Here is a 288,358-nt window from a genome sequence, read left to right as displayed (position 1 = left end):
AAAATAAACAGTTTGGAACATGATTAAGAGCTCAGATGAGTGCAGTAATCACAAAAAGGGTCTGGTAGGGCCTGGTATACACTATATATTAAAATAGGTGTGTGTGTGTGTGTGTGTGCGGGGGGGAGGGGGGGGGGGTGCTTGTAGTTTAGCCCACAAAACTCTACACAATATAATGAAATATCAGACTGAGAGAAACTCTCAGTTCCTGTTTTCAACTTAAAACATATATTTTAGTTTTATTGCACCTTATTTGTATTTTCTAAATAATTTCTGTCTATGGTAAATTCTTATATTTGTTTTATTTTCTAGAGAATTTGCTGGCAATTGATAAAAAAATGGAAAACGTTTTTAAATATTAATGACTGGCCACGTATTGCCTCAAATAAATGAAATTGACTTAATATATTTTAGGTTCTTCAGTGCTATATTTTTTTCAGAACAATATTTCTGAGTCAAAAATCGATCTAATATCGTCCCAAAGGAATGTAAAACGAACCCACAAATCGATCCTGCGTAGCTTTTATGGTTTCTTGAGTTCCATATAAAAAATGTCACAGTTGCATTATTTAAATGAGTTGCTTGTGGGAATGGTCCATAAGGAAATGGAAGCATACATCTTTCCACACTGTCAGATTATCTGAAAATGTGAACATAACATGTCCTTGTCTGTGGCATTTTGCTAAAGTATCTTATTCACTCACTTCAACTCATTCATGCCAACATACCACAATGCAACTATTCTTTACATGAATACTAATGATGGATAGAAATGTATGGATAAGTGATTTTACAGGTGTGTGTACTGTAATATGTCAGTGTCTTTTAGATGGCTCATAAAATATTTATTCAAGTCTAAGTTAATACAACAAGCCTTTAACATTCGTCAATATTCTCCAAGATCATTTATATCTGTTTATCAGAATTTTGCTTCTTTGCTCTCAGTCACCCGGCAATTCTTCAGTTGTTGTTTGTGAGTAAAAATACCGTCAGCAGTTTATAGACGAGCTGTTAGTACTCATGGGATATATGCCATTAGCACCTACAGTGTTATTTCTCAAAAACGGTCCCCCATACTATTTTCAGCAAATACAGTGTAGGCAAAGTCAGTCAGTTGCCACCCCTCTCTCTCATCTGTTTACGCTCAGCATTCACGTGAGCTGCAGCGACCACACTGTGTGTGCGTGCCTCCCTGGGCAATCAGAATGTGCGCTTCGGTGTTTTATAACTGAGAGGAAAGCTGTATTAAAGAAAATCAATGAAAAACAAGCACAGCCCTCCCTCCCAGCCTCACCGCGCTCCGGTTCTGCTTGTGTGGCTCCTTTACGCTCCAGGCAGATTTATAACTAATCAAATGCGGCGCAGTTCTTCGTCAGACTCCATTTTTGTTTATTTGACATACAGTAGCTGTAAATAATGCCCGAGACCGCGCTACAGTCCATCATGCATATTGGCCATAAGTACCGTGGCCTCAAGATCCCTTTTATAAACACGGATCTACATCATTTCATGTTCAGGATCTTCTTAAGCTGAGAAAATGAACAATGACGTGTTTATTGATGATTACATTACATTTTTTAAGACGGCGAAAACCATTCCACCATAAAATATACTTCCCTGAAGTTTTTCCCATGTTATTTTCCTCCTCATTGGGAATGTGCAGTAATGCTCAGAGACACACACACGCTCTATTCCAAACAGCCCACTGCCAGCCACTGTCCAGCCCACCAACAGAGGTAGCTCATAGTCATTACGGCCTATTTTCACATTTTAAATAGAAACACCCCTCCCTGGATGATCTATTGCTCTTGATAGCCTCACTGCCGAATATCAGTAAGTAAATAAATGAGCAAACACTATGCAATGCCATGCAATCTACCCGCTAGAAATGAAATGTATACGGTAAGGCTGAGTTTCCGAATGTGTCACAACACAACCCTGCCATTTCCTGTTGCACTCACGAGGCCCCGTTCACAGAGTACGGGGATAAATCTTCCACTCCCACCCCTTGACTGCGCAGAAACAGTGTGATGGATGAGTGCGGAATCGGTGCAGTTTGTGAGCACGGAAAGGACCAATGCGGCTGTGGGAAGAGGCGGTGAGTAGTGGGCACAGCCCCCCCCCCCCTCCTTCACCCCCTCCCACCCACACTCCGTGGGGCGCGGGCGATGACGACTGAGGTCAGGACTCAGGTTGGGGGGAGATTCATTCCACGGGCGGCCCCTGGGTGCTGGCACGGAGGCGAGGTCGAGGTTTGAGTGGGAGGCGGAGCGCTCTCAGGAGGTGGGGGAGGTGCGGTAAGTAATGATGTAGTGTCCGCACCACACCGATCGCCCTGGGGGCTGCTGAATTTCACTGAAGATGGAGAAATAACCGAGTCACATGAGCGCTGAATGATGTGTGTGAATAAGAGCTCGTATAATAGACATGTGACCCAGTTTCCACAGGTTAGGCAGTGTCTGTTCTGAACACCAAATGAGAAATGTACCGGACTGTACTCATGCCTTCTAGAGGTTCTGTGAGTATGCACTATGTTGTTATGAATGCTGTATATTTAACTGAAGACCATAGCAAAAAAAGTGATGTAAAAGTGACCACATAAAGAGAGGTCATTGTCTCTTGAAGCACTTAATAATCATTTACTCCTTTTCAGACAAAATAAATGAATAATCGTTTTTACATTTATGGACTTGCTCTCGAGAACCAATATTGAAAGAACGTTCAACAGTTCAGAGACCAATCAGTTATTATTTGTTAAATGTTTTAACCTTTTCATTTTGCGATAAACCTGCAGATAACTAAGGAAAATAGCTTTTTTTAAGGAAAAGTGTTTCTATTTTGGGCTCCAATGTGCTGTGCATACCATTGTCGCCTCATGGCAAGGTCCGGGGTTCAAATCCTGACAGGAGCCTTTCCCGTGAATCACGGATATTCATGAATCAAGCTTTACTTTCCATTTCCTCCATGGGAAATGTGCCTTACACACAGCACTGAAAACCAGTACACTGTAGACATTGCCATCAGCACCACCAACAACACACTGTCAGCCCATGTCTGTTGAACCTGTCCCTGTTGACCTGCTGAGGAGTTGATTGGCAGGGGAATTAATGACCACTTAAATCCATTTAGCCTGCACCTGGGAACCCAAGACTGTCTGCCTGTGGGGAGAAGCAGGATCCCAGGATAGAGGACGTGGGAAGGATCTAAAATTATTTTCTTCGCTTGCCTGATTTTGGTATCTCCAAATATGATTTGAAGGGGCGGGTGTTGCCTAATGCCCATAACCTTCATGGTTCTTTGTACAGTGTGACTGTCAGATTAGTAAATACATACCCCATAGTGCTGGATGCTCTCAATAACTGCCTGGTAGAACATAAGCATGACATTTTGTTGACAAGAAAATGTTTTACAATCTAGAGTCTAGTCTATAGAGGTCACACATCAGGAGTCTTATGAGTCAAACCTTAAATAAAAATTATTGAGTTCATTAGTCAATCATCTCAGACACAGAGATTTCTTCATGGGGTCAGATTTCTGATCTATTTCACTGTAGCCAGCATTTTGTTTTTTGAATTCATGGCTAGAAATTCTCTCTCAACTGAATCCTTATGCTGTTTCCTTGCCGCTCTCAACTTGAGTTCTCTCTGTGCTGGTTTTAGTAGCCATGGGTCCTTAGTTTGGAATGCCAGCGTCTTGCTATTAATGCAGTCTTTTACCTGTTTTTGTCATGTATGGTTTGTTTTTGGGTCCTGTTTTACTGTCCTTTTTGGTACCAAATTGTCCACATAGAAATATTTTCATGAATTACCTCTGTGGTTTTATCCAGATTGGGTTCATGAGAAACATTCCAGTCTAAACACAGGTCTCACTAATCTTTCACGAGACCAAGCATTCACTGTTTCTTGCATTTTTGAGATTCTATAACATATTGACACAAGACATTTGACAAAAAACGTAGCCTCACACCTGTTGGAATAAACTGAACTCAATTAGCAGGTTGGGGATATCTTGATGCATACAAATCCATGTAAAACTTCACCACAAGACTCACTGTTTTCAAAGCAATGGGTGAATGTCCTCCATCAGTCAATGTTTTCACTTGGCATACAATATAAAGTTGCAATTTAAGCAATATAAGAGTAGTGGGTAACAAGGCTGACATAACAATGTCATACATATGATATGACATAGCTGTCACAAGATGGCAAAACAGATTATGTCAGGTTATGTCAAATGACATGAAACTGTAACATCTGTCATAACATTTACCAATAAAAGTATGACAGTTTTATATAATTTGACATCAACTGACATCATCATGTGTATGACAGTGTTAAACCTGATGGCGAGGGATTCAAGTAAAGTGTTACCGAATGGTCTCTTAAGATCTTTTCAGACTCTCATAATATTTATAGGCAAGTTATATGTAGAAAAGACACTTAGATGTACTGCCGTAAGCAAGTTAATAACCTTTATATGACAGTATTTGTGTCTGCGTAGCCTGCAGTGCAATGCTACATTCTCTTGCTCCCAAATTAGTAGTGTCCTTGGAAAGCCTCCGAACTCACGAGCAATCTGTGGTGTCTCAACACAGCATTCTAGACAGGAATCTTCAGTATGAGAATTACTGCACATTATTGTAATACACAAAAGACTTGAGGCAAGGAGCAAGTGTTTTGTTCTTGCTCCTGTGAGTTTTAACTGCACTTATGGAAAGTCCAGATCCAACTAAAGTACCGTGCAATGTCTGTTACCATCGCAGCCGTCTGTGTTTAAAGAAATGTAAACAACCTCCATGTGATGGCAGACGTTCAGGCAGCTGCTATGCCGTAGTTCAAGCAAGCATCCGGGCTTTAAGACAGTCAAGAGCAAACAATTGCAAATGCAATGGATCAGCGCTAGCTTTCAGGAGAAATTCGGGGAGGATCTTTGAATCCTGTTATAGCTCTGTCCACACTGGAGGGGTGGTGGGGCCATCTGTTTGTTTGCGAGATGTCACCAAACTGTCTCTTGAGGCTCTCAAGTCATCTTTGCAGATCCGTCTATTCCAGTGACCTCTCCAACTCCCCCTAAAAACACAAAGAAACAACTTGCTCTTCGCTATGCTTTGAGACCATGAGACCATACAAAAAGTTTATCTTAGCTTTAACAACACATGCACAGCCCGGGTTCTTAGACACAGGAGGGTTTAGCTTGTTGTTGTAAAAGTTCCAAACATTGCTTTCCTTCGGATGCACCTTTAATTTACGGTCTTGTAACTTGACGTTCTGCGTCCCCACATTGAATTGGTGCTCTGCCCCAAACAAGAGCCCCACGTCCTCATCACCGTCCACAGGCGCTCGCCGCAGAGTAGATGCACAAAGTTGGCATGTTTGTAGGATGACCCAATGTGACCTGGAGGTTCACTGGTCAACCTTCATGTTCCACACTTTACTTCCCTTACTTCACCATACTTCATTTGGAAGTCTACTTTTACTTTTCCAGATACCTCAACTGTTACCTGCAGAGGATGCGCTCCCCTTCTATAGCTGGATTCCTCCCTGGGTTTTTTCTTTCAAACTTCATGCGCTCGCTATTTGGGAAGCCATTATGTTACCCTGAAGCATTTTTGTGACAGTTTTCTGTGAAAAGTGCAATACAAACAAAACTGACTTGACAATCAAATCCATAGCAATGTGATCTTCATGAGACCAAGTGTATAGCCAACAAGGGGCAAGAATCATTCTGAATCTGAATCTTTACCACTGTATTGGGAGGGTATTTGGATGGTTGGGGGATGGTTGGTGGGCATTTGGGGTAGTGGTAACTGTTGACGTCCATTTAGGCCACTACCATTTTCTCCTGTTAGAAGCTCAGCTTTCAATTCAATTCAACACAGACCTTGCTAATAATGTTATTAATTCTCAGCTGATAGATGTATTATGTGATCAGGGACACTATACTCCATTTTGTACTGCTGCTAATAGTAGCCGTTGTCATTTTGACAATAAATACAATCAGTAAATCCTCACCATTCATTATGCATTTCCCATATTTAAAAAACAAACTAATTGATAATAATAATGTGGCAAGTTCTGACAGTTTGTACAAAATTAAGGCACATTAATATATGGCATTCATGTGGCATAATTGATATTTGTACTGAACACATCTTGGCCTGCAAAAATACAAAATACACTTTGTCCATGAGATAAGGGCTGAACTAATTATACTGCATAATTTGCGTTTAATTTGAGTCTGAGAAAAGTATTTCTGTGGCACAATGAACATAGGATCATGTGAATTTTAAGGCTAAAATTAGCATGGGTTATGGTGTTTTTTTAAGTTTGGTCATGATTTTTAAGATATATTATAGCTCTCTCTTATTCCATCTGCATTAACACATTATTGTCAATTTCTGGTGATTTGGCAAAACTTCCAAATAAATAAGTGGAGTACAGCACAGTTCAGTTCACTATAAGAACATACTGTTATTGTCATGTTGCATAAGTCACCAGTTTATTAAATAAAATAAATGAGTAAAAAGAAAAGCATACCTGTTTTTTTCCTGTTTCCTTTTTTAAGGAAAATAAATATGAGCCCAAAAGGTTTAAACTGAATTGTGAATTCTGTGCACTGAAAGTTCAAGTGAATATATCTTAAGAACACATCCAGTACAGGAAATGGGCCCATTGGACTGCTCCAGCATACATGTATATTACTTTATCTGTGAGTGTAGTTCTCCCAGCAGGAGCGTAACAGGAGCTCTTGCCCTGTTCTCATCTTTTTCCTTTTCGAGCATCCCGGGCTCACTTGGGTACTCACGCACATGTAGGACAGAGAGAAACATCTTTAATAATGCATGTATTGTGGCCGTTCCACAGCCACAGCGTGGCTTAGAAACAGCAGTCTTACTGTAGGTATGTCTGGCCTGCTTTCATTGAAACGAGCCACACTATCAGGGCGTCCCAGTTTGGGGAAAAAAGTCTTGCATAAATACATTTTTAAAAATGTTCGAAACAGTAACATATTTTCTCAAAACATTACAGAATTTATTACAACTTATAGCAGCCAATCCCAAGTGCTTCCACTATTACTTCACAGGTGCAAATTAAAGACACTCGGCCAGTTTAACACTAGCCATTTTCTCTGGTTGATGCTGTGTGAACTCCTTGTTGACATCCACATTACTGTACCTTTGCACTCTGAAGATGACATGCACACCGGACGGCGAGAGGCTTCATTTCAACTAGCATTAGCTAGCTACATGGTTCTGGCTTTGAGTGTACAACATACTAATAAACATTGTTTTTTTCCCCCACAGAAGACGAGTCGCTCGCCCCATTCCGATATCGCATTAACGCTAAGGAAGCTGTAAATCAATGAGCTTGCACTGGTAATTACTAGACTGTAACAGCAATAGTTTATTAGATAATGGTGTCACTGCCCACATGTCTACCACTGACCTCTCAGAGTCAGCATCTAATGCTGTGCTAATGCTTAGATAATGCTAACTTGGCTAGGGGCAGTTGTACGATTAGCAGGCCATCAATCAGCGAAGGTTAAATAGCCTGACTAATGCTAACTGTTTTAACCGTGGCACTGGTAGGCAATTGTGTTCGCAACGCACGCTGCATTGCTTCCAGTCATTTCAGGCTCTCTGGCCTCAGCTGATCTCATATAAAAACATACATTTCTATGATTTGTTTACATATATACTGCAACTGGCAACACAACAGCTTTTTCCCATGTACATTTCCCCATATACTGTAAGTCAGGGGTGTCAAACTGAATCCCCAGGGGGCCGCAGTGTCTGCGGGTTTTTGCGGTTTCCTTTCAATCTGCTGCCATTTAAGGCCAATGAAGGCCTTGAGAACAAGGCGTGTCGATACTTTAACCAATCGGTGACTTGAATGAACCCAGAACACCCCAAAAACCAGCAGACACTACGGCCCTCCAGGACTGGAGTTTGACACCTGTGCTGTAAGTTATGGATGAAATGAACAGTTTTCGCCCCTTTTGTCTTCATTGCGAAGTGTCTGAGAGCTACGCTATCCTGATGTGACTCCAAGCACAGGAGTGCAGGTCTGTGTATATGAGCATTGTACTTTCTGCAGATGATTGAACTCTCTTGCTTCTAGAACATATAAGAAAATGCTTGCGCACGCACACACACACACACACACACACACACACTTACACATCTCGTTTCAGCCTCTCCTTCCTGAAAGAAGTCATAAAGGCAAAGCGATCTACAGTCTGAGGGTTCGCCCTTGATTATGAATGATCAATCACGACAGATATTCAGTGCAACACTGCAATTTTGTCATGAAATTAGTATCATGAAATAATGGCCTTATGCTATAATAACATATTTCATTGTCTCCCAGTCGCCACGGGAAAATTGCCTGCAGGGGATTGATTGGCGTGCTTTTTCAATGCGAGGCCTAACAATCTGCCAAGCTCACTGCTCTGTGAAATTGCTGACACAAGGGAGCATTTTACGCCATGAGGAAAAGAGTACATTGCTCTCAACATATTAATGATGAAAGATTGGATGACAGAAATTAGTCATGCCATACATGAGACAGGATTCATATAGTATGTGCGGCGTTATAATGTAGTGTCGCAGAATTATTACCCTAATCATTAACCTAATGATCTCCCCTCAACCCCATGCTTTATTTCACGCCTGCCTTACACTCACACACACACGCACATACACGCACACACACACACACACACGCATGCCCCCACACCTGAACACACACACACACTCATGCACCCACACCTGCACACACACATGCATGCACCCACACTTGCACACACACATACACGCACACGCATGCACCCACACCTGCACACACACACACACACACACACTCATGCATGCAGGCATGCACGCACACACACACACGTGCACACACATGCACACACACACCCATACATACACACAGACATGCAGGCATATAAGCACATGCATACACACACACAGGCACATATACACACACACTAACACACGCGCACACACCCGTGCACACACACACACATGCATGCACACTCACATGTACACACACGCTCACACACTCATGTATGCACACACACACACAGACACACTCACGCACACACATGTGCACACACACACACACACGTGCACACACACACACGTGCGCACCCCAATCCCAAAATGATAGTTGTATTCTGAAGGGACGCTTCACCTTGAAGTGCTCTTTCATTTTTCGAACCCACCGATGGAACTAGCTTTGCAGGAAGGTGAATTTTTTCTCTGGGAAATAACAGATTACATTGGATTTTCTCCAGGTGTAATTTAGGCCTGCCAGAGGGGTACGTTGTGTTAAAATGGCCGAAGACTTTCAGTCAGTCGAAGGCAATAATAAACACATCAGTCACACTGACCTCGGCCGGTGACCTTGGTATTAATCAACACGGCGCGGTGCTGGGGAGATTACCCGCCTGCCCTTCCCGAGGTCAACGAGGATGCCACACCTAAATATGTGATTAAGTACTGATGGATATCACCATTAATGAAGGTATAAATATAACCAAGGCTATTACCATAACAAATTAATTGTGGCAGGGGGCGTGGGAGGCTGAATCTAATCACCCTTTGTCCTATAGCACATGTCTCTCACACTTCGCAGATTATTCCATAACTTTGGGGCAGAGTTGAATGACTTTATGAAAACAAAGCAAAGCGTCTTCGCAGAGGTTAGGCATTTGCACATACAATACTGTATGTACTATGACTATTGTCTTTTTGTTTAGAACAGCGCTTCATGCGTGTTTTGCTAGTTATGGATTTCTACCAAATGACAAAAATGTAAGTCCGTTCCTATGAAAGATCTATGCATTTGTGCATCTGCATCCAATTGAGTCTCACTAGCTGGTCAATGGATCACTGTATTATCATGACGATGTGAAGCCTTGAATCACCTTGAACATATATGGTAACATCACCATTATATGCACTTTCTCCCTCTGTCCTCACGCCCTTTAAATTACTGCTGGGAGGAAATTCTTACTTATGTTCCATTAGCGCTTTGTGAAATCTCCATGAAATCCTGCCTCTGAATCCTGGCATAAGTGCATCATTTTGTATTGAGAATCCTGTGGATTACTTGTGTTATGTGAATCACCTGCAGCACTTAAGTAGTCTATACCTTTGAAATGAGGTATTATGAGGAACTCAGTTCTCCGTTTTGTACACCCGGTTGTATTTGTAAGCTGAGCTCTACTCTAAAGCTTCTAACATTCTGTGGTCTCAGCCTTTGCTTCTTTGCAACCTGCACAGTGCAGAAATTGAGTCCAAGGCAGATGTTTCACTCACTGTGATGGGACTTGGCCACACCACAGACTGAATCCGGCTTTCCCTGGACAATGCTGGGGCCAATCGTGGTGCATACGGCCCCAGTCAGTGTGGGCATTGTCCAGATTCAGCCCCACCCTGTGCAGCCCCATCCACACACTGGCACTGTGCCTTCACAAGATGGCTGCCCGAGCACTCAATACACTCTCAGACAAAATGGTTCCAAAAGGAACCCTGACCTACCATAGAGGAACCCTATCTTGTTCAAGGATTATTTTTCTGGCAAAATGGCTCTTCTTACTATGATGTTGAGGGTTCCATAAAGAAATAAAATGGGTTCCTCTACGGGGACAAGCCAAAGAACAATTTTTTTTGGTGAGTGTACTTTGGAAGTTCAGATTTTTGGTCTATTTATTTATTTATTTATTTATTTTTCTGTTCCCATTTTTCTCGATGTTAGGAATTGCCAGGTGGACTGTGCTGCCCACACAACAAGTGCATGTAGTCCTCTAGCACACTAACCGGTGCACCAGTGAACATTATCACAATCATCACAACACTCAAGACCACACAGTGGAGTGAGTCACTGACCAAAAAAGAGGTGTATCTCTCACTGGTACTGCTGCCTAGAGAGAATCCGGGAGAAAAGAAAAATTATCCACTGGTTCTTAAACTTTTTCATATTAGATCCGAAATTAGAAGCCTTTCTGGGACCCACCAAACACACATACTAACTTAGCCTAGTGGACTACACTTAAAAAACTGCATTTTAAGCTGAATTGGAGCCTTTGCTGAATTGAGCTTATCCAGATCGCCTTGCTAAGAAAGAGAACATCCATCCATTTTGTGAGCTCATAACAATCCCAGACCAGACATGACCCCTGATCATAGCCGTGTAATGAAATAGAGGAGGTTCTACCTGCACCCCAGGCCTAATCTGTGCACACATTCACTACCTGGATTCTCCGAGCCTGACTGAGTGGCACTCTTTCTCATCTTTATTTGAACACATTGAGGAAGGTTCCAGCTGGAATGCTGTGGCTTTGCGGGGATTGTGGTTTTTATAACTCCTGCATCCCTGGCAGGTCCTGAGAACCACACTGCTTCCCTTGGAGCCAGACGAAAACTGACAACCTTCATTTCATCAAAGGAAACGGCAGATTGAATGAGAGCCCAAGCAAAGTCAATACCTAAAGTATTACAGAACCATTTCAAAGTGGGAAATCTGCATTATTGAATTTTATTTTGTGGGCTCTACCACCGTAGAAATTCACTTTATGGTCGTATATTGCTAAATTATTAAACTCCATCACAATGAATGCTTCCATAATTCATTTTTCATTACATTAATATAATCACATAATTGCATGTATCAAGATGAAATATGGATGAGACTTTCCTTGGATGGGCTGGATGGTGAAGTGTTTATACAGTTCCTAATTCCTGTAGCTCCTTAAACTTCTGTCCATTTCCTGGTTTCACTTGTCTGTGACTCATCTGTGACTTGTTTGTGACTTGTCTGTGACTCATTGATCAATGGGAAATCTAGGAAAAGCAATTCCACATTCAGGGATATTTTCAGGACCATACTCTGTCAATGGCCAGTCTTGATAACATTATAAGCACATGCATTTAGCACATGAAAATCACAGCATAAATCTGTCTTGGCCAGCATACAGTAAAGTATCAGATAGGGTCAGAGCAATGGACTATTAACCTGAAGGTGATTGGATTAAAACTCAGGTAGAAAAACTCAGGTGTTGAAACCCCAAAGATTTACAGGTCACATTGAATAAAGATATCTGCTGAATAAATAGTGATGTTTATGAAACATCAGACTGCTATGTGACCAAAAGATCACGCATAGGGCACCATCCATCCATCCATCCATCCATTATCTGAACCCGCTTTTCCTGAACAGGGTCGCAGGGGGGCTGGAGCCTATCCCAGCATACATTGGGCGAAAGGCAGGAATACACCCTGGACAGGTCGCCAGTGCATAGGGCACCATTTCATTTCAAATTGATCTGACAGAGAGAGAAGCAGGAATTGAATCAGTATGCAGACTTTATTCAAATTAAGGTTTAGTCGGACTTGATTGCAAATTAGAGATAGCTATAAACATATTTTTTGTTTTTAGTTAAAAATTATTTAATAGCATTGTCCCCAGCAAAATAAATAACGACTCATGCTCAGTATTCTCTTCACCACAAACTAATCTTTCTTCACCTCAATTAATAAACAAACTAACAAACAACAAACAAAACAAAACCCCCTCGCATCAATAACCTGATCCTCTATAAAACTGCCTTCAGCTGTTCTCTTAAGATTTGAGAGAGAGACTGAGAGAATTGTACGATGTAGGACTGGAGAGAGTGCAGAATTCATTAAGCAGGCGATCTAACAGAATAACAATGGAGAGTTTAATCTGGAGAAACTGGTCTGGGGTAGTGATTCAGTCTCGACAACCACTCTGGCGATTGATTAATCCATTTTGTTTAGATAGATCACACCGAGGGGAGAGGGCAATCGAGGCCTTCTCATGCAGGCTGTCACACCTGCCCTGTAGCCAGCTGTGCTTTTAGGCAGTTTTTCCAACCTCTTTCCTTCTGTGGCACACTTGGTACATTTATAGAATTTTATAACACACCGCTCTCAAATGCTAGCAACGTACAGATGGTGACGTGTCAACAGTTGATCTAGATGTTTTTTTTTTTTTTTTTTTGGAGTTTTAATGAAGCAACATGCATTTTAATTACTTTTATTTAGGCTTTTGCAAATGGGATTTGTTCATTTAACTAAATTCATCTGAACTTTTAAATTCTCTTAAAAGGATTCATCACATCTGATGAATGACCTCGCCTGACATCACACTGGTCGGGAAACACTGCTTTAAGGAGTCGACAATCAAAATGAGAAACACGTCCCACACTACCCCCTATCCCCCTCACAGTCACAAGACTAAAAAACACACCGAACCAAATCCACATCCCCCATATAAAACATTCAATTTCTGCCCCAGTTCGCATAATGGCAAGTCCTGTAGCTTTGTATAATTCTACCCTTCTACACATAACAACCATAATATGATATCATAATAATAGCTTAATATCAAAATATCACCCATTCTGTGGGCCCTGTACTCACAAAGAGAAGCAGGAAGCATTGTTCTCTAACAGGTCAATAAAAGAGATTCTGTCCCCCTGCCAGTAACCAATCATACAGGGACTACAGAGCCATCAATGTACACAGCCAATAGAATACAGTTCAGAGAAAAAAAGCATCAGGGTTTTTTTTTTCTGTTTATTCCCCCTCTGGGTTAGTAATGTAAACATGTCTCATTCTGCAAACTGCCACCTTTCAATTATAATTCTACACTGACTGTTATTATTGCCTGCTAAACACCATTAACAACTACAAATGTTGAATAAATGGGTAAACAAATTTCACACAACCCACATAAAGGTAAAGTGCAAATTACACTGCAGGAAACAGCATGGAATCAACATCTACTTATTTCTGGCAATGCCAAAGCACTGTACTGCTATTTTCCGTTATTTCTACTTTCTGGAATAAATGTGGTTAAAATGTGATTATAAATGTGATTAGAATAGGCCTAGGGGGCATGTTGGTGTTGTGAGCAACACTGTCTCCTCACAGTCAGAAGCTGCCAATTCCAAACCTGACCGAAGGCCCTTCTGTGTCTGTGTGGTTTTCTACAAGTACTCCGGTTTCCTCCCACAGACCAAAGACATGCAGCTGTCTAATTGGAATCTAAATTGCCTGTAGGTATGAGGGCATGAGTGAGTGAATGGCGTGTAGGCCTTGGAAAGGATTGGTGAGCTGCCCAAGGTATACAGTATTACTGCCTTTTGCCCAATGCATGCTGGGATAGCCCCAAGCCGCTACTCAACTCCCACCCACCATGACCAGGAATAAGCAGCTTAATGGCTGCAGGGATTAATGTGTGCCATATCGATGATGTTGCAGTTTTGTATTTCTAAAGTTCACAATTCATTCGTTGTTTTTATGCAATCTTTGCCCCTAGAGCAGCCATAACTGATCTGATGGATACGAGTTTTGGCTGTCTTGAAATACTTCCCCAAACAACTTACGGTAGTAATGTCATAGTGAGCAAAATTTATTTTGGGTGGAGAATAAGCAAGTTATAAATTACATTTATATTATTTACAAAACAACTAATATTTTAGATTGAAAATGGGACTGAATTAATATTTTCTGTAAACATGAATTCATTGGTTTGTTGAAAAATAAGTTTGCTTTCAAGTTGTTATCTCTGAAACCAGCCATGAAATGAATCATTACTGAAATGAATCATGTTCTCTCGTACTTTCAGCTATTGTGATGGTCCATCAGCACCGCAGAGTTTGGAAAAATCCAAAGATCCATCTTCCTTTGGTCAGCGGAAACTGCTAACCATGCTCACTAACCATTCTCCATTGGAATGAATGACTTCTGGTGTCCGTCAATCCGATGATGCATTGAGTTGTGAACACAGCATAGGACAGTGATACTTTTAGTTTGTTAAGTCTCTCTATGTAAGAGATTCTGCTTAGTGACTGTAATATGAGGGAAATGGGTGAGGGGTGTTAGTAGAGGTGGAGGTTTTCCAGGTTTTCACAGGAACAGCCCCAAGGTCAGCTATTAGAGAGAAACAAACAAAAAAAACAAATGAATACATCTTACCTGTGGTCGAGTGTGATTGATTTAAATACTTACATCAATTACATTCAACATCAGTTACATATTTTTATAATTATGATATCCCATTGGCATAGCATCATATAAACAAAATAATACAGAAAAGTATCTCACTGTGAGAATCTATCTTTATCTCAGTGCAGACTAAGCAAGGATACACCTTGCTGCACACCCACTCTGTTGTGTGTAAACCTGATGATAGCGCGAAGCCAGCAAATTACACCAACATCCCGATTACCCTAATCACTTCTGATCCTATTTTCAATTTTGATTCAGATGTTTAATTAAGACGCATTAATGTTTTTATAAGCGTAGGATATCTCTTTAGATTTGCATATATTAAGTAGGAACCTCTACTTAAAATGGTTCTTAAGTTGTTTGTTTCAATGTCAGTGCCTCCATTACCATAAATCACACACTACTGTATGTTATACATATTTAAAACAGATGAGGTTATATGAAATTATTATGCACCCTGCAACCCTCTCTGATTACAACTGCCATCATTGTAACTCACCCTTGGTGAAAGAATGCCTAATTTACTTTGTAATTAATTAAGTTCATTTAGATAACAATGCATGTATCTCATTAGTATCCTGTATATGCATTTCTAGATGAATACCAATGAAGTTTGCCTACCTGGAGTTGGATGTGAGGATTTTTTATTTTGTATTTTATTACTTTGAAATCGTACATCCTTAATCATTATTTCATTATTTGCGGGCCTCATTGCTGTCAATGAAAGACGTGAGTGACCGTATTCTATAAACTCAGAAGGCTAACATGCATAATTGTGTATCTTGTGCATGTGCAAGTTTATACATTTTGCAAATTAGATCAGGGGTCATTCTGGGGTCATTGGATCATACAGTAGGCTGGGTCTGAAATCACATACTTAATATACTATATTTCAATGAAGATCAGCCTGAAATTTAGTATGAGTGTATGCTAGTATGTGGCTTTGGACACAGCCATAGTGTTCTACAACTCTCCTGCTACCTTGCTTTCATGCCTTTCTGAGTATAGTCAGACTTATAGGTAGGCTCAGGACCATTGTAATGTCACATACCTGAATATGCAAAGATCCAAAATATGGTAAAACTTTTCTGGGACTGGACTTTTGGAACATGACATGAAGATGAAAAACATTCTGGCAGGCATTAATTAAACTCAAGCTAATTGCCTTCACAGACATATAAACAGAGCATTGAGGACAATATACAGCAGGTCTGGGCCATGCAATAGCAATGAAGTGTTTCAAGTGCTAACGTTTTTAATGAGGCAACTGTCATAGTGCTGACACTCTCAGCCACTGCCATAGAAAATGAAAAATACCGTTATCCAATATGCAGATGCAGTCTACTTCAGTAAAAATGAGAGAGACTGCAGTTCCGCAGATAGAGACATAGCTATTTGCCATGGCTCTGTATGCCTGTGTTGTTTGGTCTAACTCCATACAACGTGTCGGAAGATGTTTGCACAAACATCGGTGCTGGTTATATCACATTGCAGCCGTGCTACAAAACATTACCTCTACATGTCTATACCTCCGCCTGGGTCAGGAAAGGCCAGAAATAGATGTTTTGAGAGAGGCTGAGTGAGATAAAGAACGAGATATGCTGGAGGAGCTGTCTGCTGGAGACTAACAAACCAAACAACGGCTGTTTTTATTAATGCTTCTGAAAACCATTAGCTTTCAGGGCTCAAGCTCTGAACACACGTAAACGTCAGGAGATGTATGAGTTCAGAAATTCAGCTTCCATTTAATTGGTCAATTTCCCATCTGTACTCTGTGTCTAAGAAAATATTAAAGCACTCATTAAAACATAAATGAATCTTTTTCCGTTACATGAGAAATAATCAACCCAACGCAAGTGGGGACCTTATTTTCTAAAGTGTTCCGCTTCTTCCACAGCTATAAAGGCGGCTCAGCGGTAAGGAGGACAGGTTTGAGCAGGTTCTCAGAGGTAAAGTCTGAGTTTTTTTTTTAAATACTGTAATGTATTCTAAGCAGTTATTACCTTGATATTAACTAAACAATTACACTTATTTCTGCATGGATATAAGTGAATAGATGTAGCTTCGTTGGGTTAATTTCAAAACAAATATGAAAATAATTAGAGCCTACATATGCTCTAGTGACAGATTCATACTCTTATTACTGTAAGAAACATGTATTAAACAAAGCATGTGGGATGCCTTCCGATAGCTCTTAAATAGAAGACCCCAGAATAGGCTCTGGCAAAGAGATTAGCATTGTTTCTTACACAGGAATGAAATGCAATGCTGAGCTCATCCGTTTTGTAGTGCAATATTAAACTGGGATTGATGTTCTACTCAGTGGAGTACCTGTGCTCAATATCAATGTTTTTGAGCAATTATTGCACCACAGTGGGAAAAAAAGAACAGTCAGGGTTGGTCAGTGGACACAATGAATGAATGAATGAATGAATAGAGAAATAAATCTCGACAAAGTCAGTCTTAGCTTTATTTTCAGATGAGGTGAAAAATCACGTCTCCTGTTTTCACGCTTCTTTCTTTAACATATTTTAAAACCTTAGAAATTATTTTTTTTTTGTCCCAATTATGAATGCCCAGTTGTATCTACTATATCAGACTATCAGACACGCTCTGTTAATCCAGGAGAGGACAGGCACGTGCACTGCACTCCCCTGAATGAAAGATTCACCTTCCAGCACCTGCCGCCAGTGTTGCCGATTCCACCGGCTGAGCTGCGGGCTTGCTGGCCGTTATGCCAAAGACGTGCGCTCATCACTGCGACCACAGGTGCCCGGTCGTCGAAACCAGTTCCTCTCGCCGAAATGAAATGGGGCCTATTCAATTAGAGTAATTACACGCGCTACAGCCCATCCAGCCACCAGCGGCGATGGCATCGGCAGAGTTTGGGGCGCAGCGGAAAACCCCTGCGTCTGAGTGAAATCAGGCCTGCAGGAGCCCCAAATTTCTGACTTTCGATTTCAAATGTTATTTCCCGCATGCACATTTGGGTTTTGTCAAAATTAAATTAATACCCCATGTCTCTTATCAGGCACAAATCGACAATCCAGGAGCTTACTGAAATTCTCCCTCTTGGGAAAGAGTCTACTCATGAATGAGGAGTGAGAAGAGAGTGATTTACATTTTAATGTGCCAGAGTAGGCTTTGATTGACTACAGCCTCGGGCTCCAAAATCATACTTTACTCTCTGATTTTGTATGGAGATTAGAAATATGATTAATACAGCATGCATTGTTTCATTATGATAACACTTATGTTGAAATCATGACATAATCATATTTATTTGCAATATGAATAAACTGCTAGGTTCCCTTCAAGAATTTATGTTTACTCATTTGTGTTAATTGCTCCAATTAGAGTAAGGATCAGCTGTGCGTTGTTAGAGTTTTATAAACTTTAACAACGCTGACTATTCCCTTGGCTCTTGCTCACTGAACCGGTATTTATTTACAGCAGAGAAATTGAATCAAAATAAATGTTAACAACTCGATTTGCATTTTATATCGCATTACATAATCAATCTCACTCACCCTGACATTTGTTATGGAGCTGAGTTGTCATAGATTCTGATGAACACAGTTTTGTTGCTTTACAGTGCTGCAACAAAAACGTGAATGTTCTGAACTTAACAATGCTCATTAACAATGTTTAGTTTCAGCTGCACCGAGTCATAATTTAGTTTGCTTCTGTTATGTTACATATGTATGTAGTTCACCATAAATACATATTACAGGGCGGCCTGTAGCGTAGTGGTTAAGGTGAATGACTGGGACCCGTGAGGTCGGTGGTTCGATCCTCGGAGTAGCCACGATAAGATCCGCACAGCCGTCGGGCCCTTGAGCAAGGCCCTTAACCCTGCATTGCTCCAGGGGAGGATTGTCTCCTGCTTAGTCTAATCAACTGTACGTCGCTCTGGATAAGAGCGTCTGCCAAATGCCATTAATGTAATGTAATGTAATATTACTTACCCATTGCTTTTTGATGAACACCAAACCCCAAAAAAAGGAAACAAACCCCTTGAGAGGTAGTGAGCTTTGATGTCTCTACAGTGTTGCCGTGCACTCCTGCAGCCTTGGACAGATAAGGGCCTATTTACACGGGATCGCAGACACCGTTCATTACCGAACCCCTGTCTCTCAGAGCTGTGGATGAGGACAGCATTGACTCCCGGCGAAAACAAGCCTCTTCCTTCCTCTGCAGTATCGCACAACACATTCATCACTTTCATTAACAGCTCTCTCTTTCCCCTACAGTTGTGGAGACTGTTTGGCGCAGAACAAGAACACTTTACGTAAGGAGCAGGCTGCCTTTCGAAACAGCACGTCCTCATCCAACTCTCGTTCGTGAGAATGTGCCTATGAACCTCGGCGTCTCACATAAAACTCAGCAGGTACAAGTTTAATACTTCCCCACCACAACAAATAACAGTCATTACAGATTGATTTGAGGGGCAGATGTCAGGGCCATGTTGAAGACGGGACATCTGTGGAGTATCGGTGTGTCCATACGGACAGGGAGTTGGTAAGGACTCTAGGAGCCCTGAGGATGACGCATTCCTGCGGATACGCGTGGATCCTCCGTGCCGGGGCTTTGGGGCACCGTCTCAGAATAAACTCCACTGGGTGGGGCCCACAGTCTGTCCTGACCCTCCACCAGACCTCCTGCTAATTGGCCACAGGGGAGCCAGAGCTGCCCAATGATAATGGCAGACTGAAGCCTGTTTAGATACAACTTATACATTATTCATGGGTGAACGCGCAGGGCCGCAGGCCGCATCTGCAACCAATCAGAATATTTGTGGCGGCGATTAAATTAGGTAAATAACTTTGCTTGGTGTGTTTATGGAGGCCAATTTTCACATGTGCCACTACTGTCTCAGATTATTAGGGCTCCCATAAGCCAAACGGTTTCTGACAAGACTCTACTCTCCAACACAGCAACAACAGCGTTGGTTTTCAGGCCCTGTGAACATCTCACTACCAGTCCTAAAGAGTGTGAGAAATTATGATAATTTAGAGCTTGCTCACTGTTATCTCTGGCTATCAGGGAGAAAAAGAGAGCTCATTGTGTAAAAAGGCAACCCTTTCCAGGCTGGAGGTGATGACTGTGCCATTTCGAGCCAATGACAGCCATTTTGCAGACAGCGAGGGTGAGGGCGAGTGTCAGTTTATGGTAATGTGAAGGGAGTGAAGGTGACATGAAATTTCTTTCGCTTCTTCTTCTCTTCCAAATATTCTTTCAGCTCCACTGAACCTGGGAACAAAGGTCTTTCTCTCCTAAAAATGTCTGAAAAGGATGTACCTTTGATTTTTTCTCAGAAAAAAATATTCACAGGTTATTTCTGCTATTCCTATAACTGGGTTGAAAAAATTAAATTAAAAAAATGAACACAATATCATTTTCTATACTATACTAAGTATCCAGAAATGAAAGTGCAATTTATTGGATTTGGACTGAAGTTTGTGGGCCATGCTCAAACTCCCATTCACTGGCAGTGATTACTTCGCTGGCCTTTCGTGCTCTTCACCCAATCTATGATTGTTTCTCCCCGCGAGAAGTGTCCAGATGACGGAAGACCCCGCACTTTATGGTGACCACTGTTAATATGCTGCATTACACTTTATGGTGACCACAGTTAATATGCTGCATTACACTTTTCAGGATCCTGGAATCATAATGTGTGTGGGCAGATCATTCTATATTGGACGTGGCGGTACTATTTTACACTTTCAGACCAATACAGGGTAATTTGGCTTGTAAGGGTTGAAGTAAAGCACATTCTGTGCCCTGAAATGGCTGGATTGCATAACGACACAGTGGCTAATATACACTGTAGGGACCAGGAGTCGAGCTGCCTCTATAATTTTCTGTGATTTCTACATCGTATTTAAATATTTATTTTACTTTCCATTGTTATTCCACTATAACCACTATTTCAATGTAATTACAGCATCAGTACATTGCTTCATATAAACTTTCTTAACACTGATAGGCAGGTTAAAGTTATCATTTAAGGCCAAAAGGTATGCATTTCTAAAATAATATCCTACAGCAGTAAATAATGTATGTGCCACATGATGCATGTGTGCTCAGTTAATTGGTGCAAGCACTCTGCATTTTGTTGCTAAAGAGGTTGTTTGTTGAAAGTTTCCTCCATGTCATTTTGTGTGTGTGTGTGTGTGTGTGCATGTGTGTGTGCATGCATGTGTGTGTGAATGTGTGTGTGTGTGTGTGTGTGTGGAAGTGCTTTTACATTACATTACATTACAAGACATTTAACAGACGCTCTTATCCAGAGCGACGTACAACGAAGTGCAGATACACAAGTACAAGTGGGAAGTGTGTCGATTGCGAGGTACTTCACAGGGACTCGCCCAAAATGAGAAACAGTGGCACGCACAGAGCTCAGAGCTACACGCTGTTTAATGGACAGGAGAGACCGATGTTTTTACGTCAAACCGCGTCTTCCTCAAGTCAAAAAACACAATACATGCTGCCTCGCTCTACTGTTCAACTATGTGGGATGATTTATGGAAGACTAACCCAAACCAAAGTCTACAATGCCAGTCTCACTCTTATAGAGCCATAATGAATTTAACTGCATAATTCAATAAACCAGGATATCTTCATTCCTCCCGCCCCACCCCAGTGAACACACATTTCTGCTGCTCTGGATAAAGAGGTACTGCTTGCATGTCTAAATGCTACACTGTGTAAATTCCAACTGCAGGAATTCACCCCGTCTTGCTGTTTATTTGGGGGGCAAACATAGAAAAAAATCCAAAGATTTCTGAACCTCACTACCAACCTAATACCTCGCTGTAAGACTACCAGTATTTCTGAGATCATAGAGAATCTTTTCATATTTTTGGATGGCGCTAGTTGCGTTGGCACCTTTTATGACATGCAGGTGATTGAATGCTTCAGATCTGCAGGCAAAACGGCCTGTTTGCAGCATGTGAAGAAGAGAATGCCTGAACACAGCTCTTAATGCTCTCATTAACTGCTTTCCTAATTACACAATTTCCTAGGAGAAAAAGAAAACAATTGGACGTGTGCTACTGAGCTGCAGAGAGACGGCGGTGTCTGGTCTTTACCTCTGAAAGAAAAGCTTATTTTCACCTTCAATTGCAAATGTAATGTGTTTGATGAGCCCCCTATGTGCTTGAAAATAAACCAAATTAGAGTTACCAGAGAAAGGGTAGTATTTTCAAACATTTGTATCATAGCTTATACATTGCGCCTGTAAGTGTTGTTTTGTTTGAGGATTTTTAATACTTCTTGGGGGTTTATGCAACCTAATATACCTGCCGCATACAGTAAATACACCGTTGTTAAATTGCAGGAATATGTCCCAGTCCACTGTCGCTGGGATAATTCTGAAAAGCAACAGACGGTGGATGTTCAAGAGAATCAAATCAGAAACGATTTCCAGCATACACTTCATTTTGTGGCTTTGCAAGTTGTTTGCCGAGTTGCAGCCTCTAGTGCGAATACAAAATAGTGAAGCACAGGAGATGAAGGTGAAGCCAGATACTGGTGTATTCATTTGGGGGAAATTGTCAATTAAAGTGGTACAGTGAACACCTAGCCTGTAATGCAGGCCAAAGAAAACATAAATACTGTATGGTTCATTCATCTATTTACTGGACCACACCCATGAAAGACTACAATAAATGAAGGGACCATTTGGTCTTTGAAGGCCCACATGCATCAGCATTCTCTTCCTGGTTTTGGTATCTAAAACGGCCACAAAATGTTTCAAAGAGCAGTGACGCAGGTTTTTTCCTCTGTCTCCTGCAGTCAGCTCACTGTGTGAACATGGACAGTGGTGAAAGTGTAGCTTAAGTGAAGTTTACAAAATCATGGTATGCAGAACACCTGTATTCTTCCAAAGACTACCTGCCACCTTGCAGAGTCTTTGCTAATGAACTTTATGATAAATATAGGGAGAATTCATATTTATTGATAAACGGGTATGTGTTTCTGTTCGGATTCATGTCATATGGCCCATCTTTATGCATACAGTACACCATCTGCTGTCTTAAAATTGTGCCTTTCACTTGATAATGCAGCACATCAACTCAGAGTATATTAGAAGCTGTGAAGGTTTAATTAGATGAAGCAGGTTAACTGGATACCATTTACATTTTTTGGATTTTTACAATGAATGATTTTTCATGAATTACTTCATCATTGTGCTCAGTATTAAAAAGAATACCTACTTCTAACCTTCCTTGGTGTTCTTCTGTTAAGGCATGAAAAAAAAGGCATTCTGGATCATGTTGTTCATTCTTCAGGCCAATCTCTCTGGAGTCTTCCTGTTCATTCTGGAAGGAGAGAAAAGTGCTTTGTTTCAATTTAGGAACAACATAAGCAGCTCCACAACATGGAGCATGTCACTTCATATTGACTTGTGTGGCTACTAAGAAGAAAAAAAAAGAGCTTGTTTTTGTGGGGAATGTTATTTTGACGTCTTTGAGGAGCTGGGATTGGAAGGTGTGCCTGCTGGAATGACCACCGGTTGTTTGTTACGGGTGTGATGTTTGTGTCAAGAATGTGACAATGTAATAGAGGGCATTTTTCACCTTCTGCTTTCCTGTGGACCTCTGCAGTATTGAAAATGGTGATGAGAGCGATGGAGAGGAGATGAATTCTACGGGGGTCACAGCCCAGTGTGTGTGTGTGTGGGGGGGGGTCTCCGTAGTGAGTGTTTTCATTTTCATACAGCCCAGCCTGGGCACATGCATCTGCCAGAGACACAGAGTCTACCTGTTACACTGGCACAGACAACCCCTAGTGTGAACCAAAAAATATCAGTGGAAAAATGTTAGTGAATGAAACATGTTATGTAACAAAACATTTTTCTGCATTTAGTCAGAATATATTCCTGAGCCAGACTCTTCTCAGACGCTTTCCCAGAAAACGATCCAGGAGCACTGGTTGTCACCTGCTACCTGTTCTGCTCAGCATCTGGAGGAAGATCTGATTGATCAGGTTTGATTATTCTCATCTAGATTCTCTTGTGTGGAACAGAACCATGAGAAGTGGGAAGGATGAACTTCTGCCAAATGTAGTATCTTTCTGCAATTTTCAACCGCTTTTTCATCGAGTCTTGCTTTAAATGTATCCTCCGTATAATGCATTTGGGTCATTCGTCACAGAGATGGTCCCTGCCCTTAACTTTTCTGTAATGAAGACTGTTTGAACCTTGAGTCCCCTTATAAAAAGCACTTATATTTGAGGTTATGGTCTTGTCAATGGTAAGAACATCCTTTTCTTCTCGTTATTTCAGCACGGCAGTATTCTCTGCTGTGTTTTTTCTTGAAGGCCAAAGCAGATGGGACAGTGGGCAAGAGAGAGAGAAGATGCCCTTTTCTCAACCTGTGAGCTCTAGGCTTTCACCAAAGCAGAGCTGCTGCTCCTGATAACCAGACATGTAGTCTCACACTGACACTGACACTGACACTAAAAACAACACTGAAACTCCATCCTACTCCATTCTGTGTGTGTGTGTGTGTGTGTGTGTGTGTGTGTGTGTGAGTATGTGTGTGTGTGTATACACTTAAAAGTGTTTCTTGTTGTTTTTAGCTTAAAGGGTCAGGACAGTGCACATGCAGAAGGTACCATGCAAGGCAGAGGCATCAAATGACCAATCACAATGCGTAAAACAGCACTTTCCCTCATTGGCTGTTCAGTATGAATCCTGTGGCAGATGACATCAGCAAATGAGTGATGCAGGCACAGCAGGGGCAGGCCTCCGTACCTGTTAGACTGTCTCTGTCAATAAACAACAACAGGAGCGGAAGCCGATCAAGTTCACTCACAAACCCTAAAGCTTAATTAATCTAATGGAAAAGGCCATCCTCTGCTTCTCTCTGCAGTTCTGTTAAAACATTAACCCCCCTGATTAATCACCCCGTGAAAAATATAATGACTAAACGTGCCTTGAAGCATCGCTCCCCCATAAGCTTCTCTGCAGGTAAGAGGTGCCAGGCCGCGAACGAGGGTACGGTCCTGCTGAGAGCTTCATTACGGGAGATGGATTACCCAAATCATATCTTCATATCATACCTCGATTCAGGCAAGGAAAGTACTTGAAACCTGGCTATGTAAGTTAAGAGGAGATGGAGACAGAGAGATATGTGCAACTACCACGTTTGGCTCTTTTTTTTCTCTTTCTATCTCTCCTTAGGCCACTGAGGAAATCAATACATCTGCCTCTGCATGTACGTATATCAGTAAGAGACTCCACTAATTACAGCTAAACTAATTAATTTCTATTTTCCACATCCACAAGTGGAATGCATTCAGTGGAGAGCCTAGGGAAGGCCTAGTCTGTGCAATTTTCAACAAAAAAAGGAATTACAACAAATTAGGAATCTTGAGATTAATTCCTGTCTTTGTCAATTCCATTTGTGCTTTCTTTAATATATTTTGAACTTTTATTTTCTGTCTAGTTTGGAATTGGTAGTGCACAATGTACACTTGCACAACAAGCAGTGGAACTCTCTGATACACCTGCATGTGACTCTCTTACACACGACTGGCCACATAGCACGAGAGGAGAGCTTGAGCCAATCAGAGAAGGCTATCTCTCAGTGACGACAACCATGGTCTGGGTAGAAGGAGCTAATGCAGAATGAGAGGAAAACTGGCTGACCTAAAACCACCCAAAGAGGTGCCTCACGAAGGTGCACTGTAATGATTTCCAGCCACTTCATAAAAATGAAAAACCGGGGTGAGCAGAATCAGTCATATGAGACCAGTGTAATTATGTATGTCGCTATACTGCCCTTTTTATGTGGCCACATTGAGCTCATTTTAAAATGTCACCTGGTCTCGTATACTCTCAAAACAGAGAGTAATTTATTTTTTCAATGTTAACAAAGGCTCAGAGAGCCTTTACTCACAAAGGCACACGGTAGTGCGCGCAGTAAAACAATGATATACAAGGCTTTTACATAGGAGCCATAAAAGGATTGCAATATATCTGTGCTGCTCTCAGTGTAGCCCCATCACAGTCTTCCAGCACAATGATCTAGTCCAGGCAGCCCACCGATGAATACAATGTTAATTAAACACTAATGCATATTTTGGATGCACGCTCCCCTGTGAAGCACATAAAAGAAGCCACCTGAGTTTAGGAAATAAACATTTTGCAAATAAATTTCTTCTCCACAGTTTTATTCTAGGTAATTTACATTTTAAAAACTTTTCTTTTACTTCTTGAAACTTTAAGATTGAGGGGGGAAGGTTTTAGACAAACAGTTTTTCAGTTTGCATAAAAAGCAAAGAATCTCTCTCTCTACCTCACCAACCAGTGAAACTCTCAGCCATTCTCTTGCTCCAGAACAAAATCAGTGTTTTAAAACCTACATGCTTGAATGGTTGGCATTTATATAACACCTTTATCCAAAGCGCTGTACAATTGATGCTTCTCATTCTCCCATTCATACACACACTCACACACCAACGGCGATTGGCTGCCATGTAAGGCTCGTCAGGAGCATTTGGGGGTTAGGTGTCTTGCTCAGGGACACTTCGACACCGCCAAGGTGGGGGATCCAACCGGCAACCCTCCGACTGCCAGACGACTGCTCTTACCCTGAGCCATGTCACCCCCTTAAACTTAAACATTAAAATTGCATACTGCAGTGAATATCGGTTTATGCATTGTTTATTTATTTAAAGCTGCTTATGCATACTACATGGAAGATAATTAATCCAAATACAAAAAATAGGATTAGGATTCACTCTGTAGAAAAGTTTTTGAATCCAAAACAATGACATATTACAGGTCTGACAGCTACTCTCAGCTAGCATCGATAGACACCAACATATGCTGAAGCACATAGTCTCTGCACTGACACAGCAACAGTGCCCTTTTGGCTGTAGAGATCACAATCTACCTAAACCAGCACCCACCCCGTTCCGCAATCTCAATCTCCCCCAACCAGCCACCCCTAGTCCCTTATCACAATCACCACCCCGGCCCTGTCCACAGTCCCGCACAGGGCCACACGAAGGCAGGAGATGCGCTGTTATGCTGCTTTTCAGCACAACATTCCCTCCAAACACTCTCCAAACACTCTGTTTATTACCCTGGCTCTTAGTGTGACCTCTGAGGGTAGCACACTGTTCTGTTGGCTTATTCTCCCCACAGCTCGCTGATGTATGCTGATGTTTTTTTGAGGTTGTCCTGGGGCCCGTTCCACAGAGAAGGATTACTAAGTTAGCCCAATAACTGCAGAAAGTAAAATCCAGAACAACTATTTTACTTCAGTCCATGTTCCAGATTTGGGAGCATTCCAGGTTTTGCTCAGTAAAGTTATCCAGCAAAATCAGTAATCGTGCTTGGTATAGGCCCCTGTTCCTCTGATGCCGTTCTGATGCGTACAGAACAGATTGACTCAAGATAGCAGCACTATAATGCGGGTGTAACAGAGTGCACAGCATCTACTGTATATGTTAACTACATTTTCAAAAATATTAAAAAACTTATTGTGTGCTTTTTCAAATAACAGTTTTGATTCTAAAGTATGTTTTTTTTATATTAATATGTATATTTCATAAAAAAGTGAAATATAAAACATCCTTTTTTTTCACAAGCCTCTATGTGTTGCATAATCTGGTGTGATATTCATTAATTGGGATTCAGAAAGAAATTATAATTGTTTTCACAAGAATGAGATGAGGTGTGAGATTAATTGAATGCATTATCGACTTTTTTTTGTGAAACTGAAAGATAAAAATTATATTTCCAAAGCTGTTTCATTTCATGAGACTTATAACAGAAAGATTTATCAGAAGTTTGACATTTGAAAATAATAGTTCCTTTAGCTTCCTACATCAGTTTCCTTGATGTCAATACATGACACATTCTTATTCTGATAATGCATGTTATATAACATCAGTACACAACAGAGCTACCACTTCAAGCATAACCAGTCATTATAAGTGGAGGTAGAAAACCTCACTGGGTTGCTCTTTTAAGGCTTTGCTTTTCCAGTTATCTAGGCAATTACTACATTAGGAATGCTTTGTATTGGAGCATATCCTCTTGAGTGGAAGTCAATATCAGCTCACTGTCGGCATTAAATAAATTGTCATTTACGTGGTCACATTAAAAACAATTAAATTGTGATTTTAAGTGTTGATTTATTATTCCATTATTCCATGACATCCGGTTAATAGCGGCATCACATTGTAATATCTATGATCATCTGTTTTTGATTTATGGTGACAAGAGTTTGCATATGAGCCTGGAGCTCTTTATTGTCAAACATGTGCTTCGACACAAGAAGTCAGTATAATTTTTATGGCCCATCCTCTCTTCAGCTTAAGCCGCAGGGCTGTGCTGCACCTGTGCATATTTCAGTGAGCCAACCCAGTGTAAAACCCAGCTATGATCAGCATGAAATACCACATACCAGCTGTTTCAAAACATAGCTTGAGTTGGTAAAACCATGTTGAGTATAGAGCTGGTCTGAACTGGTCAACCTGCTACCAGTGGTTTCAAAACCTAGCTCAAGCTGTTTTTCTTCAGCAGGGCACACAATCATCTCAAGAATGTCAAGAAATAATGGGAATGTTTAAAAATAATGGGAGCATTCTGTTAAAACTCCTTTTTAAATTCCCCAATAAAATATGTGTCGATAAAATATTAAGAATGTTTGTTTGACTTGCATAAAATTGATTTGTTGCACTGCATGGCACAGTTCCCTGATAAAGTTAACTTTTCTTACTGAAATGAAAAAAACTAGTGCTAGTTTCGTAAAAGCAATGCACAAGCATGTCCATTCTCGGATCACAAATCACTATCAGAACTGTTGAATTATTTATGTTTGTTTCTCAAAATGTTGTTCCAACTCATAAATCTGTTACCACTTTATCAAACCCATTTTCCTCTGGCAATCAGTATTCACCCCGTATGTGTAGGAAAGAAGAGGAATTTCAGGGCTTGACCATTTATTATATTAACTCTCATTAAAGTGATGTTATTATTTTTTCTCTTTATACAGTATGTGTCAGTAACTGCAGGCATGGCTCAGAATAATATGGCATAGTGATACAAGTCATAACCGACCTAATACTTTGACATTGGTTAGACAACGATCATGGATGTCGATATTAGTTTGATTAGTGGGGCAGAACTTATTTCATCTCACTAATGTGACTTATTATAGGTAGAAAAGTGGCCACGTCATGATGTTGACACATTGTTTAGGGGAATGTATTTCCTTAAGGACGAGGCCATTGTTGTCTTCAATGCTCAATAATGCCACTAGGAAACAACATGCTGATGTGTATCTTTGTTTATAGAGCATTTTCTCTGTAATATCTCTAACCCAGAGGATTCAAATGTATTTTTGTGCTCAGTATTATTGTTAACAATTACATTGCTTTATTGGCAGCATAAAATAGGCTAGGTTCACTTTCTGGAACCTTCCTCTGTGAGTGGAGTGTACTGCCTGCTCTTGCGTATGAGTGAAGTACAGCAGAGCAGAGAATGAAAATGATTGTTAAGGGACTGATTTCTTTTATATCTATATTTTTAAATAGCAGCAGTCTCAAGGACGCATTTCAGCTATACAGCCTTCATCATTCCTTCTTTACATTGTATGATCCCTGGGCTACAGCAACCGTAAGCAATTCAATGCATTTTTTGAGTTGAGCATGTCTTTTTCTGCTATAAGGGACTGAGTTCGACAGAGGTGCTTTGCGAGATGCGTTCCTTGAATAAAAATTTTCCCTCTTCCCCTGTAATGTTAAATACATTTAGGTATGAGACCAACCAGACAACTGTGTCCCTTCCCTTTTGGTCATGCAGACAGCCTGTTTAACCTCCTGAGATCCATGATAATAAAGCTTAAGTATTTAACATTTTTTGGACATAACACAAGTCTTAGATGACAAAAATATGTTGCAGTAAAAAAATAATAATTAAAAAACTATTTTAATTGAATGTCCCTTACGTTAGGAGAAGTACTGTAAGAGCACAGATAAGCCAACATTTAATGTCTGGAGGATAATGACTGAAATTGGCGTGCATCATGCTTTTCGGTGTTCCCAATGTGGAATTTGACTGGTCCCCACCAACTGACCTCCATGAATCCTGTACAGACATATTACATCATCACCATTAGCAGTGATGTCACCAACCTTCGGGGCATGAGCAGAGGAGCACTAAGATGGCTGGAGCCTCCTCAGTGACTCACACACACAGGGCAGCAGCAAGGTCGTGGCCCTCCTGAAGGAATACTTAGCGGGCCGAGACAGAGGAGTATAGTCTTATGGAGGTTTATGGCACTGATTTTCAGTTAACTGGATAGGACACTGTTGTCACTCTGTGAAATAAAATTCAGGATTTTTTATGATTTCATTATGTTCCTGATTAAAAAAAGAATTAGCACCACATACAGTGCAGTGCTGAATAAAGACGAAGCCAGCCTTGGATAAGAATATCTACTTAAGGAACAATGGCTAAGCTAAGGGGCATTGCATTGTATAAAGGTGATTCAGGCTGACAAAGGCGAGGGAAATGGAGATTTTGTCTCAGTAGACCCATGGCCCCATTGAAAGGCTGAGGAACACTCATTGTGTGCTGGTTATCTTTGTTTAATGAGTCCCTTTTAGTATCCAGCTTGTCTCTCCATTTCCACCTTGACCTCCAGCCTCTGTCTCATGCATATTTCCTTCCCTGGGACAGTGCGTTCTGTGTGTACTGACGGGACTATCGCCCTCCCGAAGGTTTGTCCTCTTTAATATTCTCCAGTCTTCTGAGTGATCCCTGGTATTTCAAAGCACATTGAGAGCCATTAGAAGGTCTGCACTGAACGTACAGCATAGTGGCTTATCTGCAAACACACCCGCCGTGGCCTGATGTGTAAGTCGTGGGACTCATTCAATCAACATTCGTCCTCAACTTTGACGAATGAGTGCAGGTTCAAAACTGCGCCCCTCACCCTTAGAGAAAGCCTGTGCGGTCATCTGTCGCAGAAGCGGTGGAGCGAAGCGATATCTGATGACAGAAAGTCCCCGACTGTGTACCTAGAAGTCTTGTTCGTCACTCTCAGGCACGGAGATATAATTAGATTCTCGCGCTTGGCTGTTTCACAGGAACGTGTCTGGTTCTTTGTGTTCCTATGCTTAGAGCGCTCCCGGATTGACAGCTAAAGAGAGGAATCAACACCATCTCCCACTCAGCGGCAGACGAAAGCTTGTTTTCCTGCGCAGACAGAGATCAGGTTGTGATTGTTGTAATGCACTATTTACATTGATTTCTCTCTGTGTAAGGCAATATGAGCATTTTATCTGGCTATTTCACCCAGGGCTTGAAAAGCAACAATAAAAAACCAAAAAACTAAATCGGAGGGGATGCAATGGAATGGAAGCTATATATTTTATCAAAAAAACTATGCCACGCATCTCACTGTTCCACATGACAAAATACATGATTTATGTGAGGCATCCCTCCTGGGAATGTATTATATGTAGGCTGGAAAATAGAGCAAAATAATATCTTGGGGATAATTTACAGTATTTAATGTAAATCATAAAAATGCAGGCAGAACACATTAAATGACACAAAATAATTATGTTTGTACTGCACTGTTAGAAACCACATTTGCACATTCATTTCAATGCTGTCTTTGTTTTTTTTCTCATCAGAAGTGAGGAAATGAAGAAGAAATACGTATGACTCCCCCATGGGACTGCCCACAATGCAATGGAGGTGGACAGACACAGTGACGGAGAAGGCTGCTGTAATTGGCCACTGCAGGGTGTGCCACTGCTGGGCTAATGACTGGGAGATAAACATAGACCCAGCTCTCGCCGGAGAGCCAGGGGGAGCGAGTCGGACAAGCATCAGTGTGAGGAAACAGAACACAATATGTCAGGTCAGTGAGGGATTCACTGTGGAGCCAGTGAAAACACTGCTGGCCCAAAGCGCTGTGTTTCAAGGTTGTGAACAGGAGTGGGCTGAAAGCACACTCTCTGATAAAGGTGTATTCTGATGAGTGTTTTGATAATTACCCTAATGAATAGCAGTCCATTAACAACACCTCCATTGTCCTCTGTAGGGGTCAGCGACTTCACAGAAATTGGCTGGTGAATGTAAGTGAGTTTTTTTTCTGCCAGTGCTTTGAATATCCACCCTGTGCAAACGAGGCTTAGCTACAACACAGCCTCAGCCCAGAAATCCTGAATGGACAGGTCTACACGAGTAATTAGACCAACCCGGATTCATTCTGTTTTACATCACCAACATGCATTAATGCGATCTCCTGCATATAATTTCACTAAAGCTATTGATCAGGGAGATTTTGAAATGCACACTCTGCTCAGCTAAGCCAAAGGTATCATGTCTGATTTGGAAGGAATTAATAGTTAATCACACCATTACTAAACTCCCAATTACTTAATATTCATTAAAACTCAAATCACTATTTGAACCAAACATGCATAAACACGCATTTCATTAGTCTAAAACACAAAGGTAAATCCAAATTCCATAGGATTACAGCAGAATCTCATAGGCGATTATAAATGCGATCAAACTGGTATTTACCACTTATTGGGAATTTGAGACGGAATGAGCTTACACTCCAGGTTAGGAACAGATTTATCATTTTTCTAATAGGATCCTTCCGGAATACCCCCAGCCCCATAGACACGGATGCCACCACATGCGCTGTCGTGGCAGAGAATGATCTGGGTTGCAAGTGAGAGACGGGGGACTCTGCTCTGTCACCAGTCTGTTCTTAATTACGGAAACAGCAGGGAGCGGGGAGCTAACATGGGCGTACGGTGCCTTTGGTGAATACGGTTCAGCGTTCTGCCACCGTGAGTTTCAGGTGACGTCGCGAACACGATCGGTAGAGACCAGGAGGGAGGGACACGGAGACAGACGAGGGTCTGTAATTTAGCCCAGCTGAGCCGTTGGCCTAATCCGCTGAAGTGGGAATTTTTTGCCGTGCATGTTGAACAGGCAGATCCCACTCTCAAGGGCCTTGCCTGTACAAAATGAATATTTTGCACTGAGCTAAGGTGGTGACTAAATCTACTGAGAATGCAATATAGCCATAAGATGTAATCAAACTTTTGTATTTATGGCAAATGTCCTCTTTCTGCTATTACTGTGTAATGAGGATGATGATTAGCTCATGAACATTCTAAAGTCATCTAATCATAATTATCACAACCATCAGCATTTGTGTAATTATGCGCAACAAATAAAAGAAAAATCAATTGATTCAGATTGATCACCTCTCTAAGATTTTTACTTTAACCTTTGCTAGTTCCTCAGAGAACAACACTGATTGCTGTCTCCTATTCAAGACGAGTGACTGTAGCAGCAAAAAGCAAGTTTTGCATGTCACAGATAAGCTCAATTACTCAAATGTCTGTCTGGCGTAACAGTGTGCCACAATTTTTGATATATCCATTTTGTTTGATGATGGCATTACAGTACTAATAAGTGTTTATCCTACTGCAGCGCACAAGCGTGTCCTTTAAGGAAGGGCGGTGACTTTCAGGCAATGCGGCACTGAAATCATGTCTCTGACAGAGTTCCCTGGTACACTATGGCAGAGAGTAAACTTTTCCCTAAGCCAGAAGAGGCTCTTCTTCAAGCACATTTAACGGCCTCTCTCCTTTCCCAGCCTAATTCCCTCTCACTGTCAGATCAGGCCATTTTGGTCGTAATTTTGGGACTTCTTTCAACAACGCCACCCCCCTCAGCCTCCCCAGCATTCGTTTAGAGATCTCTTTGCAACTTTCCGCTCTTGCCGCCTCTCAGCGCAGCTCAGCACTGCCTGCACGCCGCCACTGCCGATCGGCCATTTCGTACCAGGAGGTTTACGTACTGGAGCCACGTTTGGGGCCTGTTTCCTCCAGAGTGCTGCCTCTCAGCGCAGCTCAGCACTGCCTGTGCGACCCCACCGCCGATCAGCCATTAGGGATCAGGAGGTTTACGTACCGGAGCCGTGTTTGAGGCCCGTTTCCTCCAGAGTGCTGCCGCAACAGCTGCTTCCCCCGCACTGATTATTCCATCAATTCAGACCGCCGATAAACATGAGAAGAGCCTCGGATGAACACGCGGAGCACACATCTCTCTCAGCAAACAATATTTTCCCATGATTTCATTCCAGGAAATTGCCTCCTCTGTTATATAGGCCGGCTGTTTGACACAAACAGAATCATAAACAATCCAAATGCAAATGAAAAAGCTTTAGACGTTTATGCCCTAATGAGCCAAACAGACAAAATCCCATATGTTTTGTACTGGCAAATTGAAAGCAACAGTTATACTGATTGGGTATTCATATTCCAGTACATTCTGAATGTAGTACAGTATGAATTCATATTTAGAGGTCCAAGCACCAAAGGTTCGCAAACCCAACTGCTTGCTTTTTTTCATCTTCCAGACCTAAATATTTGCCCACATATTCTTTTGATTGCCTTTTGAAATTCTGAAAGATATGCATATCAGTTAAATAATCTCTGCTTAGTGCTTCCAACAACAGACACAAAAATGAGCATGGATGTTGTAGTATGTGTACTATTTCTGCCACATACTGCAAAGGAATTATTCATTTATTTATTTTTAATATATATTATTTTTTATACATATATATATATTGAGCTTTCATTCAGGTTGACACATAGTAATAAATATCTATGGTATATGAAGAAAATAAACACAATGCCCTCCTCTCTCTCATCATTCTACCCAAGACAAAAAAACATAAATATACATACAATAAAATAAACAGAAAAACACATCAAATGTAAAAGATATACAGTAAGAAATACAGTCTTTCTTACTATGCTAATATAATATAGTGCTAGGGTAGCAATGGCCTCAGAAACATAACATTACTGCTAATAGAGGAAGTGTATTACTAGCGCCCAGTATTAACATACCTGACAGGGTTAGACAGAGATGCAGCCAAATGTGCATAACGATACCTAAATGTGTAAAACACACGACACAAAATAAATATTATTTTCAGAAATGAAGTGGGAAATTACACCAATTTTGCAGCTTTTCATTTGGCAACAGATTAAATCATTTCAGCATTTTTGAGTTGAATACAATCTGAGAAGTCCGATTATTTCAATTATTTCTGTCACGGTGCTTTGCTTTTCTCCGCACACAGATAGAAATGCGGTTTCATGACTTATTCAAACTACAAAAAGGAAAGGCCAAGTGATATATAAACCTGTCTAGACGGCATGGAACAAGATTTATAATTCACTTTCCTCTTATTTTTGGTTTTCTGCTTCTGACATCTTTCTCGGGGACTTTTCCTTCTCCTGTGATAGGAGCAGCAGGGTGTGACAAGTCGAGAAGCAATATTAGCAGAAAATTGAAAATAATTCATCCGTGCTGTTTTGGTATGACCTGGAAGCAGATTTTTATTGGTTTCTCACTGGTACTAAAGCCATGGAGGTTTCCTCTCTTCCCACCTCATTCTGGCCATTACGGGACTCATTCATGTTCATGCTGGACGTCATCTGCAATATTCCATCTTGAAATGGATTTTTGCTCTATTTAAAAACATTGGAAGCACATACACTCTGTAAGCACTTTATTAGGTATTTATTGGACTTATTTTTTAAGTCCAATAGACTTGGTCTTCTGCTCCGTCCACTTAGAGGTTTGACACGTTGTGTGTTTAGAGATGCTCTTCTGCATGCCACTGTAATGCATGGTTATTTCCATTACTGTCACCTCTCTGTTAGCTTTGACCAGACCCTTCTCCTCTGACCTCTCTCATTAACAATGCATTTTTGCCTGCAGAGCTGATACTCACAGGATGTTTTTTTATTTTACTCAGACCACTCTGTCTGACAGCAACAATCATTCCACAGTTAAAATCACTTATATCATATTTTTTCCCCATTCTGATATTTGGTCTGAAAAACAGCTGAACCTCTTGACCACGTCTGCATGCTTTTATGAATTTAGTTGCTGCCACATGATTGGCTGATTACATATTTATATACAGTGTATATACACTCACTCAGCACTTTATTAGAAACACCTGTACATCTGCTTATTCATTTGATTATCTAATCAGCCAATCGTGTAACAGCAGTGCAATGCATAAAATCATGTAGGTACAGGTCAGGAGCTTCAGTTAATGTTCATATCAAACATCAGAATGGGGAAGGACTTTGACCATGGAATGATTGTTGGTGCCAGACGGGCTGGTTTCAGTACTTCTGTAACTCTGCAGGAGGTAGGGCCTATAGACTGCAGGTCTAGATTATGGTATCACAGACTTTGATGTTTGGTCAGCAGCATTCTTAGAAAAAATATAATACCCTGTTCCTCTATCCAAGGCCATAATCTACACATACCATATTTTACAGAGCAAAATGGGGAAGGGTAAATGTCTGCATTTATATAGCGCCTTTATCCAAAACACTCATCAGGAGTAATTGGGGGTTAGGTGTCTTGCTCAGGAACACTTCAACACCCAGGGCAGGATCGAACCGACAACCGTCCGACTGCACGACGGCTCTCCACCTGAGCCTCAGATTCTTGGAAATTGTATGGAAAGTACAGCTGAGACTAAAGGAAAATAATTGTTTTGTGCATAACTGCATTTTCTATGAACTGACGGTGCATGTACGGGACAATATGTGCATGCTGTTTTCAATGTGCAACCTTCCTGAGAGAATAAATCATATTTGACTAAACAAAAAAATAATATATGTATATAAAGAAACAGGATGTATATGTTGCACATGCACTTCAGTTAATAGGAAGGCACTAACACGGTACACACTACTACAGTACAGCACACTACTTTCCAAGAATCTGACAGCCACTGACTTTTTCCAAACCATTACCAGAAAAAACAGATCCATTATACAGAAAAAAAAACAACAAACTTGATTTAGACACTTTTGTAATTTCTTTTGAAATTTTTGTCTGAAATTTCCTCTAATCACAGATGCTGTTTTTCACTCAACCACCTTTTTCACTCAAACACCTTATTCCCTTGCAGAACAAACAGACCTCTTTAAAAAAGGGTAGAGGCAAACTGCTTATTTTCAGCTCAGCGTTATTTTAGTTAGCAAAACAAGCCCATGCACAGCACTCTCAGAAACACTATAAAAGGTACAGGAAGTGCCTAATGCTTACAAATGCTGGGTTGATAGCCAATATACAGTTGGTACATAAAATTCTACCCCTAGCCTGCAATATATAATTCATTTGTACTGTTATTTTTGCAGGACAACTTATTAATTTGTACCCAAAGAGAACATGACTGTACTTTCAGGGTACATTTGGGAAATTTTATCCTTGAAGAAAAGAAATGTACCTCCACTATCACTTTATTTCTGAGAGCGTGGAGCTTATTACAGTACAAGTGGCTTGTGTTTTCCAGGTCCCTACGAGCGGTCTCATGCAGTTGACAGTGATTTATAAAGAACACTCTGCTGTTGAGAGGTTGGACACTTTTCTATGCCTTTTACCCTAAGGACTCAGACTGCTGCCTGTCTCACAAATAAATGATGCATGTGTGTGAACTTCAAGGGTGGGGTGGGGCGGGAATGGTTCAGTGGTTCGGTGGTTCAGTCTGTAAATTCAGGAGCAAACTTTACCCAAGTGGGTGGATGTGTTTCACAGGCAACAGTGGTTTGGTATGGGCTGGTTTGGTATTTTTGGTGTTGGATTACTGCATCTTTGTACGGCAGTGAAATGAACTAGCAGCAGCTCATCCCGTCTGGCTGTCTGTGTCCTGATTCCACTCTGCTCATCCCACGCACACTTCAAAAGGTGCGCAAAAAATAAAGTTCATGTCTGCCGCTTTGTCAAAAAATCCTATGAATCATACCATATGCTAAATTAGGCCCATTGTTGATTAGAAATGTTAAAAAATATAATTAAATGTATGAATGTTGACAGCACTCTGTGGCTGTACCATCCACTCAAAAATGCTTATTGTAAATGACAAGGTGGGTGAGAGCTCTCTGAATTATTATCTGGAAGTCAAAACGGGGCAAATCTAAATTATGTTCAGATCAGTGCATACAATTTGAAAATGCAAAATGTGGATTTCTGACTGTGTATGGGTGTATTTGTTGGTAAGGATTTTAGTGAGATAGTTCTGTATTTGCTGTATTAGTAAGTGTGGTTCGCTCTGAAGGTAACTTGCAAGATAACTTTATGACAACATAGGAAATGTTTAAGGCAAGCTACTTTTGCTTTAAGTCCATCCATCCATCCATCCATTATCTGAACCCACTTATCCTGAACAGGGTCGCAGGGGGGCTGGAGCCTATCCCAGCATACATTGGGCGAAAGGCAGGAATACACCCTGGACAGGTCGCCAGTCCATCGCAGGGCACACACACCATTCACACACCATTCACTCACACATTCATACCTACAGGCAATTTAGACTCTCCAATCAGCCTAACCTGCATGTCTTTGGACTTTGGGAGGAAACCGGAGTACCCCGAGGAAACCCACGCAGACATACATGTAAACTCCACACAGAGAGGCCCCGGCCAACGGGGATTCGAACCCAGGACCTCCTTGCTGAGGCGGTTACCCACTGCGCCATCCGTGCCGCCCTTTTGCTTTAAGTCATCATACATTTTCTATGTAGCTTTCTGGTGTACTGTACATATAGCTGGCTAGCAATGTTAGCTTTGTTGCTAGTAAGCCAATGAAGGTAATATTTATAGTTATTTTTAATTGTATGTAATGTGCAAATTAATCATCCAATTAGAGACTAAAAAGGATTGTTTTAAGATTTGCATGCCCTGTTTGAGCTTTGGGGGCCCAACCATAACTGACTAAAGAAAAAACAAAACAAAACAAAACAAACTGTAATGGTAATTTTCTTAACTGATTCTTAATTGATTCTTAACTGAAAATGTGTGTTAACATAAAGACAATCACATGTTTACAAATAACCTTTTAGTGTTAATCCTTATTACTATTAGACCACTTTCTGAATTAAGTGCTTACTAGGGGTCTTTCTCTGTCTCTCTCCCAGCAGACAGACAGCCTTTGACCTTAATGTCTCTGCTTCTTCTGGAAGGGGGTAGCTAGCACATTCCGGTCTTACAGCAAGGTCAACAAGGGGTATTCAGAAGACAAAATACTGATAACTAGCTTCATATATTTTTGTTTTGGTTAAGCCCCCCCATCTGGAAAAGTGTCGATAAGAGTCTTACTATGTCTGATTCAAATCAGAAAGCCGGTAAGCATTCTCACTTTCTGTCATTTCTGCTCACCTGTGAAACAAAACACAAACACAAACAAAAGAATATTTTTGAGAGAACTGAAATGGGTCGTTCTTACTAATTCCCCATTCTAGTTTTAAGGTGATTTCTTTCTTTTTTTCATTACTTATAAAGGGCCAAAGGAAATGACTTGTTGGGTCAAGATTTGCCACCAGACAATACCTTTTGCATCCTGGTTTTAATTAAAGTTTTAAAATAAGATCTCAGCACTATTTTTGTGATTAAATGGAAAGCAAACCGTTTTTAACATAAAATAAGGCCCAGTCTTTTTTCATTTGTGGAATGATGATGATCCATGGGCCAATTCGATATTTAAACACATCGAGAGGCCATTAAGCTTGCCCTGATCCTCCCACAATACATATTTGGCTACAGGCCTAGTGGAAAGTGGCCTTCTGTCATAACCAGACACTTCTGAGCGTGCCCTGTGTCATTAGTAGTCATGAATTGTACTGAATATATGTTAACTGGGATTAAACTTTTATTATTATTTTTTAATATGACACATTATCCGCAACCCCATGCAGGTAATGTTAAATTGCATATGCCTGAACAATGAAATAGTGTATGTCTTTGCTTATACTGTTTCTACAAAAATGGACAGATGGTGGTAGCCTACATGCATGCTCTTATTCTTAGGTTGGTGGGATATTTACTTATTAATTCATTAGTAATGAGTAATTGCTATGAACTATCAAAATGAGATACAAGAATTCACAAGTTTGAAGCAGTCACACGCTGTATGTTAGTAATGGCATCTCAATGTTTTTGTGTCAGTACCATTCAGCTATATCCATGGTACTTTGTAATTCATGTTTTGCCAGTTGTACACAACTTTCACACAATGGGAGTGTAGCCTTGTGAGTGAGGGTGGTACCAAGAGCACATGGGTTCAAGTCAATTGTGCAGTCACATTCGAAAAGCCAACAATAACATAAAACAAATTATCAACAAGATTATTATAGAGATTTTATATTATGCTTTTGCTTAGCTGATGCTTTTGTGTGAGGCTGCCCGAGATATGGCGCCCTTGTTAAATGACAACATGTAAGGTCAATGGGCCATCAAGATATAAAAAGTAGAAATAGACAAACCTATAAATATCCATGACTTATAGAGTAGAGCACAACATGACCATAAGTTTGTGCTGACTAGTAAGGTGAAAAGAATATCTATATGATTGCAAGAACAGGGTTCATTTTCTTTATCATTCTTATAAATTATTGCGCAATCCATGAGACACTATTTAGCTGTTACAATGGCCGGATGATAGATGTTAATCTGATTGTTTTTAGCACGCAATGCAAAGGGACTGATCTATAGGCCAATAACATATCAGTGGAGAAATGCCATTTCAGCTGTGGAGGAATTTAATTCCACCCGGCTCGTGTTATTAGCAAATCCATTCCCCCCACGCCTTCAATAATTAACTAATATTTCCAAATCTGAGCTGGAGATCCCTGACAGTTGTGTGAAACGGTGTTGGCTTTTAGGGTGCTTTGTGGCATCATTTGTTTCAGATAATGCATTGTGGGATACATTAGGGACCAGTGACTGTCAGTCGGATAATGTCTAAATAATGTGCGGAATTAGCATGCGAGTGCTGCTCCCTACGCTTCAGAAGGCTTCTCTGCAGCCTGGCTTTCTGGCAGAGGTCGGGGCGAAAGCTCGAGGAGGAATTGAGGCGGTGAGGAAATTCAGTGTTTATCATCATTTTTTATCCTACAGGTTCCATTATTAAATAACATTCCAATAGAATTGCCTGTCTCCCGCAGTCTCGATTCATTTATGTTCCTATGCGACATTTTAAAAAGAAAGATCCTCAAATCGTGTTTCCTGTCCTTGCCGTGTTAAGATGAGAAACTCCGGGAAAGAAAAGAGCAATCTACTAATACTCTCACCTTACTATTGCACCCTGAAAATATAATTATAATACATATAAAATATCTGCATTTTATAGATAAGCTTCCAGAACTCCACTGTTCTTACCCTTGGATTACGCATGGAGACTCAACACGTCTTTGATATTGTTAATATTTCAGGCTATGTAAATGCTATAGACAGTTTCATTCAATGCTTGAACGCACGTCTGGTGGAGTTGAAGAGTTTGCAGCAAACAGTTACTGTCGAACGATTTTAGTTCGCCACCAACGCCTCCTTAATACAAATGGATGCGACTTCGGTTTAACAATGGCAGCTAGCTGATGTGTTGCTTACCTGTGATTTATTTATAAAGGTAAGAACAAATATTACATTGATTAAAGTGTGTTGTAACAGCTAAATAATTGTCAACTTTTGTTATCGCTACGTTATCCCCATCAGCAGCCATTGTTTGTTTACATTTTCAAACTCCTAGTTAACGTTAGCTAACGTTCGTGGTAAAAAGTTTGAATACGGTACGTTGGCGAACACTACCTAACAATTGCTGTCTTCAGTGCGCATCTGGTGCCTAAGGTGGCCTCAGTTCCCGAGACTGTTGATTGGAGTATTTTCCATTGCCTGGATCCCAAGGCCCTTGGGAAGAGATTTACAGCGCCTCTTAAATTGTATGATGCCACAATATAAGTAAGGAGGGTAATACATTTGGCAAATGTACAAGTACCAAATGGAAATGAATTTCTTTGACTATGTGGCTTTTACCACTGATGTAGTGCCAAGGGTTTGGCTGTAAAGAGTTAATGTTTATGGATATTTCCAACCCCCTGTTTTTCTGGTTTCTCCACTTGAATATGGAAATGGCATAAAAATAGTGTAAGAAAAGAGAATAAAAAGTATTATATAAATTAAGTATGACTACTGCCTTCTCCAAGCATAAGTCCAGCAAATAAAATGCCCGCAGCTAATTTATTTACACATAAAATGCGTGATAGCTTTTTAAGGGCATATCATGCAAGAAATTGATTTTGATTGAAAGACTTGACTGAGTCCGCTTCTATGGCTTTATGGGATGGTTTGTAATACATTTGACTAAGTTCTGTTAGTGCATGGGCACGATTGCCTTGATGAATGATGTAATTATGAGCCCCAGGAGTGTTTGCGAATACAATGCCAAAGGAAAATGGCTTGCTTTGATCGGGGCTTTGGCAGGAGTATAACCGTTTAACAATATTTCCTTCCTAAATTTGTGTGATGTAATTAACAGCACAAGACATATCCTTTATGAATGATCCCATTAGGAATTGTTTTGGATATTATACAGTATCAGTATTTTGTTTACTCCTAAAAATCATCTCTGAGATATTCAATTATGTAGAGGCTTTTGTTTCTGTGTGTGTGTGTGTGTGTGTGTGTGTTCTGTGTCTGCGTGTATCATTAAATTATGTGCATCTGCATGCATGGGATTTCCAATAACCTTGATATTAATGTGATGTACATTTTAAATAACACTATTTTAGAGTTAATCGGTGTATCTGAGGTATTATAAACAGGTGGAGGTTTAGATGGGGTTTTTTTAATCGAAGAAGAAAAACTATCCAGTACTTTGTACTTACGTATTTAACTGCGGAAGGCAGTTAATTATGCTCTGGGGTAACTTTGATTCAGGGACACACACATTAAATGATAACGGCTGGATGATAGCTAATTAATCCCTATATTTCGCAAGAATATGTACGGCTGATGATCGCTCTAACAAGCCTCGCAAATTACCTCTGAAAAGGATAACCATCAATTTTCCAGCAAGCAACTGAGCAGCGAGGCTCTCTCTCCGGCTGAATTTCTCCATTTCCTCCATGCCCCGACGCATCCAGCGGAGGCAGGCAGGCAGGCAGACATCACAACAGTCTCTAATGGTCATAAACACAGGAAATCGCTCTGCACCTCCTCAAAGGTCAGCCCATAAATCCTCCCCCTCTCTCCTCCGCTAATGGAGCCGCCCTTTCCTGGGCCCAGTCTGCGCACAGTCGCAGGTATTGATACCTGGCCATTAAGCTTGACGGACGGTTATGACCGAGCATTTAAGTCATCTGTCCCCTTCTCTCTTTCTCTCTGTTGCCGTCTTTAACTGCATTCTTACGTTCATTTCCACCCACGTAATTATGGGAATCAATGTCAGGTAATATGATTAATTGACACTTTGCATCTCCAGGTCTTTGTTTGGTCTCCCTTTGGACATGAAACTACCTCATTTGAGGCCCCCCCCCCATGTTCTGCACCTCCACCTTACACACACACACACACACACACACACGTACACAGGCACACGTACACGCACACACACATGATTACCCACCACACACGCACATGCACGGGCACACACACACAGGTACACGTGCACGCACGCACACACACACACACACCCTCATTAGCACAATCACTCTGACATTTGTGTGAGCAAGTTGGCTATGGACCAGTGCTGAACAATTACAGCATTTTGTTTATACCACTAACATCTGAGAGGTGTCATCTCTTAACAGAATCGCCATTAAAAGTTCCAGTAAGTTCCACACTGCTCTAAAAACACATTTCTGCTTTTACCAGCTGAGAATGCTAAATCAACATTTTATTGAAAAAAGGATAATCCTTATTCAAATGCCGTTGCTTTCATTTTTACACTGAATATTTTCAGTCGATTATTTTGTCTTGCCTGTTTCTGTGTTGTTTTTTCAACAAGTTCAATTTCCATTTATAATGAGTCTTCCAAAGCCCCACGTTAATGTCACGGATATCACATCCAATACTGAACAGAGTCTCTAACTCTTCTCTTTCTTGTGTCTTTTTGAAAGATATCCCTCTAGCTATGCCAGCCACATTTAGGCTCTTTAAAGTGTTAAGTGGAAATTGCAAAGTTCTTTTTTTATACGCGTCGCAGACAGGGAATAATTCATATGCACTGTGATGATTAAAACATTTAACTTTGTATTAGTGTGGAGCAGACAGAAGCAAAAACTATTATACTCGCTAAGTGACAGATTCCAAACGGCATTTTAGCATTTTTAGAAGGAAAGTGTCAATGCTTGTGAAATGTTTTACACCCAGGAAAGAAAAATTCCTATTTATTCATTAAAGTGTAAGAGCTTGAATATAAATAAGCTTCCAAACAGCAAACATCGGTGACTCCAGAGAGGAAATATATTGATGGGATTTTTGAATAGGTAACTGCCTGCATATGTTATGCTTGGCATTGCCTTGGCATTATACAGTACATTCCATATGTATAGTATACACATACTATATGAACACAGGGATTGAAATGATAGTGCCTCCAAGAGTACCTGATAAAAATACAAATCCTGATCTTATAACCTCAGATCACCAATTTCAACCCTGAAATGTATACAGTAAATCACTGAACCCACAATTTTAAAATTCATATTCTCATTTTTTTTTAACTACTGAGAGTGCAGAGTCTGACATTATTTCACATGCTGATCATTTTTGGGTGAGCTCATGCCATTATATGCAAAAAGCATGCCAAACCTCACCTATTTTATTTATATCTAAGATAGCAAGTTGGCAGTGCAAAGAAGAAACAGCAAGAAGAGCTACAGTTCAGTATCTAATTTATCCCAGAAAAAGGATAAACAGATCATATTCTTGCTACTCAAGGGGATGACAACTCCAAATCCATAAACCTAACATAACTAACTACATTCTTCCCATATAAACTTCTGCAGCACCTTATATCATCTTATCCTACCACGGCAGCTCTGTAACGGGGTTAAAGTCTTCTGTGGGTTTCTTTTACTAGTGACAAGAAAATACAAAGTTTATTTTTAGTAGTGAAGACATGCTGGTTAGGTTAATTGGAGAGTGTAAATTGTACTAAATTGTACACTTGACCAAGGCAATGGCCTGAGAACTGGAGTTGGTCCCCAGGCACTGTGTTATGGCTGCCCACTGGTCCTAAGTAACTTGGATGGGTTAAATGCAGAGGATGCATTTCATTGCCTTCGAAGGCAATGACAATAAAGTTGAATCTAATCTAAAATAAAAGTTACTTTAGTCCTGATAATAGACAAATGAGCATTGGCATGCATGTACAGCAACTGAATATCGGTAATACCTGTATATACAGTGAATAGCTGAGCAGTCAGCACTGGACTATTCAGAGAAGTTTGAGAGTTTGTTGTACAGATGTGATGCTGTTACACTCTCTAATTTCACTGAGCAAGCACGGAAGCCGTTTCCTGTCTTGCATGCTTAATTGTTGTGCAGGATTTCTTGATTGACCTGGGTGGCAAACCAACCGCAAACCTGCTATATCCATGAAAATAAATTCAAAACTAGTCAGCAAACAAGCTAGCAGTTAAATGGCATTTACTTTTATGTGAAACATCTTAGACTAGCAAGCAGTGTCCTATCTATTCCAGTCCAACCTCAAAATCTGTATGGACAGTATATTGTTAGTACCCCCTGATTGAGTTATTATGCAGAAAACTCACACAACTGAGAAAATACGGTTGCTCCTCAGGTGTGTTCAGTAGAATGAGCGAGCAGGTTGCATTTTTATCTGCAGCAAATGTTCAACCTCTTGATGAATGAGTGGAGGCCATTTTCACATTAAGAGGAGTTTAGCCAGCTGTCTAATCACATTTATATACGTGCGCTAAAGCCAGAATACTGAACGAGACTTTTTGGGCAGGCGGAACACTTAGCAGCATGGCTTCCATGATCTTTGTGCTTACACACTTCGGGACGACTGGGAACGGTGGAAGACCAGTCAGCCGTACACTGGCTCGTTAAAATCATCCAGATCTGTCGGCACAGAAGCTGCCGGTGCATGCACAAAAACCCATGGCAGAAAAAGAATGTGTGGCTTGGAGAAAGAGAAATAGCCACGACAATAGGAAAGCCAGACCGGAAGCCACCCGAGAAGAGCTGCTACTAGAGACCGAAACAGCTCCAGTGCAAAATTCAATAGTTGAAACAGATGTTGAACACGAGGGCAAAGAGCTTGACAGCCACACCAGTTTCAAAGTTACACGACGAGAAGAAGAAAAGCACACAAATGATTTCCGTCAGTCTCAGCTGTTCTTCACCAGCCTTCGATCAACATCCATCAGCCTAAGGAAGACCTCCGTCTGTCTATGGAAAGCCTCTGTCAGTCTAAGGAAAACATCCATCAGCCTAAGGAAGACCTCCGTCTGTCTATGGAAAGCCTCTGTCAGTCTAAGGAAAACCGCCATCAGCCTAAGGAAGACCTCCGTCAGTCTATGGAAAGCCTCTGTCAGTCTAAGGTAAACATCCATCAGCCTAAGGAAGACCTCCGTCAGTCTATGGAAAGCCTCTGTCAGTCTGAGGAAAACTGCCATCAGCCTAAGGAAGACCTCCGTCAGTCTATGGAAAGCCTCTGTCAGTCTAAGGTAAACATCCATCAGCCTGTCTGATTTTTACAGGCATGTTAGTCTGCCGCCTTTCATTCATACAGTAAGCGCTGAATGTAAATAGCCGCAAATAGGCATATGGTGTGTTGTCAACATTAATGCAACAAGTGGCATTACCCTGACATATGAAGTGAACTGACACAAGATCCTTATGTCGGTTTATTTGCATTACAAGGGATATTCATGACAAAATACCAGAGGCTTAGTTTAATCCATCAAATTGTGGGTTTGAGTTATTAATTATGAAAGTATGAAAGATGTAAAAATAATAAACATTTATATAAATGCTACTATGAAGGCTGAGCTTTTTCTCAGTTTTGAAACATTTTGACAAGTGACCTTGCCCACTGAAAATCTGACCAATATTGCTGTGAGAGACTCAGAGATGATTTGGGCTTAATAAAAGCTATTAACCTGCTATCCCGGCACAGCCTGTGCCTCCACTATGTCAGAAAGAGCGCTCGCTCCGGAACGCAGTTTAAAAATGGATAAATTTTATAAATAAAGAGATATCCAAGCCATAGAAATCAGATGATCTCTCAGTGGCCAGACATTTGTTGATGTGTTTTTATTATGCTGTCAAAGGCAGAATGAAAAATCTGGAAATTGTTTCAGCTCAGCAGCCAACAGGCAATCCTTTAAATGATATAAAACTTCAGGCCGAGCAATTCAATCTCCATCTTTAATGCTCTTAATGTTCGCAGACCATCTACTGAGGAATGGCATGATGTCAGGGTCCCCTGTTCAGTGACCAAAGCTTCTCTTGATTCAAACAGCCCTTTATTTTACACTAAAACAAACTGTAGACTGAGAATTCATGGTCAGCAACGACTCACCTCCCCAATAGACAAGAATGTTTATGGATGTTTGACATCTTTGTGAGCGAGAAAACATTTGGGTGCTGTGTTGTGAACTGAAGCCATTTGGGGATCAACTACAGAAAAAAAGACCTTTTTTCTCAGATTTATTTCCTCTAATATCCACTATTTCAAGTAGCGCAAATGTGGGATTGGTTCTGACATAAGTACCTGATAGTATGCCAAGACTGTCCCTAGCTGTTAAAAAAAGCTGATTCTGTGTTCTGAGAAACATTACAGATTGTTCATGAACATGTCATCAAGAATGTGTGTCTTTTCACAGTTTAATTTTTTTGCATCGGTGATAATAACAAAGATAATCCATGCTCTGTTTAAAAATTATTCAGACCAGTCAGTCCAGAACTCTGAGATTCATATCTATAAGATTCTACTGAAACAGTAAATCAGAGGAACATGCTTTTTTGGAAGCAAAACATTTGCACATTATTTTATGTGCACACATTGATGCACATATTTCTCATCCTGGGCTAATCGCATTGGAGTGATATCAGGCGAAGCACTCTTGGTAGGAGAAGGTTCAGATTTAATATGCAGACTGACACTGTCAATGGGAAATTATCCTTCACTGATGTTTTCTCTCAGAAAATTGCCTGAAAAGCTGAGAATAACCCGCTCTAGCACTTCAGAGAAGAATGTCTTGTGCTGTGGCTTTTTACACCCTCAAAAAGTCAGCCTGAGTGTTCATTTTCAGTTACTGAGAATTTCCACAACCCAACCAACTTATACATCTCTGAGAAAAAGAGTTATTTGGCCATATCTCCATAGAGGAACCCTTTTTACTTCTTTATGGAACCCTCCATCATAGGTGTGATTTGTGAAAACCCCCAGACAAAGAACCATTTTGCCCAACAAAGAACCCTTGACCTAGATACGGTTCTCCTATGGAATCACATGATTCTTTTTTTTTTGTTTTTCAGCGTACGTCTCCGACCACATTTCCGTAATGTTGTAAGAAGGTTGATAATCGCCACTGAAACACTATTAAAACTGCTCAGTGTCGCTGAGATGATGCTGTGATTTAGCTGGAAGCTGACTGGATGGTGAGCAGTTGGTGGAATGGGGCAGATGGTTGGTGTTTATCTGCCAGGCCTGCAGTACATCTTAATCTTTATCTGTAAAGATGCTCAAGAGTAAGAACATTAGCAAAACGGAAAGGAAATGCACTTTATTAGGAACACCTGTACACCTACTCATGCGATTCATGCAATTATCTAATCAGCCAATTTTGTGGCAGCAGTGCAGTGCATAAAATCATGAAGATATGGGCCAAGAGCTTCCGTTAATGTTCACGTCAACCATCAGAATTGAGCCATGGAATGATTGTTGGTACCAGACAGGGTGGTTTGAGTATCTCAGAAACTGCTGATCTCATGGGATTTTCACACACAACAATCTCTTTTTGCGGAGAATGGTGTGAAAAACAAAAAACATCCTGTGAGCAGCAGTCCTGCGGGCAGAAACACCTCAGAGGACAATGGCCAGACAGGTCAAAGCTGACAGGAAGGTGTCAGTAAAGCAAATAACCATGCATTACAACAGTGGTATGCAGAAGAGCATCTCTGAACACACAATGTGTGAAACCTCTAAGTGGATAGGCTACAGCAGCAGAAGACTTTATAAGTCTAAAGAATAAGTCTAATGAATACCTAATAAAGTGCTCACTGAGTGTAAACCCAGCCTTGTTAGTTTGTTGTGTACAAGAGAAAAGCATGGAGAAATTGTGTGGATGCATGAACTTCACCAAGGAAGCCAGGGATTAACTGCTCAGCAGTTAGCTATGACTGTATAAACAATTTTATCATTGCAATTAATCATTCTTTTTATCACTGGAATAATATATCATTATTCAAGATAATGTTTGCCTGGAGGCTAAAATAATGGGACTTGGAGTGATTTACATATTTCTGTCATTACATTTATTCTTATCAGTATTTTCAGGGCTTCAAAAAGTACGAGGCCATTATATGTGTACACTTTCTATAAAAAATACTAAATTGAATCTTTATATTTTCACAAGGCAGCACTTTTTTTCCTGCATATTTTCATATTTAAATATTCACCAGTGTGCTCTACATATTGAAAAATACCAATCAGATGGAACCCATTTCCTTAGTCTGTCAAAGTCCATTAGCTTAATGCTATCTGCATTAATGCAAGGCCTTAATATTAGATCAAACAAATTGGAACAGTGTGATTGAATTGAGAAATTATGAATGGCCTGCGGGCTTGTGTATGAGGACTCCAACTATAGAATCCCTATAATACTCACCCTCCAGATATAACATATTTTTACATCGTAATATAATGGACTATGGCCTCTCGACCACACTCACTGAGCTCTTTGTTGGGTAGACCTTGACAACAGCTTGTTAATGCAAATATTTAATCAGCCAATCATGTGGCAGTAACTAAATATATAACAGAATGCAGACTTGGTCAAGAGGTTCAGTTGTTTTTCAGACCAAATGTCAGAATGGGGAAGAAATGTGATCCAAGCGACTTTGACTGTGGAATAATTGTTTGTAATAAATACCATAATGAGTGTATGCATGGCATGTATTGTACACAATTCACTTCCAGGCTGGAAGTGAATTGCAGGCTGCATTGTATTCACGCTTTGTCTAGCGGAATGTGACATAGATTTTTTCTAACTTACTGTAGGTAATGGAACGTGTGTTATGCAATAATATGAAATAAATACTAGAAAAGGTTATACAGGTTAGCATGCACTATACAGCAGATAGAAATCTAAACCTCACTCTTAAATGAATAAGTTTGATTTAATCAAACTTGACTGTGAAGATACCAATGTGAGCTTGAATTATGAAATTGAGGGGTCATATGAGTAATTATTATTATTTTTAATCAGAGGGAGATTTAAAAATAATAAACATTTATAAATCCTACTATGAAGGCTCAGCTGTTCTTTGTTCTTAGATTTGAAACAAGTGACCTTGCCCATTGAAAATGTGGACAATATCTCTGTGAGAGGCTCAGGTAGACATAAGAAAATGTTTCAGTGTCTGGGAGGAAGCAATTAAAGCCACCTTTTATTACCTGCTGCTGTCAAATCTGCATGCTGGATAAAAAGGTTTTTAGGTGGTTGTGTATTAACTGAGACACACTTTGAGCGCCTATTTGTTAACACCATCATTTGTACTATTTAAGATGCCTGATTTATGCAGCAGAATGCAGCAGAAAATGTTTGAGTCATTCCACTATTTACCATCATTAGTTTCTGGCGGCACTCCCAGCACTTGAGAGAGAATGCGACCATCATCCCTTGCCAAAAGCTCATTTGTATTTTTCTGTAGAATACCAGATGGGAGGTGATTTTCAGCCACGAGTCCTTTAGAGTTTTAATTTAACGGCCTCCCCCCTCTCTCCTTCTCTGCTGTTCAAGTCTCAGTTTTTCTCTATCTCCTTCTCTCCAGTTTTGGTCCCACACTTTCTCTCTCTCATTCTCTGCTGTTCAGGTCCCTCTTTTCTCTGTCTCCTTCTCTCCGGTTTTGGTCCCACTCTTTCTCTCTCTCTCCTTCTCTAGTGGTTTTGGCCCCACTCCTTTCTCAGAATGATGGCCCTTGATGTTCTGGCTCATTCGCAGACATTTGATAACTTCACAGGTTAATATTTATTTAGCTTATTTGCCATTACATTTTTGATGATCAGTGTTTGGCAGCAGCTATCACAATAGAAAATATGCATTCAATTGTCTGTTTGAGAACAACATTATTTGGTTCTGCTATACTGCACATTTAAGAACATTACTTTGAGTGTAACAAAGCTCATCTGAATAAATCAATTCTGCTTGCAGTAATGTTGCTGAAATGAACAGTCACTGAAACAACGTGTTCAATAAAGTTTGTTTTACTGGGGTCCAAGGCCGATTTACCTGTCAAATCATTGTGCGATATGCTCCCTACGGAATGGTATGGAAGTCCAAATGTAAGTATGCCTTGAGCCCTGATATCTATCTGGCACATAAAAACATTCAGTGTGCTGACACACCATTCAAGGTATATGTCTTTGATTTTGTAAGTAGTCAAAATGTTATTTTGACTGTGTCGTCTATTCTTGGTCATTTTCCCAGTAAAACCGACTGCCCAGTCCTTCATAGGATAGTCACTGTAAAAACTTTATACTTAACTTTATATTTATAATTATTTATCGTAAATATTTGCTTACTTGTGCTAATTCATAATTTTATAATATAAATATAAATAGAGCATATTGTAGTCAGTACATCATTTTCATAGTCATATGTGCAATGTTTTCTTTTTCTTTTTTTTCCATTAGAAAATGTATTAAAATATGTTTTACTTTTTACTTTTTTTTCATTTGCCATCTCCGATCCCATCTGCATCTGGAATGTCCACCAGTATGCAGATACCCAGCCCTGCTGCCAGTTTGGGAGAGTAGAGACTTGTGCTTCTCCTCCAAAACACGTGGTGTCAGCCAGCTGCTTCTATTCACACTGCAGCCACGAGCCAAGAGAAAGCCTTCATTCTTAAAACAGCATTTCTATATTTCTATGTACACATACAAATACTGTACTGTAAACTAAACTGTGGCTTTCATACAGTAATTTAAATAATCTGTGGACTAAATAGAAAGAACAGCTACTGTAACTGTTTTCAGTGCATTTTGTACTGGAAGCCTGAAATGGCGTTTTGGCTCAGTGACGGACTGCTGTAGCTATGAATGGTAATAAGCTGCCTAATTTTAGCGCAGGATAGTAAAAAGGCCAGCAATGTATTCAAAGCCACTGAACTGTGCCAGCTCAGCTCTCGTTTTAGAAATCCTTGTTTTATATTAAGCTCCCTTTACTCCTCTGTTGTTGCCTTTGGGTTATGGTACTCGGTTCTTTAAGAGGGGCACTTTTGTGTACGTTCAATCTCGTCTTTGTTACGGTACTCAGTCTCAATCCCTGTGCTATATTTACCCGCTGCGTTGCCTTTTCCTCCTGTAGGCCAATAGCCCGGTTGTTTTGGTTTGTGAAAAGGAAGAAGGGGGGGATTAAGCACAAAAACGAGAAGTTACAACCCTGTTAGTAAGACTGATACAGTCGTTGTGCATGTCACTGTGGCCTGCAGCTCTAGAGATGCAGTGAAAAGAATGTGCCATCACCATGAACAGTGCAATCTACGGCAATACCAGACTGCAAGGGGGAGATTTCTTTAAAAACTGTTATATTCATAATGGGCTGCTTGGTGGCTCATTCGGGTAAGGCACCCCATGGTCTCGGACCAAATCCAGGCTGTGTCTGGGCCAGCTGTGGCTGGCAGCTCCATAGAGTGATGCACAACTGGGGAAGGTTATGGAAGGGTTCAGTCGGTTAGGGGTCAATATTTAATCACTTTTAGTGATCTACTGGTAAAGTTTTAGTTTTTGGTATCAAAATTATTTTAAAAAAATTAAATTAATTAAAAATTTAAAATATAAAATTTAAATAAAAAATATATTTACTGTATATTTCTTCATGATGTTTTGTGTTAAGAGAAAGGTTTGCTGAAACAGTGTATAATGCTGGACTTACTGGAAAACCTTTATGATTTAATTTGTTAATAATCTTTTGGGGTGCCAATTATTTTGACACATGTTTTTGAGATTAAATACAAATTTAATTAGAATTAAACTATATTGTTTTAGCGTTTGAGCGTGAAATGTGTGTTTGTATTTTCGTTGTGTGTCTGAAGGAGATCAGTTACAGTGGACCTGGTGGATGTGTGTTGTAGGCTAGGGTTTCACATGAAAGGTGTGCATGATGGGATGTCTTATTCTGCTAATCTGTTGAGTGTGGCACACTCAGATCTCTATCCATTCTATAATGACTGACCTTTAGCTCGCTTTAATGCCATGATGAACACCCCAGCAGGGGCCCTCAGTGTGAGTCCATCTGAACGGACAGAAAGAGAACAAGCTTGTCAGGCTTGTAACCAGACCAATTAAACACCTCTCTGTGGTACACTCTTCGCTGGAGCTAAAATCCGGCCTTGTAATGTTTCATAAAGTGTCACTCCATTGATTTCTATATTTGTTCACAAACATTAATTAGTTGTATGAAATTAAGAGGATGAAAGCCATTATTTTGAGTTCATAGTTCATTGTGAATATTCTCACAGGTCCTTATAATCAGAAGGCAGTCCTTGCTAATGTAGAAACATAATTAATTGTCAGCTTAGTCAGCAAACGTTGATCAAACGTTCATTTAAATAGTCCTCAGAATCCATTATTTGTTGTAGGATTGCTTTTAACCCCTTGTCCTTGACCACTGTAATTGGCTGACCAATTCAGACTGCAGTTGTGTTGGTAAGTGTTTTTCTTTCTGGTGTACTATTGACTTTAAATCTGGAGTGGTTTGCGTAATGTTAGGTTTCACCAGTCTCGTTGAGTCAGATGGGTCCTTGGAAACCTGCTCAATGCCATTTTCTTTTAACTGGCTACAAAGGGTAGCCAAAAAATATACTTTGCTTGCAGGAGATACCATTTACTAGTCAGGCTATCCTTAAATGAAAAGCTTTGCACTAGATTCCACAAAACATACACCATAAAAACAGCATTTTGTTTCACAAAAAAACGTATTTGTGCACCACTTGTGTTTATATTCAAGCATTCTCTCAATGTTTTGCTGACGTACAGTACGGCAATCACAAAACTGAATGTGATAAATCAAGCTCAGTTCAAAGCAGGCCAATCATGTAATAGATGGTTAAAAACAAATGGTTTCCCACAACCCTTAGCGAAGCACAATATAGGTAACCACTTTTTATTTTTCCACCTCTTACAACTTTAACATGTCAGTCATCTTGCCTTTAGCTATGCCCCTGAACCCAACTAACAAATTAACCCACCTTTGTTTTCAGAGGGCAATACATACTTTTGAATGTTTTCAGTTTCCCAAACACACGAGGACAAGGAGATAAGTATGACGGCTCACAATTTAGTACACTTTTATTGCCCAGGATAGAGACTCATAGTGTAGATAAATAGGAAAGTGAAAGGCAATTGAAATTGAAAATAAAATTCATAAATGTCACCACCAAGGTGATATGGGCTGACAGCATCCTTCAACCGTTTTCATAAAGTGTGGATACCAGGTTTGGTTTAATGTAACTGTGACACATCGTACTATAGGAGCTGCCTGTTCTTTCTGTTTCCATTCATTACGGTGATTCAAAAAATTAAAACATGACCATAAAAATTTGACCTGCTCCTTTGTGTTCTAGCAGAGGAGGGATATAATCTTTATTTTCATGAATCACTGTGAGAATGCATGCTCTTTATTACATATGATAAACACAACAGAGTGTGTCTGCCAGTTATGCGTCCTGGGTCACCCCTGTGCCACCGGCACTGCATGTAAAAAGCACTGGTTAAATGTTTTTTTTTAAGCTTCGCTACCTTTCATTAGCCGCATTAAAATGGTGAGGATTGTAACGTTGGAGACATACTCTTTGGATTGAAACGGTAAGTTTACTTACCCCGCTTGCAGCCAAGGACACCACAGTTTTCGGACCACCTCTTTCTGTTTATTGCATTTTCCCCACTTTTACAGAACTTTAATTTGTGTTTGATTGCAGAAGAAAAAAGTCTGGTTTCAGTTAATTGCACATGACCTCCAGCCGACTGCTGGGTGCGTGTTATTGAGTGTATGGGAGCGTGCCTTTATTTCAAGAAGTCTTGAAACTGAGTGCAAGAAATAGGGACTTAACCTAACTCAGCTCTATATGTACAGCATGTTCCCCCATTGAAAAAGATATAATAATTAAGGAATAATGAACAAATGGTTTCAGCAGTGTGGTACACATCAACATAAATTAATTAGCCATGGTCCCTTTCTATGTATTCGTAATTAGCATCATATATTCAAGTTTAGCGTTCTTAATTAACCTTAAAATCAATACCTATTTATCAATATCTGCTGTTACCAAATTAGCTAAAAACTGCTCAGCGATGCCACTATTTCCCTGGGCCATGAAGAATCCATTTTAATTCTGCTTTATTGCTCTTTCTCTGTTACACATTCCTTAACTGTGTACTCTCCCCTCTCCTTAGAAACCACATGCAATTCTGTTAGCATGGCAAAGCATGAACAAGATAAAACCTAGACAAAACCCACACAAGCTAATTATGATTCTCACTTAGTTATCACATAATATATCTGTGCAAGACTGACTACTCTTTTAGCAGTCTGTTCAAAGTATGTTCACTTTTTGGTTTTTGGGACGCAAGAACTTGACTGTGTGCTTGCATGCATACTGTTAACCAAACTACTTACAAAATGGAACCTATGGTTGTGTTTGGCTATGAAACAGTAGAGTTTTTGCTACACTGTTGAAAGGCACCTCAATGCTAATGTGATCTGGTGTCCTGGCCACATGGTTTGATGTCAGCACAACAAACCATATTTTCAATAGGTGTTGATTTTCTCAATGTAGGTGCTGAAATGAAAAATAAATGAAAAAGACCATTAAATGTGGTACTAGTATCATAGCATACTTCAGTATGTACTGTGAGCTATTATGTCAATGTATGTCAATAACTTTACTGAAGGTATTTTGAGAGTGATAAGTTATTTGGCATACGCTGTATCATGCTATTATACCTTATAGAAGATATTAGGTGATTCAGTATGACTGTATTATGACTGTATTATGTATTATCACTCAAAAAAAGCATCATGAAAATGATATAAAAGGAGTAATTACTCTAGGAGTCATTACTCTATGTATAATACGTGTGACCTTAGAATCATAAAGGGGTAACAGAAGCAAAGAGCACTGGAAGTTAAAAGTTTAATCCAGTGACAGGAATGTTAATTATTACTCTATTGGATAAAAGGTGCCAGCGCACAAAACAGAAGTCCAATGGTTTATTTTATGAAAAGAAGAAAAAGGGGGTGCTATTCCACAGAAGTGTTCAGTTGAAAAACGAAGAATTCGGACAGCAACTCAATTTCCATCATTCAGTAAGAATCACCGGTAATGAGTTTCGGATCAAACGCTCCTTAATAAGAGCAGAGATAATTATCGCTCTGTTGTTAAAATGAGAGACAAATGGTTAAAAATGTGAGCGGCAGCTAGGAGGACCGTCTGGGATGTGTTTCTATTCCTGGCCTGCGGCACAGCAGGGAGGCTCCACCCCGTGCAGGTCAGCGATGGCAGCTAAACTGGCTGAACTGTCACTGATTTCACACTGACTGTCAGACAGACCGAAGAGCCGGCTGCCATATTGGCTCTTCTCCTAAATAAATAAATGCATAAATACATAAATAAATAAGTGTTGGCATTACATTACAGTTACTTAGCCGATACTTTTATCCAAAGTAGTGTACATTTGATTAGACTAAGAAGGGTCCAGTCCCACCTGTAGCAATGTGGGGCTAACAGCTGCAAGTTGTAATCCAGATTTTCTGTAGACTTGTTGAAACTGTATACTTACTGTATGGTCCTCCCTGCTCTCATGTTGTTCATATTTACAAAAGCATTGGCTGCTCTACAGAATAAAATTTAAAAAGTCTGTCATAACAAGTGTTTTAGTCTTGTCATGTACCTTAGCTTCAAGCTAGCCAGTGATGTATGGTCAGTGACAAAATAACATTTACAGATGAAAATTGTTGATTTTAAGATGTGACTGATGTGGCTTGTAAGTGTTGTGCAAATACTGACTGTGAATGAGCCTTTATGCATTGAGGCCAGTTAACATTTTCCCAAACTGTATACAAACTTCAATTTTCATCCCTATACTCCTTGTTCCCATCTGGCCCATAAAACCAAATTTACAATCATCACCCCAGAGCTGTATAAGGTAACTTCATGAGAAATTTAGGCCACCAGCTGAAATAAAGGCTAAATAAATGAGTGAATTTGCCAGTGAAGACAAACATCTTTTCAGACATAGGATCAATGAAGAGCTACACGTACACACCCACGTGAAGCCATTAAAAAAAATTACAATCATAATTTGCTTCTTGATTAAATAAAATGTGTAGAAGAAAAAAAGAAGAACCTTACTGTCTGCTAAATCTGTTTAAAATGCTAATGCTTTTCTGAGCCTATGAGAATATATGTGGATCGGTTCTTTCACAAAATGTATGGCTGGAGAATTTCTGGCTGGTGTTGTGCTTATAAACACGCCCAGCCACGCTGATATTTGTGATATAACATTGGTTTTAATTCATATCACTTTAATAAGGCATGGGGCAGCCTGCATTGTCTTATCATAAAAACGTAGAAAAATAACATAATACAGTTCCTATCTCCTCTAACTTCAGTTGTTTCTGAATTCTGGAGAGGGGCCTTACTTCTCAATTTAATCATGCCTTTCCCAGGACGCTCTCTGTTATCGCAGGTACCCAATTGGTTAATGAAAAACCTGGTACAAATGGACAGCTTGGGCCTGTAATGATGTTCTAATCAGCAGTTAATCTCAGCGTACACAGATTCCTCTTTCTTACAGTCTCCACGGAGAACAGCTTATAAATCAGCCTCACCTCTTCATTCTCCCTGCCGCTCTAACGGCACCCTTTTACGACACGTGATGGCCAGCAATCTTTGGCTCTCTGATCCGTCCTCAAACGTATCGCGAAGCCAGATGCAGTCCCTTTGATTCCAGGCACATAAAAAACCCTTAAACCGTTATTTTCTTGTTTGCACCTGGTTTTCCAGCAGGGTAGAGGGTGGAGAAAGTAGGTTTGATGCTTCCCTGTGGCCCGTGTTGTTAAAAGCCGGTCCAAAGGCAACGGGTTTCTAAATTGACTGTTTGCGGCAAGGCCCACACACCAAGCTGTTTCATCACCAAACAGAAATGGGTCTCTCTCCCACTCTGCACTAATCAGTTTCCCAAATCGTGTCCGGCGCCGTCCCAACACATCTCGTTTTTCAGGATGCCTGCTCTGGTCAAGGCTCAAATGGCCCATTCTGGCCCTCCTCCACTGCAAAAATGAAGCATACTTCAGTAAAAAGAAACGGGGTATGCTAGATAATTACTTTTTCCAGAGTCATCAGTCTTCTTCAGTGCATAACGTATGATAGAGAATTAATGCATTTTTATTAGTTTTCTTTCAATAACATACCGTAGGGTACAACTCCATAGCTGTGAAAAGTACTATTGTTGTAATATATCGTATAAGAGGCCAAACTCTCATGTATATTTTAATTTAATTCAATGATGCTTTAGTAAAAAAAAAAAACATTTTTTTCCTTTTCCTGTCTTCATGCTGTTGCTTTTGGCAGGTAGCGCATGACGTCCAGGAGCTCCAGAGATGAGAGAGCAAACAATGTTTATTTATTCATTTCAAAAGTAACATCCTATTTTTATTCCTGAAGCTCAATAATGTTTGTACTCTAGTACACTCTGTAATACGTGGCTTGCTGCGTTCAAAGGAAAAGCACATATTCACACATAACAGGTAATGGAGTCTGGGCACTGTCAATACAAAAATCACTGAGCCATGGAGAGAATAATAATTCATTTAATAAAGAGGTGTGGTGGTGTGCTCCCCCAGCCAAAATATGATTCTCATGGAGGAATACTGTGGAAAATATGCAGCATGTGCATTACATTTTCTCTGTGCAGTACATCGGTGTGGATTGACTAATGAAATGTAGACTTAAGACAGTATGTTGTCAGTCATGTGTGATATTGCCACTGGCAGAACTATGGATACTGATGATGAGAAAAATCTATTCTACTTTCCTTGTGAGATTTTTATGCCTTCCCACTCAAATTGGAATGCCCACGTTGTATGTGTGCATGTGTGTGCATGTAAGTATGTGTGTCTGTGTGTGTGTATGTGTATGTATGTGCATATTGTTTGACAGATCCTACTGGTATACTTTCAGAATGCAACTGAAATGTATTTTGGGCCCTTATAATGTATTTTGCAAATGTAATAAATAAACAATTGAACTGTGTGCGCGTGTGTGTCTGTGTGTGTGTGTGTGTGTGTGTGTGCATGTGTGTGTCAGTGCTCAGCTTGGCAACCTGCACTCATTTCAGAATAGCACAGACCACCATGCGCAGTGAGGCATGTGATGTCATGCTCTTCATCAGTTCACACAGACATGAGTCATTATCTCACCTGCTTATTCCTGGATTCTTTCGCAAGGGTGCGAACATGAACACCCTCAATACTTAAACATTGAAAGTATTCAACCATAAAAAAAAGCTGTTTATTGTTTTTAACTTGGAGAAAAATAAGTAAGGCTCAATGAACGGAAGGTAAGCTCTTTGTAATTAAATACATTTGTTTATGGAATGAATAACCTTCTATTTGAAATGCTGATGCTTTTCTGAGTAGTTGGATAATAAATAATAGATGCATTTACACAAAATCCATGGTCAAATGGCAAAATAACTGTAGCAGGTTATGGTTATGGTTAGGGTTAGGCATAGGATGTAACATTAACATTATTATTTCAGTATAGAGGCACAAAAATGTTTCGAAAGCACATATTGGAGTGTCTCAGTTTTGGTTAACGTATTGTTAACGTCGACCGCTAGGGGAGGCGGATGTTCAGATTTCAGAACACAGAGGCTGATCTCACTGGTCAGAACATCTGGTCACCTGTCGTCAAATTAGTGTGAGACCAGGCTCGATAGAGCACAGATCCCTTATAATTGTGGTATGCTTAACCCATCTGCTTACAGGTCGATCAATATCTCACACCACCGCCTGGTGATGCCCACCGTGTGTACAGTCCCATTTCCACCGTATCTCTGTCACTCCTCCCGCGTCCTCCGCCCATCGTCTGCTCCATCTTTTGGGAAATAAACAGCAGCTACACAAGGGGACGCATGGGGACAGATGCAGTCTGAGGCTCTGGCTGTGGAAAAGGAACAGAAGATTGAGAGTGAGCACTCAATGCATAGTTTCTTGGAACCTGTCAGAGGCAGACATCTTACTCACAGGAATATGTGGCCCAATATTGTGACCAAAGCAGGTGCAATTGCTCCATGCCTTCTTTACATAGTCTGGGGAGCACTCAATGATCTGACTCTTCTTGTCTCGATGACAAATACGCGCATTAATACTTTTGTTTATTCGCCATTCAGATTAATGTGCAAATGTTAACCGAATGACAGTCCGAGCCCGAGAAAGGGTCTGACAGATCTCCAATCCCTATGAGAGTTGTTAGTAATCGCCTCACTCCCCTTCATCAGTGCGTGTCCCTGACCTGTATATGTTTCACAGGTCATTACAGAACATGAAAGCCCCACACTACAGGAGGAAGCTGCAGAAGCTGCAGACTTTCATAAACCTGACTGTGTTTTGCGATGATTGTTTGCCGCGATAGAGGCTGGGTGTTTTTGTGTTCAGGAAGCAGGCTGTCTCTCCGTTCCCCTCGGACGGCAGGCAGGCAGGGAACAGCAGGAGCCGGATCCCTCGCTGTAAGAAGGCCCATCGCCCACTGCTGCTTGTCATCTCGGCTGCCAGAGGACTGCACTCGGGAATGTCTGCACGCGAGAGAAATGCGTTGTGATTCTATACGTTTTCCCTGGTGATTTTAACTGTTGAAAAAATAAACCATCATTCATTCAGACCTGGGGCCTGTATCATGAAGGAGTGAGCTTGATAACTGGCACTGAGTAAAATCTGAAACATGGATTGTGTTACTCAGTGATCTTGCTTCATGCAATACCCCCTGGACCCTGTATCATGAAGCAGGATTACTGAGGTAGCTGGATAGCTGCACTGAGTAAAACCTGGAACCCTCTCAAATCTGGAACATGGACTGTTAAAAGTAAAAAGAGCTGTTCTGGGTTTGGCAGTTATCCAACTAACTCAGTAATCCTGCTTCCTGACACAGGCCCCTGATGACTCATTAGGACCCGATGACAGCAGAGAGAGAGAAAGAGAGAGAGAGCGAGAGGCAAAGAGAGAGAGAGAGAGTGAGAGAGAGAGAAGACAGAGAGAGGTCCTAGGCTGCTCTGACAGTGCTGGATAGCATGCAGCTCAATTAAAAGATCACCACAGGAGAAGACTAATCACTTCACCGGGCCTGCCTTTGCTGCAGGGAGGGGCCTGTGTCGCCGCGGTGACTGTCGCCGTGGGTGGCAGGACCTCCACCAGAGCAGGCAGGTGGAAGGCTACGGTTGGGGCCCAGGAAACTGGGTCTGGTTCCACATACCTGTGGGTCCACAGGCTAACAGAGCCAGGGCTCTACGTGAGACTGCAAAACAGAGGAACACACACTCTGTGATCTACCCTTCATTCCTTCAAGGCTCCCCTCTCTGAAAGTATAATTACTAATAAATAATATATTCTTCTGAACACATGGCTTGGTTAGTCTCATCCATGAAAAGCATCAGCAGGCAGGGTTGGAGTGATTGAAATTTCAGAATAGAATTTTTCACTTCTTTTTTAATGCCTTCCATGAAGAGAGCTAATCTTCTGATTGTCAGATGTCGCCTCTGACATTTCAATAATGCCCCTGCTCGCTTTTTATTTTACGTTTGTGTCAAGTTCAAGCCATTCTATTTCAAACTTAACAGTTCTTTATCTCTTAATTAATGCTTAAGTACCCTTGGAGGCAACCCCACGACCGCAGGACTTTTGAAGCGCAGACAGCTACGCTACACCCACTGAACTCCCACCCAGCTCTCAAAGCCTCCACAGATACCGTTTTCAATATCGAGAGCTGCATTATCAAAGTGCGTCGGGCTCAAACCACGCGTATCAAAGGGACGCTTCACTCATTTTATGTTTATACCGATGAGTCCACCAAAGCTCTGCAGAACCGTGTTCTCATAATAAATTTAGACATTTTATTTACACCCACGGATTCTTTCCCCAATATCCTAGCATTTTCAGCTTCGCAAATGTGCCTCTTCGAGTTTCCTGCGTTTGAACTGATCCCCTGCGACGATTATGTATTTCCACACACTGTACGTTATTTTGTATGTTTCACTCAATAGAACCTAATGGGAGGTTTCAGTGGCGTAATAACATATGACTTATTTAAATACAGTTGGGCTGCCGGAGTTAAGCGCGGGGCAGTTAAAAACGACGACGGGCTTATAGCTGCGTTTTACAGTGTTAGGGCCCATTGACATTTGGATGTGGGTTTACGTTCCAAGTGGGACACTATTAAATCTTTGAACAGGACTTTTTTACCTCGACGGCTCGGGTTAGAACTGGGCTGCAGAGCAATCTGTGCAGTGTAAGATTCACATTGGACACCCACCAAGCTGGTACATATTCCACGCTATTGCGGTGCACTCAGTCTTGTAGAAAACTGATCATTGTTAGCAATGGTGAAATGTACTGGAAAATGCAATGCAATTTGTATAAGTGCCAAGCTGCACAGTTTTGATACACAATCGCACAACAGTTTGATCCCATTCTGCCTACGGTCTTGAAATGCAAATGGCGGATGGGCCATATGCTCTATGCGCATCATTTCCTTCAAGCTCTCGTACTGTACAAGCCTTATTTTGAGAGGGACAGGACACACGGGTCTCTTCTCAGTTTACACCCAAAGCCTCACCCCGTTGGCCAAATCCTCCTCCAGCTTCCCGCGGCTGCAGAACAGCAGGGTCGGGATCGGAGTGGCTAATTGCACGGACCTTGGTTCATTAATCAATGTGGTCGAGAGGCTGTCTCGTATATTATTGTCAGCGAAATATATTACCCCAAAAGATGCTGGCTGGCCCACAGAAAAATAAGCAATTATAATAGCTAGATGTATTGCATCTAAAATCTGGGCCTTAACCTTGGATTTTAGATTCAACATTAATAATCAATAATAGAAAATGGAAATGCATAAATATTTAAGACCCGGCTACAGTTGCATTTAGTAAACAAGGAAATAATGTTGCGTACTTATGTATTCAGATTCCTGAATTCAAGGTGCTATTGGCAATTAAATAGAATTCCCGGTATCTTGACATTCCTGGTGTAGCTGACGCATAAGCAACCAGTGCAGTATCGACACATGACCTGCTGCAGTGTGGGTATGATAATGAGGGGGAGAAGGCTCTTTGGAGGACCAGGAAAATCCCCAGGGAGCGTCGGGAAGCCTGCCGTGGACCTCTGAAACTGCTGGAGATCGTGCCGAGACTGTGTACAGTGTTAAATATTTACATAGCCCCAGATCCATTTTTACAGCAGGGTTTTTCTGCTTATTCATTTCAGGTGTGAAGCAAGGCTTGGGTACATCTGCGCCCACAGCATTTATACCAGAGCTCTGCTGTCATAAGACAGCCCCTCCCCCTGTGACTGGGGGGAGCTGATGAATCACCAGGCCTTTGGGGAGGCAGGATGGGGGTGGTGGGCCTTGTTAACTGAGCTGAGAATGCGAATGTGCGTTTAAAGGCTAAAGCACCAGTCCCTTTAATCTGAGTCACCCATACCGGTGGAGACGGAATCCACACTTTGGGAGAGTCCGTGGGGACTCGTCTGTGGACGCTAATGGCCGATGACAGGGCCCTGATAGCTCCTGCTGCAGCCTGTTGGACTCAGCAGGGCTGATAAGTGTGTGGACTGCACCCCGCGGGAGGGAGGGTGGGGTGGGGGGGGGGGGGGGGGGGTTCAGTGTTTCATGTGTCCGGCTCACAGCCCATAATAAGGACAGGACACTGCAGGGCTGAGGGCTCGGAGGCCAGACATCGTGCTTGTTCACTTCACCTACAGGGGTGAGGCTCGGAGCCCGTCATCTACTGCAACGTCATGTTCTGAAATGCAGGGCTGAACACACTGTGTCTCTGCGGGAAAGACACACACACACACACACACACACACACACACACACACACACTGGGGTGTAGTGTAGAATTCTGTGAGTCTATTGCTCTGGGCTCCCATTTTTTAATAAAAACATTGTACTACTAAAACTGGCACTACTGTACAGTCTGAGGAATAAAAATACTTTTTTAGCTTGTCTCCATAGCAGAACCCTTTTTTGTTCTTTATGAACCCTCTATGGTAGTTCTGAAAGGTGTGGAAGCTCCCACATTGAACCATTTTGCCTCACAAAGGACCCATGCGCTAGATAGCATTCCTCTATGACACAGGCACTCTTCTGAGAGTGTAGCACAACTGTCAATTCCAAATAGAGAACAGAGGAGAAATGTTGTCCAGACAGAATATAATGTAACGCAATGTACAGTACACTTTTATACTCTCTTATGCCAGAACTTTCCGTCGAGTATAACAGTAATTATACACCTAGTTCATAAATCATTTTGGGGAAAAAAAACTTTTTCCAAAGAGGAGTCTGGCCATTTTTTAATAACAAACTGTAGAAAATCATTTTAGAAGCAGAAGCTACCGCACTAAATCACTCAATTAAAGCCGACTGTTGGATCAGCACTTTAGAGTCTAGTGGCCATTAAAGCTGTAGAGTAGCAGTCACTGTAACGTTAAACTCCACATGTTTAATGCCTGTTTATTTAGAGTGGCCAGAGCAATGAGGAGGTAATCATTCAAGTGCCTTTCACGGATTTCACTTAATTAAAAATGGAGGAGTGTTTTCTAATAAAATGTTCAGGTAAAAAAAAGTGTGAAGTCAAATGTGAACTCATTTTGTGATCCGTTTGATCAGTATTTATGTCATCACATTTTCTAGTGGCTGAGGTACATGACTGGGACCCAGAAGGTTGGTGGTTCAAATCCTGGTCCTTACCCCTATATCCCTCCAGGGGGAATTGTCCTTGCTTAGTCTAATCAACTGTAAGTTGCTTTATGTAAATGTTTCAGGTAAATAAGAAATGATAACTAAGACAATGCTCAGAAAATGTGATGGATTAAAGGTTATAGGACATTTGTGATGTCACTTCTTTTACAAAGGATACATTTGATTAGAAATAGTTTGAGTCTTGTATTTGTTCATTCATTCAATATATTGAGAGCATATTTTTTTTTTTTTTCCTGTCCCCTTGTATGTTTTTATGATAACCATTGGAGGATGTTACCAATATGAGTATAACAAACCCATGGAACCATGCACAAGACAGAACCACAGAAGAAGGAACAATTCGGATAATAGTATCATCATTCATCTCACAAGAAAATGGGAATCTGACACATCTTTAAATGATAAAAATAAGAAGAATGGACTTCATTTATTTACTGCATTCCATTAACTCAGTGAAGAGAGGAAACCTACCTCAGTGGCTGCCAATGTACAGTACAGCACCCATCTGCGAGATACGCACAGTAGCCATTTTGTACTAGAGCACTTACCACACTTTGGCTGATGCGCAGAGGGAGTGAATTAAAAAATCATTTAAAAACCCTTTAACATCTGCAAAACAAGCTGAGCAATATGGCCTGACTATCTGACTATCCGACTATCCAACTGGCTGTATCGCAAGTATGTGCTGGGAATTAAGGAGAGAGCTGACATAAAGATCATGGCAAGGAACAATAGCTCACACGCTTTCCCTTGTAAGATAATTACAGTTAGTGTAGAGTCAGCAAAATTTGATGAGATATTTCCAATCACTTTGACAATTACCACCACCACCACCTCCCCCCACCATCACCACCAACCAGCCGTCATTAAATCCAAACGATTTTCTGCTAATACGCTGGAGTTCCCTGAAGACAGGAACACATTTCTCCAATCCAGCACTGCAACTGCCAAGCTCCAGATTGGGAATTACATTTAATTGGTATTTGTTCAAAAATCAGTACGTGTTTAATCACCTCCGACTCAAAAAAGTTTTCAGTTCCCAGCAGTCAGCCGTGCTTTCTTTTACATTGGTAATTTAAAACAACACATTTTGCACTGTGTTCTTTCTGAAACAAACCCCCTTATATCCTTCCCATTATCGTAGATAGAATATAATATTACACAAAGTCCAAGCTTCAGAGACCCAAATGAAATTTGACAGAAGCAACTAAAAGTCATATGACTTTATTTTATTTTCAACAACCCCCTATTCGCCTGCAGGGAACTTTTGGATTCTTCGTCACAGTGAAATAAATTTTTCAGATATTTACAGTATGTCAGCGGATGGGATACAGAGTTATCATTGGATCCTGATGCAGACAGGCATGCACTATTGTCAGATATGAAAGGTTTAATGGCACACAGAATCTAAATGAACATTCCTGTAAACAGATAACCTTTGTGGCAGTCCCTGAGAACTAATCATGCTCCGCTTGGCTTATCTGCACGTTCTTCAGAAGAACCCAGCATTTCACAAAGAGCTCATCCTGAAAGAGGCTTGGGAGGGTATTGTACATATATAATACATTGAGGGCAATCCAGTTAACCCTTTTAGGTGTAAGATCACAAATACATGATTAGAATGTTCTTAACTGAACCTTCTAATGCTGATGTAATGACCACTACTGAGGTATGTTCGAGATAACAAAGGTTAGCTAAAAAGTTGACAATTATTTGGCTGTTATAATACACTTAGCAACAAATAGCAACAACTCAGCTGGCTGGCATTGTTAAATTTAAGTCGCATCCATTTGTATTGATAATGAGTTGGTGGCGAACTAAATGGAAATTTAGTGATTTAGTTCATTTAAAATCGTTCAACAGTAACGCGAACGTTTGCGATCTTGAACGCACCCCTGGTAACCTAAAGGAACAGAGTTTGAGAACACTGCATTAGAACATTCGAAAGAACCTGCTCTTCAAAAGGTTAATGGTATACAAAGAAAGGCAGGGAAGGGCTCTCAAGGTCAGGACAGAAGAATGTCATATGCTGGCCATAGCCGTGTCTGAGCTGACAGACAGACAGGCCGAAACGAGAAGAGAGTCGGGTTCAAACGGAAACATCAAAGTCTGGATGACGAGCCAGGGGACGATGGAGCTCTGCACTCCTTTCCCACCCGCTGGTCCGACGTACGAACGGGAATTTTAATCATTCCGTAAAACAGGCAAGTCAACCAGCCGACTTCTGATGAAGTCCTTGGTTTGGCGGTCGGCGCCATTGGCGAAACGCTCCGCATTCCTCAGCAGTACTTCAAACATAAATGCTGAATTTATTTCTACAAAAGGCCATGAATCAACCAGGAACGTTTTTCAAATCAAAAAACCATAAAACCCCAAGGTAGAAATGACATTCTTTTTCAGTTTAGTTGAAGGTCGCAAAGGAATGATAAAGCGAAATGCAGCTCTTCCTGTGTTTGCTCTGAAACTAAACTAAAATCAGCAAGTTATTAGGTGTCATACTGCTGCTCTGTTGGCTTTCCTTGGGGGCAATAGAGTTGTGTCTTCAAGGCTTCCTAACAACTACCTCAAGTGATTTTACTGACTGGATATTGGACTGAGTTAGTATCATACAAGCAATATAGACAATCAACATTCTGATTTTGTTTTTCACTTTAGTGATGAAAGTTGAGAATGGAGTTTACACCAATTAGAGGCACTTCAGGATTCAGGAAATAAATTGATCAATAAATGAATCAATGAGTAGCATTTACAATCAGGTTGTGACAAGGACATCACAATGTAAATTCTTACAGAGGGAATCAAACCAGAAAACAGCTTTGTAAAAGCTCATTGTGGTCATGAACCCCTGAGGAAGCATGCGGGATGCAGAAAGAATGAGTGTATACTGAATCCTGTTGTCTGAAAATTGCCCAAAAACTTGTATTTCTCCACCAGTAACTGTTTCTGCAGTCCCTGTGTAAATAAAATGCACTCTGCTCTGAAGCAAATGATGTTTCTTTTGAAGCTGCAGTACTCTAGTTGGGCTCACACAGATATGAATAGAAGGACAACTCTGTGCACACCTCAATAGGACCCAAGATGGGGTCATCCGAGCTGGCTGTACCCCTCGATTCAATTCAACTTAATTTGTATAGCGCTTTTTACAGACGACTGTCACAAAGACGCTTTACAGAGTAGCAGAAGCCCACAGATACCAAACACATGAAGTAAAAACTCCCCAGTGTGGAGAGAAACCCCTCCCTGTCCTGGGTGATGTCACCCTCACCCCCCTGCTGAGCCATCGTTCCTAACAAAACAACCCCCCGAGCAGCCCGACCTCCCAACCATCCCGACCCCCCAAGCATCCCGACACCCCAAGCATCCCGACACCCCAAGCATCCTGACCCCCAAGCATCCCGACACCCCAAGCATCCCAACCCTCCGAAGCATCCCGACACCCCAAGCATCCTGACCCCAAAGCATCCCAACCCTCCCAAGCATCCCGACACCCCAAGCATCTCAACACCCCAAGCATCTCAACACCCCAAGCATCCCAACCCTCCCAAGCTTCCCGACACCCCAATAATCCTGACCCCCCAAGCATCCCGACACCCCAAGCAACCCAACACCCCAAGCATCTCAACACCCCAAGCATCCCGACACCCCAAGCATCCCAACACCCCAAGCATCCCAACACCCCAAGCATCTCAACACCCCAAGCATCCCGACACCCCAATAATCCTGACCCCCCAAGCATCCCGACACCCCAAGCATCTCAACCCCCCAATAATCCAGACCCCCCAAGCTTCCAGACCACCCCAGAGTAAGTGCCATCAAATAAAAAATAAAAATAAAGCTTTATCAGATACTGATCCAGGGGTCATTTTTTGTCTAATATACTGTAGAGTTAGTTTCATCTGAGGAGATGTTTTTTACATCAGAAAATGATTTGTCATTTTTAATTGGAACTCAGATAGAGGTAGAAATTCCAGGGGTCAGAAAGTAAAAGTCCTGCCATTTGTTTCTTCAACCCATGAACTCGTGGATTCACTAATTAGTTCTGCCTCCCGGCTGAAGAATTGTGCTAATTAGCAAATCCAGGTGATTGGAACAAAATACTGGGGAGCACTTTTACTTTCTGAACCTGGAATTTACACCTCATTATTGTCACAGTCATGCAGTAATTCCTGCAAATTGATTTGCTGAGAGCTTTTGAGGCTTGATTGTCATGCAGCAAAATATTGTTTACCAAGAAAATGGTAAATGGAAAGTGCTCAGATATAAGATGCTTTTTCAATCTAATTGGTCAAATCAGGATAAACTGGCAAATAGATGTTAATTAAAAAGAATCCCAATCTACTGAGATGCCGCGGAGAAGGCTTAAATGAAGATAATCTCAAACAGTGTATGGTGTAAGCAAATTCACACTCATCTTCATTCACATATGGAGCTCACATCCTTATACAAACACCTTGAGACGGGATGGGGATTGTAGATGATATTAATTACACCAAGGGGTGATACCCATAAACAGCACTTCATTTAATGGAGACCCAGTTGCCATATTTTATGAGGAAATGTATGAGATGAGATGTATGAGAAGCCAGTGAGACTTAACGCTTGATGAGAGAGACTCTTCAACGATGATGTGAGTGATTGAGTCTCTAAGGAATGGGGCATCATGTATCGTCACGATGATGACTTCAGTCATCATACATAGTTATGATGTTTATTATGCTTATTAATTCGTCCTCATCTAATGAACTGGTAACCTTTGTCACAAGCCAAGGCATACATTGGTATGAACTAATGTAGTTGTTCACCAACTTCTGAAAAGTTAATCTCTTCAGCTCTGTTAATGTATTTGTACATCATTAATTAATGTTAGCAACTATATTTGTCATTGCAATTCATATTGGAATGAAAAAGTCAGTTAATGTATTTGTTATTGATAAGCTAATTATGTTCATCCTATAGTTAGCTAATACATAATTATTCATGTGACAAATACGTTAGTTGTTAACAAATACTTATATATAACTATTGTTCCATGCTTAATGAATGTATTTGTTGATCATTCATTAATGATGGACATTAATAAAAATAAAATAAATTAATAAAACACCTACATTAGTTAATGCCGATTCATTATCCTTATTGTAAAGTGTGACCAGCCAAGGCAACACCTAAAATATAAACTAAAAATAAAAGAATGGTCACTTAAATCTTTATTCTATCTATTTCCCAAACTTTCAGGTATACATGGGGACCAGTAATAAACTATATCAGCACTGACTGCATATAGAAGTATAGTTTTACATATAAGATAGGCATTGAGTGAAAGACCAGATTTGTATACCAGTCCACACATAAAGCAGGAGAAATATGAATGGTATGGTTAATCAATACACCGCCACCTTCCCTCTGTGGGTGCATTCAAGTTGTTGTGTAAAGGATAAAAATAAACTTCAAATATTAACGGCCCAAGGAGGCAATATAAAAGCAATCTGAATTTAAGAGCAGCCGCTCTAATGAAACATGTATCGCAGTTAGTTTGCTTACACTCACTGAAAACAAAATCAAGAAGAAATGACATCGAGCAAAAACAAAAGGCAAAGGCTATATCTGCCTTTTGTGCTTTTTTATTGAATTCAGAGACAATGTGAGCTTTTCAGGTTAAGGTACAGGTAGGTATTAGTGGTTAATGAAGCATTAATATCAGAATTATTTAGCACTACAGATCAATTGTTGATGGGTAGTTGACATTATTACATTTCATGGTAAAGTAATGCAAGTGCTAAATTACAATGTAATGAAATATAATGAGAAGAAAGTGGCATAAGGTGGCAATACGTGCTTTGTTAAGCATTGATAATGCGCCTTCGTCTAAAGTCACATCGAAATGTTTAGACTTTTTCACGTCATGCAGGGGACAAAAGGGCTTCATTGCTGATGGATTTTATTCTCCGAGTTACTGAGCGAGGAAATCCTTCAAGCTCTTGTCGTCCTCCCTGATATACTACACTTTTCTTTTTGGCAGTATAGACTGATAGCAGAATTGTATGCTTTTAGCTTCCCCATCTCAGATTTACAATCTCAGGCCACTTTAGAGGCTACACGTGGGCATGTAGGCTTTTACGAAGTGTCTCCCTAACTCCCACACCAATGTAAATGTCTTCATCAATATGGAATGGCCTTTCTTCACAGACAGTGACTCGCTGCCATATCATTTGTGGCAAAGGGAATGAATTGATCATTCACATCTTTAGAAATGGGCCTGTCCTGGGAATTCACCGTATTGACCGGAACACATTTCTCTGCACTTAGATACACATACTCCTGTTTATGTTCTATTCACAGTAGTCAACACATATATGCTTGCTTGCACGCATGCATACGCACACGCACACGCACACGCACACACAAAATACTGAGCAATCTCAGTGTGACATTGTAAGGAGTAGATGATTTATGGGTTTTATTGTCATGTTCTCTGGGCTCTTTTCCGGTATGATCCACGCCTCACAGGGACCCAGCTTCACTCTCTCAGAGGAAGACTGATAACAGCAGACAGTTTCTGAATTTCAGGCGGGTGAGCTAATTGTAGATCACTTACATGGGAATCAGAGGCAGCTTGACAGGCCCTGTCAGGAGAAGGCAGGTGTTGAAGCATACGGTTCGTCCTTTACAACGAGCCGGACAGACCAGCTGACAGGAAGGACAGCCACAAACAACACTCTCCTCCTCATTATAGACTCCACTTTGCCAGGCCCCGAGGATGTGTGCGGTTTATACCTGCATCAGTCCGAGACGGAACAAAAATCGAAATAAACTACAGTCACAGGGACAGTTTCCATATTTAGAATCACGCCGCCCTCTCTAACACCACGTGTATTGGTGTGTAACACTCAAAGTTATCGTAATGAAAGCATTGTAAATATCTGAGGTTCATCCCTACAAGGAAGGTGTCAATTTAGACAAAATAGCAGCATGATTCTGCTCTCATTCTACTGTCATAATGCCAGTTTTCACAAGCAATTGTGTTCATACAGCCATATTGCTGAGACACACTATGGAACTGTATGCGTAGTACTATATGTGTTGTGTTTCAAATAAAAATATTCGGTAAGGCTTAATTTTACAGCCATTTAATTACTTAGTATTTACTGGGTAAGTACCAGGTACTTATTAGGTAACTATTTTGATTTCAGAGGTAAGTACTGTGAAACATAGCACTTACATATGGTCCTAACTTGGTTTCATGATACCAATGAGATTATCTAATTACCTCAAAGTAGTTACCTAATAATTACACTAGGAGCTGTGTATTTACCTAGTAAAAACTATATATATATATAATTAATGGGCTGTAAAATAAAGTGTTACCAAATAAAGTTGTTACACCAGCGGTTTGTAATAATCGTGCACAGTTTATTCTCTCCAATCAGCTGTCCTCAAAGTGAGGTGTTCCGAGCGCACCTGTCTACCTGTAATGTGGAGACAAGCTGTTGGCACCCGGCGTTATCTCCTCTGCAGTCCCCCTCTTTGAAACCATCGCTGTACTTGTTTTGATTGCATGGGTTTGGTGAGGAGAGAAAACATATTGATGACTCTGGATATTGCCAACAGTCTTGGCTGCAGCCTTTAGCAGTATTTCAGTAATGTCAGTCAGACACTGTGCTTATTAAACTTCATTTGCCTGGATATTAATCTGAGCCAGCTATTTTTATATTTGCCATTCTGCAGAGTATAAATGGAACTGAGTGATATAATTTGTGTATCTCCTTCCATTAGCAGGTTTACTTCAACCCTCCAAAAAGCAGTGATCTCTTTTTCAGTGAAATCTTTGTTAAAAAGCTCTCCAATTAATATTGAGTGGGAAACCAAATTTAGAGCATAACAAATCTCAATATTTGGGGCCATTCTGGGCTCAACATTTACCAAACATTGATGCTGAAATGCAAATTATTATTTGCTATTATAATGCTATTATTTTTTTTGCCTCTATAATGAAATATAATTAAAAATGTACCTACCTAAGCAGTAATCACAGGGTATTATTTACTGAGAACAACAAATACAATTGCAAAGTAATTGTACAGTTTAAGTAGAAACAACTGATTGATAAACACACAGTTCTAGTGTAAAATTAAGGAGGCTACTGCGGATATAAAATGCTGATTACTTTTACCAAATACATGTGTTGGTAGCAGCTTTGAGAATCAAATTCATGATAGAGTTATGCTACCTTATCGTTTTCCAACTGCTGTATTTATCTATTTCTCTGAAACAACCTTTCAATTTAATACAAATATTTGTCTCTTCTCACTTATAATTTATTGCGCTATTTAAGAAGTTCACTACCCTTGAAACTGCAACTTGATTTTTCGAAGAGGATCCAAGGTTGTTGAGAGTTCACATGGAGACATGGAAAACTGACAACACACATTTTCTACTTCCAATTAAGAGAGTGCGTACTTGTTGAATGAAGGGAACAGATGTGAGAGACATCTGGTGACTGACTGCAGAGGTCACCTTGGTCACCACAGACTGGGCACAAACATGGCATTGTGTCGCAGGGATGCTGGCTAATTAAAAATGATGATTTTATTATTATTATTATTATACAATTCTCTATTAAAATAATTGCTTCAGTAGCTACTACAACTTTGTTTAAGATTAAACTTTTCAGCATTTAAAAAGCCAGTGAAACAGCATATTTTGGAACAGATATTAATTTGCGATGACAAAGCTCCTGAGGTGTGTAGTGATCTGATTTAACTTTGGAAATTAACTGCTTGAATTGATGAGTTCAGTCTGGCCCTGAACCATACACTGCTGGAACAAAACCTGCTGAAGTTTGACTCCTAGAACCAGTGCTGTTTACTTCAGTACTCTCTACAGTCTCAGGAAGTCCATTTCAGTCAGGACCTAATACAGGTGTGAGGGGCTGTGCTTTCAACTCTCTCTCTGAAACCTGAGAGATTCTGGGCAGAAGAAAGAGCCTGAGCAGAGGATGGACACACATGCACACACACGCGCATACACGCTCACACACATATACACACACACACACACACACACACACTCACACAGGCACACATACTCACAACAAAAAAAACCAGACAAACACAGAAAAAGGCACAGAACACAGACAAAGCCAACGGACATGTTTACAAACAGTGAGATCACACTGCTCTTTCTTATAGGGGTTTCACAATGTCAACACAAGACTCCTGTCTTTATCAGCTCCACTTAGAGCCCTATCTACGGTATAGCCAGCATGTGAACTCATCCAGACTGCAGTTCAGTTGATATAACTCTGACCCACAGGATTATAACAGCATCCTTTGCCTGCTATTCCAGGGTCGATGTAAATTGCCGGTTTTGCTTGGCCAACCATGAAATTCAACAGTCTCTCGTACCCAGTAAAAACACCACCTGGGGAACAAAACCTTGCCAAGATTTCCCACCCAGCTGTTTAGCAGCACCAACACTGCCCATACCTTTGTGTACATTCATTTAACATGTGAAAAATACCCAAGCCCTGAGGTGAGAGAGCACTCTGTTTGAGGGTTAACATGGCGCCTGGCCACCACACCGACAGTGGCCATGATCCTGTGAAGCACCCACCACTAGAGGTCACGCATTTGGGAAGGGGACCACAGTGAAAGAATATCCAGAAGGGCTGAACATTTCTGTCCCTTCATCTTGTGCCCATGAGGCTACAGGGCTGAACACCGTGTGTGTATTTCACACACAAGAGATGCTCTTGTTTTTCGCCTGGTAAAAGCACCCACTCAATTGCAGCTGTGGTACAGACGCAGTGCCCTTTGTAGACTGAGGTGGGTTTGGAAATACAACCCTGCTGCCCTGGCCCCTGCATTAACTGTTTCAGTAACCCAGGACCATGCCTGTCTAAACCTCCACCATTCCCACTATTATAACTGAGTGCACCCCTACTTCCTCAGCCCCTTCACATTCTGTCTCCAGCCTTGAAAAAGTAGCCCACCAAACTGTGTGATGGCTCGCACTGATGTGTAAAAGGGGTCAATAAACCCTGGTCCTTCACAAGGGGTAAATCATCATTCTACCTCTCACATCTAAACACCCCCTCACCAGCCATGCGTTAATGGCATTTGGCAGACGCTCTTGTCCAGAGTGACGTACAGTTGATTAGATTAAGCATTGTCCTCCCCTGGAGCAATGCAGGGTTAAGGGCCTTGCTCAAAGGCCCAATATGGATCTCATTGTGGTTACACCGGGGATTGAGCCACCGACCTTGCAGGTTCCAGTCATGTACCGTAACCACTACGCTACAGGCCATCCATTTAGCAATAGACTGAAGGCAGAGAATCTATTTTACATTTACAGTTTTGATGAAGTTGGCTGTTCAGTCCCGGCTCCAGATTGTTTGCAATGTACAGTGGTGCAAGCAAAAGAAACCCCGGGAACAGTGATAGAGGAAACTACAGCAGCCTCTGTGCAGCTGGGCTCCTAAATCAAATAAAATACATGTTTATTTATACAGCACATTTCACACGGGAAGCAACTCAAGGTGTTTCACATGCGCGTGCCCACCCTGCTAATCCCCCCTCCCCACACACTGAGAGATATAAAACGCTTGGCAGAGAGACTGTTTATTCCCAGCACTCGCCCTCTACAGGACAGTTTGGGCAGGTGACACCTTTGAAGCCGCCCCTTAGCCTCATCATCAATCCCACCTCCCCTAGAGTTCCTCATCACATCTCCCTCTGTCCAGGTGAAGCCCCCCAGGACCTTGAAGCCCTGCCTGTTCCACCTTGCATCTCCGGGAAGGGTTGTACAAGCTCCCCCCCTCCAACAACCGACCGGTCATATAACCATGGTATTACATCTCCAGCATATGAGCCCCTCAGTGAGTCTGTACACGTCTCCACTGGTTTATATGACCAGCGCCATGCCGTACGCATATGGTGTTAGCTCCTCTGCCACAAGGTCTCCAGGAGCCAGGGGCTAGAAGCCCAGACTGTCCCAGCAGCCCCATAGCAGATGTTCTATAGAGGAGGCAGAGTCCCTCCAGTGAGGGAGCAGACAGCACATAATTTATTTTTAGCATGCTCTATACAGCACCATGGCTTCGCCCAGGAGCTGAAAATATCACCGAGCCCAAAAGCCTCCATTGTCTTATATAACAACTGGTGATCCATCCTGTCGAATGACTTCCCCTGGTCCAGGGAAAACAAGCCCAGATTTGTATACTATAGCAAAGAACGTATCTTATTTATAAATGCTTATTGAAAATAGATCCTTCCACGAAGCAGAAGGTTTGCTCCAGTTGTATGAGTGTACTCAGTAGCCTTTTCAATCTGTTGGGTTTTCTTTAGTTACTGCTATCCTGCAGCTAAACAGGAATCCCCTGTTAAAGGTACTTCAAAGTGGATATTATTTTTGTTCTCTCCTTGATCTTTTTTTATTGTATTTATTTATATATTATTTTCTTAATTATAGTATCAGACACATGCTTGCACAATATGTTTCTACATATGTCATGCCAATGTAGGTGATTTGAATTTGAGAAAGCGGAAGAGGAGAGAAAGAGAGAGAGAGAGAGGAAGAGATAGATCACGAGAGAGAGATAGAGAGAGAGATGACTGAATGAATTCTTACTCTAATTGAAACTTCCTTTCTGAATCCGAATAACAATCATGCTAAAAATGGACTCTCCCCCCCACCCTGTGCGGTTTTACAGTGAACAACCGAGCTTAGCGCCCAGTCTAAATCCAGCACACCACGTGCGCACAGGGCTTCTGAGCTCAGCATGAAACACACAAAGCCTTGATTTTGTACCTTCTTCTCCGTTTTCAATTTGGACCTAAAAGCCTACGACGTGTAGCTCTACTGTCATATCAATCAACCATCACTTCCACAGTAAGCCCCATATATATCTGTTCCTTTTAGGTGGAGCTCACTCTCAGCGCAGATTTATAAATCATTTAGAGAGAGCCATAAAAAGGAACAACAGACAGATCACAAAATGGAAGGTAAAAACGTCACAGCTCGTGGCCGTACACTTGCATCTTTGTTCGAATTCGTGATAAAGAAGGAAAAAGCTTCAATATAGTTTATTTAGCTTGACTGCGGAATCCTGACAATAAATGATTCAATAATACATGGGAGAAAAGGAGGTCATCGCAACATGACCATACACACAAAATGCAATTTCTTGGAAAACCTTACATCAAGCGTCCTTATCGCAAACGCAAAGTTCAATTCAAGTGAACAAGAAGGGAAGGTTTTCAGGGCGAGAGTGCTTTCATCTCATGAGCTAGTCAGGGCCTCATGCTGGGAAGGCTCTGAACTGCTAACACACTCCTGTGCACTAGAGTTTCTGTAGATAATCAGCGGGAGCTGAGGGTGCAACATAGCGAAGAGGGTACCATTGAGATGGGTATCTTTATGCTTCATTTTTCATTTCACATCGTTCCTCCAGAGCAGGACATTCATTACCTTCCAAGAGTGGTGTGTATGTGTGTGTGTGTGTGTGTGTGTGTGTGTGTACACAAACACTGCCAAAGGCTGATATCTGTCAGCATTACCCTCTCCACTAATGTTATGGTTATACTTGTAATGAATGAACCCGTTTAAAAGCTTAAATATATTAACATATGCCGTGAACAGACAGATGTGTAATATGTGACTTCATTCCAATTGTGCTTAATGACTTTTTATGGTCTACAAAATCACATTGGTTTCGACTGGTTGATAGTAATTCGAATAAAGGCATCATAAACACAAACACAGAGTTGTCTGTCTTTGGCTATGAAGGGCTCATTTGGTATACACACGAGACTCATTAAAGAAAAGCAAGGTATCAGAATGGCAGTTGGGCTGATTTAAAATGAACCTCAGCCGTGCGTGTCAGTCGATGAGGCCTCAGTCCTGGAGGCACTGACTAAAGGGAGCTCTGGCTGAAACCAAAGAGGAAGAGAAACACTATATGCTCTCGCCCCAGCAACACTGCTCAGTAAAATCCCAGTGCAAAATCGGCTGATGTAGAACACTGAATCCCTTTTGGGCTCACCTAAACACTTTGAGTAAAATTAACAAGGCATTTTACAGTGCAATGCCACACAATTTCATTCAAAGTACTGTAACAGCAAACTTTCTTTTCCTGAACTGATATTGCCACAGGTTAAAAAAAAACCCTACTTTGATATGCAAAATGTAATCTTTTTTCTTTTTAACGAGCCATCGAGTATGTGGCCTGAATTCAGCATTAAAAAGTCAAATCAAATAGTTTTTTTTTTTCTCTCACAAATGTAGTTTGATAAGTGCAATGATTGCAAAGTTTTTCCTTTGGAAAAAGCAACACTGGCAGTTATTTTCTAGTAGACTATTTTCTTGTAGATGTTTATTATATCCAAGTCTGTACATTTCTGATTCTGTCATTGTTTATTTAGATCAGAGTATGCTTGTCCCAGGGAATATGTCAAAGTGAATCTCAAGAAAAATCAACAGCGGCATGTACGGGATATGGTAATCACAGGAGAACTGCAGAATAATCGTAGACAGCTTTGTTCTGGAGAATTTCAGCACTTTCTACTAAATCCATCTCAAGCCATGTCCCACTAAATGCAATTCAGGTCCTCTGACTATAAACTATGAACAAGGATGAGTTTACTTTCCCACTTTATTTCTGTGTAAAGTGGTCCTTTGGTGGCCATGAGAGCTATTTATAAAAGAAGAAGAACAACAACAACCATATGCTATAGAGTAGGTGTGGGCACACCTGGGCCATATTCCACAAAGCAGGATTACTCAGTTAGCCAGAAAACTGAGTAAAAAGTAAAACTGAGTAAAAACAGGAACAGCTCTTTTTACTTCAGTCCATGTTCCAGATTTGGGAGGGGTCCAGGTTTAACTCAGTAATCCTGCTTTGTGGAACAGGTCCCAGAGATGACTGTTAGGGAAAAATGCCCTTTTTAACATTTCACAGGAGAGCATCATCTGATGAAACAGATTCCAGTTAAACAACGATAGCTATACTTGAATTAACTTTCGTATTTAATTGCAAAGAAATGACAGAAAGTGAGAAAGCTTATTTGACATAGTAAGACTCTTATACACACTTTTCCACAAGGGCGGAGACAAAGACAAGAAAGCCACGATGCTGACAACCTAGGATTATTATGATTTAGTCTCCAGATAAACTCCAACCTTGCTCTTGCTGTAAGACTGGAATGTACTAGCTACCCCCTTCCAGGAGAAGCAGAGACATTAAGGTCAAAGACTGGCTGTCAGCTGAGAGAGAGACAGAGAAAGACCCCTAGTGAGCACTTAATCCAGAAAATGGTCTAATAGTAATAAGGATTAAAACTAAAAGCTTTATTTCAATCATGTGATTGTCTTTATGTTAACACACATTGTCAATTGGGAATCAATTAAGAGTCAATTAAGAAAATGACCTTTATGTGTCTGTCTTTATATGACATTACAGCATTGTTTGTGTTTGGTGTACCCAGGTGTTCACATCCTTTGCAAGATACAAAATTAACCCTTGCCATGCTGGCCTGGAGTTTTTGACCTTATCCAAACCTTTTATTAGTGTACTGAAGTGTAATATTTTTGTATCTTATGTGCCTAAGTCGCCTCACAGCAAGGAGGTCCTGGGTTTGAATCCCCGTCGGCCGGGGCCTCTCTGTGCGGAGTTTGCATGTTCTCCCCGTGTCTGCGTGGGTTTCCTCCGGGTACTCCGGTTTCCTCCCACAGTCCAAAGACATGCAGGTTAGGCTGATTGGAGAGTCTAAATTGCCCGTAGGTGTGAGTGTGTGAGTGAATGGTGCGTGTGCCCTGCGATGGACTGGCGACCTGTCCAGGGTGTATTCCTGCCTTTCGCCCAATGTATGCTGGGATAGGCTCCAGCCCCCCTGCGACCCTGATCAGGATAAGCGGGTTCAGATAATGGATGGATGGATGGATGTGCCTAAGTCGCCTCACAGCAAGGAGGTCCTGGGTTTGAATCCCCGTCGGCCGGGGCCTCTCTGTGCGGAGTTTGCATGTTCTCCCCGTGTCTGCGTGGGTTTCCTCCGGGTACTCCGGTTTCCTCCCACAGTCCAAAGACATGCAGGTTAGGCTGATTGGAGAGTCTAAATTGCCCATAGGTATGCGTGTGTGAGTGAATGGTGCGTGTGCCCTGCGATGGACTGGCGACCTGTCCAGGGTGTATTCCTGCCTTTCGCCCAATGTATGCTGGGATAGGCTCCAGCCCCCCTGCGACCCTGTTCAGGATAAGCGGGTTAAGATAATGGATGGATGGATGGATGGATGTGCCTAAGTCTAATAAGTCTGTCGCAGGGAACTCATCAGGCAAATAAAACATGATTGTACATTACAATTGACAGAAAATGTTATATTTATACGGTGTGTTATACTATACTTTGCACTCAATGGTGGATCAATGGTGTTTGTATCTGGGGATTGTGGAGGCCATGGAAGGTATGTGTGTATCTATTTGTGCGCGTGTGTGTGTGTGTGCTATTAAATAAGCCACGGTTTATTCACAAACATTATATTCATTCAGCAGGCACTTATCCTGAGTGAATAACAATGGAAGAGATGTGCAAGTGTTATCGAGCGGGATGACAACATTTCCAGAGCAGTGAGTGTATATGCAACATCACTGAAGCACAAAATTTAAGTGCTTAAAAGTTCCCAGTGCCAAAAAATAAAATGTTCTTCACCACTTGTCTTACACTCAGTGTGCTGTGCAGTGAACTTCATGTAATGAGACGACGCAAGAGCTTTAAATCTAACTATCTGTGAGGGCCGTCATCCATTTTGTGTGGTTATTTTTCTTACTCTGCTATAAAATGTACAGTGTTCATTTATAACATGATTTGTTAACCAAATGAGAAGTTGTTTGTTTCCAGTGCTGAGGTTACAGGAGTCACAACAGCAGGATCGTGTTTACACTTTATGATATTGATGTGGCATGAAGTCTTAACAGGACGAGAGAAATGCAATCCCTTTGAGAAGGAAGGCATCAGCGAAGCGCGTGGCAGATTTGTAATAAAAACATATGTGTAACTATATCATATATATTAAAACCTAGAGTATTCATTGAACAGCTCAAAATAGATTTTCAGTTTTTAAAAGGCGATCCCATTTGCATTCCAATCATCCTGGCTTCCAAACTCACTTTGAAACTGTGAGGAATGACTAAGTGAAACGTAATTACTGCAATTCAGCAGCGACTGTCAGGTCTCTGACAAAGTGTTTGGGCACGCATAATTCGGTCTCACCTTTAAACAACAGGAATAAGTGGGATCAATACGTGTTGACTGTGATATGGAGCCTCTGTTAACAGGGTGGTTTTCATTCAGATGTAAAAGAGCTCCCAGTGCATATCTGGCAGTTCTCTGCTGAAACAGCACTACCTGTAAAAAAAATTCACATGATACGACCATCATATAACATGGCATTAGGAATTGCCAGTTGAATGAATAAATATGCCAATGAGTGTACTTGCTTGTTTTATTTCATTTTTTTTATTTTCCTCAATGTTGCTTAGAAATCTGTTTTAACAGATTATTTGAGCCGGCGCATTAAATAATACATTCTTTCAACGAATCTGAGAAGACTGTTCCTTTATTTCAGATAGCAGTGGAGGAAACACCCGCAGTGGAGCATATACAGTGTGTACTCTGCATGTGAGACCTGCTGTCTGTACCAGTGAATGAGTACAGATGCTGATGGAGTTTGTATTTGAGGAATAAATCTGGCCCTGGAGCACAGACTTACTGTCATGAATGGGGACAGTAAAAGCGCGTGTGGATTAGAGACTTGGACAGCGTACGAGGAGGCAGACAAGGTCAGTGCAGGAACAAAGGCATTTGCCAGCATGAGATGACAATAGGAGAGAGAGAGAGAGAGAGATAGAGAGAGAGAAAGAGAGAGAGTCAATATCACCAGGCTTCGATGGGAAAGAGGTAATCCTGTATCCCATCGGCATAGCAGCAATATTGTTTTTTTTGTTTTTTTCATACGATTCCATCAATAATACCAAAGAGGACTTTGATGAGATTAGAGTATTAAGGTGAGAACTCAATGGATTTTCATCGTCTCATCATTGGCTGGCTTGCTATACTGAGCTCCCCATCATATTACTGCGAACAGTTACACGTGGGAACTGACACCGTGGATAGAGCAGCCATTTTGTCCGAAAACAGAAGGTTTTCAGTACAGAAACAGGGCCTTCTCCATCTCCCCCACAAGGAGTCTCACTGAGACTTTGGATAATAGTGAGAACTGACAGGAAGCAATTAAATTCTACCCCAAAGTGAAGTTGTCTGCCAGTCCTAGGCATGTCACTGATGATCAGGAGGTGGGTGATTAGACTGTTTTCTACCCTTGAGTTAAAAGGGAAACTTTACAGCTAAGCTCTACACTATAGTCGCATGGCTGGGATGTTTTCACTCGCTCCTACCGTTTTGCTTTCCATGCGCCTGGATAGTCAACAAAGTACCATCAGAGTTCCTCATTTTCAGTTTTTAACTGCAGGAGACTGAACTCAACCCCTTACTGTGTTGGAAATGGCCACTCTACAGGGGGTGCTTTTGCTGTTCTACGAAACCATAATCAGAGGTACAGGGGACAATCAACAAACGTGTGAGGCCTATAGCCATAGCAGAATTATCACATCCCTCCAAAGACACAACAGCAGGTTAATTAGGTTGATTTAATTGGCTTTATTTTTCGATCCTTTCCCCCACAGCTTCTTCATGTTTTTTTCTCTTGATACACAGAGCCAATAAATACAATAAGCATTCCTCTACTCAAAGTCTACTGGCTGTACTTTCAATGTCACAAGAAAAACTCTTTATTATTAGACTGACACAAAGATGCTTTATAGAGTAACGTAAGGCAAAAAGGAAACTGCCAACACTATGCCCCAAAATAGCAAATACATGAGGTAAAAAACTCCCCAGTGGGGAGAACTCTCAGGAGGAACCTGGCTATAGTGGAGGAGCCCATCCTCCACCGGCCGTCAAGGTGTAAAGATAAAAGACAGATAAAACAGAAATCTAGTAAGAAATATATTACAGTAATTTGAATGGGTTGAACCAGTTAAAGTTAAAACAGAAGTAAATTAAAGTAAAGTCACAAGCTCGAAAGGTAATTTGTTAAGATGAGGAGCACCAGTGGGAAACAGTATAGCCCTGATGTGTGGAGGAGGGGACACATTAGCGTGTTACACGCTCCGTAATGAAAAGCAGTCATGGAGGGAAGCAGAGCAGCTTCTGCATCACAGCAACTTGATCTCGTGTGACAGAGTTCCCCTGACTTTTACACACGACACCTGGGAGAGAGAGAAGAAAAGGAACTCATAACGAGAGTGACGTTTAATGCATAATGTAGTGTAAATTCCCTCCATTTCACGAGAAAATGGTGAATATTAATTATCCCTAGTGGTAAAGAAATACTTATGAAATGCTGTGCTTGGATGTCATATAGATTTGCAGCCATTTTTGTCCTTTACTAGGTATAAAGTGGATATTTCTAAACATCAATTTACTTGATCACTGCTTATACACCGTTATGCTCACTGATCCAAGTTTCTCTTCTGCTTTAGGAGTACTGTTGAGTAAAGTAACACATACAAATTTAACCTGCCCCTGTGATATAGTAATAATTACAATTAGAAATTTGTTGTGTCTACAGCATTTCATATTTAAAATTATTATTTGACGTATGTGTGGTTTCTATAGTACTCTTTTTTCAGCGGTGGTTTGTACACAACTGCCTTACTGTGTCTGTCTCAGTCAGTATATTACCATTGTGTCTGTCTCAGTCAGTATATTCCCTTTATGTCTGTCTCAGTCAGTATATTACCGTTGTGTCTGTCTCAGTCAGTATATTACCTTTGTGTCTGTCTCAGTCAGTACATCAGAGTGGTGTCAGTCTTAGTCAGTATATCACTCTGAGATTGTCAGGGAGATTTTAGTCTCTCTTTGATGTGAATCCTGCTTTCTCAGGGGATGTTTTTTGGAGTCTCAGTAATGATATATGGCATAAACCATAGCTGTACATATATTTAGTGTGTGCGTGTGTGTGTGTGTGTGTTTATGGTTTTAATTTTTCATACACCTGACCTCGCTCTTTTTACCATATTAGCAATAGAAAGACCTTGCCTCCAAGAAAAGATACCAATATAAAGAAAAACAAAGATCAAAGATTTACCACATGATTGGAACTGGGATAAAAGGCCCCAACTTCATCTTTCAAATTGTAAGATTTTAAATCAGCAAATTAATTCATCACTTCTGGTTGACGTCAATCTTTGCTGATTGAACTTGATTTGACAAAATTGAATTGAAAAAAATGATCACTCCTCAGTCAATCTGGATGGGCTACGTGCAACATCAAACAATTATGGGGGTTTTGATATTATTTCAGTTACAATTGCACACATGGGTACTTTCAGTTTCATCATGCCATTCCAACTGTTCACCCCTCAAAAACTCTAACAGCATTGAAGTGAGGGTGGCACATTTCCAGGTTTTGCTAATGGAAAATATGGAAAATGAGAAAATTTCCTTTAATGTTCACTTTGCTTCAGTGAAAATACAAAATACAATCTTTGTTTTTGATAGGACAGAGCTTGAAAAGGCCTGGTTTATTAATAAATCTGCCATTTGTATCTCTGGAGGTCTGCTATGTTACTGAAGTAATTTCAGTTATTCCAATTACATTAGAATCCATAGTCTGTAAGTAACTCATTCATTCATGAATACTCTCACATGAGATGGAGACAGATGGTGTTGCTGCATCCATGGTGCAATGCATAGATTCATCAACATCTTCAAAACAACCATTACATATAGTCATATCTACCATGAAATGTAAACCAATGTGCTCAAAGATTTATGACTTGGTTCATTTTTTAGATTAACATTTTAATTAAAATAATGAGCTGTATTAAATGGTATGTCAATGCTATGCTAAATGAGATTTGAATATTTAACCATCCCTAAACCCATTTAGCCATGTGGATTTTAGCCCGCATCATTTAAAAACTCTGAGACCCAGCCAATTACAGAAATGACATATTTTCCTCCTCTGGTCGCATATTTACTTTCAAATGTATAATATCATGTTTGATTTAATAATTCTTCATGCCGGCCAAAAAAATGAAGAAAAAAAACGGCAAAGATAACAGACAACACACACAAAAAAAACACAGAACCTGAAGCTACTGATATCTTACGCAATGTACAGCAATACAAATCTGCCATTTTGTACACCACTCAACATAAATCCTTGTCTTTATCCAGCCCTTAGTGCTCTCGCGCTGACTACTGCAACTCAGTGCTGTGCTATCAGGCCCTGCGCATCTACAGCGGATAGCCATCTCTCCACAGACTGCCTGCATCTAATTAACAATGTTGGTGCTGGTCTACCAGGCTCACTTAGAGGCTGCTCCCCATGGCCTGCAGGCAATTACCCAAGCTAACATCCTGGGCTGGCCTGTCTGGGCTGTGGCTATGAGCCTGATCATCTCCTCTCAATGGGAATTAATATCTCGGTCACACTTCAGCTAGTTCTGTCCCCCAGTAGTGTAGCAGAAGATATCCAGACTGCTCAACCGCTTGTAATTTCGAGGAAAAGGTTTAAAACTAGGCTTGCCTGCGGGTCAAAATAGAACGCTTTTTCGTATGAGTTGAATTAATCCATATATTTTTCAGATGTGGCCATTTCTTCAATGTTACTTAAGTCTTTACAATCCCAAAAATTCTCATATACAGTATATACTATGCTAGCTTACTGTACGCAACCAGTAGCTTACTGTAAGCATGACTATACTCGCTATAGCAGGGTGACTTCTAACCATACTGTATATTATAGAAGACTTACTGTATAATCCAATGTATAATCACCAGCATGACTATAAATAGTAGTTCCCCTTATTTTGCATATGTTTTTGCACATACTGTATGTCTACAATAGAGTTGTTGGTGACTTGATCGATTTTCTCCAGGCTTGTTAGACATATGTATTTACTTTATACAGCACAAATGAGCACACACACGCGGGCATACACAAACGCACACACTCACCCACTCGCCCACTCACACAAATTTGTGCAAAAATGACAATGAGCTACTGCACTGTAGTCTCTAGTGTGCTGAACACCCTCTCTGTAACAAATCATTTTTTGTTCTAAAAAGGCTCTTATGGACACAAAGGAACACTTTACCCTGTAAAAAGTAAAGAGGCAGAAGTAAACTTTTTTTTGTTGATTAGTTTTTAGTCAGAGGACCTGAATTTCACTGTCTAAGAGGGGCAAGGGCTAGGATGAATTTAACAGAAAGCTCTTAAACAATGTTGTAATGTAGCAGAAAGATTGTACTGTTGTTTTCAAAGCCTCTTGTGATTACACCACGTACATGATGTTCTGGTGTGTTTAGGTAAAAGCAAAGGACGTTTATTTTTATTTGTGGTTATTGTCCTTGGAGTCACAAAGTCACAAAGCTGTAACAACAAAAAAGAAGAATGTGCACGCACTTTCACTGATCAGAATTACAATATTATATCTTAACTATTAAGCTTAATATTACAATATTCTACTTTCATACAAATTTATACCCTTAAAATATGGAAATATGCGTGACTTTGCTTACTTATGACATAATTCTGGTCATATTATGTGATGTTACATTACTGCATGAGTGCCATTACAAGAGATTCTAGATAGTCAAAGAGATGGTCCACTTGATTTCTGTATCCATAGAGAGCTGTTCTGCCCATTTAGTCCTTGCTAGTTTCAACTGAAGTGTAATATTCAAGCAGCCGTTAAACTTTAACACTTTTTTAAATATAATTAATCTAAATGAGCGTGACCATTTCCGACCTTGCATGTTTTGTCCAAGGACAATCAATTATTAAGTTTCAAGCACATTTAAGCAAAGTACATACTTTACTCCAACACAATTGTGTCATGATCCATAATAGTTCAAAATATATATGAAGACATCACAAACCCAGATCATTCAGAATATATAATTATGCCTTTTCTTAGTTGAAGTTAGAGAGTGAGCAACTCAATGGCACCCAGGATGCATTGCAACCAGTACACAAAATCTCTGTAGGACTGTTCCAATATACAGTATATTATTTTGCACTGCTAAATTCTATCATATTACATACTAAAGGAATTATTTGGTGTATTATACATATCATATCACAGAAGCGTGCTTTATAAGGTAGTTCCATTTTGGCTGGAAACCTTTTCACATTATTCTCAGCAGATAGAAACACAGAATGTTAAACATCAGAAATTAATTAAAGCTCCGCAAATATACCATGTGAACACTCTCACACCCTTGAGATGTAGATAAAATTAAAATGACATGTTTTTAAAAATGGATAATTACATAACTCTCCACGGGGTTTCAGGCCCTTCTTAAATAAGACACCATTTAAATTAAACAAAGGATTTTATATTTAAACCTGCGTGATTAGACTCAGGAGTGTCAGAGCTCCTTACAATATCTCGCCTACAGTACGAAGGCGCGAGCCAGCCTGCTTTCTCCTCCAATAAGCTAGCTATCGTGCCATTATTGTGACCTTCATGGACGGCACATGAGAGATTTACATATACATCCTGTCACAAACAGTACTTTTCCAGTTAATATACTACATAACTACAACCTGCCCAACCTATTTGATTTGACATAATGGATATCTTACTACTTTGTGGTACCATTACGCCTTGTCAGTCAGCAGAGAATGGGCTCCCTCCTCCATAGCTAGGTTCCTCCTGAGACTTCTTCCCATCAGGGAGTTTTTTTTCTCACCACTGTTTGAGGATTTCTCCCCACAAGGGAGTTTTTACCTCACATGCTTGCTATTTTGGGGGTTCAGGTCTGGTGTTTGCTCTTCTGCTACTCTGTAAATGTCTGTCTGAGACAGTCTTCTGTAAAAAAACACGATTGAATTTAGTGTGAATCGAGTGTCACCTTTTTTCTTAATAAAGGCTTAAAAATGACATAGAATGCCTACTATTCTTGAACCCTTTTGACTACAGGCGTAATACTGGTGTCTTTTGAAAGTTAACCCTTTGGGGTTTTTTGGGGTCTGAAAGTACCACTTTACAGCTATTACACCAAGTACTCACTTGAACATTTATCCCAGATCATTTCCCAGTTGAAAGGGAGTAATTCTGCTACTATTACGGCTACTGACAACAGACTACGGATTACTGACTACTTGCTACTACTACTATTATTACTATTACTACTAATAATAATAATCATAATAATAGTAATATAGTAATAGCAATAGTAATAGTGTTAATGATGCAGGTTTCATAGATGAATTATAAAATATAGTGTTCACCTGTGCTCTGTTTGTTTCTTCCCTCTGGCTAATGACTGGTGGGACTCAGATCCCCCGGGCGGATGTGCCTTTCAGGGTCTGCTGTCCTTTCTCATTTCTCCACAGACATATTCCTCAAAGAAAAGAGCCCAAAGGCTAAAGCACTCTTTTCTCCCCCTTTTATCTGCACTCTCCAGCCATCAAGCCATCAGGACCCAGTCATCCCACTCTGTGGTGTTATCAGCCCACTGTTTGATCCTCGGGCCTGTTTCCGTACGGGCTCCCGGGGGATTGGTATTCAGCGGGATGCTGAAACGTGGAGGGATCGGGGGCTGTGAGACGGAGGGAGCCCAGCTTTGTTTCAGGGCTTTTCAATAACACATCAGCACACGAGCACGAGAGCCCCAGCAGCCACAGGGAGATCTGATGTGTAGGGTATATAAGGACACGGGTTTTATTACCTGACAAGGTGTGCTGTGGAGGAGAGTGTATGGATGCTACTGAAAATGCTCGCTAACTCTGCTGCGACGCCAGATGCTTGCTCTGAGCCACGCTCCAATCAGCCCAAACTCCTGCATGACGCTCCCCAACAAATCGTCTGAAAGAAGGCAAAAGCCCTCCGCCTAAGGGCGCGTTACTTCTGTCATTACGGGATGTTTACCCGCATAGTAATTCATATTTGACTTACCCTTGAGTGACTTTCGTGCTGCTTGAGCTTTTCATTCCGGTTTGTTTGACTTGCTTCATTAATTTACCATCTCGTTTTTATGTGTTCATCTCTGTAGGCCAAAGAGCATTGTTCTCAACCCCCTCTTTTTTGTAACGCTAATCTTTCTTTCAGAGGGAAATTTGAATATAGAACTGTACCTTTGCAATCTTCTCATAATGTAGTGTAGATCGTGTCGCCGTTTTACAAAAGACCCACCTGCGTGTATGTCAGGGCGGGATCAATCTCGCACCACACTGAGTGGCATGTTCACATGTTATGATATGTGACTATATTAAGATAGTAATTTTTCTTCTGCTATGTTTCCCATTGAGGAAGTTCGTGCATTTTAAACTGTTAGATGAATTATGGCTTAAGACATGTAATGAAGTGCAATGTTACGCATGTTATTTAGTCTTGGAAAAACTGAGTGTAATGGATCCTCAAAATCTTACTCACATAATAATAATAACGTGGGCTAACCTGAGGTAGTATATGCAATTACACCTTATCAAAACATAATTGAAATTAATTGAGCACGTCATACTGTAACATTTACATCTCTTTGTCAGACTACGCCTTGTGTTATAAAAGCAGGAATCCACGAGTGAAAGAGTTTGCTCTGCTTCTGATATAATTTCAGCTTAATATCTTATTATTACTGTGGCCCCAATTCTCAAACATTTCTCTGCGTCTAAAAAAAGCAATGCCGGTTTTTTTCATTTTCTTCACAAATGCAAACTTTGCCATTTAATTTCTGAAATCACTGAAAATGCCAAAGTGCTTTTTTGAAGAATTAGAATTTTGCACATACGGTATATTTATTTGTGAGTTATGGAAAAATATAAATGGAATCCTGGTCTATGGCTCCAGAATTATTAAGGCGGTGTAGCGTGACAAATGAAATACGAGTGACCTTCATATTGCCTAGTTTCTGTCAAACAGCAGCGGTCTGTTAATAAAAAATAGTGTCCTCTTTTTCATTCTCCAACTTCAGTAAAAAGTCTTTCAAATTCCATCACAGTATTTTCCAACATTCATTATTCAGTGTGAAAAAAGCTATTCAGAAAGAATAAGCCAGTATATAAAATTGATGAGATCAGAGGGCAGAGGAGACGCCCTGGGATTAGCTATAGAAATACAGTCTGTGAGTTTGGTAATCTCAAAACACTACAGTCCTGATACAGCTATGCTCATTGGGAATGGTGAAGTTTACTGTGTTTCCCTACAGGATTTACCAATCATCTTTAGAGACCATAAAACAAAATAGAGCTATTTATAGCCACAGAGGAGAGGAGTCAATGTCCAAGAGAGCGATAAAAAGTAAAGAACAGGCCATGGAAAAAAGGCAAATAAAATAACTGCAAAAATTCACACTATACTGTATGTGTGTCCTTCACTTTCCAAGGCGAGTACCTCCTTGTGTTTGCCAGGTGAGTGTGTGCGTGTGTGTAGTCATGGGTGTGTATGTGTGTGTGTGCGCGTGCATATGTGTATGTATGTGTTTGTGTGTATGTGTATGTATGCGTTTGTGTGTATGTGTATGTATGCGTTTGTGTGTATGTGTATGTATGTGTGTGTGTGTGTGCGCGTGCGTGCAAGCATGTGTGTGCATGTGTATATGCGCGTGGTTGCATGAGTATGTGTATATGTATGTGTATTTGCATGTGCGTGTGGTCATGGGAGTGTGTGTGCGTGTGTGCGTGTGTACATATGGCATGCGTGTGTATGTGTGTAAGTGTATATGTGTGTGTGTGTGTGTGTGTGCGAGTGTTTGTGTGCGAGTGTGTGTGTGTGTGTGTGTGTGTGTGTGTGTGTGTGTGTGTGTGTGTGCGCAAGTGTTTGTGTGTGTGTGTGTGTGTGTGTGTGTGTCTGTGCGAGTGTTTGTGTGCTCTGGGTCATGTTAATCAGAAGTGCTCGTGCTCTCACATAGACCAAGCCATTCATTTTTTAACCACAACCTCAGTATAAATGCTTCTGTTCATGCCTTGCTGCAGGTACCAGGCATAAGACCAAAGCCAGGCCCTGGGAATGGACCTACTTCATAAAAATAGGCTAAGGACTGTCTCGGGGGGTAACACGTACAGGTGACTCATAGAATTCATAATCCAACTCCAGCATATGCAGCAATGCTCATACCTGCGGGTGTTTTCATTCTGCTGCCAATGGGACTCAGTCTTTTTCCCAGAGATTTTCCTGCCAGGCATTCACCTTTATAATTAGTCTCCCTGTCCCAACTGAGAAGTTCCTCAAAAGAGGCCCTGGGGCCACAGTGAACCAGCCTTGCTGTTCTCAGACTCAAACATTTCACATTTCTAAGCTGTTTAAGAAAGAAAGGACATCTGCTCAAATTGATAGGCTATTACCATTCAGTTCCACAGGCACTTTCCCATCGCAGTCAGCATCAGTGCATGCAACCGATTTCAGATCTGATCGATCCATCTTTTATTTTCAGTCCCAGGGCGTGCAAGCGATTTCAAATCCGATTGATCCCTGTTATTTTCAGTCACAGTGCGTGCAAACGATTTCAGATATGATCGATCCATTTTTTTGTTTTCTCTGTTGCAGATGGCTCACAGACAGGCGAGCTTCGGTCATCCGGTTGGCAACGAGGTTTAATAATAAAGAAATACAAATAAAAACAGCAGAGAGAGGGCCACGGAGCGAATGCCATCTGGCCTCAAAGTCCTGAGGCCACATGGTGTGGCAGCAAATGTCACAGCCCAGTCAGGGATATGCATGGTGCATTGTGGGAAGAGGTTATGAGAGCCAGACTCCAGGGATAAAAGATGTGTCCTGTTTCAGGATCACTCTGGGTCAGTGGTCTCTGTCCCTCTGTGTGGTTCCGGCTTTTCAGCGCGATTCACAGGAAGGTTAAATCAGGTATTTGTTCAGTGTTAGCTGTCCTGTTTTTTTGTATCAAAAGTATACACACTTTTGATCACTACATAAACTATGGCCTTGATTAAACCAGGTTTTGCCATTATCTGTGACTTCCAAATGATACATTTGTTACTTTTTTCATGCCTAGTATCATTTCTTTGGTTAATTTGAACTCGGCAAATTGAGAAAGATCCAATATAGCATTTCACTGCAAGCACAAATGTTAATTGATTCTGCACGTGGTGCCAATGCAAAAATGTGAAACAAAACCCATGTTCTTTTACTGCTCATATTTAGCATTATGTACTGTAGGCCAAATATGAGCTTTCCTTTTTTTAAAAGAAAAAGTACACTCAGTGAGCGCTTTATTAGGTATTAGTCTTCTGCTGCTGTTGCCTATCCACATGCTCTTCTGCATACCACTGTCGTAATGCGTGGTTATTTGCGTTAGAACACGTCTCTGTTCACAGAACTGCTCACTGGATGTTTTTTAGTTTGTTTACCATTCTCTGTAAACTCTTGAGACTGTTGCATGTGAAAATCACAGGAGATCAGTAGTTTCTGAGATACTCAAACCAGCCTGACGTGCACCAATAATCATTCCACGGTAAATCTTAGATCATGTGAGGCTTAAAAATCAAGAAAAAGGTTCCTAAAATGCAATTTTTCATTATCCCTTTCAATTCCCACAGTCATACTTTGCAGCTCACCTTGCATGGAGCGTTATTGAGCATTATTTCAATTAATTAAAAGTTAGCTCCGTGCTGCTGATAAATTTTTGATTAAAACTGATTCAGATTTAGGTTAATAAATGTAGTGTGTGTAGAAGATGGATCATTTAACACCAGCCTTTTAAAATGTCTCTCAGTAATAAAAAGATATCTATTCAATTTCTAACAATTATGGGATTATTTAGTGTGACCTTTTATCTTTCTTTTTTTTATTATGTATTATGCCTTTGTCCCAGACTGACATGCGGGGAAATAATGACGTGCTGAATTGCTTCACGATAACAGGGATGTAACATTTACTCAGACTGCTGCTCGATCAACTGTAGACACTTCATTAAAAAAGTCACCCTTCACCTGAACGTGGAGCGTGATAAACCTGCCATTTTCGGAAAGGAAGAGAAATACAAAAAGTGCCTTTACATGATGAAAAAGGTCTCTCTCTTACCCTCTCTGTCTCACCCACAACTCCAGCGCTGTGAAACCTCCAGGACGTGACAATGCAGAAGGTGTCCTGAGAGATCAGTGCAGTGAGAGAAGATCAGGAGTGTGTCAGTCATAACTGCACCCCAAGGCACAGGCAACCTCCCCGAGCCCTGAAAGGCCTTGCTGGGTGTTAAATGATCCTTCTGGAGAAGAACTGGTCCAGGTAATTGTCAGTGTTCCACTAGCTGGTTTGCTGAATATTTTTCACTATGTGGACCTGGACTTCTGCTGAACCCGGGAATACATAAAAGCAGAAAGCTCGACAGGAGAGCAGCAAAAGATGTACAAAACTTCAGCTCACTCACTGTGAAATTCACTAAAGCAGGGGTGTCCAATCTTATCCATAAAAGGTCTATGTGACTGCAGGTTTTTGTTTTAGTGAAATAATTAACATACAGGTTAATCTCATTAACAGAACCCTCCAACCATGGTTGAATATGTGAGAGGAAGTATCAATTTACCTGAGAAATTCTGAGAGAGATTGATGACTAAAAACTAAACTAATTTACTATAGCTGTGATACTTTTCAAGACCATACTTGTAAATGTGCCTGAAGGGTATCAGAATAAAAGATATGGGCAGCCTTTAATGGCTAAGGTATACAACTCGGAAGGTTGTATACGGAAGGTTGGTGGTTCAAACCCCAGTGTAGCCACTATAAGATCCGCACAGCTGGGGCCCTTAACTCCACATTGCTCCAGGGGGGGTTGTCCCCTGCTTCGTCTAATCAACTGTATGTCGCTTTGGATAAAAGTGTCAGCTAAATAACCAATTATCATTATTGATACTATTTCTTCTTATTTGTGAATTGAGTCAGGAAGATCTCCACACTTTTTCCTGCAACAAAATATTGCAGTTGTCATGATAACCCTGAGGTGGCTTGGCTGCCTGGACTCTTTTCCGGATTGTTCCAGGGCAAGTGGCAACTCTGATAGCTCTTCTCACCCTCGCCAGCTGAGCTCCGGGTGAATCTCTCGGCTGGCAAGCTCAGAAAATAGGGTAACAGCAACAGAAAGGTCATAGAGGTCTCCCCGAGAAATGCATAAATGAACAAATACTGGGCTATTTTCCACCAGAGCCAAAATGCGCAATAGTCAGGATATCCTACAGCGTGCTTTGGGAAAGGCACTGCAGAGCTCTGGCAGGTCTGGGCTATATTCTATTACATAGAGCATGTCTCTCAGGTACACATCGAGCATGTCTCTCAGGTACACATCGAGCATGTCTCTCACGTACACACAGAGCATGTCTCTCACGTACACACAGAGCATGTCTCTCAGGTACACATAGAGCATGTCTCTCAGGTACACATAGAGCATGTCTCTCACGTACACACAGAGCATGTCTCTCACGTACACACAGAGCATGTCTCTCAGGTACACACAGAGCATGTCTCTCAGGTACACACAGAGCATGTCTCTCACGTACACATAGAGCATGTCTCTCAGGTACACATAGAGCATGTCTCTCAGGTACACATAGAGCATGTCTCTCACGTACACACAGAGCATGTCTCTCACGTACACACAGAGCATGTCTCTCACGTACACACAGAGCATGTCTCTCACGTACACACAGAGCATGTCTCTCACGTACACACAGAGCATGTCTCTCACGTACACATAGAGCATGTCTCTCACATACACATAGAGCATGTCTCTCACGTACACATAGAGGGTTTGTTACAGATTCTCACCCAGAAGTGACCTACATGTGAGAACTGAACTGAAATAGTGTTTTTTTGTTTTCTTTAACCTCCTATTAGCGCCATAATGTTTGTCCAGCATTATAGCAATGTATGCATCCTGAGCAACCTATAATACATATGAATATGAAATCATATGCTGTAGAACTATTTTTTAATAACTAAAGAACACAACCGAATACAGCGTCTCCCCTAGGTTTTTATTCCAGCCGAGGCGCAGGTATGTGCGAATACACAGCTCATTCTTTTACTCTTTCACTGACGCAGTTTTTTCAGCTGTCTGTAAAGTCGAGAACTGTGTGATGATACACCCTTTGCTGTGTCGAATCTCATATTACTCATTCTGTGTGCACTGCTGGATAACTTCACGGTATGCAGCCAACAAAATACAAATTATTGTACTAAACGCGAGGAATACACAAATGACAGGCAATTAAGGCAATCAGGCAAGTGTTGAAAAATTAATTATTTAGCATTATCTCCCATAATTCAGCTTTATCACCCACCAAACTATAGCATTTATCTGACCCACTGAGCCAAGCACAGCAATACAGCATTTTCAATATGTTTTAATAAATGCAAAATGTAATAGAAAATGGTTAATCAGTGTTGCTAGGAAAGTTAGAAAAGCGACAAAAAAAAATGGAAAGAAAAAGTTATAAAGCAAGAAAACTGAACTAATTAGGGACAGTGGCTTCCAAGGGGAAAATATGGTGTCCATGAGGCATGCGATGATGTATTCTCCAATTCCCAAACCCAGTCCCCAAGTATGCTGATTTTTTGTTCCATAATATTTTGCTGAAAAATTATAATGTGGTTCTGGTTTGACACATCGCCATTTCTTTGTCTAGCAACTTTTCATTTTCTACCGGTAAAGTTTCAATGGTCAAGTGTCCGCTCCTTCAACATCACAACAACTCATTTAGGGCTGCTGAATTTATTCTGTATGTCCAGAAATTAATCAGTTATTCATTTAAACAATCACTTTCCAAAATAAGATTTTGCAGAAGCACATGAAAATCCAAATGAACGCATCAGTTACTTCAGGACTGACCTAACTTAAATTAATTTACATTATTCTGTGATTTTTACAATCTTCTGAAGTTGTGTTTCTGAAATCGTGTGACTTTTTTAGGGTAGATTTTCCATGTTAGACTTTAAATGAACCAAAATAAAAAATATTAAGAGCTCTTTATACTTCCTGATTTGCCATTGAGGTAGGAATGAATTAACATACATTGGGGTACTCCCGGATCAGTTTTGGGGACCCCTGGTTACATCCAACTAAGGGACAGATGAAGCAGGGGACCCCCAACTAGTGGGACCCCTCTCGGGGCAACAAAAATTGTGCATAACGCCCAGGCCACCCCAAGAGAGGACTTTCCATCCAAAAAGTCACATCTCATTCCTGACCTTTCTCCACGAGCTACATTTCCATTCAGATCTGTGCTGTTCTCCGGGGGAACCAAGGAACTTTAATCACTTACATAGCTTGTCTTGTATTTTATATCATACCGCACATCTGTAACCCTCTGCCATTTAAGGCCTAATGGATCTGACCTTTGTGGCATTTGATTACACGTGTGGTTATACATTTATGTGACTGGAATTGTACCACTTCCCGACACAAATGTGGAGAGACTACCTTGATCCCACTGTGCCTACAACAGAAACGTTCCCTATAAGGCAATTTATATGCAAATGTCAAATTGCAGCCAAAATTAGGTTCTCACAAGAATGCTGAAACTAAATGAATGGGCTTTTGCTCAAATAGGAATTACAGAAAAGTGATATAATTCCTGATTTAAGATACCAAGCACCACATTCACAGCTGAGCGATATAAACTGCCTTACCCTTTTTTTGGGCTCGGTGAGTCAGTGAGACTGCAGTTCTTCTGACCTGAGCTGTACAGTCGACCTATCTGCTTATTGAGCTCTTCCATTTGTTTTCACCTCCATTTCCCCTTTCTGTGTTAATTGGTTGCTGGTACAAAGTGAGATGTCTCGCTAATTAGCTTCAATGAAAGCGGCACATCTTGTACCATGTCAGCGCACAGCATAAAATTGTCAGGGATTATTATTTTTTTTGTACAACCAGGCAGCCTTGCTATAAATCAGGTTAGCAATTATAGATCCAAAGGTATAGTTTTTCTTTTGAAATCTCTGCAGGTAATGGCAGCACTTGTTTGGGTTTGATCAGTCAGGCTGAAAATCCTGCACTGTACACAATTCAAGTCTATTTTTTTTCCAAAATAACACACACACACACACACACGCGCACACAAGTAGACACACACACACACACACACACATCATTACATATCATAACAATACATAAAAACAGTGGAATACACACACCAGTGTTGGAATTTCTTGCACAGTAATGATGGCTATATTAGCCCCACGTTGCTCCAGGGGGATTGTCTCCTGCTTAGTCTAATCAACTGTAAGTCAATGTGGATAAAAGTGTCAGCTAAGTAACATGAATTGTAATTCACCAAATAATATGAGAGTCTTTTTTTCCAAACCAATCCTAGCCATTGTCTGTGATCAGAAAAATCACTTCACATGACAGGTAAAAATGAATTTGTTTTTCACAAATGTCATGCTGATTGACACAATTATTCTCATAGTTTAATTAGAATGTGCATACTATGCATAATTAGAAGTTGCTTGTAATTGCAATTAAACTAACCAACATTGCCACAATACATATTAATTTAATCTAATACAAAAACAGTCACAATAAATAATATTTGTTATAAGAGAAATTAACCACTATCTTTTGATGCAAGCTATAGAACTATGATTTTGTAGCTACCATGATTGCTGCTCCTTGTATATAAACTGAATTTACTGGAGCTACTATACTGGGCATACTAACCATTTTCCATGCCTAAGCAAGCTATCAGACAAAGTCTATTCTCCATTTGTATGACCAGTTGTATAGAAGGAAATGTGAGGAGATGTTCTTGAGTCTCAATGTGCTTTTAAAAAAATCATTACATTACTTTTGGCATATGCTCTTATCCAGAGTGACATACAGTTGATTAGACTAAGCAGGAGACAATCCTCCCCTGGAGCAATGCAGGGTTAAGGGCCTTACTCACGGGCCCAACGGCTGTGCGGATCTTATTGTAGCTAGACCGGGGATCGAACCACTGACCTTGCGAGCCAGTCGTGTACCTTAACCACTACACTACAGGCCGAAAAAATCGAACACCTTTCTTTACAGCATATGTCCATAGGTGTGCCAACCTATTTTACCTTCTATTACTGTAGAATAACAATTGGAACCATCTGTAGGCACCATTCATTCAAAAGATCTGTGGGCACCATGAGATGATGACAGATGCAATTGAATAACAACAAACGGTACTTTTTTTATGCGCACTTACTGAATTCAATGGACTATTCATCATAGGTTGTCAATAAAGCTATTGTAGCAGAACAACAGTAGCTGTAACAGGGATATGGAAAATATATAGTTGAAAAAGTCATGCCATCTTGTCTGACAGGTGTCTCCCAGCTGTTTTCTTGAGTTCTTTCCACATGAATAATAAATTAGACATAATTTTCCCCCTCCATGCTTTCTGTCTCTTAAAAGCAGCGATGCTATTACCATATGTCACCATGCGCGGACAGAGAGCGGGAGATAATTTATTCTGAATCAGGTGTGGAAGTGATCTTGTTTATGTAGCTCATTTCAGTCCACTTATGACACGAGAAGAGAACAGCTTTATTAATCAACCGCAGTCATCTGCGCGGAGACGGGCTTGCAAGGATGCGCTCGGTGTGCTGCTGTAAAAATAGCTTGTACTATTACAGATGCTAATATTAACATAGATACCAGTATTGTCACCCTGTTTGGAGTTTTTTTTCAATCTGCTTAAAGAACCTACATTTTGGTCAAGTGTGCGGAATCAATGGGCCTCCTACAAGAACCAGGATGAACAGATTTGTTCTTAAATTGTTTACATTTAAGAGAACTTGGCACATTTTTCTATCATTTAGAATTTCTCCTTAGGTAGGAACAAAATTAGTGGGCCTGAGCTGTCGTACGAGTCATGTAAAAGCCAGCGCAGCTTACCTGGTATACAGAACTCCGCCTTTCAAAAAAGGTGCTGCAGATCAAGTATGAATCAAGATTTAACAACTGCATTGTTTATTTCTTGCCTCAAATGTTTTCAGAAACATATTTCAGTGGACTGTTTAGGAGAAAAAATACAAAGGTTATCAAAGGTCCGCCATATTATTATGTTTTGTCAAATATGAAGGAACCAAAGTCTACCCAATCAGGTATCAGTCATCCCTTGTTACATTACATTACATTATAAAGCATTTAGCAGACGCTTTTATCTACAGCGATGTACAACAAAGTGCATATCGAACACAGGAACAAGTGTTGTTCTTGTAATCACATTGGCCATCTCTCCGATGGAACCCACCTACAGATGACTATTAGCATTATTATCATTATTATCAAGCATGTTGTATTTTGATTTCTTAATCATACATATGAACATCGAGAATAAAAACATTTGACCTTTTCATTTTTCAACATTTGCTTTTGGAACATTCACTTACTAACCCACTATATCCATTTTCTTTATAAACGGTTTGATTTCATTTTTTAGTTCTATTTTTATTGTTTGTTTTTAAATGAGAAAGCAGGGCAGAGTTTATTAGTAGTGTCCAGTCAACCAAACAGGATTAAGCAGCGATGTGTTCATATCTGCATAACAGAAAAACACTTGTTCGGTGGCTGGTACTAATAACCTGTACTGTTTTTGTCAGTGATCTATTCTATTTTCTTCCTTTGTATTCAGTATGCAGCGTTTTTTCATTTCAATAAGAAGCCTCCTTTGAGATAGCCTCCTTTCATGATATCAAACACCGTTTTTTTCCAGTGTAAGTGAATATATTAAAGCACATTCTTTAGTAGTACTGAGACATACCCCACTACCCAATTTTGATGGCATTTAGATTTGATACTATGGAAGGCAATTTGTTTCTGTTTAATTCTTGCCTTTCTGCACCCAAGCTGGATATTGATAAGGTGGGCGCAATTGGAATTCAGGTTTTTTATGGGTTCCTGTTGTGGACCTGTTAATGTCGATGCACTGGTATGAAAGGCAAAGAAAGTGGCCGATTTGAATATTGAGATGTGTTTATAGAAGCCATTCAGCCATGTGGGCCACCGCGGGGGGAGACTGAAGGTTTCAAACAGCCTGACCTTGGCCAGCCCACTGCTGGATGTGGCCCAAGAGTGACTGGCTCTAGATTATGACCTGACTGTCACCAGACTGTTTGATAACACCGGGGGACCCACCTTGTCTGAGATCGAAGGTCACGTCTAGTCAGTCCACTGATCTGTTTGTTCATTTGAAGTCATGAAAAAACACAAGGCTAGATCGATGACGAAGTGTTCACTAGGGTGTGATGGGTGAGAGTGTGGGGCAGGTCCGGGTGTTGCAATGTCAGTTACAGAGTGACATAGCTGATGTAAGCCATATATTGGCAAACCACAATGTAGAGGGAGGTGAAGAGAGAAATGAGTTATTCTGTGACCGGCTCCATCACTGGGCACTAGTGCACCATGTCATCTCTGAAGAATATGCACAGGAAATCCATTTCCTGACAGGAGAGGACTGAAATGAAAGTCTGGCAGGAAGTCTAATCAAAATTTTAAGCCGATTTATTTATTTTTCCTCAGTTTCCATGGTCTGTGTTTATTTTAGCAATATATTCTGAATAACATTGAAAGAATAAATAGATTTACTGTTGACCGCAAATTTAAAAAGCAATCAACATCCTCTAGCCTCAAAAAACATGTTTAATTAGGTATTTGTTATGATACTACACATTAGACTGTAGTTATATTCCATCAGGGGAGTGTGGTCTCTTAAGTGAGTGTGGGCAAAAGTCAACTGTAAAACTGCACATCTGGATTGAACTGTTGTCATTCATACTAAATAACCTCCAGTCTCCAAACTAACTGACAATTTCTGGTTGTGCGTGTTTGTGTGTGTACATGTGTGCATGTTGAAGAACTAGGAGGAGCCATGGGGGAAATAGCTCTCACAGTAAGCAGAGAAAAACACCACACAGAGACCGAAATGCAGTTCTGAGGCAATTTTAGTCAGAGAAAAGAAGCACGCATCCTGAGTTCTGCCCAGGATGCAAATTATCTCAAAGAGGAAATAATGAGGGCATTCATATAGTCGGTAAAACTGATAATATCTAAATTATCTTACTCTTGTTGGTCAAATTGGTAGATGATCCAATAACTGGTTGCATGTCAGGTTGCTAGGTGATTACCGCATGCTTATTATGGTGTACCGCTTTTAGATCTCTGTAACATCTTAGCTCAAATTAAATGTCTTTGCTTTCTGTGCTGGTCAGCTAAATCCATTAAATCCAGCACTCAATTCCTTCCTATTCATGGCCTGGAGGGGTGGAAGATAAGGCAGAAAACTTGGGTTTGCTAATGAGTAGTGAAAAAGAATATGTGTGTGATTGGAGAAGAAAGGACATTTTGTGTGTGTGTGTGTGTGTGTGTGTGTGTGTCTGTGTGAGAACAACTACGTAGCACATAAGGACAGTAGACATCCGGCACCATCAAGCTCTGGTTGCATCATGTCTTCACCCCCAATAACCCAAGGCAGAACAGACAGGTGTCTCCACAAACAGGTTCATTCAAAGCATCCAGGAAGTGTGGAAATAGACCCCCAGGCAGGTGGTGGGAGGCCAGACAAAGCCCTCTGCATAAATTGGACTCGCCGCAATATTACCGCCAACCTCGAATGGAAATGAAGCGTAGCAGATGTTCCCAAATGTGCCGTTTCACAAAACACCCTCAGCCCACTGTGGATGGTTCTGCAACTCACACTAGAGAGGCTGAAGGCCATCCCAAATTATCCCTCCACAGGTGGAGAACAGACTTAGCCACGGTGGTGACATTTTTCAATATGCAAGCAGTCACTTTGAATTAGGGCACGAAATAATTGCTCTGGTGAAAAAGAATGAAAAATAAACCCCCGTGGAATAAAGTTTTGTTCTGTATGGCACTGCAGTCTTTGAAATATCATCTGAGATTTAAGTATTCACTTCCAGGAAGCACACATTACAATAGACTCTCTGAAACTTGACTAAGCCCTAAACAGATTAGATGTAACAGAGAACAAAGTTAGGAGTCTAGTACACACAGAACGCAGTGTCAGCTGTCAATAGTCAATAGAGATCTACCATTGTTACCAATTTGTTTTGAAAATGCTATTATTTAGGGTGACTTGAACCGCATTATAGTACATCTGTTAGCCGTTTATTCACTTAAAGTAAATGTCAGTACAGTTTCAACTGATATACCTTGTATACCATTGGAACAGGTTGCCACAACTCATGTACAGACCCAGTGGGAATATCCTTCTGAAGTGCTAAGGCACTCACGTTAATGGTTGTTGGTAGGACATTTTTTCTGCAGCAAATCTTGCAAGCTTGTGACGGGGCCTGTCATTAATTGGTTTCATGTAACATCTAGCCACTCTGTGTTCCCATACCTTGTGTGTAATCTGAAGACCTGTCATTGGAGTGTCAATGGTGCTCTGTTGCTTCTTGCACTTCTGAGAAACGCGAAACAAGTTTCTCAGAATTCTCCAACAAACCAACTAATCTTGTTCTTAAAAAATATGTAGCAGGCAGGAGATATCCAGTAGCTCGCCCCATCTGCAATTAGAAAAACTGCTGCATCCAACAGAAATAATTTTAAATGTATCTATGATTTGTCAACATAATATTAATTTAGATATAGGAATGTGGTTTCTGTTTATTAGAAAATTAGCATTGCCATAGTAACCGAGAGACAGCAGGTTGGGTGCACGTAAAAGGCTTCGGTCCAATAATCTTAAAGCCCTTCAACCGACCCTGGCCTGCCTGGCAACCAGCCACATGGCAACTGCTCATATCATACGGTATGATGCATCCACAATGCACATTTAACACCAACTGTATCTCTACGGCCTGGAGAAATTAGCGGGACGCTACTTTGGGGGTGACATTGGCTCAGTTGTCTGACAGTCAAACGGTTGCTGGATAGATCCTGACCTGGGTGTGTCAAAGTGTCCCTGAGCAAGACACATAACCCCCTTTATCTTGCATGTATTTCAGTCCTCAACCACCAAAGGTCTATAAAGTCTCCATTTTATTTTATTTATATTTTATACATGCCAAATATGCATTCCGTTAACTGTGCTGTTCATCTCACTGAATCATGAACATACCACTAAATCAGTCACACGCGAGGAATGGCAGCTCAGTGTTTATGTTCATTGATACTTATTACGAACATAAAAACATGTGCACCCCTTCATGGCCACAGTCTACCCATACTCTAATGGCTACTTCCAGCAGGATAACATACCATGTCGCAAAGTCATGTAAAGCTAGTTCCAGGAACATGACAAAAGAGTGTGCTCCAATAGTCTCCACAGTGACCAGATCTCAATCCAGTAGAGCACCTTCGGGATGTGGTATAACAGGAAACTTGCAGCATGAATGTGCAGCCGACAAATCTGTAGCACCTGCCTGATGCTATCATATCGACATGGACCAGAATATCTAAGGAATGTTTCCAGCACCTTGGCAAATCAATGCCATGAAGAATTCAGACAGTTCTGAGGGCAAAGGGAGGTCCTACCCAGTACGAGAAAGGTATAAATAAAGTGGTCACTGAGTGTAGTGTAGCATTTCATCCAAAGATAGAGTATGTCAAAAATATGTATATATTATTCATGCATTTCCCTCTTCTTCTTTTTTTCCCCAAACAAAAACATTTCACTCTCTCTGTTTTTTTTTTCTTGCTGGTGAACTGTGCTCTTTAGACAGATCCGAGTCCCTGTTATTTGTGTTAAAGTAAGGCACATTGATCAATTAGAGGAGATTAGGCTTCCATCTTAATTTTGTCCTAGATTTCAGCATAAATGATGCAGCTCACAGGCCTTTTATTCTTCTCCAGCTCTGAGTGATAAACTATGGAGAGAAATGTACCTTCCTTTTCAGTTCCCAGATGCCAGCCTGTCAAATTATACAAAATACAGTGTGCTATCCTTTCAAAAGGTGCTCTCTGCAATTACTGTATGCAAGGCCAGCAGAATTATGAATAGATGTCTTTTTTTACTTTCAAAGGAAGGATATTATCCCATTAAAAAAACAGTTCATGCTGATATGACAGTCAATCAAATGTTTTATTTAATTTGAAGCAATAATTACCTGTTCACTGAGCTACAATTATGACATTATTCATTCAGAAGTGCATGCAGGCACACAAACAAATGTGTAAACACGTGCACACACACACACACACAACTTCACATACACAGTAAGAAAGAGATTAACAGGGAAGAGAGAGATAGACGTGGATAAAAGCAGCTAGGAGAGGGAGAAAGAGACAGACACAGCTAAAAGTTGGAGATAGCGAGACAAATCTTGCAAAATGCACTTTGGGGAGATTAAAGGATGTGCTGATACAGACAACCTGAGGCAGGAGGGAGGAGATATTCAGCGGAGATGTCCACATGTATTCTGGGTAATTCATCTTGTAAGAATTCTTCTCAGATGAGGAGTGGCAGAAACTCGCCACTGTTGTTCCCTTTCTGCTCCAAATTTGTCACTATGGCCACAAGCAACTCTCAAACATCAGAGCGCATAAACCGCCTCTGTGGCTGTCAGATATATGTGCCGAAAGGCGGATTCTCGATGTCATCAGCATATACTCAGTCTCAGCCTAGGTGGGGTAGTGACAAATGTGTGGTGTCTGTTTTTTAGATTCTGCATGGCAGCGACAGATCTATTGAGGAACACCCATCTCTGCAGTGAGGATGACGATTTCCTCAGTTCTGACTTTAGATGTTCCCTACTTTTTTGATGTTCCTTCTGGGCTGCAGGTGATGTATAATCGCATGGCCTGGTCACGTGACCTGGTCAAGGAGGCAGGGAGAAGGCTGTGGTCGGGTCTCGGCTCCTGCCGGTTTAGTGCGAGTTGGCGGTGACGGGCTGCGACTCTGAGTGATGACCGTGAAATGGAAAATCCGTCCTTCCGCACACTTTCCTGGCAGTCCATCTGTCAATCACAGTACACTCTGATAAGGGTCCCCAGAAGTGAGTCAGGCTGGGTGTCAATAAGGTGCCTGCCAGTGCCCCCTCACTGAGCACAACTCAGATCCCAACCGTTCACTTTCAAACACAAACTGACAAGAAATAAGCAGCGGACTTCTGTACAGTGCTTGCATGTCCCAGTTGGGTCAACTCACTCAAACAGTTTGGTCTTGAATGAGAGCTCAGCTCTGAAGGCAGGGGCACCATTTTAGTTTGGTTGACAGCCCTTATTAGCCCCAGCCCAGCTGCTCAATCGCCGGACCCCAACCGGTCAGCCACACATGGGTAAAATACATGACAGGTTTGAGTTACCTCCATCACCTGTCATACTATATCAGTTACCCTCACCCCTGAGGGACAGATTAAACTCTTCCGTGACCCATGGCTATATTGTTAACCTCGTACTTCAAATGTCTGGTCTAAACCGTGAGAGATTGATCCCTAGTAGGTGCCTGCAGAAGGTATTCCTAGGACAGAGAGCTTGAGAAACTTGTGTAGATGAGTTAGAGAGTGTGAGGGCTGACTGTGCAGTTAAGAGACGCTTACAGAAAAGCATGAATGCTGAGAACTTCCCCCCTCTGCTTATCTGACCCCTACACAGACAAAGGCCTGGGGCCTTGTTCCAAGAATGAGCTAGAAGGTGGATTGAGTGTCTGAAGAGACATATGGACAACACCAACACAATGGCTGAAGAATGGGAGAAAAAAAAAAAAAAAAAAAAAGAGTAGAAATAAATGAAGGAATAACATTACATTAATGTCATTTGGCAGATGCTCTTATCCAGAATGACGTACCGTTGATTAGACAAAGCAGAAGACAATCCCCCCTGGAGCAAGGCAGGGTTAAGGGCCGGGCTCAAGGGCCCAAAAGCTGTGCGGATCTTATTGTGGTTACACCGGGAACCGAGCCTCCAATCATGCGGGTCCCAGTCACGTACTGTAACCACTGCGTTACAGGCCGCCCCATAACACTCAAGTTTTAATCCAACAAATAGAGTTGACGTCAATGTCTTATTCATTGAAGGTGGATGGAGTAGTCCAGCGAAGGAAACCAAACCTTCAACATTTCTAAGTATAAATCGCTGTACCTTGAGTGGCCCACTATAATGCCAATGGGAATCTGGTAACCCACGTTGTTGTCAACTTTTTATTTCCATGGTGATTTGTAAAGGGGTATGAAACATCCCTCCATGAAAGATTATAGAAATTAAATATAAATACTCACTATGAAATATGAAGCATTCTGCAAATGGCAGACTAGTTTTGAGAGAGAGAGAGAGAGAGAGAGAGAGAGAGAGAGAGAGAGGTTAAGGTTAAGGTCCTATATGCTGATCGCTATCATATACCCTGAAGCGGTGGGGGTCTTCACTTGCCTTAGTCACCCAATGGAATTTACTGTAGGTATGCACACGGAATTTGGACTTCATGTAAGGTCAACAGCACTGGAAGTAAATGAGGTTACCTTCCAGACGTACTGTATATTGCAGAAAGCTATCTTAGTGGCTAGAGACAAGACAAGAAAGTTTTGCAGAACTGCTGAATCAACTCTACATCAACTTCTTCAAAGGGTGTGAGGGCATGGGCATATTTTCAGACCACATTGGGACAGAGGGCAGGCAGGGCATACCTGTACAGTACTGAGAGTATGGTGCTTTCAGCGTTTCCCCACAGTAATAACTACAATGTAAGTGTCTAGCAGCCTACAAAAAATAGCTTTCTTTAACTTCCTCTGACCTCACGTGAACACACAGAAGAATGCAGATACAACTTTGTACAGCCACACAAGAAACCTCAAACTTGGGTTGTTCCTATTAATCATCTTATCCTACATGGCATTACTTTTAAATATGGCTTGTTTATTTTCTCTGAAACATAATGTTGGCTGGAATTTCCTGTAACTTGGCATCACTTTGATGTCATTCATTTGGATTTAAAGATTTATTTTTCAGATCTATAGAGCATATGCTTTGTTTATGCGAGTAACTTGGCTTTTTACAGTGAAAGCATCTTTGTTGAGATTTGCAGTGTACATTTCTGAGGGTGAAAGGCAGATACCGGTAGGACATAGACAAGAGGGTTGCAATGCTCCCAAGCTGTGATGGGATCTGCCTGCCAAAGAAAGCAAAAACAATGACACTACGCTGCCAAAAGGAGAGCCAGCAACCTGCCCTCAGCTCTGCTCACTCTGGAAAAATAAAAAAGACCAACTGCCAACTGGCGTCTTACAAAACAACAAACTACTAAGGAAAAACAAACATAAACAACATTTCTGCCTTGGAGTGAGGCCCTCTTGCAATTTTAATGTATTTTGGTTTTAGCTGATACAATATTATGGGGTTTGGGGAAACTGGCAAAAAAAAGTTGTTTTTTTAAATGGAAATCTGGATTGTACTTATTGCTATTCCTTTTATATATGTCTGTTGTGGATACTGGCTCCAGTAGGGCGGATCAGAGTTGTGTGTAAAGGTAGAGCTCCTATATAGGGACGGTTTCAAATGGTGACATATAGACACATTTGGCAAGTAAGCAATTTTAGTCAAAGTCACTGTAGACACACAAGAGCTTGATGTGAAGTTAAAATCAGTAAAAAAAAACCTCTTTATCGTGCAACTCAAGGCCCTTTCCTTCCAAAGGCTAGCAGATGCCTTGTGCTGAAGCATTTCAGGACAACTGCAGCTCATCACAGGAAGCAGAGCTGCCACAGCTGCGGAATATTCCAGGCTTAGCAGGATTGGCCTTGATTAAATGAATGGCTTGATTTTCCTTTCAGACAAGTCAGGGAATAAATTCGGCAAATTTAAACAACTGATGTTCAACTATAGGATAATTATTATTAGTACTAATTCCACCTCATAATAACCAATGAGGAAATTCATTCTAAAAGTAATTTGCAGTGATGAAATTGTTGTAAAAAGTCAAATATTGCATACCCAATTTACAGTATAGTAACAACTGTATTTCTCTACATAAAATTAACATATGTCAATCCTATTTGTACAAGTAAAGCAAATATAGTGGTCTGTGAAATTACATATTTCTAACTATGACCAACACCCTACAGACATCCATTGACTAGAAAATTTGGAAGTGTAGTTGTAACCTGTATCCGAGACTTTATTTATCCTTTTATCATGAGACCATATGATGATAAATCGGACTTAGTCACTAGGTTACAAACACAAGCAAAGTTATAGAAAACCGACTGTATTCCAACAGTATAAACCATTCATTCCAAAGTTACAATCTTATTTCTAAGCTCCAATGCGCAGATGGTGCAAGCCTACTACTGTGGCGGTAGCATCTGCTGCGTGGTGCTAAATAAAAGGATGAATACTGACTCCAAGCTTCCAGCGTTTGCATTCTCCAAGACTGGAAAGCAAAGCAGGTAAAAGGAGAGACTGAATTTGAAATTATCTGCCTGTGTGCTTAGAGAGTAGAATTAAGGCGGAGAAAGAAAAAGACTGGATGAGAATGGTGTGGTGATAAAATAGTGAAATACAGGGAATAGAAACATAATTCAGGCCTTAATGCAACTACCATTCAGAATATGCGTGGCAATAAATCATAAGTGTTTTTTCTGTGTGTGTGCACCTGCACTTGTATGCGCATGTGTCTTTGTACTTGTACGTGTGTGTGTGTGTGTGTGTGTGTGTGTGTGTGTGTGTGTGCCAGGAGGGACACATACAGTTGAGAATATTTGGAGGCGCATATTTTCTACCTTTTCTTTCTATTCTGTTCATTCTCTTTGCTGGCTGGTGAGGAGGTGCAATGCTCTCATTTTCAAGTTACGTAAGTGGGAGGAGGCCATTTTGTGAGCAGTCAGGTGATTAGGAGGCCATTTTGTAAGCAGTCAGGTGATTAGGAGGCAATTTTGTAAGCAGTCAGGTGACTGGGCAGAGGGTACAAATAGGTCCAATTTTGAGGGCCCAGGCCCCATTTTTGGGAGAGATTTAGTTTGAGAGTTCTAGTTGCAGCGAAGCCTGAAAGGCTGCCTGGTTGCTTGTGCTGCAACCACACCAAACACCAAATGTTGAACTTCTGAAGACTACTCCATAGAGACAGGCTGGAGTGGATCACTCATGGGCAGGGCACAGGCTTGGACCACTCTCAGTAAGCCAGCTTCTGTCTTTGGTTGTCTTTCCCCTTACCTGTATACTACACATTAGCCACTGATTTACTTACTTTCTGTCCTTTGGTTAGTCAGCAGTGTAATGGCTCCTCTCATAACAGTGTGCATCCATTCATGAGGGAGTCTGCATATGTGTGTTTTCAGTACGTAAACAGACCTCATTTCCATGGAAAACATCTGCCAAAAGCAGATGTAGCCACCAGAAAGAAAAACATTTGTAATACAATTTGAGAACAAACAGTTTATGTACCTGCAGTTATTTGTGCATAATTCTCAATGTCAAAACAGCAGATTAAACAGCCTGACCTTGGTGGCAATTTTGTTGGCTCATCATTAGTTTTGTGAGACTGAAAAAGAACCACGACGAACATGCTTTTTTTCTTTGTTTGTCAAAATACAATATCCCAAGAATGGCTGAGCACTTTATAAATTAATAAAATATGAGTAGTTTTTTGTTTGTTTATTTATTATTATTACCCTTTTTATTATTTATTAATTTTTATTTATTTCATTATTCGTTAGTACAGTCTGCATGGCGCCTTACAAACTTTGGAACATGGAATTTCTTCTTTAACGACTTTAATACTTACACATTCCCCTTATTTAATATACTAAACCACCCCTCCCCACTCCACCAACCACCCCTCCCCACTTGCACAAACACCCTTGCCCCTCCCTACACAAAAACATCTGCTAAGAATCATAAAGGTCAAAAAGTCAAAAGGCCAATCAACCTTTTTCACAGATAGTATATGTTATGATCTTCTCACCCAAATTAGTAATGTCATAGGCCTATGCTCTGAAGCCCAGAGAACATACAGAATGGCTTTCTCAGACGCCCTAGCAGCAAACCACACCAACATGAGGCAGTCCTCCCACAGTTTGCAACAGGATTTTCAACACACCACCATTTCTGTTTAAATAACCATTTTCCTACGTTTTCCGGGTCTCAACAGATTGCTGATTTTAAGGTGAAAACCGAAACCAGCAGACCATGTAGCTCTCCAGCACCAGGGCTGGAGACCATTGGCTTAAGAGCAGGGACTCCCCAGCAGCCCTCATGACCAAAAATAGCAAAGAAATAAAGAAAAGTGGTGCTGTAATCCTGGAGCATATGTGTTTTCCTCAGGTTGTCCCTCCCCCACCCCCCCTCCTGCCACCTGCCATAATGCGGCCTGGTTTAGGGCCTGAGCTCTTTATTAAAGCTCCACAGGTCGTCAATAACTCATTACCGCCAGCACCAAAGCAGGAAGGAACCCGCGCCTTTGCATGGAGATAAATCCCCACGTATGCCACAGGGATGTGACCTCATTTTGGGAAAGTTATGCACTGCACATCACTGTGGATCATTAACCCTTTGAAGAGTAGAGCTTATTTATTTACAATGTTTTTTTGTTCATTCTAATTCTAATTTACTCTTCTCGATCTCCAATCCTTTCAAATGCCAGTTACAACAGCATCAGAATGCTTTGATGTTGATTTAACATAATCACGTATTTGATCTCGTGCCTTAAAGCCGGGATCATGGTTCTGGCCCTCAAATCCAAATGCAGCCCTTGTTTTATTTTATTTTCTCCTGGGTACTCAGTGCTACTGATTGGTCAGACTGTATTCACACCTGACTCCCAGGTAATTAAGGGAGGGTGGAAAGCCAGCAGTTCTCAGCTGGGATAGTGGGTATTGTGGGGATTCAGATATACTGTACAGATGTAGGTGTTTCCATGTACAATGTGCTCTCACAATGCTTCTCCAGTGTGGGCTAGAGAACTTTCCGCTCTAAAGAGTTTGAGGATGAATACGACCTTGGCCATGTAATCTGCCGTTGAAAAACTGAATTTCTGTCAGATTTATTTTTGGCCTAGAAGATAAATGCCACGTCCTTCATCCAGGCAAATATGATCCCTGTGCTAGCTTTAATGTGAACAAAGACAGCGAGATTCATTAGAAGGTGGTCAAATTAAAGGCTGAATAGGGGGTGTGTCAATAGTACACCGAAATGTCTTTCATCATCCATGAGCTCATCTACGTTTGGCTCTTTATCCATGTACATCCACCTTCGGCAAACTGGATTAGCTCTGCATGAGACAGGCCAGCCTTTGCTTCTTCTAACTGCGTAGACCCCTAACTCATGCAGGCATGTGTAGCTTGTGTACGCAGACTTCCCATCCAGCTTTTGGCCACACAATTGACTAATTGGATAATGGTGTGTGATTGGATCTCAAATCGCTCTCTCCCCAGGAGACAATACAGCCTATTATGTACCACCCTATGGACCTGCCGGATAATAGCCAATACAGGCACCATACCAGACCACAGGGTCCCTTCACACACTGTACAGGGTCATTAAAGTTCCCATGTCCTGGGCTATTTCCCAAGAAACTGATTCTGGCCATACACAACACAAAATTGAACATCCCCCCCAATTACCTTCCCCCCATCTTTGATTCCCCAGGTCTTCATAGCAAATGAGTTCTCAGGTTCTCGGGGTCTTCTACTTGATGCAATTAAACATGTAAAAAAAGGTCCTTTTTGCTATTCAAATCCCATCTGTGATTGAGCGAGGCTTGTGATTGATTCTGGGTGGGGGGAGGCGAGGGGTGCAGTTTGTCCAATATTACACGTCTGTGATTTCCTACGGGATGTGAGAGATTGCCTATTTCTGGGTCGTCTCTGCTGGAGACGGCCCTCGCCAGCTGTACCCTCTCAGACTCCACATCCTGCTGCTTGCAGACCCACTTCCTGTCCTTTGCAGCCCGGGCGGATAAGCGGTGCGGGGTGGCCGAGGCAGAGGGGAAATAAAGAGAAAATAAACCCAAAAAGGATTTCACCTGGAGATTTTAATCGGGGATTTGAACAGGAGCAGACTGTGTCTGGGTGGAAAGGGCTATAATAAGCTCTTGTGCTCCAGTGACTCTTGGAGTTCTCACAGATTGTCATCACTACAGTACTTGCACTGTCTGTGTTTATATTGCTCTGTCACTTTTTATAGGTGTATATATTCAAAAATCCCCCTTATCTTTCTACATGGAGACATAACATTGTTCACGTATTCATGATAGTCTTTTGCACAGTAGTACTGTAAATGAATGTATGCTATGCCAGTAAATAGGGTTGAAAGGTAATGGTTTTGACTTTGGAGAGCAGAATAGAAATTGCCCCTGCTTGGTGAATTGAATGAACCCCACTGAGTTGGGGCTTGATGAAACTGCTCACAAAATGGATGACATACAGAGAGATGAATACAGTTCAGCCCACAGTTCAGGCTCTAAATCACTCACAAAATGGAGTCTACGTGACCATCAGCCACCTGCTGGAACCTGTGGAGTGCCTGTGGAGTGGCCAGATTATGCTCGCCTCTGTGGTCTAACCAAATAAACATGTCAAAGATTGAGATAAGTGCCAGGGTGCCACCAAGCCAAATATCCCACGATTTATTGAATTTATTGAGTGACTCAACCAATAACCCACCTCCCAAAGGCTCAGCTTGAAGCTCAGAGTGACTGGTATGTTACTCTGAGTATACATATGCACCTTATTCGCATGTTCACATGTATGTATACACCATGTACATGTACAAATGCACACACAAGTTAAAGTACAAAGACTTACAAACATTTCCATATGCCGCAATATATGTAAATACTTATCCACATAAATGTTTTTGCACACAGCACGCCTGCATATTCACACACTCACACACTTATGTGCATATGCAGTTCACAAGCAGACACACTGCTCCTTCTCATCGATAGATTTACTATCAAGATATCAGGAGGAGATATTTTTGGCACTGAGGAATGATGAACACAGATGGGGCTTCAAACCAATACAATGCAGCTGTCCTGGATGCTGGCTGCTAGCTGCTAGCTGTTCTGAGCCACTCTATCTGCATCTGAAAAAAGGCACTGTTCACCGCGAGCTAACACACGCTGTTACCTGAACGTTTCTGCGATGTTCTTCCAACGTTTATGCAGCAGTACGGCACCGCAGCAATACTGTGTGTCAGTTTATGTGCCTCTCTGGTACTGCTGCAGAGCAGATGGCCAGCTTCTGACATGCAGTTCCATCCCAATGTACAGGACTGAGTAAGGAGTCGGACAGGCTCTGTACCGTACGCCTTTCTATGTGAGGAGAAAACTATTTCAATACAGAATCTGAATCACCTTTTTTTTTTTCATTCACGAGCAGAAGGAAAGTGGTTTGGCACAGTGTACAAGTGCTCCCTGGACAGTGCATTAATTTATCTGTTACAGATTGTGAGGCTTTTCCTGAGCTGAGCAGGTTGGCTGTATTGATATTGGCTGACTTTTTTTTTGGATGGGCTGTTTCCTGAACTTGTGCCATAAGAGTGAGTTCCATTCTGCACCTTCTTATCTGCTTCATTTTTTGTGCAAAATAAGCAATTTACCCAAGACCCTACATTTTACAGTGTACAAGAACCCTGACAATGGGTTTTTAATGTGTATGTTGGTGGTATTACTTTTTTGTGGAAATAACAAGGTGCATTGAATCTAAATGATCGCTGGGGTTACATTTGCAGAATGGTTGCTGTAAATGATTTACATCTTTTTCATAGAGTAATTCTGCTGGGTCATTTCTGCTATACCCACAAAATGATACAGGTCTGAAATATAATCCTGGTTTACTGAGTCATAGGGCATGATTAAATGTACATTTTATAGCTATTCACCTGGGATTTCTGGGGAGTTTTTCCCTGTAATTAAACGGGCCACACTGACTCCTCTTCACAAAAGATGAAATACTCAGATCTACAGTGTATATCCCATAATACATTTACTGCCAGCGGTTTTCAAAGGCTATTCTGCAACAAAATGATTGGATTTTTTGTGCAAGTTCTACTGAGCTCAATTTCTACATTGACATAGTTCACCATATTAAGCAGCTCGATATGTTCATAAAATGGCCTTCTTTTAAAACTTTGATTTCAAACTCATCTCGGCTGATGGAAATTAATAGTCTGGCACAAGGTCTCACTCCGACTGTTGCTTCTGTGCACTCTTCATTAATGACCTGCCAAAACCACTGAAAATAAAAGACGTTTATGTACATCATCTATGTTTATGATGCAGTCTGAAATATCCTCCAATTACTGCAGCTATATTCTTATTATGATGTTTTGCTGGTCATTAGTAAGACTAATTAAATAAGTATATACAGTACCTCTATTAATATGATGCCTAAACCAAAGAGATTTTCCCATTTTAAAAATGCGTACTGTTTGAAATGCATAACATTCGATGTGTTCAAAGAATGGGAAGCTTGGATTGAAACATCTAATGGGCCGTGGGTCTGGGGCCAACAGGGTATTGTGTTTCCATCGCATTGGGATTAACACATATTACTGACCACAGTGTGACTAATTAGTTCAAGGGCAAACATAAAAGGTTGGAGTGAGAGTGAAGGATTCTGTTCATATCCTCCGAATCGCCTTTTTAAGAATGTATGTGACTGAAACATTATTTGAAAGGAATAGGGTACTTATTGTGTGAAAGAAATTATTTACTGAGCATAACCTCAACTGAATCGTTTATCGCTTGGCAAGATCCTTATTGAAAATATCTAAGATCACCTGGGTCAAGTATTTTATTTTATTTTATTTTATTTTTTGGATAGGATTTCAATAATCGGTTAGGATTCGATCTCAAAATTGGGTATTTAAAATCTAGAAGATGCTAAAAATCGCGATAAAGATTTTGTAATCCAATCCCACCCAGAATCTAGATCAAATCTTGCTTTTGGGTATTTCAGAATTGTAAGGCGGAGATTAGGATAGGTTTGATACTGACAATCAGGCTGATCTTGATCCCACTGAAAGGGTGGATTCAGGATGGATTCAAGGTTGATGTAGGGACACATGGCACATCTTTAATAAGTTGTTTCATCCAGTGATTGCAAATTATTCAACACAAGCCATCCCAAAAAAATATCCACTCTTAATGGACAATAAAATATTTTCCAATTGCCGAATGGGTAGGTGCAAAAACAAGAATGTCATTGTTCTTCCTCAGAAAATGCTCTGCCAGAATCCAGATGGACCAGTTGGACAGTCAAAGAGAATCATTATTTTAACTAGGCTCTCAAAACAGTTGTGTTTGGAAGTTTTGGAATATTTTATTAGTATTAAAAGTTAAGTGTTTTTAATTATTTTTTATTATTCAGTAAAACTGAGAAATTAGACTGACTTTGGCCTATGTATTGTGTACTAAAACAGATGAATAGGACTAATATGCAAACTGAATGACACATTTTCCAACATATTTGTTTGTGTTCACGATGTTGCATTATTTGACCAACAGATCCAAAGACTACAAATCTAGATTCTGTAATCCTGTGGATCAGAATGATCCTATCTGAAAATTCTTTGAAAAACCGGGACAAAACAAGATAGATTTGATCTGGGATGGCAAAAAAAGGTATCTATAATTCTTTAAAGGTAAATCTGGATAATTCTACTCTAGATGAAAAGTTTTGAAATACCTGGGTATTTAAAAGGTACAGCTGAGAATGAACAGACACGTCCTCACACTGAAACAGACTGTGGGGAAACGAAAGTCTCCATTTAGGTCCACGGAACAGCAGTCAGGCCTCATCTGTTCTCCAGAAAATGCGAGCGTGGGGCTTGCATGACTTTGTCTAATGGAGGACTGGCTGCTCTTAATGCACGATGTATTGGTATGAAATGTTCATGGCTGTTGATTAAGTACAGACGCAGCTGCTGCCAGCCTGTGAAATGTGGCGTCGCAGCCCCCGCGCCAGTGCAGCTGGAGGTGTGGGGGTTTAAACACAAAGCTGGCCTCTGAGCCCTGCCTGGATCTGGGCAGACTGCCCATCTCTCCTCAGCTACGTAAAGGGTGCAGCCATCTTCAGCCAAACGTTCTTCAGTGTCTCAGATTCTGTAATGGCGGGGGCATCGCTGGGCATCGCTGGGCATCGCTGCATAACCTGTCGCTTTTGTTTTCCCTGCCTGCTTTTTCATCCCCCTTGATACTGATTAAGGATTACATTTGAGACCGATCCATGACTAAAATATTTGTATTTCATAATTTAACTAGATTTAACTAGATTTAAAAAGGTGCCTAAATTCTATTGTGAATTGACAGCATCTCACAAGTAGAGTATTTGTAGCATTTTTTGAATATGCATGTATAGTAATACTCTGACAGATTCATGATTCATTATTGCACCGCATACGCCGTTTCCCGCCTTAACTAAATTTAATAAATTAAGGACAACAAAAAAATTCACATTGGGGAAAAAAAAAAAAAACATCCCTTTCACTATTCTCTATGGGGCTCTGTGGTACAATGATGTATTGTCCAACTGACAATTTTTTGACATCCAGAATTTCGGGACACAATAGAAGAGGGGGGCTGGGCGGTGAATAAGTGCTACAGCTTGTAAGACCAGCAACATGTAAAAGCTTTTGTGATGGGCCTCTTCCTGTTGCTTCTTGCACTTTATCTGGGTACATCTCCTATTCTGTTTAAGGTCTTTCAAGGTACTTTTCCTGACCCAATCTGCAATGGTGTTGCCTAACAAACAGTAACTTCAAAACCGTGACTATAATCAGACATGGGATAATGTAATATATCTTGCATTTTGAAAGCTTGTAATGGAAAGCACTTTATTGCTTATGAAGACAAATTGCTGAACAATAATTACAATTGAAGGTTAAAATTATCAATCAACATTGATCTTATTCTTATGATTATTTCTTACATAATGTCACATAATACAAATGCTCTACTGGGTCTTCCACAGACAACACATAGACACCCTGAGAATCAAATCCCAGCAGATTTATAGCAGTAACCATGGTGACACCAGCATTCTCTCGCTTATTGCTACAAGTCTTCCATTATTGGCTAAACCAGCTTTCCATGGCATTGGCCACATGCATATCCAAATCATACCTACCTTGACATAGGCTAAATACATCTTCAACCTTCTTTCATAAAAATCTGTGAAAGGTTCAGTCACCTTTAGCGATATTCCAGTGTAAATTTGTCAGGGACTGGATAAAGCGGAGGTCTGAATCCCTGGTTCTGGAGAGCCACAGGCTCTGTTTTTCAATGTTTCAATTTAGACTCAAGAAACTAGCTGAGGTGTAATAAACTGCTTTAGTTCATGAATTATGTACTGCTGACCATCACATCCTGTCTCCATGCCAGGGTTGCAGAGCCCAGGGTTAAAGGGATTACAGACATATTATTATTAGAAATTATCTGCAATATTAAATTGGATGTTGCATATGTCAGATGAACCAATTTTAGATCTTGCATTAACATGTTTTCACTTACACTGTCTACACTCAAAATTCCCAAATCAAAGTTACTGTATTACAATCAATCTATTCAAGAGTAATGTGTTCCTTTTCGTTAGGCAATATTTGTATACACGTGCAGGCACTGGCGCATACACAATAGCTCGTTTGAAAAGAAGAGTTTATTGATTTTAACACGGTCTTATAGAACTCAAGTAGGTCGTCTTGAACGTATTCAGCTGTCATTGTGCGTTCCATCATTTTGCACAATTTACGATTTAACCACTTATATTTGAATATAACCGCTCGGAAAGGTTACATTCTGCTGAACCACGAAATCTCAAGGTAATGATGAAGACAACGACTTCAGACATATCCAATCTGCAATGAAATGGAGCAGCTCGGCTGAAAATGGTTCTCGGTATGCGTAGTCTTCTCACGATATTGCAGCAATGATGCAACGCCAGGAAGCATAATCTTCGGTTAAGTTACACTCATTCTTGAAAATATTTGCCCTCCCAGCTGCCACTCACCAAAAACCTTTTCGGAGAGCAACAGACATCTTCGTCAAATACGACGACAAATAAACTAAATGTATGCTGCAATCTACAATGATGATGTGACCAATACAAACACCAAAGGTTTGCAACAGTAGGTGCAGTTTTTGTTTTCACTAATTACCTTGGCTCAGTTAACTAATTGGCTTATACATAAACACTGGCGCATGTGTAGACAATAGGACAAGGCCACAAGAAAAGAAAAAGAAAAAAAATATATAGATCACACTTGCTCAGAGATATGCACGTCACGCTATAGTAGGTTTCAGGATCCTCAAGCCCCACATGAGCCATCTTTCTAGATTGAAAAGTTGAATTTCAATCACGTTTATCATAAAGGCTACGACAGGAAAATTAACTAACGCCAAGAGATGAGACGAGACTTTGGAGAAAAAAGCAATCCCTCACCAAGCGCTCAGTAATGCTAGAACCACCACCGTTAACCAAAACGGAAGTACTTTAGTCAATAACCAAAACTGGCAGCCAACTTAAAGACTCGCGAAGCGCTTTCAACCTTGCTACAATTTTCTCGGGCTGAGTACAAGCACTTATTAAATTCACGAAAACAGCTGTTCAACAGTATGATTAGCAGTATATACACACCTATTTACAGAAGATAACAAAAATAAATACCATACTGTAATGAAACAAAACTGCAATTAAATACTTTAATGAAAGCGAAATTAAGGGGATCAGAAATTGGTCTTTGATGGTTGTAAAAAGAAAAAGTGTCAATTGGTGTCAATTAGACGTTATCGACGCTGAACCAATGGATTTTTGTGACTATTATTGCCTCTTTTGAATGTATAGGTTACACAATCTCCCTTAAACTTACGTCACTAAACCTATATGCAGACCGCGCAAACGACGAAACAATGCGACTGTGCATTACATTATGGACTGTAATGAACAGTGGCAGATTTGTTTTCATGTTATAGATCTCTGGGTAATGATGGTGGCCTACCGATGGTGTTAAAATGTCATTTGGTAGCCTAATTGGCAATGATATTAACCCTGTTTATACTAGTATTGTTTGAACAACTGAAGTCATGTTATTGCAAGATCAATATATTATGAGAGAGAGAGAAAGAGAGAGAGAGAGAGAGAGAGAGAGAGAGAGAGAGAGAGAGAGAGAGAGAGAGAGTCCTGCGATCTGCGCTAGGTAACAACTGATGGTGCATTTATTTCAACCTCAGAGTGCTGAGGTAGCCTACTGAATTTGAAAAGCAGTCTCAATTTGAATTAAAGATTGTCTCCATCTAGCGGCATTGAACTTTACCATGTAGGCTGTGAGGCGCAGTGGAGTAAAGCAACTAGTGCGGTGAAATACGTTTTAACGGATCTGTAATCGAATACAGTGCGATTCTTCAGTAGCTATGAAATAATTTCATTAGCCGATACTTAGAACGGGAATGGAAATTGGCTATATCAGTGACTCATATGCTACTATTTAAACTTAAACCCGTTTTTTGACCCTGCAACGCATCTAACATTAATATATACACAAATATATATTTACATAAGAAATGTAATAATCTAATCAAAATGATGTCCTTCGTGTGTTAACTGATGCGTTCAGCACGTGACACGCCTCCACCGCATTAGCAACGGAGAGGAACTTTGGTCTTCGCTACAGCTGCACTTCAGACCTAGCGGTCGGAAAGGGAGGCATGCGATTCAATTTCCGTTCAGTTACTTACAGGTTTTTAAATAATTATTAGATTAATGTATTGGTTATAGCGCTAAGTATACGGCTACTGTTCTCTGTAGATACGTAAAATGTGTAAAATACTGTAGAAGCTATTGTTCTTCGCGTTTTATTTATTTATTTTTCCTTTTTTTATTATTTGTGTGCCTGCCCTGGGCTCGTGCTCGGCAGGGTGGTCTCTCGCTGGATGAAAGGAGCTCAGCTGCGCCTTTCTTGAGGAACCGCCACGCGAGGGAAAACCTTAAAAGAGACCCGCAGTCAGGAGGTCCTTTCGCTGCGCACAACGCGAAGACGCGGTGCAGATGTGTGTCCACTGAAACTATAGGGTGAGATTAGTATTTTTTTGAACTTGTTGCTGTCCTGTTAGCACCGTGCGGAGGAAATTTCACTGCTACCTGGGATCGAAACAGCCTACAGTTTTATAGCTTTCCGGAGGAGGGTTTTGGAGAACTGCCTGTAATATTTCAGAACAGAAAACATATTCCCCCCTTTTAATCCGATCACTTTTTCGTGGAGGTGAGTAATATTTTCGATATCAGCCTGGTAACAGAAAGCATATATGTTTTTACGTGACACTGCATAACTTCGCCTTCACATTCGAATAGTTATAAAGATACAAGAAAGACGTAATTCATATTCTACAGTAACATAGATTTATTCAATTTCACGCAAGACTTTTGGTTTGCAATGTCTTGTTTTTGTACTTTCTGAAGCCGATTTATTAAGACTATAAGATAAATAAGAGCGACAACTTTGGACAAAGATGCACAGTAAAATGCCCATTGACAGAACAGCCTAAATCCGAGTCCAATAGGGATAATAAGAGTTGATGTAACACTGAACATTTTATTGTGCACAATGTTTCTTGCACTTTACCTCACGTGATGTAGCCAAGTGCGCCCACGTACCCTATAGTCTTGGAACGGTATGCTCTCGTTACTGAACGTCTACATATAATCTGAATTGATATATTTTGGGTTTGCATTGTTTCTGTAGATGTCCTTTCGTCGCCTTGCGGCAGTTTAATTGTCAAAGAAGGAACAGATCTCTGCTTCAGCAGGAGTTTCCAAGAGCGGGTCAGCATGGCAGCCGGAGTCGCGGCTTGGCTTCCTTTCGCCCGGGCGGCAGCCATAGGATGGATGCCCGTGGCAAGCGCACCTATGCCCACACCCCCCAGGGAGAAGAGGAGAACACAAGACGGACTCATTATCCTTAATGTCAGTGGGACAAGGTTTCAGACCTGGCGGAATACTTTGGAACGGTACCCGGACACTCTACTCGGAAGCACAGAGCGAGATTTCTTTTTCCATGAAGAAACTAATGAGTACTTTTTTGATCGAGACCCAGACATATTCCGACACATTCTCAATTTTTACCGCACAGGCAAACTGCATTACCCACGGCATGAATGCATTTCTGCATACGACGAAGAGCTGGCGTTCTTTGGGATAATACCTGAAATTATCGGGGACTGTTGCTACGAAGAGTACAAAGACCGCCGGCGAGAGAATGCGGAAAGAATTCAAGATGACGAAGACAGTGAAAACAAGAATGATTTGGCGCCAGCTCATATGACCTTTCGGGAGTCTATGTGGCGGGCTTTTGAAAACCCACACACCAGCACAATGGCACTTGTATTTTATTATGTCACTGGATTTTTCATTGCGGTTTCTGTCATGGCCAACGTCGTGGAGACGGTGCCTTGTGGGACCTCACCTAGGGGCATCAAGGAGGTGTCCTGCGGAGAGCGCTATGCGTTGGCCTTCTTCTGCCTGGATACCGCCTGCGTTATGATCTTCACAGTCGAATACATGTTGCGTCTAATCGCAGCGCCAAGTAGATACAAGTTTGTTAAAAGTGTAATGAGTATCATCGATGTGGTTGCAATCATGCCTTACTATATTGGCCTGGTTATGACAGACAACGAGGATGTGAGTGGGGCTTTCGTCACCCTGAGAGTGTTCCGTGTTTTTCGGATTTTTAAATTCTCCCGCCATTCAGCCGGACTGCGTATCCTGGGTTACACTCTGAAGAGTTGTGCGTCTGAACTAGGATTCCTGCTCTTTTCTCTGACAATGGCCATCATTATTTTCGCCACGGTGATGTTCTACGCGGAGAAAGGATCTTCAGCCAGCAAGTTCACCAGTATCCCCGCAGCTTTCTGGTACACCATTGTCACCATGACAACGCTAGGGTAAGTGATATAGTCGCCAATATGTTAAACTAACACCTCTTCTTCGTTTCCAAGGAAGCAATTGGTTTTCTTTTTGGATACTGTTGTTGTAGTAGAGCGCCTACACAAGCGCCCAATGACAACACGCCTTCGCCGAGAACACTGACGTACATTACCACGTTCCAAGCACTGGCAGACATGATACAAATACGTCGGAATTCGATAAGAGGCTCAAGTGTCACCACCAAGCTTTGCTCCTAGAACTAATTTGAAGACATATCTGACGGCCAACAGCCTTTTCTGATTATTTATTTGTTTATAAGTGTATGTGCAAATGAGCAAAGTTCCACAGAACTCGCAGAAAGTCTGTCAGGTACAGCCGACAACTAGTGTTCACAGTTAGTGTCTAATTGATGGACTTTTGTCGTGACTACTCCCATTATTATTATTATTATTATTATTATTATTATTATTATTAGTAGTATTATTAGTATTATTAGTATTATTATTATTATTATTATTATTGACATCTTACATATTTTAATTTAACGGTTTTGTGATTAGCACATGCCCATTGTGTTGATGTCGCATGAATAAATTATTTTTTAAATTACAGTCACTACAATTATTTACTATGGCTGTTGCGTATGCACCCATAAGTTATTGTTCAGTGAAGGGTATGCCTGCTTTCCGCCTGCGTGTCCCAAGAGGGGAACTCTCCAAGGTTCTGAATCCTGTTGTCCTTGTCCTCTAATGAGTGTTGGGGGTACTCAGGCCGCAGTCCCTACAGTTAAGCTACGCTGCCCGACCATGTCTGTCTCAATGTGTTTTATTGCTGGCTACTGCTGCTCTGACCAAAGCTCATGTTTGTGTTACAACAGGTTTTCCGTTTTCAGGGATGTGCTGAACGGATTTATCACGGAAATGGTCGGAAATCGTTACAAATGTTAATCAGCTGTGTAGCTGCGGTTGGGCAAGAATATTGGCGTGATATATTCCCACGACTCGTTTGTGGCAATTTGTGTTGAAATATGTCTTGGCTGTCAGGTTTGATAATGGCAATATGAGAATGCAATTACTCCCCAAACTCGGCAGAGAGCTAATCACTGTATCGTGAGCCAAGCATTCGGAATAATGCTCGATCTAATTCTGCAGGCAAAGCTCTAAATGATGATACAACTTCAATGCAGACAGCTGCAGCGCTGGTACTAGAATGATTTCTGCGTTCCGCTGTAGTCCTCCTTAATCTGTCAAAAGATAGCCATCATTAGCTTCTCCTATCTCATATCTTAGCCCTTATTTAATAACATGATGATACCATTGAACTAATGTTGAATTAGGGGGAAAACAGCCCTGATAAGGTTAAAAGAAGGAATACCAATCAACCCTACCTGTCTTTCAATGTACTTGTAAGCAAATCCATTTTTGCTATATTTATGTCGCCTTATACACCTTCCAGCTTAATGAAGAGTAATCATTTATGGGGGAAAATAGGCTTTTTGCGTGAGTAATAAAACCTGAAAATGTAATATTTCATTTTTTATATTTCACTCTGACACATGTTCTTGGAGAATGTCTGTAATTTGAGGCCAGTATTACAACACCAGTGGTGATTGCAGGTATTCAAATTAATGGAATTTTGGAACTGTGCAAACTGATTGAAATGGAAATGCCCTATTTTGTGATTCAATGTCAATGCCTGAAGTACTGCAAAGAATCAGCTTAGCATATAGACCAAGGTTAGTGTCAATAATATATGCTGCACTTTATAGGCAATTGCACCAGAAATTGGAGAATTTCCATGGATCCATTTATTCTGCACACATGACGGCTTGCATGTAGTATGAGATCTTTGATTCAGACTGAACGTAATGAGGTGAATTAAAAGTCACAGTGTGACTGAAGCAGTGCTGTGTTTCGAGCCTCCCTCAGAGATAGATCCCCTGTCTGTAAACGTGTGTGCTCTTTAAGATCCCCTGTCTGTAAAGGTATGTACACACTAAGATGGCCTGTCTGTAAAGGTATGTGCTCTTTAAGATCCCCTGTCTGTAAATGTGTGTGCTCTTTAAGATCCCCTGTCTGTAAATGTGTGTGCTCTTTAAGATCCCCTATCTGTAAAGGTATGTGCACATTAAGATGGCCTGTCTGTAAAGGTATGTGCACATTAAGATGGCCTGTCTGTAAAGGTATGTGCACATTAAGATGGCCTGTCTGTAAAGGTATGTGCTCTTTAAGATGGCCTGTCTGTAAAGGTATGTGCTTTTTAAGATCCCCTGTCTGTAAATGTGTGTGCTCTTTAAGATCCCCTATCTGTAAAGGTATGTGCACATTAAGATCCCCTATCTGTAAAGGTATGTGCACATTAAGATGGCCTGTCTGTAAAGGTATGTGCACATTAAGATGGCCTGTCTGTAAAGGTATGTGCTCTTTAAGATGGCCTGTCTGTAAAGGTATGTGCTTTTTAAGATCCCCTGTCTGTAAAGGTATGTGCTCTTTAAGATGGCCTGTCTGTAAAGGTATGTGCTTTTTAAGATCCCCTGTCTGTAAAGGTATGTGCTCTTTAAGATGGCCGGGCTGTGGGCAGAATCATGGAGCATGTCCTATAGAATTGCCACAGACAAATGATGACTAGTTGCGCACTGCCTCCCCCTGTAGCGCCCTCTCGTAGATTGAATGTGGCCTTTGTTAAAATGTGTATTAGCGTGTCATTACATCGCTACGAGTCACGAGACAGGGATTTATATTATCTTATTTTATCTTGGCAGGGATTTCTATAGACAGCTCTCTGAGGACACAGGGGAGGTGCAGGAAATGGCTTACCTTTAACAGCACAGTGTCTCTAGGCACTTGGCCTGCCGATTGTTTAGTTGGCAGCAGAAAGTAATTTGTGTTATTTTATGTGCTATAACTTCTCACCTGGAACAGTCTCAATATAATTTGATTATCATTTATTTTTGACTGCTGTGATGCCAGAGGGACCCCGGGAGTCGATAAGTCTGAATAATCAATGAAATGAGGGAATGAAGATGAAATTGATGTTGTGTGATCAAACAATTGAACTGGAGATTCTTTCAGGCAGCAAATCTGATTATATATCTTCAATTAAGATGTTACAATACGGCAAAAACACATTGTTGTGGATATTCATTTAAATATAGAGGTTTAAAATGTGCAAACATTTTGGGCCACTTTCACAGACAGAGATTGAGCCTAGCCATAGACTAAATTAGATTTGGAATAGAATTGCTCAACACAAAACTCAATTTAGTCCAGGCCTAAGCTTGATCTGTGTCTGTGAAGCTGGCCCATAATGTCATAACCTAATCAACATGCTACCCAGTGAAATACTTGAGTTATGCGTGCAAAGCTCTTGGATGCCCAAATGCCTTATTTTCATGTTGTGAAAAAGCGAACCAAAGACGCCTTGAAATCATTACTGTTTTTTTGTGTCACACTTTTTTGTGCACAGCTGCACTGTAGAAATGAGGCGCGTCTGTCACAAAGCGGCATGAATGGAATGGTCGTTCTGTGTGCTGCTAATCTAACAATGTCCGCTCGCAGTTCTTCTTTTGTGCTTACTTTCACAAGGTCTGTTGTGCCCGCACGTTGACTACAAGTGCGCTGTAGTTACAGCACCATTGTTGAAAGCCCTTTTAAAGTCCGTGGTATCTAGGGCCCAAGCAGTCCTGAAGAAGAGAGAAAGTGTGTCGACCCACGCCACTGATTAACCCTTCTGCTGCCCCGGGCGCTCCTAATTGATTCATTTCTCAGATTTTTGTAAATGTGTCTGGTCCAATTTAAACCACTGCCTCCTAATTGGCCTACAGACTGTCAAATTGCATCTAATGAAGGAGCAGCTGTCGACATTAAAGACTAGCTGTGTGAAGGATGGGCTGCTAATGTAGAGGATCAGGGGAGTTTAACGGCTGACAGTGCACAAAGTCTTACTGATATGTCCTCTGACCCTGTCTCCCCTCCAGGGTCATATGGACTCTCGGAAATAAGGGGACAGTGGAGGTACGTTTTTGTTCTTTAAGGAACACATTTCCTAAATGTACCCTGAATGGTGCAATACTGATCATTTGGGTATGAATAAGTACCTTTTAGAAACAAAAAATGTACAAATTCATTATTAATCGAATGACAAGGGGTACGATTTCATGCACCTATAGGGTACCGCCCCTGTGACAAGCTTTTGTACCTTTTTCAGCACTTTTAGTCCCTTTATTTCTGAGAATCTGGTGTTTTTAGGGCCCTCCGTTTCTCTTACTCCTGTGCCAGTTCCCTGCTTATTGATCCCTGCTGTGATCAGCGGTGATTTTGATGGCTATCTGACAGTAATCTGACAGTAAGCTAGAAGACATTTTGGGAGTAACAGGATTTTTCACCTCTCTTTTCTTTGTTCCCTGCATGACCCGGAACTCAAAATCGATCAGTTTTCCATCTTTAAGGAAATTCCTATCCATTAAACATGAGCACATCCTTTGTGGAAATATTTTTTTCTGGATTGTGTGATGTATAAGAGATCGACCTGTGAATCCACCTCTTTCCATCTGCCACACATCTGCCGCGTCTGTAACTGACGTAGCTTCAAACTCATGTTTGTTTTCTCGATTCCCTTCACCATCACTATCCAATACTATACAGGGGCTGAAGGGATATAGATTAGTGCTATAGAATAGTGATTCAAACATGGTCCTGGGGAAACTACTGTGTATGCTGGTTTGTGTTACAGCCAATATCCTGATTAATTAACACTGTTTAAAATGTATTTGATTTGGAGCATGATTTTCTACTAATTTGCTCGCAGTTAAGTCTTCTTTTTTTTTTAGTCTAGTCTAGTGACCAGGTGTCAACATGTTCAGCAATTAAGACCGTGGCGATATCACCACTCGATCTATAATTCAATCTATAATAATTGAAAATGAACACTTTAAAGAAATCATTCACTGTACAGCACACTACAGGACAGTAATGTATTAGGTAGCCTGACTCATTAAAACCCCCTGGGCTATGAATATGAAACATCATTCTTGGTGTGCATCGCACAGTCTGACATAATGTGACCTCAAGAGGGTAAATTATCATACAATTGTAATTCGGTGTCTAAATAGGAACAATGAACAATTATGAGTCAGAGGTTGTGATTATGGAAGGAGAGAGAACCAGCCTCCACTTTGGGTGCCTGGGATTGAGTTTGAAAACTCTGGCTGTAGAGTGTTGGTTCTCTGTCCTGGAGATGCCAGTGGTATGCTGACCTTTGCTACAGCCAATCTCTTGCTCAATTAAGATGGCTGAGCACATTCATTGTTGTTCTTTCATTATTCGTTTTTTCCTAAACTTCACACAATTCAGGTTTGGCTTGTCATTTCCTATATATTTGAATTCTTCATTGTTGATCAGATGGTTTGTTTTAGTGGCCAGATGTTCACACTTTCACCAGTTATAAGCCTTATATGGCTGAGCACATTCATTATTGTTCTTGTTCTAATTATTCTGTTTTTTCATTCATTATGTAATCTTTTACAGGATAGTATAGCACAATAAGCACAATGTGAATATGAGACTTCACGGCATAGATGACATAATCTCACCTAAGAGGGTAAATAATCCCTCAAAACATTACAGTGTAATTAGGAAAATTGACAGCTTGTTAAAATATTGGGATTTAAATTGTGCTTGGAATGAAAATCAGCATACCCTATGGTCCTCCAGGACTATAGAGGATCAAGAATGAGTTATAGACTGATCAATCGAATCAATTGATCACTGTATTGATACTTATTTTTGTGCCATTTAGAAATATGACTCTGCACAATGGACATTTTCCAGAGAGACTAAAACGAAGGAAAACTGAGCCAATTTCCCGAAAGCCATTTTAATGTAAGGGTTCCCGGACCCCTTTAAAAGGCGATCAAGCTAAACTTTTACAAAATGACTGTACGCGGAAAGGGCTTAATTAATACACACATGCTGGAGGAAACTGGTCAGCAGTTCTTTAAGGGCAAGAGGGCAACACAGGTCATCTGAAGAGCTTCTCCATGTGCTATTTGCAGTAATAATAAAATAGCCTGGTCTGGCTTTATATAGAATAAGGGAATGATGTAGACTGGCTCTGTGGTGCGGTGAGGGGACTATAGATGGCCATATGATAGGGAAATACTGTAGCCTGGGTGTGCAGAGTAACACGGAAGGTTGTCCACAAACTATATGGAGGAATATGAGCACCTTATGAAGGAGTATGACTACGAGTGAGCAGGATAAGGGCGAGGCGATCGCAGTCCAGAACTCTTGCATGTTCACATTTGCTCTGAGATATTTAGCTAGTGGGCATGTCAGCTAGGTGAGCAGAGATGGTGATTTGGGAGAGGTCATCCGACAGGTCACCATTTTGCCTCCTTCTCTCAGTGGCCCAAGGCTATTTTGCGAGGTTTCTGACGTCGAAGGAGCAGCTGGAGACAGGCTGGCAGATCTAGAGTACGGCAGGAGAAACACTAAAGGAAACACTAAAGGAGGATGAGACTCCGGGAATGGTGGTGGAAAGAGAGAAAGGAGTCTAGAGGAGAAAGAGAGGTGGGAGCAGGGTAAGAGGGGGGGAAGGAGAGATGATGTGCCGTGAGCCAGCTAGAATTGTTAGCACAGAGAGGGTGGAGAAGGAAACAAAGTGATGGTCAGAAACATGGAGTGGGTTGGCAGAAAGGTTAGTTATGGAGCAAGCTCAAGCAGAGACATGGCTATTGCTAGCTAGGGGATGCAACTCTTTAAAAAAATCTGGGAGTGGAACTGGGGAGCAGTGATAAACAATATCAGCAGGGTTAGGGTAGGTGGCTACCCTTATGGTGCCTGGGTGGAATTCAGAAGGAGAGACAGACCAGTGTGAGAGAGGAATAACAAATGTACACTTAGGTGAGGGGAGCAAACTTGACCCACCACAGCCCTGAAAGCCTGGGAGAGTGGCGCTGTTCACCGCTGAGAGGGAGCGGCCATCTTCTGTAGGGTGATGAGACAGGATGGATGCATCTGCTGAGACTAACTCAGTCAGCTTTCGGCACTCTATGATGGCCGGAGTATAGGGAGGCCTAGGGGAAGAGACGAGGCTAGTTTCAGTATGTTGACAAAGTGGATAGCCCCGGAACTGACAAGAAAAGATGACAGGGATAGAAATGGAGCGCATGGTATGGTTATATAAATCCTTGAAAGAGAGTGAAATAGAAAATGAAAAATGATAGCAATGAGTTGACAAAAGGGCGGTTTCCTTCCTCTGTTCTTCCTCTGTGGATCTCCCTTGTCTTAGCACACCCAAGGCACGGCGCTGCTACGGTAGAGAGGCTGAGGTCAAGATATATTACTACTAATGATTCACTAATAATGTGTGCTAATGCTAACAAGCTTATTGTGTGCAGTAGCAGGTGGAGGGGTAAGTGCTTAGTAGCCTTATTAGCTAACACAAGAGTGTTAGTCTATTGAAACTGGCTTACAAGATGGCCCTAGCTTAGCATGCTTAAAACACTTAACTGGAGCAGGTAATAAGGAGGAAGAGCTATTTTAATGCATAAAGAATAAACCTAAGACAGGTTAATAGCATCTACTTATCTCGTTCCTTGTGATAGAAGTTCTACCCTTTTCTTCTGTGTATTGCTTACCAACTCCTAGGAGATCCTGTATTTAAGGTTTAGGCGACAAAATGTGGTCTGGGTGCTTAGCAGTGCTATCAGCCTACAAAAGACATTCTATTGAAACTTGCTTACAAGGTGTCAAGTGCTACCTGCCCTCCCACTGGGCACGAGCTTAACAAACACTTTCAACTGGAGCACAACAGAGCAATTATAGTAAACAGTAAACGCAGAAGTAAAAAAAAACACAATTGACACAATTGCATATCCATTCCTGGTGAGAGAAGTTCAATCAATTTCTTCACTGCCCCACTTCATCTCTGTCAGATGTCCCATACGATTGTGGTCACGTGACATGGAATGTCTCCTGTGAACATCGAGCTAGCAATGAGCTGTCTGTGTGCATTTTGTTTACATTCTCTGTGCTCAAACGAAGCTCTGGTAGGGATATACCCTGGAGTCACATAAGGATGTACATAATTACATCTCTGCTCTAATCTAATGGATGCCTCATCATTATCCCAATTCCCAAATTAGCCCATATCATCACACATCACTCTCTGTTTTCTCATAAGTATATGCATGTATATGAATGAATATTTGATCAATCTGTGTTGAAAACCATGATGAAGCATGTGGCTTTCTTTCAGGATCCCTTCTTTCAGTTACTGTTCAAGCTGCACAGCATTATATAATGTGTGGAAAGTACAGAACAATCGTGTTCATTTGCAGATTCGATGACACGGAGCCAGTTTGCTTCTGTCCTTACCGATGGCTGCAATTTTGTTCCATTCTCATTGTACATGATGTTCTGTGTGTCCGCACACCCAAGATGTCCAAGAACCACCGCTAAATATTCAAAGCAGACGTACATACTGTAGAATGAAGAGATGACTCCTTGAGCACTTTCCAGAGACATCATTTCTACTGTTGCCTTTAGTGTGTGCGTGTGCGTGTGTGTGTGTGAGACCTATGCAGTGGTCGTGTATATGATATATAATGTCCATCACTTTCTATTCGATGCACGTACAATGCAGTTGAAAGCAGGGCCTGTATTCACATAGAGCCTGAGGGCAGGAGTGAGGTTCAGGATCAGGCTGTCTCTCTCTCGGTAACACTTTACCTGAACCCTTTGACTTAAGGCTGACATAACACAGGCATACACATGCCATAACAGCTGTCACAAGATGGCATAACTGATCATTTCAGCTTATGTAAAAGGACACAACTGCCAGCACTTGTATGTGTAAATGTCCTGACACTCGACGGGTGGCACAGTGGTGGTGAGCACTGTTGCCTCACACAGAGGATGTTCTGATCCTGGCTGGGTCCTCTCTGGGGAGCGTCCACGTTCTCGCTCTCCCGGTTTCCTCCGAGCACTCCGGTTCCCTTCCCACAGCCAAAACATGTAGCCTAGTGACTGCAGATCAACATGAGCCTTCCTGGCTAACTGCTGCATTTACAGAAATGTTATTAATGTGCACTGTCCCTGTCATATAAACGAATAGATTAAATGTAATTTGACATGCAGTAAGCTGACAACCTGTTATGCCATTTTGTGACAGCTGTTATGTAAATGGATGGCATTTATATAGCGCCTTTATCCAAAGCGCTGTACAACTGATGCTTCTCATTCACTAATTTGTGCACACAATGTGTAATGTGTATGACAGTGTTATGTCAGCTTTATGTCAAAGGGTTATAAGCTAATCCTGATCCTAGACCTACATCCATACTCCAAGACATTTTATATATACGGACCCGGGACAGCGAGCAAAACAGATCTGACAGAACATCAGTTACTCCCACGGAAAGTGCAGCAGCAGTGTCGTTAAAAGCTAATTGCTTACCATTCTACGCAGAAGATAGACTGACTCATATTTATTCATCGCGTAAATTAATAAGTGAATATCCCTTCCTTAATATAAAAACATTTACTCTTATGTAAGTGTACACAAAATAGTAGATGAGAAAAATAACAACTGTGAGAAATCTGGTTTCAATTGCATTGAACATGGTTGTCATAATTAATTGTCTCTAACATGGTTTCAGGCAGTCACTTAATCAACAGATGTGTCTCCACTTGTGGAGTGTAGAATGTTTGTATTGACAGATATGAACATTATTTTCATATCTTCAATAACCTGTCAACAGCTCTGATACTAGAAGACTACAGAAAACAGTAACTTTTTCCATCATAACACCAGCGACACAAGGAACTACATTTACAGGGGCGAGAGCGATATTCTATTAATGTTGGCATGACTGTGTAATATCCCTGTCGGACTGTTTCTGGAAAGCACATGTATTGTGGGAAATGAATTATGTGCTCCTAAATATCCTGAAATAGAGCAGAGCGAATACAGCTCCTTCAGCTGGGCAGGACACTCACCGACCACCAACTAAATAAGCCCTCTCTGTGTGTAATGAGGGCTTCTATCTGGGAGAGCTGATTTCCCTTGGTTTTACTTGATTTGATTATCTTATAATTGAGATTGTTTCCGTACAATTTTCACCCCTCATCCCTCCACATGTGGGCCATTTGAGAAGCTCTGATTTCCTAATGATTTTAGCTGCAAGCGAATTACACCAAATAAATTAATTTAATGTATTTCTCTGCAGGGGTGCTGTCTGTGCGGTTTGTGATATACAGTGCAGCACTGACTCCACATAGGGGGGAAAAAAAACTTTTATGATGCCACCTACAGATCTTTTGAAATGGTAATAAAATATGACTCTTGCGGCCATTAACAGAGAGGGAATCTATTTAAACCCCACCGAGGGGAACCACACATGTGGTTGCCATTGTTGTTTTCAGATTCCCACATGCAGCAAGGCTGCTTTTCTGCCAGAAACGACTGCACAGCCTGAGGGAACATCAGCAGAGGCCGTAAACTTTAAGATCCTCGGGGGGAGAATGCAGCCTTTAGCCAACGCAGGGTTGACAATGCAAAATAAAATGAATTTATTTCACCGGGACCAGAATGTGACTGTGCTGTGTTATCATTGGAACGACATTGCACATGAGTTCAGTGGTCATCAACTAAGCAACACGTAAGCATACACAAAGCAGTGCCTAAAGGTATACTCATACAGGGGCGGCCTGTAGTGTAGTGGTTAAGGTACATGACTGGGACACACAAGGTCGGTGGTTCTAATCCCAGTGTAGCCACAATAAGATCTGCACAGCCGTTGGGCCCTTGAGCAAGGCCCTTAACCCTGCATTGCTCCAGGGGAGGATTGTCTCCTGCTTAGTCTAATCAACTGTACGTCGCTCTGGATAAGAGCGTCTGCCAAATGCCAATAATATAATGTAATGTAATGTATACTGTACAGTAAATGCTCCCTCTGTATATACCGAAGTGTAACCCTGCAACACAGTGGTATATTATACATATTGGCATACTGACACAGCTTACTGGCGTGTGATTAAGAATGCGGTATGCCCATAGGAGCTGAATCTTGCCAGGCAGACTTCTATCGTGTAGTCACTGAACGTCCTCTTAGATGTAGCAGCTGTGCTTATGCACACATGCCAGGCCAGCTGTGCCAGCGCTCACCAGTTTACAGCGAAGGACATTATACTCGCTCTCTGAAGCGTGCCCGATCATCCATCCTCACTAGTAAGCTGTGTGTTTTCTCCCCGCTGATCTGAATGGCAGGATTATAACCTCGAATGGTTCAAATAATTGCGGCAGCACAAGTAACCCGATGCATTATTGAGCAGGGAAGCCGATGTGGTAATTCTCAAAGAGAGATGGAGGGAATCGGGGAAGGGCGGCTTGGAGCGGCTTGCACAGGGCAAATACTGTATAGCGTGTTTAATTATTAAAGCCCCTTGCATTGGAAATGGAGGCATTCTCTTGTTTTTTCAGTGTTGGATCAATTTTGTTCCAGTCGACGTGAGGGCAGAGGCCGGGGATTAAGACCCGGCGGGCAGGTGTACATCTGGAGAAAGAGGACGGGTGTCAAAACAGGATGATTCGGCTTCTCGAGAACATATATACTGTACATATCTCTCTCGCTGATACATCACAGGATTCCTCAGTGAATCCAAAGTCAGCGGGACCTACAGTAATTCCGAGGGGGGTTCCTAGAGGTTATTGTCTTTGTTTATTTAGCCGAAACCCCCCTACTGCTCTGCGGGAGAACGAGCGTACAGATGTCGCCACTCTAGGAACACATGTTCGCATCACTTCCTGTTTGAATAACTGGCCTCAGAGGGAAGGGATCAGGGCCTGAGGTGATGATGGGTGTGCTGAGTGAGCAGGCCCTTACAGGAAAACCTATGTTCCTCCTCATGTATTCATCAGCATATAAATGTGTTTCTCGCTCATACATTACTGTACCTCAGATGCACTAGACATTTATAGGCCTCTGTGAAATATATAGTTTTCCTTTTTTCATGAGAGGAGCCACTACCTTCACAGTGTCTGCGGTAGGTTCAAAATGACCTTTGTGATATGAGATGACCCCTGCTACGGATTAATCTTAAGAGCAAATATCACTTGCGCCGACTGCACCTCAAACCTATCATCAGATTTAAGGCGAGAGATGGAGAAAGGAGAGAGAGAGAGGGAGAGAAAGAGAGACTTCCATTTGTTAAAGCTGCTATCCGAACACATTCGCATTAAGTTCTGCGAGCCGACTTCTGCGGAATGCATTAATCGGACAGGGACCACGGGCGTGTGCCGTGTGCTTTTCCATAATCTTTTTATTAACCGTCGGCCTTTTCAGCGAAAACCTTCTCATTCCTTTCCCCTGTCGAGGTGAATTTCTCACAGCAGTGTGATGTGTTGTCTTGTTTCTCTTTGTGATCTGAGGCTAAATGGAGTGTAGCACGGGTAACAGCCTTGCCGATGTTGAATGTCAGGTGTGAAAATGCGAAAAAGCGAGTGAAAGTTTGGGGTTAGGGCCAACGGACCGTGAGAAGTATGCTTCTGGTCACAAAAATGTCTTTTCTCCATTCTGATGAGTGGGCAATTGAGCGTGTGCTCACCTGCATGGTTTCCAAAAAATTATGGGCAGACAGATTTACTCCTTTACTTTGAGAGATTTGTTTTGATTTTCGGCAGAAAAAAACTTCTGAACATTTTGTTCCTGCATTTTAAATTCATGCTATAAAATTATTAAGTGCTTTGGTACTTAAATATTTCATTAAATTCTTAATTCTTTGTCCAGATTCTATTCATGCCAAAGGAAAATTGGGTATGTATTAGCATATTTTGTATCTATAATCCCAGTGGGCATTCTGGAAACATTATTTTTCATCTATGGCTCTTAAGATACAGTATTCACGATAAGTGTGGAAATTCTTAAAAAACAGTCCCAGTGTATTGTGCTTTTAAAGGCTGTTCATGATAATTATTGTGTTCATGGTTAGTTCTAGAATCATCAAGTCTGTTTATTTGTCCTTTTAGCATAATGTACGTTCACACTGCCAATGCTCAGGGAGGAGGTAGGACATACCTGAAGATCTCAATGACTTTCTCAATGTTGAAAGTCTGCTCTAGGACACAGATAATCTATACCTCCTTCACACAATCCAATAATTTCCTCTCTGCGTGCACCTGGCGGTCGAGCTGCACGTTCATGCCTGTTTTCCGTTCTGGTTCCTCAGTGGTGGAATGACTTGCCTACCACTGTCAGGACAGCAGAATCCCTCCCCCTATTTTGACACAGACTCAAAACCCACCTTTTCAAACTCTACCTTAGTCCTCCCTCCTGATTTCCCCCGCCCCTCCTTTCTGATATCCCTATCCTTGTCTAACCCCCCCAAAAAAAAAAAAAAAAAAAAAATGTTGCACTTATGATGACGACTATGTTTAGAACAGCATTCCATGTGTGTTTTCCTAGTTCTGGATGTGATGCTTTGACTTATGGTAGAACCTATGCACTTGTAAATCGCTTTGGATTAAAAGCGTCTGCCAAATGACAAAAATGTAAATGGAATAATGCTTGAGCAAATTTAATTTGTTTCATACAATCATACTGACAAACATTTTTGATATGAAAATCGCCCTTATCAACTCTTCGTCATGTATTTAACAAAAAATGAAATCGACCATTAACTTGATTTGAAATTTCTTTGTATATAGTTTTTTTACAGAGATGATGTCACAGACACCTTACAGGAAAGCAAGAAAAGCACCACTTAATTGTATTTTATTTCCTGTAGGCTTTTTTTCAGCATACTTTTAATAGCCAAGCAATAAGGAGTAGAGAATAGTTCAAATATCTCATTATACATTATTGACTCTGAGGGAAAAAAATCCTCCTCTGCTGCCATGCTCAGTAAAGCCTTCCTTAAGTACGCATCGCTCTTCCTGCCTTTTCAATACAGGCAAGGCTAGGGCTTATCCCTCAAAGATAAGATTAAGCTTTTTTTTCCCCCTTTACCCTTGTTAAAGGCAATATGAGATGACAAGGGAAAAAACCCATGGCAAGGTCCTCTGCCTTTGCTGAGGTGGTATAGGAAGGTGGCCTCATGTTTTAAACATCTCTGAGAAGCTCCTCACCGCCTGACATTCACAGACACTTCACCTGTCCATGCAGCAATAGCAATGACCGCAGGGAAGAATGCTCTCCCATAGTCTAATTCTGAAATAAAAAACCAAACACATCACCTTCAAAACATTATTTACACTCAAAAATCAATCATCGGATATACTTAAACAATGCCAGCAGTGGTTACACACAAAATTATTAAGTATATGTGACTTCAACTGGGGCAGCATGGATGGTGCAGTGGGTAGCACTGCCGCCTCACAGCAAGGAGGTCCTGGGTTTGAATCCCCGTCGGCCGGGGCCTCTCTGTGCGGAGTTTGCATGTTCTCCCCGTGTCTGCATGGGTTTCCTCCGGGTACTCCGGTTTCCTCCCACAGTCTAAAGACATGCAGGTTAGGCTGATTGGAGAGTCTAAATTGCCCATTGGTATGAGTGTGTGAGTGAATGGTGTGTGTGCCCTGTGATGGACTGGCGACCTGTCCAGGGTGTATTCCTGCCTTTCGCCCAATGTATGCTGGGATAGGCTCCAGCCCCCTGCGACCCTGTTCAGGATAAGCGGGTTAAGATAATGGATGGATGGATGGATGGATGGACTTCAACTGATGAAATACTTGGAACAAGTTCTTACTCATTTCAGGTCCCCTGCTGTTAATAATAGTATGTGCAACCACTGTTAGGTGTGGTTTGAGACTGACAAGTAAACATACCCACAATAGTTTGTCCTGAGTTTATATATGTTGGCAGAATTTCAATCTAAGTTGAATAGTTCTGTATTGTTTAATGATCTCACATTCATAGTGAATAAGACATTCTCTCTCATTGTTCATATTCAGATAATTTGAGAAGACATCTGTTAATTAAACACAGTGAGCCAATAGAACGGTTGCAGTATTATACATTTGTTATATTGCAGCTAAAACATATTCAATTGAATGTGAATTCTGGATTATGAATCGCTAATGTGTTTTACGATTGAAATGTCAAGGTTAAGGAAAGGAATTGTTCATTGGATTATGTACATTTTTGTGATGCCTGACAACTCTATGTGTACCACAGCTTAATTAACCTGCGAAAAGTAGGACAATGCTCTTGTCAGATTCCCCGGTTTATGATGCCCTCGACCAAGACGTGAGCTGGAAGTTAATATTTTTCAGCTTTTGTGCTGCTAAAATTAATAACAGTCCATTTCTGTGTGTGGCCTGCATTTGTCATCAGTTTACAATTGTCCCAAGAGACCAGTGGCAGTGGCCTAGTTATTTATCTTTTGTAGGTGTGTGAGAACATCTGTGTTTGTGTTATTGTTTTATGAATGAAAACACCATAGTGATTCCCCTGATGAGTGCTTTTACGGGATCCCAAATTATGAGTGGGAAAACTTATCCAATTTTGTTTCTTGCTCAACTGTAGTGCCAAGACAGATGGATCTTTCAGTTAGATGGTCTGAAATTTAACCACCTTAAATTCAACCAAGATGTGGTTAACTGACCATAAAATTACTCCATTGAAATGGACGTTGAACTTGAACCCGATTGAAATGTGTGGTTTGTATGAGATCTGTGAGAGAGCAGTCAGCACACACCAATGGATCTGAAGGGTCATACGTTTCTGCATGAGAGAATGGTCAGATGTATGTCCCCCTATGGACATACGTTTTCTTATAAGGATGCACGCAGTACTGAAAACAGCAGGTATTAATAATTCTATTGTATTTCTTTTTGGGGAAAAACATTGCTTGTAAAAAAAAATATCTCTGAGAATTTGTATTAATGCAAAAATACAAAGGACTATAATTTCCCTATTTTAGCATAAAATTAAGCTCATTGCCTGTACTGTTTGCACATTCTACATAATAAATGTAGTACCTTCTCTGCTCACCTTTATCAAGGGTGTGAAGAATTATGGAGGGCACTAATTTCCAAATACACATTATAATTGCTGCTTTTGTGTGTAAATGGCATTACCAGGGTGATGAATAATTTGGAAGAACCCTGTGGATACATGTGCAAATTTGAAGAGGAAGATAAGTAGGCTCCATTTGTATTGGAAGTATAAACACAAAACGGGTAGCTCATTGCTAAAAGGAATACATTGTATGTACTGTATACTTGTTCAGTTGGCAATCTCAGGAGCAGGGATAGCAAACCTGTGGTTGCTATCCCTGTCCACTGACAGGAGGGGTCCGTCATGGACAAATCCTAGGGAAGGCAAGGCACATCAGGCACATGGGATAATTCTGTTGGGAACACACAAGGGAATACTTGAAAGATACTGTGAAAGTTCAGAGGTTACTCATAGACAACAGTGGAGGAGGCCACTCCAAAAACATGGAGCTGGTCAAAGTCCACTCACATGGGCTGCACAGTAGTAAGTCCACTTCAGGATATTCTAGGACATTCCTTAGACACTACAGAAGGCCTGAAGTTGTGGCCATGGCATGAACATGAGCATGGGGCCTCTTTGGAACAGTTTGGATATGGGTGGCTTATGCATGACTAGATGATCAGGTGAGGCTTGTTGGGAAATTGAGCTTGGTTGTGACACACTGGAACTTCCAACTTTAGTCACTTTTAAGTTCAGATGGTTCTGTTTCCTTTTTAAGTTCTTTAAGCTTTTTGAGTGAAAGTTCTAAGTGAAGTGAGAATCCTGGGGGCCAGGGCCAATTCCCTTTCGTTCTGACTGTCCCTTTCCTACAGTATTTATCTGCTTATTGCTTATTGACCTCTTTGCTGGCTTATCTCCTGATTGTCCATGTCTTTATCAGATTACCTGGTTGGAGGGAAGTTCAGTTCAATTCAATTTTATTAGTATCACCCTTTGTACTGGAGAGTGTCACAAAGACACTTTACAGTGTAACAGAAGGGCAAAAAAGTAAAAGGGCAAACACCATGCCGGAACTGCAAAATAGCATGAGGTAATAAATTCCCAAGTGGGAAGAAAAGCCCTCAAATTGAGGAAAGTCGTACAGAAATGTGGACAAATGAAATTGTATCAAAGATTTAATTAAAAGGTATACTGAATACTGCCAAACCTAGTTATGTTGGGGTCACATGCATTTCAGTCCAATCAATTCACTGGTCCAATAAACTGAAATTCAATTCCTTCATTGAAAAGTGCCCATAATGTTCTGTTATGGTTTTCAAATTAATTAATTTGCTCATATATTTTATTGACTGAATTGAAAAAGAATGGTCTGTAAATCTACCCATGCCTCAGAAAGCCAGCAATTGTTTCTACTCAGCTATTTACAACTGTAATATAATTTCTGCAGTCCGGTAGATGCCTTATCTTCCATTGCTGTCCAGCTCAGTGTTGTTAAAAACACGCTTGCCATTGTTTTCTTTGTGGATGCATTATGTTATTGAATAATTATTTGTCTTTGGATGCTGGCTTGGTTTCCCAGGCTCATGAACAGTGATACTAGGAAAAGGTTTTGTAAAGCTTGTCTATTATCTGCAAACTGCTCAGAATTTGCTCCACGGAGCAATTATAGTCACTCACATGATCTGATGGACAACTCGAGTTACGGTGTTAAGCCTGCCCATGCCAAACTTCAGAGTCATTGCAAGCTCTGGAGGGCAATTAATGGGGGTTAAAAAAGACTACAAAGACTTGCCTTTTGCCTCCCGATTGGCTTGGCCAGTGCTGTTCCTTTCTTTTAGACAGAGAATGAACTGTCTGTTAAGGAGGAGGTGTGATGTTTTTAATGACTGATTTTGGCTAGCTCAGCCTGTTTAAGGGCATTTATTGCCTGTATTATAAATGGGAAAACAGTCTTGTTGATGATGTACCGGAACTCATTTTTCCATATCTCCTTCCACAGCACTCCTGTCGTCATTTATGACAACTCAGCAAGATCCAGCTCCAAACATTTAGCTGAATCCCCAATACACGTCTGGATACAGGAAATGAAATAATAGCGAGACTGCAAAGGATCATTGATCCAGGGCTTGCTGTGAATGTCAATGAGGTGCCATTAAAGCAGAATAAACACATGGCTTGAACTCTCCTCCTCATTGTGTTCAATCAGAAATCACTGGAGTGAGAAAGTCTCAAACACAGGATAACTCAAAAGAGCCCCATTAAACATTCATGGCATGCTATCTCACATGATGGTGTTGGAATGTGGAATAAAATTTGATACCAAGACTTAGGGCTGTTATGGTGTCATCTCAAACATCCATTAAAATTCCCTGTAGCTGAAAGCATTTCTACTGTATGGTTCCCCTAGATACAACCTACCTATATAATTTTTCTTTTCCTTTCAAAAACATTAATTGAAACTTCCAAGGATTCAATCCTTTCTGGTAGGCTAAGCATTTTTTTTATTATTGTTGTTGACTCTTAATGAAAACTGTCAATCTAGCATTTCTACATCCCTGGTCATAAACATAATCAGTCCAAAGAATTGAGAGCCTTTGGAGGTTAATAAGAGTCCAGAGGTTAATAAACCCACATGTGTCGCTGATTTATTGAGAAAAGAACAGCCAATAACATCTGAGTAATATTGGAGTGTGTTTGCCTGCAAGCCAAATGCTCAGAAATAATAGCTGATCTCGCAGGCAGGACTATAAGACTGAGCAGAGGCTCTTGGACTGCGTACCTTTGAAAATGCCTCTCTCTCGAGACTGCCTTTCTTCCTGATGTGCCTTGAAGCCACAGGAGAGATCTTTTCAAGAGTCTTCCTTTTCTTCATCTTCTGCTCCTTTTTATTTTTAAAAAGCCCCCAGCCTTATACTTCACCCATTGATCAACATCTACTTCAGCCAAAAACCGCACACATTCTACTGTGTAAAGTTACCAGAATGAATACTGGGAAAATATGAGTGCTTTTCCATATGGGATTGTTAGTTTCTGTGAAATGAAATTTTGAAAGTTTTGTTGTGACTTTGCATTACTTTGATATAAATAATTTGGCTTTAAATTGGATTTTTTGGAATGGTGAATTTATTTCATATGTTGAGAGTATGCGTTGTGTATGGACACGAGTCCATATTTGTGTTGAAAACATTTTTGTTAGATGGACAGTATATTTATAATCTGAGGGTACTGATGGTGTTGTCACACGTTTGTGTCCTGTTTGAGCTTTCATTTCATTTTTAGGAATAAAAAACAAAGGTAATATGATTTGAATATGTTATAATGTGTTACAATGGCAATTGCTTTTGTAGAAAAGTGAGGTGGCCTTTGCCGCATTCTGTGATTGATCTCTGTGTGAAAGAGGGAAATAAACAGATAGGATCGGCGTGGTGACTGCCTTCTACTGACACAAGCCTGATGATGGCCTTCTACTGATCCATGCCTGTCAATGGCATTCTACTGACACAAGCATTATGTCTGCCTTCTACTGACACAAGTGTGATGGCTGCCTTCTACTGACACAAGCCTGATCACTGCCTTCTACTGACGCAAGCTTTATCATTGTCTTCTACTGACACAAGTGTGATGACTGCCTTCTACTGACACAAGCCTGATGACTGTGTTCTGCTGACACAAGCTTGATCGGTGTCTTCTACTGACACAAGCCTGATGGCTGCCTTCTACTGACACAAGGCTGATGACTGCCTTCTTCTGACACAAGCTTGATCACCATCTTCTACTGACACAAGTGTGATGACTGCCTTCTACTGACACAAGTGTGATGACTGCCTTCTACTGACACAAGCCTGATGACTGTGTTCTGCTGACACAAGCTTGATCGGTGTCTTCTACTGACACAAGCCTGATGACTGCCTTCTTCTGACACAAGCTTGATCACCATCTTCTACTGACACAAGTGTGATGACTGCCTTCTACTGACACAAGTGTGATGACTGCCTTCTACTGACACAAGCCTGATGACTGTGTTCTGCTGACACAAGCTTGATCGGTGTCTTCTACTGACACAAGCCTGATGGCTGCCTTCTACTGACACAAGCCTGATCACTGCCTTCTACTGACGCAAGCTTTATCATTGTCTTCTACTGACACAAGTGTGATGACTGCCTTCTACTGACACAAGCCTGATGACTGTGTTCTGCTGACACAAGCTTGATCGGTGTCTTCTACTGACACAAGCCTGATGGCTGCCTTCTACTGACACAAGGCTGATGACTGCCTTCTTCTGACACAAGCTTGATCACCATCTTCTACTGACACAAGTGTGATGACTGCCTTCTACTGACACAAGCCTGATGACTGTGTTCTGCTGACACAAGCTTGATCACTGTCTTCTACTGACATGAGCATATAGTATGCCAGTTTCATCTTGAATCATGTCTTGTAGTGCTCTCTGGTTTAATTTCCTTTCAATTCCAATTACTTTCCAATCTTGTCCTCGAATCCAAACCCCTGGTTTTCTTTTCCTGGATAATTAACTGAACAATTAGTTCTACTGGATGGTCATCACATCTGACACAGATAAAGTTGGAGGGAGGTGCAATACTAGCTGTTCTCATGATTTGATGATCCCTCAGATAGAGACAGGTGTCATGTAGCTGTGGGTGAGTAATGCTTGTGGATGTATTTGGTTCCTGTTGCATAGTTATGGGGATGGTCATTGTTCTGGGTGGTGATTAGATGACATCCGTCAGACATGGCGCCATACTATAAAGTTAACCTAAGCACTGTAGACATCTGTAGATGCATTAGCATTCACAAAGAAAGCAAATATGAATTAGTCTCGGAGTGCTATAACACAGTGACTAAGTTTCTGCCGGAATTAAAACCTTCAGGCGCACAACCTGCAATTTACAACAAGACTTCACTGTCCTTGGATACATTGTGAAAGTACGTCTTTCATCCTTGTGAAAAGATTATTGCATTATGTTTGCATGTCTCCCTCAGTTCTAGCTATGCAAGGCCATGTCATTTGAGATGTGAAGTACTATCTGCTGCTATAATGCACTGTAAATTAAAATTTTGTGCTTGAACAAAGAACATTAAAAACTTAGAATAGACTAAAAGAACACAAAAAGTTTGAAAACTACATTCAAGCTTTGTTGCTTTTTCTTTTAATACCAGATTTTTTTCCCTAACTGAAAAAAAACTGGATTAGGGACTGGGGAATCGTGAACTGTTCTCCTTCAGACTGTAATGTGGTGTTACTGCTTATGTTTACTCTGAAGCCCACCAGCCGAGCCACCTAGTCTTTACATCCATTTATTTGTGTAGCGCTTTTTACAGACTGCCACTAAGATCCTTTCCAGAGTAGCAAAAAGGGGAAGGCCAAAAACATGATAAAAACCTCAACAAATATCTTTATAGTAGCAATGACATATGTATTCCAGTGCAGGGGGGCCCTGCTGTGTTTGTAATCCATGAACTTTGAATTGAATGGGCATGTAAACTGACAGGAGTTCAAACTGGGGCTGTGTGCTTAGGGACTGCTTACCGAAGTTCTATTGACATCTCCTGCGGGTTTGACAGACAGAGAGTAAGTGCTTTACAGATCTAGGGCAGATCCAGATCTGTGGAGGACGATGCTTGGATCGAGGGTAACATGATCATCATTTGCATCTTATTTAATCTCTGTAATGTTACACATGCAATCCTGCTGACTAATCCTCAAACACAAGCTTGTGTTTTGCAGACAACTGAGTAATGATCCATGAACGACTGTTCATTTGAAAGGGAAATTGACCTGCCTGCTATTGATGGCTAGACTAATGTTTCATGTTGACATAAAATATGGAATTTATATTTTTTATCCCACTCAGCACTTTTGCACCTTGGCCCTATGATGGCGATATTAATGGAATGGAATTCTATGGAATGATATTATTCCTTTTGATTGTACTTCCTGGAATGCTGTGGATCTCACCACATACATTATGTATACCACTATAATTTTCTTATCCCAGGAAACATCCATTCAATCCAAAATTGACCTGACCTTGCATAAGCATAAGTAATGAAGCTACTTCTGAATGCTGTAAAACATGTTTTTTATTTAATTTCTCCCCAGATAAAAACTACAGACTTTTCCTGGCTTTTGATAAAAACAATGAGCATATGCCAACCAAATCTTGAGCGTTATGTTCTCAGTAGAGTGAAAGAAATGTGTTTCTCTTCTGACCAAATGCTGCTATGTTATAAGAAGGAACAAAGCCTACAGCCATCACTGTCTGTGCGCCCTAATTTGTTATTTTCGTGCCGGCATTTTAAATGGGCCTCATCCCTACCCTGTCAAAAGTTTTACCTGAAGGCAGTCTGAAACAATAAGTGGAAGTCACCAAGTGTGCAGAGGTTAGTTCAGGTCTCTCCTGCCCTTGTTGTCATTTCATTGGACGGTGGCACCATTCCTCATTCCAGCAACCTATGTGACCTGGACTGGCGAGACATGACTGGGCCCAGTATCAGTCCTAGTGCCTTACAATATCCCTGACACAGGTGTGACTAGCTTGGTTGTGGAGGTATTCGGAGATCTCAGTGCTTTGTGTTGGTGCATTCAGTGCCGAGGCCACACACAGTATGAGGACACCAAGGTCCAGACCTCCATCATTTCTCCCTGTGAAATGGAACATTTGCATAGCTGTGACTACATTAACACAGCATATATTTCTGCATTGCCTTGAGCTGTGCATTCGGTGCTCCCTTAGCCGACTGGCTGTTTCAAGGGCCGCACTTCCCCGCAGCTATGGAACTCATTCTGGCTTCTTCTTTTTTTTTTTAAAAAGGGAAAGTTACACGCTGTTGTAGGCCATGGATTTCTTCTCCGATGCCTATAGTTCAGATGTGCATAAATCATGGAAATACTGCGGATTGTGAAAACGCAGGAGATTGGTTTTAAATAGCCAGAAGGCTCCCATCTCTCAGCGCTGCATGATAATGTTTCTCACATATGTCTCACAGCAGTCTGAGTCAGCGTCGTAGATATGTCTTGCTTTATCGCAGACATTTTGCAAACATTTTACAAAGTGAAGCATACGTTTGAGATATATCTCTTTGAGAGAAGGTGCCTCAGGTATATCTGGCAGTATATCAGCTATACTACATCTGAACATCTCACTGTATCTTGCTGTGCCTCGTAGCAATGTATCTCAGCCATACCTCTTGAGTGTTGCAGATTATTCTACTGTATCATGGATATATCTGCAGTGCAGTATCTCTTCCAGGAAGAAGTGCAATGGACCTTTGTTTCTGCCTGTGAATGTACTTCAGTTGCTCTGCTTTGATTTGCCCTACGCCCTTGTCAAGTGAAACAAGTGTGATTACACTGCAAAAGCTCCTGTGTGTTGTACCTTTGGCAAAGATCCCCTGGAGGATGTCAGCTCATCCTCGGGTGAAGTGGACGTTCGCTGGAGTCTAGTTACAGCTCTCCTGCCTTTCTCTCTCTCTCTCTGTCTTTCTTTCTTTCTCTCCCTCCCTCTCCCTCCCTCTGGTCTCTTTAATCTCCCCGACAACAATTACAACCCAAAGACCATCCACTAATTTCCCTCCCCCATTCCTTAAGGCACAAATGTCAGTTTGGCAATAAAGTGGAGAGATGTAAGATAGGCATGGCTCGCTCATGTTGAAGTGATTGCTGTTTATGCAGTTTTCCACACATGAGAAGGAGCAAGGGAGCGTTGTATCAGGGCTGTTTCGCTGCGTACCGTAGGCTCAGGACTGCTGGACTGTATGCGTTCACTTCAGCTCTAATGATGAGTCCCAGATTATGATTATGAACATTCGCCAAACATAATATTTTATTGCTCCCAAAGGTTCTGTCAAAATCACCATATTGCCATTTAGTCATTATGTGTCAAATGTATTTTCCTTTTATAATTGGATTCAGAAAGTTCATGTTCAAGTGAACTGAAATGGCAGATTAGTTTGTCATTGTTGCCGTTCTTGATAATAAGAATGACCATCTAGTCCATTCTATTTTAACTTGAGTACAAAAACTGAAAGATCGTCAAGGCCATTTTTTAAATGCACCTTGTGACTTAGAGATGTTCAAGAAACTTTGAAGAAATTCAAAATGGGAATAATTGACTATTAACTGCCTAAACATTCCTCTTGCTTGTAAGACATTCTTAGGAAAGATGCCTTTGCTATACCATACTTCCCTTTGCCATTATTAACAAGTAAATGTGTCGGCAAAGAAGTGGTACAAGGAGAAGATTCTTCACATGGTTTCTGCTCATTCTACGCTTTCTTTGCATTTTTTAACCTCTGAAATCATGTTTGATTCTGACACATTGTATATCATAATTTTTCTTCAGGTGTAACGAGTACAGAGTCGAAAGGCAGGTTTATTGTAACAAATCGATTTTAGTAAACAGTGGTCATCTGTTTTTTCTGACATTTGCTAAGCAGGGCCTAGTTAATTCAAAGATCCTCATTTAGTTTTTGATTACAAGGATCACACAATTTTTTATTACTGAATAGAAATGCTTTAATGTAACTTAACAACCAATAATAGGGCAGTACAAATGCATTTAAGGAGTGATGAGAAGAGGGTAAATCAGAGGAATGGCATTCAGATTAGCCACTGTGGGGAACCCAGAGAGCTGGCTGGAGTTTGAGCGACCAGTGCCTTACAATTTATAACAGCCGTAGGGCCAACCTCCATAAACTGCACAGCAGTGCCTGCCTCTGGCTCTCTCACTGGAGGGAGGAACAAAACCTCTGTCCCACACCCATCTTTTGTGTGTCAATGGTCCGGTGTTGGTCACCAAGTATATTATACATTTATATTAATAATTTATTAATGATTCCATGAATCCATTCTTGCATTCAAACACTTGCAACTAATTTAACTTGCCATGATGATGGAGGTATATTGGATTTCGGTATGGACAGATCATATAAAAAAAATTATTATGTGGGCAAATCCTGCAGAAGAAATTGAATGATTTCATATTTGTTTGATGTTATCTATTGTATTGAAATCTTCCTGAAGGCTTGTGGCAGAAAATGGCTTGTACACCAGAACAGATAATGACTATAAAGAGGAGCTTCTCATTACCTTGTTACAAAAGAGGAAGTTCTTGGTGAAATGTCAGTGGAAAAATAAAGGTTATGGCTTTGTTGTTTAGTATAAAAAAGAAAAACCTGAATGCAATTAGAGAAGGTCGATGTCAGAAGAGTGTGTCTTGCATGCGACTTTGGGTGCAAATAATACATATTGGGCTCTTTTTAAAGTTAATGAATTTAGTTCCTATTAGAGTTTTTGCTTCCTGGTGTTACTGTGGCAACAGTTTACCCACTACTCTTTTCTTGAGATGACAGATTAAAGGTCTAATGAACATAAAGCCCTTTCAGTTCAGTCTTATTTTCTCTGTACCGGGAGAGCCGACCTCACATTATCTTTACTGTGATAAATTTTCATGTGAATGCACTAAAAGGATGAAAGGATGATGTTTCCATTTATAATGTACAGCTCTGTATGCTGTATATGAAGACTTCTGAGATTGAATCTATGCCTCATAAAGTGAGAAAGTGTGGTCTAAATGATTGCCTTCATACGCAAACGTTAACAGAGTTTGTGCTTTTTTGGAGTCTCCAGGTCCTGTTCCAGGATGGGCTCTTACCTGGGATGAGTTGTGTGGGCTTGCCTGTGTTGTAGCATGCCCACCTCAGTTGTATCTCCTGGAGGCTCAGGTACCTGACCTCAGACCCAGCACCACCCATATCCCCATTCTGCACAGAAAGGTAATGAAGCAGGTTTAATCTGCACTCATTTCCACAATCAGCCAGTTTGCAGTGGTGATCGATTGGCATGGAAAAAAACAAGAATTGTTTCCTGTACAATATGACTGTTGCAATGAGCTCAACTCATTTTGTAAACAGTATGGAAATATGAAGCATTTAAACACTAACCTAAATTAAAATTAGGCTAAACATCCTTTGCATTGATGGTGCAATAAACCTTCGATATAATGTGGGTAGCCGGGTAATGGGGGCCTAGCAAGAGAAGCTGGCTGTCAGTGGAAACAGCTGTGCTTTTATTTTTAGCAGATGTTCTGTTGTAGCTGTGAGGTGCTGGTGTTCATTGGGATGAGCGGCAGAGGAGGAATTGATGACAAATGACCCTTTGGTAATGAGTCACGGTCTGCTTTCATAAATGAATCTGATCATGTGAAAAATGCCCCCAAAGCATTCACTAAATACTTTTCCACCCAGCAGGACCAGTGTCACTGTTATGCTGGTTTCCAAAATATGGCCTGAGCTCACAAATAAGACCACTCTTTACTCAAATCACGCGTCAACAATTTCAGCTCAAATACAAATGAGAGAGAGAGAGGGGGGGGGGGGGGGAGAGGGAGAGTTCTTTAGAGTTCTATAGAGAGAGCTCTTTCGTTTATTCAGTTTGTGCTGATGGCTATGGTCTTATTCAGCTTTTATGTAACAAAACCAAAGAGGATCTTTATTAAAGTTGAAGGCTTGACAAATCCATCCATATCTTATTCAGTTAATTCATGAATACCTTAATCCAGGCCATCTGAAACTGCTTACTGTGTACAGTATGCCGAATATCTCAGTCAGAGTTCTGGCAGAGGTAACAAGAACGTCACCATTTTTGCATGTACGTAGCCCATTGTGCTAACTGGCTTTTGTGTGTGTGTGTGTGTGTGTGTGTGTGTGTGTGTGTGTGCACACGTGCGTGTGTGTGTAGAAGAAATTGGATGCTTATAAAACACAAATCAGGGCGGCCTGTAGCGTAGTGGTTAAGGTAAATGACTGGGACACGCAAGGTCGGTGGTTCGAATCCCGGTGTAGCCACAATAAGATCCGCACAGCCGTTGGGCCCTTGAGCAAGGCCCTTAACCCTGCATTGCTCCAGGAGAGAATTGTCTCCTGCTTAGTCTAATAAACTGTAAGTCGCTCTGGATAAGAGCGTCTGCCAAATGCCAATAATGTAATGTAATGTAACAAATCAGCAGTACAAAAGACAGCAAGAAAGCATGTTCACTGGCTAAGGACAATAATTATCTTCCAAAAGTCTCAAAAATAAATGAACATATATCCGGTAATCAGTCATTTAAGATATTTTTAATTAAAAGGAGAAAGCAGAGCTCAACAGCTAAATAACGTTACCGTTATAATGTTATACAGTCAGGTCCATAAATATTGGGACATCGACACAATTCTCATCTTTTGCGCTCGATACACCACCACAATGGATTTGAAATGAAACTACCAAGATATGCTTTAACTGCAGACTTTCAGCTTTAATTTGAGGGTATTTACATCCAAATCAGGTGAACGGTGTAGGAATTACAACAATTTCTATATGTGGACAATTGGCTCAGCTGTTCCATGGCCAGGTGTGTGTTATTCCCTCATTATCTCATTTACAAGGAGCAGATAAAAGGTCTAGAGTTCATTTCAAGTGTGCTATTTGCATTTGGAATCTGTTGCTGTCAACTCTCAATATAAGATCCAAAGAGCTGTCACTATCAGTGAAGCAAGCCATCATTAGGCTGAAAAATCAAAACAAACCCATCAGAGAGATAGCAAAAACATTAGGTGTGGCCAAATCAACTGTTTGGAACATTCTTAAAAAGAAAGAACGCACCGGTGAGTTCAGCAACACCAAAAGACCCGGAAGACCACGGAATACAACTGTGGTGGATGACAGAAGAATTCTTTCCCTGGTGAAGAAAACCCCCTTCACAACAGTTGGCCAGATCAAGAACACTCTCCAGGAGGTAGGTGTATGTGTGTCAAAGTCAACAATCAAGAGAAGACTTCACCAGAGTGAATACAGAGGGTTCACCACAACATGTAAACCATTGGTGAGCCTCAAAAACAGGAAGACCAGATTAGAGTTTGCCAAACAACATCTAAAAAAGCCTTTACAGTTCTGGAACAACATCCTATGGATAGATTAGACAAAGATCAACTTGTACCAGAATGATAGGAAGAGAAGAGTATGGAGAAGGAAAGGAACAGCTCATGATCCAAAACATACCACCTCATCAGTGAAGCATGGTGGTGGTAGTGTCATGGCGTGGGCATGTATGGCTGCCAATGGAACTGGTTCCCTTGTATTTATTGATGATGTGACTGCTGACAAAAGCAGCAGGATGAATTCTGAAGTGTTTCGGGCAATATTATCTGCTCATATTCAGCCAAATGCTTCAGAACTCATTGGACGGCGCTTCACAGTGCAGATGGACAATGACCCGAAGCATACTGCGAAAGCAACCAAAGAGTTTTTTAAGGCAAAGAAGTGGAATGTTATGCAATGGCCAAGTCAATCACCTGACCTGAATCCGATTGAACATGCATTTCACTTGCTGAAGACAAAACTGAAGGGAAAATGCCCCAAGAACAAGCAGGAACTGAAGACAGTTGCAGTAGAGGCCTGGCAGAGCATCATCAGGGATGAAACCCAGCGTCTGGTGTTGTCTATGCGTTCCAGACTTCAGGTTGTAATTGACTGCAAAGGATTTGCAACCAAGTATTAAAAAGTGAAAGTTTGATTTATGATTGTTAGTTTGTCCCATTACTTTTGGTCCCTTAAAAAGTGGGAGGCACATATACAAACTGTTGTAATTCCTACACCGTTCACCTGATTTGGATGTAAATACCCTCAAATGAAAGGTGAAAGTCTGCAGTTAAAGCACATCTTGTTCGTTTCATTTCAAATCCATTGTGGTGGTGTATAGAGCCAAATAGATGAGAATTGTGTCGATGTCCCAATATTTATGGACCTGACTGTATATGGTAGTTTAAAGTCGCTTTTAGCGATCAGACCTGGGTCAATTACGTAATTGTTTTGGATTCAAATACTTTTCTGTGCTCAACCGATCTTGCCTGGTGAGCCAACCAAGAGGACCAGAAGGCGGGGTTTGCCATTTTTGAGCATTTTATAGGTTTCAATACACTGGACCAGCTCAGTAAAGCTTAGGAAATTATTTTTTATCTTAAACAATGATGTAACTTGAGCCAGGTCTGGTAGCTATAGAGAGATTTCTAAATGTACACCTGAATAATATAATTCCAAATGCTGCTCTTTCACATTTGCAATGAATGTTGCAAACTAGTTCTTTTTTTTATAATAGTAAAAATGTAACTGTACTTTGTATTGGTTAAAGTGCATGAGGAATCCGTGGAGAAAAATGTATTTTAATGACTAGAAGTGGTAATAATAGCTGTTTTCATTACAAACACTTTCCAGCCGCCTACAGATTTAAAAATGTGAGAAGCATACAGAGGAGTATTTGCATGTGACTACTACTCTTGCTCTTTCGACTTGTTGTAGCAGGTAGTGTGCGTCTCTGATACAGCTGATGAGCCGCAATAGCCACAGTGGGACTGCCACAACCTCAGGTAATTAGGTCCTGAGTAAAATTTAAAATGAAGAACACGACAGAGTCACACAACAGAAGACATCAAACAGAACAGTGGAATGGAATAACATGAACAGTTTCTAATTTGAACTGCTCCGCATTTCTTCACCTTGCGTATAAAGAGGTGTAAACAACATATGTAAAAACGTAAGCAATTATGACCAACAAGATGCATTCACTTTATGACACGTTAATAATCTAGCACGTCAGCACACTCCACATGTGAAGTTACAAAGCTGTTTATGTTTACACACAAAGCCATAACGAAAGAGTGTCCTCCCTCTGGTTTTGTTTAGAAAATGGCTGCTTCGAGCCGTAAAACAGTCTTTCCGTCCTCTTTCAGACAGCGTAGTCTGCGGCGCCCTGGGGGAATTTGAGCATATTGTGTGTGCTTAACAGGTGGCGCGTGGGGCACTTAGCGGTAAGGAGTGTATTCGCAGGGCGCTTAGCGGTAAGGAGTGTATTCGCGGGGCGCTTAGCGGTAAGGAGTGTATTCGCAGGGCGCTTAGCGGTAAGGAGCGTGTTCGCGGGACGGTTAGTGGTAAGGAGCGTATTCGCAGGGCGGTTAGCGGTCAGGAGCGCATTCGCAGGGTGGTTAGCAGTAAGGAGTGTATTCGCAGGGCGCTTAGCGGTAAGGAGCGTGTTTGCGGGACGGTTAGTGGTAAGGAGCGTATTCGCAGGGCAGTTAGCGGTAAGGAGCACTTTTGTGGGGCGGTTAGCGGTAAGGAGTGTATTTGCGGGGTGGTTAGCGGTAAGGAGTGTATTCGCGGGACGGTTAGTGGTAAGGAGCGTGTTCGCAGGGTGGTTAGCGGTAAGGAGCGTGTTCGCGGGGCGGTAAGCGGTAAGGAATGCTTTTGTAGGGCGGTTAGCAGTAAGGAGCGCATTCACAGTGTTTTGATTGCAGGGTATGGGTCCCTGCAGGAGGCCTGACAGCGTCGCACGCATCCCGTCGAGGCTTCCAGCCGTTACCACGGCAACGTCTCCTTAATGCCTCGGCCCGTTTTCATCTAATTCTTTTATTTATTTATTTATTTATCTAATGCCCTGGAGGCGTGAATATAAAAAGCGCATTTGGAAAGGAGAGTTCCCTCAGCACATGGCGAGGTGGCACCGAAAGACAAATAAAAACATAATACCTCTGCCAGACTCCCCGCTGTTCTCATAACGGCTCTGCCAACATTGGCCCTGATGAATCCGACCTCTTTGTGGACGTCTGGTTTCCCAGCTTTAATCAATACAGTGCTGAGGAGGGCCCGTAATGAAGACATCGCACAACAACCAACCTGCATCCTTCATCTCCACTTCAGTGCCACACGGAAACGGCCTCTGATGGATCTGTAAATGCTTGCTTAATGACAACAGCTATAATAATAATCATAATAATTATAATATAATACTAATGAAGGAGATAAAGTAGAAGAAGATGAAATACTTTGGAAGAAGAGGAAGAAGAAGAGTAGTCCAGGTCATTTTTTAAGGTAGTTCATTTATCAATAGTAATAAAATTGTATTCAAAACTGTTGAACACCGCGGTTCTGGAATGTTCCCCTCTCACCTCGGTTGTCATGGTGAGCGAGCTCGGCCTCACTGCAGCTCCCAGCACACCTCTGGAGAATGCCCGGAGCTGCCTTGGCGCACTGGCAGGCTCTGAGAACCGCCGGAGAGGAGGACCGCGCGTGCGCACAGTCGGTGTCTGCTGCTGTGAGGGGCGATAGTCGTATCTTGCCGAGTGCCTGCCAGCCTCGCCTTCAAACAGCCACCAGCCCTCTGATATTTGCTGAGGCCTGTATTTTTTTGTCGCTGTTTTTTTCCCCCCATGCTGTGTCAGATCTGTGGCCAGACTCTCAGCTGCCATGGAATACATGAGGAGAAAAAAGAGAACTGGGCTGATGGGGAAACATGCTAAATAACAATAAGGATATAAGCTGCATATGATTGTAACATAGGAAATCTGCTTTACAGGACTATTGCATAAGGATGTAATGTATGGTTAATAGGACTGTGGCATTAACAGACGGTTTTACAGAGCGCCATCCTAACTTTTTCACTTAGTCATTTCTTGGCTGAAATGCTGTGGAGCTTCGCCCTTAATAGCTTCTTCCAAATTTAAGCAAACGTAGTATTTTCTTAAACATTATCTTTCCAGTCGTTGTCAAAATTGTGATTATAATGAAGTCCTCGTCGGCATCATTACGAACGGAGCGTTTAAACGCTTCCCTCGGTGACATCCACCGAGCCCGCAGAGAACGCTCAGTCAGCCCCACCAAGGTCACTTTGAGTTTAGCGTGGTGGGTACGCACTCATCTCAAAGACAGCTCATGTCTCTGCACCTCTGGGCTCACCAAGGGATGGAATTAACACATGAAAGGCCCTTAATGTGCCTTTTTCTCCTGGAAAGCACAAAAGCATTCAGGACATTGAGAGCCGAGCAGATGCATGCGATGTGGTAATTTTGAGAGGATGAAATAACGCTTCCCTCTCGGGTTTATTAAATCTCTGGGGGATAGAACGGCACAATGCCTTCAGGCGGGGGGTGAATTGTTTCATAAGCCTTGTAGTCAGGAAACGCAGAACAGATAATGTTTCGTAACTGTACTTTCAGCGCTCACAAAGAATCACACAGAGATCTGGGGAAAAGGCATACATTAAAATCAGTCCCAATTAACATCTCTCAGTCTTAACATTAGCATCTCTCAGTTTTAACATTAACTTCTCTCTGTTTTAACATTAGCATCTCTCAGTTTTAACATTAACATCTCTGTCTTCACATTAACGTTTCTCAGTTTTAACATTAACATCTCTCAGTTTTAAAAAGAACAGCTCTCAGTAGCAGGTTCTTTGTTGTAATACAGGCGTAACTTCAGCCCTGGGCTGCACAAAAATCTCTGTCTGTCCGACATTTGAAGCCCTTCGATCAATCTTAACTGGTAACGTTCCCACACCAGACTTCAAATATCAATTCCGCCTGTCCAAACAGACACGTCGGTGTGAGAGTCATCGTACGGCTCTCTGCGCGTTCACTCGCTGAGTCACCACATTCTCGCACTTACGCGCTGTTCGCCGGCCTCCCAGCTGTCCCCTGTCTTTCCCGCGAGCTCAGACAGCAGATAGGCCTGTTGGAGCGGGGAAGGCCTCGCGGGCCATGCAGATGCAGCTGTTGATTTCGGTGAAATGGAGCGCTCCGGCAGAGTGAACTGCCCCCGGACTGGGCCCGGGAGACAGCAGCGAATCGTTATTTCATTGTGCTCACAACAACGCGCAAACACAGACGAGGTCCTGGGGAGAGTTCTGCCAGTTATTAGCGCCTATTTTATTTGGTCGGCCAGGTGGCTGTGCTGACATCATCCTGATGGCTCCTGATAGCTCTTCAGTGACAGCTTGGCATGAACTGGGCTGTGATGTAAGACCCAGTAATGCACACACACACACACACACACACACACACAAACACGTGCGCACACACACGTGCACACACAGTAACACACGTCTGAACAGCAGGTACCTTTGTACTTATTCATAGCATTGAGTTCGACCCTTACCATGGTATAAGTAACAGGCTGTAAGCTGATGTCTCAGTCTTTGAGACAAGAAGCCTGATGGGCTTAGACATCTAAATGACACTTTATGACAAACACACACACACACACACACACACACACACACACACACTCTTTATGACATAATCAGATGGACACACACACACTATGGCACGATGAGATGGACACACACACACTCTTTATGACACGATCAGATGGACACACACAAACACACACACACACTGGACCGATGAATAATGATTCGCTCTTGAGCATTTTATCACATTTAAAGACAAAGATCCCTAGGATCGACTTCCTCCCCCCTCCCCTTACGTACTGACTCACCCAAGCACTAGGAGACAAAAAACCATTATACATACCTACATAATGAACAGCACCCCTATACAAAACACATACATATGCGCAAAATGGTCTGTGAGGATTGTCAAATGTTATTTTGCCGTGCACAATAATATTGAGAAATTGTGACCTTTGAGAATTACTGATTGCAAACACTAAAACAGAAATTTTTTTTGAAAAAAAACAACTGCTGCGCGTGTAGATATAATGCCCTATGCAGCTGATCAATCATAATTCATTTCACGCAATATATGGGATTGATGTAGCACAACAGATTGAAATAAATATTGAACTTACCTGTAGGTATGAAATATGTTCTATCAAACTAGGCTGTATAATACCATTAAAACTCCAGCAGCTGCCTTAAAAAACATTCTTTGGCTTATTGTGTAATCAAAAGAAAATGTCACAATCAATAAAATATTAATGAGAAACACAATGAAAAGCAGTTAAGTGGTGAGAACATAGATTCTCATTGTGATGGTCCTTCTGTTCTCTCTTTGTGCACACAGTACATATGCAGTAGATTACATAAGACCAATCTGTCTCCAAACCAGTGCAATAAAATTGGTCCATAATTGCACCAAACTGAACAATACATTACAATTCGAATATTGGTGTTACATTATTATATGGAAAAACACTTTGGCGTCATGGTAGTAAAAACTTGTGCGTCAGTGTCCTGGACCTATTATGCTTATTTAATGCAGTTAATGTAACTACTAATGAGAAGTTTATCTGTACAGCTCTGTTAATGTATTGTACATCCATTAATGCATTAGTTATTTGTTAACTAATTATAAGTTCATCCTATGGATTGTTTAAGTATAAATATAATGTAACAAATACATTAGTTAGTTGTTAACAAATGCTAACTAATGAAAAGTTTGTTTCATGCTTAACTAATGAATTTATTCATCATTGATTCATATTAACAACTACATTAGCAGTTATCAATTCATGAACCTTTTTGTAAAGTGTGACCAATTAGTCTTTGAAGACCCATCAAATTATCAACATGATCTCACACCAATTTTTCATGCCCTGGAATCGGTTCACATATAGGGAATCCTGGATAAGCACCACACCGCGATGGCATTCTGCAATAGCAAGATTTCACTGGTCAGAACACTCGGTCACCTGTGGTCGAATTAGTGTGAGACCAGGCTCAAAATGATATGGCACACTCAATGTATTGGGAAAATGAGCAGTTATAGGGAGTTGTTAATGGTTAGGGTCGGAGCTTTCTGAATACTTAAACGTGAATTTCATCTTTGTGCTCGATGCATTTCTTTTGCGAGATCATTTTCATTTATTATAAGGACGCTTTTTTATGACTTTACCATAAATAAGTTATTCTGAGACATATTCTTGGATGGTTTGTGGAAAAAGTAAACATGTCTTCAATAGCAGTATTAAAAGTATGTAAATTTAGGAGAAATATTTGTATGCTGAATATGACTTAAATGAGAAGAAAATACATCCTGAGCTTAAATCTGTCTCCACAGATTTATGTAAGCGCTGTAATATCTCCACTGCATAACATACCCGGTTGTTCTCAAAGGGAACTCTTTCATTCTGTGATTAAACCTTCCACTTTTAAAGGGAGCAGTATGGTTTTGTCAAAGTCAGTAATTCTGCTTATCTACAGGTAAATGGGTATTCTCATGATGTTATTATATTATGTACTCAATCCATGAGTCTATATGATGTCTCACTAGTTTTTTTTTTTTTTATAAAATAAATAATTCTTATAATAATTTCTAAATAATTACTATTTTTCTGAAAGGATGTTTTAAATTGAGTATTACAAATAGAAGGCTCCTCTTATGCATTTAAACAATCTTCACCTCAGGATCTCAAAGGGCTTTAAAAAGACTGGTGACAATTCTGCGGAGTGTGAATGTGTGATGAAATGAAGGAACTATGTGACAAATTATTGAATTAAGTTAATTTCACAAACCGTATGGTTGGAAGCAAGGACAAGATACAATATAGCTTGTAATGCAGTCTGTATAGAAAATCGTGTGGAGGCCACATTAACAAAAATGTATTTGTTCAATTTAATCAAGTATATGAAGTGTCAAGTGTTGGTCTTTCATCATATCAACTCACCTCTGAACCTGAGAGCAGGAGAGTGAGAGAGAGTGGGGGAACAAGAGAGCGGGAGAGAGAAAGTGAGAGAATGGGAGAGCGGGAGAGAGAGAGAGCGAGAGTGAGAGAGTGAGAGAGCGAGAGAGCGGGAGAGAGAGAGTGAGAGAATGGGAGAGCGAGAGAGAGAGTGAGAGAACAGGAGAGAGAGAGCGAGAGTGAGAGAGCATGAGAGCGGGAGAGAGAGTGAGAGAATGAGAGAGAGCGAGAGTGATAGAGAGAGAGAGCGGGAGAGCGAGAGAATGGGAGAGCGAGAGAGAGAGCGAGAGCGGGAGAGAGAGTGAGAGAACGGGAGAATGGGAGAGCGGGAGAGAGAGTGAGAGAGCGGGAGAGCGAGAGTGAGAGTGAGAGAATGGGAGAGCGGGAGAGAGAGTGAGAGAGCGAGAGAGTGACAGAATGGGAGAGCGGGAGAGAGAGAGCGAGAGTGAGAGAGCGAGAGAGCGGGAGAGCGAGAGTGAGAGAATGGGAGAGCGGGAGAGAGAGAGAGCGAGAGTGAGAGAGCGGGAGAGAGAGAGAGCGAGAGTGAGAGAGCGAGAGAGCGAGAGAGCGGGATTGAGAGAGCGAGAGAGCGGGAGAAAGGGAGTAAGAGAACGGGAGAGCGGGAGAGTGAGAGAGCGAGAGAGCGGGAGAGAGAGTGAGAGAACGGGAGAGCGGGAGAGAGAGAGTGAGAGAATGGGAGAGCGGGAGAGAGAGAGAGTGAGAGAGCGAGAGAGCGGAGAGAGAGTGAGAGAATGGGAGAGCGGGAGAGCGAGAGAGCGGGTGAGCGAGAGAGAGGAGGATTTCAATGAGGGGGACATTTCCACAGTTTCAAAAGCAAGGACAGATCAGTTTTGCATTGGCTATATGCCCTGTCAGAAGAGCTCCATTGTAGCTATATATGCTTGTTTTTATACTGTAAAAGTCCACATATGCCCACCACACTGTTCTGAGCACAATACCCATTCCCAAGCAAAGCTGCCATCGCCTTATAATATTTATTTCGGAGCAAGCTGTAGAAAGCCACAGAATTGACCCATAAAGCATTAGCACAGCTTCCTGGTAGCATAAATACTCTTGGACGGGGACACTAGGGTAGTGACCCGTGTAATGTTTCATTCATCAAAACCCTCGACGATGCTGGGGTTTCTGGAACTCTCCCAAGCTTCCGCTGTGGTGCGGTGGACAGACAGAGGGAGGGAGGGAGAGAGGGCCGCAGCGAGGGCCGGGAGAAGTATGGAGAAAAGGACGGCAGTGGATGAAGGGAGGCAGGTTCAAAAAGAGATGTGGAGGGAAGAAAGTCAACTCTAGCTGCTGAGACAGGGAGAGAAAGAGTGAGAGAGACAGATGGAGAAAACTAACAATCTTAGAACCAGACAGAATGACCGACAGACAGAGAGACAAATTGGCAGACGGAGACAGAGCGAAGTGTAGTGTGAGGGGGTTGTGGAAGATGGGAAGATGATTTGTCGGCATAGTAGCAGTTTCAGTTGATTGGCTATAGATTAGGTCTCCAGTTTTGTACACAGTCTGTGTCATAATTAAGCAATGCATGATATTCATGTTCTATGTAGGTGTTCCAAAATGACTGGGTGCCTGTATTGTTTGTAACTTGTATTTAGCATGTCCACTACTGATGATTCTATACTTATCAGAGAGAGGATAATTCATTAATGAAGGCCTGGAAGTATCGATCATAAATTCTTTTGACATTTTATCTTAAATAATGATGTAGTGATTCTGCGCCCATGTTTAGGTGGCTGTTTCACTGGGTGGAATGTGTGGAGCAGTCGACTCGGAATGTAAACGTCCACCATGGTTGGAAAAGAAATAAACTTTCTGAAACCTCCGAATCAGCAGATACGGTCGGGTGAACATCTGAAATCAGTATCAACCCAGGAAATCTATCGATGCGCCTCTAATTGGCCATTTATACCGCAAGGCGCCTAATAGAGCAGCTGCCCAAGGGTGCAACAGCTGTTTCTCAGCTGAGATTAATACCCATAATGCCTTGGAGTCAAATGATTTAGCTGGTGCTCTACTGCCAAGGGGTAGGCTGATACCCGCCAGAGTTTTGTGTATATTAAAGCATTTCTTGAACAGCCAGTTTTATCTGTGCACGCTTGGGTACTCGTGGAAAGCGTTCTGATGTTTTTGTTGCAGGTGTAAATATATTATGGATGCAGTACTCCTCTGGAAAAGCCCATGAAGAAAGGTCAGGGTGATTAACCTGGATGCCAGGATTTGAAAGCTTTTCGCAAGCTATGTCTGTCGAAACGATTCAGCGAATTCATTTATTAAACGAAAAAAGGGCTTCTTACCAACCAATTGCTTGAATCAAGAACAATTTGCCGCCATCACTAACATAATATCGGAGTAATACCACACTTTCAAAGCAAGGAATGCATGTGAGGTTTGAGTAGATTTCTCTTCAACTGGCCCAGCCCTCAACACCCGTGTCTGTCTTGTCTTTGTCATGTTACTCTCATCTCGTTGGAGCGTATACACTTCTCCTTTCAGAAGTCCTTATGTTTTACACAAGTGTCTGATACTGCATGATCCCATTGTCCTGTGTCACCCTAAATGCTGTTCCAGCATCGCTTCGAGAGGAAGAAGAAGAAAGAAGAAAAGGCCACTTTCTGTTGTTCATTTGAGATACACACTTTCCCATTTCAGTGGCTCTCATTTTTCTTTCAAATTCCTCATCCGTGCCCTCAGTTCTACCTCATTTACATTGTTGAGGGTAGACAGCCATGGCTGAGGAGAAATGAACTGAGCCTGACGTCTTATCTGTTCGATGTAAATTTTGCTGTGAAAAAAAAAATGTTTTCCATTAGCGGGTTGTTGACTGCAGTCTCGGAATGCGAGTTAAAATACCATACCGCACAATGCAGTAAAGCCTTTATTGTCCAAACACAAGGTTTGAGAACTGTCCTCAGCTTCTCTTCAGGCACAATAAATGCGCACAACAGTAACATAATAAATCACATTTCAGTTTAATGCATCAGGACAAGTAGATGGTACATATGCACCTCAGTTCTCCTTGACTTGATGAAACTGTTTGCCCATTTTGAACCAATTTTTAATATTTTCTTTCCGAACGGATTTTATTCTTGCACATACTGTATGTACAAATCAGCTAATAGACAGCTTGGTCTATAACCATGGTAAAAGACATCTATCTGCTGGTACTACTTCACAGCATGTTGAAATTTAAATCAGATTCACGGACCACAGAACCAACCCCCTCCCACCCCCACCGACCCAATGACAGACAAAATAAACGGAGGAGCGAGATAACTTTTCCAGCCAGGGTTTTGGAAGAGCTGTGCTCCCCCTATCTGACGGGACGTTGCAGCTGTAAGCGGCGAGGAGAAGAGAGGAGTGATCAAAGGCAGGGAAAGCGGCACGGATGCTAAATTGCCGCTCTCTGCCATAGTTCAACAGCCCCTTCATACGCTCTGACGCGCTCACATAAGAGACACTTCAAATCCGCCAAGCTAAATGGCTCTCTGTCTCTATCTCGCTCTCCCGCTCTCTCTCCGTTTCTCCTCACTGTTTACGGTATGGCTGAGTGTGTTTGTGGTGACTTTTACCATTTAGAGCAATATTCCTCCCCCGCTTATTTCTTCTTTTCAAATCCATTGTTTTGTTTTCGCGAGCCCTCAAATGTTTTTCTGCCTCTCCTAAACATGTTTGTAGCGTTTCGGCCTTTGTTTGTTTGTTTGTTTATTGTATTTTGGAATGGTGCCATCTGCCGTTTCATTCCTTGTCGTGTAATGGGCCAGTGTTGTATTAGTGCCATGGAGATAGACCAAATACAATTCTCATGGGGATGCTTTGTGTAGGCTTTTAGAACACTGCCTTATCCAGACCGGGCATCTTCATTGACGGTTTGCTGGCGATGAGTTATTTCATTATCCGATTCCTTGAGCCACAATCATTTATCTCCCAACCTCAGAGGAGGGCAAATTACCCTCAGAAAGATGCTGTGTGATGTGTAAAATTGAATGAGGATGGAGCTTCAGAACGGAGAGATTTAACACTGGCTGCTACATTGCTACATTATTAGTTGAATTTCCGCTCTCTTTTATGGACCCAAATTATAGACATTTTCACATGTCAGTGTGACATTGTTGTTTGACCCCAATTCCAACCCAACATCATTAGTTTTAATGAGTTCGCAACATTAAAGTAATGCTGTCGTAAGGCTATCATTACCACTAGCTTATAATTATCTTTGCTGACTGGTCCGTCTAGCACAGTAATAATGCAGTAGGTGCATGTGTGATTTCTGTGTAGCCTGTTGGAGGTTTTTGAGGAAAATGACTAATATGATTGGCCCCTGCAAATCATGACATGAAGATCATTGGCATGAAAATGTTTGATGGACAGCTGAGGTATGAGTAATTTCACGGCAAATTTGTAATATGAGCATCTCACCGACAACAATGTCGCAACCTAAGAGTGCATTTTTCTGTCAGCAAACCCACCCCGAATCGATGAACAAAAAAGAAAATCAATGCCTGTTGGGGTTTTTTTTACCCCCTCTGGCCTCAAACTGCAACCAATCAGTCTGTCTCTGGGGAAAAGAGATTTACTTCTCAGGTAAGATCTGCGATCTGTCCAATCGTAAACACAAGCCAGCAGAAGTCTCAACAAGCGCACGCCCTCTCTTGTTTACGCAGGTTAAAAGGTTTAACCTTGGAGAGGCTGTGGCCTGCCCGTTCCTTAGTTCGGTAATGCCCACTCTCTGAAGCCACAGCCTTACCGTGTGCAGTTTTTATCCAGGGCGCTAGTATGATCTCACACGCTGAATGCTGATGCTTTTAGGCTACTGGCTGGGAATCATTTGCGGTCCAGGACTCCCATGTTCACCCTTTAAAGGTGTAAGATCACAACTATGTGACGAGAACGTTCTTAACTCCCAATGCCGATGTAATGGACACTACTGGTTTTTTAAAACCATGCCACTGGTAATTCTATCTAACACTAACTTATGAATTTGAATAAACATTCAAAAAACCATCCTCTTAAAAGGGCTAGTTGCATGTACATGTAGCCCAAGACCCGGCTACCCTGTCAGTTGCCACTCTATCCCTGACACACGTGTAGCTTGCAGGCCTTTAGCAGTGATATCACAGAGCTGAGCTTGCATGGGGTCACAGTAGCGTAGTTCCAGCTCTTCAGTGGGAAGGAGTATAATTCTGTTTGATACACTGCCTAGCCAGGAGTCTGCGCTGGCCTCTTTGAGCGTAAAGTATAACCCCAGAAAAAGTCTTAAATCAGTCTTAAATGAATTGGAGTTGGAATTGCAATTACGTCATTCCCACCATACCCCTTCGGCTCCAACCCTTTTCTTCACAGCATCCATATTAGTGATTTTGTTTTTTAAAAGTACAGTATTTGTCTACACTGCTGGGGAAAAAAACAGCTCAAGCTAGGTACCAACTACCAGGCCAGACAAGCTACCAGCACTAGCGGCTTGACCAGCTCATACCCAGCTAAACCAGCTTTATGACCAGCTTGGCCATGGTGGTTGACCAGCTCATACCCAGCTAGACCAGCTTCATAACAAGCTTGACCACCTCAATTTTCAAGCTGGCATAGCTGGATTTTTTAGCAGTGTATTTTTGTATTTAGCTGCTGGCACCAAAACACACCTTCACTTCCAAATGTATTTGTTACATGGAGTTACTTTATATATTTCAATGTTTTCCAGTGTCTCTCATATAGAAAGTACATCTGTAATAGGGTCTGTTTTTGCCCCAGATACAGGAGTACGCTCCAACGGATACAAAGTCTATCTCAGAGTATGTAAGCATTTTGAAAATCCTGCTTTTTCATCCCAGCTGAACTTCATGTTCTTATATCCGTACACTGGTTAAATATTTATTAAGCCCTTTGAGATTACTTATTGCTTGTAGGCTGGATTCTTTCTTTCAGTTTGGAAAATGGCCTCTATCCATTTTAGTTACAGTGTGGAGCTTTGTTCTTAACTTTGAGTTACAAAACAAGTCGTCCTTTTTTTAACTTATGACATTGGAGGTCAAGCTGCGAAAAGATATGATGGACTGTTATCTCTCAAAATGTGATGTCATGTCTGCCACGCTCCACTGAATTGTGGAACTGAACTGAAAAAACTGAAACTGAAAAAAAAAGAAAGAATCGAAACACTCGCAAAAATCACTTGTGGAAACTTGTTTCATTTTCCAGTCTTTGAAGTGGTTGTGCATCACTCTTACCATCCTCTTCTGTCTTATGAGGGGTACACTGAATTACTGCTTTTGGGTGCTTGTTTAAACTAATTGAGTCTTCAGGTTTCAAATAGATCGAAAGAAATGATGCGTATAGACCTGTGTAGCCTTGAGTAGTTAGTTAGAAGGTTTGAGGCATCTTTAAAAACTTAAGGACTTTTGTTGTAACTTCAACCATGCTGGCAAATAAAAAATGAGATTGTGGGTTTGTGAGTTTAAGAAGAAATCACCGTGTGATTTCTGAAAAAGAAGCACGTCACAGCCCGCTCATTTATGATGAATTTTGTCTGGGCGGAGGAAGATGAAGATCTCTCCAGAACGAATCCAAGACAGGGTGGATTGTTTGTCGCCCTGTGGGAAGTAGGGAAAGAAAGCCGGGCTTTCTAAGGAAGGACGCTGCATTGTTGCATTATAGACCTCTCAGTGGGCCTCCCCTCTCCTCCCGCTCTCTCTGTCATTGGGAGGCTTGCTTTAAGAGCTCTGCTCTCCGCTGCACTGTGGCAGTGGCTGCACATCCCTCTCCTTTGACTGTTGTTTGGATTTCTAGATGCCCCACTCTTATGGGAAGTGACATGAACATTATGCCAATATACCAATATAATGAAATCAGAGTGATGCAGTTTAAATGTACAAAATGTACAATGTTCAAAATCATTGCCTGGATGTGTGGTTGATAGGAGTCATACAAGATCAGGAACATCTGAGCTGGGACTTTATGCTCAGCCGAATGATAAGCACTAGCAAATTGACATCGTATCCTGTGTAATCTAAAAAAGCTTGTTTAAAAAAGGACTTTAATTCCAAAATGGATTATTCAATATGGATGTTAACACCCTCAAATTAAAGCTGGCAGTCTTTGTGCTCATATTCATTGTTTCATTTCAAATCTGATGTGCTGGAGGACAGAGCCAAAAGCCAAAACAACATCGATTGCTTTACTGTCCGAATATTTCCTGCACTGTTTTTCAAATCTTAAGTCGCCCTGTTTTGTGCTCATGTGTCCACTGTAGTGTCATCTTCCTGTTTTTGGCCGACATGTTGTGTCGCTGCTGTAACCCGTTTGCTTGAAGGTCTCACGCACGGTGTGTTCAGAGATAGCCTTCTGCACACCACTGTTGTAAACAGCAGTTATTTCACCATCTGTGGCCTTTCTGTTGGCTTGAGCGTGTCTGCCTATTCTCCTCTGACCTCTAGCATTGTTTTCGCCCACTGAACTGCTGCTCAGTGGGAGTTTTGTTGTTTATCGCACTGTTCTCTGTAAACTCTATAGGGATTGTAGTGTGTGAAAATCCCTGGAGGGCAGCTGTTTCTGAGATGGTGAGGCCACCACCCCTTCACACCACAGTCAAAGTTGCTTGGAGCACGTGTCCGTTTGATCATACAACCACTCTTCGCTGTGTCTACATGAGTTGCAGCCATATGATTTACCGTCTGGAGGGGCATGAGATTTGCATTTTGCCGCTGATCTCTAATAAAGTGGCCCCTGAGTATAGCTGTAAGGAGAAGTATGATGACAGTGACATTGTTTCAGTGACTATGGCTTAATTTCTGGATGAGTCATGACTGTATAAACTTGAAATAACCTTTAAAGTCAAACACAGGTGAATTAAAAGCAAATATACATGCGGTAGGGAAAGAAATATGCTTGTCTGTCCTCTTCATTGAAACACCTTTCTCTCCCGCATCTTAATTTAAGAACGTAAGGAGCGTTGAACACCCAGGTCTTTGTAACTGCAGTTCCGACCAGTCCTTGGTCAGTGACATAATTGTTTTAGATTCAAATAGATTTCTACGCTTTACTGAGCTTGTCTGTTGTATTGGAACCAAATAAATACTCTCAAATGCTGCCTTCTGGTCCTCTTGGTTGGCTCAATTGCACCAGACAAGATCAATCGAGCATGGAAAAGTATTTGAATCCGAAACTATTATGCGATTGACCCAGCTCTGGTTCTGACAGCAGTATCTGACACAGACCCCCGGCCCTTCAGGGAAGTGGATGGAGGGACTGCAGGAGAAGTCTGAGCTTGAGGAAGCTGATTGATATTCTGTCACACGTCAGTGCTAATGCTGTGCACTCTCTCCCATCGCTCGGCTTTTATCTTCAAAGAACAAGTGCTTACAGGGGGGTTTAGAGCCAAGCACTCCTTCTTTACATTTAAGCTCAAGAGCCACACTCTCCTTACATTTAAGTCCTATAGCCTTCTATACCTCTAAGCCCTAGTGCCACACATTCTTTCTATACCTCTAAGCCCAAGAGCCACACACCCCTTTACATTTAAGTCCTATAGCCACGCACTCCTTCTTTACATTTAAGCTCTCGAGCCACACACTCCTTCTATACCTCTAAGCCCCAGAGCTACACACTTCTTCTTTACATTTAAGCTAGAGCCATACAATTCTTCTATACCTTTAAACTCTAGATGCACACACACTCATTCTGTACCTTTAAGCCTTAGAGCCACACACTCCTTCTATACCTCTAAGCCCAAGAGCCACACACTCCTTCCATATCTTTAAACTCTAGAGGCACACATTCTTTCCTTATCTTTAAGGCCTTTGGCTTTAAGCCAAGCTGTTGCTATCATCGGCGTACATAACAGCATTTTAATGTGAACACAAATTGCTACATAAATCCTGTTGGAACATTTAACTTTCGTGTTCATAATTACTTCAGGGGAGGCATACGGTGTGTTTGTCCTGACCCCCTCTTGAAGGATGCATGGCGGGCCCAGCGCGTCTCGACTGCGTAACCTCGTCTGAGAACTCTCAGCTGCGCGCCCACAAACTGGAGCTGTAGGCAGCAGGCCTGCGTTTTAAAATGTCCGCTCTCTGTCATCCCTACCCTGCCATGGACTGGCAGCCTGTCAAAGGTGTATTCCTTCCGCTCACCTAATGCATGCTGGGATAGGCTCAAGCTAGATAGTGGAAGTTAGATAGTGGATGGGCGGATGGATGTCGTCCCGACCACAGCAAAGTTCTGACACAAAACTCTGACACAACCAAGGCAGCCCTAATGGATTATCTGTGGATCTTTCCGAAAAGAATGCCTATCAGACAGCTAAAGCGTACAGCGTGCAGATTCAAAACAATGGATCGCGCCCCTGAAATGATGGATTGTGTTTATGCAAACTGTATTTCATCAAAAGAAACTCTATGCTGAGAACCAAAGGCATTTCAGCCCTACTGCAACTTCAGCAGGGCTCCGTTGAAATTAAATGTGATGCAAATACCAAAAATGGAGCATTCATATTTATTTTCATTTTGGCATTTATTACACTTTTTCCTGTGGAACTTCCATTCTTTTGATGTAGAATTTATCTTCACAGGTGGATATTTACTGATGTGGTTTAGGTCACATATCTTTCCCAAGGGAACAATGGCAGAGTTCCACATGGCAATGGACTCCACTATCCTTGGAGATTCAAGCCAGCTATGCAGTGTGCTACATTACCCCTAAGCAGTATGCTACTCTGCTACATGATCAGTTTGTCATTGGATACCGTCCAGTTTCCTCAACACTTCCTCTATTCTTTACCCCTGTAAAAATAATGAATTGCTGCAACTTTAAAGAGTTAGTGTCCGCGCTGCCTTAAAGTTGTACTTCAATTCTACACGTCTTTATTGGGGTGGAAGCACAATGGGCTGGTGGTAGAAGTGGAGATGACTGGACAGGGCAGGGAAAGAGAGGAGAGGGGAGGGGAGGGCAGGGGAGAGAAGAGGAGAGGGGAGGAAAGGACAGGGGAGAGGAGAGGGGAAGAGAGGAGAGAGGAGAGGCGAGGAGTGGAAGAGAGGAGTGGGGAAGAGAGGAGAGGAGAAGGGAGGGAAAGAGAGGAGAGGGGAGGGGAAGAGAGCAGAGGAGAGGGCAGAGGAGAATAGAGGAGAGGGGCAGAGGAGAATAGAGGAGTGGAGAAGGGAGAGGAGGGGAGGAGAGGAGAGGTGAGGGGAGTGGAAGAGGAAAAGAGAGGAGAGGGGAGGGGAGAGGGGAAGGGAAGAGAGTAGGGGAGCTGGAGGGTAGGGGTGTTTTACAGTCACAGAGGTTTGTTGGGTTTGACAGTGCAGCCAGGGGACCTCTGACACTGGAACTCAAACCAGGAGAGATAGAAGTCCCCAGGAAGTGACAGGAGCTTCACATCCAATCATATCAAATATTCACCTTGATCTGCCAATGAAAGGGCTGGTGAGTGAGCTGTGCTCAACTGCGTCCTGGCCTCAGGCCCATGCACACACACACACACACACACACACACACACACCCACAAAAAAAATGGAACAGGGGATGCAGAATTGATCAATGCTATGATTTTGTATGCTCTTTTGCCATCAACAGGGCAGATTATTATTAATCTTACCTCCATCTTGAGTTAAGAAATAAAAAATCCAGTTACTATCGATAATGTTTTCTGTGAATTGACATCTCAATATCTCCTTCAGTCTTCCTGCAGATTTGTGGCCCAAGTCTGAAAAGTCTGCCTACAATGTATCTGTGTGTGGGCCCCAGCCTCAGGCAGGCATCTTCAGGTTTCCTCCTTTTTGGAGAGATGTTTAGAGCAGAATGGGACCTCGGAGGGGATCAGCATCACACCGATATTTCAATGCTTTTAGCTCTTTCTGAGAGCTGCCTGCTCTTCTCGTATTGAGCGCTGGAATAAATGTAAAATTAAGGAATTAGAGTGCTTCGCTCTGCCTTTTATTGGCTTTTCTTCATGTATATTTATGCTTAAAGCTCGCTGGATGTGCATATCCAGGAGAAAGGAACGGGTAGTTTCTCCATTCTTATGGGGCTGTTGTAAAATTTGGCATTTAAATGATCTGTAAACCCCTGCAGCTCGAGTGCAAAATGAAAGGCACCCGCACACCGCTAGCAATCCAACCTGCCACACCGCTAGCAATCCAACCTGCCACACTGCTAGCAATCCAACCTGCCGTACTGCTAGCAATCCAACCTGCCATACTGCTAGCAATCCAACCTGCCACACCGCTAGCAATCCAACCTGCCACACCGCTAGCAATCCAACCTGCCACTCCGCTAGCAATCCAACCTGCCACACCGCTAGCAATCCAACCTGCCGTACTGCTAGCAATCCAACCTGCCACACCGCTAGCAATCCAACCTGCCACACCACTAGCAATCCAACCTGCCACACCGCTAGCAATCCAACCTGCCACACTGCTAGGTATCCAACCTGCCACACCGCTAGCAATCCAACCTTCCACACCGCTAGCAATCCAACCTGCCACACTGCTAGCAATCCAACCTGCCACACCGCTAGCAATCCAACCTGCCACACCGCTAGCAATCCAACCTTCCACACCGCTAGCAATCCAACCTTCCACACCTCTAGCAATCCAACCTGCCGTACTGCTAGCAATCCAACCTGCCACACCGCTAGCAATCCAACCTGCCACACCGCTAGCAATCCAACCTGCCACACCGCTAGCAATCTAACCTGCCACACCTCTAGCAATCCAACCTGCCGTACTGCTAGCAATCCAACCTGCCACACCGCTAGCAATCCAACCTGCCACACTGCTAGCAATCCAACCTGCCACACCGCTAGCAATCCAACCTGCCACACCGCTAGCAATCCAACCTGCCACACCGCTAGCAATCCAACCTGCCACACCGCTAGCAATCCAACCATCCACACCGCTAGCAATCCAACCTGCCACACTGCTAGGTATCCAACCTGCCACACTGCTAGGTATCCAACCTGCCACACCGCTAGCAATCCAACCTGCCACACTGCTAGGTATCCAACCTGCCACACCGCTAGCAATCCAACCTGCCACACCGCTAGCAATCCAACCTGCCACACCGCTAGCAATCCAACCTGCCACACCTCTAGCAATCCAACCTGCTGTACTGCTAGCAATCCAACCTGCCACACCGCTAGCAATCCAACCTGCCACACCGCTAGCAATCCAACCTGCCACACTGCTAGCAATCCAACCTGCCACACCGCTAGCAATCCAACCTGCCACACCGCTAGCAATCCAACCTGCCACACCGCTAGCAATCCAACCTGCCACACCGCTAGCAATCCAACCTGCCACACCGCTAGCAATCCAACCTGCCACACTGCTAGGTATCCAACCTGCCACACCGCTAGCAATCCAACCTGCCACACCGCTAGGTATCCAACCTGCCACACCGCTAGCAATCCAACCTGCCACACCGCTAGCAATCCAACCTGCCACACCGCTAGCAATCCAACCTGCCACACCGCTAGCAATCCAACCTGCCACACCGCTAGCAATCCAACCTGCCACACTGCTAGCAATCCAACCTGCCACACCGCTAGCAATCCAACCTGCCACACCGCTAGCAATCCAACCTGCCACACCGCTAGCAATCCAACCTTCCACACCGCTAGCAATCCAACCTGCCACACTGCTAGGTATCCAACCTGCCACACTGCTAGGTATCCAACCTGCCACACCGCTAGCAATCCAACCTGCCACACTGCTAGGTATCCAACCTTCCACACCGCTAGCAATCCAACCTGCCACACTGCTAGCAATCCAACCTGCCACACCGCTAGCAATCCAACCTGCCACACCTCTAGCAATCCAACCTGCCATACTGCTAGCAATCCAACCTGCCACACTGCTAGGTATCCAACCTGCCACATCGCTAGCAATCCAACCTCCAACACCTCTAGCAATCCAACCTGCCGTACTGCTAGCAATCCAACCTGCCACACCGCTAGCAATCCAACCTGCCACACCGCTAGCAATCCAACCTTCCACACCTCTAGCAATCCAACCTGCCACACTGCTAGGTATCCAACCTGCCACACCGCTAGCAATCCAACCTGCCACACCGCTAGGTATCCAACCTGCCACACCGCTAGCAATCCAACCTGCCACACCGCTAGCAATCCAACCTGCCACACTGCTAGAAATCCAACCTGCCACACCGCTAGCAATCCAACCTGCCACACCGCTAGCAATCCAACCTGCCACACCGCTAGCAATCCAACCTTCCACACCGCTAGCAATCCAACCTGCCACACCGCTAGGTATCCAACCTGCCACACCGCTAGCAATCCAACCTGCCACACCGCTAGCAATCCAACCTGCCACACTGCTAGCAATCCAACCTGCCACACCGCTAGCAATCCAACCTGCCACACCGCTAGCAATCCAACCTGCCACACCGCTAGCAATCCAACCTTCCACACCGCTAGCAATCCAACCTGCCACACTGCTAGGTATCCAACCTGCCACACTGCTAGGTATCCAACCTGCCACACCGCTAGCAATCCAACCTGCCACACCGCTAGGTATCCAACCTGCCACACCGCTAGCAATCCAACCATCCACACCGCTAGCAATCCAACCTGCCACACTGCTAGCAATCCAACCTGCCACACCGCTAGCAATCCAACCTGTCACACCTCTAGCAATCCAACCTGCCATACTGCTAGCAATCCAACCTGCCACACTGCTAGGTATCCAACCTGCCACACCGCTAGCAATCCAACCTGCCACACCTCTAGCAATCCAACCTGCCGTACTGCTAGCAATCCAACCTGCCACACCGCTAGCAATCCAACCTGCCACACCGCTAGCAATCCAACCTGCCACACCGCTAGCAATCCAACCTTCCACACCGCTAGCAATCCAACCTTCCACACCTCTAGCAATCCAACCTGCCACACTGCTAGGTATCCAACCTGCCACACCGCTAGCAATCCAACCTGCCACACCGCTAGGTATCCAACCTGCCACACCGCTAGCAATCCAACCTGCCACACTGCTAGCAATCCAACCTGCCACACCGCTAGCAATCCAACCTGCCACACCGCTAGCAATCCAACCTGCCACACCGCTAGCAATCCAACCTGCCACACCGCTAGCAATCCAACCTTCCACACCGCTAGCAATCCAACCTGCCACACTGCTAGGTATCCAACCTGCCACACCGCTAGCAATCCAACCTTCCACACCGCTAGCAATCCAACCTGCCACACTGCTAGCAATCCAACCTGCCACACCGCTAGCAATCCAACCTGCCACACCGCTAGCAATCCAACCTGCCATACTGCTAGCAATCTAACCTGCCACACCGCTAGCAATCCAACCTGCCACACCGCTAGCAATCCAACCTGCCACACCGCTAGCAATCCAACCTGCCACACTGCTAGGTATCCAACCTGCCACACCGCTAGCAATCCAACCTTCCACACCGCTAGCAATCCAACCTGCCACACTGCTAGCAATCCAACCTGCCACACCGCTAGCAATCCAACCTGCCACACCGCTAGCAATCCAACCTGCCACACCGCTAGCAATCCAACCTTCCACACCGCTAGCAATCCAACCTGCCACACTGCTAGGTATCCAACCTGCCACACTGCTAGGTATCCAACCTGCCACACCGCTAGCAATCCAACCTGCCACACCGCTAGGTATCCAACCTGCCACACCGCTAGCAATCCAACCATCCACACCGCTAGCAATCCAACCTGCCACACTGCTAGCAATCCAACCTGCCACACCGCTAGCAATCCAACCCACCACACAAGGCCAAGATCCATCAAGTTTAATTATTTTGAAAAATTATTTGCAGTGTTCCCGAAGAAAATTGGGATTTCCTTCAGCTAAAATTCCATTGAAGAGCCGCTGAGCCGAGTAAGCTTTTTCCATTTTTAGCGATTTCCTTTGCGCATCATGTTTTATGTAACCTTTATATGATTATCACCCTCTCTACCAGAAGGCAGGCAGCCTCAGGTTTCCCACAGAGGTGAAGGGATACCCAACACATTCATTTCTCAGTTTACCCTCTGAAACTCGCCAACAAATAAAATAATTATGATTCATAGGAGAGTGGCACCAACCCAGAATCAAATCATTTTGGATTTTATTCAGTTATTATTATTTAAAGAGTAATTCCGCCAGGCCTGTGGTGTGGCTGTAAGGCAGAGAGAGTGTGTGGGGCATTGTCTCCTGAACAGGCTGTTCCCTCATTGCGAGGTTTGAGGGCGTAACTTCAGTGTGAATATTGGTGGAAGTGTGGGGTGAAGGTTGAAATCCGTTGATCCTGAGAACTGCAACTGTTGTGAAATTATCATTTCTGGTGAATTCTATGGGTTAAAGTACTTCAAACTACTTACACTGTTATCAGTGTATCCTAATCACAACATGAATTCCCCTTTTTGAATGTATGAAATTATTTTTAGCATTATCATGTTATATTATTCCGGGGGTTATTCCACTATTTTTATAACACCCTTTGGCAAGGAGAGAAGAGCTTCCCTTGTGCCAGAATCTCCATGATTGGCTGCACTTTACCCAGGTGGTCTGCTAAACCCCACCCTAGCCCCTCCCACCCACTCTGTCAGCTGACCTTCCCTGTTGCCATGGGCTACACATCTGTGTGATTCACCATTCTGAACACCAACACAGAGATAAGACCCCCAATCCCCACCAGACCCCCTCCCCTCCCCCACACCTAAGCTTGTGTTATGACTCTTTTAATGTGGAAGAGGATTAAGCTATGGTAGCCGGTTTAATCACGAATTAGGAGCAAATTAGTTCTTAATACCTGAGACACAGCACTGTTAAATGACATAGTGATTGAACACTGTAATGCAAATAGCCCTTTAGAAATTATTTTACTGTCCTCACACTGCACATTACCACTGGTTTCAAGTAGTAAATGGATGCGTGCAGATGGCAAAAATCCATTATGCTTTTCACGCCATCTTGAATATGTAGACATTAGAAACGTTCTCTTAAGCTGCGAGTCTGTCCCTGTATGCCGTTAACAATAGGAGAACACTCTGCCGTACAGTTATAGGGGGCTACATTGGCCCTATATGCCCCGCCAACTCTGAACCAACCTCTTTATTCCATACTACGTCTCATTCGATGATGAGTTAAGTGACCGTAGTTCATTAATAGGTGTGGATGACATGTCTGCATGAGGCTAAAGATCTCCATTCTTCCCCTGCTCCGTGCTCTGCCCACGAGTGATTAGCGTGACCGTTCACCGCCATTCGGAGTGAAGGCCCTCAGGGGTAAATCCACATTAGCCTAGCCTATCTCTCCGACTGATGATGTGTAGATTAAGCCTGAGGCGTCGACATTAATGATGTGTACTTCCATTACCTCGCTCAGAATGGGGGGTTTTGTCTCCTCGTCAAGCGAGCCATTAAAATGAAGACTTTTCTTGCGGTACATCGGTTGCTCGTGGGGGACAACCACGCGGAATAGTGAGGTTTCGCCTCGGATGCTGTGCTGCAGAGCAGTCCCCATGGAAACGGCATTTTGTTCTCCGCGATCTGGCTGGTGTGCAGTCGTCCTTGGCTCACGTGCCTCCTGGTCAGCTACGGGAGAGCACTGTTTCCATCACATGGGGGGGGGGGGGGGGTCAGTGCTCATTTCCAAATCATTTTTTAAACCTCAGGTCAGGGACTGTGTGAAGCTAAATTAGACGTGTCACAATAATTTAATTCAGCAGTTTTACGAGTGAAGCGCATTATCACACCTGCACCTGTACACACGTCTCTCTGTCCTCACCCTCTCCACCTCCCCTCCATTCTCACCCTCTCCACCTCCCCTCCTCCATCACCCTCTCCACCTTCTCTCCTTCATCACCCACCCCACCTTCTCTCCTCCATCCCTCTATTTCCAAATTGCCACCCCACCATCCCAGCCCATTAAAAATATTGTAGCGATTTCTGCAAACGGCAAGCAAGGTCAATCGCATTTTTGTGCCATAGTGCGCACTTATTGAAGGCAGAGAGAAAGCAGTTAGACGCAAGCACAGGAAATCTGTACGCTTTACACCAATCCCAGTTTAGCCAAATCAACACAAGGGAGCATTCTGTTATCATCAATGATCATCCAACTGTACACAACCCGCAGCTACAGCAGTCAACATTTACTTCCCACCTCCTCATCCCCCTTTCTCTTTTTAATCTCATCCACCTCTCCCTCTCTTCAGTTCCCTTGCCTATCTCTCTCTCTCGCTCTCATTCTCGTTTGAATGACAGGCGGAAAGGCAGGCTGATTTCCTGAGCACGCTCTCGGCTTGCGAGCGTTGTCGTAATAACATCTGAAAAGGCATTCTCTTCCACAGCTTATGCAGCCTTTTTAATCACTAGTGCACCAGTAAGACACTCCGACAGTCGCCTCCACCTCATTACACGCTGATTTCCCCCTTCTCATATTCAAATCGCATTCTGACCGGAGGCTTACAGTACACCGCCACATCCACTGGGTTTTGGAAAAATTCAAATAAATAAACGTCCTAAGGAGTTGTCATTCCTCCACACACTGCCAGTGTCATTAGCTGAGCGATGCTGAAAGGAGGGCCGGCCAGCGGGAGATTCCCAGCATTCCTCCCACAGTGCTGGCCCCCGCTGGCTCGCAAGTATGTCATTCATGAGCAGCTCCTCAACGTTTAGATGTTTGAACGCAGTGGCACGGACACTTTGTACTGTGTTTGTGTGTTTATGTGTGTGTGAGAGAGAGAGGAAATGGAGAGAGAGGGAAAGCGAGAGGAAGGAGAGAAAAGGAGACAGGAGGAGAGAGATGGAGGGAGGAAAGAGATAGCGAAAGAGAGAGAATGAGAGTGACAAAATGAGACTCGTACTCATGTCTGTGTATGTGTGTGTGTGTGTGTGTGTGTGTGTGTCTGTCTGTGCGTGCACATGTGAGAAAGAGAGAGAGGAGAGAGAGACTCGTACTCATGTCTGTGTGTGTTAGCTCCTGTGATTGACAACACCCAAGCAGGTTATTTACTCTGTCCTGCTATTTCGGGGCTCAGGCCGTGGCCCTGTGCGGAGCTGTGGCTCTGAGCATCTGGCCATCGGGCCATCGGACACAGTTCATCTGTGGAAGATCGAAACAAGCTACACTGTCTATGCAGCACAGTGTCACTCTATTAACGGTCAGTAGCATGTAACACTGTTGTTATAAAGCGTGTATTACACATGTATTACTATGTTATTGTTCCATCACTCATAAAGGACACACAGTCAGCTGCCACGAACAGTGTATTACACTCATCAACAGGGCAGTGTTGATTTTCAGTGCTACCAAAGGGTAGGGTGCTGAAAGCTGCCAGTCATAAGAAAATTTTGGCAGAGATTACATGCATAGTACCTGAACATTTGTTTTCTTTTTTCTACCACTGCAGTTAAACTTGCCAAGTCTAATTGGTAACTAAGATGGCTAAAGCTCAATATAGCCTATCAGATATAGCGTGTTATATTGAGTTCTTATGTCATTTTTTCTGCCTGCATGTATTCATGCAAAGTTTAATTTCTAAATTATTTTTTATATAAATAGCAGCAGTTGCTTTGGATATAGCCTATATACATATAAAATTATTTTTATTATGTTCTTTTCTCTATTACTCTCTGCTTTCATCAAGAATGCTTTATAGCTGTTTTTCAGATTTTAATTAAATTTCTGAAACCATCTGAGAGTGCTTTGTTGTTTATGGCTGAACAGTTATGAAGGATGAAATGGCCTAGAAATGGTGTATAACAGGCTACACGGTATATGAAGTCAAATTTTTGTGATGTATGTATGTTACTGCCACTCATATTTGTATACTAATCAGATGTATACAGAGAAAGTAGTTGTAGAATTTATGAATTATGCTTATGATTTATTGATTATGAAGACATTTATTAGAGGATTTGGCCGTAAAAGGTTCTGGCACAGCCCGGTTAATCAGCAGGGAACTGTCATATGCCGGTTGTCATTACACGTCACAGTCTTGTATGGCTTGATTTTAATTAGAATCAATAATGGTTTAATGAACCGTCATAAATGAGCACAAATGCTCTGCTGGGTAGCAGGAAGGCAGCAGATGAAATCTGCTCACAGTTTTGAGCTTGAGCTTTTCCGTATGAAAAATACTTTTCAGTAAGCAAAATACAGCCTCAGTTTTCACCATCGGCAGAAACCCATTCCAACAGTAATTCACTTGTGTTGTAAAGGAAAAGGCAGTATATTTTATACTTATAACTAGCACTAAATCTTCCGCAGCTGAGATTCTCTTCAGTCTGATTATGGGTTATGTTGTTGGAACAATGTTCCATTTTCAAGTTTTTTTCACATAGATTTGAGTTGCAAGTTGTGCATCTGGGATCACTGCTAAGTTAGCCAGCTACTGTCATAGCAATGGAAGCTAGCTAGACATTTTGACGAGTTGCCACCTCCAATCCCACCTACAAAGGATGAGGATTGTACAAAAGGAATAAGTGATTATATTGGTTTCATAGCTAAGCATATCCCAGCTGGACAGACACAGCTCATTTCAGAGTCTCTGTAGCCTATGAGCCTGACAAGTGGTGCTCCATTTTGTTTGTGCTTCTTAACAGAATCCATAACGCGACAGATCATTATTTTTTTCCTCAAAGAGTCTGTCATCTGTATTTATCGCAGTGATAGTTAAGTGTTTGTCTAGCTAAAACACACACTGTTACATAAGGCCTGCAGAGAACCTGGTTTGCCCAATTTCATTTCATTTAAGCCTGGATAACCATGCACTGAGCTATAAACAATAAACAAATAGACAAGGCATCAAGCAAGACAGCTGATAATGCTGAATAAATAAGGAACACAATTAATTTAAAATACTTTTTGGCCTTGTACCCACGGCTGACGTGCCGGTTTTATTTCTTGTCAGTTGGGCGATCCTCATTTTCGCTGGTGCTGTGCCTGGCCTTGTGAGAGTGATGGTGCAAGTGTCCTAATTCTACCGGTCAAATTTTTTAGGGCGGATGGCACGGCTTTGATGTCTAGTCATGCCTAATGATGATGTGCGTTCGAAAGCCTGTAACTCCGCTGCTTAATGAAATAATCGGAGAAGCCATTTTGGATGGCAGCAGTCAAGTAATGGTTGGCGGGGAAACCAGAGGCAGTTAGTATGGCCTTGAGGTGCTTTTTAAAGTGGCACCTAGTAGCTATTTTTCCTGACCCTTCATTAAAGTGTTGTGAAAGGTGTGAACAGTGGAATTGATTGGGCAGAGAACCAGCAGTGGTGTGTAAATGACTTGGAAAATTGACCTTAGCTATGAACTGTAGCCCAAGCTAGCCTGAGCGCACAGCGCTTACTCATAGTGGATCACCGCAGAGTTGTCGGAGTCAATTACAATAGTATTGTGTTACAGTTCCCATAAAGCTGAAGGCACAACAGCCTGAGAGATCATGGAATGGCAAAACGGTGCCCACCATACAGTAATACACTCGAAAACCCACGGACAGCGATAATGGCTTTAATTACAGATTGATGGGAGATGACACAAAGCCGCCATTTGGGAGGACCGAGTTGGAACTCCTACAGATAGACAGACAGTACACATACAAATCCACACACAGGGATATAACACACAGGGCTTGGTGAGTGGAAATGGGAGTTGATGAGCCATATGGAGAGATCGAGCCGCAAACCCAACCAGATACTGTACGGTTCTGTGAGTTAAAAAATAAAAAGTAGAGTGTTCAGTTGTAAAAAAAAAAAAGAATAATGCTAAAAACAAACAATTCAAGCCTGGAACACTACTGAGGAATATGTAACTGAAAATGATGGAAGACGATCATTTTTTCGCACCATCTCTGCAAACTCTAGAGACTGTTGTGCATGAAAATCCCAGGAGATAAGCAGTTTCTGAGATACTCAAACCACCTTGTCTGGCACCAACAACCATTCCACGGTCAAAGTCACTTAGATGACATGCATTTAGTTGCTGCCACATGATTGGCTGATTAAATATTTGTATTAACAAGCTGGTGTACAGTTCTAACTGATAAATTGCTCAGTGAGTGTACATACAGTTCAGGATAACCTAAAAACCCTGACGCCGTGTTATAGTAGTGGGTGCATTACCATGACCATTGTGTGCAATAGAAAAGCAACCAGAAGAAACAGAAGGGATGGGAGGTTGTAAATCTTTTAGGGGCATCACTTTGACTGGAGTGGAAACTCTGAGCCTGGTGGGTTAATTAGGTTAATGGCCTGGCTGACAGTGAAATAATTTGTAAAACTCTGCAGTAGGAATGAGACTATTGATGCTGTGAATCATGCTATGGTAGGAGCCCAGGAAATCAGTTATTTTCTGAATATGGGTGGCAATTCCAAGTTGGTTAACTTGAGTATGAGGGACAGGGTTCGAGGCATATCCAGTTGATCTACGATGGACTGACCAGGGAGCAAATTTAAGTTTCAAGTCGGAATGAAACCCTTATGAAGCCAAATGACACACATTAATAGTTAATGAGATGTCTGTGCGACAATTCGTGCAGAGACATCAGGGTTTGGCATCACAACGCGTTATACCGATGAGGTGATTACAGTTAAGCACAGCCTGGATGGAATATTGATGTTCAGTAATATGAACTGTCCTTGCGCTTGTGCATCTTATCAGTTTAAGCAGTATATTAAAGTAATAATATTGCCGGGTGAGAAGAGCATGCCCTTGAACTGAAGTTTTGTATTATTAATATGTTAAAATCAACTTGCCTTGCATTTCCCCCAGGCAATTTGGAGGTTGGATTTGAGACTGCATTGTCAATCCACACCATTTCTGGAGCCTTAAGCAGTCTGAGACAGTGTATGATTTCATATTCAGCATTTGCTCTTGGAAAGCAGTTAGTCTCTTGATTTCCGAGGCTCTGTTGTGCTGTGTGGTCGTAGGTAAGTTGTATGTGAACAGGAGTATGGGGGGAACAGGAGTACAGAAGTATGGGGGGAACAGGAGTTCAGGGGAGAACAGGAATACGGGGGGAACAGGAGTACAGGGGAGAACAGGAATACGGGGGAGAACAGGAGTACAGGGGAGAACAGGAATACGGGGAGAACAGGAGTACAGGGGAGAACAGGAATATGGGGGAGAACAGGAGTGCAGGGGCGAACAGGAGTACGGGGAGAACAGGAGTACAGGGGGGAACAGGAGTACGGGGGAGAACAGGAATACAGGAGTACCGGGGGGGAACAGGAGTACAGGGGCGAAAACGAGTACAGGGGCGAACAGGAGTACGGGGGAGAACAGGAGTACGGGGGAGAACAGGAGTACAGCAGTATGGGGGGAACTGGAATACAGGGGAGAACAGGAGTACAGGAGTATCGGGGGAACAGGAGTACAGGGGAGAACAGGAGTGCAGGAGTACGGGGGAGAACAGGGGAGAACAGGAGTACAGGAGAACAGGAGTACAGGAGAACGAGGGAGAACAGGAGTACAGGAGTATGGGGGGAACAGGAGTACAGAAGAATGGGGCAAACAGGAGTACAGGGGCGAACAGGAGTACAGGGGCGAACAGGAGTACAGAAGTACAGGGGGAATAGGAGCACGGGGGGACAGGAGTATGGGGGAGAACGGGAGTACAGGAGTACGGGGGAGAACAGGAGTACAGGAGTATGGGGGGAACAGGGGAGAACAGGAGTACAGGAATATAGGGGGAACAGGGGAGAACAGGAGTACAGGAATATGGGGGGAACAGGGGAGAACAGGAGTACAGGAATATGGGGGGAACAGGAGTACAGAAGTATGGGGCAAACAGGAGTACAGGGGAGAACAGGAGTATGGGGAGAACAGGAATATGGGGCGAACAGGAGTACAGGAGAGAACAGGAGTATGGGGGGAACAGGAGTCCGGGGCTTTGAGAATCACCAGCGCTCTGCTACCTGATGTGGAGTGTTTAATGTCCTCCACCTGCAGTACAGCCTGGCTGCTGTCATCACGAGTGTGTGTGAGCCGGCCCCCCGCTGTGCGTGCGTGCGTGACCCCCGCTGTGACCTGAGGATAACCACCTCTGTCCCATCACATCACCTCCAGCGTGCGCGCACCTACAGTCACACAAACACAAACACACATGCACAGAGACATACAATCACACAAACAAACACAAACACAAACACACATGCACAGAGACATACAGTCACACACACAAACACAAACACACATGCACAGAGACATACAATCACACACAGACACACATGCACAGAGACATACAATCACACACAGACACACATGCACAGAGACATACAATCACACACACAAACACAAACACACATGCACAGAGACATACAATCACACACACAGATACACATGCACAGAGACATACAATCACACACACAAACACAAACACACATGCACAGAGACATACAGTCACACACACAAACACAAACACACATGCACAGAGACATACAATCACACACACAGACACACATGCACAGAGACATACAATCACACACACAAACACAAACACACATGCACAGAGACATACAGTCACACACACAAACACAAACACACATGCACAGAGACATACAATCACACACACAAACACAAACACACATGCACAGAGACAGTCACACACAAACAAAAACACACATGCACAGAGACATACAGTCGCAAACACACACACAAACGCAGACACACATGCACAGAGACATACAGTCACACACAAACAAATACAGACACACATGCAGAGAGACATACAGTCACACACATACAAACACAGACACATATGCAGAGAGACATACAGTCACACTCACGAACACAGACAAAAATGCAGAGAGACATATAGACACACATGCACAGAGACATACAAGCACACACATACACATGCTCATGCACACACAGACACGCATGCACACAGACACACACGCTCACATTATCCACATAAAGTATTTTCAGTGACATGGAAGCATTCCTGCCTCCAGGTTTGTATGCTCATAAAGGTTTCGTAAGCTCTCTCTCTTTTGCTCGCTCTCTCTGTCTCTCCCCCTTTCTTTCTGTTTCTTGCTTTCTGTCTCACTCAAGTGCAAAACAAATATAGACATTTCTAAGTAAGGAATCTGCATCACGTCAGTTCTCACCTTGCTGATGCCAGACACTGATGCACATTTAATCCTGCCCCTTCTCTGCATGCTGCTGACAATTACATATACAAGTGAGAGACTGACACACACCACACACACACCACTCAAACACACACATACTCACACACACACACACACACACGTATGCTCACACCCATGTGCACAGACAAATACGCATGCTCAAAACAGGAGGAACGCACAGGTTCAAAATAGAGAAGACACACACAAAGGCACACGTATCAGGGTTTTGTCCGTCCGTTCCTCTCCTTGACCGTTGGAGGAATTAGCAAACAAAGCTCTCAGTCTGATATGCCTCCACAAGTGCATATTTTTTTAAATAAGTAAGTGATGATTCATCAGACTCTTCAGTCCTCCTACTCAGGCAGAGGTTAGCCTTCCTCGAGCCCTTGACCATGGGCGGGGGAACAATGGACATAGTGCTTGCAGGGGCGATATGGCTCAGGTAGTAAGAGCAGTAGTCTGGCAGTCGGAGGGTTGCCGGTTCGATCCCCTGCCCGGGCTGTGTCAAAGTGTCCCTGAGCAAGACACCTAACCCCTAAATGCTCCTGACGAGCTGGTCGGCACCTTGCATGGCAGCCAATCGCCATTGGTGTGTGAGCATGTGTACGAATGGGTGAATGAGCAGCATTAATTGTACCGCGCTTTGGATAAAGGTGTTATATAAATGCCAACCATTTACCAGAAGCTGGGGGGAGTGGGAGGGGGAGCTTGCTGGGCGTAACGTTTGCAGACCTGTTTTGTGCCCAGAAACCGTCTGTGTCACCTGTGCCCAGAATGGACCCTTGCCCCTACGGCTGTCACCTGAATTCAGGGCTGCTCACTCGCTCGCCTCCCTGGAAAAAGGAAGTCTGTTTTCAGCCACGTGACGAAGAGAAGCAGGTGTCTCACAAACGCAGTGAAAGTCGCTGGCCATTACATCGCTTGATCCAATTAAGGAAGTGGCCGTACGTGGATGCTAGCGACCGCTCCGCTGGGCGGTGTGGCCAGCAGGACTGCGTGTCGGTCTCAGCCGCTCGTTCCGTCGTGGGCAGCTCTGTATCCGCACGTGGACCGAGGCTGCTGGTCCCCTCGCACGCTGCCGAGGTAGTCTGCGGTGCTGTAGATACCCTTGCAAAATAAATCACCTGTTCAAAACCCGCGTGTGAACACCCAACATGTGGAGATGCTATACGAAATAATCACACTCAAAAGACAAGAGCGGGAAAAGACAATCTGTGCTATTTCAAGTCGTATGTTTTGTTTTTACAAGTGGAAATTGTAGTTCCCGTTTTAATGTTAGTGACGTGAAAATTTGAAGATTCAAATGACTCATTGTCAGTTATTTTCTTTTCTCACGGGGAAATTGAAATCCAAAAAGTAAAAATGTGGATTTTTTTCTTTTTCCACATGTGAATATTTCAATTCAATCCCAATCATTATACATGTACTTCCTGCCTCAGTTGGTACAAAATACCCTTGGCTAAGAAAAACATCCAGAAGATATGAAAAGAATCAGACGTAAGATTTTCAGTGATATTCAACAAATTGATTTGGGTGGTGTCTCAAACTTTTGATAGCTTAGAGAAAGTGTGAAGTGCCTCAATTAAATCTATTGTTTGGCCACCTCACTGAGGATTGAGAGTGGTTTGAACACAGTGGTTTGTCAACTATGCCAACTATGAGCCTGGTGAGTTTAATTAAGTTAATGGCATGGCTGACGGTGGAATAATTATCTGCAAAGCTCTTCAGCTGGATGAGATGATTAAAAACGGAGAGCGTTCTGTATACTTGCAGTGATGTGTGTCCTCACCTGGGGTTGTGCTGCCCTTTTCTATGTGGACAGAGGCAGGGGATATTACCAAGAATGGATATTTATATTCAATTTATATTCAAATGACCATTTGACCAATGACCTCAGAGACCGTCTTTTCAATGGTTTCCTCCTGTTTCCATTCATTGCATCAGTGTAGGTGCTACGCTTTCAGGATCTCGGATCTCGGAACTGTCACTGATGCAGATCCGCAGGTGGTGGACGTCTAAAGATGTCTGACACATCGACTGTCAGAGGCGAGGCAGGTTTGGTAGCCATTTGCATTTTATGCAATGCATAGCGTCTGGTATCAGACTCATAGCAGTTGCCAGTGTAAAAACATAACTGACGTGTGGGCAAGTCTCAATAATAAGACTGAGACATGTACCTCGTATGGGCGCATAGTCAAAATTCTGTCATTTTTGTCCCCCCCGAGTGATTTGATGCTGATATTTTGCCAGAAGATTTGAACATTTGGAATCCATCTGTGAGTTACCAATCAAACTTTCTTCAAGCCTTGATGAGCTTTGGCGTGTAGACATTTGAGTTAGTCAGACCATGTAGCTAATTGGAATGGATGGAGGGGGCTCCCTACGGCTGATTGATATCACCGGGGCTGACGAAGCGATCCGTCTTGTGATTGATCGTACCTTGCCACGCTGGGTCCGTGTGTTTCTGGCAGAGCCAGTAAAAGTCTGTCTTGGCATCCGGCTCAGCTAATGAATCAGAACGCAGAGAAAATCACTGTCACATTCCTACAACCCCGCTAATACATGCCTGAGTATAAATCAAATTTAATGGTTCATAATAATCACTACGAAATGCTCGCCGGCATTCTGAAAGTTTTCTTTTAATGGCTTTATTTCCCCCCAGGCAGATGTTGTGATATTAACTGACGCCTTGTACCTTTTTCAAAGCAAGAAACACTCAACATTGCTCCCTTCTCCTTCTCATCCTCAATCATTTTTATAATGAATGAAATATATACATGCACATTCACAACTTAAAGGTACAATAAATTATTTTGGACTCCTAATGGTCAAGAGAGGAATTGCAGCAGCAAACACCCGCAAACCACAACACTGTTTATCCCTCCCCCTTCTCTGTCAATGGGCTGACATTGAAATGCCATTGGCTGCGGCAATTCAAATCAATTTCTAACCAAGGAGCTTGAAATGTGTGTTTTGGAACAGAGTGTTGGCACGTCAACTGTATATTTTGAAACCCAAATTTAAGGACTATGAACACATGTCAGTGAGCCTTTTTCAGTGATAGTAAGGGATTTACAATGGTCTTGTCACAATGTTTTAACACAAGAATCTTACCAAATGTACCTTTAAGGATGTTTGGTTGAGAACTCCTGCCACATTACCAAAAAACAACTTTGTTCATGCCTCAAACACAATCATGTTTGAAACAGACTCTTTATTTTTTGCCCTGCGCTGAATATTTGAAGAGAGTAATTGTGGAGTCTGTCTGAGGCTGGACCATGCGATATCATGCTGCTAGAGAAAGCCCCCGGGCAGGCCAGGCCCTCCCCCTATTTGCTCCAGCTTTTCTGCTCTTTGATCTCCTATGTCCGTGTTCGCCCGGTGCCGTTCCCCGTGTTCGTCAGAGCCAGTTTAATTATACATCACACGCCACACACGCTCCGGAGGAGGTCCAAGTGGGAGATTGGCCAGGCAATTTTCTGGGCATCTCCGATTGCCTTCATAGGCAGCTCCTGTGATGTTCCTGAGGTTAGGCTCCTCGAAGAGCCCGTCTGTAATGCAAGCCCTGAATGTACATACAGATGAACCAGCAAGACTTCACTTTGATGGGAGACGATTGTGGGCTGTCTTGAATCTCATTAAAGCTTATCTGATGTATACGAGACTGTGTGCATCTCCCATAATAGCAGACCAGATATTAGCACTCAAATGATACACAATACTCAAAATACACAGTAAATAAAACTCAAATGTCCACATCACAGGCAGGCACTTACAGGCAATCTTTGCAGGTTCATGTTAATAACTTTAAGCTCAGTTTCAGTTGTAAAAAGCCCCACCACCGCAGTGTCTTGTAAAGTGAGGTGAGATTACATGACACTGCAGAAGTGCATAGCCAAGAGCACTTAGAACTGCTGCGGTCATATTCAGTAATCTAAGCAAAGCAAATTAATTAACACATCCAAAGAAGTACTGATTTTCAAAGTGGTTTCATTTCCATTTTGGATATTTCCTGTTGTTAATGATTCATATTATCTATTATTCTTCTGATGAAAGGCCACATTTTGTAATATGCAACTGTAGCAATTAGCTTTCTTTTTCCGATGATAGTAATGTGAATATCAATGACCCTATATAGGTAAAGATACTCTGATAACGATCGTGTATATTGTACTTCACCACAGAGCTGATATAAACGCTGCTCATTGCGTTGTTTTGGTTCGTTTTTTTGATGTCTGAAAGTATCTTGTGTCCAATGTGTTTTTTGGGGTTTTTTCCTGCTCAGTGTATTTCATTTTTTACTATGAAATATTAAGTACTCCTGATATTTCGCTCTCGACACAGAATCAAACAACACATGGTTGTTAATAACAAAATGCTTATGCTTTGAAGAAAACATTTGGATTCTGCACATAAATGTTTTATCTGAAACAAAATTCACCGCCACTCTTCCCCTCCCCATCATTCGGTACAGTAATTTGTGTTGAGCTGAAATGTTAAATATACATGTGGAGAAAGTGAATATGTTAATATTCTGCTTTTGAATGCATGGCAGAGCATGTAAGCAGTCCCAGAGGATGTCAGGTGTAAATTATTGAGGACCGTGGAGGGGCATTAGTGCATGTCTCTCCTACGAGGCTAAACCAGAACGGTGGCCATTTCTCTTTTCAGCCTGCTCCCTCCCTCTTCCTACAGTTTGTTATAAATCTGTTCGGATGTCTTATCTACCGCTGAAATACCACAGCCATTTGTTCTGTTGCTAATGGCGCGTGCTTACGGAGTGAGCGTGCGTGCACGCGCACTGTGTATTTTTGGCGCCATTGTGGTACAGTGAGTAGTGCTGTCACCTCTCTGCAAGAAGGTACCAAATTCAAATGTTGTGTCTTCAGTTTCTCCTTGTGTTCTACCTTGTTTCCACGGGTACTCTGGTTTTCTCCCACAGTCCATGTTATGTTAATTGGGGAGTCTAAATTGCCAACGGCTTACAAATGTGTGAGTAAATGGTGTGTGTGCCCAGCGTTGGATTGGTGACCAAGTCAGGGTGTACTCCTCCCTTTCCTGGAGTAGGCTCCAGGAATAAACATTTTTAGGTTCATGAAATGGATGGATGGATAGTACACACATTTCTGTAAGTGGTATCTGAGGTGATATGGGCCATTTTCAGCCTGTCCCACCTCGGGCAGATGCCCTTCTTCATGGGAGTGAAGGACTCTCCATTCCACCCTCTCCATAGCAGCATCGGCTGCAGACAGACAGCTGGGCGGCTCCTACACAATCCACTGCATTATTTCAGCATGCAGAGTAAAACCAGGAGTAAAATTGCAGAGCTCAGTCAGTAAGTGCTGCCGCAGGTGTGTATAGCCAAAACCGGTAATGAGAAAAAGAAAACGTGTTGTACGCACTCTGCATATACGGCCGGACTCAGATGTCTAGCAAAAAAATATACTCATTATTACTACAAAATTACATAGTGTAGAAGGGAAAAAGTGAATCTGCAAAGTGATAGATAGAGCCAGAAAAAAACATTTAATCTATATGCTTTCTTCAGTGGAAATGTGAAAAAAGACATGTTACATTCACTGAGCACTTTACTAGGTAGAACTGTACACCAGCTTGTTAATGCAAATATTTAATCAGCCAATCTTATGGCAGCAACTAAATGCATACAAGCATGCAGACATGGTCAAGCGGTTCAGATGTTTTTCAGACCAAATGAATGGGGAAGAAATGTATTGTAAGTGACTTAGACTGTGGAATATAGTGTTGGTGTAAATATAGTATTTCCGGACGGTGTGAAATTGAAGATGGAAATGAGTGTTGAATTGCGGAGCGATGGCCCCTGAGCACTGCCTCTCTACGCAGGCAGAGTGCATCATGGGATATGCCTTTGGAATAGATGCTCCTGCTGGACTAGCCGTGGCATCTGTCGGCGCTCTCGTTCCCGCAGCGGTATCCCATCAACCCCAGCACCTCGGGCAAGACACAACAGGCACATCGCGTTCCTCTCCTGGGGTGGATATGAGCCACAAACCCAAAAATCCAGCCCTCACCTTCGCACAAGGTCATCTCTGTTCCTCTGTCGCTGGACATATTTTGTTCTTATGTTCTGTGGCTAGAAGCAGAGCAAATCTACAACATTAACGTCAATCATAATTTGGCCCCACAGAAGTATTGATTTCACAGATATTCTGTGTAATGTACGCAGTAAAGTATGTACAAGGACATATGGGTGAAAGCAATTCATAATACATAATACAATACATAATGATAGAATAGAGGGGGGGTATTATTATGAAGATGCTGGATAGTCTTACATTACAGCTATTTAGCTGACGCTTTTTATCCAAAGCAACTAACAGTTGTTTTTTTTTTTTTTTTTTTTTTTTTTTTTGTGTCCCCGGTATCTTGGGCAAGCAGTATGATTGATCTGGGTGCCGTGTGTTTTGGGGCCAGTTTGATCTATAACAGGGGAGTATTGGTACCCTTGTATTCTTCCAGAGGTGTCAGATGTTCCCCCTGTTGCTTATTTCTAACAGTTGATTAGATTAAGCAATCCCCCTGGAGCAATGTGGTGTTAAGGGCCTTGCCCATGGGCCCAACAGCTGTGCGGATCTTTTTGCGGGGCTACACCAGGGCTCGAACAACCAACCTTCCTTAGCCACTAGGCTATCGTCTTGCGTGGGATTGTCAGTAAGTGGCCAAAAGATGAGGAAGGCAGTGTCTCGTTTGAGTGAGTGATGATTGGCGGGGCTGGTGCTGGGAGCTTTCACGTTGGGGGGGGTTCCCTGTGTTACTGCAGCTGTGTGCTGGCACTGCTTTATGTGATAACTGACTCTCAGCTCCCAGAGGGCAGTGGGGCAGCACTCTGGTGATTAACGGTATCTGCCCCAGCCACCGACGGTTTGGACCGCGTCCATCGCCATCGTCGTGTTTAAAAGCGTTCTGTGGCCTGTTATTGGTCCTGACTGTGGCAGGCAGACACGCAGGACTGCTCATAGATAGCTGCACACGCTGAGAAATAAAGGTACAGTCACCGGGGCGGTACCCTATACTGAAGGTGCATAAAATTGTGCCCCTAGCCAGCAATTATTATTCATTTGGGTCCTTTGTGCTTGGAAAAGAAACTCATTTGTTCCCAAAGAGAACATTATTGTACATTCAAGGTACATTTATTTTTGGAATTTGTTCCATAAAGACCAAAAATGTACCTCTACTAATTTCTGAGAGTGTACCATCACGCAGGCATGGCCTACTACCTGCAGGACTGCAGTGTGGCATCACCAAACATTACATTTGTACCATCCAGAGGCTGACTGCACAGCTCAGCCAATGGACTGCTGGGTAAAAATATGAGCGGGGGCATGCACTCAGGAGGAGAGAGCACACACACGCTCCCCCATACTCTCCAGAACTGATGGAGGTCATCTCAGCGATAAGACGGGCCAACGAAAATAACTGCCCATCCCAGACCGTTTGAAAAGTACAAAAAAAAATACGAAAAACCACCTTGGTTGAAAGTTGGTAAACAAAATCTCGGTTTGGCCATTCTGTTCATGCAATTCTGGTTATATCAGACAAACAGAATTGCGACAAGCCGGAATTGGATATATTTGTGTGACTGCTTCGCGCTAAAGTAATTTAGATTACCTCGAACTCCATGAAAGAGCTGGAAGTATGGTGTACAGTGCACAAGTGGGTCAGTATTGTGCTGATTGTTGGGAAAAGCCAAAGCATTATGTTGTCCATACATGTGTTACAATGCACGGTACTCAGGTAGCCTTATATCCTATATATTATCTTGGATTTATCTCATTCAAAATTATTAGTGGTACAGCCCCATGGCATGATTTTTATATACACACAGCAATGGCATGTCAGTGTCACTAACAGTGAAAATTGCATTACACTTCGTACACCCTTATTCAGAGTGACTCATTCAATATAAGAAGTTACTCCTTTCAGCCGTCCTGTCTTGCCTCTTTGGAGGGAGAAGCTGTTGCAGCTTAAGAAAAGAAGATGGGAAATAATGAGACTCTCACGGCCCTGCCGGAGAGCTGCTCCGTCCAATCAGAAACCACTTGTCCATCCCTGCATCCGACCGTCCAGAAACTGCAAATTACGGCCAATGGCCATATTTTGTGCAAGGTCTGAAAACATTCAGCTGGATTCAGGTTAAAAGAAGCAGTGGCTTATGGGAAAGCTTGAAATGATAACCCTTCAATTACAGCGTGCCGCAATCCATGGCTTCTACTCTGTCTCCTCGGTGAATTCACTGGCAGTGCCTCTCTGTGTACTCCATGCCCGAGGCTTACTCAGTTTTGTATTGGTACACCCAGAACTTGGATGTTCCCACCTGCAAATTTATCTGGTGCATCCATGTCTGGATCTTTGCCACTGTTGAATTTGAATTGTTTTATGTTAAATCATTTGTGTTTGGTTGCTTGAAGCAGAACAAATACAAAACATAAAAACATAAATTATAAATTATTATTTGTCTATGGAAATATTATATGGAAATATATGTAAATATTTATTATGAAAGAGGTGTGAACCCTGCTGGAAAAAAATAGTTCAAGCTATATTTTGAAACTGCTGATAGCAAGTTTGGTTGGCCAGTTCAGACCAGCTCCCAGCTCATGACGGTTCAGCTGGTTGGCCAGTTCAGACCAGCTCCCAGCTCAACATGGTTTAGCTGGTTGATCAGTTCAGACCAGCTTCCAGCTCAACATGGTTTCGTTGGTTGACCAACTTATACCCAGCTACACAAGCTTATGACCAGCTAAATTTGAGTCTCGTGCAGGATATAGCATTTAAAGTTTAGTCTCGTAATGAGCGGGGGATGTTCCAGTATATAGCTGTGCCTAGCGAGACGTGGCATGTCCAATCAGAGAACAGATAACGTATCGACTCTTGAAACTGAGTGTGCTGCATACCGGTGCTTCTCCCCAATCCCTCAGTGTCGAACTGACATTGTTTTATGTTAAAGAAATGTTTTTTTAATAAGTGTACAGTACACCTCCATGTGGTATCTTGTCTCTTTCTGTGTTCCTGCTGACACATTGTTGTCTAATAATATGCCTTGGTGAGGCAGTGCCGGATCGCAGGGATGTGTCCCTCATGGCATCTTTCTTGAGACTTGGCTGTGAAATTCAGAGGAGAATGTGATGAATCTCCCTCCTGAAGTTAATTCTCGCGTCAGAATAGTGAACCCAAGCACATACGTCGTGCAGAAGGTGGTAAAACGAGGCGTCTTGATGGCACCCTAAAGAGGTTTTGTGGTTCTCTGGTGCGTTGTTGCTGGTTGTTTGGCTTGACTTATGACTGTTTTGCATGAACAAATGAGTGTTACTGCCGACCCCCGCATCTAACCACCCTCCTCCAGCTCTTGATGGGTCAACATCTCGGGAGTTTTATTTGAAGGAACACTAGGTAAGATTTTTGTGATAAAACATTGTTACAAAACCAACCAAAACTTCTTATCATTGAAAAAGGCTCACTGGTATGTTCACTCACCCCCTGCCTGTGTTTATAGTCCTTAAATTTGGGTTTCAAAAGATGCAGTTGACGGACCGACGCTTTGTACCGAAACATTGTACAGCCGTACAATAATTCAAGCTCATTGGTTGAAAACTGGTTCTCATTGCCACAGCCAATGGCGTGCGGGGGTTTCAATGTCAACACATTCACAGAGAAGGAGGAGGGATAAACAGTGTTGTGGTTTGGGGATGTTTGTTGCTGCAATTCCTCTCATGGCCATTAGAAGTCAGAAATTACCTGTTGTACCTTTAAAACTAACTTCTGCGAGAATAAGAGTGGGTGGGTGGGGGGAATGTAGTGTGGGAAGATATACAAATATAAATACATTTTGAGTTGGAATCAAAGACTTGAGAGAGAAGATCGTTCTGAGTGCATGGTCATGGCTTAACTAGCTTTGCTCTCACTTGCACTCTTATTTAAACTACCTTACCACCGTGAGCCATCATTTGATACCGTTTGAACCTTTCAAAGACATCAAGCTGCAGTTTTAATGAGTACATCAAACAAACACTGTTGATGGCTTGTTTTGGAAGACCGGACTGAAATTTCATTCCATCAATTAAAGGGAAAATTAACCCCATCAAAGAGTTTGAGGCTTATACTACCTTTCAAGATACACTTAAAAAGATAACAGCAATATATTATCACACTGACTTACTCTGTAGGGGAGGTCAAATATGTATACATCATATATGATTCATGACTATTTATGTACATATAAACTCTGTAAGCACTTTATTATGCATTTATTAGACTTATCATATTTCTTTCCCTTTCTGAACTTCTTGACTATATAGCTTGTTTTTGTATTAAGCATGAGTCACTGAGAGTCATACTTTTAAGAAGCACTATCTCTGAAAGAAACATCACACGTATCATCCTCTCTCTGTCTGCATTATCATCTGCAGGTAATATAAAAATAGCATTTTGTTTCTGCAAATCATACAAAAAGAGCATTTTGTTTCTGAGGGGATTTTTTTACCTTCAAAGTCTATATTTGACAAAATGGAATTTAGTTTGCAAGCTTTACAAATCTGGGGCTACTAAAAACCAAATATCAAATTGCAGACATTTCGGAATGAGATTAGTAAAGCTGAAGCAGTGGATGTCTGACTGAATTACACAAGATACACAGACAACCGTGAAGACTAAACCTCTTTGTGTCTCACCTATTTATGTTAATGTAACACTTTGGGTTTGTTTGAGTCACTAGCTGCAGCTATGGCTTGCTTTTGCACTTTTGCACTTTTAAATTTAATGGTACAATTATTACATTTACAAAGGCAAATAGAAAAGATATGAGTAATAGTTTGGTTGTTACAGTTCTCTCTGAACATTGAATGACAGCTGGCAAGATATAGCGATCGGTTTAGGATTTTATGCATTGTGCAATTGTGCTTTACATGTTCAAAGTTTAATGTGGTACTGTAAACACATAAAGCGAAAATGTAGAATGTACAGTATAGAAGCCAAACCTGCAGCTATTCTATCTCAAGCCAGATCTAGCATTAGCATTAGCTTCATAGCATTCAACGCTTACTCGCTGCATCCTCTCACACTAGTTACAGTACACTGTAAAGTCTACTGTGATTCTCGTTGCGACCGTGCTGTAAAATCACACTAGTTACAGTATATTATATAGTCTACTGTAATTCTCAATGCAACCCTGCTGTAAAATCCAGCTATGACAGCTTGACCAGAATGAAAATTGTGCTGGTCAAGCTGGTCATAAAGCTGGTCTAGCTGGGTATGAGCTGGTCAACCATTGTACTATGAGTAAATATGAGTAATATAAGTAATATGAGTAAAATCATAGATTAAATTAAAGATCATCTGCCTCTCAATATCTCTGCTTTGGCTGGATGTTCTGTCATTTCGCTGATAAGCTCTGTGAACTTCACTTCCTCTGAAGGAGTGGATCTTAACATTTTCACTTCGGTATGGGAGGATAATCTTATTGCCCACAATGGTGCTATTTTTAAGCCCCGTCTTCCCGCCTCTGCGAATTATATTTGAGGTCAGAGGTTGCGGTATGTCGCTCATCCACGTTCCTCTTCCTCTCCTCTCAATGTGATTGTTTGAGTAGGGCTCAGTGACACTGCTTCGGCCAGCGAAAACTCAGAGTCTGTCTCTGCAATCAGGGATCGTTGTTCCGAGCAGTCAGGCGCTAGCTTTGTGGCTTACCTGGTGCGAATATAAACGAGAGATTAACATAATCACTGAATTACTCTCTTTCTCATTGTCTGCATTTGAATAGCCCGGCCCGTTGTATTCTGCGTCCCACATGTGTTCACCAGTCTCATAGCGTTGCTGTGACACTGTGGCAATGCAAGCTGTTTCACTTCCAAAACACTGTTGTGAGCAGTCCTGGGTCAAATATGTCACTGTTCTGGATTCAAATAAAATTTTATATGCTGTATTGAGCTTGTCTGGTGTATTGGAACCTGTGAGATACTCTCAAAAAGTGACACATTGTGAGAATGTTAAATGTTATCTTCTATTTACCTCATATTCGCTGCGATTTTTTGCAAGATGCACATGCACAAATATTGTATTGTTGGCTTAATACTGTAGTTGCGCTGTGCTTCAGGTCTTGTGAGTGACAGTAATATTCCCAAATGCCATCAGCCAAATAAATAACTAATTATTATCACAGTATGCTGAAGTCTTCTCTGTAAACTTTCAGACCTGGTTTCCCAGACAAGGATTAAGGCTAGTTTGGTCTTAAAAACATGTCCATTGAAACCTAATGAAAACCTAGACTTGAACTAGGCTTAATCCCTATCTGGGAAAGCAGCCCTCAATTATTTTGTTATTTTATGCAAATTCAATATCCATGCACTGGACAGAATCAATCAATTAAGAATTTATTCAACCCTGGAATGAGCCTGACAGATGTCATAGCATTTGTATTTTCTAGATATGATACTTGTATCTCGTTTTATAACTAGATTTGGCAACATTCAGTTTATTTATTTAATTTTCATGCTTATTGGATGCTTAATGATGTTTCTGTTTTCGCATTGCAACATTTGTTGACATTAATTTGCATGATTTCACATAATCAGGTGCTGCTGATTGACAGTAATTTCACTTTCGCTCCAGACATCAGAAAGAGGGGGGTATATTAGCAATGCCAGTTTTTGATTGAATGAATACAGTTTAGGAGAACAAATTATTACCATTGCTCGAAGCAGATTAAAAAATAAAACAAAACATTTAATGGACCCATTTTCACGAATACATGCAGTAAAATGCTTCTTTAAAAACAAATTAAAGCATAAACATGAGTCGAACAGGTTTTGAGAACACATTTGCGCTAAGTGGAAATGATCCTGGAGTCAAATTAAAGAAGAGGGTTTGATTTAATTAGCGTTCCCCCCTTAGCACAGCTCACGCTGAGTTTTCACCTTGGGTAAGGTGAGTGAAGGAGTGCCACTGCGGGGATCCTTCCTGGGAGACCCATAACAGACCTGCAATAACAAAGAGCTCCCCTGTAATGACCGCCTCAACCCCTCCCAGCCACACTCCCCTCCACCTGATCTCTGTGGTCCTCCGCTCATCTACTCACAGTGCAGGGAGGGAAGAACAGCTGCTGTTAGGGGATGGAGTTTGTGCTCCCTCTCCCTCTCTCTCCATCTCTCTGCCTCTTCCTCTCCCTCACTCTCTCCCTCTCATTTTCCTCTCTCTCCATCTCTCTCTCCCTTTCTATCCATCTTTCTCTATCGCTCTCTTTATCTCCCTCTCTCTCCATCTCTCTGCCTCTCCATCTCCCTCTCTATCTCCCTCTCTCTCCCTATCTCCCCCTCCCTCTCTCTCTCTCTCTGGCTAAGGTTGATGGGGGCACCCTCACCCCTCTCTCCTCCCAACACAAGCGCAAGGTGACTGCCTACTTGCTATGTGCCTCCACGTGTTTGTTCTATATGCTGAGCTCTAATACATCTGGGCTCTTCTAGCAGCACCTGTCTCTTAATCGATACCTTTAAGGTCAGGCTTTTCTCAGACGGTTGGCTCTGTTGATCGAGAAGACCCCACCCCCCCCAATGTGCAAGTGGTCACCTCAACGTCGACCTTCACTGAGATGCTTACGCACGTTTAAACACAGGCAAACAGCACCTGTGTCTGCATTGGCCTGCATCACGCAGCAAACATGGCTCCTACACAACTCCATAAGAGGGCTGTCTTCCTCTGTCATAGGTGTGAAGTGTGAAAGCTCCCAGACAAAGAACCATTTTGCCCAATAAAGAACTATTGAACAGGATATCTATTCTTCTGTGATTCCCTTTGGAACCATTTTTTTTCTGTGAGTCCCATATCTCAGGCTTCCCAAATTGTGGTTAGGTGTCTTGCTCAGGGACACTTCAACACAGCCCGGGCGTTGGATCGAACCAGCAAACCTCCGACTTCCAGACAACTGCTCTTACTGCCTGAGCCATGTCGTTACATAACATTTCCGCATTGAATGGTTTTGCGGAATAATTTGTTTGCAAATGTGCATCTCTGGGTGAGGGAGAAAATGCTCTCATTTGCTCAACTCTCAGATTATCCCCAGAACTGGCAGTTAAATGCAGGAGTAGTTAAATTCAAACACTAATGGTGTTTGTGAAAGCCCGCTTTAAAGTCTTGTTTGTAGAAATTTTTCGATCACAATAAAATAATTTCCCCACTGACTTTTACGATCACTGTTCCTGTGAAACATTAGTCTCTTATTTCAAACTTTGTCCAGAGTTTAGTTCAAAGGGTCTAAGTGTGCAATATAATACAGTGGCACATATATTTACTGTGTGTGTGTGTGTGTTTGGGTGTGTATTTTGGGGTTGGGGGGGACAAGATTCCTCTGTGACTGTATTTTGAGGAATGCAGTCTTCCTAAACTGACATGAAGTGACCATGATGACAATGGCTTCAGTTAATTAAAAGTTATGCTAATCCATCCATGTAACTTTTAAAAACTACTTACAAAACTCGCACAGCATTTAAAAAATGACTAATGTACATCACCAGAAAGATGAGTGTCCAAGGCACATGGAAGGTTGAAAGCTACTGCTGATATGAGTGAGTATAATAGGCCTTTTCTCTTTCACACTGCCAGTTAAATCACTTAACATATCAGGGCCATTTTCCTCATCTCGTCTGTGAACAAGATAGCAGGCTCAGGGCCTTGAGAAATAATCACCTTCAGATGTGGCCTGGGGCTGTGGGTGGCTAACAACCTATTAGCCTCAGCAAGGACATGTCCTGTGAGATGAGGTCCTTATTGAATCAAGACAACGATTGACAATAACATGTTATATGAATTGGCATTGACCAGTGTAGTTGTTAACTAACTACTGAGAAGTTAATCTGTACAGCTTTGTTGATGTGTCAGTACATCATTAATTAACAACATTTTTCATTTTGTAATGGAAATAAGCAGGTACTGTATTTGTTAATGGTTAACTTCCTGTACGTTTATCCTATGGTTCGCTAATGTATCAATATCCATGTAACTAGTACAATTTGATAGTAGTTAGCAAATATATTAACTATTGAAACATGTATTTCATGCTTAATTCATGTATTTGTACATCATTAATTCATGTTAACAACTGCATTCGTTAATTCCAATTCTTGTAACCTTATAACATAGATATGCCACTTACTTACCCATACTTGTATAAAAGAGCCAAGTCCCTCTCACCATCAAAAATAGTTTAAAAGTTCCTGAAGTCTTGAAGGATATTGTTAATAAGGGGATTATTTAGGCGTATTTGTTTATGCCATTTTGTGTACATGCTGCATTCACTTCAGTTTCAGCCGTTCAGTTTGTCACTGTGAAATGTGTTCGTAATAACAGCATATTAGCCATGACCGGATGGTAGATGGGCTCAATATAAATGTCAGACATTTCAATATGCTTGTCTGAGAAGCTGCATTTAAAGTCTAAGGCACAGCTGTGAATATCACTCACCAAAGAGAATGTCTTTGACTGGGTTAAGTTGTACTTACAGAGCATCCAATTACAGGCAATTTTCTCCACTGAGTTAGCCTAAATTTAAATTTTGCTTCGCTCAATTGCGTTGCCTTGATTTGCAAAATAATGTCTTTCTGAAGAGCCTTGGGGTGTTTGTGTTTGTTTTGGGGGGTGTCGACTGAGAGAAAAGCTGTCAGTGTGCAAACTGTGTTTAAGTTTTTATTTGGGTCCCAGACTGCAGAAAGGTCTCTAGTCAGCATCTTCCTCACGGGTGTCTATACAGACAGCACCATGGGCTAGTTTTTATATATCTGACTTTATTCATCTCTGGCTTCTGTTTCTCATTTGTATCAGTAATGTATTTTGGGTTGCAGTGATGAATTGATTCATTAACTGGTTGGTTTTACTGTGCGATTAATTTAGGACATTGACAGAACAGGCCTGACAACTGGATATAGAGGCTTGACTGAAAAATTGAAATGTAAGTGTATTATGTTGTTACAGTTTGTACATTTATTTGTCAAAATGGGTCCCGCCAAATGGTCTTTCAACTGGAAAATATAACTATGGACCCTTTGACTTCCTTACAGTTCTTAAGTAAAACTTGGATCTGAAGATTTCAAAATGAGTATTTCTCTGTGCACAGTACAATGGTGTGAGATGATAAAAACCTCCCCCATTATTCGACTTACAGTATCTTTCATTTACAGTAATTATATACTGAGCCCAATATGAATGCTTCCCACAAATTAAAAATATATGTTTTTAATAATGTTTTTTTCCCAAATGTCATTTGGTTATGTTAAAATCTCTGATATTGATCCAATATGAGGAGGCTAGTGGTGTGGGCCACATACACACACACACACACACAAACACACACACACACACACACAAATTAGAGTAATGTATTCACTGAGGATAATGCATCGCTTGGAGCAATCTTTAGAAACTTAAGCTCTTCTTAACCACCCATTAAACTTTGATGAGACAACGCAACCATGGGACAACAATAGATAAATAATGAATAAGGAGTGAGTGTGAAAGAGACGAGAGGGTGGACGGATTGGGCACTGAGCTGCTCCTGTTTTTTACGCCCAAAATTCAACGTGGGGAAGCAGAGTATTAACCCTGTGTTTACTTATTAGCACCTATGAGACTGCTATCCTGGCTCAGATGTACCCAGGACATGAACACATTTAACAATGAAAGTGTCATTGATTTTTTTGTGATTAAGATGTCATTCATATTTTGAAAGTCCGAATGAAGCCTCGGGGGGCATACATATTTATTTGTGAAAAATTACAATTAAACAGTTTTCATGCAGTAGATTATTGGTATTTGTTTTCAGCTGACATTCTCAGTTATGGTTCGTCTTTATCTTATTATATTCATGAAATCATGTAAGCAAGCCAAAGCCAGGTGATCAACAAAAAAATAGAGACACAAAACAAGGACCAAATTTACACCGGTTTAATCACTGGTTATGAGAAACGGGTCATTTTAACCAGACCCAAACAAAAGGGTTCAACATATATTTTAAAAGGAATGAGAGAGAAATAAACTAGTGTCAATCAGGCGGGAGGTGAAGCTGTGGAGTGGGGGAGAAGGTGTGAATCTTTTTAATTTCTCCTGCTGAGAGAGAGAGAGGGAGAGGAAGAGAGAGAGAATTAAAGTGAAAGAGGAAAGAAGAGGGCCTTCGTTTTTTTTTTATCTCTCTCCACTCTGAAAGGATCTTTTGAGTGACCAAAGGCATACAAACTTTACCCTCTGCACTGAAAACTACAGCCTTTTATGTGCTTTTATGTTAACCACAGATATACCGGGCAGGCGAGAATGTGACAGTGCTGCACAGGTGAAAGACACAGGTGTTTCTCCCTCTGTGGCACTGAGGGAACTGAGGAATTTTTCCACATTCTGAAACTAAGCCCAAATTTCTTTGTCAAACGTGATTGACAGAAATACTGATATAAACAAATTGTCCCTTCAACCAAATCCTCAACAATATTTACTAATCCTTACAGACCCACACTAGAACAGACATACATTAAACTGAGGACTGCAAATAAGCCAATCATCTGTCTAACGGGATGAAACCGTGCACGGATACACTGTGGTCAGAAGCAGTACCACGCGTGCTCTTTTACTTTGATAATTTAACACTGTCTTTTGCACCACACTGAATCAGATTCATTTTTTCAACAAAGGCACAGATAAATGGATATTATTATTATGGAGGAATAATCCTGTAATTGTTATTCAATTTCTCACTTCAAGGATGAAGCACTGAATTATCTCCCACATACAAACATGTCAGGATTGTACAGCATTAGCGTCACTCCATTTTAGAGGTTTACCGCAAAACTATTATCCTTTTGAATAGTCATTATTCAGTATGTGGCAGTTTTAACAGTGTGCATTTTAAGTAGAAATTGATTTCACCCTTATGCCATCTATACTATATTGCACCCACATTTCGCAGATCAGCATTCATAATTTCTGATCAGCACCCATCAAACAATTACAGTATATTATACTGTATTTAAAATATTTTGTCCTCTGTGAAATTGCTGCCATCAGGCTTTTTGCTGTGATCAGCAGTTTCTCTCTAATTAACTTGTATACCTGTAATTAAGTTTCAGTGTTTTGGCCTAAGGTTGCCACACGATTACACCGATAAAGGTAGAACTTTCTCTACCAGTTAGTTCAATTACATTAAACATTTACATTTTTACTCATTTAGCAAATGCTTTTAATCCAAAACGAGTTATAAGTGAAAAGCATCATAAATACCATAAATACCATACCATAAATGGCAAAACAGGCATGTAAAGCAGTTATAACCAAAAACACAATCGTCATCGTAAGGGAGGACGGGGGACAGTCTGAGAAGGTCTGTTTTCAGTCTGTGTCAAAATATGGGGAGGGATTCTGCTGTTCTGACAGTGGTAGGCAGGTCATTCCACCACTGAGGAACCAGAACAGAAAACAGCTGTGAACGTACAGCTCGACCACTTACAGCTGGTAATGAAGGGGACCGCAAGGTGACCAGAGCAGGCCGGGGTGGTCTTGCTGGGGTGTAGGGAGCAATTAGAGTCTGCATGTACAGTGCCCTTAGCAGCCTGGAATGCCAACACTAGCGCCTTGAAGTGGATGTGTGCAGCAATAGGCAGCGAGTGGCAGCCAATGAGGAGTGGGGTGACCTGAGCCGACTTGGGCTGACTGGTGGTCAGGCGAGCTGCAGCATTCTGGACCAGCTGGAGGGGCTTGATGGCACAAGCTGGGAGACCAGCCAGGGGGGAGTTGCAGTAATCCAGGCCAGAGATGACGAGTGCCTGGGAGAACTGGGTGGCGTCCTCCATCAGGAGATGATTGAGGGCTGGCCTGTAGCGTAGTGGTTTAGGTAAATGACTGGGACACCGTGGTCGGTGGTTCTAATCCTGGTGTAGCCACAATAAGTTCCGCACAGCCGTTGGGCCCTTGAGCAAGGCACTTAACCCAGCATTGCTCCAGGGGAGGATTGTCTCCTGCTTAGTCTAATCAACTGTACATCGCTCTGGATAAGAGCATCTGCCAAATGCCAATAATGTAATGTAATGTAATGATTGATACAGTGGAAGTTGTGGAGGAAGAACCTGCAGGTTCTGCCAGTGGAGGATATGTGTGGAGCAAGGCTGAGATGATCATCGGGGGTCACCAAGTGGATGGCTGTATGGGAGGAGGACATTACAACTCCTCAACAGTCAGTGAGCGGTCGATTGTTTGAGAGGACTTCGCAGGGATGTAGAAAAGCTTGGTCTTAGGCCTAGGTTAGGCCTCAAGTCAAGGGTGGACAGAAAGGAAGGAAAATATTATGTTGCATGTTTTTTTGTGTGAGTGATATTGAGTGGGAATGTTGTCCGTCTCACAATTTCTTATTTATTCATTTTTTGCTGGTTTACTGTGCGATAAGCAACTACTGAAGTTTCTTAGCTGTTTTGAAACCTTCAGACTTTGTCTCTAAACTGTTCTAAAAGTCTATTCTGTTTCTTGAGTTTATCCCCAGTCTCTCTTTAATTTGTAATTCTGCACAACAACTGCAGTTCATAATAACATAAATATAAGTTGCTAAATTGTATGGAAAGTGGTCTGCTGTTTTAGAATACATGAGAGGTTTTACACCGGTTTACTTTGAAATTGTTTGTAGTGTAAACATCCATTAGAAACTTTTCTCTTTTTTGTCTCTGAATAGTTGACAAAGACAGACTCTGTGGAGGATTCTGTGGAAAACACCCATTATGCACTGATATTGCCAGTTTTCCTGTTTGAAAATGTGATTTGTTGCAGTCCTTTCTTTGTTGATGAAAACATTTTTGTTGTGGAAAGAAGCAAAGTCAAGATGGGATTATTCCCATGTTCTCTGAACTGTGCACTATATCAGCACTGAGATGATGTATGAGCTTATCCCTGCCCAGAGTGCACCATTGTAACCCTCACAGGACGTGAGAAGACTGGTCCTCACTGTTGGTGATTCCAGGATTTTCTGTTGCTGGATGTGAACACAAATCAACAGAAACCACCATTAAGGTTTTCTGAATAGCCAGTCAGTAGACTTGTTAGTTTGTCCCAGATTGAAATGTGTAGAATAGCTTCCATTGTGGAATTTAATTAATTCAATTGCATTCTTTAAAGAAAATACTCAGTTTAATTTCTACTCACTACTTTTTCAGGTTTGGCAAAGTTTAATGTGTTGTACCTGGTTAAAGTAACTAGTTAATCAATAAGTTTGAGATCCCAGTCTGCTAGCTAGCCAATTCAGGAATGACACATTCCTTATTCCAACAACCTGAACATATCAATTCTCTGTTCCCCCCTGACTGTCGGACTGGATTTTATTGTTGCAATGCTCATTAACTGAATATGTATGCATTCGAATTGACCGTGTCCAATCCGATTACAGTATGCAATTCCCAGGCAAGTCATATTTCTTCCACAGACAGGGAGTAGTGGAAACTCAAGGCTGTTGTAGAGCACTTTTCCTCATGCATGAATAATATGATTTTAATCGGGCCATATTCTCATAAACCATAGCAGTGTTGAATCTCACAGATCCATATATTTTGCATGTACTTTCTATGTCTAAGGCTCTGAAACATATTTTTGCAGATGAATGATAATATTAGTTGTTGGCTGTACAGTGGTACCTACCAGCTTGCGGAATAATTTTATACAGTGTATGAAATTTGTTATCTCTGTAATTTTGCATTGTGCAGAAGTAGAATTCAACTCCGCTGAGCACACGTTTGTGGAATTGCCTCAGAAGAGAAACGTGTCAGGCTTGGCCTTCAGTCCAGCTCTTCTCATTGCTGTGCTCTTTGTCAACCACCTGTAACTGTACCGATTACACCATGTTCATTGGATGGCTGGCTAACAATGGCGGAATGCAGATTTTCTCTGTAGGAAGCTCGCCAGCTCCTGCCTGGGTCTCGTTTTACAAAGATAAACTTCACCAAGCAAACCCTCTGCATAACTGCATTGTGTCCACCATTTTAGCATTGTTTCCGCCGGTTTTCCAATATTCTTGACCAGGATCATATTTTTCTCATATTTCCTGAGCTATTGTATTAGAACAGCCCTCAATACGAAGGGTACCATAGTCACATAAGCACACTGAGTTTCCTGAGAACATAAGCGGGAAGATTGGGATGTGACCTCGGACACTCACCCGTGTGACTCCGTTATGTGACTCTCCGCTGTGAAACTTTGACTTTGCACTGAGCAGCCTTCTTGACTCTCCACGTCTGCTCTGTCTTTGACACCTTGTGACTCTGCTCTCTCTCTGTGAGTGCATGATGAGATTCTCTTCTTTTTGTGGGCCTGCAATGCGACTCTGCACTCTTTTTTGACTCTGAAATGAGACTTCTTCTCTGTTATTCATACTGTAGTGCTCCTGTTCCCTTCTTTTTCGCAGTATCTCTGCTTGGTTCCTGACTCTTGTACCGCAGCAACAATTCAAAGAGGTTTGCTGGAAGTCTCTGTGACTTTGTCTTCCCTAGCACATACACAAACACACGCAAACACACGCACGCACACACACACACGCACGCTCGTGCACACACACATATAGTGTTTCAGTAACGCTGCTGTATCCTGAGAAACAGGATTCATAAGGAGCCGCATTGTTCTCAGACACTAATCCCATCAATCTCTGTTCATAACCTGAGTCCTCCCATCAATCCATAATATTACACACATGAGCAGATGGGCCTGTTTGGGCAAATCAATTTAAAACGACTGAACAATCATCTCACTTGACTCTTCCGAAAGATGGATTAAAATTGAGTAGATGGGTAGGGTCTTAGAAACTAAATAAGAGGGAGGAATGAGGGAGGTAGAGAGGAGAGGGGGAATGGAGTCAGGCAGAGGAAGGACGGAAGGAGAGAAGTGTGGAGGTTTGGCGGTGAGACAGGGAGCATGTGGTGCATGTTTCCCCTGAGTCAAAGTTCAGTTTGCTTAAACTGAGGGTCTGCCAAAAGGTGGGTACTGTTTCGCAGAAACTTTTGACTTTGAAAACTCAACTATAGAACGGTTTCTCTCTACTTGCTGTACAAAAACAACAAAAAGTCCCTCAAGATAATATTTTAGTTTGGACATGAATCATCCTTTTAAAGCGGTGTCGTTGCTGTAACCTGCTGTGACTGTATGGCCTCTGACCTCTGTCTTTCCCTCTGTGCAGTTGAAAAGTGTGCAGGAGTAGACAGACTGAATGATCACCACCTACAGAATATGACAATAAAGAAAACTGGAAACGGATAGTATGAAAGATGAAGTAGGGAATGCTATCAACAGTAAGCGGATCCATACAGAATGTGCATTTATCTCTCATCTCCAGAGAATTATGAGTCTTTCTAACCTCAATTTCACTCCGCGGTTCACACAGCTGGATTATTTCACACTGTTTATTCACCTAACTCAGTCTTCACAGTGTATTATGCTTTAATATAAAGGAAATGCCACGCTGGGTCTTTCTTTTAGGTGCAGAAAGTTTTCCTTATTAAAATGAGTTTTCACCCAAAGTACAGAGATATAAGCGCAATCTGCTGTGAATTCTTCCGGTAGACTGCTTTACTATGGACTCCAATGTGTGGGCGCTTACGGTCTATGGGTGGGCGTCAGACAATGCCAGTCACAGGTTGTCACTCCTACTGAATACAAACAGAGGCACTGGGTATCGTTGGTTGGCCTTGAAGCTGTTCTTTGAGAGAGGCTAATGTTACTCCCTAGCAAACTTGTCACTTAAGAAAGAAAATGTTAAAGAAAAAAATAAAATGTATGGTGTTCAGTTTAGTTTACTTTCGTGCTTTAGTTCTACTGAAAAGAAAATTCTGCTTCTCTGTAGTGTGGTAAATTGCAACAGTTTAACGTCGCTGAAGGAAGACATTTATTTTTATGGGCTACCACAAAATGAGGGTGAGAGAAAGCAATGGCTGACTGCAATTGGGAACACAAAATGTCCTCCAGATATACCTCAGACGCACCTGAAGAATGTGTGAGTGTGTAGCAGGCACTTTCACACTTTTTTTGAGGAGAACATTTGGGGCAAGACTACAGAACATGCCAAGCAACCGACAGTTAGCTCAGTCAATGTCCTTTCAGCTAGTATGGGAGGCCTGGGGGCGGTATCTCCTAATTCGAATAACACCCATTGTAGTTCTTCAAAAATTAGCAAGGGTGTAGGTGCTCATCATTGTGAGGTATACCTCTCCCAAAGTCACTCCTGTTGCTGCCACAATGTCTGTGCCGAGACTGCTTTGGCCAGCCACTTGATCAGTAATGGCATGATCTGTTAAATGAGGTTTAAGATTGCTTTGCAGTGGAATTTCTCTTTAATGTTCTGAGTTGAGGAGGAATTGATTTCTCACTGTACTGAGCAGGGCCGGTTCTCGGCGTAGGCGTCAAGGACGGTCACCTTGGGTGCCATTCCTGCGATGGGTGGCAAGCAAAGGGAACCAAGGAAATAAAAACACAGGTGTCAATGAGAGTCAGCGGCCCACCGCCCCTCCCACCTCAGGCCCACAATTTCACCCAGAGGAATACCCCACACATGCACACGCACACACACACACACGCGCGTGCACACACACACACGCGCGCACACACTCCCGCACACACACACTCCCGCACGCACTCCCACTCAGCAGGAGAATTACTTAAACAGCTTCCTCCCTGCAGTCAGACCCCTCCTCTGACACTGAGCTGTGTCATCACTGCCAGGATTGATTAATGGCGGACACATCGCATACTAAACACATCTCCTCTGGGGAGGCTGACACATTGTCCCTGCCGCTCCCTGTACAATGACTGACAGATGTCTTAAGACATCAGGGTCACATTATATACACATACACTGGCATACTCACAAACTCACACACAGGCCCCACATATGCACACGCACACATGCACGCACACGCACAGACATATTTCTACATGCTCAGCTAGACCAATACCTCATGTATGAACATGAAAGGGCCCATCACTGCCTTCTTGGTCTGTCCTGCAAAAATGTTGTAGCATGCTGCTGTAAGTTCATTTGTCATTGTGCGTAAACTCAAGTGATAGTTGTGTGTTAATGGTAAAGTTTTTTGCCATTTTTACCATCTCAAAAAGTTACACAAATAACAGATTTTTACTTTTTAGCTTCAAGTTTACTGTGTATTTATTTGATGATTTCTAGGTCTCACAAAGGTGTGAAACCCTGTGAAACTAATACTGAGGGCTGTATGAAAACCAATCAGCATTCTGCAGCAGTCTTATTCTCATCCGTGTGGGATTTGGGTCTCGAGTTGTGTCTCAACTTCTTATCCATCCTGACTTCTCTTACCATGAGACCGAATGAGAGAGGAGGCCTATGCTGATGCCTGATTGGCTCTGTATTAACTTCTACCTTGTCTGTGTGTTTGTGTGTGTGTGTGTGTGTGTGTGTGCGCGTGCGTGCGTGCGTGCGTGTGTGTGTGTGTATGTATGTATGTATGTATGTGTGCATGTGAGAGAGAGAGGGAGATAGAAACAGAGAGATAGAAACAGAATATGTTGATCTCCAAGCACACAGGCCCAGGGGCAAACCCACTTGAATATTTCTGACTTATTTCTTCAAAATAAAATACCACATACCACAGCACAGTGGAGTTTGTTTTTTTTCCTTCTTCTCTCATAACATGACGGGATGAATACAAACGAGTGGAGCGGTGTGCGAAGCGATGATACGACATTCAGGAGAGGCTGCGCCACTGAAACCTTTGGGTGTAACCACAAGACATTTAGCTTCCCCGCTCGTTCCTGATTACTTCTCACACGCAGCGTTTGGAGAGCGTCAGTGTGGATTTGGGGACGCTCTGATGTCTGTGGCGAGAAGTCGCGTGGCAGCGTCGGAGGGGAACATCACAGGGAATGCTTTTTTCGGGGGGAAAAGGAGTGCGGGGGGAAAGAGGCGTAGGTTGGTGGCTCATCTCGTTTGATGGGAGTCCCACGGGTAACATAAAACCTGTTCCCTTTTTTTCTTTCGGGTTGGGGGTGCTGTTAAAAGCCTTCTTCTCGGATTTTACAAGCCTGTCGGTTTGTCGTGACGTGACTCAACATCCTGACACCAGCGCGGCTCCCGACACTTCAGAAATCATTAGAGATTTCACCGCGCGCGCGCACAGTGCTGTTAAAGGCAATTAACTTGAAATGCACTTGTTTTCCCAGAACAACACTCTGTTGCAGCGCGGTGTCTGTTCAAACCGCGCATGATAAGAGAAGAACCAGAGATTAGGTTAGGCACGCTGATGAAGCTTATGATCTTAATATTAGACAATGCAGCTGAAGTTTTATTGGGGTCTCCTAGGTTAATTTCTAATGCAGTTCATGCCACACCATTTTGTGTTCAGCCTGTTGGCATCATGTTTAGACAAAACATTCATGTCATGCAGGTGTCACAATAAAATAAAATAAAATGGCCTTAAGCATTGGAGCAGTTATTAGTTCTGTTCACCTTGTAGAAATTAGTTACAATGCTTAAGTTGAGAGTAAACATTGTAGTTTTTAATTATTATAGAACTATTAAAAAGCACTGAGCACTGATAAATAACAGGTTTGCCTGGCTATTTGACTCAAAATGTTTTTGCATTCATGAGATACTGTATTCCATATTTAAAAATCATATCACGATACTTTTCCCCAACAAACTTCTCCAGTGTCCTTGTGATGAAGTTTTGTTTCTTGCCATCACATTTTCTTGTTTGTAAACTGCTGAAAACAATAATGGCTAACATGATTCACAGTTTAATTTCGGCACATAATGAGGAATGGGGCGATAAATGGGATTAAGTCATAACCAGGCCACCCGGCATTGGCAGGTCATTTTGCTCAATAAATTACACTCAACGGTCTGTTTATACACCACTGGACTTGTTATGTTTCCATTTCACTTTGAGTTTAATTTTTATTTACTCAAATAAATTGCATAGAAATCCAACACCATAAGTAGGTGTTGGTTTCTTCATCGTTAAACGCAGGAAACCCAAAATAGTCACAAAAGTAACTCTGACCCCTGCTACTTGATCACCCCTAATCCACTCTTACCTTTGGCAGTGCTCTTTTTTAGGGACTTTTTGTGCATCATCAGACACTGATACCAAGAGATACAACTCCAAAGGTGTTTAGACACCTCTCAAATGGACTCAAATTTACTCGTAATCATTCATAAATGGATTCACACAAATAATGTGGGATTTCAAAAAGTTTTGGTATGTCATTTTGTTAGTAGGATTTGAACGGCTTTTACGAGTGCTCTAAGATGTTCGTATTGTGTGCGGAAATGAAAACACAAGCTGGTTTTGTGTTGTATTGTTCCATTCATTGTATTTGGTGAAAATATTGATAAATAAGGCCCAATGTCTGCATTGACTACGCAAAGTTGCCCCCATCCATTTTGCATTTTGTTTTACACTTCAGTACCTCGAGACTTGTCATACATTGGATCTCCGCAGCTGCAGTGACTTACGAATGTACCCAGCTAGAAAGAAATCGCAAAATGGCTGCTGGTGGTATTTCGTCAGATTGTGTGGTCAGAATAAACCTGTGCTCTCCTTGCATCAGCTTCCTACATTCCACGAATGTAGCACAAACAAATGGTAAACGCATAGGCGGAGGCCATCTTGAAGACATAAGTGGTACACACAAGTATGCATTAAAAAAGATTGAAATGCGCAACAATTAAAATGCCTACTTAATTTTTTGGTACACATTCCGTTAGGTGTGTAAAATTGCCCTGCATTTCATTATTTTCTCTGTTGCATACTTGTGCACCACTTATGTCAATCCATGTCCATAATCCAATGCTACTGTACAACAGTTCTAGGAGCTGTGTGAACAACATGTAGTGTGACATCTCATCAATGCTTACAGTATGTGGACCAGAAATAGTTCTCTTTCAACTCCACTTACAATGTGAACACAAAAGAGACTGAATTAATTTGATGGTGGTCTCAAAGAGCTTATTGCGAGACAAAAGAATTGTCTGCATGATTCGATTTAAAACTGAACTGAGTTATTTAACTGACAAGTAGTATTTTTGACAAAATAGTTTATCCATAAGGCCGTAACAAATGCAGTATTGTTCTTTCTGAGCAGACAATTCATCTTGTGAAAGGCAATTACCCTATCAACACACAGTTCACTGTATTACAAAGCCACAGTCAAAACACACTGCAATGGAAAACAACAGAAAAACAGCTCCACAGCCTAAGGTCAAAGGCAAATGAGGGAAAACATGTTTTCATTTACAATGCAATTAGGTGGATTAAAACTGTGTTGCGTTTGACAATGCGCGCTACACGTGGTGAGATTACAGATCAATCTCCGCTGGTTATCTCGCCTGGCGTGTGGAATGTATAATGTGACATTTTTTTTGTTGGGAAAACTTGTCCAGATGGATTCTGGAGACGTGTGGGCGGCGGGGAGGGGCTGAGAGCCAGATCACAGGGCTGGGGCTCTTCTGTGGGAGAGCGGGCAGGCTGGCTGGATCAGCTACTGTAACTCCGCTGTCTCTAAGCACTGATGCAATTCATTGTCTGCGTGACCCTGCTCTTGATACTCACTTTCCCATTGTTGTGGATTCATGAATTGAGCTTCACACTACTGATTCCCTGGTTTGTGCAACAAGCTTCATGGAAATCAGCGCTGTGCCCGCGAAACCAAGTTAGTCGACCTTTTGAAGATAGTCCCCTTAACCTTTTAATTAAAGTCAACAGTTTGGAAAATGTGAAATGACTGCTCTAAATGTGTGGCCGTTCAAATGGAACGGAAATTTACAGTGGCACCTTCGTTACATTAAATATAAACTTAGTGGCATTGTTTGTAGTCCTTCAAGTTAAATTGCTGCAAATCCTTAATGGGAAATGAAGTTAATGACTGTGTCCATTGTTTCAGTGACTTGGAGACTGATAGCAGTTTGCTAATCAATAGCGCTCAGCTCCACCTGCCACTCACAGAATCTGGAAGTTGAAAATTTGGGGACTGTACCGTTCAAAAGAACGTCGTCTTTAATGGACTCCTCTTCAGAAGCCACTGGCTTTTATGGCTGCAGGTTATAAAATCAGATACCTTGGCATCGACGCACTTTAATTGAATTTGAGTGGAAATATGGATGTTCCTGAATCTGGATGGAGTCCAAGCAGTTATGTCTTAAGCCTTCACCCAGCCATTAGGCTTCATTTACAGCAGGCTCGTTTAGAAAGACTGGTAGCCTGTAACGACAGTACAACTTAAAGCATATACCAATACAAAGGCATTACAAGTTTGGAGAGAGGGGCAAAGACAGAGAGCCAATCAGGTAATGGCTTGGTATTATAGGGTGTGTTCCAATGATTTCAAAGCTTGTTCTATTTGTGTTTAACTTGCATTGAAACACATAATTAAAATGCAGGAGAAGCAGGCGGACAGTTTTTAACAATTAAATTTATTGCATTCAGAAGACAAACACAATCTGAGTGTTGCGTGATGACAAAAGTCTGTGTTGTGAAAGGAAAAATGAATATCAATGTACTTTTAATGTGTAAGAGCTCTAGCCATATTATACATGGTTTAGTTGTATTGGACGACAAAACCATGCATAATGCAAAAACTACTGTATGATTTGACAATTATTAATATATAATCTATTTTACTGACATTATAATGCATAACATTAAGATAAATCGTATTCCTCCATCTGTATTATTGCCTACATTAATATGACTTGACATTATGTTGAGTAGTGGTTGTGTTATTAGTATTACAATTATATTCACGATTCCAGGTTGGAATGGCCATATTTTATGCCTGAGAGGACCAGCCGTATTTCTTTCCCCCTGTGCCTGTTTCACGTCTCGTGTCCAGCCAGAAGAGCTGGCGAAGTGTACAAAGCGGCGAGCTCCCTCATCAAATATTGTTGGGCCAGCACAGCGCATCGTGGGTGGGATGAGAAAGACCGCCAATCAGAAGTGGCTTGCAGAAATAAGCCTGAGGGTATATTTTAGGCCAGTTTCATCAGACCCAGTCAGGCAGCAGATGAAGGCAAGAGGAGAACAGAACAGTGATGCGCAGGGAGCAGGGAAAAAAACATCCATTCATTCCAAAAAAGCCAAAATATTGAAAGGCGATGTGGATCAGCCCAGGTGTGGGGGCCTTAAATTGGGCAGTTATGCAGGGCCCCCTGGGTTTCCCCCAGCTCAGAGAGAAAACACAATGGAGCTCTTCAGAGCTGTCTAACAGAACAAACTGACAGGACTGGCAAAAAACGTACAAATATCTCAGTCTCCACAAGTATTTTAGTCTTATTTCGACTTCTATTACTTTTTGCTAAATCAAAAATATTGAAGATTTGCCAATAGGCTCACAATTTCTCTTGCCAAGAAAACAGTTTTAAAACTAAAACACTGGTTAAGACAGAATTATTTTGCAGCTCCGTGTCTGTGAGGCTTATGCTCAGGTCTTTGGTGTCCTAGGCCTTTGATCCAGTATCTGCTGTGCAGGGAATGCTGGGTAGCAGAGCTGATTAGTTATGAGGAGCAGGCTTCAATCAGGGCCATCAGGCCCATTACAACATGGCCGCCAAAATTACGCAACGTGCCTGTGTCTTTGGCCAACAGAACAGCTTGTCTGCTCAAAACCTTTAATTATGAAAAAGGCCAAAATAACAACCAAATGGCCAACTGGCATCACGCAACAGGCGAACCGTGATGGAAAAACAAACAGCCATTTCTGCTCGCAAATTCATCCATCCAGCCCTTTTAATGCAAATGTTTTTAATTAATTAAAAGACCGGACTATATTTGGGAGAAAAGCCAAAATGCTAGTGGGGTTTTTAACCCCACACATAAGGCCGATATTCATGGAAATTCAGCTGATGCTGACAGATAAACTGAAGCAGGATTACAAAAGAATATACGGTAGACTACCGGAGTGACGGACTGACCAGGAAATGGACGCAGATCTTGACCACTCCTAGCTAACATACAACATTCTGGCAGTGTTGCTGCCATGTAGGGACAATGTTATAACATTGACAGAACATTCAAGTAACATTGTGAGAGCATCTTGCGTTTGCTGGGTCCTACTTCGGTTCTGGAGGTGTGGTAGGAAAGCAAACAGGAATGCGCTTCAGGAACCGTTTTGGTTCCTGTAGTGGATCGTTCCTGTCTGCTTTTAGTTCCTACAACCCGTGGGAAAAGGGGCTAAACTCACAGCTGGCTACACTGCTATGTGAGGGGAGAAGAGTGAGCCTAACTGACCGCTGTCCATGGTCCCGACTCGGTTCAGATCTTGTTATCCCGGTCAATGGTGTTGTGTGTGTGGCTGCTCCCCATAGAGGCTGCAGGTTCACATCCCTTTGTGTCACTGTGCGATTCCTGGGGATACACACATCTCTGTATGTGCATTCTCTGTACACCCCGGTCTGCCCCGAAGTCACATCATTTCATTTCTTAAAAATCCTTTTTGGCAGTTTCTGACGGTGCCAAGACCACCACAGCTCCATATGAGAATGTGATCTGAGCCGCATAGCAGGTGGGAGCTGGGCTGGCTGACAGCTGCTGACAACCAGAGTTAAGTTACACCATTTCCTCTCCTGCCAACAGGTCGTCAGGCAAGAAGCAGTGCCTGAGATCAGATCTTCTACACACTGTTAATTAACAGTGTTTATGCTAAAATACTTGTAATATAACAGGTGTACTGTGATTTATGATATATTGTATATTTACACCTACTGTGTGGGAGTGATATAAGTCTTCAGCATACTGTATATCCATGATTCTGTCCATTTGTCCCTGCAGTGCAGATCCCATAGAATCCCTGTGGTGTCTACAAGGCAGCATACTGCTCAGCTGGCTATCCAATTACTTCTCTGTGTACTTAACAATCAATTATTCACCAGTCCCTTTGGTACAGTGCCAATGTGTTCAATTTCATATTGCATATGGGGTAGTGTGTGTGAATGGGGAATACACACAGACCCTCCACTGCTGTGGCTGTCCGGTGGGGGGGAGGGTGGATTAGTTGTTGCCCACTGGGTCTGGGAGTTTTAAAGGGCTGTTTGAAGAGTGGGATATGTGCGTCTCCTCTGCCTCTCCCTCCCGCCAGCGATCAGGACAGACATGAGCGTTTGCGGATGAGCGTGTGGAGTGTACGCCTCCATCGCACCGGGGGGAGAAGAAGATGATTGATTTCTCCTCGCGCGGTCCCAGACATCGGAACCGGCCGTAAAACAGAAAGACGGGCGTCTTCACTCTCCAGCCCCCTCGGGGGAGCTGGGAGGACGGCGGGCTTTGCGCTCTGTCCGTTTCTGTGGCAACAGAATCTCCCTTAATGAGCGCCTATCTGCCCACGTTCCTGATCTGTACCCTCTCGCTTTTCGCCTTCTGATTCAGTGTCATTAATTTTCTTTTCACAACTGTTAATCCACCCATTCTGCCGTTCTATGAGTGGCCGGGTTGTGATTGCGGGGCCCATTCCATTGCTACACCCCCTCTCTCTCCTCCGCCATCAAGGTCGCACGTTAGAATGAGCGCTCTGAGATGTAGCCGCTGCTTCTCTTCACGCTGCCCATCCATCAGCCAGGCTGCCGTGGCTACAAGGCCGAGAAAGCGCTGATGATGAATGTGAATTCTACAGGCTGAACGCTGGCTCTGAGGGCCAACGTACTGTCCCCTGAGTACGCAAACTCTCCCTCACTGGCTACAAGGCCATTATATAAGGCATCCAATGGGACTGCTGACCCCAGTCGCTCAGGATTTCATTTTGGCGGGCACTGCTACATCAAGGGCTAATCGTGCACAACAAATTTACTGGTCTTTTTCAGTGAAAGTGTTACAGGTCTGGGGTTACCCCCCGGTGTAAATTTGGTTGGCTTTGGCGGTTCTGGAATGGAAACATGAGGGCGGGTCAATCGTCAGTCAGTCATTGGCTTTCACCCCACCCCTGGACTGTGACTGGACAGTAGCTGTACCACCCTTGCATTTAATTTTGTCCTGATTAATGCAAGCGTGGTCCAGAAATGATGTAATGCAACCTAAATACATTGCATGTGCTTAGAATTTAGTGCGTGGGCATGTTTAATCTGCAACTTTATTGCTCTCGCTGTCAAATACAATTCATCATGTGTTTTATTTTCCCTGATTTCGATTGCATTTCAATGCAGCGTGAAAAAAAATCATGTCATCATAAAAAGCAACCGAGGGGAAAAATAGCACTCTGACGTACAGTACATTTCAGCACGATGTGTGCATTGTTTTTTAATTATGGCATGATAAATACGCATCATTATAAAATACATATCACATATCATTTATATACATATAATCTATCAAACAAGATGCAGCTATGCATTTAATCTTATCATATTTCATTGTGTGAATTGAATTTACTAGTGAGGCTTTTCATATTCCATGGAAATCCAGATGAATTTCCCTGAGTGGCTAAATTGCTCAGTTGAACCTAGCCATTACTACTATAGTAAATGGAACCAGGCATTTGGACTCTCACTGGGGAAGATAAAAATGCGGATACCTCAAGCTCATCTTCATCTCTCATGAGTGGACAGGCTCTCATTTCAAGACAGGTAGACAGGTAGACAGGTAGACAAACTGTTAATCAAATAGGTCCAAGTTCTAAACTTTGTTGTACTCATAGCACTGAAATTGCACTTCCTTCTATGGTCTTTCAACGCACTTATCCCCGGTTACGGGTATGCACTTTGCACATTGTTGTACGTCGCTCCGGATAAGAGCATCTGCCAAATGCCAATAGCGTAATGTAGTGTAATGTAACGGTAAACAGACATGCAGTATGGACCACAAAATCATACCCAGCACATTATATTTCTCTGTTTATCCACGTTGTCTTCTCACACATAACTCCATATAGGCATGGTTTCATAATAGCTTCCGTGGTCATTTATAAACATTTTCAGCAGCTTTGTGCAGCCGAAATAGCCTGTCGCCGTGCTCGAGACATTGTTTAATGCTTGCCATTTTCCATGGTATTTGATGCCATTTGTACGGCAGTTTGTGGCGAATGTTTATGATGATTGGAAATGGCATCATTTGTCTGCTCCGCTCCTTGTGACCTCATTACACAGGACGGCGGCAGGCTCCCCAAAGTGAGGCGTTATTAGAGTTTGCATTTCGTACGAGGGAAATATGCTAATATTGACTGTGATCTGCAGACGCGTGGTGGAGGGTTTTAAATGTGCGTTCTCGCTAATGCTCAGCTCTGGGGGGGGTGTAGGGGCTGACCACGCTATTGAACTGAGCAGGAGAAGGAGGTGTGCGTGGTGTCGGGCGTCTCCACCCCAGCATCTCCACCCATAGCCCCGTAGGCTGGGATTAGAGTTAAATGATATATGGTTGGCATTTATATAGAGGCTTTATCCAAAGCGCTGTACAATTGATGCTTCTCATTCACACACTCACACACTCACGCACCAACAGCGATTGGCTGCCATGCAAGGCAGCTCATCAGGGGGATTTGGGGGTTAAGCGTCTTGTTCATGGACACTTCGACACACCCAGGATGGGATCGAACAGGCAACCCTCCGACTGCCAGATGACTGCTCTTACTGCCTGAGCCACTGTCGCCCTGAACATTGAACTGTTTCAGATGAAGCCCACCTGTTGAGAGAGGCACTTCTTTCATCCCTGTGGATAGCGTGTTACAAACTATACCCAGGACATTCTATCAGATTCTTCAGCAGTCCTGGCTGGTCTACTGCAACTCTCTCTACGGGTGCCAACAGGTGCCCTCCTGCCCATTCAGAATACAAGCTGCACCTCATCTCATCTACAATCAGCCCAAATTCACTCATGTCATGTCTCTTCATCGCCTCTCCTCCTCACAATAGGCTAGGAGTAGAGTTTGAATAAAATACAAAGTGCTAGTCTGGGGGTTCTTCCCAATCACTTATTTTACTTCCTTGAATCCTTTCCTCACGCCCCCTCACTTCTTAGCTCCACCCAACAGAGGAGGCAAGGAAAGGAAGCCAGGAAAGGATACAGGGACAGGCCCCCAAGTGGTGAGAGAAGCTCTCCACTACAAGCAGGACAGCGGAGTCACTGTCTCTGTCACTGTCTTCCACCAAAGACTGAAAAATTGCACCTGTTTAAATTGCATCTTGGCTCACTTAATGCTGAACTCTGGATAATTATGGCTTACCTAACCCTACTGAATTGAAAACTTCTCGCGTAATGTTGTATTTTTGTGGATGTATTACTTTCAATAATGTATGACTGGGTACTCTTGGATGTGATCCTAATGACTTGGCTCCAGCTCGGTGGTGCCTAAACCTTCTGTACGTTAATCTTATCCCACTGGAGAAGAGATAAAAGCATAAATGACGATGTAAATGCATGTCATCCATACCTTGCCATATCCTCACCACCCACCACAAAAAGGAAATTAATTTCACTATATTTTCCTATACTATACATGGTGTCTATCGAACGATCCATGCATTTTAGATCTGGCAACATACATTGTTTTGTATTTATTTTCGCTTCCTTGAAGGAGCAGCATCTATCTGCCATTTAAAAATGGATATGGATTATCATAAGCCCTTGAAAGGGCTATAGCCTGTCGTTATCTCGCGTAAGGTGCATTTTAAATGGATTTTTCTCTGATTTGATAATGAAATGGATTCCCCGCGCTTCATTAAGGTCAGTGCCACCTGCTTAGATCTGGACACATGAAGGTTGGCTCTGTGAAAGTGATGGGGGTCATACTGTCCATAACTACATTAGATCCTAGACACTCTGAACTCCCCTGAGCAAAGACATGCTATAGATGTGCATTCTATTTATGAATTTAATTCATCCTGTGGAAATTTCTACATTTCATTTACAGTAAAATGAGAGAGAGTGAGAGAGAGAGGAACAGTGAGAAGTGAGTGAGGGAGGGAGAGAGAGAGAGAGGGAGGGAGAGAGAGAGAGAGGGAGAGAGAGAGAGATTGCTTTAATCAATTGTGAGGCATTTAGTTCAGGCCCACTGCTTTTCCCTTTTTCAGTGCAGAGAGTGTCTGCCTTCACCTCACTGATGTATGTAAAATGGATGCCACCCCTTTGTAAATAGAAGTGGTTAGGTCCTGATTGGAAGAAGGTTGAGTGTGAAATCAGTGACAGCAGTGACACATCAGCCACCCAGCTGATGTTGCTCACAGTAATGGCTCTTCCCAGAATGCAGCGGCCCTGCTGAACACAGATTCCGCTGTACCGAGATGTGTAAAGCTAGGGATTGCTCCCGTTCCATTGTTTAGACTCGAGGTTGAGCTTGTCCCATTACTCACAGTTGGTGCTTTTTGTGCTTAGCCAAGTGGCTAGTCTTGTTAGTATTTCCAGTAATTGCCCACGGTGTCAAACTCGGCGTGAAGACTGCACCGTGCAGAGGATTTTCACCACACACTGGGACACACTTATCGACTTATTGTTCCCAGTTGTGGTGGCGACAAACATAACAATTTACTCTGCATGGGACTGTGCTGGCTCCTGCCAACAGGTGGCTAACTATTGTGCAAATTATCATGCGCATTAGAATTTATACTGTGCAAATGGACATGCTGTATCTATAGACTAATAATAATGTGCTACAATAATGTGTTATGATGCGTAGCTTACATTGGAATGTTTTCTTCTGTTTGGAGAACTCTTTGGACTCCTGAGCATGTTGAATTGTGGGATACACTCAGATCCAGATGCTGCTCTGAAGAGGTATTTGGGTTAGGGTGCATTAAGTGTAGGATAAGTGTACGTAAATGTGCACTTAAGTAGAGAAAACTGTAAGTTTGGGTAATGGAACAGGCCCGTTATGCCACGGTTGTATTGGCCATTGAAGTAAAGCAGGGTTTGTAAGGTTGTTTTAGAACTGGCAACACTGCAAACAGACCTGCTGTATGGGCTTAATCACTGAATAGATTTCTGAACCAACCGTGGTGTAAAACACAGCTATGGCCAGCTTGAAATGACCAGTTACCAGCTGGTTGAAAACATCGCTTCAGCTGGTCAAACCATGTTGAGTATGTCTGAACTAGTCTGAACGTTTTTTTTTGCAAGTCAATTCTCCATTGTTGGTAATCAACCCCCCCCCCCCCCCCCCCCCCCACTCCAAATCATTGACTCACCCACACACACACACACACACACCGTATTGCCATCTCACTCACACTACACTGAGCTTAACAGGCTCAAACCTTGACCGTCAGCCAGAAACTCAAGCACAAGCAATTTCACAGTGTTAAACAGACCCTGCAGTGGAAGAGCACACACTATCTGTGACCACTGGAGCAGCAGCTGTTGTTTTTAATATTATCACTGCAATTCCTGTCTGCGCAGGCCACATAACATATTAGATGTGAAGGGCTGCTGGTTATAATGGCTGTCTGTAGTAGTTGACCAGCTACATAATACACTGGGTGAATCAGAGGAGCCGGGGTGTTGTTACAAGTCCAAGAGGAGTGAGAGAAACACGGCTAGCCTTCTACCACTTCTTCCAGTGTCCTGTGAAGATGGATAAGGAGGTGTACTGCTCTTCTTTAAGTACTTCCTTCGGTCTGTGTGCTAGTAATGGACAAAGTTGCGATTCACAAATCTCTTAAATAGGTCAAATAAATATTTAATCGGTGAAGCATTTACCTTAACATTCCTTACAAGCTTCTGCGGTGAAGCCATTCGAGCTGACTTCCTGGTTCTTTCTTTATTTCACTCCTGGTGGGCCACATGGAAATGGCGAAGTTTGTGCTGCGCATCCCTCACCTTTAACGGCGACAGGGTCTGGACGTCCTCCCCCTCTTTGATGTGACGGGTAGGAGGCGAGGAGGACGCCCGCCGCCGTTTTATTTTTAGCTCCGCGTCTCCGGCTACGTCGGGCTTCAGCTGCTGATCCAGGGAAGCGGGGAGAGGAGCCGTGCCGCGGACACGCCTCGAAATCCGCTTTCCCACATCAATCACGCTTATAAAGGGCGGCTTTCTATTAATAACCGCAGCAGGACGGGAACGCGGGCGAGTGGCTTCTCGGGGCGAGGGTCTTCACTATATGAATCCAGCGGAAGCCCTCTCGTCCACTGACGTGATGAATCTCTAATATATAGAGATGGCGTTGCGCAGGCTCTACGACTTACATTAAGTCAATTTAGTGTCATAAGTATTGATTTAATAAAGAACCGCAAGCAACAGGAAAACGGGCCAAATGTGTGATGAGTTTTTTTAAAGCCCACATTTCACCGGTGGTGATGTTAACGATGGTTTCTATAATCTATCTCTCCCCAATTAGTCACCAAAGACACCCTTTCTTCTACTAACTAAACAAAAAATGTAAAACAAGAAGAAAAGAACCAAGAACAAAGGAGGAGAAGAACTTTACAAAAGTTCTAAAAAAAAAAAAAGGAATCATTACAAAAACAAAATATTTGAAAAAAGTGGAATCATTCCTTGCAAGCTGAATACATTCACAATTACTTTTTATTGGTTTTCAAAAACATCGTTAGTGTACAGTTAATACAGAAAATAGTTCTCAACACACATTCCACTCTAGATTTTTTCTACCATTAATGGTGTTTTCTCAAGTTTAGTTTTTAGTTTAGCATTAATACACTGACTGTATACACTTGCCCTTGATTGTCACCCTGGAGTGAGCACATTTGAAATTTCTCTTTTCATTTTTTGGCTCTTTGTTTTGCTCATTGATTCCCTGCAGAAAGAGATCGCCCACTCTCCTTCAAACTTTACATTTTGGAGGAAAAAAAGCAACTGACATGAGCACAAAAGCACACAAGGCTGTGACTTAAGTTATTTATCCGTTATTTGACCGAGATGAACTTGATGAAGAAGTCTATATATAACACTAAAGAAAGCAAGCAATAAAATAAGTAAGTAAGCAAGGATCATAACATCTGCCGGATAAAGGAAGAGTAGGGTTAGTTTTTTCTGTTCATTGAATTTGTTGAACCATTGAGGCAGTAGGCCAAGTTTTTACATGTGTGCAGAAGAAGGTAAGGGAAGCCGTCTTAATGGCTGAGGCGGCAAAGGTCATTCCACCATCGGTGGGAAGGACAGAGGAGAACCAGGGCCAGGCGGAGCGGATGCCAGGGGCTTGGGGAGATGGCACAGCCCTGGTCAGATGCTGGGTGGAGAGGTCTGCATACTGGGCATGGCGTAGGCATTGTCTGAGGATGATGGAAGAAGGGTGTTCAACTTTGTCATTCTGCAGTTTCAATACTAAATAGCATACTTGAACTCTTTCGGAGATCTAAGACGATGTATGTTCTGTATGTGATTTAAGCAGGGCTGTCGGTCATGACCAGCCTACATTTTGATATAAAAGCTTGGTTGTAAGCAGATGGATGACAGGGATCATAAACTCTGGCCCTCGAATCCAAATCCAGCCCTGGTTTTCTTTTCTCCCAAGTAATCACTGCTCTCGATTGGCCAGACTGTCTTCACGCCTGACTCCCTGACTATGCAGGGGACAATTCCTCCTGGGGCAATGGAATATGAGATCAAATGAACTGTCTTGGTTATGGACCCACAGACAGGCAGAGACAGATTACTGCACAAACCATGAAGTGTGATTTTTTTTTTTGTCTTTTGTTTTACCTCCAAATGTCTAAATGAAATAAAATACTTTACAACTGTTCATACTGTTTTCTTAATTACATTAAAATAAATTGCAGGGGAATTCCACCCTGGATTGTCTTTTTTACTTCTAGAAGAGTAGCTGCCATCCTTACTAAAACAAGCTTTCAGCCCATTCTCTACCTGCAGTGAGTGCAGTGATATAGCCCCATTAAAATTTTTTTTTTTTTTACACATATACTTCCAAATGCTGTATATTGAAATGTTATAGCATCGTACATTTTTACATATGATCCCAAATACTTTTATTTTTCAATATATGAAAACATAAATATAAAATCACTGAGTCTACATCAATGCTTCATTCCTTTGTTCCTCTGGATCTGCAAGAGGCAGACATGCATCATTCTCTAAGGGCATCTGCACTGGCAGACAGAGTATGTCCTTGCTATGACACTATAGCTGTGACAAAGGCCTTTTGGAAGCCATACCTGCATATTGCTCCTTTATCACTCGATCAGCCTGCTTGTTTAACTAGTTATGCAACAGCGGATGTCCCAGAATGTTCATTCCAAAGCTGATTATGGTTTGATTGGTGGAATTAATTTTTTTATATTAGCAGATCGTAGATGGTACATTAAACATGAAAAGGTTCCTCCTTTGAAATTTGCAGGTCATACATATTTTGAGAATATATATGGTATTTTCAAAGAGGGGGGCATTCGATACTTTACATAAAGGTCCCTGCAAGTTTTTTTTCAGACCATAAATGGATGGAGCAGTTTTCCTTTGTTCTAAAACTTTCCACCGAGGCCCGTCTACCCCAGATACAAGAGATTACACATCAAAACGGTCCTTTAGTGATGTGCCAATCTCTCTCTGATCTCACAAGACCTGAGCCAACAAAATGGCTTCTTTAATCCTATCCTGGGCATGTGCACATATGCGCGCGCGCACACACACACACACACACACACACACACACAGACACAGACACATACACATACACATACACATACACATACACGCACACGCACATACACACACACGCACATACACACACACACCCACACACACACACACCCAGGCACGCACACACACACACACACGCACATACACATGCATACACACACACACGCACATACACACGCACAGCACACACACACACATACACACCCAGACACACACACACACATACACACCCAGGCACGCACACACACACACGCACACACACGCACACATACACACCCAGGCGCGCACACAAACACACACCCAGGCACGCACACACACATACACACACACATACACACGCACACACACGCACATACACACCACTGCTCTGACCTTGGTGAGATGTGACTTCTGTAGGAAATGTGTGTGGTGATTTAAGCCTATGCCTCCTCACAGTCCCAGTGACTTTCATTATCCTCCATCTTCTCTGGTGTTAATGATGTCTTTATTATAGGACCTGACTTTAAAAACCCCTGCTGCGAATCTCAGGACCTCATCTGAAATCAGGTCTTTTGCAAGTACATCACATCAAGTTAGTAAAAATGACCTTTAACAGGACATTCTGTGAAGCCTTGTCATTGATCTCTTGAGCCAAGTAGCCTGTAAAACATTTTTTTAAACTCTCCACAGCTCTGGTGATGGTTTATTATTAAGTATATAATAGGATGGTTGTGAGCTGTCGGTATCGATGCTATAATAAAATGACTTCGTCTCCGAGCCTGTTAAGCACAGGAATGTTTTGCCAGCTTTTATATTGACTCCCGCCGCATCTTCAAATGCGGCCCTGCATCTGACAGATTATAGTACTGCCACACTCGTCTGATTCAGCCTAGCCGGCGCGTAATGTTCTCACGGCGACGGTGTGAGATTTCTCAGAATGACAGACCGCTCCACGCCATGCCGCTGCAGATTCGCAGCTACGGAAGTTCGCCCGTCAGCTGGGCTCCCTCTCTCCGCCTGCATGTGAACATTCCGCCGCGTGCTGTTTAATGATGGATGGTTCCAGCGTTGCATCATTTCCTGTTTGTAGCTCTCGGTGTTCTCTGACTGATGAGTATGTGGTACAGAACACAAGGTAGGAACCTGCTGTTTCTGCCTCGGGGTGCTGTCGGCTAATTATCTGCAATCCCGCTCCGCTCCAGGAGAATGATTCAGACTGGTAAAAAACACTTCCAGGAAAATAAATACGTATGTCAGAATATCACGATTCAGTAACTCGGCGCAGATTGTTTTGTTCTGTGAAGATACAGGCTCAAATTACATTCTACTATTGTTCATTAACGTAGGATGCTAAATGTTATGCTACGTCGTTAAGACATTATCAGTTAATTAGATATTCATGACAGTAACACTTAATTAGTTTGTTGAGGTGTTTAAAAAAAGCTAAGAACACATACTAATCTTAAATAAATAGTTACAGTTTTGCATAGATGCGTGTATGTACTGTATGGCTGTTGTGTAATGTGATTATGGTAAAAATGTTTCTTCAGAATGAAAATATAATAAAAGCCATATCAGTATGTTATTCCAGTGACGTTTTTTTGGTAATGAATAATATATAGGGAATATCTATAAATGTGGAGAGAGGGTAATGCATTTTTAAGAAGTGTTGCAAGCTGTCTGACATACTGTACAATGATGAGAGCTCACTCACGGTTCCCTCTCCAACTTGGTGAAAGCCACTGATGCAACCATTTTGATTTGGTTGAAAATCATTGGCATGTTGGGGAAACAGACGCAGGACTCAGATTGGATGTCAAAAATTTCAAGTTTGTTCAAAATTTCAAAATTGTCTTTCACTCTGTTATATAACCGCTTAATAAGACCATAATAAGACCACAACCTATCAGAAGAAACTCTTACTCAAGATATACAATCTATCTCTCTCTATCTCTCTATTTCTCCTGTGTGTGTGCATGTGTGCGTGCGTGTGTGTGTGTGTGCGTGCGTGCGTGTGTGTGCATGTGCGTTTATGGCCGGTATGCACCCCAGAAGTGATCTGCAGGAGTCACAGATGGTTGTGTGATGAAAGCTATCCCTCTCTTATCAGACACCTGTCACCTGTCACAGTGCTGCGTAAATGGCCCGTAGACCCTCGTGGTTCTCCACCAGAGGCTTGTATCGTAGGCTCTCTGCTTCCAATTATCCTATGGCACACACGTACCCCACACGTCCTCCTATACGCCCCTGAGCTATGCCCCGCATGTTCTCCTACACACCCCTGAGCTGTACCCCACACGTCCTCCTATACGCCCCGGAGCTATACGACCACACTCATGAGTCACAGGAATGGCAGTACTCATTACCAGTGGATATAATGTAAATAATGGTTATCGTTGCCGGTGGTTTGTCTTACACTTCATTAAGCGCTAATGGAGTGGAGCAGTTCCCTGGACTCTGAGCCTTGGGGGTGTTCAGGTTTAAGGCACACTATGTAAAACTTTGTAACTGAAATGCTTTGTGTGACAATACCCAAATTTCATCTTAGTGAAATTTAGCCGTTGTCATTGTCAGACACACAGTAGAAAGGCCGTCAGTATTCTCAGACACACAGCAGAAATGGCCATTGGTATTGTCAGACACACAGCAGAAATGGCCGTCGGTATTGCCAGACACACAGCAGAAATGGCCGTCGGTATTCTCAGACACACAGCAGCTGGCTGGCCCATACAGGTGGAGAACGATGGATGAGACAGAGCAAGGCCGCTGGGGAAACAGCCTTATTTAACAGCACACTCACCTGGGTTTCATTTAAACACGGCTCCTGTCTCTGTGACTATTGTGTATTGATCAGCGCGCTGCCTCCAATCGGCATTAGTCTTCCCTGTAATTGGCAGGTTCAAGTGTCTGGGAGATGGGGAAAGTATTGTGCATCTGTTACGGCTACTGCACAATACTGAAAAAAAACTAAATTATTTGGAAAATAAGCCCAAACTTAATACTGGATTTTCTGAAAGATTTTCTTGAGGTTAAAGTTGTTACACATATGCAGTAATAACATTTCCTGAGAAAGTCTTGGTAAACACAAAGGAAAAAAGAAACTATAATCTTGTAAGGTTTACAAGTAAACCGCCAAACACTGGGCATATCAGTGCTTGCTTTAAAGCTGTACAATATTCAGTAAAATATGTTCTTAGTTATGTCAATGTTACATTACATTTATCTAAATCATTTCAAGGTGGTGCTGGACCAGTTGGTCGAAACGTCCTTCCGCCATCGGACACACTCACATGAATAATAACACAGAAAAGTGCACAGTTGAAAGTGCTCAGACATAGATTATTTGATCAGTTAACAGGGCTTTGATCTGATCCGATATTGGTTGAAACAAATTCATCCACTGAAGTCAGATGAGAAACAGGATATTACCCGTAGGCAAGCGGTTTTCATTAACTTTCAGTTGTTGTAGCTAGTTACAGTAGCTACTTTTAACTCAAGTCACTGCAAAGCAATTTAAAGGAATTCACATTTTGGGACCAGCAGAAGATGGACGGATATATGTGTGTTCAACAGTTATAGTTCCAACCGTCTAACTTCTCTGAAAACAACGTATGTCGTTTTTACAATTTCTTTTTTCCGCACATGTATTTGAAATACATATGATACCATGTGTAAATAAGACAGCTTCAGAGTTGCCGTAAGGTTAATTTCTTCACTTTGAAGGAGGTAGGCTACTGACTCCTATAGGCTTCAAGTCTTTATGCTAAGTTAACACGTTATGCTAACATGAAAACCGAGCCAGTGAATGCACCAAAATTCAAATGAAATCGAACAGTCCGTCGGAAAAAAAGTATTTTTCCCAAAATGTTGGTGTATTCCGTTAAAGGGTGTTCTGTAAAATAGTTTGTTACTTTAGTGACTGTGTTTAAAACTTCTAACTGTATTTGGGGTTTTTTTTACAGTAAAAGCAGAGAACAGAAACTTTACAAACTTGGGTCTGGTCCCGTGTCTTGTTTTATGGGTTTTTTTCTGGAATCGATGTTATGGTTACATTCTGTTATGGATCTCTCTATCACCCTTCAAGGTTCCTGGCATGTTTCACTATGGTTAGCAAAGATGCTGAGATGGGGGAAAAAGTTTGACAAATGTTTTAGGTTTGATTGCTAGTTAGCTAAACAGCGGTAGGAGTGGTTCCGTCTCACCTTACTGTTAATTCACTTGCTTCAAGAGTGCAGCAAATGTTATTGAATGTGCTACTACAGTATTTTCTGATGAAAAAAATGCCCCTTTGCTCTCTGTTGTCCCTATCATATCACTCTTATTAGCCTGAGAGCAGGAAGGAAAGGAAACAGTACCACATACAGTACTGACAAATGTCACTCAAGACAATCAACGCTGTGAACAGGCACCTCAAATGACAGGGCTAGCTGAAACATTATAGCGCTAATCCTCTCTCTCCTGCTTCCTGAATTGGGCCAGCAAGGAGAGGTAAATGAGCAAAATATGTCCACGTCACACAAAACTACAGGAAGCTACTTTTACTTTTCACAAAAGAGTGCAACTGATCCTGGAAGGTGACCCAGATCAATGTGGGTCGTGTGGTTGTATGAATAATAACCAACCGATCGCTGACGGCTCCCTGAGGGGACGGCGATGACAGCCATGCTATTGTTCCATTGTTGGGGGACCACGGCAATGACTGAAGACCATTCTTAAGGGGATATGGCATATTATATGTCATATTTCCAGAATGATGGATGTATGTTTAGCAGATGCTAGCCTCTGCCTGACTGTATGGCTCTAGTCAGTAGCAACATTTTATTATTATGACAAATTTGGGCAGTTTCAGTATGTCAATTCTCAGCCTTGTGTGACGTCCTTAATGGAAATGCGCACTGCACACACAGAAATTGAACTTTTTATGTAAACACTAGACCATAGCGGATTCACTTGGTCTAGAGTTGGGGGGGAAATGTTGAGTAAATCGTCTAAATACACATCGGGTAAATGCTATTTTGCTGGGCTGTTTGTTTATCCGCACTTGCCCGCCATGGGTGCTGATATCCATAGCCAAAAGCCACCTTGGGTTTGACATCATAATCCCATTGAAAGTTGACTGCTATCTTCTGTGACAGAGAAATGCTACAGTACCTGTGATAACACCACTTTTGACTTTGACCTTTCACCTGGGGATGGGTTACTGAAACACCGGTCCAGATGTGGCCGTGGCCCTGGCATCGTGCCCTGGCACACACTGCCTCACCTGGCATGAGCTTGGCTGTGAAAGTGCAACTGCTGCCTGCGTGGATTGACTGTCTCAAATCATTTGGCACTTTATTTCCAGACAAAAAGCAGTTTGGAAACAGGGCTTAGTGGCTGTTTTGCATGCAAGTAAAAGCCATTGTATTACGCTTCAAGGCAAATTTGCTGTGACATTGTAATGGGAACAAGGCTACTGTTAAAGACTCAGTGAAGGGATCTTGGAACACTAAGGCATGAAATACACTGGCCTGCTGTTTGCCGCGATGAAGTCAGTGCATTGTTCCCTTAATGTATTACCTAATTAAGCCAGGGAAATGAAAGTACAAAGCTTACTTTACCACTTTACACATTTGGGAAGGCTCAATAATATATATTTATCTTTCTTTATTTTCATTAAGCTTTTCACTCATTGCTCCCCAATTTGGAATACCCGGCATATCAATACCAGCAGTCATGGTTGATGCCTCCAGGAGAGAGCACACAAAGACATTCTCTCTTCCAAAGCACGTAATGCCAGGCACCACTCTTACTGTCACCGCAGCTTATAAAACCGGCTTGCAGAGATGAGCCGGAGAAAGACCCTTCAGGGCCAGCTTTCATTCGCCCAGTTAACCAGCAGGGGTCACTACAGGGAGATTAGCCATAGATACCTGCTTATTGAATCCTCTCTAACTGCTAGCGTAAGCCAGATCTGCCCTGCAGCTGTGAAGTTGCTTGAACTGCCTGTGAATACCACCACTGGAACTGTACTGTACGTAATTTATGTCCGAAAAATGCACTGAAAATGTTTCTACAGGTAGGCTCCTGCAAGCAATCCCGTACACATTTAATGGTCAAAACCAGTCAAGGGTTTCTGATCGATGGGGCTTTTAATTCAAATGCTTTCGTAACCTCTGTGGATTCTGACAGAGTTTTTAAAGGGTTGAAACTGTTTTCAGAATGTTTTCTTAATGCCAGTGTGTACAAGGCCGTAGTCATTAAGGACTAATTTTACATCATCAAGGCAGACTTGATGTTGCTTTGCTGAAAACAAAAAGCTGATCCGACAGAATTATTGTGTATTAGTTTTGTTTTTAGTACAGAGAACATGGGCACGAGCCCTGCCGATGTCTACAGAACGCTGTCAACGTCTTCATCCCGCATCGACGGCGATTCTATTTCGACGCCGGAGCATCACGGACGAGTTGAGGAACCGGGACCGGTCTTGTCAGCTGGCTGTCTGTAATCAGTCAGCGTGATGGGAGAGACCGCGGCCTAACAGAAAGCTCAATTCGGCGAGCTGGCACCATCTGCTACCGCTTCAGTCCATCAAACCGGAACAGACGGTCCTGGGTCAGCAATCACCTATAGATCAATAGATCGTTAGCTACTCCGAGGAGGGCCCGTTCAGTGCCAGCTGCCTATTCGGGATCCAGGCTGCCGTTGCTCCTGAAGCTTAGCGTGGCTTATATTCAGATAAATGACCTTGTTAAAGCGAGTGCCAGATAGTTCAGTTCATCAGAGTGTTTTTTTCAATATCAGCAGGAATAACAGGAATTGTATCTCAATGACAGCGGCTGATTAAAGCCATGCTTCTTTCTGCTGTCACTATCTATCATTAGGTTTCTCCTTCCTTGGTGTCAATTTAAAAATTCTCCAAATATTTTTGGGATGTTACAAATGCATTGCTGTATGCTCTCACAAAAATGAGTTACAAAAGAAACTCTTTGATTGCATTGAACAGGGATCATCAACTCTGACCCTTGGATCCAAATCCAGCCCTGGTTTTAGTGCTACTGATTGGCCAGACTGTATTCACACCTGACTCCCAGGTATAAGGAAGGTGGGAAAATCTGCCCTTGAGAACCATGAGTGCCTGATCCCTGCCATAGGGGAACCCTATCTAGTTCAAGGGTTTTTTGTCGGGCAAAATGATTCTTTGTCTGGAAGCTTTCACACTTCACATCAATGATAGAGGCTTCCATAAAGAACAGAAAAGGATTTCTCTATGGAGATGGGCCAAAGAAACCTTGTTTCTGCATGTGTAAATGACTCCAGCAGGTTTCCCCCTCTCTGCCTGCATCTACTACCGTACAGAGGAATGTTTTCTGCCTCACCACAGAATCCGGAGCCTTCCGAAGGGGTGTTCAGCACTGTGGCTTCCATGTTTACTGACACTCTGAAAACTTTATGTAAATGCAATTGGCCCTGCCAGAGGATTTTATATACGCAGTATTTTCTATGTATCACTTATCATACTGTCAAAGCTACTTTATTTTCTATCGGTAAACTTAAAATAAATTTTTTTTAAAAAGAAGCTATGTATTTTTTTTACTGTGGATGAGGTGAAATCCTTTGCTGATTATCATAAGGGAAGGGCAAACTGAGAATAAGAGGATTTCTGCTCTCTCTCTTTGTGGCCATATCTTTATGACGCAAGCGAGAGGACTGCTCTTAATCTCTACCTCGTGCTCCGTCACGGAAATCTCTTTCCATAAATTATCCTTCTTTCTTATTTCTGACGAAAGGCATGCAAAACAGGGAATCTTGGTCTTGCCTTCTTACTATTTGATCTCTGTGAGGAAACTTTGCCTGGGGTGCAGTTTGGTGAGATGGTCTTCACTGCATCCAGAGCCATCCCTAGATACAAAATTGGGGGGCCCTCCAAAACAAGGAGTCATACTGATATATTTTAAAATCTGTTAAAGGAGGATGAGAAGACGGGGCCCTAACCGCAGTGCCTGATGGGAAGGATAACTGCCACACAGGAAATAGTAAAACTTATTTATAAGCAGTCTGCTGAGCGCTTCATCTCCATGTGCTTCAAAGTGCACTTCTTTCATGAATATATAAAACGGCTTTAATAATAAAGAGCGAACATTTTTGCTGTGTGGGGTATGTGAACTCTGATGTGCTTTAATTGTTGTTCCCTATTACTGCCATCATCGCTGCATTAATGCTTTTGTGCTGAATTCTCCACATAACATTGTATTTTAGCGATGGCTTCTCAGAAGAACGAATGTGCTTGAACTCGAGGTGACCTCCTCTGAAATTTTTACATGTTTACCAGTGTGTACTCGAGAGAAGGATTCAACAGGAGCACTTGATTACAATAAAGGCAACTAGTAAATGAATTAGAGTAAGGTTTTTCTGTATAGTGAGAGGGGTCAGCATAAACCTCTCTTTGAAGTGTGACCATATAACACCAGTACAGCGAGTGGGTGGAGGCTTACAAAGAGTTACCTGATAGGCTGAAGTGATCCGTGTGACGTGAGGCTAGAAAACCATCCCAAATATTACACATGTGATAGCGATACTTGTCCATTCGAACTCCAACTCCTTCCACACAGAGAAATGCGTCTCTTCACACGGGCGACTTTACACCAAACAATGGCAGTTCAACCACAAACCTTAAACGTTCATTTAATTGTATTTAATCTGTTTTATTCTGGGGTTTTTTAGTACCCTATCCCTGCTGCAACCATTTCAGTAATATAACATTTATTTATTGAATATAATTGTACTTTTTGCATGTATGCTAGGATATACTCGGTCGCATGCCACTATGAACACGTGGTACTGCTATAGGCCTGTGGTTCTAACAATCACTGAATGCTGCACATGATAGTGTGGGAGCAGCATGGTCAATCATCGTTAAGTGGTAGTTAAATAATTAAAGTGGATGACAGGGGAGGTGTAATGCGATAATTGTGTCACATGTGATCAAAGATGGCAGTACAAAGAGACCGATGCAGGTGAGAAATCTGCTTTCGGAAATGCGGTGAACCCAGTGATAGGGTTAAGGGCACAAGCACAGTTTGAAATGTTAATTTTGATGGTGAACTGTTTTGCATGGAGAAAAAACTAGCTTACATTGAATTGGTAGTTGAAGTTAAGGACAAGTGTGTGTATGTGTGTATGTATGTGTGTGTGTGTTCAATGTTAGTGACATTGGCAGTCGGAGGGTTGCCAGTTCGACCCCGCCCTTGGTGTGTCGAAGTGTCCCTGAGCAAGATACTATATAAATGCAGACCATTTACCATTCCTATAGGGATAAACGTGTGATTCAGGAGTCATGCCAATGTGTGTTTGTGTGTGTGCATTCAGACAGGTATAAAAGAGTGATTCAGGAGTCACACCAATGTGTGTTTATGTGTGCATTCAGACATGTATAAAAGACTGGCTCAGGAGTCACACCAATGTGTGTTTATGTGTGCGTTCAGACAGCGATAAAAGACTGATTCAGGAGTCACGCCACAGAAAAGGCTTGTGCTTTCATTGTGCCCCACAGTGTTGAAACTGTCTCTGCATACCTATTTAGGATTAGAGTGCTGGGTTTGTTTGCTCTACCAATCTGTTTACCAGCCGGGGGTGGAAGATCGATTTGTTCGGTATTAAACCGTGGCGGAGACGACAAAACGGCTCGCATTCCGCCAGACAGGCGGTATAGCCCCTCCCGCAGTGACCTTTTCATACGCCGTCCAGCGAGGCGTCGCAAAGTCAGATCGTTCAGAGACAGAACTGAACCAGAAGAGGGGTGAAATGGGCATGGGGTATCTTTCAGGTGTTGTGAGTGGGCTGTGCATCACTATACATGACATCCTGATTTTCTGATTTTGTATGCGGTGCTACACAGTTCTCAGTCACCACTGTGGTCACAGTCACGGGTCACACTTCACAATAAGGTTCATGAATTGGCATTAACTAATGTAGTTGTTAACATTAATTAATGATACAAATACATTAATTGAGCATGAAATTAACTTTTCATTAGTCAATGCACTAAACAACTAACTAACATATTTATTCCATGATATGTATACATTTTCAAACCATAGGATGAATTTCAAATTAGTTAACAATTAACACATACACTGCCTTTTTCATTCCGATATGAATTGGCATTAACTAATGTAGTTGTTAACATGAATTAAACATGAACAATAACAGAGCTGTACAGATTAACTTCTCAGTAACAGTTAGTTAACAACTACAGTAGTTCATGCCAATTCATGGAACCTCATTGCGAAGTGTTACTGAGGCTCGTCTGTGTTTGAAAGAGAGGCCATGAAGCCTGTTTTGGATTGTGAAATAAAGGTCTCGTCTCGTCGTATATTTCCAAACATGAGTAAAGCGAAGCTGGTAATAAAGCCATTGAAGCGCCTAGCGAAGCCAGTCACCTTCAGGCCTGGGAGAACAATGATCCATCTCCTTCTTTTCTTTCTTTCTTTTTTCTTTTTTTTTTCTACTGTTTCTTGATGCAACAGCTTTATTTTCTTTAGTTTCAAGGTCAAATTTAATTGAAAAGTTTTCTAAAGTGCAAGCCTTCCATGACTCATTGGCGATGGGATGGCTTCAGAAAATTAATGTAAGCATATTACTTAAAGCCAGTTCGTTCCTGTTATTATCTTTTAATGGGGCCTCAATTTCATTAAAACCAGAGTGGGGGAATTGAAAATTGGTTGGGTAGGGGGGGTAATTGCGGTGTCTGTGTTGTTACATTGTTATTCTTGATGGATATGAGTGGCACTCATTGATTCTGCAGGGGTATTGGGGTTGATGCAGGCGAGCCATGAAATTGGACCAGTTCTTACACATAAGAGGAATGTGTGAGTCAGGTGATGTTTCTGCTCTGTCTACTCCAGGCTGAGGAAAGGGCTCAAAATGGCTCCTCTGTATCTCTCTAGAGGAACCCTATCTAGTTCAAGGGTTCTTTGTTGGGCAAAATGGTTCAGTCTGGCAGCTTTCACACTTTTCACACCTACAGTACCGTGGAGGGTTCCACAAAGAGCTATAAAGGGTTGCCTTATGAAGACAAGCCCTTCTGAACCTTTTTTTAAAGATTGAATCTTTGCTTAGATGTATAGATAAACAAATAGACACAATAAGGCAAGTATTTATGGATGATTTATTATACATGTGCATATGGTTTGGTAAACATGAAAACTACTCTGAAATAGAATCACGGGGAATATCATGGGGAAAGCAAATGAGCGCTTTTTTGGGGGGAAAGAATCATGGGATCTGGGAAGGACCAATAGAAACTTTGAAGCTATTTTCAAATGCCTCATTGTCTTCTACAGGACATTCGGGAAATGACAACCATTTAATTCCATCATTATTTGTCTCAGCACTCATTTATGCAGTTTTTCTGTCCTAAACAGAAGAGTTGATGGTGGTCAGATGGGAAAGAGCTCCAGTCCTGTATACTGGCCAGATTTTTGTGAGGCAGAAAGAACACACCTGGTGTCTGCAAGGTGCAGCCCGTGGAACAGATGGGGCCATTCCACACTGATCCAAGGTGAATTAGCCAGATGACCACCGCCTCGCCCTTATTAGCGGTGAGGGATAAAGAGCTCCGAGCTGGCAGAAGGAGGCATCTCGCAGTGCTTCTGTGTGTCACACAGGCGATGATGAGAGAGACGTAAGCAATTTGCCCTCATCCAGCAGAAGCCACTTAACCCCTTGGAGAGTAGGATTTTTAGAATGGTTTTTTTTCTTCTTCTTCTTCTTAAACATTCTAAGCCAGTGTTCTAGAAGTCCACGGCTTTCAATTACCAGCAGTGATTGTTCGTTAGAATGTTCAGTTAAGAACATTCTAATCACATATTTAGGATCTCACACCTTAATGGGTTATGGTAGCTGTGCAAGACCGCTGTACGTAGTTAGACAACTTGGCACAGTATGTGACCGTTCAAGGTTCCTGTGTGTGGCTACTGAAAGAATCTGGGTGCATGGCTGGGGAATTGGACCTAATGCCTTCTTGGTGATGGCACGTTTTTGTATTCCAGAGAGTAACGCAGATGTTCTCCACTGCTGATGGTCCTGTTCAACACTTTCACGGTCCTCAGCGGGACTTGCTGATTGCTGGAGGTACTAACCCTGGGCCTACAATCACATGTCTCTCATCCTCTCCTCCGTAAGCGGGTCAGGCTGGTGTCCACAGGTGCCTGTGCGCACTGTTCACAGCTGAATTATTAAAGACCCGCTAACAGCCCCACAGCTCTCAGTCCCGTGCCGCCATCCCCGCTGAGAACATCTCTACTCTCATTAACGGACCTGAGGATTGAAGGAGCGACGCATTCCCCTTTGCCCTTTCTCAAGCGTGATTAAGTCCAGAGCTCTGGTCCCGCTGCCCAGTGGAAATGAGCCTCACGCTCCTCACTGCGAACTCCTGTAGCGCCTGCTGAAAGGAGGACAGAATGTCGACTTGACTCCCCAAGACCTCCTTCTCTGAGAGGCTCTACTGCGGAAACCACAGCCCTGGGAGCAGAGGGGGAATGTGGGCCAGAGGCAGGGAGGGAGACAACCGAGAGGAATCGGACCTTTCACCCTCTCCAGCCACTTCCTGTTCCACTGGCAGCGGTCAACCTGCAGTCAGTACTCAGGAGCCGCATTACTTACAGCTTCACCACAGACTGTGCTCTCCATTTTAAACACCTACAGGGCTGTGACTTATTAGGGTCTGTTTCTCTTTTAGGTAGTGTGCGTGCATGCGCGTGCGTGCGTGCGCAGCATGGGTAACACTTTCCAATCAGGTCACATGAATTGCCATTAACTAATGTAGTTGTTAACATTAATTAGTGATGTACAAATACATTAATTAAGCATGAAATTAACTTTTTCATTAGTTAGTAGTTAGCAAATGCATTAACTAATGTACCAGTTGCAACACATTAACTTATGTATAAGTTGCGATACATTAACTAATGTGTAAGTTGCAATACATTAACTAATGTATCGGTTGCATGAATATTTATACATTAGTATAAATATTAAAAGGATAAACTTATAATCAGTTAACCATTAACAAATACACAAATTGGTTTTCATTCCAATGTGCATTGGCATTAACTAATGCAGTTGCTGACATGAATTAATGAGGTACAAATACATGAACAAAACTGTACAGATTAACTTCTCAGACTTTGCTTGTTAACAGCTACAACAGTTAAAGCCAATTGATGTACTGTAACCTTATTTGTAAAGTGTTACTGTGAGTGTGTGTTTACTTGGGTCATATTGGTATGTCTCCCATTGGTAGCTTGTGTTTCCTGCTGAGGTGGAAGGGGAGAGTATAAGGTTCCTCCTCTCTTTTTTCTTTCTGCACTCCTGTTCTGGCACAGTTTACTGCCCTCCGGGTCCTCTGTATGGAAATCACATACTTTCCATCAAAAGGTAAATGTGATAATTTAACCAGCTGTTAAATGGAAAGGTATAAATCTTTATCATATGGCTGAGTAAAGACTTGAAATTCACAAAAAATAGTAATTGCTTCAATTTCTGTGGTCATGAAGAATGTAGCAATTCCTACATTGATGAAGTACATTAAAAACCCTTGAGTGTATCAATAATGCTGAACACAAGAAATCGCCATGAATGAAGCTGAACTATGTTCTGCCTGAAAGTGAACATCTCTAAGATAACGTTGTTTAAGAAGGTCATTCTCTTACTGTACACACAGAGGTTTCTAAATGCTATTTCTCACCATTAGCCTGGTTGCAGACTGGTTAAGACTAAAAGATGAAAAATCCTTTCAGAGTGTATTTGATGGGTCTGACAGGGTAATATAAAAGCCGCAGTTTTCTTCAAGCTCAAAGATATTTGTGCAATCCTCTCAGAGCTCCCTGTCATCTCCGCTAATCCACAGCTAGCCATTTGAACTTGTGTACAAAGCACCGGGCTGCTCACCTGTGGGAGAAATACAGGACTTATTTGGTTGTGTCCACACAGAGATGATTACATCTGAATTTCCTCTTTGAAACCTGAGTCTCATCTCTGACCTGTTTTAAACTGAAGCCCTGCGCTGTTATCACCTCACACACGCACACACGCACACACACACACACACACCCACACACACACACGTCACCCTGCCTCCGTCTGTAGCTTCCGTAGCCACACAGTAACAATGTTCACCCACACAAGTGTGAGACACACTCATTTGCACTGTCACAGGTGCGAAACCTGTTTGTTCGCACTACCGCAGGTGTGTTTGTTGAAGCCGTTGACAGATGCGTGTGCAGCTCTTCTCCCTTCATTCAGTCCTTTTCCCGTACACCGTGCATTTCTCGGATAGGTTTCCTCAGCCCAGAGAGGACCAGAGACGCACAGTCGCCCTTCTGAAGTGACGACTGCGAACTGGGAGACGCCATTTTGTAGGCACCTCATTGAGTGTGAAATGGATTGCAGGGATCTGAGTGCTAGACCCCCAGTCTGGCCTAGCTTATATTTAGAGCAGAGATGGAGGCAATCTGTGCTGCAGCTATTTTAAGGGCTTATTAATGCAGAAAATGACAGCGACACATAATTTGCATTATCCGCCTCCCTCCCTCCATCCCTCTCTCCCAATCTTGTTTCTCCACCTCCCGTCATCATTCTCCCTCTATTTGTCCACTGTTGTTTATATCTCAATATGATATTGGTATATTACGTATTTATTTTTCTCTTAATCGTTTTCCCATGTACACATGGCTTGTGTGGGTAATATGTGTTTAAAATATGATGTTGTATGCCTCTCCCATCATGATGGTACCCGAGAATCATCTGAGGCTGATGAAGTTGGAGACACTTTGCCAGTGGTGGCTGCAGAGCTGATAATTGAGGTGGCAGACAACTTTCCCTTACACTGATGATTGGTCTCGACTTGAGTAGCAATTCAGCAATTAAGTCACAAAATACTCAATATAGACACTGTGTCTTTACCATCCAATGGATTATTCAGATCATTGGCAAATTAGTTAATCAAGAAAAATTATTAGTATTATTTTGTGCGCAGAAGCCACCACTTCACTGAACTTGACTGGGATGTCAACCCAAGCCCTCCCTGGGCAAAACTAGCCAATTACACACTGCTCCATGGGACTGGAGGCAACAGTTTGTGTGGACTGGATTTAATCGCATGTCTGCACTGACTTTCTCTGGCTGTGAAGGGAAAAACATGGGTTTTGATTGCTGTGACATTTCCTGTTCATCCAAACTGCTAGGAAAGCGTAACCTGGGGACTGCAGTTGCAGATTGCCGGTGAGATTCGGTTGTTGTTGTTTTTTTAAGCCCGGAGCCGCTTCCGCGTCGACCGTGGCAGAAGGTGGCGGCAGGGATCCGGGAGAGAGAGAGAGAGGGAGAAAGTGAGAGAGAGAGGTGCTGCGGGGTTTTTTGAAAAGCGAAGCGTCTGAAGCCATTTGTAACAGTCCTAATGAGCTACCCTGTTTGTCACTGTGGCTGAGAGCCCGGAGTAGGGGTGCATAATGCGGCGAAAACAGCGGGTTATTAAAAACCCAGGGAGGAGGAGGACGACACGCTCCCGCAAGAGGCTTCAATTATACTCTCCAGAAACGCAATCTGCACAGACACTAATCTACCGGCTAGTCATCAGGTGGGGAGAGGGGTGGGGGGGAAGGGGGTGTTTGATTAATGAAAGCGAAGGGAATTCAGTTCTTAGTGTCCTCAGATAGGAAGGCGCAGGCAGAGAGAGGGGGAGAGAAAGAGTCGAAGAGATACTGAAGGTTTTTTGGAAAAGCAAAGCATCTGAGAGAGAGAGAGAGAGAGAGAGAGAGAGAGAGAGAGAGAGACCGAAGAAAGAGATAATGATAACGATGTAGGCTGTAGGCTACAGGTTCCCCAGCTAGAGAGAGAGAGAGAGAGAGAGAAAAAAAGGTACTGTAGGTAGTCTGTAGGCTACAGGTTCCTCAGCAGGAAGGAAGGAGGGAGGGAGGAAGGGAGAGAGAAAGAGAGAGAGCTGGGGAGAGACAGACAGAGATAGAGAGAGAGAGATAAAGAAAGGTGTCCACAGTCAGTACTGTACGTAGTCTGTGGGCTACAGGTTCCCCAGCTGGAAGAAGGGAGACAGAGCAAGAAAGAAAGAGTGAGAGATGAAGAAAGGTGCCCACAATCAATACTGTAGGTAGTCTGTAGGCTACAGGTTCCCCAGCTGGAAGGAGGGAGGGAGGGAGGGAGAGAGAGAAAGCAAGAGATGGGGAGAGACAGACAGAGACAGAGAGATAAATAAAGGTGCTCACAGTCAGTACTGTAGGTAGTCAGTAGGCTACAGGTTCCCCAGCTGTCTGCAGGGGCCAGGGACGGATGAGGGGCCCGCTCTAATGACCAGGTTCCAGAGCTGTCACTCGGGATCTGGGACAGCGCTGGGGGAGAGTGTGATGAATAACCGGGGTCTGCAGCTCCACGCGCGTACGGCGAGATGGAGGGCTCGTTAGAGTCCACAGGCGAGGGGGGACACCAGGGGCAGAGCAGGGGAAGGACAGGAGAGCTCCAGGGGTTCCGGAGACAAAATTAGGCCAGTACGAGTGGAGAGAGAGAGGCAGAAGCAGGTTGGCCTGTGTCTGTTCTAAGAGCTCTTCCTTCTTCTTTTAATTACAGAGCGCCTGTGCCCAAGCTATTGTCCTCGTGGAAATTGAGGGAAAAAAAGCGATTTTGTTGTCTCACATGAGAGTGTGATGGACCTATTTATATCACAGCTGGGAATCTGTTAATTGGGGTTGGTGTAATGCTATGACAGAAGTTTTGTAAGAAATTTGAATGTTTCTAATTAACACATCCTAACGCAGTACCTCCAGTGATGTTTTATCTTACCTAGTCCAGCTACTTTATTGCATTTGATGCAGAGCTGGATCAAATACATCATCGTTTTGGATTCAAATACTTTTCAAAGATTTGCTGAGCTTGTCTGGTGTATTGGAACTTGTGAAATACTCTTAGAAAGTGCAAACCTCTCTTTCTGGTCCTGTTGGTTGGCTCATTTGCACCAGGCAAGATCAATCGAGCACAGAAAAGTATTTTATTCCAAAACAATTACGTATCTGACCCAGATCTGACCCAGATCTGACCTGGATATGCCTGCATCCTGATCTATTCCTTGGTGTGTAGAGAGAGGTCATTGTCATGTGAGGCAAACATTCTCAATAGGTCTGCTTTACACACAGGAAAGGAACTACTGCTGTCATTTATGTTTCAGATGTTATCTTCGCTCAATTTTGCCTGTTAACCTTTTTACGAGCTTACGGTTCTATTTGCTGGGTGACTGAAGATCAGTGAAATTCAGGTAGGTTTAAATGAGCCTGAATGTGAATGTGTGGGTTTGATGACTGCTGAAAAAAAGCTCAAGCTAGATTTTGAGGCAGCTGGTAGCTGCTTGACCAGTTCAGACCAGCTCACATCTTGATGTCGTTTGACCAGCTCAAGCTATGTTTTGACCAGCTCAGACAAGCTGCCAGCTTGCTGGTTGACCAGTACACAGCTAGGCCAGTATTATCACCAGCTTAGCCAAGCTGGTTGACCAGCTCATACCCAGCTAGACCAGCTTGGCCATGCTGGTTGACCAGCTCTTACCCAACTAGACCAGCTTCATGACCAGCTTGGCCATGCTTGTTGACCAGCGCTTATCCAACTAGACCAGCTTTATGACCAGATTGACCAGCTCAATTTTCAAGCTGGCATAGCTGTATTTTACAGCAGGGATGACTGTTATTTCTTGACTTTAAAATGTGTGCTTTCTACTGAACAAATACTGTGTATATACATGCTGCACATGGGTAAACGGTTTTTCAGGGAGGAAAATTTCATGCAAAGTAATGGTGTCTCAAATGAATCTGGCATCTCAAGCTAGTGATTTCTTTCAGCCTCAAGTTTGTAGCCATCATTAATAAATAAGACAAATTTCTTGTTTGCTGAATTCTGATTCTCATCTCCATTCTCTACCAGATGGCCCTCAGAGAGCAGAAAGTTCTGGAAGACAGCCAGACACCAAGATTGCTTTTTGGGATTAGGGTTTGCTCATGTGTGCATTGTAGAAAAGGCTCACTTTCTGAGATTTGTTGGTTTAACACAGTAGTTCCTGCTTGTTTTTTTTTTTCTTTCTTTCTTTACTTCTCTATGTGAGAGAGCCCCCTAGTGGTCATCTGAGATCACCTGTGCACAGCAGGGGTTTGGAACCACAATGGCCAAGGTCCTGTAGAGCATCTGCCCACTGAATTCAGTATTTTCTAACTTGATCATCAGCATTCAAACTGTCTTTAATCTGAATTGCGGGCTGACAGAAACAGTTCTGCATTGAACATTCATCCATCTTCATTTTACTATCTACAATATCTTCTCATGTGTTTTAAGAAAGGTTTGTTACTAGATGCACACTGGTATCTTCATGAGAACATACTGCATATGGTTGTACATACTGTGTGTTATGATTCACAATCCACAGGTTGAAAATAAGGTTGAAAATGAGAGAGGTAAAAGATGTGTCTGTTTTGACATGCCTGGCAGGTTGTTGTTTTTTTTAGGAGAGAAGATGTTTTTGGCTGTATAGTAATCATGAATGAAAAGGTTGGGCAGTTGGTGTCTGGTGGAAGGCTCAATATTAGCAGTGGTCAAGGCTTTGATGAATAACATCTGAGGATTTTCTTATTACCTAGCAGTTGACTTGTAAACTGTACCTCACATAACACAAGCAGTGGAGCGGTGGTTGAAAATCTTGAGAATGTAGCCATTGACATGGGTCAAGGTGTTCTGTAGATTGGCACAAAGCAGCAGTCATACACACACATACACGTGTTCACCAACAGTACACCACATGAACATTCACACACAATCTCTCATATGCAGACCCACTGTTATAGACCCACCCACACAGAATGCTGAATTCTGAGAATATATCTGATCATTTTCATATAAAACAGTGATCGCAATCTCTGCCCCCCCACCCCCAGTCCGGGATCAAAAGCGCTCCCCTCCACGACTATACCCCCCACCGAACCCCCTGGAACCGTGACTGCAATCTCTCCAGCTTCATTCCGTGCCACACTAAACTCACTCTCCCGTTCGCTTTCATTTTATAAATCCGCACAGACATCACAACATAAAGCTGGGAAAAAAACCCACACAGTAAAGAGCAAAATTGAAAAAGCTAAATCCGTCACCGGAGATTGTGTGCACTCCGGCACTGGGGAAAACTCTGGAACCCTCGGGAGTATAGCGGTAAAACCTGAAGCAGCGTTGGCTTCGCGTGAGCTCAGAACAAGGTGCCAGATCACCTCCAGGAGAACACTATGGGTAGGTCTCCAGAGGAGCGGCGATGGAAGGCTCTAATCCCCCTATAAAAGTGTATTTAACCAGGAATCCGCACCACCCTTTGCCGCCACTGCGGGAGAACCCCATCAATAGATTTCAAATGGCCTAAATCCCACCCGACCACAGAGGGGAAGGTATTTACCCGCTGCACAATAAAAGAATCGTTTCATTCTCCAGCCGTATGGATCCGTTTCCTCGCGGTTTGCGCGGGCGAGCCCCACGGACGCTCTGCGCCGGTCGATATGTTACGAGCCGTTAGAACGGGAGGCAGCGTGAGTTTGCCATGGAAACCATTGGCAGACAGGCCGAGCCTCCTCCCAACGGATTCCCAGCGTGGCTGGGAGGCCTGCCGTGTTTCTCCCCGGAAAACGTGCAACAGAATTTCCCACCCCGGCAGTGGTCTGAGCGGAAAAATGAACAACGGTTTTTCGGTTAACGTTTTACAACATCTGCCAGTCCCTCTGGCAACCTGACCAAGTGGCGTCTCACTGACAAGGAAGCGTAGACAAAAAAAACTTCTTCAAGGCTGCAGTTGAAGGAGTTCACAAAGGGTATAGTGGAATGACCTTATTACCTCTTCCCCCCGGCTGCAGGCTAAGATGCCCTGCCTGCTCTGCTGTGTCAGAGGCCTTCATAGAGTGACATTACACCTGGTGTCCAGGTACCCAACTAACCAGAGTAAACCTGCTTCCTAAGACCTAGTACTCTTTCCAATCTCCTTGTTTTTTTGCCTCACCTGGAAATCGTCCTGTAGATACACCTCTCATCCTCTGCCATGTGTAGGCCACGTCTGTAGCTAACGTGGCTTCGAACTGACATTTGAAGGAGCAAGGACATTCTCATTTTCCTTGTCTTCACTTAATTTTCTCGCCTCTTTTTCTTGCCTCTCCCAATGGGTGGAGCTAGGAGCCAGAAAGGGAGCGAGGAAGGGAATCAGGAGGTGAAAAATAGGTGATTGGAAAAAGCCCCCTGTTTTTGCTACACCTATAGCCAATTATGTGTCTCCCCAAGGACTCTGGGCCTTGGTCCTCTGGTCTGGGCTGTTCAAATTGTGTTGTGCTGAGACCTGATGCACCAGCTGGGGGCCGAGGCGTCGAGCGCGATTTGAAATCGAGCGCTAACCCCTCACGCCTCCCTCAGCGGGCAGTCGATAGCGGAGAAACTGAAAACACGTCAGTTTGAGCCACCGGAGCACTCGCTCACGGCAGGGGCTGTCTCGTTTATCCCGCTGCATGCTGGGGTGATGGAGGGCTCTGTGTGCTGACCAGTACAGCAGACACAATCCGGTCCCGCAGGCCCTGGCCGTAGAACCAGGGGGGTCCGCATCTCGTGCGCGAAAAAATCCAATTTCTCAGAGCTGGTCTCGGGCTGCCAGGGTCGCGGAGGTGCTGGAGAAAGCGTGACTTCATGGCTCTCCGCAGGCTAATCAATAATCATAGTGATTCAATCAATTTTTAATCTTTTTGTCCTGCCGCGGAACATGACCATTAATTTGCTAACCGTCAGGGCCTCCGCGGCGCTGGCGGGGCGGCGGGTGAATTGATGGCATTGGTGAATTGAAACGCCGTCCAAACGCCGGCCTCCATTTACAAGACGGATCCTATCTTACAGGGACATTCTGTGTGTCTGCCTGCTATATTTAACTCGCCCCCCTTTTTAATCCTTGCCCATTAATAGCACCCCGGCTGCAGTGAAAGTCTGACCTAAAATTTAACGCCTTCCATCGACGGACATGATGGAGGAGGAGTGAAGGAGGGCGGGTTCATGTCCGCAGGGAGACACCGGAGCGCACAGACAGGAAGTGCGGTCACTTCCGAGTCGAGAGAGACGTGTCACGATGTGGCTCTGTCGCAGGTGGACGGTGTGTCAGTTCTGCGTCACCTCTCGCTCCCGTCCCAAAACGAGGGCGTTCATGTGAAGCCACGGCGGGAACGCCGGGAATACCGAACGGCACCACGCAGTGTGTCCGCTCCGCTGCCCAGCCTACCTGGGGGCCCTTCCTCATCCTCTGATGGCGCGATAATGGCGCTGTCACAAACGGCCCTAATATCTCTGGAGGAGACAGCTCCTCAGATATAACCAATCATCCGTTGGGTTTATCTGATCTGCATTGCCTCTGTCTCAATAATCGCGCAAGGTGAAAGCAGGAAGGAGGAAAATGCCGGCCGCTTTTTTTGGGCTTCAGAGGCGGCAGAACTCGGGTTGGGTCCAGCCAAAAGACGTATCGCTCCATTAACTGGCTGCAGTTCGTTTAAATGAATAAAATGAACTGAGAGTTCAGCACTGCTACGTATTATTTAGTTGAATGACTGTTGTTCAGAGAGTGGGTACTCTTTTCATACTCACAGGCTAAAGGTTCTGCAATGGTTTTTCTTTTTCTTTTTTTTTGGGGGGGGGGGGGGGGTGGGGGGGGTAGATGCTGTACTACGTTATGGTCAATAACACATTCATCAGGACATTCTGTGATAAGCAACTTCCTGTGTAGTTTAAAAATGCTTTGGAATTAATATTTGTACATGCTTCGGACTTACGCAAAACTACTATGAATTAAACATTAACATCCAGTTACAAAAACAGTTTTCTATTGTGAAATGATAAAAACTCTGCACTGAATCTAAATAGCGCCATAACTGCAGGTTGGTTTGGTGTCCAGACAGTGTTGGTTCAGTCCTTCAAATAATCTGTTGGCTTTGCGTTAACCTCCTGTGATCTTCAGATGAAAATCTATTTATCTCTCTGTTTTTTCCCTCTTTCCTAGCTAGAGCAGGTGCTTTCAGGTAATATCAGATAAGCCGAAAACGCTGTCTGTGTCCTTGTCCTTTCCATGGTATTTGCCTTTAATAAAAACATCCAGCGCAGAACCGTGTTCATTACTTCTGACTTTGGAGCAGGGCACTCTACGTTGTTTAAAGTTGTGACATCTGCTTGCCAGTGAGTAACAGGCTTTTTAGAGCAGTCATGTGAAATCCCACCCAAACTAACACCAGGGTCGAGGAGTCTCACCTCACGCTTCTCAAACTTAGGTCTTTCTCAACGTGCTTATAAATCACTAAGCAGCAAATGAGATGTAACCACTGCTCCCTGTTTCCCGAGCGGACTTGTTGCAGGTGGGGTGCTTTGTGCTAGCCATCACGAGGCTAGAAAGTTTTAAGGGCATACTGACACTTAAGTGTTACATTTTCTGCCGTGAAAATGTCCTAAGCCGGGTTTTAATATTAGTAATGGTTGCTGCGACTCTAATATCCTTAAGCGAGTCATTCCGAGGCTGTCTCCCCGTAGCTGGAGAAGGCCCTGTCACCGAAAAAAGCGATGCTTAGAGCGGTCGGGTGGCTGAAAGATTATGGAATGATGGGAAATAATGAATACTTCTGAAATACAGGAAGGAGCTGAACCTTTAAATGTCAGTGGTGGAATTTTTAATTTTGTCCTAATCTGTAGAGGGAGCCGGTGAACATGAATCAGAACCGGTGAGGTACATTCAGAAGTTGTCTCTGCTAAAAATCCCAGCTGCGTTTCAGAGTGTTTCAATTTATTTAGAGCATTTCAGTTGGCAAGGTATTACCATGATACATGAAGGAGAAATCTAAAGAGTGGTCATGCTTCTCTTTAAGAAAATCTGTGATTGCAAAAGACTGGAATGGATTTAAGCAAACGTGTACGAGTGAAAGGAACATTTACCTTAACCTCACTACTGTATTTCTCAAAGTTAATGTTTATATTCAACTCAAAAATGTATCAAGACGCAAGATTACTCAGTTACCTGGGTTTTACTCTGTACAGTCATCCAGCTAATCCTGCTTCATGATACAGGCCCCTGGTTTCATTTGCCTGGGAAAGTGTTATTGCTGTATCCTGAATGGATTTAATTTCTTGGGTTATCAAAATATATGATATCCATTAAATATAATTGAATATATTTGACAAAATAAATAAATATGGACCCAGGAATAGCGAGCACATTAGGGAAATATGCAATTAAGTAATCTCTGCCTCACACACATACTCTGTGATTAAGCTGTTATTCAGATTTTGTTTATTTTATTGTATTGGGGGGTGCAAGTCAGACTCAGTCTGAACCAGCTGCTGGGATAAACAGTGTTTGTGGTCATTTAGCGACACAACCACGGATGGGCCACACAATCCGGGTTTTAAATATCATTTTTCTTTTTTCCAAAGACATTTTAATTGTGCTTCTTAATAGCTTTTTCAATGGTATTGTTCCGTCTGTGATTGCTGAATCTGGTTACTTCTTGTTCAGGGCCACCAAAATCTTCCAGCCAGCTCTGAAGTCAACAACATTAGGCTGAATAATGGCATCTCATAGAGAGTTGGCTTTTCTTATAATAAAACCTTTGTGCGACTGCACTTATTGTATCCGTGCAAAATCGATGGTTGCAGCGGATTCTTCTTGCATTGTTTTTATGTGGTATTTTTGCATAGTCATTGTGCGCTTGGCATTTCATACAGTAAAGCCAAATGTCAGTGTCACTCCAGCGGTGCCTAACAGTGCTCTGTAACCCCATAAAACGCTGCCTGTTGAGACAGGACCTTAAGCGGCCGCTGTCCCACCAGTGGGTCTAAGGAGCAGTGCTCTGTGTGTCTGCAGGCTTGAATCTGGCAGGTCTTTAAACAGCAGGGTTATCCAGAGAAAAGGAATCTTTCCCCCCAGTCCCACCTAGCTCTAACCTCCCAACAATGATAAACATAGACTAAGACAGCATATAACAGCTTATGTAGACTGACCAGATAGTCAGCTGTGGGTTCTTAACCACTGGAAGTTCTGCCTTTCTATCCTTGAAGCATTTCAGTTTAACCGTAGGGATGTTCATATTTTATGGCAGTGGACGTTACTTCCTCCTTTATGAATATTAATATACAATAATACAGCACCAGAACCACTTGCTACCATGTAGAGTAGGTCAACAGTGAGAATAGAGAGTGCAGAGCAGATCTGGTTACAATAGAGGATGCATGGTGACAGTGTTCTACTGTTACTCAGGACCACTACTCAAAATTCTACTTCCACCACAGTAAGAGGTTCAGTGTTAAATCAACTCTGATAGAGTCCAACCGGACTCATATGTACTCGGTTAGAGTTGAATAAACACTGGGGATTTTATTTGCGCATATCCCCCAACCCTCTCTCCATTAAGAACTGCACTCAGGGACAAGGGCCCTAACCTGTGGCTGAGGGGACTGTTAAAACGTTTTTACTGTACGACTGCAATACCACCGGCTTAGTGTGGTCCCTAACTGCAAAACCACAGCATGAAAATATGTTGTAATCTTTTATTCATGATAAATGTAAGCACTCTAATTCTTTACAATAACAGTGTCATGGGCAAGCCTAATAGTACAGTAGGGCTGTATAGGTGTTAATGGATAACTAAATCGCCCTTCTGCATAATGTACTCTGGGACCTAGAATGGGCTGGTAAAGGTAATAATAATCTATAATTGATTCATTCTTCTTACGAAAACATGGCCGACGCGTAAACTCACTTCAAGCGTGGTATTAAGCGTTCAGTGTGCTTTTTGACCCTGCCTTTGTTAATGGCCTGCGCTTTCAACCGGTGTGAAGGGAGCATTAATGATTCAAGCAATGAGCTGTGGGCTTTGCACAATTTAATTTATGAAATGTTAAACATCCAATGTAAAGGTGCATTAATGTGCTTCTATTTAGAGATGCACACCTGTCACAGTCATTTAGCAACATTAATGTTCTCTTTGACTTATATTAATCTTCCCTAGAGGAAATGGTTTCTCAGGCCATTAGCATTTTTGGCTGTAACCACTCACTTGATTAGCTGGCACAGGGGGATTTGGGGAATGGTTCTCCGGTGACTCCAAGGAAGGTGGGGAAGTTCAGAACAGTGCAGGAATTAGTAGGAGGAAGATTTCCATTCCGTTGTCGTTAGCATAATTGTCATTCATGCAATAATGTTTTTTTTCCCCCTACTTGCTTGAAATTGAGTTTTGGAGTTCAGCTCATAAACATAGGGTTGGTGAAAAAAGAGGGCCATTAAGGCTTATGCATAATCATGATTATACAATCCAAATGATTATAGAGTTATGATGATTATTTTCTGCAGTTCTAATTTATCCGAGTATATGCCATGAAGAAAGACCAGGAGGAAAATATTTGGTGTGAAAACCAGCTATTAGAGAACATTGCAACCAAAATAATTTCAAGCTTCATGTTATGATACAGTGGCACATGATGCAATAATATAGACAACATGAACAACTTGCATTTGTGCTTGCGTGCGTGTGTGTGTGTGTGTGTGTGTGTGTGTGTGTGTGTAAAGAGAGGGAGAGACAGAGAGAAAGACTGAGACCGTGTGCATGCATTCATGCGTGGGTGTGTTTTTGCATGTGTGCATGTGTTGGTGTGTTAAATCAACTCTGCGTGTGTTTGTGCATGCATGCATGTGTGGGTGTGTTTGTGCATGTGTAGGCGTGTTTGTGCATGTGTAGGTGTGTTTGTGCATGCGTGCATGTGTGGGTGTGTTTGTGCATGTGTGGGTGTGTTAGTGCATGTGTGTGTGTGTTTGTTTGTGTGTGCACTTGTCTACCTATCGAACAGGAGACCATGGTGTCATTATGGTGTCATTATTACCAGGCTCTGCAGGTGTGCTGTCACGCATTGGGGCCTGTTCCCCCTGTGATTGTCCCTGAGGAGCCAGCAGAGACACTGAGAGACCAGGAGATGGCAGATATACAGCACCCACACGTACCCACACGTACACGCGCACACACACGCACACACACACACACACACACACACACACACACACACACATAGAGGCAGCAAACACACACACATACGTGAAGGCAGCGTACACAGACATTGACACACACACACACACATAGAGGCAGCAAACACACACACATACAAGAAGGCAGCATACACAGACATTGACACACACACACACACACACACACACAAAGGGAGACAGACAGATACACAGAGGCAGGCAGGCAGTGTGCACAGCATAAGAGAGACAGACACAGCCCATATTGTCAGAAGCACACAGTATAATAAGGAGGCATGTTGGCACATTTGCATTAGCTGTGTGGGGTTCTCAGTCAAGAGGGCCTGACATCCCTTCCTCCCTCACTCACCTTGCAGTGAAAGCCAGCTACTGTATCACATTTGCTCTGTATTGCAGGAACACGCATGTTAGCGTGGCACTCGCTAAACGCACACATCGGGGGGTGGCAGACGTTGGTCTCCGGGGGAAGAGTGTGTCAGGTTTTCATTCCATCCTGTGTGTTCATCCCCTGAACTGGCCCTTTTACACTGCCACTACTACAACTAAGAAGTCCTCAAACTAACAGCCTGCCAGCATTTCTCTTCTTTTCAAGGCCCTTTGTCCAGAAGACCTAGTAGCTATGGCAGGAAACAGCAATGGTATCATCAAATGTGATGTGAAGGACTGTACAAAGTCTGGCTTTATGTATAACTTTCTTTTACAGTTCCTTTGTTCTGCTACCGTTATTATTTATGTTAGAAGAGATTGTCAGTAATTTATTAATATTAATATGAATATTAGTCCAGATGAATTTAAAAGGTTTATTAGAAACATGTTGAACAAGTCATTGGCTACCAATTTGCTTAATTTGTGAGTCGTTCAGGGGCCTCTGAATGATGATTTAATTTCAGAGTAGCACTGCACTTATTCCTGCATAGCTCCTTTATATAAGTGTGCTAAGAAGAGCAAAACAAGTCATTAGCAATCCATCTTGCATTCCTTCTTCTAAAGTGGATTTTTGTTCTTTACTTTTTAGGTACATTTCATTACAGTCATTTGGCAGACACTTCTATCCAGAGGAATGAACTACTGTTTTGTTTTGTACTGTTAAATAAGTAGCTAATAATCCAACTTGTGTTCCCGGTTCTAAAGAGGACAATTGCCCTTCACCTATTGATTGCTAAGAAAGACTTAACAAGACACTAAGAATACTAAAATAGACTATTATTCAAAATCAAAAGACATTCACTGAGCTACTGAAAAGCTTAGTGTAAGCAAACGACGCACTCAAAAATCAACGGGCCGGTGAATGATTTTTAACACCAAGTCACTAATTCTTTTCATTTTTGACCTGAGAGATTAGTTCACTGAATTTCTGTAGATTCAGTTTAAATCTTGCCAAAGCCAGCACCTCTTCATTGAAGAAGAGTAGTTGTCAGACATTTTGTTACTCTGAGTTGGACATTATTCACTTATTGAGGATTCAGCAGCTGAAGTGACCTGACTCTACTATCACTTACGTATGTTGTATTTGTACTTTTGTCGGAACATAAACATGAAAGAAAGTCAATCCCTGCAATGATCAGGTCTTGCCTTACAGGAATGTAATGCTGTAGTTTAAGTTAAGGTAACTGAATGGTGCTTTTAAAAAGGAAAATGTGAAATAAAATGTCCATAATTTCCTGTAAATAACTATAATTTTTGACAGGCGACAGACAGAGAGAAATAACAGGTCTGGTCACTGGTCTATTCGGTTTAAGATGGGATCAAATCTTTACTCAGTTTTCTTCTTACTCAGAATGTTCCTCCAAAGTGAGTTAGGAAGTTTAAGGGGAATATTCCCAGTAAGTGCAATTGCCCAGTTTTGAATGTCCCATGAACATTATTTTTATGTGATAAAGAACATAAGAAGAGACGATTATAAAGCTGTAGAACATTCTGTAACAAAGTTTTGTCATTTGTGTTAAAAAAAATTTTTTTATTCTTCATGTTCATTTCATCAGGAATGTTAGCTGTCAGACAAATATGCCTGGGCAACATGTTGACTATTTGGGGAAAGTTCTCAGCATAACTTTCTAGCACAATCTGATCGATTTTCTAGAATCGTTTTGTGTACTTACTGGGTATTCAGACCTCTAAATAAGAAATAGGCAGGTAGGCACTTTAGCGCCGATCCTTTGCAGAGGACTGACACCTAGCATGCCCTGAGGTCGGCGTGCTGACGCTGGCAGGGTAGAGGAGCTGACACTTCTCTGGCACGGGAGGTAAGATTCAGGGAAGTGCAAGCGCACCATACATAATGTCCTTCACTGGTAGCTAGTCACAGAGCTGGGCTTCAGATGATCGGAATCGGATAAAAAATTAGCTGATGGCAATGACCCTTTCCGGCGCCTAGCAACCAAATGAGTTCTCCGCTTCGCTTCACTTCCTTTACTTTCGGCAGTTTATTTTCGGTCTTTATCGGCGGAAAGATAACTTTTCAGGTCCGCGTTTAAAAAGACCCAGAGGGCCCGCTGATATTGTCCATTTAAAGATGTTTATCATTCTGTGGAGGTTATTACAGTCTGCGAGAGGATCTTTTGATTTTCGTAATTGATTTGATTAGGTCCGTGCTCTGGACGCATTTGGTGTATCGCTTGAGCGGATTCGTAATATAACATCCCCTCTGCTAATTTTATACATGGCTCTGACAGCATGTTTCCCAGATTTACAGAAGATTGAAGATCAAGAATATTGATCTTCCTAATTGTGCCTTTTAGTCTTCGTTTTGTGGACGTAATGTCGTTGTTGATGCCAAACGTCACGTTGCGGTTTTGATGAGATTCAGAGACGGTGTCAGTAGTTGCATTTGCTGGTTTATGTAACAACCATTTTCTATCTTTCTTTTCTTTCGGATCAACGGTGTGTGTAACGGATTCAGCAATCTATTCAGCATTCCTTAAGGGAATTTCTCATTTGTTTCTTTAAGACTGTGTTTCTACAAACATTCATAATGCGGGAGAAAATTATGATGTTGCACATACAACGTTGCATATTCATGTTAGAGATGTGATTCTCCTAAATAGAGCATTGCACATTCATGCTGGAGATATGATTAGTGATTTTCTCCTAACCAAAACCAAATTAACATTATGAAGATTCATGACAGTACATTAAAATCTCAATATGAAATCAAGCATTTATTTATTTTGTTTGTTGTTGATGAAAGCCTTACATATTCAGGTCACTGTTCTTTGTATATGGATGGTTACTGTATTGTATCATATTTGTGTCCAAGTTAACTTTTAATGTTATGATGTGTTTTATTGGTTATGTGTTGGAGCTGGAGCACAGTATCTGTCCAGCAGCCTTGTACATTTAGCCTGGTCTATTCTCATGATTTGTGAATGCTGTATCTGTGAAAAGTGGCTTAGAAACCAGCTGTTCAATGGCATGAATTGTTTTTACCTGCATAAAAAGATGAACTCCTGCAAAATACCAAACAGTGATTGAATTGTGAAGCATCATTCAAACATGGCTTTGTCCTGGTGCGTCCAAATGTTCTGTGTTTTCTGAGGACAATCTGTAGAATGTATGGCAACCATCAAATAAATATGATTAGTTTTTTTATGGATCGCTGTCAGATGTAACAGATATAACATAATACAAGTTCCTTTGAAAGAGGAAAACATACTTATTTAAAATTATACATCGCTTAGCCGTAGAGAATGATGACATCAGAATGTCACTCTATTCATGACTTTTTCTAATTTTGCACATTTCTTTAGCATTACTGTAAGCATTCTGCTCTGGTGGCATAAGATGTGTGAACTGTACTGGTGGACATCTGAAGGAACACAGATTACAGGCCACACACAGAGCACAGGACGCACACACAGAGCACACACATAGAGCACACACAGAGCACAGGACACACACACGGCACACACAGGACACACAGAAGACACCCAGAGCACAGGGCATGCACAGAGCACAGGACACACACAGGACACAGAGCACACACAAAGGACAGGACATATACAATCTCCTCTGCAATTTCTCAATCTATGAGGACGTTGCAGGGATGAGATGGTTTGGCCATTCCAGATTGGCCATTCCAGAGTACAGAAATAAAACATGAGATAAAAAGTCATGAATAACCTTTAAAAAACAGAATGAATACAAAGACAGTCCCAAATTAGGATTCATGAGTCAGCTTCTCCCCTGGACCTGGATAGCCACAGGGTGTGCTGGGGTCCTCACTCCTGGTCCTGGAGAGCAGCAGGGTGTGCTGGGGTCCTCACTCCTGGTCCTGGAGAGCCACAGGTTGTGCTGGGGTCCTCACTCCTGGTCCTGGAGAGCCACAGGGTGTGCTGGGGTCCTCACTCCTGGTCCTGGAGAGCAGCAGGGTGTGCTGGGGTCCTCACTCCTGGACCTGGAGAGCCACAGGGTGTGCTGGGGTCCTCACTCCTGGTCCTGGAGAGCAGCAGGGTGTGCTGGGGTCCTCACTCCTTGTCCTGGAGAGCCGTAGGGTGTGCTGGGGTCCTTACTCCTGGTCCTGGAGAGCAGCAGGGTGTGCTGGGGTCCTCACTCCTGGTCCTGGAGAGCCGCAGGGTGTGCTGATTGCAGTTAACTCGTCTCACTGTGTTTCATGGGTCTGAATTGTTTGTGGGTTTTATGGTGAAAGAGAAAACCAGCACACCCTGCCACTCCCTAGGACCAGGGTTGCCGACCCCTGGGCTACTCGACAGTCAGAATTAGCTTCATAAAGCTTTATAGCAGAGGCCTCAAACTCCATTTGTGGAAATCTGCAGTCTCTGCTTTCAATCAGCAGCCAGTTCATGCCTTGGAAGCAAGGTGTGGAGACTCTTTAGTCAATAAATGACTTACATGAAGCACTTAAGTGCAGGAACGCATCAAAAACCGGCAGACACTGTTTGAGGTCCCTTTTCTGAGGGCAATTATTGTGTTACGTAAAATTAGATGTTGTATTAGTCGCTGAAGTGAAGGAGCAGCTCAGAATTAGTGTTCATTTTAAGGTCCTTCTGTTAAAATTGTACATATTTCTGCTGCTGCCTAGGTCTGTGTTAATATTTATATTATATTATATTTACTTTTCTTGTTGTTATCTTCTAATCCGTTTGTTTTTCCCTCTTGGTAAATAAATTCACTCCTTTAATTATTTGTTTCATCCCCAAGGACTTGTCTTTAGTTGTTGGGACAAGGAACATAACACTTTGTGAATTTAAAGTGGGATTTCATACCACTGCAGGTCTGCCCTGCTTTGCGGAGGACACAGAAATTCACTTAAATGTAACTTTAGACACTTCTTTCATAGGCGGGTTTGACTTCACCTAAGAAATCAATCTGTGGGAAATCTCTGAAATCAAGGGCTGAGCAGAATCTGCTGTTTTAAATTCAGTTTGCATTTCTTCAGTTTGTGTTCTTTATCTGGTTTGGGTTACTTCAAGGTTGCACAGAGCTCTGTAGCTTTCTTAAGTTGTGTGCCAGTGAAGGGGGATTAGATGGTCGGTGTTTATTCCTGAGGCTTATTCACAATGCTTAATTGTATGACGTGTACTTTAAAGTCCTCTTCCCTTCCCTTTCCTCTCCTTTTTTCTTTTTGTATTTTTTCCCTTTGATTGCTGTTGTTGTTGTGGGTTGAATTTTACATGTATGCCTAAAAGGACGGGGGAAAAAACACATTTGAATTTAGCTTTCTTCATAACATTAAAGCATGTAATGTGACTTAGAACATACTAGAATACAGCAGAGGATCAAATACAATCAGTCTTTATTTAAAAGTAAGTCAGAATAATTTATTATTTTGCTTGCAGCAATTCCTCAAAGATTCCTTTTACTTTAAAGTTAGTGAAATATCATTCATATATTCTTTCATGTCTATGTCTTTGACTTTATTGCTCACATTGTTGTTGTTTTTGCGGTATGGAAATTATGCAATGTTTTACAATATGTTATGTTTACAGATTGTATTAGGTTGAGATTGTAAGCAGGTCATCATGTGTTTAACTGGAATGTGGGATGTTCTATGTGGCTTGTCAATCATCCAATCACCAACACTCAGCAGAGACTTTTTCCTGGAAAGAATTTTCTCTCCTTTATAATAATTTTAATTGGTTGTCATGTTTCCAGCAGTAGTCTTTGCTGTGTTTTGTTTGTCCGGTCTGACCCACCGATACTGTGAGTGCATACTGTAGTAGCACTGTACCTCTGTCTCTCTGCCTCTCTCCCACACCAAAGTTCTCCTCTGTAAACAACACACATCTCTGTCTTCTCAGCACAGACATTGTGTAATGGCGTGCAGAGTATCTCTGGTCATGAATATCTGATACACCTGTACGCCCTGATAGCATTAGCAGATTTCTAGTCAAACACACAGCTGCTCGGGCAGGAAGTGAAGAGAGCATGAAAAAAACACGCACCATGAACCCGGGATGAGATGCAGACGAGGCCGGTCTGGTGGAATTATGCATGCGGAGAGTGCACTTTTATGTAGGCTCTTTATGAGAGGTGCATAAAGTCACTCGCAGCTGCAGAAAATGCCATAGAGAAGACGTGAACCCGTTCCCTAACCTCACAAAGCTGATGTTAGTTGGTGGTGTGAGTTACCACCCAGTGTTCGAGAGGTTGTGAAGGATGCTGTTTGCGGTGCATGGTATGAACTTTATATTACATTTAAAGCAAACTACCTGAAGATGAACATCCCTTGTTTCCTCAGAAAGATGATGGATGTTGATTTTTAGCTTGGATGTTGGAATTTGAGGCAAGGCGTCTGTCTCAATCCCTTAGCTTTCGGCATATTTGGTAGTTATAAATGATTCACCATCGCTCTGACTGACAGGAGCGTGAATGCTGTGGTGTTTCCTGTTCCAAGTGCCAGTTTGCATCAGTGTGAACAGAAAATACTCCAAATGGGGACAGGAGACTATGAAATCCTTTCAAGATATTGATCCGAGATGCACAGATTTGTTTTTCTTCAATAATTCAGCAAGTTTTTGTGTAGCGGGAGCATATTTTGTTTGTGCCACTTTGATGGTTGTTTTAAGGATGTTTTTGTGTTTAGAGAGAAGGTTCCCCTGGTGTAAAATCCAGCTATGACCAGCTACTTGAAATACCAAATTCAAAACCTAGCTTGAGATGGTTAACCCACGTTGAGTATGGAGCTGGTCTAACTGGTCAACCAGCTACCAGCTGTTTCAAACCCTAGCTTGAGCTGGTCTAGCTAGTCAACCAGCTGTTTCAAAACCTAGCTTGAGCTGTTTTCTTCAGCAGGGGCAGGTACAGCACCCATGCCTGTGTCTTGGCCCCGGGGTCTGTGGGGGGCAGGGGTGTTAAAGTGGGGTTAAGACAGACCGACGTTTTCACTCACCCGTGCCAAACTGCAATTAAAGTGGCCGCGCATCAAATTGGATTCCTGTAGTCTGGCTTGGCACCACTTTGTGAATGTGTCGTAGTCCATCTTCACTCTTGTGTCAGTGCCCTTCCAGGGGGCCGGGGAACCCGGTCGAGTGATTGATTGATCACTCAGCATTACTCGCTGAAGAGAGCTCAGTGACATCTTAAAGAGAGAAGTCCTATCCTAGCGCGCAGCTGCTGTACGCATATCAGAGAAGCGGGCGAGTATAATACACTGAAACTAAATGTCGGGGTCTTCCGCCCAGTACACTACCATGAAAATGAGTATTATGGCTGAAACTGCGTGGCATTTGAAGGGTTATAACTCCATTCCTGTGGTCGTAATGATTCTGTAAACTTTAAAATTCATAGGCAGGCCCCCCTAATGGCGCTTGGTGGCTGGCTATCGAGTTTGATTTATTCTTTAATTGCATTCAGAGCTGCAGTGGAGAGGAAACCGAATCTAACGGCAGTGCAGCGATCCCTCAGCGCTCCCTCGATGCCACCCGTGGGTGTCCTCGGGTTAAACGGGCTGTTGAACTGTTGTTGGCCAAGCAGCTCTGAGTGTCAACAGCAGAACACGCTTCGTTTGGAGAGGAGATGCAAGAGGTCTTATTAGGGTCCGTGTGTCCATGTCCAGTATGGTTGCCAGACGTCCGGGTTTCAAATCATCTCCAGTTTGAACTTTGTGCTCTCAACCGGACAATATACTGTAATGTTCAGTCTGAGTAATTGATGGAAGTAGCTTGATCTCCTTGATCTGTTTCCCCTGTCTGCCATCGGTTTGACCAGCACCCCAATTAAGCTTCCGGTTTTCACCACCACTCAGTATTTTGAGGCATGAACATTTTGAATGTGCTCAAGCATTCAGTCCAGCTGTCAGCGATGGCACAGACATCTCTCGGTTAGCTACAGTTGAGCTGAAGTGACTATTAGCATGAGGGTAAACAACCTAAGAAATATATAATCGCATTCAGCTGTAAAATGTGATGTCTGCACATACATCATATTGGTATGTATTAGCTGAATGCAAGGACAGCAAGTTAGGTAGTTGAAAGCATTGGAAAGCATTCAGTGTGCTTGGAGCAGTAGTTATGGTGTTGCTAGAATGGATCGGTTGGTATTATTACTGAACGATGAATATGAATAGCATAGAGCTGTTGTTATGATACTGAACCATAGATATGAATATAATAGAGCAGTTCTTATGACACTGAACCATAGATATGAATATAATAGAGCAGTTCTTATGACGCTGAACCATAGATATGAATAGAATGGCATAGTAGTAATGATACTGAGCAGTAGATGTGATTTCCTTCCATTCCTTATTTAAGAATGAAAGAAACTGAGGGAGTGGGCAGTTCAGCCACCCAGCTCTTTGAGCTCTCTGCCCTGGGAATGAGCAGTGCCTGCTGAGGTGCTTCCAGTCCACAGTTCGATGGCCTGTCCCTGTCCTGTGGGCCTGTAAATGTGCTGTATGACTGTAACTGTAACTGTCAGCGCTCTTGTTATTTGTCGTGCGAGGAGCCATTAATGTCGGCGGTTTCCCAGCGTTTCGTGAAATGGAGTGTGGACTCGGCTCCTCGCCTTGGCCTTTTATTTCACCGCTCTCTCTTAGTGGCCCCGGTGTCGGCGAGTACCCCGCACACACAGACGGGAGGCGGAGGAGGAGCTCGCTGAATCACATCACGGCTCTCTTTTAATTTGCCATAAAAGTTGAGGGAGGTGCCGCCTGCTGCCTGCTGCCACTACTTGTGTTTCTGCACTGCCATGTCAAACAGATTTAGGCCACCTTTTCTTTGTGCTTCTATACCGATGGGAGTACCACAGATGTTTGTTTTTTCATCCACCTTCTATATTTCTGCTGTGATACTAATGTCACATTGATTAGTCCACCCTCTCCTTGTACGTCATTGGGTGCTAATACAAGTAATCCTCACAACATGAACCCTAATACCCTAAATACAGACAGGTATAATGTACTTTTCCATCTGTTTGTATGGTTATAATCATGTCTAAACACTTCTCTTGATGCCATAAGTATATGGTGCTCCTTCCGGTTTTTTAATTATTTACTAATGCCATAGAGATGTTGTCTTGAGAGATCAGCCAGCTGCATTAGCACTGTAGGCTCCTAGGTGAACACGCATGGAGGTTATGGGATTTGACCAGAGGCTGAATCCAGTGTCACCATCACAGCCATCATGGAGACATGTAGCGTATGCTATGTACTCTATACACCACAAGAGAAGCCAGTGCTGCTCACAATACTGTACATCCTAGAGGCATGTATATTGTGCAGTAATGTTTAGTTATATAGCTAATATTGACCTAAATACCTAAATACCACACTCTGTGCTCCAGTAGTTTAAAAAGCCTGTGCCCTTCAGCTGAAGTTACTGAGCGGTTGACAAATCCTTATGAGCATATTTATCTTGCCGGGAGCACAAACCCTGCCAGATTCCCTACCAAACAATTCAGTGCCATTCACCTTCTGTCCCCTGCTGCTAAATAATCCACTGGCTTCACCCACCTCTCAGTTATCTGAGTAAATACTGCATGCTTATCAAAGCTCTTGTCTCTCGCTTTGCAAAAAGAGAAATCCATTCTAAACCTCTGTTTGAAAATTGCTTCGGTTCACAAATTAATTTTCAGGCTCTCATATTTTAATGGCACACAAGGAGGCATGCTATAAAATTACGAACAGAAAATAAAAGGAGTGGATTGCTGGGAGGATTCTCTACCTTCCAAACATGTACATGAGAGGGGAGAAGCTATTTTTGGTGGTGTCAAAATGGTTCCCTGCGGGAGGAGGGGTTGTAATGTGGCATGTTTTAACCACATCATTTGATAAGATTTGGAGCAGACAAAAGCAAGGTCATCCTGACTAGAAGGATATGGAGGGGCAGGGATTGTGTGGATCAGAGCACAGCCTGGTATCAGTGCAGTAGATCAGGGGAATAGAGCAATTTGGTTGTAGTGCTGTTCATCAACGTGAAGAAGAGAACCTACAGAAGTTGGCACTGTCGGATAAAGGATAAGGCTGATATGAGCAGTGTCTGCTGTAGGCAGGGGACAGAGCTGCCTGATATCACCATTATCGATAATCACCACCTTCTGCTGTGTCACGTCACAAGGGTGCACTTAGGTGTGAGAAATTAATGTCATAATATTGTGTTTGTTTGCTAGAGACCCCGTGAGATAATTTTCATTAAATTACAGATCCCAGTATGCAAATCTCCTTCTATTGTATGTACCTACCAACTGAGGTCTTCAGCTAACTGAGGAGATTGTAATATTGAAGAAATATACAAATTGTGATGAAATTCATCGTTTCTGAATGCATTTTCATGTTCATTCTGTTTGTTTGCCTAGACCAAATAGTACTAGGTCACCTAAGAACCCTGTACTACCAATGCTAAATGCTGGAAGGTGTAAACTAGTTCAACAGTGTGAAGTTACTGTATTTGTCTTGTACAGTACTAGTACTAAAGATATAAAGACATATTTAGGGACCGTGTTTGGTGGAGCCACAGGAATGCAGTCCTCGAGCCTTCCTCCTCTTGAATGGATTTATTGAAAGATTACAAATTGATTAGTTCCCTACTGAAGAGCAGTGGGGACTACTTACTGCCGAGAACAAGCTTGCTGCTTAATTTGTTTCTGCGAATAATGAGAGCCAGCAGTTGTCTGCCTCTTTCCTGCTTTGTGATAACACCACTGTCCACATTCTGACTCAAATAGTGTCTGCTCATTTTTATCTTCTTTTTTCTTCTTGTGAGAGTCTGCAAAAGGCCTGGGAAAGACACAGGCACATATGGGATGTTGAGTTTGGGAACTTTTCTTTTGAGTGGAGATCAATACCAGCCCCTCAAACAAACGCCAGCGGAGAGACAGCTTAGCTAACCGTATAACCAACCCTGTTCCTGGAGATCTACCGTCCTGTAGGTTTTCAAACCTTCTCTTAACAAAGAAGCACCTCATTCAACAGCTAGAGATCTCGTTCAGCTGCTTATTAGTGGAATTGGGTGTACCAGATTAGGGTTGCAATGAAAGCCTAGGTAGACCTCCAGAGGATTGGTTGCCACTGTGTTAAAGCCTTAGCTAGCCCATTGGGCTAAGAAGGTTTTAGCCTTTTTTTTCGAGATTTTACGACACTGTCCGCTCTGAATGTGGGTGCGGCTCTCGTTGCGCATGACAGCCAGCCTCCTCGTGTGTTTAACGTGAGATGGCAGCTCATCATACTAACATTAGAAAACGAGGCCACGGTTCCTCTCTCCCCCACTCATTCCTTCTCATAATTAATTTAAAGACTAATTGGAAAACTTGATCTTAACATGTCTTTAATTACATTCGAGTCTTTCATGTCTAAGACTGGACCAGCCCTGAAGCTTAGCTCGCTTTACGGTTAAATTAGACATTTCACGCAATGAGCTGTCATCAAGCACTGCTGTATTTAACAACTGAGAGTTAGAGTGGTACGCCTCAATATTTCGCATTACGCTCACTTGCGTATTTTTATTTTCTACAATGAATGTTGCTCATTGCTCCGAACTGATGTCTAATGCAGATGAGACAGAATCATGAACAAAACTTGACCTGAGGCATGTTTTGCTACAGTTTCCAGGTTGAACAATCTCACCTCCCAACGGTGTGCAATATTTTGCAACCGGCTTTGAGATATGTTTGAGGTCCCGTTTAGTGCGTGTATCTGGGGTGTAGCCCAAATCAATAACGACATATGCCCATGCTTTGAAGCCCAGAGAACATACAAAATGGCTTTCTCAGACGCCCTAGTAGCAAACCGTACCAACGTCAGTCAGTCCGACCACTGATGATGCACGCGCCACAGTTACAGTTTAAATAGACCTTTTTGCTTTGTTTTGTCGTGGCTGAACGTGACTCCGTACTATCAGGGTGAGAGTTAGCCTGTCATACGGGTGGGTGTGAGGCAGGATGAGAATATTCTCAGGCTTATGCAAGGAAAAGTGAGTCCGTTTTAAAGATACATTTCAAGACAACTTTGATTTCAAAATGTACGTATATTTGTTGTTTTTTTAACACGAACGATACACAGTGTTACTTGTCAACATTGATTCAACTGTGTTTTTCATGAATCGGTCTCAATTAGTGTCTTTGTTCAGCCCCAAATGGTTGCTCATATGGACAGCCACCCGAATAATTCTGCTCCTGAAGACCAGATAAAGGAACACCTCTCCATCATTCCCCTTAAAGCCTGTATAACACACTGTCAGCTGCCTTGTTCTGCAGTCATTAACCCCACTCAGGATTCTGATTGATTTAAACCTTTATTTATACAAGGAAGTCCCTCTGGGACCAAGGTATCTTTTTCTGGCGAGTCCTGTTGGCAGACAAAATGTACAAAAACAAAGTTACATCTTATTTACAGACACTATCAAAAATATAGAAAATCTAAAAATAAATAAAATATTATATTTAATAGCATAAGAAACAGCACAAGACGAGGAGCACAGTGATCAAGTCATCACTCAAAGCAAATACATTTGGCCTCTTCCATTATCATTTTCAACAGAACATTTTTGAAGGATTCAATGGAGACAAAGCAATCTAGTGTATCCTGCCGTTTATTCCATATATAGGGCACGTAGCTGACTTCCTGCTGGAGGGTGGAAGTTGGGTTTCGTTCTGCGAAAATGATCCCCACCGGGCTGGGCTGGCCCCGGACAAGAACATTCTCCAGCAGTTTTCCTGTTGGAGGTGGCACGTTTCAAAGTGTCTCAGTATTAAAGGCTACACATTAGTTGTGTAGCTAATATTGACGGAAACACCACACCTCTGTGCTGCAGTAGTGTAAAAAGCCTGAACATGTGTGCCCTTCAGCTGAAGTTACTGAATGGTTTGAGACCATTCTTTGCAGTGTCTCCTGTTGGAGGTGGCAAAATTGAAAGTGTCTCTCTGCAGGGCCTTATAGATGTCTCTCTTTCTCTCTCTCTCTCTCTCTCTCTCTCTCTCTCTCTCTCTCCTCTTTGTCATTCCCTCCCGCTCTGAATGCACTCTGGCTGCACCCCCGCCGGGCCCTTTCACAGGCATTACGTCACAGTGGGATTGTGGGAAATTGGCTGAGAGCCTAATCAAGGCATGCGACGATAATCTGGAGATGGCTAATATGATTTTAACAGGTCTCTCAAAAGGTAATGAGGTCACGGATGAGAGAACGGGGTCACAGACTATTTTCATTTTAAAGAACTCATAAACCTTGTTATGGGCAGCCGGATGTTTTCAATTTGCTCTACTGATTTAAAGGAAAAAGAAATATGTGTATGTGATTAGAAATACAGGAAAATGGTCTGAGATGTGAAGAAAGGTTGCTGTCAGTAGAATGCTGCCTGCCTGAAAAAGCAAAAGTGGCTCTATAGCACCCCCTAGTGATTATACTTAATACTACTCATATATATTACTCATTTTTACTCATTTTAAATTACTCATTTATGTTCTAAGACTGAAGAGGGTCTTCCATGGCTATAGCCCTATTTAACCTGCAGTGTTGCACACGCTCTTGTTGCTTGTCTAACCACACCCTCTCTTTCCACCCCTCTGTTTTGCAGGTATGGTGACATGGTTCCTAAAACCATCGTGGGGAAGATATTCGGCTCGATCTGCTCCCTGAGCGGAGTGCTGGTCATCGCCCTGCCCGTCCCGGTCATCGTGTCCAACTTCAGCCGCATCTACCACCAGAGCCAGCGCGCCGAGAAACGCCGGGCGCAGAAGGTACTGTCGCCGCGGTTACCGCAACCATGGACACCACCAACCGCCACTCTCCACAGCCATGGTCAGACTGTGGTCAAAAATCCACAGTTTGTGGTCAAACTCTGGTCCGAAAACCAGACCTGGGTCGGATATGGATATGAAACACTCAAATGTTGAAAAAGAAATGAACAATTTGAAATGTGTACAGACCTGGGTCAATTGTTTTGGATTCAAATACTTTTCTACGCTTTATTGAGCTTGTCTGGTGTACTAGAACCTATGAAATCCTCGTTTTTGGCTCAATTGCACCTGGCAAGAACAACTGAGCACAGAAAAGTACTTGAATCCGAAGTTACATTTCTAACCCAGGTCTGTTACAAAGTTAAACATGATGGCACTCCTGTAGCAGAGTATTTTCAAAGAAAATGGTCACATCTGATATTTAGAAAGTAGGAGCCTCTTTTAAAAAAACAGTCGGGAACACACAGGAGCTGGTTGCTACCTATGGTTGCTACCGTAGGTCGAACCCTCTGAAGGGGGTTAAAGTATTTCAAATACGTGTTTAACCCAGGTCTGGTAAGATCCATAACTCAGCTCCCAGTGGCCGTTTCCCAGGCTGGAGAGTGGAGTTGTGACTCTGCAGTAGAACAGTAGGCATACTGCTTTGGATGCCACTGGAGCATCGATTTCACTCCACAGACCACACAAGCCCTCCACATGAGCAGCGCAGTCCAGTACAGAGCGTTCACGTGGGCTCACTGTGCATTGTACTGCGACCCATGACCTTTCTATAGCATGTGCTCAAATGTTCACAGTTTTCTTCAAGTTGTTAATGAGGTCATTGAACTCAAAAGAGAAGTACTGTAAGAGCTGGTCATGTATACAGTATGTTTGTGTTTGTTTGTGTGTGTGTGTGTGTGTGTGTGTGTGTGTGAGAGAGAGAGAGTGAGTGTGTGTATGTGCCCTGATGAAAAAAACAGCTCAAGCTTGGTTTTAAAACTGGTTGGTAGCTGGTTGACCACTTCACGCTCCACACTCAACATGGTTTGACCAGCTAAAACTAAAACAGCTAGTAGCTGGTACTTTCAAGTTGGTCATTGCTGGATATAGGTGTGTGTGTGTGTGTGTGTGTGTGTTTGTGTATGTGTGCATGTGTGTGTGAACATGTGTGTTTATGTGTATGCGCGGTGTCCTGCGGTATGTAAACTGTCCGTGAAGCGTTTCTCTCCAGGGCAGGCTATAATTGGATATGCAGGCCCTTTGTAACGCCAGCTCAGCGCATTAAACGGTGTGTAATGAACGTGGAGATGTCTCTATGAGCGGAGACATCGGGAGGAATGTTCCGGGTGACGGGTCCTTCTGTGTCTTCAGATGGAAACAGATCCGTACCGGGAAGCCCCGCTCCTCCGAGACCTCCTAAGAATGTCATTCCGTGACGACACACAAGTCACATGATAATTCACTGTTTGTTCAAGGCTCCTAATTTAGAATACTCAAGTCAACACGATGCACAGGGGAGGCCTTGGGAAGAAAAGGAATAGGAAAAAAAAGATGGCTTAATTCCTTCCAGCGCATCCAAGAACGTAACTGCAAAACCAGCGTGCGGAGCATTTCCAAAAACAACAGTCTGTTTTTCCAGTTAGCCAGGAGAAATCTCCCAAGAACAGAAGAACCCGAAATCTTAGCAGAGGTTAGAAATACGGTTAGAACACATTGAGCATGAGGAACCGGGAGATTGGGCACCAGGGGGAGATTACCTTTGACCTTGTAAGGAGGACCCCCTGCTCTGTGCTGGCAGGAATAGAACTGACCAATCACAGACTCTTGAGCCCAAGTCAGTAAGAGATGCTATAGATATAGCCTGACTTTGAAGGAAGATTTCAAAGTCAGTATGCCTTACTTCGGTAAAACATCCGGACTTGTGCAAGTATTACCATATCTCTGTTGAAACACATTCTAAGACCTTTTTATGCAGTATCTTTAATATCAGGGGATTTTCAACCACGAATCAGGTGACCTGTGGGACCAATGAAAATGAAGATTGATATTTGACTCTGCAGGAAGTATTTAGAGGTCTTTAAAAAATATATTTACCTTGGGTGTTGTAATGTTGTCAGTGAATTCTATGATGATATCGTAACTCGCAATTTTGAACATTTTGAAGGAAATTCATAGGGGATCGTGGATCCTATCGTAATGTGTCTTTTCTGCTGTGATTAACTACATGCAAGTGTTACATTTGTCTTTTTTATTTTAGCAGTTGCTTAACTTGCTGTACTGTGTTTGTGAAGAAAAAAAGGACCAGGGAAAAGCATTGATTGAATACAGTCTCGAGGGCACTTTGACCACAGGGTGCCTTCTTAGGAAAGGTTTCTAACTCACTTAAACAGAATCGAGCAGTCTGAATGCGTCTGCTATCCAGGCCAGCGGGGAAGGGAAATGAATGTCCCATGATCTGATGCCTTCCCAGCCACCGAGCGCAGGTAAAATCACCGCGGCTACGCACGGCGGGAGGCTAAACACACGTGTGTTTGTTCAAAACAGAAAACCAGGCTCGCTAGAATTCACGCGGCGAAGACGGGCGGTGCTAACGCCTATATGCGATACAAACGCAACGGGCTCCCCAGTGACCTCCTGGAGCAGGTAACCGGGTTTGGGCCGCGATCGGAGGGCCTGGTGCATGCGCCCACCCCGCCCCCCCTGGCCCCTCACCCTTTCACACCACCGAGGGGGGGGTCCGGTCCGGCTGGGCTCAGGAACGCAAGGCTGCCCCCGCATACAAGCGCTTACGTGGTGTCTCTCTCTCTCTCTCTCTCTGAAGTACCTCATTTCGGCTACAGCGTAGCATCGACTCCACTCCACCCAGAATGACTGGCCTCTGACCCCTTCCAAAAAAAGAAAAAAGAAAATGGGGGAAGAGTAACACATTGTGCGACATAACCCATTGTGTCCTATCAGAACACCGCATGTAGCTTGGTTGGGCTGGGGGGAGGGGGGCAGAGTGGTGGGGTGGTGCGCCCATGACCCTGTATCCCCTCTTCCTGTTGGAAAGTGACTCTGCAACCCCATCTCCTCTCCACTCTCTGTGTTCATGTACTTACTTATTAACACGCATTTCTGACCCATCTGGCAGACCGGCTGTGGACTGACTGGCCCTGTGCTCGCTCTCTCTCTCCCTCTCCCTCCCTCCCTCTCTCTCTCTCTCTCTCTCTCTCCCTCTCTCTCTCACACCATCGGTCCCATCTGACAGCATCCTGGCTCCCATCTCACGGAGGAATGGCTATGTCGGCTGCATGCACTCTGTGGGCCTGACTCGGTGTGCTGCAGTGCCTTACTGTGTGGACCACGCCACCCGAAAGCTCCCAAACGCTCCCGAACACGCGTCCGACACGGCGTGTGGATAAGCCCTGGCTTAGCAACAGCAGACTAAAGGGGGATTTGATTGAGGTGTTAAAATTCATGAAAGGGTTTTAACAAAGTGAACTACAAACGATTTTTCGCGGTACAGCGTGGGGCATAGGTGAGAATTAGCTGAAGGTAAATTCCTCCTGAGGATCTGGGATTATTTCTTTACGCAGAGTTGTCAGTTCATGGTTTCCGGGCTCTGTAGTAGAGGCAGAGATCCATGGGGTATTCAAGTCCAGGCTTGATGCAGACAGTGTTGTACACTCTTATTTGTAGCTAAACGGTAAGCTTATAGGGACTGAATGGCCTTCTCTGGATTCCTAAGTTCTTAATACTAGAGTAGTTTCATGCTGACATGCACACAGCCCCTGTGGCTATTTCACAGAGTAGTAACACACATTTTGCTCTAGTCTGTAGTGCTTAGAAATATGTTTTAAATGTCAGTGTGACTTTTATGTTATAATAATAACTTTCACTGTGGCTATTTTGGTAAGGCTTTTGCAGCTGTTTTATAGCAACACACACAAACAAATACACACACACACACACACTGCCTTTGTTACAATAAGACACTTTTGTGCTACCAAACAACCCCTGTGGCTGTTGAACGGCAGTGCGACCACCGCTTGGAGCTTTGCGGCTACGTTTCAGAATCTCCACCAAGCGTATAGATGGATTCAATGTGACAGGCACATGGCTGTGTGTACAGACCCACTGCAGAAGTCTGTGTTCCAGTGTAAGTGTTAATGACCAGAAAAGGCTTTTATGCTTATCTTTTAGACACGGTTGCAACGCATGTGATAATGAGGCATTTGCTATTTTTTCCCTTTTTTAGCACGACACACTCTGGGAAATAATTTTGGCTATGCAAGAGCATTCATGCCAGCTACGGGCTTCCCATTTCATTTTAGGTGCTTTAGAGTGCTTGTTAAAGTGACCAGCTCTTGTGTAATTTCAGCGTGCAATGAGCTACAAGTCTAGACTGGTTCCAACTTTGCAGTTTTCCCCTCCAAATGGAACTAGATTTCAGGTAGTTTTATAATCGAATCAACTTTAGAAACAGTTAGGGACAGGAAAGACAAAATCAAGTTTAGTTGGATGGTCAGGTGATATTGGCTTGAAATTGGCTGTTCAGCTACTTCCATTGCGTGCTTTCGAAGATTGAGTGGTCCACTTGGTAATTAACTGCATTATGTTGAATCCGGCCCTTTGAGTCGATGGTATGGAGAAGAGAAAAAAAGATGGTTTTCATGGTTAAAATAAGGCGGAGAGTCTGTGTAATACTCTTAGGTAATATATAACTTACACAGTTTTTGAGATTGATGGGAAATTTCTCATCTCTGCTAAGATCTATTGAATGGGAAGATATTTGACGGGGGCTATATGAATATGAATCCAGACAGTGCGAGTTTTAACCATGAGCCATTCGTCAAAGAAAGCAGGCATATGGCAAATAGAGAGGGCCAGGCTAGGAGAGGGGTTGTTGTGAATGCACTCTGCCCAGTAGCCAATAACATGGCTTCTCACAAGGCTTCTGTGACATCATGGGGGTGTGGCAGAGGCTTTGTGAGAAAGTGGGTGGGGCACGGTGCCCCCTGCTCCCTCCTGGTCTCTGCCATTGGCCCCTGGACTAACGCCCCGCTCCACGGCTCTCTCTCTCTCCCCCCAAGGCCTCGAAGGAAGCCGGCCAGGCCCAGATCTCCAGGGCCAACCCCGTCTTCGAGACCCAGCACCACCACCTGCTGCACTGCCTGGAGAAGACCACGGTGAGAGCTCTGTCTGTGTGTGAGTGTGTCTGCATGTGTGCATGTGTGAGTGTGTGTGTCACTGTCTGTGTGTGTGTGTGTGTGTGTGTGTGTGTGTGCGTGTGCGTGTGCACATGTATGTGCATATATACGTACACTATCCCTTGAAAACACCTTCTCCCTGATCAGTATGGAGTTACCCACAGCTCTGATGACGCTTGGCTTATGGCCCAATTCTCTCTCTATTCTCCCCCCCTCAGTGCCTCAGCCGGCTCCCTCCTGGAGCTGCCGCTTTTACCCCAGATCTGCCCCTCGCACAGCCCCCCAGAACAGGGGCTCAGCATGTCTGACAGCCTATTAATTGCTGCTGTCATACAATTCTGTGATAAGAGTTAGGGCATCTTTACTTCCCTGTGATTAGATTTTTTCATCCTGAGACTCGATCAGTGCATCTGCTGAAAATCAGACTCTCAGCAATCCAATAAAAGCTGCAAGCAAAGCAAAATCCAGACTCTACCTGTCTTCTCAAAGACCTTCTGGGGCAAATGGAAATCACTACTGAACTCTTTTCCTGTTATGTCACTGAGTGTGTTAGTATGTGCGTGTCTGTGCCTGGGTGCATGTGTGTGGGAGAGAGAGTGAGAGAGAGTGTGAGAGAGTGTGAGAGAGAGTGAGAGTGTGGGAGAGAGTGTGAGAGAGAGTGAGAGTGTGGGAGAGTGTGAGAGAGTGTGAGTGAGAGTGTGGGAGAGAGTGTGAGAGAGAGTGTGAGAGAGTGTGAGAGAGAGTGTGGGAGAGAGTCTGAGAGAGCGAGTGTGAGAGAGTGTGAGAAAGTGTGTGAGAGAGTGAGAGAGTGTGAGAGAGTATGAGAGAGAGTGAGAGTGTGAGAGAGTGTGAGAGAGTGTGGAAAAGAGTGTGTGAGAGAGTGAGAGAGACTGTGAGAGAGTGTGAGAGAGTGTGAGTGAGAGTGTGCGTGAGAGTGTGAGAGAGTGTGAGAGACAGTGTGCCGTTTTGAGTATAGGCCTAGTCAGCTCCTGAAGTTCATTGTTTGATGCCCCACTGTGTAGTGTCTGCGTCTGCCCCCCCCCCCCTTCCATTTCACAGTTGATGGGGGTCACAGAGGTCAGGCTGTGAGCAGCATGCTCATGTATAAGAGAAATCCCCGCTGTATCGGGTGCCCCTGATTCAACAACATCAGCACAGCACTGTACATGTCTTGGCCTCTGCCTCAGACCTGCTTCTTTAACTGAACATAAACAGTGTGGTTCTTTACCTGAAGATAAATATTACTGTGGTTCTCTATCTGAACAGAGACATTATTATGGTTCTTTACCTGAATATAAATATTAGTATGGTTCTCTACCTGAACAAAGACATTAGTATGGTTCTTTAACTGAATATAAATATTAGTATGGTTTTCTTATCTGAACAGAAACGTCAGTATGCTTCTTTACCTATTGAGACCAGCCTAAAAGCAGCAGAATAAACAAAAGCAAGATTTACTCATTTTCTGTGTGAAAGTGCAAACGCAGATTGCTACATCCTCATATTGTTCTTTGGCGTTTCCTTTGAGAATTAAGCTATGTTACCCTTTACTCCCAGCTTTTCTCAGCAGCCCTTAAAGACATCAGGAGACACACACACTCAGAGAGAAAAGGTAACATGGCAGAGAGGTGAAAGTGTAAATAGAGGAGTTAACACAGATGGATATAAAACAGAGTACAGGCAGGACCTCAGAACTAGGTTAGTGAGCCAATGGTTCACAGACGCGACACAGCACTCTATAAACGCGGGGTTATCGTCCCCGCCCGCGCGCATATTTCACGTCTCTCGCGGTATCCATTATTCAATGGCACACGCGGGTGATTGATGCGTTTCAAACCGTAAGAACTGAGCATGTGCAATGCCACTGCTCCTGGCGAGACCTTTATCCTGAAGGAGAGAGAGGAGGAGGAGGGTCATTAATAATGACAGTGACTCGCTCCTCTCAGTGATGAAGGGAGTGCCGGTACGGTCCTGCTCTGTTTCTGCTAGCGTGTGGTGAACACCATCTACATCAGGGTTATTGGCCCTTAAATGAGCGTGCTGTAGGGTTTGCCTAAGCCGCACCTGCACAGTGTATTCTCTACAAGTCTATTTGCTTTATTTTCACCTTTTCCAGCAGCAGTCATCTGGATAACTGCGTTGAGGGAAAACCCGGAACCTTCCCAAACTGGAACATGGGCTGAAGTTGTAGTTGTTAACAAAATAGTTGTTCTGGGTTTTACACAGTGCAGTTATCCTGCTAACTCAGTCAACCCCCAGACGTACACCCTCTATATATTTTGACCTGAACAAAAATGGTGAATAAATAAATAACCGTCAATGCACGGTAAGCTCATAATCATGTTCATAACCAGTTCCTAATTCTCTCTCTCTGTGATAGTAATGCTCTCTCGCTCTCTCCTTCAGAACCACGAGTTTGTGGATGAGAAGACGTATGAGGCCAGCTGCATGGAGGTGTCGCTGGTGAACCAGCTGGGCTCCCGCTCCTCCTCGCTGAGCTCCTCCCACCACGGCCTGTCCTCCTGCTGCTCCCGCCGCAACAGGAAGAGGAGCCTGCACCTCCCCAATTCCACTGCCGCCGGTCGCCATGGCAGCGTGCAGGAGCTCAGCACCATCCAGATCCAAGAGAGGCCGCTGTCCAACAGGTAGGCCTACTGTCACACTACCACAATCTGCACTGAGACACGTCCAACTGGTACTGAACACTACCACACTCTGCACTGAGACACGTCCAAAAGGTACTGAACACTACCACACTCTGTATAAGACATGTGCAACAGGTACTGAACACTACCACACTCTGTACTGAGACATGCCCAACAGGTATGGCACACTACCACAATTTGTACTGAGACATGCCCAACAGGTACTGCACACTACCACACTCTGTACTGAGACATGCCCAACAAGTACTGCACACTACCAGACTCTGTATGAGACATGTCCAACGGGTACTGAACACTACTACACTCTGCACTGAAACAGTAAAATGTCCAGTATTAAATCAACATGCTCAGAGTACACATGTTGGACATTTTACTGTGTTCCATGGGCCTGTATTACAAAGCGGGATTACTGAGTTACAGTAGCTGGATAACTGCACAGAGTAAAACCCAGAACCCTCAGAAATCTGGAACATGGACTGAAGTAAAAAGAGCTGTTCTGGGTTTATTCAGCGCAGTTATCCAGCTAACCCATGCTTCATGATGCAGGCCACATGTCTCTCCACCATGCACATAGATGGGAACATGCCCGCCCAACTTTGGGGAAACATCAGATCAGACGCCATCTGGATTGTAGCTCTACACTGGACAACACAGACAGTAATATATATATATATATAGCGCAAACTACAATAGAAAATATCAGCTCTACAGTGTAAAATGCTGGTTCTACTGTAGCTTTACAGTGTAAATCGGTGTTGTAGCTCTACTGCGAAAAAGTCTGGCTCTACCATCCCTCTACTACATAAAACTGGCTCTAGCTCCATTGCAGAGTCAGTACACATCTGTTTTGCTTGCACTCACCTAGAACCTCTTCATTTTACTGAGTGCGGAGTTCATTCTTCCCTCAGAGAGGATCATGGGTAGAGCAGCCTCTTCACACTCTGCTAAGCCAGAAAGCTCAGCATTCATTCATGGGAATTTCTCCTTCTGGCTGACAGCGGTTCACAAGGTGGTAAACAGCCTGCCTCGGATGAACAGAAAGGAGAAACACAAACTCCCCTCTTCTCTCTGTGGCTAAGCTGCTCAGGAATGATGCAGGCTTTGCCTGTGAGCCCCAGCTGTGGTCAGTGCTGGTGGAGCAGACGGTTTTGGACGGGGACAGAGGGAGAGATCACACTGAGGCTCTGTGTTCCAGCCCGGGCCGACCCCTCTGTGCCCCTGCACACTCAGGCAGACAGCTGTTCCCATAAGCCCCTGCTTAAGTTTGGCAGGTGCGGTCATCCATCTTGGCTGCTGTTTTGCCCCCCCCCTAAGGGCTTGGATAGGCACGGTCAGCTCGACTTCTCCTTAACACCTGGAGGAGAAGCGCAGCCATTTTGTGTACGCTCCCAAACCGCTACATCCAGCAGAAACGCTGGCCCATATGGGCTGGCGCTTGGCACCCTGCAGATGCGGTCTCCGCTCTGAGCCCCTTTGGGTCCAGGCAGACCGAGCCGGTCTCTCGCTGGAGCGGAGCGGGAATGTTCAGCTGGGAGGAATTCGCGGCTGGATAACATCCGACGCTGAATACCGGAACGCTGGGAGTCCGCTGGGCCCGGGCTCGGAGCCGCGCGGCGTTGCCATGGCATCTGATGGCGCTGGGATTGGCCGGCTGTGGAGACCTCTGTGTGGTCTGAACCGACGGCTCCTGATTTACACAGCAGGAGGCTCAGCGGTGTCCGTGAATGTTATTAATTAAATTCTCTCTCTCTATCTCTCTCTCCCTCTTTCTTCTCTCTCCCACTCTCTCTCCTCTCACAACTTCTTTGCTCCCTCTCTCTCTCCCTCCCTCTCTCTCTCTCTCTCTCTCTCCCTCTCTCTCTCTCTCTCCCCATCTCTAGTCGCTCCAGCCTGAACGCTAAGCTGGACGAGACCGTACCGCTGAACTGTGACCAGCCCTACATCACGGCCGCCATCATCACCATGCCGACCCCGCCGGTGACCACGCCCGAGGGCGACGAGTCGGCGAGTTCATCCAACTACTCGCAGACCAACATCGTCCGGGTGTCGGCCCTATAGACTCCACCGTCCTTGCCAAGGTGTCGGGCCTCAGAGAGACTCAACACCCCCTACTGGAGAGTGCGGTCATTACACAAACTGAGGAGCCTCGGACCTGTTTTTTACTCCAACACTGCGGGTGTTGGTATTTAGTATAACACTGACACTGGGGATCCTCCACCCAGGAGGGGGTGCTGTCTGGAGAAAGCCCCTGGGCTTAAGGCTTCAGATCCTACACTCTCACGGGAAAGATATTTTTAAATATTGTGTGTCTTTCAATATGTTGTCTTATGGATTAGAGAGGCGGGGGGGTGGCCATTTTTTTTAAAAGACAGCATTTAATCACATGCTTGGGATCAGAGGAACTTACAGTATGTTGTATATTTAATTGAAAATAATGATGTAACAAGAAAGACTTTTGATACTAATACGTGAAGAGGCACATGCATGTGTGTGCATGTGCCTGTGTGTGTGTGTGTGTGTGTGTGTGGGTGTGGGTGTGTGTGTAAGTGACTCAACATGCATGACCTAATTGCAGTTTCTGAATTTGTGAATCTGTGTCCCCACCCTCCCCCTTTCCTGAAACTACAATTCCCATCACCACGAGCAATAAGGCTCTTTTCAGTTCATCTCTGTATTTCGCAGAGGAGCGAATCACCTGCTTGGTTACTTCTCTCACTTTCTCCGTTGAGTTACTCAGTGCAAAGAGGATGCTGATTGGCCATTGTGAATACCCTTCTCTGATATCCCCCCTCCGAGCTTGTCTCCCCTCTCCTTTACTGCGTTTACATACTCAGTAATGCATCATTTGTAATTCTTGGTTGGTGAAAACGTTTTATAGCTGCATTGAGTCGTACTCACACTTTAATTGTGAAAGAAGAAAATGATGTTTCTTGTTGTTCATTTGTGTCTATAATTACAGCAATCCCCAATACACTTGCAAAGCATTAAGAGGACACAGAAAACTCTTTAAATCAGTGGTGTTGGATAAGACTGGACACCTCTGCTTTAAGTGCTAAATCAACACAACAGATAATGATACTGATCTTACTACATCTCACACTTTAAAACGGTTTAAAATAATGGCCAAACTGCAACCGATCTTAATGTTTCTTCTGCTGATGCAATTTTGCTATTGTATGAAGTTGGCTAACTGAAGCAAACCAGAAAGCCACATTTGTGTACCTTGAGGAAATCCTAGTTGATTATGAAGTATTGTGTTACTCTTACCTTTTCTCTAACATAGCCAGACGTATTACGTGTATTACGTAACGTTACAGTGTAAAGCAACGTCAACAAAAGTGTAGTGGTGGAAATACTGATGTGAAATTTAATTTCCTTGTGGAGCAGTTGAGCTGAACGAAGTTTTCGGTAATTGTGATAAGCTGGCTCCGCGCGCAATAGGCTACTGGCTCGTACAAGCGCTGTTTAATGGAGCGTCGTACCGTTACGCCATTAGGCTAACATCATTCCTGTGTGTGGAACCGAATGCAACGAGACACTTCACTTCACTGATCGCGGGTAAATCGCATCAATGTGAAATGGGTTTTTTAACCAAGTAAAATAATGACCTTATGCTGTCATTGTTGTTTTTCTGTTGCCTTGTGTAATTTCAGATTGAACTATGGGTCTTTTTCACCATTTTGTTTTTCCAGAGTACTGTACAGTACTGTCCACCTTTGGAACGCCTTCCCCGTAGATCCCACCTCTGCTCAGAAATGGCGTTAGAATTTCCAAAATTGACTCGTGTGAATTATGCAACAAGGGTTTTGTACAGATTTTCATTTTATTGAGAAAAATAGAGAAACACATAATATTTTTAAAAACAAATTGTCATGTATAGCTCATTAAATCTTACTCCATTTTTGGTTGTAAAAATATATATATAAAAATTGCCGACTGTGTTTAGTGACCAAGTGCTGTAAATTGTTCTTCTGTGTAGTAAATATTTATCACAGTTAGTCATTTTAATCATTTCAAATGCCGTTTCTATTATTTTATTTCAGTTAATAATCAGGTACTCATCTTATCAATTCTATATCCTCCCAAGACCCGGCACTTCATATTTGTCCTCTTTCGGGGACATGAGTCTCTGGTCTTAGTCTTTGAACCATAAATTCAATTAAAAAAAAAGAATATTGTTGAAAATATTTTCACTGCATTATCCAAGACACTTGTATTATGCCAAATACAAATACTTTTTGCTAATTCTGGCAAGGTCTCAGGAGGATATACCTTTTTGTTTCTTGACCGTTAGATCAAAAAGATGCATGCAGTCAGTCATCGATGACTTTGGTCTTGTTGTACCGGAGAAAAGTCTGAGTTCTGTTCTTGATTTGTTTGTCAAAGCTCGAGGCTTTAGAAAGGTGTATTTAATGTACAAGAGACTTGTGTAAATTCAAGAAATGACTACTTTAAATTTGTTACGGCTTGTGCTGTGGACAAAATATAAAAAAATATTTACAAATTAGAAACAGCAAAACACATTGTTCTGTTCAGTGTGGTCTATGAATAAATGAGAAAGTCACTGTTCTATTAAAATACTAGGGGAAAAACCTTGATTGAAATTGTCTTGTTTTCAATCATAGATACATGTTAGTCCTTTGACAAATGTCTTGGACATACACCCTGTTGTTCAACAATGTTTATTTTCCCCACTATCTATACCCTCATCAACACCTGAAAACAATTAACCGAAGGATGAGGAGAGGAGATGGATAAGAATAAACATTTCCCATCTTTCTCATCAGAGTTAGCATATTAACATATGCTAGCATAAGTTAGCATATTAACTGTAGCAAATCACTTGGCTTTGTGTACAAGTTCCTACTTTCACTAGCTGAGCTGCATCCTGATAAGAGACGGAAGGGAAACTATAAGGATATGATGAGGGCAAAAGTCATTTTAAGTGGAGATGGAATGTGTGGTCACATGTGTATGGCCAAGTTAAATTAGTCTTGCCATCCTGTCTAGGGTACAGATATTGTGAATAGACTCATTTGTGCACATCCTGTGTGGGGAGGCTAGTTGAGTTGAGTAGGAACAGGATACAGGTCAGAGGTTCGTATGGATTCGCTCATAGCCATACAAATAGAGTGTTGTCGGGTATAGTATCCTTCCGCTGCATCTGTGTACGCATGGCTTCATTTGGGAATGATAATGGAGATGTTTCTGTATGTCTGTCTGTACCGCAGTAATTCCCTGTTGGCATGGCGTCGGGGGTAAAGTGACCTGGGACTTACACAACAGCCATCGAGTCTATTCCTGCACCGCCTATTTTTATCCAGAGGGGAGAGGTTAATAGTTTTATTTCCGCCACTGGTTCATTTTACTGTTTGCTGCTGCTGCTGCTCCTGCCTTGCTCTTTCTGTGTGTGTGTGTGTGTGTGTGTGTGTGTGTGTGTGTGTGTCTGTCTGTCTGTCTTTGTGTGAGAGAGAGAAACTGCATTCTGTAAAGTAATATGTTAGCCCCAGTTGCTGTATGGTATGGTCACCAACATCCGTTACCTTGCTGCAACACAGACTTGTCAGGGGCAGGAAGGATTTTGCTAGTGTCCACAGGGTATGGCGTGAACTACAGCATCCCATTCCAACCAAATTCCCAGAAGGTGGAAAACAAACACCTCAGGCCTGGTAGGGAAACGGAACCACAACAGGACCATAAATCTGCCAGCACTCAAACCCCAGCCACCTCAAACAGGAAACGGGGCAACGCACGTTATCACACAGGGAAGGATCAGACCGCACATTGCCACACAGGGAACAGTGAATACTGTCACACAAAGAACCAGTGTCAAACAAGCAAACCCAATGAAAAGAGTATTAAGCACACCATCACACAGGGAAAACTCATAGAAAACTCACAGAAAACCATATCTGATCCATAGCGTAGCAACTAAAGAAGGGTGGGAGACCACAAGAAGAAGTGCTTTTGTGTACTACTTTCACAACCGAGCACCACACCCGTCCCTCTTTTGTATATCCTGTCTTTGAATGGAAACAGGAGGGGTGTGGGCCCTGGGGTGGAGGGGCCTTTTACTGCAGCCTTCTCATGAGTGTATAGATTCATGTGATTATCTATAATTCATCTTGTACTTTTCTATAGTTTGTTACCCTTTTGTGCTTCGTCTGACATTACCCAGAGAGTAAGAATAAGTGGCTGATGAAATGCTACACATGAACACAGATCAACTCACAGAACCAATAATAATATATATATATTTTTTTAATAATTGCAAATTACTTAATAGTAGCAATGCATTTTATTACTGTGTATAGCTCCTGAATTTAAGCACCAAATATCAACTTCCTCTGCTGTAAATTTCCATTTCAATGTCAATTGTATTCGTATCCAGCAAGACATTTTTCCAAATTGCTTTTGTTGGGAAGAGTGATGTGGTTTGAGCAAGCCCCACATGTTGTGTCCCTGATGACTTCATTAATCATTCCCATGTGGAACGGCTGTGTTAATAATGCAGCCACAGAACAGGGAAGTGCCTAAGAGTGCATTCAGAGTAGTTTTTTTGCAGGATTTTTAACACTGCTGACTCAAAATGCTGTTCACTGGTATTTGCTCAGTGTCAGTTACCATTAAGAAAGCCACACAAAACTTAATCAAGTCAAACAAACAAGTCAAAGGATATACCTCTGACTCAAACAAATTCACGTAGTAGTTTGTGAAAAAACAGCTCATGTCTAAGCTCTTTCTAAAATACCTTCAAACATATTTAGTACGGATCGCATTTTGGGACAGAAATTGCCAAGCACCATATTAAACACAATTAATATACGTATCACGTATCAAAACCTGTTAGCACCAGACTTATTCATTGCTGTAAGTACCGCATATTTCCTATAAAGCCTCGATATAATAATGAAGGCTATTTATTTCCTGGAAATTGAAAGATTGTACAATAACATTTTACTGCGTACATCAAACCATAATAGAGGTATTCAATGACAGCTTTGCTCTCCGTAGATTTGATGATATCGTTTATCTGCCATCAAGATGGACGTCACGTTAACAGCCGGTTCAGCTGCCGAGCCTGAGCTCGCGGTTTTACAGCGACGTCGTTGCATCGCGCAGAGCCCTTTAAATGATTCACTCCTGGAATCCAGCATACTGTAATAGGCAATCAATCAAAACATCCTTGTGCTCAATTTTTCTTTTCTTTTTTTTTTTACCCTCCCCCTATTCCATTTTCTTTTCTTAATGGATGAGATATTCTGTTTAGCAATGACTGTGTCAAAGAGAAGCAATGCAGGTTGGGAAGGTCATGTGATTAAGTGGGCCCAGGAGAGTTGCCTCTCCTTCTCCTTATTCTTCTTATGACATGCTTTTTTAAACACTTTTTAAGAGTGCCATTTCTTTAAGCATACAATTTAGTATCTCTGCAATGCAAGATATATCACTTTATCTCTGCAAGTGAATAGAAGAAAATAGAAGAAGCAGCCAATACTCATACCCAGTGTCAGGCCAGTAAGTGTCAGATGCATACATCTCTATCATAGCATACAGGGTTTTTGAGTACCTAACCACACTCTAATGGCTTTCCTTTGAAACAGAAAATTGTATACTTACTACAACTTGCATTATCACAGGTAAACCTGAACCCTGCCCATGGTCTTTTTGATGTTCTATCAGTAACATTTCAACATGCCTCCAAGAGTCTATACGCCATTATACACCATTTTGCAGTTATCGACCACATCACCTACATTGCCTATGCTCTGTTGCAGAGGTCTCCAATCTATGGCCTAAGTGCATTCAGCAGAAAAGGCAGGCATGGCATAAATTCACACAAAGCTTGAGCAGAGACTACGAAGAGTGTCGAAGAGACATCTCCCATTACTTCATATGGAAACAGTTGAAGCCGCCTTCCTGTTTCATCTTAAATCATTAATATGAATGTTATATCTTGATTGCATTTCTGGGAATTGGATAATAGTGATAAATGTATTATGCACTACAAAGAAAGTTTATTGCAATAAATATAACCATTGTCATGTGTAACCTAGCCAGTACCATATGTGTAACTATATATTTAGGCCAATAAGGTCAATATGCAGCCATATGCACCCACGCAGTAGGTCAGTGACAAGTCCATAAACCACACGAAAGGTTCCAGTAAGCAGTTTCATCCTCAGACAGAGGGGGATGAGGACAGGTTTATAAATGGCTCTGTGGTTTAAAGGTTTTGTGACCCACATTCTATAGTAGTGATTGAGACTTTATATACACCAAAAAGGATGGAGTTACCTCATTTTATAAATTACTTACAAACCTGGACCAGTTATAGGATAATAAACCGTTATAAACTGTGTTTTTAAACATAAATGTGGTGCCCCTCGTGGAGCCGAGTACTGTGTGTCCAATTCCCACCCCAGTTCACAATGGCCAAGTCACGTGTGAGCCCCACTGGTGATTTGGGAGTGTAGACATCCAAGGTTCCCTTCCAAAACATGCTTATTTTCACACCCTAGCCTACAGCGAAGCTTGTGTAGAGTGAAAGTCAGAGGAAGACCTTTGGCAAGCAGTACAAGGGCACCCAATTTACCAGCAGGGATCACTAGATAGTGAACCTAACCAACTGAAACTAACCTAACCCCTAACTGACTGAACCTTCCTGGGCAATACAGTTGGCAATTGCACGTCATCCTATAGAGCTACTGGCCACTTGGTCGCTAGGCTCTTCCACACACAGGAGCAAGATGCCTTAACTCAGGGGTGCACAAAAAGGGCTGATCTGTTTCTGGATTTTGTGCCAACTTCTGCTCTTTATTGATCTGGTGGTGGCACAGATGGTGCAGTGGGTAACACTGCCACCTCACAGCAAGGAGGTCCTGGGTTCGAATCCCCGTCGGCTGGGGCCTCTCTGTATGGAGTTTGCATGTTCTCCCCGTGTTTGCGTGGGTTTCCTCCAGGTACTCCAGTTTCCTCCCACAGTCCAAAGACATGCAGGCTAGGCTGATGAGAGTCTAAATTGCCCATAGGCATGAGTGTGTGTGTGAGTGAATGGTGTGTGTGCCCTGCGATGGACTGGAAACCTGTCCAGGGTGTATTCCTGCCTTTCACCCAATGTATGCTGGGATAGGCTCCAGCCCCCCTGCGACCCTGTTCAGGATAAGCAGGTTAGGATAATGAATGAATGAATGAATGAATGAATGAATATATTGATCTGACATTTGTACAAGCACCAGCCACAGCCAGTGTCCTAAAGTTTTTACTGTGCTCAAGTACAGGAATGAACCAGCATAGTTCTCCGAGGACAAAAACCAGTATGCTGACCAGCCTTCCAGTTGTGCACCCCTGCCTTAACTGAATGAGCCAACCAGAAACCAGCATCCCATGAAGAGTATCTTGAAAATCAAGAGAATCTTGATTGATTCCAACAAGTCACAAGAGGGCATTGGCTTGGTTTGGCTATTTTAGGGTATGTGCACAGCTGACTAAGGTGGACCCTATTTGGAGGGCCTTCCTGTTATGATACAGTGCCCGCAACAGGGTCAGGGTCAGAGTCATGAGACACCTCAGTGATACACTCCACATATTCTGGGGTTCACGACTCTGCTTCTCTACCCTGCAGTTGAAAAATACAGAGCAAGACAACACTTAAAGAGGAATTAATAACTTTAACTTTTACTTGTCGAAGAGTAGCCGTCCTCTTAATTAAAATGAGCTCTCAGCCAGCTCTCTACCTATAGTGAGTGCAGGGTTATAGCCCCCTGGTTATATTTGCTTTATTAAAGACTAAAAAAGCCGACTAGCCTTCTACATGATTTAACAAACTGGTTCATACGACATGCTGTCCGACCACTTCGGACAGTGTTAAGTCATAATAGCTCAATTTGAAGGTGGGGCGAGAAGCGGTCACACACACAAGTTGTCTGAACATTAGAATGACCCGCCCACTGTAGTTCTTCAAAAATGAGGAAGGGTAGAAGTGTATGCCATTATGACATATACCACTACCAAAATTGCACTCATGCTGCTGACATCTGTACATAGATTGCTTTGTCCAGCCACATAGAGAGAATTACTGTAATCAGTTACACCTTTATCTGTTAAATTTGCTTTTTTAAATGTTGCTTTGGGGTGGAATTCCCCTTTAAGGGATGGGCTGAAATGATGACATAATACTCTAGTGCACCTGTGCTCAATGTCAAATACATTGTATTATACAGAAGCACACAAAGGCTGCATTCAGTGAGCACATCCCTATGAAGTGGGGTTTCTGCTAAACAAGCTGACGTCATACAGTAGACATTCTGATCCTTAAGCAACGGACCTTTCTGCTATTTTAAACAAAGCAGAACAAAAGCTTGGACATTCGGCATTTCACAGTACTGTTAAATTAAGACACTTTGAACAGATTCAGCAATAGAAATGTCCCGTCTTTAAATGTATTTCTCATCATCATTTTTAGGTGAAGAACTTGGCTTTGACAGCAGCTCAGTTTAAAAATGAATAGAATGCTCCATGGAAAGATTGTAAAGCGATTAAGACAGTGGCTTGTTTTATTCAGCCTATTTCCATGGTACCAGTCTTGGAAAGACACGTGCTGAATTCTTGAACTGTTTCCTCATAGTCTGTAGTGGAAGAGATCCTAGAGGAGCCACAATATAATCAGTTGCATCCTCCTGCATTCTGTGGTTATTGGACTCTACTGTGTCCTCTACTGTTTCTATGGTAGTGGTGGTGATGCCTGCCAGGAACTCTTGTTTTTTTGTTTCTTTTTTGGGGTTTTTTTGTTCAGACAATGTGGTATCCACAGTACTGTAGTCTCAGTCTTAGTGGTAGTGCTGGTGTATGCCAGCAACTTGTTTCATCCTGTGCTTCTTTTAAATTAGCAGCACAGGGCAATGACTCTACCGTATCCACAGTTTCTATGGTAGAGGTATGCCAGCAACTCCTGTTTCAACCTGTGTTTCAACTCTATGCAGAGTAACCATTCTACTGTATCCTCAATTTTTATGGTAGAGGTGGTGAATGCCAGCATCTCTTGTTTCCTCCAGGGTTACTATTGTACTGGCACTACAGGATCTCCATTCTACTGTATCCTTGGTTTCTATGGTGGCTTGTCCTTGGGTTCTATAGCAGTGGCTCTGTGTACAGGCCACTGTGAGTCGCCCCCAGTTTCTGGCTAGCGTTGGGCGTAGCGCTACGAGATCTGCTCCATCTCGAACTGTGTGTCCCCGTTGGGCAGCACTGGAGTCCAGGCGGGGTCAAGGGGCCGGGCCGGGCCGGGTTTGGGCGTGTCGTCGACCTGACAGGAGGGGTGGGCGCAGGGGGGCGAGTCGGCCCCGGGCGGACAGGGTTCGGGGGGCTCGGGGGCCCTCCTGTCGTAGTAGAGCGCCCAGAGCAGAGTCAAAGTCAGGGTCATGGCCAGGATCTGGGAAACCCCGATGGACACACCCAGGAAGCGGAGGACCTGCAGCTGCTTCGTTCCCCGGATAAAGCTGTAAATCTTTGGACCACAGCCCTGCAGGGAGGGACACACACCCACACACACACACACACACACACACCAAGGCAACAAATGAACCTGTCATAGAACACATTTACTGTAGTTGTTTTAAACATGCAGTGCACTGAACTGTAAAATGTTTTCCAGAGAAAAATGTGTCTGCCTCCTCTTCACTGCAGCCCATTTCAGGGTGTTTCTTTCCCCTGCAGCATCACTCACACCCCCGTGTGTCTGAGGATCTGACCCCAACATCTGGCACAGCTGCGAGAGTGAATCCAGTGCACTCCATTTCACACACCCAGACAACCTGAGGGACGCACTCTGTGTGCACGGACTGAATGCGCATGCATGTGTGTCCGGCTATGTGTGTGTATGTGTGTGTGTGTGTGTGTGTGTGTGTATCATCCATGTCTGTCCACCTATGTGTGTCTGTGTGTGTGTGTGTGTGTGTGTGTCCTTCTGTGTGTGTCCGCCTATGTGTGTGTGTGTGTGTGGGTGTGGGTGTGGGTGTGTATTTGTGTATTGTCTGCATGTGTGCGTGTATACATCCATATTTGTGTCTCTGTACCTTTAGCGTATGTGTGTGTGTACGTGTGTGTGTGTATATACATCCGTATTTGTGTCTCTGTAGCTTGAGCATGCGTGTGGGTGTCCTGTTTGATGAGGTAATCTCTCAGCTCCTCTGTGTCTTGCTGGCGAGATCAGTGCCACTCCGCCACTTATCAGCAGTAATGGCTGTCTCAACAGCCTGCTGCTAGAACAACAACTGCAAGAAAATCCTCTGGCTCAAGACTGCCTCTAATTGTTTTGTATGGATTTCCCCCCCAAAGCACTTCAGGTAATTTGACAGTGAAAAACACCTGAATTGATATTGGGAGCAGACTGTTGTGAGTTAATCGAGTGTGAACAGGCATGCTTTGTGTCCCCAACATCATTTGAATGCATTTAACAAAGCAACTTTTCCAGGAAGTAACAGCACACAGAACACCAGTCAATAATACAAATTTCCCACTGCAGTGCTTGAACCACAACTCGGAAAAAATGAACACAAAATGAGAAAGTGGTATTTTTTGGGTTTCCTACTTTTACTTGATTTTCTTTTGTAAATTTACTGAACCTTTTGAAGTCACTACTAACTAAATTAATGATATGAAAGCAAAGCTGACCAATTAAGTGCTTAATTGCAACTGTTTTATGGTGAATTTATGGTGGCCATTTTGTACTGGAAAAAGAACATGGCTCCTTAGCTTGTGAAGCACCACAGATTTAGGTAAGAATATCTACAGCCATCTTACATTTACAAATACAAATTACTGGCCTAAATGTAGATATGCGGTTATTTGCTTCTTAGGTATCAAGTTATTGATATTGATGAGATTTCTTTCACTATTTTCATGTCTTTCATATACATAGTTTGTCTGTAAAAACAGCTACATTAGTCCAGAGGTGCAAAAATAGATGCATTTTTAATTGTGCAGGCAGGCTGCTTTCACTTAAAAAAAGAAGTAATTTTCCATTAAAATACTTTTTGTTTAAATGAGGTGGAGTGTAATATAAGTATTTATATTAAATTAGATTCAAATGTAGTTAAGTTCAAAAATGTGATGGAGTGTAATTTAAGTAATGATCTGAGTGTTACAGTAACTGAAAAGAATTGCCTGGGAGTTGAGTTGAGTTGGCGTGTTAGCTTCAGCAGGTTGGTGGGTGGTCTCACCTCTTGGTGGAGGTCACTCAGGTCCCAGTAGTGAGCCTGCCGGGCACAGCCTTGGTACTGTCTGGCACAGCACGAGTCCGGTGGCCACTCCATCTCCGTCATCTCCAGCCAGTCGGTGAAATAAATGACCCCGCAGCACTTAAACTGAGACACAGACACGCGTTCACACAGCTTCCACAGTGCTTAAACTGAGACGCGGCCTAGATACGCACACACACACACACACACACACACACACCTCCCCTCATCACATCATGCCGAACTGAGACACACAAACACACACACACACACCTCACCTCCCCTCACACCACATCACGCCACATCATACCGAACTGAGAGACACGCACACACACACACACACACACACACACTTCAACACCCTGCAGCGTGTAAACCGAGGTGCAGGTAGAACACACATACCAGGAGATGTTACACTAAGGACTCGGTTACGGCCAAAAAGGCAGATTGGAATAGCAAGGCTGAGTGGCTATAAGGATGCTGGGATGTGGTTTATGTCACCAGGTAGCCAGGAACAGCTTGCTTCACCTCTGTTGCCTCAGAAAGTATTCTCTATCTTGATATAAAGGTGTAATACTTAAAACCCGGAAATGAGTATGTACAATTCAGCCAAAAGTGCAGAAAATTTAAATAAAACCGATTTAATTATGAACCCTTCCTTATTCTTTGTGTAAAGTGCAGTCTTGAGCATAAAAACATAAAAACGTTGTGAGTCATCAGGCTTTGGACAGGACTGTTCTTACCTCTGTCTGGAAGAAGTTCCAGGCCTGCGTCAGCCACTGGTAACGCGGTAAGCCATAGTTGGGCATCCGGGACTTCAGACTGATCATGTCAGAGCGCAGGATTGGAGGCTAAAATTCCAGAAGTGAGTTACAGTATCTTCTGTTCAAAATGGCGCCTCACAGATATCACACCACTCATTTCAAACAAGAAATGAATTCCCTGATACTCTGTTAGTGGCCCCTTTGGCCTTCCTGATCTTTAAAGAGTAGTAAATTGTTTTAATTTTAAAAAATCAGATGGCATTTTCCCGAAAGCATGGGACACTTTTTTTCAGGCCGATGCTCGTTCTCCATTAAATCACCCAGCATCCCCTGGGGTTTTATTGATGTGCTAACGAGACCGTGATCAGCCCGTGACTGCACGCCACAGGCCTGGAGGCAGGAGCTTCATCTGCATCCTCTGTTCCTGTGGAGCCTGCAGCGCCATCGTGACCCTCCTCCCATAATCCCCCAGGGCAGGAAAAAAGGGTTGTAACCAATAAAAGACGGTTTTGCATGATCCCCGGGGCAGGCCCTTCTCCCTCCGCTAACGAGGTTTAGTGATAAGCAGAGGTCGGAGAAGCTCACACCTAGCAGATACTGCAGCAGATCAAAGCTGACTGGAGTGCGCACTCTGCTCTCTGATAAGGCTGTGCCCGGGGGGGTTAAAACCACAGAGCAAGAAAGGTCACTACATTCCTAGTGGCAGAGAGAGAGAAAGAAGAGGGAGAGAAACTCACGTCCTCATAGGTCCAAACTCCACTGGCCAACTCCACACAGAGGATCACCAGCAGGCAGCCAAAGTACTGACGGAAATCAAGAGAGCAAGTCACAAAAGGGTGAACAATAAGGAATATATACTATTGCCCGCAAAAATAAATGACTGGCGACTCAATTACACAGGGAAAATAAGATTGAGAGTGAAGCACACAGCTCCCGCCCGTCAACCTAATGAATCACATCTGGCTCTGTGGCACTTTGATTTCTTCCATCTAAGTTATCAGTTCTCAAACTCACTTTAAATTACACAGTGAGCTCCACCTCGCCCCCTTCAAGATTCATTTCATAGACTTTCATAGCTTTGCATTTCATGGATATTTGACTTCACAGGTCCCCGTGCTTTTGAAAAGTAATGAGATGGCTTCCTCTGTGGTGAACAGCGACTATGAGCTCCCTCTCTATGCGAGTTCCAGCGTCGGCCCAGAGCCAGGGGCTCCAGAGGGACTCTTGGGCCACTCACTCCCTGGGTCCTCTGACACGTGCGCGTCCGAACCCCAGCCCGCTAAAACAAGCGTTTAGTCAGATATTCCATTATGCGCGTCTGTCTGGGTGTACCCGGCCAATCAGGATGTTTATTTGGAGACTCTAAATATTTGCGTGAAGCCGCAGCTCTGTTAATGCCTCGGGGCTTTTAGTGCGGGAACGTCCAAACAAAGCCCCTCTCCGCCTCCTCCTGCCCTCGCTCCGACCGAGAGGAGGGCGAAACCGGGAACTTTTACCCTCCCGGGGTCCTGACCCTCTCACCTAGCCAGGAAAACTCCTCCACAGCAAGACAGAGGGCCGCTTTGACGTTTGACTGTAACAAAAACATTGCGCTTAAATACTAGGAAGTAATGTTCTACAACTGTATTGAGTCTTCTGTGCTTAAGCACTAAGGGGTGCTATGCAACTACACTCCATGGACCATCAAAAATATGCAGAGAGAAGCTTTCACACTCTGAGAAAGGTATAATCCATACTGAAGCGCCAGAGTAACAAAGTCTTACACAAAACAAATAATTTCTGCCTAGTCTTCTTTGTTATCTTTGAGTGCACAAACTTTATTTTCTGTTTAATAGCCTTTGAAAGTTTTCATCGGTTTTCGTAATGCTCTACAATTTTTATTGCGGATTTCCATTTGCCATTTCTCTGTTCTCAGCAATTTGCATTTCTTCTAGTTAATCTTTTGAGATTTTGTCTTATGTAAACCATGGAGACAGACACTGATGAGTAGTTCAAGAGAGGAGGAAAGGAAAAGGTGAGAAAGAGATTTAGTGATTCTCAGAAGCTGAGCTCAGGACTGACTCGGGAGAAATTAGAATTCCCCTTCTCCGCCCCCACTGTACCACTTTGGCCAAAACGAAAACGGGCGCCATCTCATTTCTCCGGCTGACGCTGTAGAGAAATGACCCAGAGCTGAGCATCGATCAGGGGCCCTACTGGCCCAGAGCCTGTCCCAGTCCCCCTGCGCTAATGAGAGATGTTTTATTCAGAGGTGTAGGCGCGTGCGCACTTTTAATTAACGCTCAGCCTCTCACTGCATCGGCTCGCGTAATGGCTGCACGCCATCGCGCCTCGCGGTCGGTCTGGTGGCTCTGCCGCATCCTCGTCCTCCGGTCCTCCGATGCGGGGGTCTCCGGGGTCACGGGGTCACGGGGTACGCCTGGCTCCAAAGGGGCGCCCGTGAATAGTGGCTCCCGAAACCTGAGCTCGCTGCTCCTCTCGTTTCCCTGCGCGCGGCTGAAATAAATAGCGTCGGCCATTGTCCCCTCCGAAGATAACATTGTTGTGGCTCTGCGTCACGCGTAACACAAGAACGCCGGGGGCAGGGCCACAGCCTGAATGGCTTCCAGGAGAGAGAGAATGGCTTAACCCCCCCCCCCCCCCGAGCGCCTGGCAGGTGGGATTCCACAGCCTAGCCTCTTTAGTCTGGGTCAGATACAGGAACTCCACCTGCCTACCACACACCTGGGAGCTGGAGGAACAATACAGTTACACCCACCACCCCCCAAATCTCTGCCTACCCCCCCCCCCCACCCCACCTACCCGCCCCAGACCAGCTCCTTTATTACACTGCAGAGCTACTGAGTAACAAAAGGTGAACGAATAAAAGCAACGAATATACACTTACTGAGCACTTTCTTCAGTATTTATAAATGTGAAAAAAAGAGCTGAACCTCTTCACCATGTCTGCATGCTTTCATGCATGATTGGCTGATGAAATATTTACATTAACAAGCTGGTGTACAGGTCTACCCAATAAAGTTCTCACTGAGTGTATGTTCCAAAATGTTGCCATGCGTTTGTTCTGTTAGTTATGTACATGGCCATATATCTGGGTTATCCATTACTGTATCATACATTGAAAATGTATACATACACAGTTACCGTACATATTTAAAGAGCATCCAACTGGTACATATTAATTTATTGTGAGACATATTCATTTTTTAAAGTGCCCCTTTCACCACATAATTATATCAGTGATTATCCTATGACCTAAGCATAGAAACCATATGTCTCTCTGCATGGTGATTCTCCAAACAATTTCAGCAAGGGCTGAAAAAGAATGACATGGCATTTCACTGGCCAGTTGGATGACTGTTGCTGCTCCCATACTGTTTGGCCATTCTGCCTGATTTAATTTCAGCTGCATCCCCCTGCTAACCTGACACTATAATTAAGTGGAGGACTACCACAGAATCACCTACGGACATAATAGGCTAGAGCGGACACATAATGTGAAAATAGCACTTCTTTGTGCTAAAGATGACAGTCAATTACCTCCCTGGTTAATTATCTCTCTCCTGTCACAGTGGGAGCTGTAGAAACTCAACGCTAAGCTTTTCCGTTTTATTCCCGTGTAGTCCTGTTGTTCATCGTCTGCTCCCGTGTCTCTGAGCGGACCACAGTGAATGATTGAACAGGCTAATCTCTAAGCCATCTCCCACCTTTGATTGATGTACGGGTGGTCCCATTTGAGCTGGCGGTCTGTCAATCTCCCCTTGTCTGTGACAAACATGTTTACTCAGGTTTGTAATTCATGGGGTTTGGGCGATACATCAGCGGCGGGGGAGTCATTACTCAGTCGCCGTGACAAGTGCTGAATGAATTGTTTTACAGCTGTAGTTATCACGGGGTGCGCATCGTGCGACCGCAGGAGTGGTTTACAAAAACAGCGAGTTGCCGGGGCATGATGAATTGCCGGCTTGCTGTTTAAACACCGGTGCAAAATAAAGAGTAAATTCAAGACGAGGCCCTGGGTTGTCAGGAGTGCCGCGGGAGGGAGAGAGCGGCGAGGAGACTTTAAATTTAGAGGCAGAGTAAACTCTTTAAGGGGACAAGTTAATGCTGTCTCGTGGAGAGATGGCTTGTGTCAGAGGTTTGGAGAGGCGGTCTTGCGGCGACCAGAAGCTGCGATGTCAGAAACAGCTTGGTGCCTCGCCTTGTTGACAGGGAAGCTAGGCCTTGCTCTTTTTATCTTACTTGGTCCCAGGGTTTTATTGATTTTGAGAGTATTCTTTATGAGAATATGTCATGCTAACAGGTGTCTGCAACTCTCTAACCAGCTTGTGAAACTAACAAATATTTCTTGTCATGCTTTGTCAGTTAGTGGCCCAATCACAAGAGCACTATGCTATATGAATGTCACTGCATTTTAGCCAGACAGCCACAAGTATTTCTGTTGAGGGGACCTAGTCTGTTGTCCACATTCCTAACTGAGCGACATGTTTGCAATGAGGTATTTGTGTGACAGCCAGCTCCCTCTCAAACAGAACCAGACAAGTTCAGAGCAATGTCTCTCTCCTCTCTGTGTAATGGAATGGGTGCAGAAGCAGAGAGAATGCGGAAAGTTTGAGACATGAACTGCCCATGCACGCACACATAGCCCCCGACAGAGGTACACCTACCCAGGACAGGAGGAGAAGATTGCATTTCAGCGTTCCGCAGTACCCCACCATGGCTACGATGATTAGAAAACAGCACACAGCGATGATGACTGGGTGGACGACTGGGGAGTATGTGAGAATTGCAGCTTCTTCCAGCCTGTGGGGGGGAGGGGGGAGTTATTCCAGAGCGTTACTTGGCAGGGCTGTTGTTTATTTATTTATCCTTCCTACTCTCTCTCTCTCTCTCCCTCCCTTGGCACAGCATATTAATACTGCAGCTACAAGTAAATTCTGATTGCACTCCACAGGAATGCTGGGATTAATTCATCCCTTTTCTTTGCTCCAATCACGATCCAGAGGTCAAGAGGCTGTCGCTCCCAGCAGCTGTCAGAATACACAGCATACTTAAGACTGTCACTGTCCAATCGGAATACACAGTGGACAGACAGTCACTTTACAACGAGACCGCTCAATACTGGTGATCTCTGTCTAATGAGAATGCACAGTGGACAGACAGTATCTCTACAACGAGAAAGCTAAATGCTGACGGTCCCTAT

General features: G+C 42.5%; 2 protein-coding genes across 3 annotated transcripts in view; one reads left to right on the top strand and one right to left on the bottom strand.

The window, feature by feature from the left end:
• Positions 1-120,926: 120,926 nt before the first annotated feature.
• kcnd2 (potassium voltage-gated channel, Shal-related subfamily, member 2) lies at positions 120,927-273,754 on the top strand. Of its 2 annotated transcripts, none has more exons than XM_061252365.1 (6): positions 120,927-122,038; positions 261,157-261,319; positions 263,843-263,941; positions 266,383-266,469; positions 268,897-269,135; positions 271,037-273,754. In XM_061252365.1, the coding sequence occupies exons 1-6, from the start codon at positions 120,927-120,929 to the stop codon at positions 271,212-271,214; spliced, it is 1,878 nt and encodes a 625-aa protein (XP_061108349.1). In that variant the 3' UTR covers positions 271,215-273,754. The 2 variants fall into 2 exon arrangements, with proteins under 2 accessions (XP_061108349.1, XP_061108348.1); XM_061252364.1 differs by having other exon boundaries at positions 266,374-266,469.
• Positions 273,755-279,339: 5,585 nt separating this feature from the next.
• The window catches only part of tspan12 (tetraspanin 12), an 11,293-nt gene continuing 2,274 nt past the window's right edge, over positions 279,340-288,358 (bottom strand). The window contains exons 4-8 of the mRNA XM_061253208.1: positions 287,823-287,958; positions 283,893-283,958; positions 283,135-283,242; positions 282,374-282,517; positions 279,340-280,674 (exon numbers count right to left, since the gene is read on the bottom strand). Of these exons, the coding sequence (XP_061109192.1) occupies positions 280,354-280,674; positions 282,374-282,517; positions 283,135-283,242; positions 283,893-283,958; positions 287,823-287,958 (775 nt within the window). The 3' untranslated portion in view covers positions 279,340-280,353. The remainder of the gene's footprint in view (positions 280,675-282,373; positions 282,518-283,134; positions 283,243-283,892; positions 283,959-287,822; positions 287,959-288,358) is intronic.

Source organism: Conger conger, chromosome 8 (genome assembly GCF_963514075.1).
Source record: "Conger conger chromosome 8, fConCon1.1, whole genome shotgun sequence".
NCBI classification, from domain to species: Eukaryota; Metazoa; Chordata; class Actinopteri; order Anguilliformes; family Congridae; genus Conger; species Conger conger.
Note: the sequence above shows the minus strand (reverse complement) of the source record. Positions and strands in the feature narration are given on the sequence as shown.

Coding starts and splice junctions, on each gene's coding strand:
- kcnd2 (XM_061252364.1), top strand. CDS start 120,927: ATGGCAGCCGGAGTCGCGGCTTGGCTTCCTTTCGCCCGGGCGGCAGCC. Junction 261,320..263,842: donor AGAAACGCCGGGCGCAGAAG/GTACTGTCGCCG, acceptor TGTTCAAAACAG/AAAACCAGGCTCGCTAGAAT. Junction 266,470..268,896: donor ACTGCCTGGAGAAGACCACG/GTGAGAGCTCTG, acceptor TCTCTCCTTCAG/AACCACGAGTTTGTGGATGA.